Raw genomic sequence first — 288,358 nt, forward strand, 5'->3', positions numbered from 1 at the left:
GAATATGATCCTGGCTGCAGCATTCAGGACAGAATGGAGAGGGGAGAGTTTGGTAAGAGGGAGACCGATTAGTAGAGAGTAACAATAGTAAAGACGAGAATGAATAAGAGAAACAGTAAGCGTTTTTGCAGAGTCAAAAGTAAGAAAGGGTCAAATTCTAGAAATGTCTTTGAGGTGCAGATAACCAGAGCGAGCCAGTGAGCGGATGTGGGGGGTGAATGAAAGCTCTGAATCAAGCATGACCCCAAAACAGCGGGCATGTTGCTTGGGAGTAATGGTGGAACCACACACAGAGATGGCAATGTCAGGCATCGGTAGGTTGGTAGAGGGAGGATACACGAGGAGTTCAGTTTTTGACATGTTCAGTTTCAGAAAGAGGGAGGACATGATGTTAGAGACAGCGGTAAGACAATCACTGGTGTTTTCCAGAAAGGCAGGCGTGATATCGGGAGAAGTATATAATTGGGTGTCATCAGCATAGAGATGGTACTGGAACCCAAATCTACTGATTGTATACTGCCCCTATTGGTCAAGCAAAGAGAAGAGGAGGGGGCCTAAAAGCCGATCCTTGGGGATGCCCAACAGTAAGGAGAATGAGAGGAGGAGCCAGCAAAAGATACAGTAAAGGAGCGGTCAGAGAGATAGGAGGACCAGGAGAGAACGGTGTCCTTGATGCCGATGGAGCGGAGCATATTGAGGAGGAGCTGATGATCCACAGTATCAAAAGCTGCGGAGAGATTCTAGAGAATTAGCATGGAGTAGCGACCATTAGATTTAGCTGTTAGAAGATCATTAGAGACTTTAGTGATGGCAATTTCAGTAGAGAGTGAAAACCGGATTGTAGAGCGTCGAGAAGAGTTATCTGAGAGATGGCGAATAAGCTGGGCGTGGACCAGGCGTTCCAGGTGTTTAGAGATGAAAGGAAGATTAGAAACAGGTCTATAGTTAGCGGCACAGTTTTGGTCGAGGGATGGGTTTTTTTTTTTTTAAGTAATGGCTGTATGATGGCATGCTTAAATGAGGAGGGAAAGATACCGGAAGAGAGAGGTTGAATATTTTTGTTAGGTGAGTGGTGACAGCAGGGGAAAGGGACTGGAGATGTGATGGAATGGGGTCACTGGTGCAAGTAGTAGGGCGAGAAGATACAAGGAGCCTGATTACTTTTTCTCTTACTGGTTCAAAATCAGAGAGTGATCTAGATGCAGTGGGGGAGGGAGAACAGTGCATGGTATGAGGTGATTGGGAGATAATTTCCTGTCGGATATGGTCAATTTTTTCTTTGAAATAATTGGCCAGATCGTCAGTGTGGAGATCCATGGTTGGGGCCTGCGCTCTTGGATTGAGCAGGGAATTAAAAGTGTCAGACGTTTTGGGTTATTGGATAGTGAGGTGATGAGGGTATTGAAATAGGTTTGTTTTGAGTGGTGAAGGGCAGTGTTGTATGTTTTAAGCATAAACTTATAATGGATGAAATCTTCGGGTAGCTTGGATTTTTTCCACAGATGTTCGGCGCACCTGGAGCACCGCTGTAGGAAGCATGTTTGCAGCATGTGCCAGGGTTGTCACCACCTGTGACTAGTTTTTCTATGTATAGAAGGAGCAGTTTCATCCAGGGTACTTTGAAGTGTTTCATTGTAATGCCTCAGTGCAGAATCAGGACATTAGAGGGAGGAGATAGGGGCCAGTGATGACTGTAAGTTCTTCATAAGTTTCTGGGTGTTAATGGCCTGTATGTTTCTAAAAGTGTGGAAAGTGGGGGTGACCTGGGCGGGATGGCAGTTCTTGATAGAGAATGATAGAAGGTTGTGGTCAGAGAGCGGGAGAGGGGAGTTTGTGAAATCATCCACTGTGCAAAGCCGGGAGAAGACCAAGTCGAGGGAGTTTCCGTCTTCATGCGTGGGGGAGTTAGCATGCTGCGAGAGGCCGAAAGAGGAGGTTAGAGACAAAAGGTGAGAAGCAGATGGTGAGAGGGGAAGAACAATGGGGATGTTGAAGTCTCCCATGATGATGGTGGGGATGTCACAGGAGAGATAGTGTGGAAGCCAGGTGGCAAAGTGATCCAGAAATTGATGGGAAGGGCCCAGAGGATGATACACCACCGCCACTCGAATGGAAAATGGGTTGTAGAGTCTGACAGCATGGACCTCGAAAGAAGAGAAGACAAGTGAGGGTACTTGAGGGATAACCTGAAAGGTACATTTGGGTGATAGCAGACCAGCGCCTCCACCTGCTCTGTTGCCCGATCTTGGGGTATGTGAGAAGTGTAGTCCACCATATGAAAGAGCAGCAGCGGTGGTGTCTCACAGCTAGATCCAGGTTTCAGTAAGAGCCAGAAGGTTAAGAGAATCAGAAAGGAAGAAGTCATGGATGACCTACAGATGACTACCCATTCCTGCTCATATATGTGGGGACAAATGACACAGCAAGAAACGACCTGGAAACCATCTGCAGTGACTTTGAAAACTTAGGCAAGAAAGTGAAAGAACTGGGAGTGCAGGTGGTCTTCTCTTCCAGCCTCCCAATGGATGGCCAAGGAACAAGGAGGTGGAATAACATTCTGCAGGTGACAAACTGGCTACGTCGATGGTGCCGTCAGCAAGAATGGAAAGGACACCATTGTAGGCATTTACTACAGGCTGCCTGTGCAAGCTGAAGGTATGGATAAACGCTACACATTAAATGGCCAAGTTCTCCAAAAAATATGACATAGTTGTGGAAAATTTCAACTATCCAGACATTTGTTGGGAATCTCTCAGGCAAAACTAACAGGTCAAGGAAATTCTTATCCTCTCTTGCTGACAACTTTATCTTCCAAAAGGTAGGGGAGAAAACAAGGGGATCTGTTACCTTGGATCTAATCCTTATGAACAGGGAGGAAATGGTTGAGGAGGTAAAAGTGGCTGGGACCCTAGGAGGAAGCGACCATGCTATTTTAGAATTTTGGATAACTAGAGGAGGAAGACCTGTGAAGACTCAGATGTCAAGGTTAGATTTCAGAAAGGCAGATTTTACGGGATTCAGAAAGAAAATTGGGAGAAGTATATAATTGGGTGTCATCAGCATGCTGCGTTCGGCGCACACGGGCGCACCTTCAAAAGTGCGCAGCGCACGGCAAAATCCTGCTAGCGCACGGCCAGTGCACGATCTGCGCACCCTATGCTAAAGATAGGGTGCGCACATCGCAAGCGTCCATGTGCGCTAGTAGGCGGCGATGACCGGATGGGGCGGGCAGGGGGCGGGGCTTAGCGGCGACCGTGCGCAGACCGTCGCAGCGCCATAAAGCGCAAATGTGAAACCGGCCTAAATTAGAGGGAGCCCTCTTGTAAACCAAAGCCTCCACATCCTTCAATACCTGCGTTTCAAACAAATCACATTGCCTGGAGAAATCGGAGGCATAAATGTGGATTTTACACCCTGCATAAACTGATTAACAGATTCAAAAACCCCTGCATCAGTTTTCTGCGGAAGCATTTACGTCACATAAACTGTTTAATAAAGCTGCATCTTCCCTGACGGTTGCAAAATGCACTGGAGTCCGCAAGAAAACCCAATGTAACCTGTGGAAGCGCCTTTGCAGCGCGAAACGATCGTCGTTGCTATCTCCTTTTTGCACCCGTTCTCCCGCTGATATGCTTTTATAATAAAGCCTTGACTACACTACCCGGTGAGTGCCGTTCTTTTCTGCTATTTTTTTGCTATGTGGATTAGCTTATTTTCCATGAATGTGCACCTAAGGGTAAAACAGTTGTATTCCCGGCTGCGTCTTTTATACACGTATGATGGTTTGTATGTGTGGACTATTGTGATGGTGCTCGCCTTCTAGTTTTGAACATCACAAGTTAATTGGCCGTGAACTCGCAGGACCTGTCTGAGGGCACCGCGAGCAGGAGAACTTTCACACGCTCACAGTGCCCTCAGACAGGGAATAGCAGTTCACAGGCAGACACTGAGCACACGTGTCACTGACATCTACTGAATTTTTCGGACTCACTTTTTTTCTCCCCAAATTTGGGGGGAAAATGGAGGTGCGCCTTTTAATGTGGATATACCTTACCGGCTGCGGTGGAGCAGGGTCCCAGGTCGCTGCTGGAGAAAGCAAAAGTGGCACGTTGCCGCAGGCTGGGATGAGGGAGTGTTCCAATGTGCGCAGTTGTGGGTGAAAATGGCTGCGGTGTGAGGGGGTACCACCGGCATTTTGTGAAAGCCCAGAGCCCCACCACACATCCATTACTGTGATGCGGTGGCCTTTGGGAAAATGGCCACCGGGGGTGGCGCATGCTCAGATTGAGAATTCGGCAAGGAGATCTCATCCCGACCTTGGGACCCCGCTTTACCGCAGCCACCACCTCCAGTAAGCAATAAGACGCATGGATTATAAGAGGCACTACCATTTTATTAAAAAAAGTTTTTTTTTCTTATTATATTTCTCCTCAAAATTCAGGGTGCGTCTCATAATCCGCAAAATTCTGTGTATATATTCTGTGTGTGTATATATCTGTTTTATCTATTTAAAGGGGTTGTCCAATACTTGAACAACCCCTTCTCATTCCTCATGTTAGGTTCTGTTAGAATAAAAACACTTATACCCTCCTCCGGTGCCGACACTGTTCCAGCAGCATTGAGACTCGTGTTCCCGAGCCTCACGTAAAGGTTGTGATGTCACATGAGCCCTGCGCCCAATCAGCGCCAGATTCACTATTCTCTCTTTTGGATATATTGAACATCAACAGAAAGCCAGGGCTGCAGCTGCTCTTTGACTTCCTCTTGATGTTCGATTTTTCAGAAGGTGGAGGCAGTTATGCCAATAATGATTGGATGCAGGGCTTATGTGACATAACCTCACGTACGCCCTAGTAAAGAAAGTGCCAACACCACTGGAATGGCACCAGAGGTGAGTATAGGTGTTTTTATTTTAACGGGGCCAAACACGAGGAATGAGAAGGGATTATCCAAGTAGTGGACAACCCCTTTAATATGGATCTATTTGAGATCCTAAAGAGCCGACTATTTTTAGTCAGCGGAGCCAAATGATTAAGATCATTAAAAAAGTCACACCGTCCATCACTAGTAATAAAACCTAAAATCAAACTAAAAATAGGCTAGAAAAAATGAGTTACAATCAAAAATTCCATAGGCGATACATTCCCTTTACATATGGAAAGAAATACAAAATGTAAACACTTGTTTTATTTGGGAAATTGTTCCCCCAAATGTGCTGGTAAATCCAGGTGTTCATGCAGGCAACCTTGGGAGCTCAGCTGAACTGCTGCAACAGCCTGGGCCAGTACCAACACAGTCCCTGGATGTTTAACACTCTAAATGTCAGGGTCAATAGCAACCATAGCACTTAGATACCTTGTGAGAGAGAGGGGGCTCATTAACCCCATTGAAAGTTGTGGTAAACAGAGGTCAAGCAATGGCCTCTGGGTCTGGAAAGTACAGTGGCCTGTTAGGGCTTTTCCATAAGTAGTATCTTAACAGGCCCCCTTGTCAATGTAAGGCTATATTCACACATCTGTGAGGCACATCATATTGTGTCACTAAGTTGTGTGTTGCCTTTTCAATAAAGCAAGTGTTTTATCAGCAGGACAATATCACTATAGGAGTAGGTGATGCAAGCCTCCTGCTAATCCCGCTCTATGTATTTCCGCTCTCATCGCTTATTAGTCGCTTTAAGGCAGTGTAAAGTGTACACAGAAATAAGCTGCCAATCAGTGGTGTAAGAGGGGTTAAACAGGGCTTAACATTCTGAGCACTGCTACATCTGCATCAAAGACAACGGATTGCATCCAAATGACAACGCTGGGTTTAGGGTCTCTCAACCGTACATTCTTGCTCTCAGATTACATTCTATGCAAAAACCTGGTGACGATTCCCTTTAAAAATTTAGGGCTAAAACAGTGTAAATTATTATATTATCTGTTTACTTTTATTTTGCAATAATTACTGTGAAGCACTTTAACTCCTTAACGACCGCCATTTTAATGAATTAAAAGGGTGGCCGCTAAGGGTACTTATTCCCTCATAGCAGCTTTAAAACGGCTATCAGAAATAAGTCTGTAGCACCCCCCAGATTCTGAAAATCTCTGGGGTCTTGGCTTGACCCTGGAGAACATGAGTAGGGCCGGCACGTGATCGCCGTTATTCAGTAAGAAAAAAAAAAAAAAAAAAAGTGTGTCCGCTGTTACAATGATTTCTCTCTCTTCTGACGTGATATACATGTCAGAGGGGAGAGAAATGATGCTCCCGAAACCTCCGCCATCTCCCAGCCCTCTGCGTCATCTTCCTGAAAATGGCGGGCGCAGTGCGCCCGTCGTGATCTGCCGACCGGTACCCGACAACAATTGGATATTTTTCCAATTGGTTCCTTTTGATCACTGTGATAGATACTATTCATAGTGATCAAAAGAAAAATAGTAAATCAAATCCCCCTTTGTCACCCTCTTGGGTACATAAAAATTATAAATATATATATATTTTTTTCATTCTTTGCATATGGAGGTTGGGGTTAAAATTGGGTTTTTTCTATAGTAAAAAAAAAAAAATAAGACGGCTAATGTTGAGTGCAACTGCTCACTACTCGAGTTTACACCAGGTGCTCGGGTATGCATGGAGTATCGCGAATCACCATAAGTTTTTTTTTTTTGGATGTCTTAACAGCCGCAATACATGCAGGGCAGGGACTTGAGCACGTCACTCGAGCACCAGCAATGCTTGGTGCACAGCAGAGCACCCAAAGAAAATGGGAGTAGTGAGCACTTGCGCTCAACACTAATGACAATGTATTCAATATGATGAAATAATGTTAAATTCTGTTTTGTACCTGTCGGATCAACTTTCTCACTATACCCCTGGATAAAATTCTTGAGGGGGTGTGGTTTCCAAAATAGGGCCACTTGTGGGAGGTTTCCACTGTTTAGGCACATCGAGGATCTCCAAACGCGACATGGTGTCAGCTAATTATTCCAGCAAATTTTACATTCAAAAAGTGAAATGGTGCTTCTTCCCTTCCAAGCCCTGTCGTGCGCCCAAACAGTAGATTTCTTCCACAAATAAGGTATCTGCATATTCAGGAGAAATTTCACAACAAATTTTGGGGTCCATTTTCTCCTATTACCTTTGTGAAAATAATCAAGTTTGGGTCTAAATACATTTTCTGTTAACAAAAAATAAATGTTCATTTTTTCCTTTCACATTGCTTCAGTTCTCGTTAAGCAACTGAACGGTTAATAAACTTCTTGAATGTGGTTTTAAGCACCTTCTGTTGTGCAGTTTAGAATGGTGTCACTTTTGGGAACTTTGTCATATAGGCCCCTCAAAGTCACTTCAAATGTGATGTGGGTCCATAAAAAAAAAAAAATGGTTTTGTAAATTTTGTTGGAAAAACGAAAAATCACTGGTCAACTTTTAGACCTTATAGCTTAAAAAAAAATACTTTTCACAAGTTTTGAAACAGACACGTGGGAAATGTTATTTATAAACTATTTTGTGTGACATAACGCTCTAATTTTTACCAAATTTTTTTTTTTTTCGCAAACAAACACGTCAAGTCAAAGAAAATGTACCACTATCACGAAGTAAAGTATGTCACGAAAAAAAACAGTCTCAAAATCAGTGGGATCTGTTGAAGCATTCCAAAGTTCTTACCACAAAGTGGCACTGGTCAGAACTGTAAAATTTGGCTTTGTCATGAAGGTCAAAATTGGCTCGATCAGTAAGGAGATAAAATTCCTGAATGCAGTTTTGAATATCTTGAATTGTGCAGTTTTTAAAGTGGGGTCTTTGTGGGTTTTCTGACAAATAAGCCCCTCAATGTCACTTCAAAAGTGAAGTGGTCCCTAAAAAGATAACGTTTTGTAAATTTCCTTGAAAAAAAAATTATTTAAATTTTTCTAAATTTGCTTTTTATGTATGAAAACACTGGAAATTTTATCAAAGAACATTTACCACTGTCAAATTGTCACAGGGAAGAAAAAAAAAACACTGGGATAGGTAGAAGCATTTCAGAGTTATTACAACAGTGACATGACTGGTTTGAAAACTAGGGCTGTGTCAGAAGGGGCAAAACGGGCAGTGATGCAAAGGTGATAAACCTTAGCTTTCCATGTCCTTTGTTCAACGTATGTACTCACCTGCAAACCTTGTAATACTCCACAAAAGTTTACTTTGAGGCCCTGAAAGCAGAGATTATGGGTGGGTGGTGGACTAGGTGGGCTTAGACAAAGATACCAGTAGTGTCGATTAATGTAATGAGCCTTAGTAAATACTACGGCTCCAACACAAGTTATGCTTTCTATACATGGCAGTTTCCAAGAAATGCTGTGGAATAAAAAGTACATGTCTCTGATACAAAGTTAATCCATTTTTTTTTCCATGCTTAGCATGGTTTGGGAGACCCCACCCCTCTCCTGTGTGAGGTGTACAAAAGAGCTGTCTCAGACCATAAGCCCACACTGTGGAGCAGCCTGTCTGAATCCTGTTCATGTCAAGACACTGTTCAGATGTTCAGGTATTAAATACATTAGATAGGGACTGCTTCGACACGGGTTACCTTGACATTGGTGAGGCAGCTTGGTATACATTTTTTTGCAAAAAAAAAAAAGTATCGACTAAACACCCTGTATTTGTTGTTCAGCACTTGCTGATTACTGCCATATTTTTGGCTGCAGAGAATTTTTGCAGATCTGCCATTCTATGTTCTCTTGTTATATATATCTTAGTTAATGGGTGGTGTGAACATTGTCTGACCGACGTGTTCACATTTGTGCATTTCACATGTGTTTTTAATGTCTCTGATACAGTATATTAGACAGTGAATTAAGTAAGTTAGTTGCTTCCCTTACATCAAACTTATAACCTTTATAAAGACAGGAGAATTCAGCATCGGACCTGTATACTGTCCTACATACGTCTAAAAGTGATACATTAACCCTTTATTGCTTAAGAATACTCGCTATACAGATTTGCAAACAGTAATTTAATAAGTTTCAAATTTACCATTTTCAAATGTACAGTACATAAAATGGGCATGATGAAAACATGTTTAAAACAAGTAAATTCGACATTTATTTGGTCATAAAAGTCCGGCAGTTAAAACTATGTACAAGTAAACACATGCAAACGGTGGGAAAACCGCACAAACATTTAAAACTATCTAAAACACAGTATGCACAATGCAAAGAGCAGCAAAAATAAAGGAGCTGATAAAAAGAGCTATAAGAGTAGTGTGGCCTTCTTAACTCAAAACATAGTCATGTTTGTATTTCGGATGGGCATCATATCCAACTTTCGCTCCATGGATGAGACTCTGAATGACCCACTCAGCAGAAACTACCGGAAGGACCAGAGCTTGGGCACACGTTAGGATGGATTCTGGACATGAGCGATCTGTAACTACTACATCGAAAACACCCAAAGCAACATCTGAAAGAGAGAGAGGGAGAGGTGAAACTTACAGTATCAGTGTGCTATAATAAATACATCCAGTTTGCTGGATCACAGAAAAGTGGTTTTATATTTTTTTTTTTATATATATGTTGAAAAAGGAAAATTGGAATAGATTTAAAAAGGAACCATTTCAATTAAGGTTAGACCCCACAAGAATCTTTGTAAATGAGACTGAGGTAAATACTAAACAAACTGCAACACCAAGAAGAAAAAAATCATGGAATTATGAAAATCAGTGCATCGATAGGCAGGTTAATAGGCAAATATTGATTGAATGGAAATGCAATTTTCAAAACCTTAATTTTTTGTATGAGCGCCACATGCAGAAACATGGGCATGCCTTGGCTTTCTATCACTGAGGTTAATGGTTGTCTGAGGAATGGTCTGCCCCACTGAATGGATAATTATACCTGGACCGAGTACTAGAAGGGTCCAGCTTCTGTATATTGTGCCACTACACACAGTAAGAACAGTGTTAGTTTCCCTCATTAAGGCCTTTTGGTATCCACATGGTCTTCAGATGGAAATTAGAAGCTGAAACCGAGGTCTATCCATTTCAGTGAAGAGTCCTGCTTTTGTCCTGACTGCAATAATAACTGGAAATTGGCCTGGAGACCATGTAGGCAACGCCATGACAGAAGCATAACTAGTGTTTTATCAGCAGCAGATTATAATTAGAGGACTATATCTGGTCTGTCACTCAGGTGAGATGATCTGTGTTACCCCTCCACCACCACATTTTCACCTTGCTCACAATGCACAGTGTACACAGAAAGCTGCTAATCAGTGGTGTGGGTGGCGTAATACACGGATCAGCTTTCCAGCACTATCCCATCCCACAGTGAAAACAAAGATAATAGCAAAACTATGCAAAGCAGTCTAGTAAGTGATAAGTCACTGGAATATGGGTCTCTACGTTGTCAGCACATTCTTGCTATGAGCAGCATAGATTCCTTTTTAAGCTCTTTACTGGCAGCCAAGCAGTGGAGACTTCGATGCATGGTATGGATTATTGTCCTGCATAAAAATCATGGTTTTCTTGAAAGACACAAACTTTTCCTGTCCCATCGCTTAAGGAATCTTCTAAAAACTAGCAGTAGGGTTTGGGAGTTGATTTTGAGTCTCTCAAACCCGAAAAGGGCAATATTAAAGACTAGCTAGTAGGACAACACACAACAGTGCCCCAACTCCACATTACTGGCGTCTGAGTCAACGAAATGGAGGTCTGTGCCCGTTACTGATCCAACCCTGGACCCATCCATCTGGTCAGTCAAGAGTAATTCATCTCATAGTCCATAAAACCTTTGAAAAATCTGTCTTCAGATATTTCTCGGCCCAGTCTTCACGTTTCAACTTCTGTGTCTTGTTCAGTGGTGGTCGGTTTCAGACTCCTTACCGTGGCCATGTCTCTGATCACTGAACACCTTGTCGTTCTGGAATATGACAGCACTGGAACATAATGGATTCCTGGTCGCTTCACATTTCTTCTAAAATCTTTGGCAGGTAATGTGTGTTTTTTATTTATTGTCAACACGTTTTGTGACCCTATTGACTATTTCCAACAAACCTCTTGATGATTCTGTGATCACACCCCAATATCTTAGCAATTTCAAGAGTGTTTCATCCATCTTTAAGACTTGTAACAATTTTTGACCTTTTTCATAGTCAAACCCTTTTTTGGACCATTTTCGAAGATGTGAACATAAATGCCTTTATTTAAAGGTAACCTATCATCTTATCCCTGCTGACCAAACCACGGGCCACATGAATCAGAGCCTGGCAGCACAATTACAGCCTGGTATATTTTTCACAGAAACACTCCAGCATTTTGGAGAAAATATAATTAGAGGATTAAGCTGGGGACTATAACTGTAGACCCAACTAGTCAAGCGCCACCCCCAGCCAGCTTCTCCTTGCACCGCTCGAGTTAATTGACAAGTCAGCCAGGCTCTGATTCATGCGGCCCGTGGTTTCGGCAGCAGGAATCAGTTGACAGGCTCCCTTTAAATAAAGACATATCTTTATTATTCTTCATCCAAATTTCCAGGTAAGGCTAGGTTCACATCTTCATTTCGAGAAACAGAAAACTATAATATGGCTCATCTGGGAAAAAAAAAAGTTACAGCTCTCAGAATATGACAATGCAAAAACAAATCATGTTTTGTAAAATATTGTTTTAAATCTGTAAAAGTATAAAAAAAAAAAAATACATAAATAAATCTGGTATTGTTGTAATTGTACTGCCCCAATGAACAAATCTGTGTCTTATAACTTTTGCAGCACAGTAAACTGCACAAAAAAAACAAAACAAAATGATTGAATTGCTGGTTTTTGCTCATTCTGCATATACATAGTAACATAGTTATTAAGGTTGAAGGGAGACGTTAAGTCCATCTAGTTCAACCCATATCCTATCCTAACTTGCCCTAACATGTTGATCCAGAGGAAGGCAAAAAAAAAAAACCCATGTGGCAAACAGTAAGCTTCACATTGGGGAAAAAATTCCTTCCCGACTCCACATACGGCAATCAGACTAGCTCCCTGGATCAACGCAATATTACGGAAACTAGTGTATCTACCCTTGTAATAATATACTTTTCAATAAAGGCATCCAGTCCCTTATATTTTAGTAGGGAATCACTCATTACAACATCATATGGCAGAGCGTTCCATAGTCTCACTGCTCTTACAGTAAAGAATCCGCATCTGTGAGTATGCTTAAACCTTCTTTCCTCCAGACGTAGAGGATGCCCCCTTGTCCCCGTCACAGGTGTAAGAGTAAAAAGATCATTAGAAAAGTCTTTGTACTGTCCCCACATATATTTATACATTGTAATAAGATCACCCCTAAGGGTATGTGCACACGCTGCGGATTGTAGTGCGGATTTGGCCGCGCAGATTTTGTAAAATCTGCAGGTCCAAAGACCTGTGGTTTTACCTGTGGATTGCTCTGCGGTTTTGCCCTGCGGTTTTTCATCTCCTCAATGGAGGAGATGGCAAACCGCAGTGGAATCCGCAGAAAGAATTGACATGTCAATTCTTTCTGCGGTTTCAAAACCGCGGAAAAATCCGCACCGTCTGCACTGCGGTTTTTTATTCCCATAGGGAATAATGGTACTGTACACCGCAGCAAAAACTGCTGCGAACCCGCAGCGGCCAAAACCACTGCAGAACCGCAGCAGAATCCGCAGCGTGTACACACCCTAAGCCTTCGATTCTCCAAATTAAATAACCCCAAGTGTAATAACCTGTCTTGGTATTGCAGACCCCCTAGTTCCCTAATAACCTTGGTCGCTCTTCTCTGCACCCACTCCAGTTCAGCTATGTCTTTCTTATACACCGGAGACCAGAACTGTACAGAGTATTCTAAGTGTGGTTGCACTAGTGACTTATATAGAGGTAAAATTATGTTCTCCTCATGAGCATCTATGCCTCTTTTAATGCATCCCATTATTTTATTTGCCTTTGCAGCAGCTGCCTGACACTGGCCACTACATGTGAGTTTGTCGTCCACCCATACACCCAGGTCTTTTTCAGTGACAGTTTTTCCCAGTGTTTTACAATTAAGCATATAATTATACATCTTATTCGTTCTACCCAAGTGCATGACCTTACATTTATCCCCATTAAAGCTCATTTGCCATTTATCAGCCCAAGCTTCTAGTTTACATAAATCCTCCTGTAATATAAAATTGTCCTCCTCTGTATTGATTACCCTGCAGAGTTTAGTGTCATCTGCAAATATTGAAATTCTACTCTCTATGCCCCCTACAAGGTTATTAATAAATATGTTAAAAAGAAGCGGGCCCAAAACTGACCCCTGTGGTACACCACTGCTAACCGTGACCCAGTCCGAGTGTGCTCCATTAATAACCACCCTTTGTTTCCTATCCCTGAGCCAGCTCTTAACCCACCTACACATTTTCCCCTATCCCCATTGTTCTCATTTTATGTATCAACCTTTTGTGTGGCACCGTATCAAAAGCTTTTGAAAAGTCCATGTACACCACGTCCACTGTATTCCCTTGGTCCAGTCCGGAACTTACCTCTTCATAAAAGCTTATCAGATTAGTCTGACAGGAACGGTCCCTTGTAAACCCATGTTGATATTGGGTCATGAGGTTATTCTTCTCCAGATACTCCAGTATAGTATCTCTTAGAAAACCCTCCAGGATTTTACCCACAGTTGAGGTTAAACTTACTGACCTATAATTTCCAAGTTCAGTTTTTGTCCCCTTTTTGAATATTGGCACCACATTTGCTATACGCCAGAACAAAAAGTGATCAAGACCCAGCAACTTCAACTCATTGCTCAAAAAGTAGGCTCTCATACAGCACTAGTCGCCAAAAAATTACAGCTCTCAGTAAAAATGTTTGGTTTTTGCCATATTCTATGCGATAGCAGCAAAATAAAAAATATAAATCTGGTATTGCTGTAATCGCACTGACCCGAAGAGTAAAGTCGTCTAATCACTTATAATATGCAGTGAACTGCGCAAAAAACACAACTATTCTTGTACTGCTGGCTATTCGTTCATTTTGCCTCCCAAAAATCGTAATAAGGCTTCGCTTACATTTATACTGTGTGCTCTACTGAGTGCTTCCATCTGGGTTTAACTGTGAATCTCAAAAAACGTGATTCAGACGAAAAACCGATGGCGCCACTCACTATAATGAGACAGATGGAGTCATTTTGGAGTCAGTCTGGTCTTTGTTCTGGGGGATCACTATCATTGTAGGCATCTTTTTAGAGCAGAAGTGTGGTTGACCACTGTTGTGTGAAAGCTTCAAAAGATGGATGCCACCGGTATCGAATGGCAAACAAAGTCCAAGGTGTCTCAGTCTTCCTTACTATAGTGAGTGGTTCCATAGGGTGTTTCATCTAAATCGCAGTTTTGTGGGAACTACATGAAAACCTTGAGATAAGTACTCAGAATAAAACACAAGAAAGTGATCACAGCCTTATACTAAAAGCAATAAAAAAAGTTATGTCCCCCAAAATTGTTACCAATAAAAATCCTAACTTATCCTGCACAAAACAAGCACCCACTCAAGTCTGTCCTTGTAAATATAAGGGGTTCCCCACGTTACTGGTAGAACAAAAGCGACACGGCTCCAACACCCCCTCTAATAAAGTTCCATGAAATCTGGGCTCCCAAATACAAATTTTCCTCCTTCTGAGCCCCACTGTGCCTAAACTGCAGTAAGCAGCCAAATGTTTGGCATTATTGTAGGGGGAGAGCACATTACAGGGTGCACAAGTTGGGCACAATATATGGGGGCGCTACAATATATGGTGGCACAAAATATGGGCACTAAATTGCCATATTTGCAATAAATAAAGAATAAAGCCTGGCTTGGATGTTACAAAATAGTCACTGCACCCATAGATTATTTAATTGAGCAACGCAATTTCTGCAATGGGGTTTTTTTTTTTTTACTATTCTGGCACCTTAGGGGCTTCGCAAAAGTCGCCAACAAACTATTCTAAGGCTCCAAAAGTCAAATAGCGCTCTTCTCAGCCCTGACACGTGGCCAAACAGTAGTTTATGACTACATATAGGACATCAGGGCTGTTCAGGAGAAATTGTGCAGTACATTGTGGGGTTTCACCCATTAACCCTTGTGTACCTGACAACACTGCAACAAATAAAAAAAAAAAATTGTTACTACTAAAATGTTAGATTTCCACAATCCAATGTTATAGAATTCTGTGACGCACCTGTGGGTTTAAAATACTCAATAAACCCCTACATGAAATCCTTAAATCCTTAAGCAGTGAAGTTTCCAATATGGGGTCACCTGGGGGAGGTGGGGGGTGTTCTGCTGTTTTGTCACCTCAGGGGCTCGGCCAATACAGCCCACAATCTATTCAAACAGAATCTGCAATCTAAAAGACACGTAGCGCTCCTTCCCATCTGATCCCTGCCATGTGCTCAAACAGTAGTGTACAACCACATATGGAGGGTATGGCCACGTACAGTAGAAATTGCATAACAAATTATGGGCTCCACCTTCTCCTATTTATTGCCCCTCATGGAATTTATAAATTTGATGCTAAAACCATTAATTTTTTTTCCTCTTGACATCTAAACGTTATGAAGTTTCATGAATCACCTGTATGTTAAAAATGCTTAGTACCCCCCTAGATTATTTCCTTGAAGGGTCTAGTTTCCAAAATGGCATCATTTGTGGGGTTTTCTCCTGTTTGGCAAGGCAGGGGCTCTGCAAATGTGACATGGCATTCACAACCTATTCCAGACAAATGTATACTTCAAAACTCAAATAAATCTCTTTCCTTCCCAAGCCCTGCCATATGCTCAAACAGCAGTTTTTGACCACATATGGTAACCTATGCGGAAGAAATTGTGTAACAAATCTTGGAGTCTGTTTTTTTATATTATCCGTTGTGAAAATTGAAAATGTGAGGCTAAAAACATTTTATCAGAAAGAAAAAAAAAAACAATTTTCATTTTCACATCCACATTTTAAAAAGTTCTATGAAGCACCTACTGGTTTAACAACTCAACACACCCCTACATGAATTCCTTGATGGGTCTAGTTTCCAAAATGGGATTACCGTATATACTCACGTATAAGCCGAGATTTTCAGCCCATTTTTTTTTTGGCTGAAAGTCCTCCTCTTGACTTATACGCGTGTCATATACCGGGGGTCGGCGGGGGAGGGGGAGTGGGGGTGTAAGATCATACTGACCCCCTCTGGCGCGGTCTCTGCAGTCCCCCGGTCTCAGGCACCCACCTTCAGCAGTCACGTGGTACCGCTCATTACAGTCATGAATATGCACATATTCATGACTTTAATGAGCGGTACCATGTGACCACTGAAGGGAGGAGCCTGAGACTGGGAGAAGCAAGGCTGCAGAGACCGCGCCAGGAGGGGGTAAGTATATGCGATATTCACCTGTCCTCGGTCCACCGCTCTGTACTCCGCGTCCTCTAGCTGTGATGTTCAGGTCAGAGGGCGCGGTGACGTAGTTAGTGCGCGTCGCGCCCTCTGCTGCCTGAACGTCACTGGCAGAGGACCCGGAAGACAGCGGCGCAGCGATGGACGGGGACACGTGAATATCGCCTGTGCGGGGGTCCTGATCCAGCGGTGACATTGGCACCTGTCCCCCATAGCGTGCCTTTGTCCCCGCCTGCTCAGGACACAGGCACCTGGCCCCCAGCTTTGAGAGGAGAGTATGTCATTGTTTTTTTATTTGCAGCAGCAGCAGCATATGGGGCATAATCTATGAAGCATCTTATGGGGACATAATGTATGGAGCATCTTATGGGGGCATAATCTATGGAGCATTTTATGGGGCAGCAAAAGGTGGCTACTTTGAAGTTGTTTCACACTTTCTTGTTAATTATATAATTCCACATGTGTTAATTCCTAGGTTTTTTTTAAAATTTGTTTATTAAACCATAAGCAGTTTTACAATACATACATTCAGTGCAAAATGTTAAACCTAGTACAAAATAAATATGTACAATTAGCATGAAGACATGAGGCATAATATGTGCATCAACTGTATGTAAATAAAGCAGACATAATATCAATTGAATCACAATGGTGTTATGTTATTGTACCAGTAATAGAACCTGCCTGGCTTCTAAACTCTACCGACATCTACTAAAACATTAACTATTCTGCAGCCTACTTCTATATAGCAAGCAGTTTATTGTGCGACATCTCCGCTCTGCAAGGTAAAGTGAGAGGAGTTCCATCTCTCCCAAATCTTATTAAATTTACCTGGGCATCCTCTATTCTGATACAGTGTCCTTTCATATGGGATAATTGAATTTACGAGAGTGATCCAGGACCCAAGAGAAGGAGGTGAATTCCCCATCCATTGTAGTGCCAGTATCTTTCGTGCCATGAACAGTGTCTCCCGTAAAAGAATCCCAACATAATGACCCGTCTCCTCATCCCACACTCCAAATAGACATATCAGCGGTTCGAGGGGAACAGGCGTTTGTACCAAGGATGTTAATAACGACGTCACCCCTCTCCAGAATTGCACAACAGGACAGCACCAGATCATATGAATAAAGTCTGCATCCATTGAATGACATCTCAAACATTCCGATGACGGATAGCGGCCCATCTTAAAGAGCCGAATTGGGGTCAAATATGATTTATTAATAATGTACAATTGTATCATCCTGTTGTTGGCAGACGGAGACACCCAGATTGGTGACTCGAGAATTTCTTCCCATTCCTCATCCCATGTATCAGGAATGAGCCTCTCCCATTTCTTCTTAACGGAGTCTATGGCACATTCTGTCCCCACTGACAACATATATGTATATAGAAAGGAGATGAGACCTTGAGGGCCCTGTGACTTGAGGATCCCTATCAAGGGCAGAGACGAAATGGCATCACTCATATCTAAATTTCTCATATGCGATTGAAAAGCTGACCTTAGTTGTAGATAACGGAAAAACTGGGATCTCGGGACACCGCGATTGACTTGTAATTGCTCAAAGGATATTAAAGTACCAAGATCGTATAGATCACCCATCGTAGAGACACCGTACTGAACCCAGAACTCGGCAGACGGATGTTCACGCAGCACCGAGAGGTAGTCATTATTCCACAGGGGCATTTCAGCTATAACATCGCCAAATCCAACCACCCCCTTAATCTGTCTCCATATTGATCGTGCCAGACAGAGCAGAGGCAGCAGTCTCGGGACATTTATTTTCCTCATTTCTAAAATACCTAGTGGGCATCTAGTCCCTGCAGCATGAAGAAGATGACTCTCAGAATTCGGGAGGTGGCCTCCAGGCATCCATGTACTTAAGGCCTTGGCCTGTCCAGCTAGATAAAATAAAAAGAAATTGGGTAATGCTGCCCCCTCTCCCCTCTTGGGCCTCTGTAGAGTGGCCAACTTTAGTTTAGGCCTGGCTTTCCCCCAAATAAAGGATGTGATTTGGGAATTTAAATGAGCAAAAAAGGATTTGGGCACCACCACCGCACTATGTTGAAGAAAGTAGTTAAGCTTGGGGAGGAATATCATTTTAATTAAATTAATACGTCCGGCTACAGACAATGGAAGCTTACCCCAGATCGCAATTTTACCCCTAACCGTCTCCAGCAGTGGTGTATATTGAGTTGTAGATCAAATTTACTGCCCACCCTGTATTCCATCGCCCAGTCTCAATTTATCAAGATGGCTATGCATGACCAGATTAAAATCTCCCATACAGATGACATGTGCGTCTGGGTAACTTAAAGCGAAGCTCAATGCCTTCTGGAGAATTGATATATTAGCCGGAGGGGGATTGTAAATACAAAGGATGACATATTTCCGAGAGTCAATCAGCGCATGAACAAACACGAATCGTCCCTCGGGGTCTCTCCGGGCTTCCCTGACCTCCCACCGAACATCCTTATGAATTAACAGAGAAACTCCCCTTGAGTAGCTGGTGTGAAAAGAATGCATAAACCATTGCACCCACGGCTTCTGCACCCACCGAACTGTATCCCTGGTCAGGTGCGTCTCCACTAGGGCCAATATGTGAGGACGGCAATGTCTGACCTGTGAGAATACCTTAATTTTCTTGCGAGGAGTTTTTATGCCCCTCACATTCCAGGTCATACAAATCAGCTAAGAACCCATTACCATCCATTCAACTATGGTGTATAATGGCGCCTGAGCCAGGTGCAGAGAGTCCACACAGATAGCAGAATTTGACGTCAGCTGCAGCCTCTATCTAAACAACGACAAACATAAAAAAAACTTTTAAAAAAGCAAAAGCAATGCAGGAACCTAGTAACATAGGCGTACAGTCTTACGCCCCCAACAGAAAATGAATACGGGGATACCATCACTGAGCACAGTGTCCGGTATAGCTGGTATCTGGGAACTCGCCGGGAGAGCTCCAATTAGACCTTTGGTTGAAAGGATCCGAAATAACAGTCGCCGCATTAGGACTCGCCCGCCGGGGATCCCCCAAATGACCGCAGCCATTCAGTCGCCTCCGCCGGATCCGTAAAAAATACAGAAGAACCCTAATGGACAACTCGGAGCCGGGCTGGATATATCATAGAATATACAATGTTCCTGTCTCTGAGCCCCTTCTTGACCTCGAAGAACTGCGCCCGCTGTTTCTGCAGCACCACGGAGAAGTCCGGAAAGATGGAAATGACAACATTATTGAATTTAATAGGACTTTTCAGGCGCGCCAGGCGTAAGATGGTGTCTCTGTCCTTGCAGTTGAGCAGGCGTGCCAGGAATGGTCGAGGTGGGGCCCCCGGAGGCAGGGGTCTGGTAGGGACCCTGTGAGCTCTTTCAACGGCGAATAATGAGGAGAATTCGTCCCCTAAGGAGGTCTTAAGCCAGTCCTCCAGAAACTGCTCAGGATGCTGACCCTCCGAGCGCTCAGGCAGCCCAACAATACGTATATTATTCCCGCGCATTCTGTTTTCTAAATCATCCGCCTTTTGCTTCCAGGCATTCATGGAGCCCGCCACCTTCGTTAATTTAGCCTCCATAGGTGTAATGGTATCTTCCACCCTGGACACCCTCGTTTCCACCTCCGTAATGCGCCCCTTCATGGCCTGCATATCCTGATGGAGTCTCCCCACCTCCGTATAAACATCCTCAATTTTCTCTGTCAGGGATGTCCTGGTCAATGAGATAGCCTGCATCAACTGCGCAGACGCTTGTTTAAGGGTCAATTCTTCCTGATCCGTCTCCTCCTCTCCCCCAGAAGGGCGATTTTTGCGCTGAACTTGAGAGGATGTACTCCTACTGTGCCGCGCACTTTCAGCAGGGTCAGGTCTAGCAAACTCCTTTAATTTTTCCGCCGCTCCCGGCCCCTTAAGTCGGCTCATGATTGTCTGCAGTGCGGCTGATAAAACAAATTAAGGTGTGCAATCCAGGTATTGCCCACTACAGATGGGTATCACAGCAGGCTGGCAACAGTTAATTGTGAATCAAACTACAGAGGGACGTTTGAGGGATTACCAGGGCAGCAACTAGGTACAGTCCAGATGATCTTTATGGCCCGGGGAGGGAGGGGGAAGGAGGTCCCACAGAGGCAGCTGCAGTGGGGGAGGGTGCACAAAGCCTCCCTTAATAATGGCGCCAGCCGGCAGTGAGTGGATGGGCAGAGGGATACCGCACATGGGCCCGTTTCCCAGGGCACTCACCTCGCGCTCCCCCGGATTGTCAATCAAATTTCTTCTCTCCCCGGCGGCGGTGCAGCAGTGGGAAGCCGGCGCTGCAGCTCTCAGCAGTTGAGCTGCGCGCCCAAGATGGCCGCCGCCTCGTGGGAGAACCAGCCGCCCGCTCTTATCTCCCCCGTCGCCCGCTCTCAGGATCAGTCTCCCGACCTGCCACAAAGCGCCCAAGTGGTCCCAGCGTCTGAGGGAGGTCCATCCAGCAGCAGGTGAGCCGCCAGAAAAAGGTCTAGGGACCAGGATATGGCAGGATTATGCGGAGCTCTCCTCACCAGCGTCCTCTCCCTCTCACAGCATAGCCACGCCCCCGTGAATTCATAGTTTTGATGCCATCAGAGTCAATCTACAATTTTCATAAATCATGAAAATAAAGAAAGCTCTTTGAATGAGAAGGTGTGTCCAAACTTTTGGTCTGTACTGTACTTGCAGTTTATTGCGCCAATGGATTTCAAGGTTTACAGACCTCTTCAGCTTATTGTGGTTTTGTCCTAATGAAGAGGCTTGTAAACTTTGAAATGTTAGTGCAATCAACCGCAATTAAACTACATCTGTGTCTATGATCGTACTTTGGATACTTGGCAGCGCGGATTTTGAATCACCAGATTCTTCATTCTATTGCATTGTTACAACAAAGTGAAACTGGCCACGTTTAAAAAAAAAATTTGGCCATTGAGGTTAAAATTGGCTCGATCATTAAAAGGTTAAATGCACCTTCTTAACTGCTTGTTTTCCCTCAATCTCCACTGCCCTTTTTGATAAAGCTATGGCTTTATAGAGCCAGAGGACGGTGGAGATAGATAGAAAACAAGGAGGCGATAAGGTGCACTTACATGTTTGGCAAGGCTATGGTGCATGGAGCACGTTTTCTTGGTTTGAACAGTCATTCTGTGCTCACAGACTCCCTATAAAATGGCATTTTAATAAGCAGCATTTACTGTATAGGTAAGTGAATGATAACAGGATTTTTGGGTTGCTTACCGTAAAATCTGTTTCTCGGAGCCTTCATTGGGGGACACAAACCATGGGTGTATGCTGCTGCCACTAGGAGGCTGACACTATACACAGAAAAAGGTTAGCTCCTCCTCCGCAGTATACACCCCACCGACCGGCACTAATTTCCTCAGTTAGTGAGAAAGCAGTAGAAGTAACAAATTAGAGTGAAAACAGAACAGACAACTCAACTGTAACCAACAAACAACAAAAGAACAGGAGTTGCAAAACATGGGAGGGCGCTGGGTCCCCCAATGAAGGCTCAGAGAAACAGATTTTACGGTAAGCAACCCAAAAATCCTGTTTTCTCTATCGCTTCATTGGGAGACACAAAAAAATGGGACGTCCCAAAGCAGTCCCTGGGGAGGGAGAAGCAAACTTCCATTAGGTCTGAGAACTCAACACTGCCGCCTGCAAGATCCTTCTAGCTAGGCTGGTGTCCGTCGAAGCGTAGGTGTGGACCTTGTAAAATTTGGCAAACGTGTGGATAGAAGCCCAGGTTGCAGCTTTGCAAAGCTGCAGCGCGGAGGCTCTGTGGCGCACCGCCCAGGAGGCACCCACTGCCCGGGTAGAGTGAGCTCTAATTCCAGAAAGCACTCGATGCTTTACCAGGTAGGCTTCCAAAATTGCCAATCGGATCCAGCGAGCAATAGTAGCCTTGGAGGCTGGCTGACCTTTCCGCGCACCATCTGGAATGACGAAAAGTGAGTCTGTCTTCCGCAAGGGTGCAGTCCTGGCCAGGTAGACCTTCATCGCCCTGACCAGGTCTAGCTTGTTCAAGGAGCGCTCAAGAGGGTGGATTGGACCCGGACAAAAGGACGGAAGAACAATGTCATCATTTAGGTGGAAAGTGAACACCACCTTAGGAAGGAAGGCGGGGGCTGCAGGACCACTTTATCCTGGTGGAGCACCAAGAAAGGAGGACGACAAGACAGCCGCCAATTCAGACACGTGCCGGATAGAGGTGATGGCCACTAGAAAGGCTACCTTCCAGGAGAGAAGCAAAAGGGAAACTTCCCTGAGAGGCTCAAGGGGTGAACCTTGTAGACCCTCCAGAACCAGATTGAGATCCCATGGCTCAACAGGAGCGCTGTACGGAGGTGCCGCATGAGCCACTCCCTGAAGAAAAGTCTTGACCTGCGGTCGGGAGGCCAACGTCTTCTGGAAAAGGATGGAAAGCGCCGAGACTTGACCCTTTAAGGAGCTGAGGGCAATGCCCGCATCTAAGCCTGCCTGGAGGAATGCCAAGATAGAAGGGATAGAAAAGGACATGGGCGGAATGTCATTGGCCTCACACCAAGTGAAATAGGCCTTCCACGTGCGATAATAAATTTTGGAAGACGATGGCTTTCTAGCCCGGATCATGGTGTGGATAACCCGATCCGAAAACCCTGACAGTTTCAGAACCACGGTCTCAACAGCCACGCCGTTAAATTAGGCGGCAGAGAATTGGGGTGGGAGATTGGACCCCGAGACAGCAGATCTGCTCTGTCTGGAAGCTTCCAGGGGCGTCCGCGAACCAAGACCTTCTGGGCCAATCCGGAGCGATGAGGATGACTGGTACCCCTTCTGCCTTGATTTTCTTCAACAGCTTGGACAGAAGATGAAGGGGAGGAAACAGATAGGGGAGCTTGAACTGAGACCAGGGAATGGTCAGAGCATCGGCACCCACTGCGAGAGGATCTCGGGCCCTGGATACGAACTGTGGGACCTTTCTGTTCAGGCGAGACGCCAGCAGATCTATGTCCGGAGTCCCCCAACGACGGCAAAGTTGATGAAAGACGTCCGGATGTAAGGACCACTCTCCCACCACGAGACCCTCGCGGCTGAGAAAATCGGCGGCCCAGTTGTCCACACCGGGAATGTGCACGGCGGAAATCGCTGGGACTGATGCCTCTGCCCAGTGGAGAATCTTGGACACTTCCGCTAGAGCCGAGGAGCTCCGTGTCCCCCCTTGGTGGTTGACATATGCCACCGCTGTGGCATTGTCTGTCTGAATCCGGATCTGCAGACCCCTGAGAAGCCTTTCCCAGTGAATGAGAGACAGAAGAATCGCCCGTATCTCAAGGATGTTGATCGGCAGAGTTGTCTCTTGAGTTGACCGGCCCTGAACAGTCTGATTGCGAAACACTGCACCCCAGCCGAGAAGACTGGCGTCCGTTGTCACAATCTGCCAGTGAATCGGAAGGAATGACCGGCCCAGAGAAATGAGAGGTGACTTCAGCCACCAATTGAGGGACTGTTTGACCCGGGACGAAAGGCGAATTGGACGATCCAGGCAAAGAACAGACCTGTTCCACCGACACAGGATGGCCTGTTGAAGCGGTCTCGAATGAAACTGAGCAAAGGGAATTGCTTCGGCCGTCGCCACCATCTTTCCCAAGACTCTCATGGCAGACTGGAACGATGGAAGCTGTGAGCTCTGCAGCGCTCGTACATCTCGCTGCAGAGAGATCCTCTTCTCTTCTGGGAGAAAGACCCTTGATCGACGGGTGTCGAACAATAAGCCTAGAAACACAAGACGTTGAGTCGGAACAAGGCAGGACTTCCTTTTGTTTACGAGCCACCCGAATCTGGACAGGGTGTCGAGAACGATGGTAAGACTTTGGTGAGCCTGGGGAAAGGACGGAGCTTTGATTAGAATGTCGTCGAGGTAAGGAAAGAGGACGAGACCTCTGATCCTCAACAGGGCCATCATCTTTGTAAACACTCTGGGCGCTGTGGCGAGACCGAACAGCAGGGCGCCAAACTGGTAGTGGTCCTGATGAATAGCGAAACGCAGGAATTTCTGATGCCCGGGAAAAATAGGGACATGCAGATAGGCATCCTGAATGTCTATTGAGCACATGAATTCCTGCGCCTCCATGGAAGCGATTACTGAACGAAGGGACTCCATCCTGAAATGTCGCAGGCGGACCCTTTTGTTCAGTAGTTTGAGGTCCAGAATAGGCCGAACTGCGCCGCCTTTTTTCGGCACTACAAACAAGTTTGAGTAAAACCCTGTGAATCGTTCTGTTTCGTGAACAGGCACAATCACCCCGAAGCGGAGGAGGGAGGCGATGGATGCAAAGAAACCCGGAACTATTGCGGGGTCTTTTGGAGGTCAGGACTCGAAGAAGCGATCCCGGGGCCGAGATACGAACTCTATCTTGTATCCTGAGGATACAACTTCCCTGACCCACGCATCTTCCACCGAGGCAAGCCAGACGTCCCTGAAAAAAAAAGGAGTCGGCCGCCCAGTTGGGAAGGTGCCTCGGAACTTTGTTGATAGTCATGCCGATAGTTCTGGACCTGGAGGATCTGCCCTGGGAGGAGTGAGATCACCAGGAGGGAGTGGGCCTAAAGGAGACCTTCTTCCTATCCTGGCGTGCTTGCGGCCTTTGCTGGTTGGAAAAAGGTTCTGCCGTAGCGAGGCGGCGGAAAGGCCGAAAGGGCCGAAACTGACGCCCTGGAGGGGGTCTACGAGGTTTGGACTGAGGGAGAAGAGAGCTTGTGCCCCCAGTGGCGTCCTTAATAATCTGGTCCAGCTGGGATCCGAAGAGACGAAGGCTCCTTGAAAAGGCAGATTGGTAAGGGACTTTTTTTATGACAAATCCGCCTGCCAAGCCTTGAGCCAAATAGTACGCCGAATTGCAACTACGTTGCTGGACGCTTGAGTTGCGCAAGACTCGGCATCTAAGGAGACAGAAACTAAATATTCCCCTGCATGTGAGATCTGGTTGGCTAGCTCGGCCAGACATTCTGGTTGGGCTCCATCAAGAATGCCTTGGCGAAGATCCTCCGCCCAAGTAGCTATGGCTTTTGCCACCCAAGTGGAAGCAAAGGCCGGGCTTAGCACCGTTGCAGCTGCTTCGAATGCTGACTTTGCTAAGGATTCTATGATCCTGTCGTTAGAATCCTTCACAGACACCACACCTGAAATCGGAAGGACCGTGTTGTTAGATAGTCTGGACACAGGAGCGTCTGCAGAGGGGGAAGCCGACCAGTTGTCGGTGAGCTGTTGAGAAAACGGATATAGCACGCCGAGACGTTTCCCTCTTTGAAAGCGTCTAGTCGGATTTTCTTTTTTCCTAGTAAGGAGCTTGCCAAACTCAGAGTGAGAAGAGAAGACTCTGGAAGGTGCTTCTGCCCGCCTGAACGAAACCTCCTGATCTGAGGGTTTCGCAGGGGAGTCTGTGATCTCGAAGGTGTGGTTAATCGCTGCAATGAGGTTCTGTACCGTAACCTTCATGTCCGCGGCATGGTCCGAATCCAGTTCTAAAATATCTTCGGATGGCGCATCCGAGAAGGCCTCGCCTAACTCAGGTGAGGAGGCACGGGAAGGAGACTTCTGGGAAGGACTATGTGGTGAGATGGGGCGAGGGGAGGATTCCGGCCGGAAATCCTGCCTGGGTCTTTTGCGGCTCATGCTGGCTGGCTCAGATGGAGCGTCTTGTGACCTGCTGGATCCTGCAGAAGTGTCCAGGGGCAACTTTTCAAGAACAGCCACTAGGGACTGAGACACCCTGGTGGGATCCGCCACTGATTGTGATAGAGAAGAAGCCAACCCAGGAAAGGGGGATTCACTCTCACGTGGGGCAGTAGGGGCTCTTGGGCGGTGGGCTGAATGGGATTGCTGCAGTTGAGGCAGAGGGGAGTTGACTGACCTGAGGGAAGTTTGCGATTGCAAGAAGAACATGCAAAGAACTTGACCAAAGTGCCAGTGGAGGAAGCAGGGGGGACGACCCCGATCAGACTTCGAGTTAGACATAATGAGGGACAGACACTGAAGGGGTGCCGGAAGTTTGGGGGACAGGAGGCAGAGGAGGGTGTCGGTCTGCAGTAGCAGAGCTTACTCACGGTCCGGTGTCCTGAGATGCTTCCAGCAAGTGATGACGCACGGCCCGTCTAATCCTGCAGGGCCAGAGATATGAGAGACGGAGTCCGGCTGGCAGGCTTGTAAAATGGCGACAGCCTGAGAGGAGCCGGATAAAAGCGCGCTTTTCTTGAGGACACAGGGAGGAGAAGGGCGGGGTTAACCGCAGTAAGACAGGCCGAGGATGCCTCCGCCCGCTGAGCGCCGCCTCCTGGGCGCAGAAGCTGAGGGAGATAGCTGTGGGCGGGCCAGGAACGGGCGGGAGAGAAGCCCACCTAAGGCAGGGGGGCGTGGCTGCAAAGCCGAACAAGGCCCGAACTGAAGCCGGGGCCTGTAGTAAATGCGGTGGCTGCCGGGCAGCGCGGAGGTAACGCTGCACTGTCGCGGCGAGCGTTCCTCAGGGATCCAGGCCTACAGCCCGGCTGCTGTGAAGAAATGAGATAAGTGCAGCCGGGGAGGGGGTCCAGGGAAAAAAGAGGCTGCTCAGAGGAGCCGTTGGGGGAGAAGCCACTTAGGGATCCCATACTTACCCTGTCACTGCCCGGGTAAAGATCCTGTCTTCTGAGGGGAAACCTGCGGAGGAAAATGTTACCTCAACATCCAGAGAAGGATGTTCGCGTCTCTTCCAGACCGACAGGCTCTGGTGGGCGAGTGGGTGGGAGACGGGGGGCGAGGACTAGTTGGAACGCCTGACACGCATCCGTGCTCGGGCTCTTGGTCCTGCCGTGGAGAGCTATGAGGATATGCGGTGGCCGTACTCATAGTCTCTTTGCGGGACTACAGATGTGACCAATCACTCTGTATCCCTCTAGCGATCTTTGTACCTGAAAAGAAAAACGACGCACACTGAGGTAGATATGGGTCTAAAGGAAGACCCGTGTCCACCTCCTACTGACACTAAGCTAAACTGAGGAAATTTAGTGCCGGTCGGTGGGGTGTATACTGCGGAGGAGGAGCTAACCTTTTTCTGTGCATAGTGGCAGCCTCCTAGTGGCAGCAGCATACACCAGGGCTGTGGAGTCGGTAAGCCACAGTTGCGACTCCGACTCCTGGATTTTATCAGGCTCCGACTCCTTCATAAATGGCCAATTCATAACAACAAATTTACTGTTGTAAAATATTAAACATCGTGCTTATTCAGTTTCTCACCATCTTATAAGTAATCAGACCACTTAGAGCAAAAACTACATTTATTAGAATACAATTAGAATATAGCAAATACAGTTTAGAAAAGTTTATAAAAGTTAAGTAAATATGCAATAAACACTTTTATGCAGTTAATAAGAAGAAATCTATAAATTTGTCCTCAGAAAAAGTATTGCCTCTGTCAGATCCTCCTTCATGGATGCCCTCAAATCTGATCTAATTATTTTGAGAGCAGAGAACAACCTCTCTACACTAACTTGTGTTGGTGGCAAAGCAGTAACCACTCGGGCAACATCTCTGACAATGTCAGGATACAGAGGAATCGCTTGTTGCACTGTTATTTTTGATGAACGGTCAAATTTCTCAATTTCTTTTAGTGCACATGAAAAATTCTGCTGAAATGTACTGGCTGTGTTCCTTGATGGGGATGACTCTTCTTCTATGCGGGAACGCTTTGCACGGTCCTTGTGATCCAAATATTTTTCGAAATTAAATTCTTCATCAGTTGATGATGAGGGTGAAGATGTGGCAGGACGACCAAATTCTTCTTGTTCCTCCTGACTGTTCTGCAACCCTTTCATCCTTACTGCTATTTCAAACAGAGCTTCTTTTCCTTTACTTAGCTGTTGATCATCAAGAAGAATCCGATGCATTGGGTCTACATAAACAGCTGCCAAAAGAATGTTATTTTGTAATAGTAGCTCCTCTCTCCGTTTCATTGATGTAGCAATGCCACTTGCAATTAACCCTCCTCTTTGGGACAGGCGAAACATCAGGTTCCTCCACTCCTTTAAGAAAATACCTGGAGTTAAGTCCTCTGCTTGTAATTTTTTAGTCACTGTAAATGGGTGCTCTAGCAATTTTTCCAGCTCAGTCACCTGATTCCACTGACTTTCATTTAGCGTCAGTTGAGGGTTAGCCATGTCTACAAGAAAGGTCTTCAGTTCAACCAAGCGCTGAATCATTAAGTAAGTACTGTCCCATCGTGTGGCTTGATCAATAATTGCCCCTTTTCCAGCACGTCTCTTCAAAATTGAGTCAACCTTAGGGGTTCTGGCAACAGTAGCCAATTTTCTCACCTTGCCAATCAGTGCAGCAGCATGTCCTTCTTGCAGACTGTCTCTTATAGCCAGCTGTAGCGTATGCACAACACAGCGCATGTGATGAATGAAAGAACATATTGACACAGTTTCAACAAGATCATCTAAACTATCATGTTGCTGTTCATCTGAAGCAACTTCAGTTTGCTCCTCAGTTACAATACTGTGTTCCTCTATTTCAAACATTTCTGTGTCTGTGGACCCAGAATGTTCTTCTAGCTGCTGGTCACCATCATTACTCTCATTCATTAGCTTAATAGTACTTATCATATTTGAAGCATTGTCAGTTACGACAGAAAGAACTTGCTCTTTTTTAAGTTCATAGTCTTGCAGAACCTTTTCCACCAAGACCTGGAGAAACTCACTGGTGTGATGAGCTTTGGTGTCTTTTACTGCCAATGTCTTGATAACTATTTCATTTTTGTCACAAACAAATCGGACATTGATGGCAAAATAGTTCACTCTGTGACGTGTGCAGGCATCCATTTTAAGAAACAGAAAGCGTCCCTTGAGAGTTTTTTTAAGTTGTTCCTTTTGTTTAAAAGCTTCTTCGATTACTAATTTTCTAATACTCTCTCTCTCCAGAGAAACACCAAGCTTGCGGGCCATTTCCCCATTCAGACACATAAAAGCTGGTCGTGAAAATAATGAAATAGGCACACTATCCTTTACAACAAGCTCTATGATCTGTTTTTTAAATGTATCTACTGTCATTGTCACAGTAACTTTGTCACTGACAAAATATCTTGCAACTGATGGCTGCAAAGTTCTCTGCTCCTTTGTTTGGCTGGAAGAGCTGGGCACTGGTTCATTGGTTTGGATGCTGTCTTTCTCATCCACTGCTTTCAGTACTTCTGGATGAAAGCGCTGTAAATGTCTCTTTAGATTAGAAGCTCTGGTAGGAGCATTTTTATCTTTGCCTGAATATGCACTCATCTTGGCTTCACAGCATTTGTTTTCGTCTGGATCATTTGTCATACACTGACAGACATAATGTTTTCTATCTTGAGTGATGGTGAAATGTTCAAATACAGCTGATTTAATGTGATGCTTCTTTGACATTCTCAGGTTTTTAATTCTGCATTCACAATCCAAATGACAATTGTTTTTCCTAAAAACAATTGTACAAAATTATTGCCAGGTTGTACAACTGATATAGTGGTCAGTAATACTGTTATTATTCCTCATGTACTCACAGTTAACTGATGCAAAGTTTGTTGAAAGGATAATACTTCTTACAGTCTTCCTCTTCTGAGTAGCAGGCAGCTGTGAGATGCTTGGAAGACGCACACCTAGTATGATCTAGTCTAGAGGAGGAGCTTTACTACTAACAATTTGCAACACATTTTCACTTTCAGTTTCATACACTGTAAGTAGGGGGGTTGGGGCAGCATGATGTTAACCAAGTATAAGATTAGATAAGGGCAGTGGAGAACAGTGACACACAAGAAGTAAGAAATGTCTCTATCTCCAGCAGAACTGCTTATCACTGTTGTTCATAGTTTGATAGAACATATATATTTGAGTAACATTTATAAAATTCATATGAAAGTTCAATTATGAAATATTAATACATTTTTTTTAAAGCTGGAGTCGGAGTCGGTACATTTCTACCGACTCCAACCAAAACTAACTCCGACTCCACAGCCCTGGCATACACCCATGGTTTCTGTGTCCCCCAATGAAGCGATAGAGAAATCAGTGTTTAGTGAATTTATAAGTTCTGCCACAAATAAGCACTGCAAATGTCATTCACTAGTACATGGAGTAAATGCTGTTCCTATCATATTACACAGTATCTACAGCAAAGCAGAGTGTCATTAACATAATTGGCCAAAGAGAATATACGTCAGTCTGAACATACCCTTACACACAAGCACATGCATCCTTTCTGGTGGCTCCCATCAGACCCAAAACCTCTGATCAGTGCAATTGGGCTGTGAGTACAGGAGCCTTATTAAATTTAAATTGCAGGAGTGTGACACTAGCAGAATAAGCAAGATCAGGAACGACCAGAGAGGATGCACACATTGAATGGCAACGAGTCCATAATTTGCATAATTCACATGCTCACTTCCTTTATATAATTGACAAAAGCATATATTTTGAATGCCCTAACCTGGACATATGCGTCACAAACATAGTGAGATACCATATCTCCTTTTTTTTCCCCCTGCTCTGAATAGCTTTCTTTTTCCCTTTTTTTACACATAGGTGTCAGTCAGCGTTCATTGTTATTCTAGCCCTTCCCAGTCTTCACATGTGACATGCTACTTTGCATCCTATTGGAGCAGAGTAAGCTCCCATTCACAATGCACAACGCTACTTGTGATTGACATATGAAACCAGGCGCTTCCGGTCTTCTTCCGATAAGCGCGGACTTTTGTCCCGCCCCCAATCTACTTAAACTTGCTGGCAATGGCGCTCTGGGCTTTCAGACGAGCGGGGGAAACCGCGTCTAGCCCGGCACGCCGACACCTCTTTCCTACATGGTAAGCACCCGCAGGGACTCTGTTTATTTATTTTTCACATCGTGGTAATGCTCATTATACCGCTTATTATATCAGTGTGTTTTTTTGTTTTTTTTTTCTCCACAGTCTCACATGGACTCTTGTCCTCTATCGTGCCCCATAGCAACAGCCCAAACAGGTATCCTCATATGAAACACAACATAGGATGCTATTTGCTATAAAATATTCTCTACTTTGAATGTCTTGTACATTTTTTACAGGCCATTATCAACAATATCCTCAAATGGGATTTATATATACCCTTTTAGTATATATACTCACTTACCAGGTATATATTAAATTTCATGCATGCAACCTTGACCCGTTTTACACTGGTATTACATTAGTGTTTTTCTGTTTTGATACAGTACATTTCTTCAACTATCATAGGAGGCACAATATAGATTTATTTCTTAAGGCAGGTATGATCTCAACACCATCTTCCTCTATGGACACGACCACCAACAGGCACTTACTTAAAACACCTCACTTTATTTTAGATATCTATATGAATTCTTGATTTGATACCGGGTTATTTCATCTTGATAGCAGTCGGGTAGGTTTTCAGCCCTTTTTTTCCTTTTGCTCCTCCACTTCACTTTGTTCTCCGGACACAGTGTCACCATCAATGCTGTATAATATTACCATTATTTTGGATGGAATTGCATATTTGTATACAAAGTGTATAATTGATCCATCTGGTGAGGACATGTAATAATTTCTGTTTCTGTATATATTTTGTACTTTTTATAATAGACTGACGAAGGCCGATTGTGGGCCGAAACGTCTTTCTAGGACTGCATAAAAATATATAAAAAAATAAAAACTTCATGTGCAAAAGGATCATTCAGTTGAGTGCCAAGTTATTTTCATTATTCACTTCAAAGACCTTATTATACATTCTTGTATTTGTTGTTCTAACTTTTAATCAATTAAAAACCTAACACGGTGATTGCACCACTGGAAAGTGAACCCCATTGCTCATACAGCGAGGGAGATTCAATAACACATTAGGGGTGAACACGATTATTAAGCAGAGCACAGACCGGACACATTTTCAGCAACGTTCTGTTTAAAATCACTTAAAAAAAAAAATAAAAATCATGCTACGTGAATGGGAAAAAGCAGCATCAGCATGACATGGGGAGCTAGAGCCAATGCCATCTCTGCCTGCTGGAAGAACAGTGTTATTACCCGCTCTTCTATACTTTCCTAAATATACTGACCGATTATGTATGTAGTCAGGGATGATGAACTGTCATCTACATTATTTCTTGCTGATAAAAGCAGCCTAACTATCATCTGTAACTATGATAGGAGTTTGGCTCCCGGTGGTACAGTCCATGCAGTTTTGTAGTGTGGACAAGATGCCCTGCTTCAACACTTGCCATCTCGCCTCAGTGCCAACCGATATAAAAGCTCCATCACCAGGTCCAGATGAAATTTTTGAACCCCTCTCCATAATCTTTGAAAATTCTTGGAGAACAGGAGAAGTCCCAGAAGACTGGAAAAGAGCAAATGTTGTTCCTATCTTCAAAAAGGGAAAGAAGGTGGACCCAGGGAACTATAGGCCGGTGAGTTTGACTTCTATACCAGGAAAGATCTTTCAACAAATTATTAAACAACATGTATGTAAGTACCTGGACAAGAATAAGGTGATTAAACAGAGTCAGCATGGGTTTGTAACTAATAAGTCATGTCAGACTAACTTAATTTCCTTCTATGACAGAATCACTGATTGGGTGGATCAGGGAAATGCTGTAGCATTTGACAAAGTATCTCACACAATCCTTATTGAAAAAATGACTAAGTATGGAATGGACAAGGCAACTGTTAGGTGGATTCATAACTGGCTTAGTGATCGGACCCAAAGAGTGGTCGTAAATGGCTGCACATCCAGTTGGAAGAATGTCTCAAGTGGGGTACCACAGGGCTCTGTCATGGGCCCTGTATTGTTCAACGATTTAGATGAAGGAATTGAGGGTAAACTGATTAAATTTGCTGATGACACAAAGCTAGGAGGGATAGCTAATACTAGAGAAGAGAGAGAGAGGATTCAAAAAGATATAAATAAACTGGAGCAGTGGGCAGCAACTAATGGTTTTTAACAGTGAAAAATGCATTGTACTACATCTTGGCAATAAAAATGAAAAAAGCATATACAAAATGGGAGGAAAATGGCTAAGCAACAGCACATGTGAAAAAGACTTGGGTATACTAATTGATCACAGACTGAATATGAGTCAACAGTGTGATGCAGCAGCAAAAAAGGCAAATGCAATTCTAGGATGTATAAACAGAAGCATATAGTCTAGATCACGTGAAGTCATTATTGCCCTCTACTCCTCTTTGGTCAGACCTCATCTGGAATATTGTGTCCAGTTTTGGGCGCCACATTTTAAAAAAGACATCAACAAACTGGAGCAAGTTCAGAAAAGAGCGACCAGAATGGTGACCGGTCTGCAAACCCTATCTTATGAGCAATGGTTGCAGGATTTGGGAATGTTTAGCTTGCAGAAGAGAAGACTGAGAGGAGACTTAATAGCTGTCTACAAATATCTCAAGGGCTGTCACATTGTAGAAGGATCATCTTTATTCTCATTTGCACAAGGAAAGACTAGAAGCAATGGGATGAAACTGAATGGGAGGAGACACAGAGTAGATATTAGAAAAAACTTTTTGACAGAGTGATCAATGAGTGGAACAGGCTGCCATGAGAGGTGGGGAGTTCTCCTTCAATGGAAGTCTTCAAACAGAGACTGGACAGACATCTGTCTGGGATGATTTAGCGAATCCTGCTTTGAGCAGGGGGTTGGACAGATGGCCCAGGAGGTCCCTTCCAACTCTACAATTCTATGATTCTAAGTCCTCCATAGGATATCATTATCGATTTGACAACAAAGAAAAGGTTAATGCTAATGTCTTTTTCCCAGCCTTTATGACAAGCAGGCTGCTGGGGGAAATTCCAGAGTTCTGCAACCTGATAATGGATGTAATGCACAGTCAAGCAGGACAATTTAGAAACGAGCATGTGAGGTGGCAGATGTATGGGACAATCATTGAGACTGGCCATGTAGTATCCGTTGATGAACAAAGCACAGCAGAGAAGCTGCCAGAGGTGACGAAATTGTCCGTGTATGGCTGGGAATACCAATTGTGAAGGTGCCAAAATGAGCGATCATAAGTTTTCAACCTCCTTCCAATAGAGCAAGGAGGCTCATTGATGATCGTTTAGCAGGCAGTGAAACTGAACGACGTATCCCTCTGTATATCAATCAGTGTATATGTTGTAGTCTTCTGTCTGAGGTGGACATCAGGAGCCCTACTAAAGTTTACCTCTGAGATGGGCAAAAAAACAAAGGGTGGGGCTATGGTAATACATACTGGAAATGCACATGATATTGCCAGAGTATCTGAATGCTGAAGAAGTGCATACATACCTTTGTCGGTATCTTTAGCGTTATGCTGTTTTGCAGATGCTGCCCCTCCAGTCATTACAATTTCTGTCCACATTTCCAAAAAGTTTTCTTGCTGGTCTGACACCACAAGAAAGCGCAAACCATGAAAAGGATGCCTGGAGTCATGCCTGCAAAACCCCAAAGTAGTCAAATCAATTAAGCAATGGACTCAGAACTTAAGTCTGGAATCCACATGAAAACACACATTAATTTTTTACCATTCCAAGATCCTGTCCTCCTGAAGGCTGTATCCAGAAGGGAGAAGATAATTGTGGAAATTCTGCATCTCATTAGAATGACAGCTGTCTTGCACCCAGATGTGAGACACACAGGGGATCCCACTGGCAAGGCACAGGAAATACTTCTGGGTTCGGCAGTGCTGGTTCGCAATTAGCAAACATTTTGTCCCCGTTTTACTCTATAGGGAAAATGAATACAAAGATACAATATTTGACCCTATGGCTTCTCAGGCTTTTTTTACTTGGTAAAAAAAATGGTGATGGCTGACCTAACTTGGAGCCAGTGTGAAAATTGATCTATAACACAAGAATCATATAATAAATATACAGCTACAGCTGCCAGTGATCAGGTTGGCAGTTTCAACTCTGCCACACGTTAGTAGTAAGAGGACTGGGGGCTTTTGTTCTAGTGAGCGGTGAGGGCCCAGTGCTCAGACAGGTCCCTTGTAATTTTACTGCACTGCCTTTCAGAGGGCCATGTGCTGTGCAGTTACTCTAATGATGGTAGTAAATTATTAACTGCTGAGCATAACACAGATCTACATTTAGGCTATGTGCCCACGATGCGATTTTTAAGCGTTTTTGCCGCGATTTTTGGCGCGAAAACGTTTAAAAATAGTGTACAGAACGCCCCCCATGCATTCCTATGGCATTCCACACATGCTGTGCTAATGCTGCGCTTTTTTCCGCGGCAGAAACGCATCGCGGAAAAAATCGCAGCATGCTCATTCTTTTGTGCGGAATCGCAAAGAATTGCCGCGATTCCGCACCCAAAGGAATGCATGAGAATCGCTTACTTCCCGCATGTGGCTATGCCCACCATGCGGGAAGTTAAGCGTCTCATGTGCGGTTGGTACCCACGGTGTGGAGGAGAGGAGACTGTCCTCCAGGCCCTGGGTACCATACCCCTGTAAAAAAAAGAATAAAAAATAAAAAATCGGGGTATATTTACCTTCCGACGTCCCGCGCTGCATTCCCGGCCTCAGCGTTCCCAGTAATGCCTTGCGGCAACGTCCTGTGATGAGGTAGTAGCGCGAGACCAACGTCATCACAGGTCTCGCAAGGCATTACTGGGAACGCTGTGGCCCGGGATGGCAGCGCGGGACGTCGGAAGGTAAATATACCCCGATTTTTTATTTTTTTATCATTTTTAACATTTTATCTTTTACTATTGATGCCGCATAGGCGGCCTCAATAGTAATAAGCTGGTCACACTTGTCAAACACTATGTTTGATGAGTGTGACCAACCTGTCAATCACTTTCCAAGCGATGCTTCAAATCGCTTGGAAAGTGCTTGAGAAAATCGCGGCAAAATCGCGAACAGAACCGCGGTAAAATCACGGTGAAATCGCGCAGGAAAAACCCCGCGATTTCTGGGAAGGAGTCCGGTTTTTAGTGTGCGTTTTAAAACGCTACGTGGGCCCATAGCCTAAGTAACATTCATTACTGTAAGACAGAAAACATGGTGTTGCCTATCCTCACACTAAACATGTTGTACTTACCAGTGCTTCACTGAAACTAGCCAAGATTTCACCCCCCCCGGCCCGGATCTGTGCCTCTGTGTACTGGCGGTTATAAGGTGTGCTCTCCACGTATTCTGCAATAAGATGACATGTAAATCATTGCCAGGTTACCTAATCTAGGAAATAACATTGTCCTCTCATGGAGATAAATGGAAAAGTACCCCGTGATTTCTACCACCATAGTGCTTACCATCTTCCTCTTCACTGCTGATGGAGGGGATTTCCATTGATATCAAGCGATTGCTGATCTTATCACTGGATGTGGCATTTGTCAGTAGGACTGAATAGCCCATGAATAGCAACTTGTTCTGGGGTAGCGGTCCATGCGACTCCTCAATGGCTGTCTGATCACTGGTATCTCCACTTTCAATGGGGCTCATAAATTCTCCTTTTGCACCACCTTTTAGAACACAAATACAAATCAGTATGAAGACCTAGTACAATACTGGCTGTAAATGATAATTACATACCTGCAGCACAATACACTGCACATATTTCTCCTACGCCTCACTGGGGGACACAGAGACCGTGGGTGTTATGCTTTCCTGCCACTAGGAGGACACTAAGTAAACCAGAAAAAGTTAACTCCTCCCCTGCAGCATACACCCTCTCCCTGGACGAGATCTCATCAGTTCTTGCTTAGTGTCTGTAGGAGGCACTTGGGTCTGGTTTCAGACCCCATTGTTTTTAATTTTATTTTTGAATTTTCTGTAAATTTTTATTTTTTTAATTAACGGAGTGAAGGGGGCGACGGTTCGTTTCTACGGCCCGCTCTCCCCCGAACCAACAGGCAAGCACGTGGAGTAACCCTTCACGTACACTTTCCTGCGACGAAAGGAGCTGATTTCTTACTGATTACGGATTCGAGGGTGAGCGCAGGAGACCCGTTATGGAGAAGATCGTACAGCGCTATCTTCAGCCCTGAGTCAGCCCCATAGCTCTCAGTCCCCCTCCCCATAGGGAGGACCGATTGAGCATACCTCTTTAAAGCTCTCCGTCCCCCTGCCCAGAGGGAGGACCGATTGAGCATCCCCCTTCAAGAACTCCTCCGGCGCTGCTACATCAGCCCAGGATGAGAAGATTGGACTCGGCGCTGAGTGAGCACTGGAGTGGAGGTACAGGGTCGGGTCCTGCCCCCTGGAGAAGAGCTGACTTGGTGGCACACCGGCGCCTTCATGCCCCCCCCCCCCCACGCCCCACGCGTTCAGCGTTCTCGGGTGGCCCGAGAAATTTAGTCCCCCGGCCTTTTCCGGCCTGCTAGGCCGCAATTTCCATAGTGCCGCCCCGCCCCCGGCTTTTCAGGCCGCAGTTTGCATAGCGCCGCCCGCGCTATTATCGCTGCCCCTCCTCTTGGAGCCTCTCATTACTGGCAAGATGCACAATTGTAATCTCGGGGGCCATCTCCTTTTACCTCAGAGCTGTGAGGTGACCTCTCAGGCGGATACCAGGTGACACTACAACAGCTATTCCTCCCGGGGGACACAGTACAGGACCAGGTAAGCTGCATCTGACCTCAGACTAAGGCTTAACCCTTTCCCGGCACATTCTCTGCTGCTGCAGTCAGACTCTGCCGTTAACCCTTTCCGGAGCGCTATATCTTAATCTAAGGAAACTAAGCAGGCTGCTAAGAAGCACACTACGTTCTATGCCGTGTGTACCACTTGCTAATCTACTCTGCCCAGCGCCAGATTAATCCGTTATGCATGGACTGCGACACGGCCTGCACCCAAACGCCTCTCGCCGCCGCTGCTGCGGGTCTTCCTGCGCTTAGTCCCCCTGAGTGGGCTGCGTCCCTGTCACGGTCGGTGGAGTCACGGACTCAGGCTAGACTCTCTCCGGGAAGCCTCTTTAAGTCAGAGGGCGTCTACGGGGGGAACCGTCCACCAGCAGGGGCCGTACTTGTTCAAGGGACAGTCAAGCGAGAAAGCGGACCCATGACACGTCCCCCAGTCACGCTCGTGCTTCAGCACCAGCGAGCTCTGTTTCTCACTCTCACAATGGTGACAGCGAGTACGACTCTGAATTGGAATCTGACGCGTCAGCTCTCCAGAATCCTCCAACTGACCAAGAGTCGCTTGATTCACTTATAGAATCCGCTAACAGGATTCTGGAGTTGAAGGAGGAAAATACTCCTCCTCCAGCACACGCTTTTTCGTTTAAGAGGACCAAGCGTGTACGCAAATTATTTACCAGCCACTCTGATTTTAAGGACATTGTCCAGAAACATAGGGATCGACCACAAGAGGTTCACAGGGCAAAAGTCTATTCAGGCTAAATACCCTTTTGACCCAGACCTAATGAAAGATTGGTTGCAGTCCCCGTCTGTGGACCTCCTGTATCGAGGCTGGCTTCTAAGACGCTCATATCCGCGTCGGAAGGTTCCTCAGTCAGAAACCCCTCCGATCGTCAAATTGATTATCTCGCCCGCTCAGTTTTTGAAGCTTCAGGAGCGGTGCTTTTTTCCATCGTTTGCAGCGATTTGGGTCTCTAAGGCTATGGCCGCTTGGACAGGGGTCTTAATCACTGCTCTTCAGGGTAGCAATCTCCCTCTGGAGGCTACCAACGTCGCCAGGCTGATAGTTCATGCAGTAGACTTTGTAGTTGATGCCTGTTTTGATGCCGCCAATGGTGCTGCTCAAATTGCCGCTAATGCAATCTCCATTAGAAGAGCTCTTTGGCTCCGTGACTGGCGAGCGGACGCCATGTCTAAAAGATCGCTAACTTATCTACCTTATCAGTCTGGTCGCCACTTTGGGGAGAAGCTGGACCAGCTCATCTCTGATTCTACCGGGGGGGAAAAAGTAATTTCCTTCCTCAGCAAAGGGCTGTTCGGCCGTTTCGGATCCAACAGCCGACGCGATTTCTTTTTCGAAATAACTCCGGTTGGTCCTCCTCTACCTTCTCTTCCGACTCTAGTCAGCCCCCGCACGGAGACAGAGGCACCCAGGTCTCATACAGACCTAAATCGCTCTTGGAAGGGGCATCCGGTTCTCGAAGACCCCGATTCCACAAATCTTCTACGCAATGACTTGTTGCGGTATCCGGCGGACAATGGCAGAGTAGGAGGTCGTCTTCTTTCATTCAGTCACACCTGGCTCACAGTCGTCCACGACAAGTGGGTCAGGGAACTGGTGTCCTCCGGATACAAGATAGAATTCTCCTCTCCTCCGTCACACGTTTCTTCCCATCCCCCCCCCCCAAAAGGAAGACAACAGCCTTCCTTCGGGCTGTTCAGGCACTGCAAAAGGACGGAGTTGTAATTCCGGTCCCTCAGGACGAACGGTTCAGAGGTTTTTATTCAAACTTTTTTGTGGTTCCAAAGAAGGACGGGACGATGCGGCCCATACTGGACCTCAAACTGTTAAATCAGTTTGTCAAGGTACGGCGGTTCCGAATGGAATCTCCGATCAGTTGTCGCTTCCATGGGAAAAGGAGAGTTCCTAGCATCCATCGACATCAAGGACGCTTACCTTCACATTCCGATCTGCCCGTCCCACCAGCAGTTCCTACGTTTTGCAATTCACGAGGAACACTTTCAGTTCGTTGCCTTGCCCTTCGGACTCGCCACCGCCCCCAGGGTCTTTACCAAGGTCATGGCGGCTGTCATGGCCATTCTTCACTCTCGGGGAGTGATAGTGTTACCGTATCTGGACGACCTGCTCATCAAGGGCCCGTCCTTTCCAGCATGTGAGGAATCCGTAAATATAGCAATTAATACACTTTCTCGCCTGGGCTGGAAGATAAACTTCGAAAAGTCCTTCCCAAAGCCGGCTCAACAGATTTCCTTTTTGGGAATGATCTTTGACACTTCCCGCGGGTTGGTCATTCTCCCTCCAGAGAAGACCCGAGCCTTACAAGCAGCGCGGTCTCTTTCTCAACCAGTTTCTCACTCCATTTGTTTCACCATGAGAATTCTCGGACAGATGGTGGCAGCGATGGAGGCTGTCCCGTTCGCCCAGTTCCATCACCGTCCCTTGCAACATCAACATATGATTCTGTTAGCCTGGGACAAGAACCCGTTCTCCCTGGACCGTCGGTTCCTCCTGTCTCTGCGGGTCAGACAAGCCCTCAAGTGGTGGACTCTGAAATCCTCCCTGACTCAAGGGAAGTCCTTTCTCCCAGTACAATGGTTGGTTGGTAGTAACCACCAACGCAAGTCTTTTGGGCTGGGGTGCGGTTTTTCGTCACCACACGGCACAGGGTCGGTGGTCTCCTCAAGAGTCTTGTCTCCCCATCAACATCCTACAGATTCGAGCGATCAGATTAGCCCTACTGAGTTTTCACCATCTCCTTGCAGGCCACGCCATAAGGATCCAATCCGACAACGCCACGGGTGTGGTGTATATCAACCGCCAGGGGGGAACTCAAAGCAGGACGGCCATGCACGAAGTGAGTCACATCCTCCATTGGGCTGAAACCAATCATTCGCCCATCTCGGCAGTCCACATCGCTGGGGGACTCTGGATGTGGATCTCATGGCTTCGAGATTAAACAAGGTTCCTCAATTCATCGCCCGATCACGCGATCCACGCGCCATCGGTGCGGACGCCCTAGTTCTGCCGTGGCACCGGTTCCGGCTCCCGTACAGCTTTCCACCTCTTCCCTTGCTTCCAAGGGTCATCAAAAAGATCAGATCGGAAAGAGTACCAGTGATTATTGACGTGCCAGATTGGCCGCGCCGCGCTTGGTACGCAGAACTGATTCAACTAGTCGCCGACGTTCCCTGGCATCTTCCAGATTGTCCGGATCTGCTCTCTCAGGGTCCGATTTACCACCAGAACTCCGGGGCCCTGTCTTTGACGGCGTGGCCATTGAATCCTGGATTTTAACAAAGGCTGGGTTTTCTCACGACGCGATTTCCACAATGATAAGTGCTAGGAAGCCTGTGTCCATGCGCATCTATCACCGCACCCAGAAAACCTTTTTCTCGTGGTGCAAGGATCGTGGCGGATCCCCTATGACGTTCTCCATTCCTACTATATTGGAATTCCTTCAATTCGGACTAAACTCGGGCCTCGCACTTAGTTCGCTCAAAGGCCAGATCTCAGCCTTGTCAGTGTTATTCCAACGTAGACTTGCCAACCAACCTCAAGTCAGGACATTCCTTCAGGGAGATGCCTATGTGGCGGCTCCTTATAGACGACCATTGGAACCTTGGGACCTTATCCTGGTTCTTGGGGCCCTACAGGAGGCTCCCTTTGAACCCCTCAACGACATTCCACTGACTGTTCTCTCTTGGAAGGTGGTCTTTCTAGCAATTACGTCAATCCGACGTGTTTCAGAACGGGCGGCTCTATCCTGCCGCCCTCCGTTCCTGAATTTTCATCAGGACGAGCAAGTCCTCAGGACGTCTTCATCCTTCCTGCCCAAGGTCGTATCCTCTTTCCACCTCAATGAGGAAATTGTTTTGCCTTCTTTTTGTCCGGCACCAGTCCATCGTACTGAGAAAGCCCTCCACACTCTGGATGTGGTTAGGGCTCTGAGATGGTACATCTTGCGGACAGCTCCCTTCCGCAAGTCAAATGCCCTGTTCATACTTCCAGAAGGGCATAAGAAGGGTCTAGCCGCTTCAAAAGCAACGCTATCCAGGTGGATCCGCCTCACGATTCAGGAATCCTATCGTGTCAGGAACGCGCCTGTCTCAGCAGGGATTACGGCACATTCTACCCGCTCAGTGGGCGCCTCTTGGGCCATTCAGCACCAGGCCTCGGCAGTACAGGTCTGCAAAGCTGCGACTTGGTCCAGTCTGCATACCTTTACAAAGCATTACCTAGTTCATTCTCAGGCCTCTGCGGATGCAGCTCTCCGAAGACGCATCCTGCAAGCGGCAGTACCTCAGAGTTCAATCAGTGGTACATGGGGTATTAGCAGATGTATGCTCCCCACCCAGGGACTGCTTTAGGACGTCCCACGGTCTCTGTCCTCCAATGAGGCGTAGGAGAAATAGGGATTTTTGTGTACTCACCATAAAATCCTTTTCTCCGAGCCATTCATTGGGGGACACAGCACCCACCCTGTTTAGCATCTTTATGTTGTGACATAGTTCTAGTTATTGTTCAACTGTTTAAGTTCCTACTGCTTTTTCACCGAACTGTGAAAAGAAAAGGGGGAGACAGGGCGCTTCCAATGCGTAGGTCTGTATGGAAAGTAGACGAGTGCACAGCAAGTGTTAGGCTCACCTGATAGGGTTGTGAGAGTCACAACACCTATAATCGCATAAAACAGCTGCAGCAGTCTGCACGAGGTCCAAGGACTTGGTACAAAGAGAAGGCTGGTAAGTGCAATAAGAGACTGCGCTGCTGTGGTAGAATTCAAGATATCTTGAATTCTACCACAGCAGCGCAGTCTCTTATTGCACTACCAGCCTTCTCTTTTCACCGAACTGATAAGATCTCATCCTGCGAGAGGGTGTATGCTGCAGGGGAGGAGTTAACTTCTTCTGGTTTACTTAGTGTTCTCCTAGTGGCAGGAAAGCATAACACCCACGGTCACTGTGTCCCCCAATGAATGGCTCGGAGAAAAGGACTTTACGGTGAGTAAACAAAAATCCCTATATTGGGCACCAGCATAAAAGGAGTTAGACAACTTTTTATGTAGTTTATAAAAAACAAATCACACGACAGTTGCAAATGTAAAAGTAAAGATAAAGCTTGCTTTGTCTCCCCCAAAGAAATCTCCAACTGACACTTCAGAATTGCTCACGGCCTTAGTTTACAAGTGTCTAGCATGTGACAGCTGCAGCCAATCATTGGCCACAGAGGTCACCTGCTTCTATATTGGCATCACCATTTAATGATAGGAACCATGATGCCATAGTACGGCACAGGACTGCAGATGGCACATCGTATGCAGCGGGCACATGGTAAACACTTGCAATCAAAGTTCTACAGAACTGAAAGCTCGTCAGTGTCAGATCTGTGGAGAAAAGAAGAGTTGAGAAGTGTTTTATCTTAATACCTTTGCAGTTTAAAAAAAAAAAAAGTTGGAGAGCCCGTTAATATTCTATAGGATCAACCTTAAACTGTATTACTGCTGATAAAGAACATTATAAGGTCGTACTTCCCATCTAGATGCCATGTGTCTGTACCATATGACTAGGATTATAAAACCAATGCAACATCATAGAAAGTTAACATTAAAGGTAATGCCGATTGTGCAATCCCCTTGAAACTGTCAGTAGAATTAGGAGTAGAAAAGATCCACATAGATGGCAGGTAGCAAACGACAGTGTGAGACAAAGAGCAAGATATAGGATTAGATATAGAAAATCAATGTACCCCAATGAACGGACAACCATGTAAGAGAAAGGCTGGGTCTAGCACAAAGAAACCCCAAAGCTTAGGCACCTCCTCTATGATGCCCATAAGAAAACAACTCTGTTAAACTGAATGAATGTCATTTCCAAACAAATCCTTCAGAACAAACTAAGGCGTTCTTACCAGACTTCACTACAACGGATTTGCGTCCACGTTTAGCTGGAGATTTTTCATCATCTGCACTGATCAATTTCCGTTTACCAGAGAGTGGACCCAGGGAGCTGCGAGGAGACTCAAATCCTTTCCGAGTAGGTGTACTTGTGCTAGACGAAATTGATGTGGTGATGGTACTCGACACACTTAAATTACTTCTCCGTTTCCGCTTCCCTTCCACAAGATTATCTGAAAAAGATGCCAAACTATCACACAAATTGAATATAATGGTAAACTACTCTAAAAATCTGCATAAAATAAAGGCAGATGTAATCTGCAAATAAACATTTATATTCATGTACAGAAGTAAAAGTACAAGTGCACCGCTGACCAGACCTGGTCTGGACAATGCCAATGCCACTTTGCCCTAATCAGTTGGGGTCTTTGGGGCCAGGCTCCAGCCAGGTTCTTTTTCAGATATATGTGCAATACATGTCCACTACTTTTACATTGATAATCGTGTGTCCAGATGGAAATGGTGTACAAAGCGGACAGCACAGCTCCATACACGGCTTAGTCACCGCTGCCGAGAACTGCAGATCAGCTCTTCTTCAATATGTCTGGTTGCCATCAAGATGCATTTACACAGCAGATTTCTTGCAATAAGCTATGTGAATGAACATAACGTACATTCATTTTAGCTGGGTTTTTCTGCATCAAGAGCATGGATCTGTGTAAGCCCCTTTCACATAATGTAATCGTGGCAAAAATTTCTGACCCGTATGATTTCATCCAAAGACATTTGTGGAAGGATTGGTCTACAGACACCTGGGATTTGTCCAGCACAGGTCTTACGGCACATACAATAACCAGAAAAATATATTTGAAGTTTTTAGATTTCTATATAAAATTTTTAGAGCATTTAGAAGTCAAAAGGAAATACATACCAAGACTTATGTCCGATCCCTTTGTTAATGGTGTTGAAGGTTCATAAGGACCAAGCCCAAACTGTTCACGCAGCTTATTTCCTTGGTCTAGGGAAAGTATGACTGCCATCCTTTTGTACCATTTCCTCTGACCTTCCTTTTCAATACAGTAATACAGTTCTCCTGAATCTCTCTTGTGCGCCTTTACCACTCCTGAAAAACAAGCACCAAATCAATTACATTAATATTCACTTACATAGTGACCTTAAAAATGGGCCATAAATTCGGGTCCTTGGCGTTTTCTTCCCATTATAATAATTAAAGGGGTTATCAGATACAGAAAAATGCCTTACATCGCCCCAGCACAGAACTCTGAAGGTCCTCACCGACTCCGGTAGTGATACGTGCTTCATTTGGAAATCAAAAGGATTTCTATAGCTTTGGATCGTCTGCGCCGAAGCAGTTGTCCGACTTCCAAGCAGAGCAAGCGTCGCTTCCGGAGCCAGTGCACACCCATCTATTCTGGGTCTGAGGGGCTGGAAGGGGAGTATGTCACCCATTATTATTTAACTTGTATTCTTGCCATAAATTCTACATTGGACATCCTATTTAAGCAAATTGAGCAACATGACATAAGCAGGAAGGAGTAGACAAGTGTATGTTATGAAGAACACTGTACTTCCATATGACGTATGCCACTGGACAGTGCCCATACACTCCCTGGTGCTTACAACAGATAGTGAGAATTCAGGCATACAGCAAGGAAAGACATGGTAGACCGTCCCCACCAGATTTAGCCAAATGACAATAAGAGGCCTCCTAGTTTCTTCCTCTAAATAAACACAATCTGTATAACATTAAAACTGGAATACATACCTGCACTAAAATATTCATCCTCAGAGAGGGCCGTCACTTCTGTATCCAAAGGAATTGGGTCACACAGCAGAATGTCTTTTCCTAGAACATCACATTCATATCCATCATCAAATAGCAGCTTGTATTTCCCTCCTCCCACATCTCGGGTAATTGTACCCGAATAAAAATAGCCGTTGGAGGACCATTTGGCAACCACCCTAAGCCCCACAAAACTATTGCCACTTGTGGAGTCCGAGCTTTCATTTCTTGATGGAGTTTGATATGGGATTTCAGGAGAGTCACTGCGTCGCATTACGGGTGTCCCAGGGCTTGATTTGTCACGGGCTTCTGGATGACTAATTTCTATGCGGGTAAACGGTTCTTCATCGGGAATCGCAGCAGCAGTGGAGTCTTCCCCATGTGTATTAGCTGCTGGACCGCTATCCCTGAAATTGAGAAAAACAATGTACAACAATCCACACACAGCGTTTAGATTTTTTTACCTGGTGCTACTTGCGGCACCACACATCAGACAGCCTGGTCGGTCAATCTAGACAATCCAGAATTAATAAATAGTAAAAAAGGCAGGTCTGATATGGCTGTAGCATGATGCATCTATATGTTACCATGATCAATAGTGCTATTTAATCATCCCCATGGTATTATTAGGTGGCAAAGAAAAACTAAACTCCCTAAAAAAAACAGGTTATTCAATCTTGTCTACCCCTTTTAGATTTAGGAAGTATTGCATGTTTCCTATTTATAGGGAAAGCAGCTGCAAGAACAGGTCCGGGCAGTGGGGCAGCAGCTGCGAGAACAGGTCTGGGCCCTGGAGCAGCAGCAGTGAGAGCAGGTTAGCCAGCCCATCATTGTATTACTAATGCATGGTTATCGACATTCTCACCGCTGGAATAGATCCCAGCCACAGCCTTGATGCCCAGACCGGTACTCACTGACTGCTGCATTCTGATCATTGTAAATAGCGGTGACAGCAGGTTCGGGCACCAGGGCTGCTGCCGTGACTTTTTCGAGTGGTGAAAACAGGTTGGTACTCTGGCATTAGTAGTACAATGGTAGACTTGCTGACCTGTTTTCACCGCCATTTACAGTCATTAGAGCTCACCAGTCAATTCATTACAGTTACTCTGCTTTCTCAGTGTAACGGCTGCCTCTGCAAAGCGCAGTTGCAGAGAGGATTGTCACCAGTTACTGCGTTCTGCATGTTCCACTTGTGTTCAGAAAGCAATATAGGCAGCGGTTACACCAAGATAGCAGAGCTCAGCTAATGTTCAGAGGGCAATTTGAGTAGTCCCACTTCTTCCCCATTAATAATAAAGAATTTTAAAAAATAAACATAGTTGGCATCAACGTATCCATAATAGTCAGGTCAAATGAAAAAAAAAAAATTAATTAAGCCCTAGAGTACATGCCACAAACCAAAAAATAATGAAAATGCCAGTATTTCCAGTGACGCCCACCTGCCTAAAAAAATGCAATAAACATAAGTACACAGAGTGACATCATTGTATAGGCACCAGGTGGGACATTCTGTTGCAGGCTCTAGAAGTTGGAACCAGGGCTGTGGAGTCGGTAAGCCACAGTTGCGACTCAGACTCCTGGATTTTATCAGGCTCCGACTCCGGCTCCGACTCCTTCATAAATGGCCAATTCATAACAACAAATTTACTGTTGTAAAATATTAAACATCGTGCTTATTCAGTTTCTCACCATCATATAAGTAATCAGACCACTTAGAGCAAAAACCACATTTATTAGAATACAATTAGAATATAGCAAATACAGTTTAGAAAAGTTTATAAACTGTAAGTAAATATGCAATAAACACTTTTATGCAGTTAATAAGAAGAAATCTATAAATTTGCCCTCAGAAAAAGTATTGCCTCTGTCAGATCCTCCTTCATGGATGCCCTCAAATCTGATCTAATTATTTTGAGAGCAGAGAACAACCTCTCTACACTAACTTGTGTTGGTGGCAAAGCAGTAACCACTCGGGCAACATCTCTGACAATGTCAGGATACAGAGGAATCGCTTGTTGCACTGTTATTTTTGATGAACGGTCAAATTTCTCAATTTCTTTTAGTGCACATGAAAAATTCTGCTGAAATGTACTGGCTGTGTTCCTTGATGGGGATGACTCTTCTTCTATGCGGGAACGCTTTGCACGGTCCTTGTGATCCAAATATTTTTCGAAATTAAATTCTTCATCAGTTGATGATGAGGGTGAAGATGTGGCAGGACGACCAAATTCTTCTTGTTCCTCCTGACTGTTCTGCAACCCTTTCATCCTTACTGCTATTTCAAACAGAGCTTCTTTTCCTTTACTTAGCTGTTGATCATCTAGAAGAATCCGATGCATTGGGTCTACATAAACAGCTGCCAAAAGAATGTTATTTTGTAATAGTAGCTCCTCTCTCCATTTCATTGATGTAAAAATGCCACTTGCAATTAACCCTCCTCTTTGGGACAGGCGAAACATCAGGTTCTTCCACTCCTTTAAGAAAATACCTGGAGTTAAGTCCTCTGCTTGTAATTTTTTAGTCACTGTAAATGGGTGCTCTAGCAATTTTTCCAGCTCAGTCACCTGATTCCACTGACTTTCATTTAGCGTCAGTTGAGGGTTAGCCATGCCTACAAGAAAGGTTTTCAGTTCAACCAAGCGCTGAATCATTAAGTAAGTACTGCCCCATCGTGTGGCTTGATCAATAATTGCCCCCTTTCCAGGACGTCTCTTCAAAATTGAGTCAACTTTAGGGGTTCTGGCAACAGTAGCCAATTTTCTCACCTTGCCAATCAGTGCAGCAGCATGTCCTTCTTGCAGACTGTCTCTTATAGCCAGCTGTAGCGTATGCACAACACAGCGCATGTGATGAATGAAAGAACATATTGACACAGTTTCAACAAGATCATCTAAACTATCATGTTGCTGTTCATCTGAAGCAACTTCAGTTTGCTCCTCAGTTACAATACTGTGTTCCTCTATTTCAAACATTTCTGTGTCTGTGGACCCAGAATGTTCTTCTAGCTGCTGGTCACCGTCATTACTCTCATTCATTAGCTTAAGAGTTCTTATCATATTTGAAGCATTGTCAGTTACGACAGAAAGAACTTGCTCTTTTTTAAGTTCATAGTCTTGCAGAACCTTTTCCACCAAGACCTGGAGAAACTCACTGGTGTGATGAGCTTTGGTGTCTTTTACTGCCAATGTCTTGGTAACTATTTCATTTTTGTCACAAACAAATCGGACATTGATGGCAAAATAGTTCACTCTGTGACGTGTGCAGGCATCCATTTTAAGAAACAGAAAGCGTCCCTTGAGAGTTTTTTTAAGTTGTTCCTTTTGTTTAAAAGCTTCTTCGATTACTAATTTTCTAATACTCTCTCTCTCCAGAGAAACACCAAGCTTGCGGGCCATTTCCCCATTCAGACACATAAAAGCTGGTCGTGAAAATAATGAAATAGGCACACTATCCTTTACAACAAGCTCTATGATCTGTTTTTTAAATGTATCTACTGTCATTGTCACAGTAACTTTGTCACTGACAAAATATCTTGCAACTGATGGCTGCAAAGTTCTCTGCTCCTTTGTTTGGTTGGAAGAGCTGGGCACTGGTTCATTGGTTTGGATGCAGTCTTTCTCATCCACTGCTTTCAGTACTTCTGGATGAAAGCGCTGTAAATGTCTCTTTAGATTAGAAGCTCTGGTAGGAGCATTTTTATCTTTGCCTGAATATGCACTCATCTTGGCTTCACAGCATTTGTTTTCGTCTGGATCATTTGTCATACATTGACAGACAATGTTTTCTATCTTGAGTGATGGTGAAATGTTCAAATACAGCTGATTTAATGTGATGCTTCTTTGACATTCTCAGGTTTTTAATTCTGCATTCACAATCCAAATGACAATTGTTTTTCCTAAAAACAATTGTACAAAATTATTGCCAGGTCGTACAACTGATATAGTGGTCAGTAATACTGTTATTATTCCTCATGTACTCACAGTTAACTGATGCAAAGTTTGTTGAAAGGATAATACTTCTTACAGTCTTCCTCTTCTGAGTAGCAGGCAGCTGTGAGATGCTTGGAAGACGCACACCTAGTATGATCTAGTCTAGAGGAGGAGCTTTACTACTAAGAATTTGCAACACATTTTCACTTTCAGTTTCATATATTGTAAGTAGGGGGGTTGGGGCAGCATGAGGTTAACCAAGTATAAGATTAGATAAGGGCAGTGGAGAACAGTGACACACAAGAAGTAAGAAATGTCTCTGTCTCCAGCAGAACTGCTTATCACTGTTGTTCATAGTTTGATAGAACATATATATTTGAGTAACATTTATAAAATTCATATGAAAGTTCAATTATGAAATATTAATACATTTTTTTAAAAGCTGGAGTCGGTACATTTCTACCGACTCCGACCAAAACTAACTCCGACTCCACGACTCCACAGCCCTGGTTGGAACTACCTAGTATTCTTGGTAACAATATTGTGTTATGGTAAGAAACAATAGTACATAGAAATATTTTACAAGCAAAATAAGAGACTTGACTACCTTGAGCCAGAGACTCGAAAAGGAGGACGTCCCCTCCTTCCTTTTCCTCGTGGTGTTAGTGGAGCTTTGGCCCCTGGTCTGTTTCCAAGTGGTGCATCTGCATCATCCTCACTCACTTGCATTCCCATTTGTCTACCTGGTCGTGGTGATGATCCTGACTGGTTGACCACTTTTCTAGGACTACAAAAAGGAAATAATGACCATTTATGCTATGGCTGTGTAATGAAGTTGGAATCCAAGAACTTTAAAAAAAAAAAAAAAAAAAATTGTCCCTGTACCAGACAACAAGTACCTTAGTTTTCCAACATTTCCTCGTCCACTTGGTATGGCGAAGTCTCCGGCATCTAGCTGGCCACTTTTTCCTTTGGCTGCAGCTGATCTTCCTCGGTCAGAACTACTACCACTAGTGCTCTGCCCAGCAGAAAGGCCACTGCTTGCTCCACTAGAGGTGCGCTGAAGACTTGAAGCTTTGGATGAGAAAGAACTAATATCTGCAAGATCTCCAGAAGTCAGAGAGGAGACAACTGTCCGGGAAGGAGACACTTCATTTTCATATTCATGACATTCTATTACCGGCTCCTCAGCCTCCTAGAAGAGGAAACAAAAAAATCAGACCTCAAAAGTTACTGAGGAAGTCGGTAGTCAAGTTGTCAGGTCAACCCTAAGATTTAAAAATACACTCTGTTCCAGATAGGACCATTTTCCCCCTTTCCTAACCGGACACATTTTCAGGTTTCATCACACATACGTTTTTAAAACGTCTCTACAATTTTCTCTAGTTCGGATATTCAAAATTTTTGACTCATTTGATATACAATGGGCTTAATTTTATGTAATTTTATAGTGCCTTTTTCTTTTTGGCTATAATTGGGAGAAAATGCCAAGAAAAATAGGAAATAGCGATTTTTCACTTTTTTATGACTACAAAATACTGCTGAAAAAACATTTTGAGTTCCCTTTTCTATGGCAATATTTTATTGGAAGTTTTCTTTTCTCAACAGGATCGGCGCTAGAAAAAAACTATAAAACCGATTTGGACTGGCAGTATCTCTTTGTTTAATTTTCTTGCTTTAATTTATTTTTTTTTTTTCATTTAACACACTGTGTTCTTTGCCATATTGCTTGAAACCTGTGGCCTACTTAATAATGTGGAATGTCCATTTTAAGCAGTTTTCTTTTAAAAGGGGTATCCCACTACTAGGACATCCCCTTCTTAAACTAAATGTTTGGCCCCGATAAAATAATAAAGCCTATACTCCCCTCCCGTACCGACTCCCTTCCAGCGGTGTCGACATTTGCGGTCCCAGGGCTGTGATGTAGTGGAATGACAGGTGATGCCCAACGCCCAATCAGCACTGGCGTCCCTGTCACCACCTTAAGACAAACTGAACATGAAGAGGAAGTGTGGGCTGCAGCTGATCCCTGGCTTCCTATTCCTGTTCATTTCATACGAAGGCGGAGACAGAGACAACAACGCTGACTGGGTGCTGGCGTCACGTGTAAAGAGTGAACTGTGAATCAGAGTAAATGCACACGAAATATTACAAAAAGTGGGCATTATGTATTTTAACTATGAATTTATTGTGAAATTTTATATTGTGATGTGGAGGGTTGCTTTACTCTGCTTAAAGTGCAAAGATGGGCGTTACAAAGTGTAATCAGTTGTATTTAGCATGGGTATTTAGGGTAGCTCCGCTAATATCACTGCTGCATGTGTATAGTAAGTGCCATATGCCACTATTCCGCTTATGGTATCAAGGGGCAATAAAGGAGGACAACAATACATGCTCTTGTCAGAGACACAGCACATTCCACCTTTCTACATACTACAAGCCAAACAATCCAACACAGCAACCAGAAAGGATTACCTCCAAAACCTTGCGCTCCACTTCTGCACCATCAACGTAATACACATCTGTGATAACACGAGTGACCACGGTGCGTACTTCTCGAACTGTCCGGACGTGCCGATGAACACTGCGGCCAGGAGGAGGTCGAGGTAGTTCAAAGTCATCCTCACCCTTAAGAGGGAATAAAATAATTGGGAGCTTTTACAATCATCTTATATTTACATATATTCAATGTCAATTCAGCATCAGGCTTTTAGAAATGTTGTGATCCTTCTGTTGCGTCATTTTTCTATACTGGAATTCAAATGGTGAACAATCAGAAATAAATGTATGTATACATGTAGACACTACTCTCAAAAAAGCTGGGATATTTGGCTTTCCGGCAAAATTTATGGAAAACTTAAAAAGTTCACACTACAATGATAGTATACCATGAATTTTGGGCATTTACAGGGGGTTTTCCCACAGAGTTAATTTTAATCAATATTATTATTCAAAAGATCTATAGATTAATTTAAGTTCCACAATTAGATGTGCTTAAAAAATGTCCCTGTTCTGACAATCTTATAAATGTGCCCCTGCTGTGTACCATGTAATGGCCGTGTCGGACTGTGCAGGGACATGGTCCGATCACACCACAGCTCCTGGGCAGGGGAGGACACAAAAGAGAGGATACTGACAGGACAGCAGGGGATCACAGCTGATTCTTTCTTTCTTTGAGGTAAGATACTGCTTAAAAACAGGTAGGAAAATGTTTTGCTTTGTAAAAAGAATCAGCTGCAATCATGTGCTGTAATGTCTAAATACTTTCTTTTGCATCCTTCCCTGCCCACGAGCTATGGTTTAAACAGACCATGTACGGTCAGACGCAGCCATTACACAGTACACAGCAGGGACACATTTATAAGATAATCTCAGCACAGGGACATTTTTTTTTTTTTTTTTTTAAACACATCCAATTGTGGAACTTATTTTTTTTTTTTCAAAAATGCCTTGATAAAAATGTACATTGTTAGTGTGAAAACTCCTTTAAGGCTACTTTCACACATCCGGTGTGTGGGGTCCGGCGGCGTGCGGCGAAAAGCCGGGCCGCCGGATCCGGCCTGCAGCCGTGACACCGGATGTGTGTGCGGCGTCTGATACGGCTCGGACGTGATTTAAAGGAGCCGCAGCAGGAGGTGGACAGAGACAGCCGCTGAGAGAGACAGCTGCTGAAAGGGAGGTGAGGGGAGGGTAGGAGAGGAGAGGGGAGAGGAGAGGGGAGGGGAGAGGAGAGGGGGTTGGAGAGAGAGAGAGACATGTGGGGTTAACACTCAGTGTCCGGGCGAGAGAATCTCTCTCTCTTGCCGGGCACTTGTGGGGTTAACCCCACAGAGAGATCTCTCTCTCTCACCCAGACACTGTGAGTGTTAACCCCACAAGTGCCCGGCGAGAGAGATCTCTCACAAGTGTCTGGGTGACAGAGAGAGATCTCTCTCTCTCTCACCGGGCACTTGTGGGGTTAACATTCACAGAGTCCGGGCATGCGCTGTGGAAAAAGCCGGTCCGGCGCTGAGAAAAAACGTTGCAGAGAACGTTTTTTCCAGACGCCGGACCGGCTGTTTTTGCCGGATCTGGCAAAAACCGGATACGCCGCATAGGCATCAGGCGCGATGCGGCGATAATGAAACTCTATGGGGAAAAACCCGGATCCGGTGGCAACAGGCGCCGGATCCGGTTTTTACACTTTTCGCCGCATCGCGCCTGATGCACAAAAACTGATGTGTGAAAGTAGCCTAAGTAGAAGCATGCAATGGCAATTTCCTCATCTCAAACAATTTATTTAAATAAAAGCCAACAGTGGTGGGTATACCCCAACAAAAAAAATGTCAAATGTGTCGATAAGTTGTCATGTGGCCTAGAGCATCAATTACAGCTTGACGACATCTCATACTGTCCACAAGTCGAGTTATTGTCTGCTGAGGGATGGCATCCCACTCTTCTTGAATGGCGGATCTCAGGTCATTGAGGTTCTGGGGTACAGAGGTACGACCCTCTACATGGCGACTCAGCTGATCCCATTGGTTTTCTATGGGATTCATGTCTGAAGATAGTGCATTTGAGGCACCCCAGTATCCAGCAGCCGTTCCCTAATGATGTGATAAGCTGGAGAATTGTCGTCCATGAAGATGAAATTTGGCCTATTCAAGTAGCAGGGGCTTGTCACTGTACAATTCACAAAGTGTAGGGCAGTTCGGTATTGACTAGACACACCTGTCCACATTATAACACTACCAAAGGCTCATCTGGTGACAACAGTGGCTGATGCATAGCGCTCTCCTTGATGTCTCCAACACTGTTGGAGGCCATCATTTCTTCTCAGTGTGAATCAACTTTCATCAGTGAATAGCACTGAGGCCCACTGGTCCCTCATCCAGTGTAGATACTCCCTGGCCCAGGCAAGACAATGACGCCTGTACCTAGTGGTGTGGTCAGGTGTCCTTGCAGGTCATCTAGAACACAGACGATGCTAATGTTATCTGTTTCGAATGTTTTGACGTGACACTTGGGTGTCTCTCACCTCACTTAAATGAGCGTGGAGTTATGAGGCATTCATCATCCAGCTACAAGGGGCACTGTTCACAATGAAGCAGTCACCAATGTGGGATAAGGACTTCCATTTCTCCGCCTTTCTGTGACTATTCCAGTCTCTCTCAATAGCAACCTGCTGATGGTACTCTAAGCTCAGTGGCCACTTCCATCTGAGAACATCCTGCTGTACGGTAGTTCAGTTCTTAGGTGCAGTCTTGATCTCATGATGTCAAAATGTGAACAGCATGATGTGGAGGACTGTTTAAACACCAATTCTAATTCAACCCTGAAATTTATTGGCTGATTCATGGATCAAACAACTGTTGCAAATTTTGCCATTATACTCCTTGTTAGAGAACAGCAAGTTGTGCAAAAAGTACTGAAATATTGAACAGTTGAACATTAGTATTGAAAAGTTTAGAGAAGGTCACATTAAGTTCACCTGAAAAGGTTAGAGTGCATTTTAGGTTCATCCTGAAATTTGGCTGAAAGCCAAATATCCATTACTTTTTGTGTGTGTATAAAAGTGCATGGTTGGCTAAGTCAGAAGAGATTTCCATATTTCCATTAATGGAGTAGTGCATATGAAAAGGTTAAAAGAAAAAAAAAAGTCTACACACCCCTATTAAAACACCATGTTTCTGTCATGTAGAAAAATAAATCATACCAAGAAGAATTATTTCTGAACTTTTTCCACCTTTAATGTTCTCCATACAAATCTGAAATCATGTTGAAGGGAGAAAATAAAAATAATCCTAAAAAAAATGTAATTGTATAAGTGTGAACAACTTCTTATAATTGGGGATGGGATTATGTTTAGAATTAGCTAATCACATCCCTACCCTCATCATGGGAGATTTCAACATCCCCATTGCTCTTCCCCTTTCCCCATCTGCTACTCACCTTTTATCTCTAACCTTCTCGTCTGGCCTTTCGCAGCTTACTAATTCTCCAACGCATGAAGACTGAAACTCCCTCGACTTGGTCTTCTCTCGGCTTTGTACAGTGGATGATTTTGCAAACTCCCCTCTCCCGCTCTCTGACCACAATCTTCTTTCATTCTCTATCAAGAACTGCCAGGCTGCTCAGGTCACCCCCACTGTCCATATTTATAGAAACATACAGGCCATTAACACCCAGAAACTTATGAAGAACTTGCAGTCTTCATTGGCCCCTATCTCCTCCCTCTCATGTCCTGATTCAATGTAATGCTTCAATGCAGAAACACTTCAAAGTGCCCTGGATGAATTTGCACCCCCTATAAATAGAACACCACAACACAGACGGCGACAACCCTGGCACACCCTGCAAACACGTTTCCTGCAGCGGTGCTCCAGGTGTGCCGAACGTCTGTGGAGAAAACCCAATCTACACAAAGATTTCATCCATTATAAGTTTATGCTTAGAATATACAACACTGCCCTTCACCTCTCCAAACAAACCTATTTCAACACCCTCATCACCTCACTGTCCAATAACCCGAAACATCTCTTTGACACTTTTCATTCTCTACTCAACCCAAGAGTACAGGCCCCAACCACGGAGCTCCGAGCTGACGATCTGGCCAATTACTTCAAAGAAAAAATTGACCAGATTCGACAGGAAATTATCTCCCAATCACCTCATACCATGCACTGTCCTCCCTCCCTCACTGCATCTAGCTCACTCTGATTTTGAACCAGTCACAGAAGAACAAGTAAGCAGGCTCCTTGCATCTTCTCGCCCAACCACTTGCACCAGTGACCCATTTCTGTCACATCTCCTCCAGTCCCTTTCCCCTGCTGTCAACCCTCACCTAACAAAAATATTTAACCTCTCTCTCTCTTCTGGTATCTTTCCCTCCTCATTTAAGCATGCCATCATACATCCACTACTTAAAAAAACCATCTCTCTCGACCAAAACTGTGCCGCTAACTATAGACCTGTCTCTAATCTTCCCTTCATCTCTAAACTCCTGGAACGCCTGGTCCACTCCCGTCTTATCCGCCATCTCTTTGATAACTCTCTTCTCGACCCTCTCCAATCCAGTTTCTGCTCTTTACACTCTACTGAAACTGCCCTCACTGAATTCTCTAATGATCTACTAACAGCTAAATCAAATGGTCATTACTCCATGCTAATTCTCTTGGATCTCTCTGCAGCATTCGACACTGTGGATCAACAGCTCCTCCTCACTATGCTCCGTTCCATTGGCCTCAAGGACACCGTTCTCTCCTGGTTCTCCTCCTATCTCTCTGACCGCTCCTTTACTGCAACTTTTGCCGGTTCCTCCTCCTCTCACCTTCCCGTTACTGTTGGGGTTCCTCAAGGATCGGTTCTAGGCCCCCTCCTCTTCTCCTTGTACACTGCCCCTATTGGTCAAACAATCAGTAGATTTGGTTTCCAGTACCATCTCTATGCTGATGACACCCAATTAAACGCTTCTTCTCCTGACATCACGCCAGCCTTTCTAGAAAACACCGGCGATTGTCTAAACGCTGTGCCTAACATCATGTCCTCACTATATCTGAAACTGAATCTGTCAAAGACTGAATTCCTTGTGTTTCCTCCCTCTACAAATGTACCAATACCCGACATTGCCATTTCTGTGTGTGGTTCCACCATTACTCCCCAGCAACATGCCCGCTGTCTTGGGGTCATACTTGACTCAGAGCTTTCCTTTGCCCCCCACATTCGATCACTGGCTCGCTCTTGTCATCTGCACCTCAAAAACATTTCTAGAATTCGACCTTTTCTTACTTTTGACTCTGCAAAAACTCTTACTGTTTCTTTTATTCATTCTCGTCTCGACTATTGTAACTCTCTTCTAATCGGTCTCCCTCTTACCAAACTCTCCCCTCTCCAATCTGTCTTGAATGCTGCAGCCAGGATCATATTCCTCACCAATCGTTACACCGATGCCTCTACCTTGTGCCAGTCATTACACTGGCTACCCATCCACTCCAGAATTCAGTATAAACTTATTACCCTCACCCACAAAGCCCTCCATGGCTCAGCACCACCCTACACCTCCTCCCTTGTTTCAGTATACCACCCTACCAGCGCCCTCCGTTCTGCTGCTGACCTGAGGTTAGCATCCTCAATCAGAACCTCCCACTCCCGTCTCCAAGACTTTACACGTGCTGTGCCAATTCTTTGGAATGCACTTCCCAGGTCAATACGATTAGTCCCCAATCCCCACAATTTTAAGCGTGCCCTGAAAACGCATTTATTCAGACTGGCCTATCGCTTCAACACATTAACCTAATCTACCCTGTGTGGCACAGCCAAAAGATTTACCATAACCAGGTTCCCCGCATCATGTTCCCACATGCTTTATGCATCCATTAGCCCTCTGTGTCTGTACTGTTACACACTTAACATTATGGCTGGTCCAAACAATCAGGGCAACTGTTACCACCCCACCTTTCGTGTCTACCTCTTTCCTCAAAGACTGTAAGCTTGCGAGCAGGGCCCTCATTCCTCTTGGTATTTGTTATAATCTATGTGATTATTTTTATGCTGTAATGTCTATTGTCTGTACAAATCCCCTCTGAAATGTAAAGTGCTGCAGAATATGTCGGCGCTATTGAAATAAAATTTATTATTATTGTTTATAATCACATATAAACTGTTGTTACATAGTAGTCAGTACACAGCTGCCATCATTTAAAGTGATTCTGATTAACACCATGTAATGTTTAGCTTTTCTAGTAGGATTTCTCTGACATTTTCTTAGCTGCATTTTACAGCAATATCCATGATCCATAACCAGCTGCCATAGCAAAGGGATGCAATTGTTGAAAGTTATCAGGCGAAGGGTACAAATACAACTTGCAAGAAATTAAACACACCATGGAATAGTGCGAAGACAGTCATCAAGATGAGGCTTAAATTTGGCACAAAAAACTGGAACTCCCTCAAAAGTTAATGATATTAGACAAGAAAATTGATCTGGGAGGCTGCCAAGAGTCCTACAACATTGAAAGAGCTGCAGGAATTTCTGGCAAGTGCTGGTTTGTGTACTGCATTTGACAACAATCACTCACTTTCTTCATATGTCTTGTCTGTGGGGCAGGGGGCAAGATGGAAGCATTTTCTTACAAAAGAAAACATCGAAGTGCAGCCATATTTTGCCAAAACCTACCTCAAATCTGTCAAAAGCATGTAGGAACACTTGTTGTGGTCTGATAAGACAAAGGATGAATTTTTTACCCATACCCCGAAAAGGTTACGCTTGTCACATAGCCAACAGTGGACATCACTGAAAGAACACCATATCCACAGTGAAACATGATGGAGACAGCATGATTTTGGATTGTACTGGCAGCTGTAAATGGGGCTTTAGTCAGGTTGTAGGGAATTATGAAAAGTTCCAAATATCAGTCAATTTTTCATGAAAACCTTCAGGCCTTTGCTAAAAAATTTAAGATTAATTTCACCTTTCAGAACATTAATCCTAAGCATACCTCCAAATCAACAAAAGAATGGCTTCAATAGAAGAATGTTGAGTTTTGGAATAGCCAAGCCAGAACCCAGATCTGAAATCAATTGAAAATCTGTAGATTGACCTAAAGGGGGCTGTAAACAGGAGATGTCCTCCTAATTTGACAGATTTGGAGAGCTACTGCAAAGAAGAGTGGGCAAAGATTGTCAATTCTAGATGTGCCATGTTGATAGACTTCTACCAAAAAAGACTGAGTGCTGTCATAAATTCAAAGGGTACTTCAATAGAAGTATTTGGTTGAAGGTGTGGATATTTATTCAACTTCATTATTTTAAGTTTTTTTCTTCATTCAATAAGATTTCAGTTTAATTTAATTGAATAGATCATAGTTATTTAAAAAGGTGGAAAAAATAGGGATTTTTGTGTACTCACCGGAAAATCCTTTTCCCCGAGCCAATCATTGGGGGACACAGTAAGTCTCACTCTGTGTGTCCCCCAATGAGGTGTAGGAGAAAATCTGAACTATTTCTTCTTGGTATGATTTTTTTTTTACTTGATAAAATCGTGACGATTTAACAGTACTGTGTGGATGTTTTATATCCACTGTATGGTGAAGTGACAAAGGCTATGTTCAACAGAACTCAGAGAAAAGCAAAAATAAAACAAAACAAAAAAAAACTGAGCCCCTGGTAAGAAGACAACACCTTTTTGTTTGATTTATTAGGGCATTTAGCGGCATTATCTTGCCAGACTGAGGTGGCTCTCGCTCTAGTGGATCTGCTCATCCAGGCAATCTATTTGAAGAAAAAAAAGCCATACTACTCAAAAAAAAAAATCACTACACCAGACAAAAGGTAATAAAACATTTTTCCCCATGCAGAATAGTGCAGCAAATATTACCTGACTGTGCACAGACTCTGTGTCATCTCCCTGTTTTTGTGTGGCTTCTGATTTTTCATTTTGAGCTACTTCTTTTTGATTTTGTAGACCAGACCCTTCACCAACGTTTGCTGCTGGGCTAGACACAGCGTCTGTCTGGGTTGAAGAAGATACAACTACAGCTTGAGGTTCTACTACATTCACAGTCTGAACTTCTTTGTGTCTAAAACCTAAAGATAAATGATCCTCTGCCTCCAGTGGTTGGACAGAAGGTGGAGCAGATGGAGCCTCTTTTCCAGGGCATTGTTGATTTTCTTCCAGAATATGCTCTGTTTCCATGGCCTCCTCCTGATCACCAGAGAAGTCTTTGGCAGAACTTTCTGGTACAGAGTGATCATCCGGGACCTGATCACTGCAGATTTCTTTCAAGTTTTGTGAAGCAAGAGATGTTTCCTCATTTTCTTTGCTGGAGAACTGGAATGGACTTCCTCTGCAAACAGCACAATGTGGAATATTAGCAATTCATCAGTTATATGATCTACATGAAATGCAAGTAGGAGTAGTATCTAGTTACTTTCTTCTGTGCCATTGTCATTATTGAACTAAAAGTCAAAGCATCTCTTGGTTTTTAACATCTTTGACGGACAAGTAATACGGACACCAGATCATTTATCAAACTCTACAGGCAGTTATGTGCACACATTTGGATGGTGGTGCGGCCAGGAGTAGGACAAAAGTGGCAATTTTAAGCCCAATAGCTAATTTGGCTGATGGACAATTGAAGGCAGGCAGCAAAAATACAAAGCAAAAATACAAAAACAAAACAAAGACCGCACACATCTAAGGAATATGAGAATGCAAGTGTGAGTTCAATGATAGCACTAGAAATACTGATTTGAGAAACAAAAATTCAATCAGACGTACGACAGCACAATCTAGCATCAGATGCACATGAAAAATAAAAAAAAGTCTTCAATTCCATATGTGCAATCCTAGGGAAATAAAGCGTTCACAGCATCCATGATCATCTTCATCAATATACAAGGCATCTTTTTCAATGTTGCCCTTGCACATTATGCTCTGTATATTAATGGCGAATTAATGCTGGGGCAATTATTTTTTTCCTCCCCTTCTTCCAAGAAGGCATACAACTGCTATTTTTCTGGTGCTTTTGAATAACACTATTCTTTTTACCATTTAAAGTTACTGAAAATAGGGGGGGAAAAATTCCTAACGCGGTGCAATTGTTTCAGAGAACATATACTTAGAAGATCCAGTCGGGACCAGACTAGTACAACTGTGCTGCAGCTGATTGACAGGTCTCTCCCTATGTAGACATGAGGGAGAGACCCATCACATGTAGCAGTGCTGGGAGGATCTTCAAAGTATCGGTTCTGGTGTTGGAGGGAATAATATACATGGCAGCTGGGCTGTAATTCAAGCTGCCAGGAATGGTCCCAGGCTCCGCTTAACATCTTGAGGCAACTTCTCAACAATGTGTTCATCTCTGTCATTTTCAAGCACATAATCTGTGCCTCCAGATTGGAGTTTTGTTTAACGCCACAACGGCATGCAGAAAACAATGAAAGTATATAATTACATATTCACAGCACCAGGTTTCCATGACCCAGGTTTTCTCCAGTGCTACAATGTTCAGTTGGGAAGTAGTTCCTTGCAAATGACAACTTTATATCCGATATTAGGATATCAGAGTTTCTGCTGTCTTGTGACACAGAGATAGTAGTAAGAAAACAGCTCACCACACCTGCAACTCTTCATCCTCAGGTGCCTGATAAATGGAGCGAAGTAGCAAGGATCAAACCTTTAGAAAAAATGGCACTCCGTCTTCTTTATAAAAGTATATTCTTTATTTCTTCAAAAAGTATACACAGATATATAAACATCTGATGAATTTCAGAACTGAGTTTCCTTATTCATAGGTGTCGGAGAATAAAGATTGTTCACGATTAAAAAGCAAAAAAAAAAAAAAATAATAATAATTTAATCAGGTCATAGGTTTAAACCTTGATGAGATATCTACATGATTTAGACCTATGGCATGATTAAGACAAAACATTATTAAAATGTTCTCATGACATGCTGCACCTACACTGTATATGATTAACTGTAACTATACTATGTAATGTTTGTTCTCTGCTTTCAGAGGTTGGGGTTTATCTCATTTATTAGCATTCACCTACGGACTTACATGTCGATTGGGAGTAGGAAATGACATCCGAATAGGAAGAGGGTGTTTGTTCACCAATAAAAAAGAGGGATTTTTGGTTCTTACCGTAAAATCTCTTTCTTGGAGCCTTCATTGGGGGACACAGAATACCATGGGTGTATGCTGCTGCTGCTGCTAGGAGGCTGACACTATGCAAAAACAAGAAAATTGGCTCCTCCCCGGCAGTATACACCCACCGACAGATACCAAGTACCTCAGTTGGTGAAAAAGCAGGATAGGCAACAGAACTTTAAACATATGTACAACCCAACAAGGGGCTCAACAAGCCCAACACGGTACAACTTAAACAGGGGAGGGTGCTGTGTCCCCCAATGAAGGCTCCAAGAAAGATTTTACGGTAAGAACCAAAAATCCCTCTTTCTTTATCGCCTTATTGGGGGACACAGAATATCATGGGACGTTCCAAAGCAGTCCCCAAGGGCGGGAACAGCAATAAGGAACAACGAACAAGAAGGGCTTAGGTCGGCCGGTGTGCCACCGCCGCCTGCAGAACCTTTCTACCAAAAACTGCATCCGATGAGGCCTGGGTATGAACCCTGTAGAACCTCGCAAAAGTGTGTAAGGACGACCAGGTCGCGGCCCTGCAAATCTGTAAAGCCAAAGCCTGGTGACGCACAGCCCACGAAGCTGCCACAGCCCGGGTGGAGTGGGCTCTCACTCCCAGAGGGGGCCGCTTTTCCTGAAGTCGGTACGCTTCCAGAATAGTAGAACGAATCCAGCGAGCTATCGTGGATTTGGACGCCGGAAACCCTTTCCGGCGACCTTCAGAGATGACTAGCAAGGAATCGGATTGACGAAAAAAAGCAGTCCTGGCGAGATAAACACGCAAGGCTCTGACTACATCTAGTTTGTGGAGGGACTTCTCAATGGGGTGAGACGGAGCCGGGCAAAAAGATGGAAGAACGATATCCTCATTGATCTGGAAAGAGGATACGACCTTTGGGAGAAAGGATGTAATGGCAATCAAGAAAGTTACCTTCCACGAGAGAAGGGATAAAGGAATGTCCTGGATAGGCTCAAACGGCGCCTTTTGGAGAGCGCTAAGGACGAGACTGAGATCCCACGGATCTATCGGCGAATGATGCGGAGGAGCCACATGGGCGACCCCTTGGAGAAAAGTCTTAACCTGCTGTAAAGCCGCCAGCTCTCTTTGAAAGAGGATAGACAGGGCGGAGACCTAGCCCTTGAGGGTACTGAGGGACAGACCCGCATCTAAACCAGACTGGAGGAACCCCAGAATAGATGGAATGGAAAAGGACATAGGAAAGACTTTTTTACCGTCGCACCAACAGAAAAAGAGGGATTTTGGGTTCTTACCGTAAAATCTCTTTCTTGGAGCCTTCATTGGGGGATACAGATGACCATGGGGTGTATGCTGCTGCTGCTAGGAGGCTGACACTATGCAAAACAAGAAACTTAGCTCCTCCCCGGCAGTATACACCCACCGACAGGCACCAAGTACCTCAGTTGGTGAAAAAAGCAGTAGGAGAAGCAACCAAAACCATAAACATACTGTATGTACCACCTCAACAAGGGACTCTCAGACCCAACACGGTGGTACTAAAACAGGGAGGGTGCTGTGTCCCCCAATGAAGGCTCCAAGAAAGAGATTTTACGGTAAGAACCCAAAATCCCTCTTTCTTTATCGCCTTATTGGGGGACATAGATGACCATGGGACGTTCCAAAGCAGTCCCGAGGGTGGGAACAGCAATAAAGGAACGAAATAAGGAAGGGCTTAGGTCGGTCGATGCGTCACCGCCGCCTGCAGAACCTTCCTACCAAGAGCTGCATCAGAGGAGGCCTGGGTACGAACCCTGTAGAACCTCGCAAAGGTGTGCAAAGACGACCAGGTCGCAGCCCTGCAGAGTTGTAAGGCTGAAGCCTGGTGCCGCACAGCCCAAGAAGCCCCTACAGCCCGGGTGGAGAGGGCTTTCACCCCCGGAGGGGGCCGTTTCTCCTGAAGACGGTAGGCTTCCAGGATGGTAGACCGAATCCAACGACCAATTGTGGATTTGGAAGCCAGAAGACCTTTCCGGCGACCCTCAGAAATGACCAGCAAGGAATCAGATTGGCGAAAGGAAGCGGTCCTGGCAAGGTAAACACGCAAGGCTCTCACTACATCCAGGTTGTGGAGCGACTTTTCCAGAGGATGAGCAGGCGCAGGACAAAACGATGGAAGGACGATATCCTCGTTAATGTGAAAGGGGGATACCACTTTCGGAAGGAAAGAAGGAACTGGCCTGAGAACAACCTTATCTTGGTGGAGGATAAGGTAAGGAGAACGACAGGATAAGGCTGTCAGCTCAGAAACTCTCCTGATGGATGTAATGGCGATTAGAAAAGCCACCTTCCATGAAAGAAAAGACAGAGGGATATCCTGAATCGGCTCGAACGGCGCATTCTGGAGAGCGCCAAGAACAAGATTGAGATCCCATGGATCTATCGGAGAACGATGAGGAGGAGCCACATGGGCAACTCCTTGGAGAAAAGTCTTCACTTGCGGTAAGGAAGCTAGATCCGTCTGGAAGAAGATTGCTAGGGCAGATACCTGGCCTTTGAGAGTACTGAGGGATAGGCCCGCATCCAAGCCGGATTGGAGGAAACCAAGAATGGGAGGAATTGAGAATGATAGTGGAAAAACATAGTTTTCGTCACACCAACGAAAAAAGGCCTTCCAGTACCTATGGTAAATGCGGGAGGAAGCCGGCTTCCGAGCCTTAATCAAGGTCTGAATAACCCGGTTGGAAAACCCTGATTCCTTCAGAATCGTGGCCTCAACGGCCATGCCATTAAACTCAGAGACTGAGAACTCTGGTGGTAAAGGGGGCCTTGCGAGAGAAGATCTGGACGGTCTGGAAGCCTCCAGGGGACGTCCGTGAGCATGTTCACCAGCTCCGCGTACCAAGGGCGTCTCGGCCAGTCTGGAGCCACTAAGATGACCGGGATGCCCTCTGACTTTATCTTTTTGACCACTCTTGGGATCAGGGCAAGCGGAGGAAACAGGTAAGGTAGGTGGAACTGGGACCACGGAATTACTAGGGCGTCGTAACCGACGGCTAATGGATCCCTGGACCTGGCTACAAAGGGAGGAACCTTGTTGTTCATCCGAGAGGCCATGAGATCGACGTCCGGGGTGCCCCAGCGCTGGCATATCTGACTGAAGACTGTGGGATGAAGGGACCATTCGCCTGTCGCTAGACCTTGGCGACTCAAGAAGTCGGCTGCCCAGTTTTCCACCCCTGGAATGTGAACGGCGGAAATTGCCGGCACATGACGCTCTGCCCAGCGGAGAATCCTTGCCACTTCTGACATCACCTGCCTGCTGCGAGTACCGCCCTGGTGGTTTATGTATGCCACGGCCGTGGCGTTGTCCGACTGAATGCGGACCGGTTTGCCTACGAGAAGATGCTGCCAACGAAGGAGAGCGAGGAAGATTGCCCTGATCTCCAGAAGGTTGATGGGCAGAAGAGTCTCCTGGGGGTTCCAACGCCCTTGGGCCGTTCTCTGATCGTAGACCGCCCCCCATCCTAGGAGACTGGCATCGGTGGTGATGACCTGCCACCGAGGCGGGAGAAAGGATCTTCCGTGGAAAACTGACGCCGACAACGTCCACCAAGTCAGCGATTGTTTGACTCTGAGCGGAAGAAGAATGGGGCGATCCAGAGAAAACGAGGTCTTGTCCCAGACTGACAGGAGGAACAGTTGGAGAGGGCGAGAGTGTAATTGTGCAAATGGCACTGCTTCCATAGAGGCTATCATCTTCCCCAGGACTCTCATGCAGGACCGAAGGGACATGATCCTCGAGCGCCGAAGGGACTGGATCCCCTTGCGAAGGGTTGAAAACTTGTCTCTCGGTAGGAAGACTCGGGCTAGATTCGTATCGAACTCCATGCCCAAAAAGGTCAGACGCTGGGTAGGGCACAGAGTGGACTTGTCCTTGTTGACTATCCATCCCAGGCGTCTGAGGGCATCCAAGGTTATGTGAAGACAGTCTTGGCGGGACGAGCCCTTGATCAGGAGATCGTCCAGGTAAGGGATGATAAGAATCCCTCTGGATCGAAGGATGGCCATGACTGTTGCCATCACCTTCGTGAAGACACGAGGGGCGGAGGCTAGGCCGAAGGGAAGGGCTGCGAACTGATAATGATTGTTCTGAATTGCAAAGCGGAGGTATCTCTGATGCCGCCGAGAAATGGAGATGTGGAGGTAGGCATCCTGTATGTCCACCGAGCAGAGAAACTCTCCGGGCTCCATCGAGGCTATTACCGAACGCAGAAACTCCATCTTGAAGTGGCGGATCTTCACGTGGCGATTGAGCAGCTTGAGGTCCAAAATTGGGCGAAGGGAGCAGTCCTTTTTCGGGACTAAAGAGATTCGAGTAGAACCCTAAAAACCGCTCGTTTGTAGGAACGGGAACGATGACCCCGGCGGAAAGGAGAGAGGAGACGGCCTGAAGGAACCCTGGAACCTGTGATCGCTGTTTTGGGGTTCGAGACAGACAGAAACGACTGTTTGGGAGGGAAGAAAACTCAATTTTGTATCCGGATGTGATGATTTCCCTGACCTGACGTCGTCGTCAACGGATAGCCACGCGTCCTTGAAAAAGGAAAGTCTGCCTCCCACCCTGGAAAGCTTTCCAGGTGGGGGTGACCCGTCACTTAGATGAAAACCTTCCGGATCGAGAGCCTGAGGACCTGGAAGGCTGACCCCTGGCTCTCCAGCGAGGGGCCGGCTTATACGATGGCTTTCTCCGGTCATTGGAAGCAGTGTTCCGGTCCTGCTGGGATGAACCGTCTGTGGGAGAGAAGGGGCGAAAGGACCTAAAAGGCCGAGAAACCTTCTTGTTAAAGAACCTCTTAGGGCGGGACTGGGGAAGGGAAGTGCTCTTTCCACCAGTGGCATCCGAGATTATCTGATCCAGCTTGGCGCCAAAGAGCCTAGTGCCGTGAAATGCCAGGTTGGTGAGCGACTTCTTTGAGGTGGTATCCGCATTCCAAGACTTCAACCAAAGAATGCGGCGTACAGCCACAATGTTGCTGTTAGCTCTAGCTACGCACCCTGCCGCGTCCAAGTAGGCGGCCAGAAGGTACTTGCCTGCGTGATTAATTTGGTCTGCTAAATCTGCCAGCTCGTCCTGAGGAGCTGCCGCTGAAATGCCCCTGCGCAGAATTTTCGCCCAAGCCGAAATGGCTTTCGCCACCCAAGCGGATGCGAAGATAGGGCAGAGGGATGCACCGGATGCCTCAAAGATAGACTTAGCCAACGACTCTATTTGCCTGTCTGATGGGTCCTTAAGAGAAGCTCCGTCCGGAAGGGAAAGCACCGTCTTAGAGGAAATACGAGAAACTGGTGGATCTACCTCGGGAGCTTTGGTCCATTTCGTGACTAGATCCGCATCGAAGGGATAAAGTACATCTAAGTACTTGCGGCCTGAGAAACGTTTCTCAGGATGTTGCCAGTGATTGGCTAAGGAAGTGTCGAAATCCTTATTAGGAAAGGTTCGAGATGGAGGCCTCGCCTTCTTAAGGGAAACAGAGCATTCCTGAGGGGGGGCCTTATCCTTCTTTATCTTGAGTGTTTGGTATATAGCCGATATGAGACTATCTACCATCTCCCGAGTTCTAGCTATGTCGTCCGCCTCTGAGTCTGATCCAGATTGTGAATCCTCGTCTGACCCAGGATCGTCTGCCGATGAGGGAGACGAGGAGCGTAGCCTGAGAGAAGAGGAGGGACCCTGCGAACCGGAAGAAGAGCCAGACAGGTCCCGCTTCCTAGAGTCCCTACCTGGTCTGTCCGTCTGAGGGCCACGGTCCGGTGCTGTCGACTCACTATGAGAGGCGGTCGGTGCACAGGTGACTGCAGATAACTGAGGTAACCGCTCTAAGACCTGGACCAGCGATTGAGACACCTTTGTCAGCTCAGAAACTGACTGAGACATCGCCACGGCCCATTCAGGGGGTGGGGTGGTCTCCGCCCGGGGTTCGGAGTGCTCCTGAGGGGCAGACATGGTGGAAGGGCTGCAGGACGGGCAGAGGGGAGACGACTGACCTGAAGCCCACTTCTTATTGCAGTGCGCGCAGGCGTAGTGAGTAGCGGTGGGTCTGGAGCAGAAGGCCCTTGCAGGGTTGGGCATAAGTCTCAGTGGTAGAAAACACTACCTGAGGAAAACTGCGGGGGGAAAGCTAAGTTAGGCGTCAGGGATAGTCAGCGTCTAGCCTACCGAGGTTCAGAAGAAACTAGCGATGTGTCCCCCAGGCAAGGTCCGGAGAGAAGGAGGAAGAAGCTCGGCAATTCAGGAAGGAACGCTGGCGGTGGGCGGAGCTAAGCCACAGCACCGCGCGATTGGCTGAGACCCCAGTAGGGAGGGGGGCGGTTAAAGACACTGACAGGGCTGAAATGAAAGCAGCCCTGAGATAGGCTGTAGAAGCGCGCAAAGAAAGCGCGCGCAGGGAGAGGGAGGACCGCTTTTGAAAATGAAAGCGCTCCCTCAGCTTTCACTAGCGTCGGCGCGCCCGGGCTCCCTGTGGGCTGAATACTGAGGACCGGGAGTGCTGACAGAGGAAGCGCCCCCCCCACGGACCCCCCCCCCCTCGCGACAGGAGGGACGCGCGCCTGTCAGAGCGCTGGGTCAAAAGAGCGGGGAATTCAAACAGGAGAAGAGGTACTCTGCCGTACGTGATTGCTGAATGTGGTCCTTGATTGGTCTGTGAGCGCAGGGAACATTCAGACAAGCTTACCTGATGTCCCTGAAGAGGCTGACCACAGGGGCCCACGATAGAGCGCAAGCCGCTGGGAGAGGCGATCCTCAGTACCCGCACCAGCCGTATGGTGCAGAAGACTGCTCCAATCCCCGTGTCAGGGGAAACGTCACCGCTGGCGACCGCCGTCTTCCTCTCAGCCCTGTCCTGGGAGAGGGATGAGGAGGGGAATCGGCAAGGACCGGACACCTATCCATGGACCCTAGCACCCGAAGGTGATAGGGAAAGGTCCTGCCTGCGGGCCTGAGAGTTGCGATGTGGGCAATACCACATTGCTCGCTCAGCCACATTAATAGGAAAAGCAGGATGAACTCACATCCCGTTTCCTGATGCTGTATCTGGAAAAGAAAGGGGAAATCATTAAAAAACACAACTAAAACCTGAAAAGAAAAGGATTAAATGCGGATCTGGGGAGATCCCGGTCCGCCTCCTACAGACACTAAGCACAAACTGAGGTACTTGGTGCCTGTCGGTGGGTGTATACTGCCGGGGAGGAGATAAGTTTCTTGTTTTGCATAGTGTCAGCCTCCTAGCAGCAGCAGCATACACCCCATGGTCATCTGTGTCCCCCAATAAGGCGATAAAGAAAGGCCTTCCAGCACCTATGGTAAATGCGGGAAGAGGCCGATTTTCTGGCTTTGATCATAGTCTGAATCACCTGGTCGGACAAACCTGATTCTCTCAGGATCGCGGCCTCAATGGCCATGCCGTTAAATTCAGAGACTGAGAATTCTCGTGGTAAAGGGGATCTTGCGAGAGAAGATCCGGACGGTCTGGAAGCCTCCAGGTAACGTCCGCGAGCATGTTCACCAGCTCCGTGTACCAAGGGCGTCTTGGCCAGTCTGGGGCCACCAGAATCACTGGTACGCCTTCCGATTTTATCTTTTTGACCACTCGAGGGATCAAGGCAAGAGTCGGAAATAGATAAGGAAGGACTCGGAACTGGGAACACGGAATTACCAGGGCGTCGTAAGCGACGGCTAGAGGGTCCCTGGACCTGGCTACGAAGCGCGGAACATTGTGGTTCATCCGAGATGCCATGAGATCGACATCTGGGGTGTCCCAGCGCTGGCATATCTGATGGAAGACTGAGGGGTGAAGGGCCCATTCACCTGATGCTAGACCTTGACGACTAAGAAAGTCACCCGCCCAATTTTCCACCCCTGGAATGTAAACAGCGGAGATCACAGGAACGTGACGTTCTGCCCAGCGCAGTATCTTGGCTACTTCCGCCATTACTTGCTTGCTGCGCGTGCCCCCTCAGTGGTTTATGTATGCCACAGCCGTGGCGTTGTCAGACTGAATGCGGACCGGCTTGCCGAGGAGGAGAGGCTGCCAGTGAAGAGGAGCCAGGAAGATTGCTCTGATCTCCAGAAGATTGATGGGGAGAAGAGCCTCCTGTGGGTTCCACCGGCCTTGAGACGTTTTTAGATGGAACACCGCTCCCCACCCTAGAAGGCTGGCATCGGTGGTGATGACTTGCCATTGAAGCGGAAGAAAGGACCTCCCTTGAAGAACTGACTCTGGCCTTGCCCACCAAGTCAGGGATTGTCTCACTCTGAGGGGAAGGAGAATGGGACGGTCCAAGGACAGCGAGGTCTTGTCCCAGGCCGAAAGAAGAGCCAACTGAAGGGGATGAAGATGAAATTGTTCAAAGGGCACCGCTTCCATGGAAGCTACCATCTTCCCCAGAACCTTCATGCAGGACCGAAGGGGAATGGGGGTTGGCCGCTTGAGAAGTCGGATCCCCTTGGAAAGAGCTGCAAATTTCTCCTTCGGAAGAAACACGGGCTAGATTTGTGTTGAATTCCATGCCTAGGAAGGTCAGGAGCTAGGTGGGGGATCAAAATGGACTTTTCTTTGTTGATTATCCAACCGAGACGGCAAAGAGTGTCTAGGACTATCTGAAGACTCTGAAGACAGTCTTGCCGGGACGATCCCTTGATCAAAAGGTCGTCCAGATAAGGGATGATGAGGATCCCCCTGGAGCGGAGGATGGCCATGACTGTCGCCATCACCTTCGTGAAAACCCGGGAAGCGGAGGCCAGACCGAAGGGAAGAGCCGTGAACTGGTAATGGTCTTCCTGAATCGCAAAACGAAGGTATTTCTGATGTTGCAAACACACAGGGATGTGAAGGTAGGCATCCCGTATGTCCTTGTGTTCCATTGAGGCTATCACCGACCGAAGAGACTCCATTCTGAAGTGCAGAATCTTTACGTGGTGATTGAGCAATTTGAGGTCCAGGATTGGCCGAAAAGAACCGTCCTTTTTTGGGACAACGAAGAGATTTGAATAGAAGCCTGAAAATCGTTCGTGTACGGGAACCGGAACGATCACTCCGGCGGCAAGAAGAGAGGAGACGGCTTGAAAGAATCCTGGAATGTGAGACCGCTGTCTTGGAGGTCGGGACAGGAAAAAACGTCTCTTTGGCGGAGACGCAAACTCGACAACAGACAGCCAGGCGTCCATGAAAAAGGTAAGTCTGCCTCCCACCCTGGAAGAAATTCCAGGTGGGAGTGACCCGTCACTTGGAGGCAAACCTACCGGACCGGGTACCTGACGACCTGGGGTATTGACGTCTAGATCTCCAGCGGGGAGCGGGTTTGTAAGATGGTCTTTTCTGCTCTCGCTCCCTAGAGGCGGAAGGCCGATCTTGCTGGGTAGATCTCTCTGATGACGCGAAGGGACGAAAGGGCCTAAACGGCCGGAAACCCCCTTCCTAACATCCGACGTACTATCCCGTCCACGGTACCCGGGCCCGTATGACCGTGGACGGGATAGTACGTCGGGCCCTTTAATGCGATACCGCGACTAAAGTCGCGGTGATCGCATTAAAATTCCGACGCCATCTCACCTTACAAAAGATGGCGTCGGCATCCCGGGCTGCGATCCCGCCCCCCCGGCATTCAGAGCGCTGTGATTGGCTGTTCAATTCTGAACAGCCAATCGCAGCGTTTCTCATTGTTTCAGCCAATCAGCTTGGCTGAAACAATGATGTCCTAGGCTGGGATCGAGTACTGATGTACTCGATCCTAGAGCCGGTGCCTGGCAAAAAGCACCCGGATTGGCGTGATCGCCGATGTGATCGATCGCGCCAATCGCAGTGCACAGCGGCGCTATATCGCCGCTGTGCCCTGCCAGTACCGGCCAGGATCGGTGCTATATCAGGCCAGGAGTTGGCTGGCTCGATCGATTAGATCGGCGATCGCGCCAACCACAGGGCACAGCGGCGGTCACCATGTGACCGCTCTGTGCCCTGCTGGTGACCTGGGCATGACCTGCCTAGTAATCGGAGCTCTGAGCTCCGATTCTAGGCAGTTGCCATGTTCACCAGGCAGATCAGGGATTGGTGGGATCGATGTAATCATTCGATCCCACCAATGACAGGGCACAGCAGCGATGTGACCGCTCTGTGACCTGCCCCTGACCTGCCTCTGACCTGTCTGCAGGGGTCCTCACTCTAGCTGAGGATTCCTGCAGAGAGGTCAGACGCAGCAAGAGCTCCTGTGCTGGGTATTGTGGTGCCACAGCTTGTAGCATCACAATCCCTGCAGAAGAAAGAAGAAAGAAAACTACAACTGTAAGTGTTAATTGATCCCTGATCCCCTGCCCAATCTATCTTCACCCCCCCAATCTATCTTCATCCCTCCATCCCCCCTCCACCCCCCCTCTTACCCCCCTTCACCCCCCTTTTACGCCACCTCCGTGCGCAGCCGCCGAGCGTTGATCGGTGACGCAGTTCACCGATCAACACTCGAGCTCGCTTTTTTTTCCTTAGCCCCCTTTGCGCCACTTCCGTACACACATCCCGCAGCCGCAAAAGTTGGATAAGTGACACACGTCACTTATCCAAGCTTGTGCCTGCCGTTTTTCATTTTTTTCACCCCCCTTTGTGCCACCTAACTGCAACCCTAACTGTTGATCCCTGCCCAATCTCTCTTCATCCACCCCAATCCCCCCATCCCCCTTCCACCTATTTTTACCCCCCTCCACCCCAGTTTTGCGCCACCTCCACGCGCAGCCGCCGAGCGTTGATTGGTGACGCAGTTCACCGATCAACACTCGAGCTCGCTTTTTTTTCCTTAGCCCCTCCGTACACACATCCCGCAGCTGCGAAACTTGGATAAGTGACACAGTTCACTTATCAGAGTTTGTGCCTGCAGTTTTCCTTTTTTTTCCACCCCCCCCCCTTGCGCCACCCCGTGCGCACATCCAGCAGCCTAGTTTTGATAAGTGACACTTATCAGCTAGGGCCTGCTGTTTTACACTTTTTTCCACAGCTTTTTCTTTACAGAAAGTTTACACCAATCACTCCCCCCCCCCCTCACGTACACATACAGTTTTCAATAAAGTGTACACCCAAGCACCATATTTACACAAAAATGTCATCAAATTCATCCCAACAGCGCTATTCAATGGAGGAGGCATATGCTATACTTGCCTCCGACACTGATAGCGATTTGGATGACAATACGACTTTTCTTTATTTTTCGGATTCTTCATCCTCTTCTTCTTCCTCTTCCCCCTCCTCATCTTCCTCCTCGGGTCCTGCGGAACCGCCACGCAGACGCTCCAGGACAGAAGATGAGGCAGCGCCCACCATGCCCGCAGCTGACCCAGTGCTCCCCGTATGGACCTCGCCCCCCCGAAAATTACGAGCCAATCAAGTTTGACACCACCGGCCTCACAGAAATTGACTTTTTCAAAGTCTTTTTCTCTGAGGATTTTGTTAACCTCATGGTGGAGCAAACTAATTTGTACGCTCGTCAATTTTTGGAGCAAAACCCGCGTTCAACATTTTCAAACTGGTCTCCTGTAGACGCAGTTGAAATGACACAGTTTTGGGGCCTGGTCCTTCATATGGGGATACTGAAGAAGCCGGAAATTCGGCAATATTGGAGTGCTGATATTTTATACAACACTCCAGTGTTCCGAATGGTCATGGCCCGGACGCGTTTTGAGGCCATCCACAAGTTTCTGCATTATACTGATAATGCACAGTGTCCCGCACGAGATGACCCCAACTTTGACCGTCTGTTTAAAGTTCGGCCGGTCATCGAACACTTCAACAAAAAGTTTGCTGAAGTGTACGTGCCCCAAAGGGACATCTGCGTGGATGAGTCCTTGGTTCACTTCAAGGGAAGGCTGCGATTCCGTCAATACCTGCCCAGTAAGAGGGCCAGGTACGGAATCAAACTCTAAGTTGTGTGAGAGTACCTCAGGGTACACCCACAAGTTTAGAGGTTTACGAAGGGAAGGACACCCGGATTGAACCCCCTGAGTGTCCTCCTTTCCTGGGAGTGAGTGGGAAAATTGTGTGGGATTTGGTGCACCCACTGCTGGATAAAGGTTATCACCTCTACACTGATAACTTTTATACCAGCATCCCACTCTACAAATCCCTCTCTGAGCGACGTACCGCAGCCTGCGGTACTGTCCGCAAAAATCAGAGAGGCCTCCCGAAGACGCTGCTTGGGCAGATAATCCGAAAAGGTGAGAGCAGAGCCAAATGTTGCGACCACCTACTGGTGGTCAAAGGACAAGAGAGATGTCCATCTCTTGACCACCATACACGGTGATGGCAGTACCCTCTGCACTGTACGGGGTACCTCTTCACAGGTCCGCAAACCGACATGTGTAGTGGGGAACAACAAAAACATGGGGGGAGTTGATCTCTCCGATCAACTCCTCCAACCGTACAATGCATTGAGGAAGGCCAAGGCGTGGTACAAAAAGCTGGCCGTGCACATCGTCCAAATGGCAATGCTCAACGCATTCCTGCTGTCACAATGTGCATGCCCCAGCGATACGACGTACCTTCAGTTCCAAGAGGTAGTGGTTAAGGCCCTGTTTGGCGCTCAGGAAGGAGCGGGCCCCAGTACTTCAGGAACTGAAGGTGCTCGTTTTGTCCCAGGTCAGCATTTTCCAGGGGTGGTTCCGCCAACCCCAAGAAAAGGTAAGCCGCAAAAAAGGTGTCGAGTGTGTTACAAAAAAGGAATACGCAGGGACACCACTTATCAATGCGACACCTGCCCCGAAAAACCTGGCCTGTGCATGAAGGATTGCTTCAAATTGTACCACATCTCCATGCACTACTAATTTACATTAGATTAGTTGGGGGCACATCTAGACTTGTTCTTTGGGGGTCTAGTATCCAAAATGATGTCATATGTGGGTTTTTTTCCTGTTTAGGCACATCAGGGACTCTGCAAATGGAACATGACGCCAGCAGACCATCAAAGTCTGCATTCCAAAACAACACTACTTCCCTTTCGAGCCCCGACGTGTGCCTAAACAGTTTTTTCCCACATGTGGGGTACCAGAGTACTCAGGACAAATTGGACAACGACTTTTGGGGTCCAATTTCTCCTTTTACTCTTGGGAAAATTAAAAATTGGGGACTAAATGATCATTTATGTGGGAACAAAACAGGATTTTATATTTTCACGCCTGGGCACTATAATCTTTAGTGAAACACTTGGGGTTTCAAAGTGCTCACCACACATCTAGATAAGTTCCTTAGGGGGTCTAGTTTCCAAAATGGGGTCACTTATGGGGGTTTCTACTGTTTAGGAACATCAAGGGCTCTGCAAATGGAACATGACGCCCGCAGACCATTCCATCAAAGTCTGCTTTCCAAAACGTCATTACTTCCCTTTCGAGCCCTGACGTGTGCCCAAACAGTAGTTTTCTCCCACATGTGGGGTATCAGGGTACTCAGGACAAATTGGACAACAACTTTTGGGGTCCAATTTCTCCTATTACTCTTGGGAAAATTAAAAATTGGGGACTAAATGATCATTTATGTGGGAACAAAACAGGATTTTATATTTTCACGCCTGGGCATTATAATCTTTAGTGAAACACTTGGGGGTTCAAAATGGTCACCACACATCTAGATAAGTTCCTTAGGGGGTCTAGTTTCCAAAATGGGGTCACTTGTGGGGGGTTTCCACTGTTTAGGCACATCAGACACTCGTCAAATGCGACATGGCGTCCGATCTCAATTCCAGCCAATTTTAGGTTGAAAAAGTCAAACGGGGCTCCTTCCCTTCTGAGCCCTGCCATGTGCCCAAACAGTGGTTCCCCCCCACATATTGGGTATCAGCGTACTCAGGACAAATTTGACAACAACTTTTTGGGTCCAATTTCTCCTGTTACCCTTGGGAAAATAAAAAAATTGTTGGTAAAATATTATTTTTGTGACTAAAAAGTTAAATGTTCATTTTTTCCTTCCACGTTGCGTCTGCTCCTGTGAAGCACCTGAAGGGTTAATAATCTTCTTGAATGTAGTTTTGAGTAGCTTCAGGGGTGCAGTTTTTAGAATGGTGTCACTTTTGGTTATTTTCTGCCATATAGACCCCTCAAAGTGACTTCAAATGTGAGATGGTCCCTAAAAAAATGGTTTTGTAAGTTTTGTTGTAAAAATTAGAAATCGCTGGTCAAATTTTAACCTTTATAACTTCCAAACAAAAAAAATGTTGTTTCCCAAATTGTGCTGATGTAAAGTAGACATGTGGGAAATGTTATTTAGTAACTATTTTGTGTCACATATTTCTCTGTTTTAAGGGCATACAAATTCAAAGTTTGAAAATTGCTAAATTATCAAAATTTTCGCCATATTTCTGTTTTTTTCATAAATAAACGCAAGTTATAGCGAAACATTTTTACCACTAAAGTGAAGTACAATATGTCACGAGAAAATCTCAGAGTTGCCTAGATCCGTTGAAGCGTTCCAGAGTTATAACCTCATAAAGGGACAGTGGTCAGAATTGTAAAAATTGGCTCGGTCATGAACGTGCAAACCACCCTTGGGGGTGAAGGGGTTAAAGAAACGTTTTGGTCAAGACTGTGGAAGGGAAGTGCTTGTACCACCAGTGGCATCGGAAATTATCTGATCCAACTTGGCTCCAAAGAGCCTAGAACCATGGAAAGGCAGATTGGTAAGTGACTTCTTTGAGGTAGTGTCCGCATTTCATGACTTTAGCCAAAGGACTCGGCGTACGGCCACTATGTTGCTGTTAGCCCTTGCCACGCACCCAGCCGCATCTAGGGCGGCGGCCAAAAGGAATTTACCCACATGATTAATTTGATCTGCCAGATCCGCCAACTCGTCCTGAGGAGCTGCTGCTAAGATGCCCCTGCGCAGAATCTTTGCCCAAGCAGAGATGACCTTTGCTACCCAGGCAGACGCGAAAATCGGACAGAGGGAGGCACCAGATGCCTCAAAAATTGATTTCGCTAGAGACTCTATTTGTCTGTCTGTTGGATCCTTAAGTGATGCCCCATCCGGGAGGGATAGGACCGTCTTTGAGGCTATGCGAGAGACAGGAGGATCCACTTCGGGGGCTTTGGACCATTTTGCGTGTAAATCCGCATCAAAGGGGTACAGGACATCTAAGTACCTGTGGCCTGAGAAGCGCTGCTCGGGGTGCTCCCAATGTTTGGTCAGTGTAGTATCAAACTCTTTGTGGTTTGGGAAAGTTTGGGATGGAGGCCTTGCCCGCTTAAATGGAATAGAACATTCCTGAGACGGGGGCTTGTCTTGTTTAATTTCTATGGTTTGAAAGATAGCTGAAAGGAGGCTATCGACCATATTCCGAGTTTTAGATATGTCATCTGCTTCTGAACTAGATCCCGATTGGGGATCCTCATCTGACCTAGTGTCGTCTCCTGAGGAGGGAGAAGGGCACCTGGGAGAAGCAGCCGGACCTAGAGAGCTGGAGGACGAGCCAGAGAGAACACGCTTCCTAGTAATTCTACTCGATCTGTCCCTCTGAAGGTCGCGGTCAGGTGCAGACGACTCACCTTGCGAGGCGGTCGGTGCACAGGTGGCTGTAGATAGCTGAGGCAAACGTTCTAGTACCTGGACCAGGGACTGAGACACTTTAGTCAGATCAGAGACCGACTGCGACATTGCCACGGCCCACTCTGGGAGAGAAGAGGTACCCTCATCCCGGGAATCTGTGTGCTCCTGAGAGGCTGACATGGCGGAAGGACTGCAGGACGGACAGAGGGGCAACGACTGACCTGAAGGCCACTTCTTTTTACAGCGTGCACAGGCGTAGTGAATAACGGTGGGCTTGAAAGAAAGCGCAGTTGAAGAGTTGAACATAGGTGGGATACGCCGTATGGCCGCACTAGATAAGATCAGGGACTGCAGAGGGGAGCCAATTTGCAATAAAGGGCTGAGCCTACCGAGAATCTGACGAGCAGCAGGACCCTGAAGTGTCCCCCAAGCAGCGAAGGGAGAAGAGAGATTCCAGTCAGGAAGCTGGCTGTGAGATTGAGGGAGGCGGAGCTTGGCGCCGGGACGTGATTGGGCCATGGAGGCGGGGGGGGGCGCGGTCGGTAAAAAAGATTGATGCCTCTGAAAGAAAAAGGAGCCCTGTAATAGGGTGGAATGGGCGCGCAAAAAAGGACGCCAGAGAGAAAAGGAGGAGCGCGTCCTGAGTGAAAGTGAAACCGCTCTCCCTCCCCGCCTGTATCTCTAGCCTGCAATGGCCGCGGCGCCAATAGATAGAGGTGAGCTGCGCCCCCATCGCTCTGGAAAAAACCTTCCCCAGTGATGAAAAGACCCATGCAGTTTATAGGCGACCTCTCCAGGAGACCGCTGATGCCTGTGCACGGCGGGGAGCGCGGCTGTCAGCATGAGGCACGCAGCTGGCAGAGAGGGAGGAGGGCGGGAATTTCAAATGTTGCTCAGAGACATGCCGGCTGAAGGAAACGATCAGACTCTTACCCGACGTCCCTGAAGAGGATAACCGCAGGGGCCCTGTGTAACAGTTAGGCCGCTGGGAGAAGACCTCTTACTCTCTGACATGTAGAAGACGGCGTTTTCTTGCTGGGAGCGAGGGATAGCCTGCTGACCACCGCAGTCTTCCTCTCAGCCCTGTCCCAGGAGAGGGGTGAGGGGTTGCTTTGGCAAGGACCGGCCACCCGTCATCCGCCCATAACACTGACTGGTGTTAGGGAAAGGTCCTGCCTGCGGTACTGAGAGGTGTGATGTGGGAAAATCACCACACTGCTCGCTCAGCCGCCTGATATAGGAAATCAGAGTGAAAACTACACCCTGTTTCCTGATAAGACCTGAAAGAAATAAGCGAGAAAAGATTAAAAAGTTCGACAAATACCTAAGGAAATAAAAGGATTATTAACTGCGGATCTAAGAAGATCCCGGTCCACCTCCTACAGACACTAAGCACAAACTGAGGTACTTGGTATTTGTCGGTGGGTGTATACTGCCAGGGAGGAGCCAATTTTCTTGTTTTTGCATAGTGTCAGTCTCCTAGCAGCAGCAGCATACACCCATGGTATTCTGTGTCCCCCAATAAGGCGATAAAGAAAAACAAATCGATGTTTGTTCTCAGACAGCCATTAATAAGGAAGCTTAATTCCAAAACAGTCAGTTGTCTGTATATCTGTGTATACCTGTGGTTTTTAGGATTTTTTAAAAAAGATAATAGCAAAGCCACAAAAGAGGACTAAAATCCTCCAAAAATTGAAAAAAACAGCAGAAAAAGCCCAGCACATTTGGTCTTGTATACAGGGGTGTACACACTGGGATGCATTGAGAGAGTGCTGGCTAGCCCGCCTAATCGAATAGTAGGGGCGTGACTAATAGGCTGAGAACCAGACACTATGCATTACCTTTATGTGAACAGCATCCTATACAGGCCTTTATTGTGCAATTGTATACTGGGCAGTCACCCCATCCATGAATGGGTAGGTGGTGAGTGGCTGTCTATTTAATATTTTGCACCTGTGTTGCCAACATCTTGCTATATGGGCTGGCTTCATCCTGTAGTGCATTTGTTCAGAAACCTGGGCAGGTAAGCGGTGCTGCCTTTTTTTCTGCCGGTTTTGTTATTTTTTAAAACGCATACACTTTTTTTTTTTATATATATATATATATATATATATATATATATATATATATATATATATATATATATATATATATATATATATATATATATATATATATATACACACACACAGGAAGACAAAGTGCCAGTTTTCTCAAGTTTGAACAAAGTATAAAGTACTATAAATAGTAATGGCATAATTCTTCACTATCGGCATGGTGGCTGCTTTAGCAGCTACTGCAATTTTCACAAATATAACAAAGACCCTGACTATAGGTTTCCAGCCCCTAACATTTTATGAAACCGGGTACTTGTCACGTTAGTATCACTTTAAATAATATCTACACTATTTTTTCCCAAAATTCAACAGTAAAAGAGAAGAAGTTTTGCATTATATCTTATTAGAAAATAATGTCATTTTCTCCCACATATCAGTCACTGTTAACGTTCCTGCAATGATCACTCACTATTAAGAAAAAGATGCTCAAACTGTTCCTCATTGAGGGATTAAGTTACAGCTGCTGCCTAAAAAAGTCTATGGAGAGGAGAGGGGAAGGGAAGAAACTTGACACAAGCAGAGGACCACAACAAGAAACTGCTGAGGCCTCGTGCAGTCGGATATACTGTTATTCCTCATGAACATTTCAAAATGAAAAGTCCAGTCCTAAGTTTATGACATTTACCTGACCGGGGTAGTGGGCATCTGAAGACTTCTGGACTCTTCTTCACGATGGACTTCACAAACCCGTATAAATACAGATGGGGAGTCTTCTGTACTACTGTAAAAAAGAAAATAAGCCTTAATAGTAATTATGGGTTTAAAGTTAAAGAATGTTACAGAAATTGATGAGATGATGAGTAACAATGGCACATGGATAAATAAAGGTAGCAATAATAGGGCACGCTGGCCCATGGGCTTAGAAGCACAACAAAGGACAGGATTTAGCCATGGAATACATCACTTATCCATCCAATTTATTTATGTGCCTCCATGCAGCACGTAATTAAAAGAGAACCTGTCATGTCCAAAAAAGCTGTTAACCTGCAGATATGGTGTTACTCTGCAATAATCCGTGTGGCCACCACACTGAAAGCTCGGCTAACAGGAAGAAATCTGCTGTATTCCTCTCGACTGCCTTGGGCTTTCAGTCACAGAGGATTGCTAGTGTGACTCCAATCACAGCTCAGTATACAGTGAGCAGCAGCGGTAAACACGCCCCTGCCCTGACTGACAGCCGTCTGCAGCATACCAGTGCGGAGACGGCTATCAATGTGTCAGGTTGTGCTTACAGCGCTGCTCATTATGTACTGAGCAGTGTCTGAAGATGAGCCTCTGTAACTTACAGTCAGAGGTTCCCAGGAGGAATAAAGTTCATTCCTTTCTGGTAGCTGGGCTAGCAGTACTGCACAGCATTAGAAATCTATTAACCTCATATCTGCTGGTTAACAGCATTTGAAGACATGACAAGCTTCTAGTACTATCCTTTAAAGTGAGCCTAAAGCATGCTTAAAATGGTGCATCTACACGACCCAATAATTGGCAGAAATGTTCATCCAAATTTTGCAGTCTGTGTACACTTCACGGTGATCACTTGACAAACGAGCAAAACTCTAAATCATTGGGTGATTGAATCTTTTAGGCTAGTACAAAACTCAACATAATCAGCAGCATATTGCCCTATGTGGGGACAGAGCGAGTATAATAACGACCACTCTGTTACCATCGGCCTGGGTAATACCCTGGCAAACTAGCACTTGTATGTAGCCTATTGGCACTTGTCTGAGTGAACCATAACTCAGCGTATGTTACATTCAAATAGATGTCAAACGCTGTAGTCACATCTACATTTGTGCATGATTTAAATAATATTTATAATCAAGTTATTTGGAGAAATGATTGTTTCATACAGTTCTAAAAGGTAACAAGAATCGTATTACCTGGCGATCCCCCCCTCCACTGCGGCCACTCCATTTGTTCTCTCAGCAACAGGAGGTTCTGCACAAGAAAAAAGAAAAAAAAAAAAAAATTGAGGCTATGTTCACACGTTGCGTTTCTTCAGCTTTTTTCTGCAACTTTCAACTGCGTTTTACAATACCAGCAAAATCTGAGATTGCAGAAATCTCATGCACACAGCTTGGTTTTGTTGTCCTCAGTATCTTATGCAATACCTTGGTTTTTGCAAAATGTAGCATTTCACTTTCAGAGCTTTTTTCACCCATTGAAAACAATGGGTGGTGCAAAAAAGCTGGAAAAAAAAAGCCCACAGGTATCAGTTTTTGCTGCGCTTTTGGTGCCAAAACTTGATCAACTAGAATCAGATGGGTTTTTATATGCCACTAAACTTTCTCAGTATGCACAACAGAAAATGCACCACGACAAAAACCTAGAGAGAGCAAAATGTAATGTGTAAACATAGGGTTTGAAAAGCTGATTAAGGCTAAGGTCACATACACATGTTCAGTATTTCGTCAGTATTTTACCTCTGTATTTGTAAGCCAAAACCAGGAGATGGTGATAAATACAGAAATGGTGACGTGCTTCTATTATACTTTTCCTCTGATTGATCCTCTCCTGGTTTTGGCTTACACATGCTGATGTAAAATACCGACCAAATACTGAGTGTGTGAACGTGGCCTAAGACATCTATGACATGTATTTAAAAAGCCTAACATCTTTTCCAGTTCGAGTTCACAGTGGTCAGATTGTATATTACTAGGAAATCAGACAAATGGCAATGACAACAAAAAACTCGACAGTCTCATGTCTGATGTTACAAATGCATGAATGTAACCCCAAGATGCATGGCAGCCACTCCATTTACATCACAGCACTCAGTCCTGCACTCGATCGTCCTTGTGTGGCTATGCACGGTGGCAATCTTACTTTCCAGGCTAAACTGTGGTGCACTTTGGCTCTCCTCATTTACGGGTGTAATAAGTTTCATTCTCAGGCACAGTTTGCCATCAGCATCGGAGGCAGAGCCAGAATTTCCCTTGTCGCTTTCCTCAGACACATCTGTTGTTACCATGGCGCTCTCCACGGTAACATCGTTGCTCGCTACATTACTTTCTGCAGTGACATCACTGGTCGCCAGGGTGCTGTCTGGACAGCCTCCAACAACTGAAACGGCAAAAATCCAATAGTCAGGACAAACACCAAAACACATTTCCTGAATATGAAAAAAATAGAAGGCTTATGCTCCAAGGTAAATTTTTAGATTTTAATAAAGTGAAGCAAAGTAGGAGTTTTGCAGGGCCTTTCACTGTTTTCACTGACATATCAGGGAAGGGGCGAGAAGAACTGCTTAAGTGACGTTGAGTTGTTTAATAAAAGGGGTTGTCCAGCACGCACAGTGTGCGTAGGTCAGTATTCTCCAGTGCCGGAAGCGACTGGTCATGTGACCACAAGTATACAATTTGCATATTTCCGACCACATTCCAACTAGACGTGTCCAGCCTTACTTGGACGCCAGTGTCCAATTCACTCGTATTGAGCGAGACCGCACATGTCTATCGGCAAATGACCACAAGTATGGAAATCACATAGTTGCAGTCATGCTCCCGGCACCAGAGAAGCGCTGGGAGTGACTGCAGCTTTAAACCCCCAAGCCAGGATTACCCCCTTTTTTTTATCAAATAGATTTTTATTAATCAGAATTCAAAATACAGACTATGCAGTAAATCTTCCACAAACAATAGATTTACAAATTGAACATCCCTGTTCCCCACCCCCCCATGTAGACAGCTTATATAACTCTTTTCTCCATAAGATTTCTCTTACACCGTAATTTACCATTAGTCATCCTTTTTACCCATATTGTCAATCAAACCATACAAAACAGAAATGTTCCTATGTCCGGGTATTAATGGTCTATCCACAACACCAGCATTGTAAAATATAGCACATTCCCATCAGTTAACTGTACCGTATTGTAGCCAGGGATTCCACAACCTCTCATAGGTTTTAGAATTGCCTCTTTTAGCATATATCCTTTCCTCCAGCCGGATGATACAAGACATCTGTTTCACAAACTCTCTCCCAGAAGGTGGTTCTTTCCTGATCCAGTTCCTCGCTATCAGCTTCCTTGCTACATATAGTAGTCTGGCTATAGCAAGCTTTGCACTATTAACTATTTCAATTTCCTCCACATATCCCAGTATGTAGACCAGTGGGTTTTTGGGTATAACACTTCCGTAAGCCCCTTCTATTCTGTCAATGACATTAAACCAGAACACAGATAGCCTGGGACAAGTCCACATCATATGAAGGATTCCGGCATCAGACCCCCCACATCTTGGACAGTCAGAGTTGTCCCTCAGCCCCATTTTAAACATCAGAAGGGGGGTACGGTACACACTATGGATCCCAAAGATGGGACAACCTAGCTGGTTCACTCATAGTGAGTTTGGGGACATATTCTAGGACGCTGTCCCATACCTTGCAAAACAAAAGCCGCGGAGACACCATCACATGTTTCTCAACGCAAGCAATGACTAGCCAGGTCTTTCACCGGGAAGGAACAACCACGGGGAGGGCAGTCTCCAATGAAGGAAACCACCTATGCCAAAACATGGTATCCATCCACAGACAGCTGTTTCGGGGTATTTGCCCCTCATCAGTGTGGCGTAAGAAACTGGCTAGTAAGAGCAATGCCTAGTAGAAGACTGTGAAAAATGAGGATGATTGACCTCATGGAGATCAACATCCAACACTACGGAGACACCATCACGTGTTTCTCAACGCAGTGATTCTAGAGCACTGCTCCCATCCCTTATGGGAAATATGCAAAACATGCAAAATAAAAGCCGCGGAGACACCATCACATGTTTCTACTAGCCAGTTTCCTACTCCACACTGATGAGGGGCAAATACCCCGAAACAGCTGTCTGTGGATGGATACCATGTTTTGGCATAGGTGGTTTCCTTCATTGGAGACTGCCCTTCCCGTGGTTGTTCCTTCCCGGTGAAAGACCTGGCTAGTCATTGCTTGCGTTGAGAAACATGTGATGGTGTCTCCGCGGCTTTTGTTTTGCATGTTTTACAAATTTCCCATAAGGGATGGGGGCAGTGCTCTAGAATCACTGCGTTGAGAAACACGTGATGGTGTCTCCGCAGTGTTGGATGTTGATCTCCATGAGGTCAGTCATCCTCATTTTTCGCTGTCCCATACCTCGTCAGTCATCACCCCAATCTCTCCCTCCCATTTGGATCTTGCTTTAAGTGGGAACCCCATTAAATGTGTATGCAATATATCTTTGTAGGTGTTAGAAATTACCCCTTTTGTAAGTCCAGCACCACCACATATATAGTCCAACACTATGTCAGATTGTATCTGCAGGTTTCTGGAAAGTTTTTGAGCCGTAATGGCATGCCGTACCTGACAGTAGTGGTACCATTCAGAATCCGGCAACTGAAATTCACTCTGTAATTGCACAAACGGTATCAGCTCCCCGTTATCCATAATTTGAGACAATGTCAGCCCCCAACGTTTCTAGCCTTCCAGTCTCCCAAGTTTCCGAATCTCTGGGAGGTTACTATTATCCCATATAACTGTGAATCTAGTCAACCCGGTCACCCCTCTCACCCTCTTTAGTCTGTTCCACAGGTCTTGTAGAGTCGCAGAGTGGGACACCAGTCTCCCATTACACCCATCTTCCCATCCTCTAGGCCAAGTATCAACGGGCTTCTATTTAGTACGTATTCCAGCACTCCTCTGATGACCTGGATTACCCCTTTAAATATTGTGTAGCAGTGTGCAGGACCATGCCCAAGACCTCTTGGGAGGTGAGAGGCGCTTAGTCCGTTTCAGAATGGAATTTACACACAACCTTCTAAAGCTGTGGAAGCAATTCCTCGTGACATTTGCACATATTATGTTGAAGCGCAATGTAAGCGCGAAACGATCATCGTCTGTACTTGCTCCATAGTTTTATCTGCCTGCTGTTGGTAACTTGATGCCACAATAAAGGATATTCTTTGCATGGGACGGATTGTGCCTATCCACTTTCTTTTTTTATGGATATACATACATTGAATGACCTAGCAGTTTTCAGAGTTCAATAGCATGAGACATAAATGCTTAATGGAAAATACTACTACGTCTGAGTGCACACCTCATGTGGGGGTACACTCGCAAAAAAAAAAAAAAGTGCACGGCAGAGAGCACGTTCGGTCTGCCGTCACCACTGCAGTCCATGGCCTCGTCGGCGCATTCGTCCAGACATATGCCCTGACGGGGACACATTACACAATGTGACAGCACCCTAAGGCCGTTTGCTACATAGCTGCACAGACTTTATTGAACTCTTGTTTACTGGCCAAATTCTTTATAGCAGTATGCCCCTTAATGAATATGGTGGATTTTTCGGCTGCCGCAGGCGACCGTAGGAAATGAACTCCAGTCTAGGCACTAGAGTACATTTCTGTCGTCATTTACACAATTTTAGGAACATAAATTATAATAATTTGTCAACATCGCTTGGCCTTGCCCCCATCTTGCTAAGCTTCTCCAACTTATTAAAATGATGGTGATGCTGGAGTATAAACGAAAGAAAAGTCACTACATTTTTACAACGTAATTACTACTGCAATTATCCCCACACATGAAATTTGGATTGTTGGGCTACAAAAAGTCAGTGTGCAGACAGCCTAAAGCAAAAGCGAACTTTACAAAATGTTATACATGGGATAACGTTCTACCAACTGGGACGGCAAGCTGAATGGTTTTTGATAACCAAAAGAACATAAAATTATTTGTGGGTGAACATAAAAGTCTCACCAATTGGGGTACTATGCCTTCTTGGCCCCCGTTTCAGCTGGCCAATCATAGGAGGAGTAACACTGCTTATTGGCTGGATTAGGTCTCCTTCCTTTGGTAGAGTAAAATGGAATGGTGTTTCTAGAAGGAAAAACACATGAGGATTAACTCCCGGGAAAATTAAATGAGAGTAATGGCATCAGCACAGGTCAATGCTGCAAAACAGCAAATAAGTTGCACAATTACCGTATTAGCAACAATAAATTAACTATGGACTTACGGTACTTATCACTAGGCACAATATTAAAGTTTACTACTTTTCTTTCTCAATGTTGGAAAGCATATAAGAGTCGTGTGTGAAAGGGCCCTAAATGAAGCTGAAAAGTGGACTCGTATCTGGAGATGGACCTCACCAGTAAATTCAGAGTGAAAGATCTGTGTAAAAGATGACAAATGCAGGCACCTGATAAGTGGAGAGACAGGCATTTCTCTGTAGTAAAGTATATAACAAGGCTTCATATATATTTGATTGTACTAACCATTGCTCCCAAGTTTGCAGAATCAAGAGTGCCCATTTATAACAATAATGGCAGTGTGTTCATAATACTGACAAGCAGTGACTACACTGTAATAATCTATAGCACCTAAAGCTACCCAAGTATTCATGTATCTGGATATATTTCTACCTGTGGATCTATAAGGGCCGCAGTATAGAAGCAACACGAACATAGAAATCAACATACATATCACATTCATTTAGGCGTTCTAATGGAATCTGTCAGGAGGATTTTACCCCCAAAACTACATAAATGGCATGGAGCTCTTTCAAAGACAAGTCCAGCAATACCTTTACATGGTCAGTCTGTTCCTCCATTACTGAGAAACTGATATGCAAATGAGGCTAAAGACCTATTTGCAGATCCAAAGCCTCCGTCACTCCAGCTCTATTTTCCATTCAACACCACCTCCTCCTGCTCTTTGACTGACAACTTTTATGCTATATGACTTCAGACAAACGAGCAGTCAGTCAAGCAGAAGGAGACAGAACTGTGAAGGGAATAGAGCTGGAGAGATGGAGGCTTCAGATCTACCATTGCTTACTGCATTTCAATTCAAACACTGATTTCCCAGTCATGGAGGAATAGAGAGTGGTCATATAAAAGGTATTGATGGACTTGTCTGTGAAAGAGCTCCATGCGCACAAATAGTTCGAGTGAAATCCTGCTGACAGATTCCTTTTAAATACATGTACATACTTTAGCAACTGCTGTATCACTAGTCAATTTGTGACTAAATGTTAATTTGAACATTTAACAATATTTTAAAAGTCTTTTTTATACTTAAATGGACACTTTTGCTTCAACAAACATGGCAAAAATAAAAAGTGCAGATCAATACAAAAAAAAAAAAAAAGAAAACTTCCGAAATATAGCTTATCAGGAAAAAAAAAAAAATTATAAATGTAACTTTTCCTCCCTTGTCTCCGGAACTCCTCATTTCCTCAGAAACTAAAGATATAATGTGATTTGCTCAAGAGAAGAAATTGCCAGCTCACTGATAGATCAGATTACAGCTGCCTATTGAAGTATATGGAGAAGAGAGGTGATAGAGGAGGGAGGGCAGAGTGATGGAGAAAAAACCCAACACATGGAGAAGTTGTTGCTGGCTTGCCATAAGTATTTAAAGGGAATGTGAGAGCAGGGGCAGAAAGGCTTATACTGGCAGCTGCTTGGTGTTGTTTGCATAGATTTCCTGATTTCTCGGTTAAAGATGTAGCCAGTGTCTGACTGGGGGCCCACCAGTAACATCGACTTTGGGGGGGGCCCACTTTTCACCTGCATGCAAATATTACACTACCCTTGTTAAAAAATTTACCTACACCTCTATATCATAATAAACTGGGTAGCTTGGTAAATGGATGATGACATGCTGCTTTTATCTGTACAGAGAGAATCAAGTGAATTATATCATCTGTTCCCCTATGAGCCAGTCTGAGCCTGGATGTAGTAGTGTTCAGAATCCTGAGCCCTGTATAATCCGCCCACATCACTTATTAGCAGCTTCCTGTGAACACTGTGCTTTGTCAGCAAGCTGCCAATCAGATCAGTGGTGGGGTTACACAGATTAGCCTGACTGGTAGGCACGTGAGACACCGATTGTATGGAAACTACAGAACAAAGCCCAATAAGTGGCACATCACTGGAATCGGGGTCTCTGCTCCCACATTATGCTTTCACACTAAATAGCAAAAAACTGCTAACATATTGCCTTTAATCCCTCTTCAGTGCTTGATTTACAACTACATTGCTTAGTACTGCTGTATAATGCAATCCATGAGGCGGCAGTTTTTAAAGTGTACTACATAGTGACAGGACCTTCTCGACTGTGTACTGTGAGTGGGAGACATCACACCATCCAGTCTCCATCCACTTTAGACATCTAAAAAATTAGTTATAGAGCCTGTAATGTGGAAAACAGGTAAAAAATGAAAGCTATCAATCATATAGTGAGAAGAAATTGTATTATTCATTGATGAGCACATGTTAAATATTTTGCTCATTAATGACATGCCACTTTTTTGGTAGCTTTACATATATCTTTAACAGCTATATTTTGTTGCTCACGATTGGGTATATAGTGGCTCAGTGGATTGCAGTGCTGCCTTTTACCACTGGACACGACCTAGGACATCTGTGTGTGGAGCATCAACGAGTTTCCAAAAGCACACTAATTTCATAGAAATCCAATAAACCCATTACTATGTCCCTGAAATAGCAAAGTTAGATTAGGAAGACCCATTGGGGACAGAGACTGATATAGTGACAATATCTGTACACTATGAAGGAATATTTTGGGGATACATAAGTAATAAATTTCACATTCATCAGCATCATTCTCAGAACTGGGACAATCCAACATTAACCTACCACTTGAGCTTTCACAGAGACTACGCGCAGATTGTTCAGCGGTCTTTTCTTGGAATTCTGAATCCGGTCCATGTCCTTCATCTTCACAAGAACCAATGGATGCATCATCAGTACATTTATTAAACACGGCCGCTTTTTGAGGAGATATCGATTCATCTTTTTCCGGAGACTCTTTCTGATGTTCAGAAATGTTCTCTGCACAATGAAGACTTATCTCATTAGGATTCTCGCTAACAGTTTTGCTTAGGTCCAATATAGGAGCTTTAGATGGATTTTCCTGATCACTTGCAGAGGCATCTTTTACTTCAGTTTTAGGAAGTTCTAACTCTGTAATTCTTCCACCATCTGGGACATCATTTGACAAAGGATGTTCTTGACTACTGTTTGGTGTATTTTCACTATCTTCCACGACCTTAAGGCTCAATGGTATATTTGCTTGTTCTTCACTTAACCCACAGATGCCTTTATCTTCTTGCTTTTCAACTTGTTCTGCCTTTTCAAGCGGGTCTGGATATTTCTGGGTTAATTTTTCCCTAACACTTGTATCATCTGCATTCCCTGGGAGGATAGAATCCTGGTGTACCTTAACCTGTCCAGATAAATTGGACTCTTGGTCTATTTGAATAACACATTCTGGTGTTTCCGGGACAGATCGCTCATTTTCTTCTTCTGCAAACAGCTCCTGATTTACCTTTGGAGCTACTTGTAAGTTGGCGTGATGAACTATAAGATGTGGAACTTGCTGGTGAGATGATGAGGAGTTTGAGGACTTGTTACAATCATTTGCGGCAGGCACAAAATCCAGTTTCTCTTTTGATTCACTTTGGATGTGGTCACAAATTTGCTTTGGCTTCCCTAAAACTTCATCAAGAGTAGCTTTCTGCTCATCTGCATTCTCTTGAGCATTTGGGGGACCAACCGCTGATGCCTCAACTGCAGATCTGCCACATTCATTGTTTTCAGTTTGTGGAGCAGAATGTAAAGGCAATATACAAGGCACAGACTTTATGTGCTTTAAATCAAATTTATTTTCTGAGACAGTCGATGTCTGATCTACAACATTCTCAAAATCTGATTTCCCTTTAACTACTTGGCAATCTGTGCTCTGATCCACTTCCATGGCTTCATCTGCCTTCAATGGTTCCACATCATCGGTGGACAGACGTTGAGCCTGTGTCTCTGAAAGATTGAGATTGCACTCGTCTCTCTGATCCTCAACTTCTTCGGCTTCAATAGGAGTTTCAGGAACTTCATCAACATCTGCAGAAGGACTCTCAACAGCTGAATTTAACCTGTGATCAGATACTTCTTGATCTAAAATGCTCAAGGAAGCATCTGAATTTAAGGACGGTATCAAGACATTCTGACTAATAGAGTCATTATTTTGGGCAATACAGTCTTTAATGTCATTCACATCAATGTTGACAATGGCACTTTGTTCAATGTTAGTTGGAGGATCTTCTTGGACCAGTGCAATGTGCGGTCTATGTATGGGATCCTGCTTTTCCTGCAGAGCATCTCCGGGGAGATTACTCTCCTTTGTACTCTTACAAAGATGTGTTCCTTGTTCATCCTCTTCAATCTGTGTTGCTCCACCAATATCTTTGTCCTGTGGGCTGTCAGTTTCCATAAGTTCACTTGTGGATAACATTAAATTACATTGGTCTTCTGTGTTTTCATGGGACGATTTTGTGTTCAATTCAAGGTTTTCTGACTTCAGACTGGAAACTTCGGGATCGTCACAAACTTTAGACAAATTAAGTATGTTACTTTGCTCTCTGGAAAGAGAGTCTTCAAGGCTCTGAGTAGGTACAAACACATCCTGTAAAATATGAATACATAAGTGTAATATTGTTCCTGAAAGCTACCACTGAATTATTATTAAATTTGCTGCTATTTTATTGACAAGTAAAGAAATGCGCTCAGATGATTAACACTAAATATATACCACATATAGATCAAATGTGTTTAGCTGCTCTGGCTAATACAAGGAGGAGTTTATTGAATGGGCGATGCTCCCATGACACTCATTTGTCCTATGTACTGTACATGGCCAAGAACTGTCTACATTCTGACAGTTCATTTACAAGAGCACTCCAGCAATTATTTTTCTATATACTGAAGTACAAGTTATAATTTATGAATTATGTCGAAGCTCCTGTACATACTTGTTTCCTGTTAATAGAATTAGGAGACAAAGACCGTGGGAATACACCCTGCCCAAGGAGGCCTGACACCAGGCGAAAAAAAATAGTTTTTTGGAGAATTGTGAACTTCCTTCCTGAGCCAGCCCTGCCCTGTTTTCGGTTTTACAAACCCTCTGGGTGTTTGTTCCACTTTTCCTATTGCTTCTATACTGCTAGGTGCCCTTCTAGTCCGATTTGTTATTTTACATTTGCAGGCACCATGTCCTCTTCCCAGCAAGTCCAACCAGGCAGTCCCACATCATAGTTGTCCCTTATTTAGTTTGTTCAAGCTACAACAAACGTTTACCATGTGGTCAAACAGCCTTCCTCTGAGCCCAATAGCTTAACACCCCCACCAACTCAGGACCCCTCAGATTCCATGCTAGAAAAGCATCCACCACCCCACATGGGACAAGTCATTGACCCAGGACATATGTAACCTGGCCAGTCACCATTCTATGGTCAAGTCACTGCAGAGCTTCCTGGCACAGCTCGGCTGTCTGTGTTCTCTTGCCCAATCAAGTCCAATGGCTCCTATTGATGTAGAGCATAAAGAGCCTACTTCTCCAGTACAAGAAGTTTGCTTTCCCAACTACTAAAAGAGGACCTTCTGGCTATGGAATGGGAACACCAGGACAGGCACATGCCTTTCTCAAAGAGGTTTGAGGTACTTTACCCTTTGTGGAAGTGGTCCACATCGCACTCCATGAATCCTCAGGTAGCTCGTTTTTTTTTAACCCACTACCTTGCCTTTTTCTGCAGCGTCCCTCACTAAGCAGAAGATTAAATAATCCACACCAGCTGTCTCAGCAGCAGATTCCACAATTTATAATACTCACGTGAGAAAACTCTGGCTGTGAGGGTACCACAAAAGACCCTGGTGCAAATGCTGGAGTATTTTGGCACACTGGCGTTGATACTTGAGGTACAGTTAAGCAAGGATCATTTTTAGGTTTTGAGGTTTCCTCTTGCTTACATGATGATACAGCCATCTCCACCTCCATGTCTTCAACTACATAAAAAACATGGAAATCACACAATCATAACTAGCAATAACTGAAGGTAGAAGCAAATCTATCTAAACAATAACATGAGTAGACATCAATAGCTAAAATCATCAGTTGATCAAACGTGGCCATGTTCACTTGGCGTTTTCGATGTAAGGAGAAAAAAAAAGTCTCCTGACATATAAAGGCTGTTACGGATGCCTAAACCTGTGGGATTTGACACCCATAAACTACAATGGAATACATTTAACAGCTAGAGGTTTTTTTGTGCAATATCTATTAAACAAATTACAAAATCTATGGGTGATGAAAGCCACTATCGGAGACTCATTTAAACGGAACCTTTCATGTAAAGCACCACTATTAACCTGCAGGTTTAGGGTTAATCTGCAGGTTAACAGCATTTGACACCGCGCAGTATCAGCGCTGAAAAACCTGCTACCAGGTGGAAATGAACTGTACTCCCCCGAGCAACGTTTGGCTTCCAGTCACAGGGGTGGCGTCGCATCAGCTTCAATCACCGCTGTGTATAGCGAGCAGTGGCTGTAACTGCATCCCAGCACTGACCATCAACAAGATCTAATGCGGATCCTGCTATCAAAGTTCATTTCCTCCTGTGGCGGTGCCCTCATTTCCTCCTGTGGCGGGGCCCTCATTTCCTCCTGTGGCGGGGCCCTCATTTCCTCCTGTGGCGGGGCCCTCATTTCCTCCTGTGGCGGGGCCCTCAGTGCCGATGCTGCACGATGTCATGCTGCAGATTATCCACATATCTGCAGGTTAATAATGTTGTTTTACATGATAGGGTGCATTTGAAGGGGATCTGTCAGCAGGATTATGGTAGCTCATCTGAGAGTAGCATTATGTAGGGGCAGAGACCCAGATTCCAGTGAGGTGTCACGTACTGGACTGCTTGCTGCAGTTTTGATAAAAATCACCATTTTTTCTTCTGTAGATTTAGCAGTTCTCTGAATGCTGAGCTGTGTATAACAGCACCAATACCACTGATTATACACAGTGTACACAAAGCTGTCAAACAGAAAGCTGACAGTGGATAAATCTCTTGCTGATAAATCAGCGATTTTTTTCAAAACTAAAGAAATCAGCCCAGTAAGTAACACATCGCTGGAATCTGGGTCTTTGTCTCTACATCATCTCTATATCTCTTTAATGTATCTGTTGTCCACCAACTATAGTGGTGTCAATGTAATGGATACACCACAAAAAGCAATTGAAAAGCTCATGACACTCATGCCCCCTGTCTGGCAATAGAGCCCTAAGGAAACTTTATTAGGAGCATTCCCAATGTACGCAGTAGAACAAAAACGTCATGGAAAAACAAGGACTTCAACTTTTATTACAGAGACAGAAGAAGATTACCTTCTTTTTCTTGCTCTGTAGGTGAGGTGGGCAGGATGATGGGTGTTGGCTGGATAGCATCTAGAGATGGGGGAACTGGGTCGGAGGAAACACTACACAAGGAAAGGAAAACAAACACATAGCTGTTACACTACAGCATTTTTAGGAACAGATATAGGGGTTGATTCAGCAAAGTATTTATACCAGTTGTCCAGTGTAAAACACTTGTTAAGTTGCTAAATATTCGGATAACGTGGAGTTGCGCAAAAAATGTGAACTATTGGCATTTTCAAGCGAAATTCAGACCCTTGGTCAAAATGGGCATTGCTGAGGACACAGCGAGGGGAGAGGGGATTGCTACGCCCACCCGTCAAATTAACAAAAACTGACAGCAATTCTTACACTGAAAATATTACTCCAGTATTCATAGCAGCTATGAGTAAGGAAGTTTACTTCTGAAACACATCTGATGTTTGATGACCTGTGTTCAGTGGTTTCAGCAAGTATGGAATAAAATTACAAGAAATATAGAATTTTCTCAAAAAGGATGGCGTGTTGGCTTTTATTTAACTGGAAAATAAATGCATAGCAGCAAAGTCGGCAAGGACTAAAACAGTAATGCTTCCCCCACACTGGCGCAATTTTTTTCCTAGCCGTTGGCACATAAGCTGGAATACTCAAATTAAGATGTTCAGAACTTATCGATACTTGAGGAGTTATTGATAGATAGTTGGCCTTGAATGTTTCTATCAGACAAAAATAAATTCTGTTACTATGGAAACAAGTATTAAAGGGTACCCAAAAGGTCCCACATTCCCCCCTAAACCACCAGCAGTTGTATCTTCCTGTTTAAATTCCCTGCATGGAAATAAACCCTTTGACCAGTCCATTGGACGTTTGTGCCCCCAGAGTAGTCGTCCCTTTCAGCATTTTCTCCCACCCGTGTTCATAACAGGATTTCCAAGACTCAGCGACATAGCTAGCTTTCTGTAAATCTTGCGCATGCAAGCGACTTTCTTCACTCACGCCTTTTTGCGTCTAAAGCCGGATTTATGCTTCCCAGCTTCAGAAGCTCACTGCGCATGTCAAGAAGTGAAGAAGACTGCTTGCGTCCATGAAAGAGCTGAAGAACAGCCGGACTCAGCAGGAATAAGAGGACCAGCTTGAGTGGAAAAAAAGTGGCGCGCATGCACAAGGTTTGCAGAGAGCTGGAAATGACAACCGGCTCTTGCAAATCATGTTATCAAGCCCAAAAGGGCGCGATAACATGCTGGGGGGAAAAAAAAAAAAAAACAGAAAATTTCACAGTTTACAAACTTAACTCATATTTAAGGGCATAAAAGTTATGTCATGCATTTTTTTATAGGAAGTTAGAAGGGTTAAAAAAGTGGACAAGCAATTCATCATTTTTCCAACAAAATTTACAAATATTTTTTTTAGGTACGATGTCACATATGAAGTGACTGAGGACAGAAAATACCCAAAAGTGACAAAAATGAACATTAACTTTTTTTCACAAAAAATTTACTTCAGACCTAATTTTTTTTTTATTTTCAAAAGGGTAATAGGAGAAAATGCACAACAAATGTTGTGATCCATTTTCTCTTGCACACTCAGATACCCCATATGTAGGTGAAAACCACTGTTTTGGAACACGGCAGGGCTCGGAAGGGAAGGAGCACAGTTTGACTTTTTGAACGCAAAATTGTCTGGAATCCAGAGTGGAAACCATGTCGCGTTTGGAGAGCCCCTGATGTGCCTAAACAGTTGAAAACCCCACAAGTGACCCCATTTTAGAAACTACTCCCCTCAAGGATTTTATCCAATGGTACAGTGAGCATTTTGAACCCACAGGCACAACGAAAGAATTTGAGAACATTAAGTTGCCATATTGAACAATCTTTTTTTTTTTTTTTCACAAAAATCTTGCTTTAACCCAAAATTTCTCACTTCTGCCAGAGATAACACCAAAAAGTGGACCCCACAATTTGTTTCCCTCTTTCTTCCGAGCGCGGCGATACCCTACAGAGCTCGGAATGGAAGGGGAACAATGTGAATTTTGGAACACTAATTTGGCTCTATTTGGAATACATTGTCATATTTGCAGAGCCTGTGTGGTTCAAGAGCAACAGATATCCCCCATAAATGTCTTATGTAAATTATACCCTGTAATGTCTTTATCTAGGGAGGTAGTGAGTAGTTTGATACTATATTTTATGCAGCTGATGCAACAAATGTTTGAAAATCTACAATTTGCATTTTTTTCCCACTGTCTCTTTTGTGATTGTTTTTTGTTCACTCTGAGGAACACATCTCAAAATTTTAATTCAATAGTTGTTCAGTGATGAGAAACACATCCAATATGGCACCAATGTGAATACTGGACACATGCTGTGCCTGTAATAGATGGTGCACCATGTGGTCTTTATGATAAAATTGTTAGAATTCCAGAACCTATTAAAAGCTTACAGATACATTGAGCTACCGAACAAGAAAATCCTTCCAGGAATCATTACTCACAAAGGGAGGCATGCCCCTAAAAATACATTTGCTGATTATAAAATTTGGTCTTGCAAACATAACAGTTGTCCCACAATTGCGTATGTTGGAGCAGGAAGAATAAACTGTACTGAAATGAAGTGCAAAATGTGGAGCAAATTGTAGCCAACTATGTGGCAAACCTGTGTTTGTTCCAAAGATGAAAGAACACCAGCAGAGCTAGAATGACAGGTTTATCTTTCAGAGACTGGTAGTACAACATCCGTTTAGCTCCATCAATCCCTGTATGAGGGACGAATGTGTCAAAAGACGAGATACATCATAGCTGGCTCCCACCCGCCAAGGTAGGAACCACTATATACACAAAACAACCAATCTCCTACAGAATCCTGACAGTATTGTCTGGTACAGGATGTTTGGCAAGAACCATGCAGTAGAGCCCATAGTCTATAAGTACGGAACATCCTCCAATAAAATGATCATGTCCATATCACCAACCTAAATAATATAGAAGTAATATAAATAAAAACAAAAGTTTTGTGCAGCAAGACAGTCGTAAAAACAGTCAAACTAAGATAAATGATTAAAAATGTTTATGCGAGTAATCAAGTCCTGGAATTAACTGACTTCTCAAGAACATTTGTGGGGCCACATTCTGGAGTATACAGAGGTGGGTATGTGGACGAATAATAGTTTGGCATGTGAGTGATCAAGTCCTGGAATTAACTGTGAATGGGGTAAAATGTGTTTTACTGACAAAAATATTCTTTTTAATTACCGTATTTTTCAGACTATAAGACGCACCCCAAATTTTCAGAAGGAAAATGGGGGGGAAAAAAAATTATGCGTCAAATGGGGGTCCGTCTTACAGTCCTGAATTCAGCTTACCTTGGGGGTTCAGCAGCGCTGGTGGAGCGGAATCACAGGGGGTGTTTGGTGGTCTGGCGTTATGACCCAGACTGGTGCGGCAAGTTCGGCGGTGCAGGGGCATACACAGATTGAGATCTCGGCAACTAGAACTCGTCGCCAAGATCTCAATCTGAGCATGCGCCGCCTCCAGTGGCCATTGTTTCAGGCTTTCACTAAAAAGTCGCTGAGCCCCTGCACCACCGAGTACCGCCGAACCCGGGATGGGAAAGAGATCATCGCCCTGCAGCGTCGGACCACCGGAAGAATCGCCCAACTCCTGTTGCCACCTCTCTAATTGCAAGTACGGGCTATTCCGACTATAAGACGCTCCCCCGTTTTCCCCCAAAAAAATTGGGAAGAAAAGTGCGTCTTATAGTCTGAAAAATACGGTACTTGTTCAATAAAAATTCCACTCTACTGGGGCACACTAAACTGAAAATATAAATGTAAAAAAACCCTGCAACACAATTTTGCGTTATTTAGGTCTTATAATGGGAACTTGTGTGGTAGATTTCAAGACAGGGGGTGACATAAAGGGATGGTTGAGATGGGCACATGGGGCAATAATATCAGGCATCACTCTTTTTACCGTGCTTTCTGCAAACCAGACATCTTTTTGGGGGACAGTTTTGGGTGGGAGTGGCAGGGACAATAAAATATAGCTCCGATAGTCTCCGTATATCCTCTGACTCGAAGAGTGCCTCCTCTGCCTGCGTTGAGTCAAACAGAAGACACTAGACAATTTTCTCCTGGTACTGGAGAAATGTGACTTTTTGTAGAGGATGAAGCTGCTATAGGTAACAACTTGAATGAGGTAGACCTAGTCTGACAAGTCAACGCCTCCCATAAATTTATTATAATCTGGGATGCAGACAGTTTTTTCCTTGTTCTTGGTGGTTCCCCTGTCTGACCATCACAATGGTGTCCACATGCAGCATGGTCAGCATGCACACGTCCTTCTTGTCATTTCACTTCACTGCAAGAAATGAGTCACTCACAAGTGGGAATGGCGCCCCCTTCTCCAAATGTCTGGACAACTGTGACGGAAACCCTACTGTTTTTCCTGATTGCCCCACAGGCCCCTATATTTGCAGCGTGTAAGGCTTTGTATATGGGAAATACTGGCGTAATAGTTGACGGTAGACACGTGGTACGCTTGATGGAGACAGGACGTTATTAGCTCCCAGACAATTTTACCTTGGATGCCAATTGTCTGGGGGCAGTTTGGGGGACTAATTTGGCAGTCCCTACCTTCATAAATTACAATGGTGGATGTGTATCCTGCTGTGTTCTCACATTTTGTAGAGCTTGATGCCGCATTTGGCTTGTGTGGAGGGGAGTAATTGGTGGAATGACAGACTGCCCTTGAAACTCATCAAGGATTCATCATCAACTGCCACATTTTGCTTGGGTGTATGAATTTAGAAATAAATCTTTCAGGAGGGAAATTATGGGGTCTCAATTTGTTCAGGTGATCTTAGTTGGGGTCAGTTATTAGGGGGCTTGGGAATTGTCACTATAATGAAGAATTCTAAGTTGGGTTTCATAGTGGGCTCGGGACATGACAGCTGCAAATACAGAGGTCCTGTGGATAGATTTTGATGTGCAGTATGAGCAGAATGTGGATTTTTTTTTTAACACTAATCCCATGTTCAGGGTAATGCCTAAAACGAAAAAAAATATTTTGGGGTTATTTATGGGGATCCAGGAAGGGAATGAAAGGATGTGTGCTTTTGGGAAATGTATTGGTGGGCATCTAAATTTGTTTGTGTAGATTTCTAGGGTAAAATTAGTTACAGCAACTTTTATACCAGTGACTGCTTCCGATGAATGAAATAGCATTACCTTGAAAACACATACAATGAAGGAAATAATTATTTAGTCGCTTGCTGATTTTGTAAGTTTGCCCACTGACAGACATGAACAGTCCATAATTTTAAGGGTAGGTTAATTTTAACATTGAAAGATAGAATATCAAAAATAAAATCCAGAAAATCACATTGTATAAACTATATAAATTGGCATTTTTGCAGTGAGAAATAAGAGGGATTTTTGGTACTCACCGTAAAATGCTGCTAACTCGGAAACCCTCCTAATAGAGTACTCACCGTAAAATGCTGCTAACTCGGAAACCCTCCTAATAGACGTAATGGCAATTAGGAAGGCCACCGTCCATGACAGAAAAGAAACTGAAATATCCTGAATGGGTTACAAGTGCGCATGTTGGAGGGTGCTGAGAACAAGATTAAGATCCCATGGATCTATCGGAGGATGGTAAGGTGGTGCCAGATGGGCGACACCCTGAAGAAAAGTCTTCACTTGAGAAGGGGAAGCCTGATCCCTCTGAAAAAGGATAGACAGAGTGGAAACCTGACCTTTAAGGGTACTGAGGGATAGACCTGAGAAGAGACCTGAGAAGAGACCCGCTTGAAGAAAGCCCAGGATAGAAGGAAGGGAAAAGGTCATTGGAAACAAGTTGTTCTCCTCGTACCACTGGAAGAAGGCCTTCCAATAATACCTGTGGTAAATGCGCGAGGATGCTGGTTTTCTCGCCCTAATTATGGTCTGAATGTCCTGGTGAGAAAAACCAGCCTCCTTCAGAATTGCAGCCTCAATGGCCATGCCGTTAATCTCAGAGACTGAGAACTCTGGTGGAAGAGGGGGCCTTGCGAGAGAAGATCTAGACGATCTGGAAGCCTCCAGGGAACGTCCGAAAGCCTATTTACCGGCTCCGCGGTTGTCTTAGCCAGTCTGGAGCTATCAGGATCATGGGAATCCCTTCTGACTATCTTTTTTACGATCCTCGGAATCAAAGGGAGAGGAGGAAAAAGATAAGGCAGTTGAAACTGGAACTAGGGCGTCGCAACCGATGTCCAGCGGATCCCGGGACCTGGCTACGAAAAGAGGAACCTTGTGGTTCCTCCGAGACGCCATGAGGTCGATGTCTGGAGTGCCCCATCTTTGACATATTTGGTTGAACACTGCGAGATTGAGAGACCACTCGCCTGATGCAAGGCCCTGACGACTCAGGAAATCGGCTGCCCAATTTTCTACCCCTGGAATGTGAACGGCTGATATGGCAGGGATGTGACGTTCCACCCATCACAAAATTCTTGTCACCTCTGCAATGACTTGTTTGCTGCGAATCCCGCCTTGGTGGTTTATGTAAGCCACAGCCGTGGCATTGTCCAATTGAATGCAGACTGGCCTGCCTGCTAGGAGAGACTGCCAGCCGAGAAGGGCAAGGAAGATTGCCCTGATCTCCAGAAGATTGATGGAAAGAAGGGCTTCCTGAGCATTCCAGCGACCCAGCGCGGTGTGCTGACGGAAAACCGCTCCCCACCCGAGGACACTGGCGTCTGTGGTGTCACCAGAGAGGAAGAAAGGACCTCCCACGCAGGACTGAGGCGGATAACATTCACCAGGTCAGGGATTGCCTCACCTTGAGAGGCAGAAGCACAGGTCGGTCCAGGGAGAACGTTCTCTTGTCCCAGGTAAACAGGAGGGCCAGCTGAAGAGGACAGGTGTGGAACTGGGAGAAGTGCACGGCTTCTTTGGAGGCAATCATCTTCCCCAAGACTCTCATGCAGGACCGAAGTAAGAGAAGGACTGGACGCTTTAGGGATCTGATTCCCTGGCAGAGGGATGAAAACTTGTCCTTTGGAAGGGAGACACGAGCCCAAGTCGTGTCGATCTCCATGCCCAGGAACACCAGGTGCCGAGTTGGGATCAGGGAGGATTTCTCTCTGTTCACTATCCAGCCGAGACAGACCAGAGTGTCCAGAGAAACCTGAAGACTCTGATCGCAGTCTAGGCGGGACGGCCCTTTGATCAGTAAATCGTCCAGGTAAGGGATTATGAGAATCCCCTTGGAGCGAAGGATGGCCATGACTGCTACCATGACCTTCGTGAAGACCCTGGGTGCAGACGCCAGGCCGAAAGGAAGGGCCGTGAACTGATAATGATCCTCCTGGATCGCGAACCGAAGGAATCCCTGATGCTGTACACAAACAGGAATGTGAAGATAAGCATCCTGAATGTCTACAGAGCAAAGAAATTGTTAGGAACGGCGGAACGCACTAAATAAATAATAAAGTGCGTTCGCCGCTCGGGGTCCCCCGTGCAGAAGGTGTTAAAACCGCTGCTAGACAATGGCAGACGCGCTATATGGCGGTATAATGCACACAGGTTCAACATCACCCGATGTGCGCAGAGCGGACTCTTAACTCACAGAGGCGCTGTAACATAAACACCGAGCCTGTTAGACTCACAGGTCTCAGCGAAATTGCACGCACAGTATCAGGTCACAGGATCGGGTCCAAGACAGGGGACGGTGTCCGTCTAGACCTACCGTGAGTGCGACGTCGCAACTGCGGACGCCGCTAAGTGCTGCTGAATGCAGCGTGGCGGAAGACACAGCCGCTCTGCGATAGTGCCATGAGAGACGTGACACCACCGGACGCTAGTGTAGAGGTGCGGTGTGCACAGTGGCCTATGGCTTGCCACTGACTGGCGCTGACTCTTTCTATAGTTCCCTAGCGACCATGCGGGCCTTTTATAGCCGTGCGCTGTTGGGACCTTCCAGATCTCTGAGATGGACCAATCAGATCTGGAGAAGGACTTGAGCACGTGACTCCTGACCTCCAATGGGAGATCATCTCGTGAGCATGCTCAGAGGAGCAGCAGAGGGACTTAGCCTCAGGAATGGCTTGCTGCAGAGCAGCATGTGAGGCTCTGGATTCCTGTTGTGTCGCTGCAGGAATCTGACGCCTAACAGAAATTCTCCTGGTTTCATGGAGGCGGTCACCGAGAATAAGGACTCCATCCTGAAGTGGCGGATCCGAGCGTGGCGATTCAACTGTTTGAGGTCCAAGATGGGGCAGAGAGTCTTTTTCGGGACTACAAAAAGGTTGGAGTAGATCCCTGAAATTACTCCTGTGTTTAGAAGGGAAGAGACAGCCCGAAAAAACCCTGGGGCTTAAGACGGCTGTTTTGGTGGGCGAGACAAAAAGAAACGTCTTCCATGCATCCCTGAAGAAAAGAAGCCGGCCTCCCACCCTGGAAAGATCTCCAGGTGGGGGGTGACCGGTCACTTAGAGGAGAACCTGTGATTGCGGATCCCAGAGGGCTTGGAGGAGCGGCCCTTTGGCCTCCAGTGAGAAGCTGGTTTTAAGGATGGTTTCCTTTTTTCCCCTGGGGTGGAAGAACAGTCCTGCTTTTTTTTGAGAATTTTCTGAAGAAAAGAAAGGTTGAAAGGAACGAAAAGGAAGTGGTCCTGTTGGAGGGACGTTTTGGCCTGGACTGGGGCAAAGAGGTGATTTTCCCCCGGTAGCGTCCAAAATGATCTGGTCCAGCCTAGAGCCCTGGAAGGCCAAGTTGTTGACTTCTTAGAGCTCGGGTCTGCATTCCACGCCTTCAACCAAAGGATGATGTTGCTGCTTGCTCTGGCGGAACAGGCGGCCGCATCCAAGGAGGCAATCAGAAAATATTTGCCAGTGTGAGCAATCTGGCCTGCCAAATCTGCCAGCTCATCCGGAAGAGCTGCCGGTAAGATGCCCTGGCTAAGCATTTTGGCCCAGGCAGATATGGCTTTCAGCACCCAGGTGGAGGCACTTATCGCCTCAAACGCCGATTTGATCAAAGACTCATCTGCCTGTCTGTAGCATCCTTAAGAGACACACCGTCTGGTATAGAGAGAACTGTTTTAGAGGACAGGCGAGAGACCGGCAGATCCACCTTAGGGGATTCTGCCCATTTGGCGACAAGATCTGGACAAAAGGGATATAGAATGTCTAGCTGTTTCCTTCATGGAAAAGACTTTTCGGGATGTTCCCAATGTTTGGCCATAGTAGCCTCAAACTCCTTGTGAATGGGAAAAGTTCGGAGGGACGTTTATCCCGTTTGAATGAAACGGAGTCGTCCTGAGCGGGCACCCCGTCCTCTTTTAGTTTAAGAGTTTGAATAATTGCTGAGACAAAGTTATCTATCATGTCCTGTGTCCTGGAAGTCTGGTCTGCATCTGAGTCAGACCCAGACTGAGAATCCACATCTGACCCAAAGTCCTCCTCCGAGGAGGGTGAATGGGGAGAGAGGGGCATCTTGGATGCTGCTGAGGGGCAAGGTGAACTGGATGAGGAGCCAGACAGAGCCCGCTTCCTAGGTCTTTTAGCCGATCGGTCCATGTGAAGGTCGTGGTCAGGTGCGTGCGAATCACCGTGAGGGGCGTTCGGAGCACTGGTGGTGGCAGTTAGATGTGGAAGACGTTGTAGGACCTGGACACTTTAGTCAGGTCAGAGACCAACTGAAACATAGCAACAGGCACTCCGGGGGGGGGGGGGAGAAGAGAGAGGAGAGAGAGAGAGAGAGAGAGAGAGAGAGAGAGAGAGAGAGAGGAGAGGAGAGGAGAGGAGAGGAGAGGAGAGGAGAGGAGAGGAGAGGAGAGAGAGAGGAGAGAGAGAGAGAGAGAGGAGAGAGGAGAGAGGAGAGAGAGAACAGAGCCAGCGATGAACAGCAGATGACCCAAGGTTAGCTGTGTCCCCTTGTCAGAAGAACGCCGGCAAGAACAGGAATCTGGGGTTAGGAAGCGCAAATCAGCGGAGCCACGGATACAAGATGTCTCAGGCAGAAAAGACGGGGGGCGGGGCTAAGCAATTAGGCCGGTGAAACAGGGAGGCAGAATCCGGTTGGATAACTTGGGGGGGGGGCATGGCCAGCTCTGCAATCTGCCCACCGGCATAAAGCGAAAGCTCTCCTGTGATTGCCTATGACCTGCCAGCCAGCAAAGAGAAAGCTCCCCTCCAATTGGGAGAACTTTGAAGGGAGGGCGGAGAGGGGAAGAAGTGCCGAAAGATGCGCAGGAGGCGTGGCCTAGACAGAGCGTGAGGTCCCCCCCCGTAAGACTAAAGAGCACGATATTCAAGCGCTCATGAGGGAAAGGGAGAAGGCGCGGTATGTGCAGAAAACGGCAGCGGGAGTTAACGCGTATAGTAGGGATAATACCCGGTGGATCTGCCTGCGCAGCGCTGCCAGAGAAGGGATGGAAGCTAGAAAGCGCCCTGTGCTGCCTTCGCTGCTGGAAGGGAGGATCATACATTACCTGCAAGTGGGTCCACGATTCCTCTTCACAGCTGAGGATCGCATGAGGAGCCCTCGGGTGAAGAGGGTTACTGGCATCAGGGATCTTCCTTGCCGCACCATCTCCAGACGGTGCAGAAGACGGCATCAACCCCTTACAAGAAGGGGGGAGGTCACCGCTGGTGACCACAGTCTTCCTCTCAGCCATCTCCGAGGAGAGGGGTGAGGTGGGGAAAGGCAAGGACTGGCCGCCGGGAGTCAACCGGGAGTCACCCTGAAACACCCATAAGGGTGACAGGGGATAAAGTCCTGCCTGCAGGTCCGAGAGCGGGCGATGTAGGCGACACCACACTGCTCTCTCGGTCGCATAAAAACGGGAAAACAAGGTGAGAAATTACACCCTGTTACCCTAAGAAAGATGAACCTGAAAAACAAAGGGAAAAAGATTAAAACAGAACAGGTGACCTGCAAAAGAAAATGCGGATCTGGGGTTAGATCCATGTCCGCCTCCTACAAACACTAAGCTTAAACTGAGGTACTTCGTGCCTGTAGGTGGGTGTACACTGTTGGGGAGGAGCTATTTTTTTTTCTTTTTTTGCATAGTGTCAGCCTCCTAGCGACAGCAGCATACACCCATGGTTACCTGTGTTCCCCAATGAAGCAATAAAGTATTTGATCCCCTAACAATTATTAAAAGTTCTGGCTCCTACAGACCAGTTAGACGCTCCTAATCAACTCGTTACCTGCAATAAAGACAGCTGTCATACATAGTCACCTTTATAAAAGACTCCTCTCCACAGACTCAATCAGTCAGACTCTAACCTCCACAACATGGGCAAGACCAAAGAGCTTTATAAGGATGTCAGGGACAAGACCATAGACCTGCACAAAGCTGGAATGGGATACAAAACCATAAGTAATAAGTGAGGAGAGAACTGTTGGTGCAATAGTAAGAAAATGGAAGAAATACAAAATGACTGTCAATCGACATCGATCTGGGGCACCATGCAAAATCTCACCTCGTGGGGTATCCTTGATCATGAGGAAGGTGAGAGATCAGCCAAACACAGGTGTTAACTCTTTAATGATCTCAAGGCAGTAAAATCCTAAGTGACAACCTCCTTCCCTCCGCAAGGACATTAAAAATGCATCATGGCTGGGTCTTCCAGCAAGACAATGACCCAAAACATACAGCCAAGGCAACAAAGGAGTTTCTCAAAAAGAAGCACATTAAGGTCATGGAGTGGTCTAGCCAGTCTCCAGACCTTAATTCAATAGAAAATATATGGAGGGAGTTGAAGCTCCGAGTTGCCAAGCGACAGCCTCAAAATCTTAATGAGGAGTGGACCAAAATTCCTGCTGACATGTGCGCAAACCTCATCATCAACTACAAAAAATGTCTGACTGCTGAGCTTGCCAACAAGGGGTTTGCCAAGCTTGCCAACCAGGGGTTTGCCACTAAGTATTACGTCTTGTTTGCCAGAGGGATCAAATACTTATTTCTCACTGCAAAATGCAAGTAAATTTATATAATTTATTCAATGGGATTTTCTGGAGTTTACTTTTGATATTCTCGCTCTCAAATTAACCTACCCTTAAAATTATAGACTGTTCATGTCTGTCAGTGGGCAAGCCTACAAAATCAACAAGGGATCAAATAATTATTTCCTTTCACTGTAGCTTTTTTTCTAAGCTAGGCCATATTCCTTTCACTGTAGCTTTTTTTTTAAGCTAGGCCATATTTATATATACACACATATACACACACACACACACACACACACACACACACACACACACACACACACATATATATACCGTATATACTCGCGTATAAGTCGAGATTTTCAGCCCTTTTTTGACAGTTGTTCAATACTTTTATCTCCCTCCTCCGCCCACCACTGCCCCCCTCCGACTTCCCTAATCTTTGCCGAGGACTTTGCCGCACACTTCAAAAACAAGTTAGACCAAACACGGCAAGTATTTATTGCCCAACCACCACAACCCCTTTGTATACCAGACCAATGCCCAAACCCCATAACCTCCTTATCTAACATCAATGAAGGGTAGCTTGCTCATCTTCTCTCCAAATCACACCTCACCACTTGTGCACTTGACCCTATCCCATCCCACCTTCTCCCCAACATCACCATCACTCTTATCCCATCCCTAACCCACCTCTTCAACCTAGCACTAACTTCTGGTACCTTCCCTTCTGCTTTCAAACATGCCACAATCCCGCCTATCCTTAAAAAGCCAACCCTCGATCCAACAGCCACGTCCAGCTATCGCCCAATATCGCTGCTCCCATTCGCTTCTAAACTCATGGAGCAGCATGTCCACGCTGAACTTTCCTCCCAACTCTCATCTAACTTGCTCTTTGACAATCTACAATCTGGCTTCCGTCCCCATCATTCCACTGAGACAGCCCTGACCAAAATTACCAACGACCTACATACAGACAAAGCCAACGGACAATACTCTATACTCCTGCTTCTAGACCTGTCCTCTGCTTTCGACACAGTTGACCACTGCCTCCTACTATAGATCCTCTCCTCCTTTGCATCAAAGACCTCGCCCTATCCTGGATCTCCTCATACCTTTCCAACCGCACATTCAGTGTCTCCCACTCCCACACTACCTCCTCATCCCACCCTCTCTCTGTTGGAGTCCCCCAAGGCTCTGTTCTAGGACCCCTACTATTCTCAATCTACACACTTGGCCTGGGGCAACTCAAAGTCCCACAGATTCCAGTACCACCTTTATGCCGATGATACTCAGATCTACCTCTCTGGCCCAGACATCACCTCTCTGCTCTCCAGAATCCCAGAGTGTATATCAGCCATATCCTCCATCTTCTCCTCTCGCTTCCTCAAACTCAATGTGGACAAATCTGAACTGATCATCTTGGCCACCATTAACCCTTGTGCAGCATTTTATGGTGGGTATTTATGTATGGAGCATCTTCTTGGCCACCATTAACCCTTATGCAGCATATTATGGGGGGTATTTATCTACGGAGCATTTTTTGGACCACCATTAACCCTTGTGCAGTACCACCCTCGGCTTATACATGAGTCAATAAGTGTTCCCAGTTTTTTGTGGCAAAATTGTGGGGGGGGGGGGGTTTCGGCTTATGCACAAGTATATACGGTGTGTGTGTGTGTAATAAATATATAAATGACGCACCTGTTTCAGGTGACATCAGAATTAACTGTCCCGTGTGTCTATATGACTTGTGTAAAGCAAAATTGTGGGGGGGGGGGGGTTTCGGCTTATGCACAAGTATATACGGTGTGTGTAATAAATATATAAATGACGCACCTGTTTCAGGTGACATCAGAATTAACTGTCCCGTGTGTCTATATGACTTGTGTAAAGCTAAGGGTTGAGACTTTGAGGAACTGATTTACCATACAGATATTGTGCAATTACAGGGCACACTTTTTCCATAGTGAATAAAACTGTACCAGCACTATCATGCCGTTGTTTTTTTTCTTAAAGACTATTCTGCTGTAGTGTGTATTGATGCTACTGTATACAAGGGGGATTGAGAGAGAGTATGTGTGAATATATAAATATATATATATATATATATATATATATATATATATATGAATATATATATATATATATTCACACATACTCTCTCTCAATCCCCCTTGTATACAGTAGCATCAATACACACTACAGCAGAATAGTCTTTAAGAAAAAAAACAACGGCATGATAGTGCTGGTACAGTTTTATTCACTATGGAAAAAGTGTGCCCTGTAATTGCACAATATCTGTATGGTAAATCAGTTCCTCAAAGTCTCAACCCTTAGCTTTACACAAGTCATATAGACACACGGGACAGTTAATTCTGATGTCACCTGAAACAGGTGCGTCATTGTACATGGTGTGAGGCTGTCACAGAGGACGGGCCACGAAGCTGCAGCACATTGTGACCAGCAATGGACTGTGCATTCGTGATACAGGAACAACATGGCCCTAAGCACTGGCAATGGAAGGGAACCATCTTCTCTGACATTCTCACATGCTGTAAAAGAAGCCTGGGTCACTCTGAAGCATATAATAAAGCAGAACACATACTTACTCATTCACAGGTGCAAGGGTGGCCTGTCCTGAGAATTGCAGGAGGCGCAGGCTATCCGCTGGAGTAGAGACAATCTTGCTTACTACAGGACTGACGTCAGACTCTAATTAGGAAAAAGGATAAATACAAAGTCATAAAAATGGGTACCTGATCAAACTGTTTATAACCATACCATAGAGAAGTGAGGTATGCGTCTCTAATATGAACCCTCGAGGCAAAAAATACACTGTATTCTGCCAAGCGTAGGGCCTGAGGAGACCCTGCACTAGGCATTAGATAGTACCAATATTGTCTGGACTTTTCCTGTACAGGGCACACTGTAAAAATCTATTCACATTTCATATATTTCATATGACATGCTTTAACACAATTGAGTGCAACCTTTCTCATATATTGTACATGCAAGTAGTCATCAAGAATAGAGCAGGGAAAAACCTACAATTATCATAAAGACTAGGCACATGCGGACATCTTAAAGGGCATCTGTCACCTCCAAAATGCTAATTCAACTACATATACAACTTAGCTGGTATAAAAATTTAGTTGCCATTAAAAGAAAAAAAAAAAAAAAAAAAAAAAACACAACACACAAAACACAATTTATTTCATATGCAAATAAGGTGTTTTCAGTGCACTATTGATATGGACATGGGCTCAGTGCACACAAACGCCCCCTCGATTTGCATGCTGAGCACTTTGCCATATCCTGTGAGCCCTGCCAGAACTCGATTAGCGGCTGTACACAGACTCTAAGGCTCTGATCCAGTGTCATTGTGTATTCATGTCTGCAGAACAGTACTGAGCAGCGGCCACAAACAGGAGCCAGAGCTGAAAGTCGGCACAATATGTGAGCAGTTGCAGCGTCCGTGTGAAGGTACAGAGCCGCTGGTTGTGATCTCGATGGACAGCGCTGAGCTCAGCGGCAATGCTCCACCACATGGAAACCGCAGGAGCCTAGGAGCGCACATATATTTTGATCGCTAGCACCCGTCTGCGACCATTTCTCAGGACCGTACTGCAGACTGGAGCTAGTGATCAGGCTGCAGTATACATCCTGAATCCAGGGCTTTTTTTGTAAAAAAAAATATTTGCTGGTACGCAATATTTGCCCCCGACCTCCTCTGTGCAGCCCCCGTCCTCAACCTTCATTACTCACCCTGGTGTGCCGTTGCTGAACGTCCCTGAATCCTCCGTTGTCCAGCGCTGACAGCTTCTTCCTGCCTTCAGCGGTCACATGGTACCGCTCATTAAGCTCATGAATATGCTTCCACGCCCATGGGCGTCCATATTCATAAGCTTAATGAGCGGTACCATGTGACCGCTGAAGGCAGGAAGAAGCCGTCAGCGCTGGGACAAGGAGGATGCAGAGGACGTTCAGGGAGGCACAGGAGGGGTGAGTATGACTTCCCAGCCACCGCCTCCTGCCACCGCTCCCCCTCCTCCGCTGAAGCACCTTCAGATTTCCGGTACTCGGTACCGTCGCAAAAAAAGCACTGCCTGAATCACCGATTGAGGTCAGGCAGGGTTCATCTGAGCGGTGTTAACCATGATATAAGCAAGTGCTCAGTGTCCAAATTGAGGGGACGCAATAGTGCACTAAGCCCTTGGCCACAATAATTGTGCATTAACCCCTTAAAGACCACCAATACACCTTTTAACGTCGGCAGTTGAGGGTACTTGATCCTCAGCGCTGCTTTTTATCGACGCTGAGAAATAAGGTTATAGTAGCACCCTCCAGCGTCGGAAAATCTCCAGGGTCTCAGCTACCGGGGGTAGCCGAGATCCCGGAGAACATGATTTGGGTCAGTTTTTACCGTCCCCAGTTTCATGATCACTATTATTAACGGAATAACGGCAATCAGAAAAAAAAAGGCAGATTTCTCATTCATTTCTCTCTTCTCTGATATGATCTAGAAAACCAGAGGAGAGAGAAATGGGGTCCCCCGAGCCCTCCCAATATCTCCAGCGTCCCTGGACCCTCCAAGCTCTGTCCCCTAGTGTCTTCTTCCGGGAAGGAAATGGCAGGCACATGCGCACTGCGCCGGCCGAGATCTGCCGGTAGGCACCAAAGAATATTTTTCCTATTGGTTCATTTTGATCACTGTGATATGGTCTATCACAGTGATCAAAATAAAAAAAAAAATAGTAAATCAAACCCCCATTTATCACCCCTTTAGTTCGGTAAAGATAATAAAAAAAAAAAATAAAAGGATTTATTTCCATTAGGGTTGGGGCTAGAGCTACGGTTGGGGTGGGTGTGTGTGTGTAGGGGGGGGGGGGGGATTCCACTGATTAGGTACATCAGGGGGGTCTCCAAATGCGACATGGCGCCCATTATTGATTCCAGCCAATTTTGGGTTCAAAAAGTCAAGTGGTGCTCCCTCTATTCTGAGCCCTGCCATGCACCCAAACAGTGGTTTTCCCCCACATACGGAGGTATCTGTGTACTCAGGAGAAATTGCACTACAAATTTTGTGGTCCATTTTCTCATTACCTTTGTGGAAATAAAAAAAGTTGGGGTCTAAAGTAAATTTATTTTGCGAAAAAAAGTAAAATGTTAATTTTCACTTCCACATTGCTTTCATTCTCATGAAGCACCTGAAGAATTAATAAACTTAATGAACGTGGTTTTGAGTGCCTTGAGGGATGCAGTTTAGAATGGTGTAACTTTTGGGTATTTTCTGTCATAATGATCCTCCAAAGTCACTTCAAATGTGATGTGGTCCCTGTGAGGTACGAGGAAGAATTCATTTTCGATTATAGGACATCTCCGTCCACTCCTGGAATGTGCCCCCATCCTTGCGTCCCCCCCAGGCCATAAAAGGCAATACAATGCTTTGCTTTAATTAAAAGAGTTGGAAGAAACTCTTTGAAGCTCTTAACACAAGGGTACAAACTGCTATTGCAGCTGCAGCCAGCTGGCTCTTTTGTCTGACTGAAGCACATGGAAACCTTGTGGTACAACAAGTCACAGAAGGCTCAGGTATTGAATCTGGAAAATGACCTATATTAACAGAATGCAATATCTCTGAGACTAGCCGAGCACAATCTGAATCAGCATTCCTTTCCGCACGCACTCCCATATTATTTAGCCACCTCCAGAACCCTGCATTATGGAGTTATAAAGCATAGCTAACAGGAATTACATACGGTAGGCATATTTGGTCTCTATGCGCAGATAAAATCCAGTGGCGGCACAACCAACCAATTCAGAGCTTTGGGCACAAAGTTTTGGGCCATCCACGATTCTGGAAACTTTATTCTCAAACATGGGAGGGAGGGAGGCAGCCAGCCCAGGGGTGGCAGCAGAGTGTGGGAGGGAACAGCCTAGGAGATACAGTGCCTTGTGAAAGTATTCGAGCCCCCTGGAACTTTCAAACCTTTTCCCACTTATCATAAAGATACCGGGGGGCGTGGCTATGTAGCCGAGGAAGAAGGAAGCACACAGAGAGCTCCTGAAAATCCTGCTTCCATCCTGCGTCTGTGGCCTCATAATTGCAACACACCTGTCAGCATTCGTGATATCTGGATGCCAGGGACCCCGGTGGACCCCGCTGGGAGTCGTGAGGTAGCTCTGGAGAGCTGAAAGCCAGGGGGGTTGGAGCAGGTGGCAGGGCCTGCACGGGGCGGCAGCCATCTTAAGACGCGCGCTCTATCAGCAAGAGCTGCGGTGTCCAGCTTCCATTGCCACAGTGCTACCGGACGGTGACTCACATCCTGGAGGACACAAGGGACTCGTGGTGCGTGCCCTGAAAAATTGGGCCCTGCGTTCCTCCCTTTTATTAATAGATTCACTGTGCCGCTGACGCCAATTCTGTGGGGACTTCTGTACCCCCCCACTGCTGCCATCTCTGCGGGTGCTGTGGTCTCTATCCCCCCCCCGGATGTGACAAACCTTGCTGCTGCAGCACCAGACACTGCCCTTCCTGATCCATGTGACTCCCCCTACATAGGAGCTGCTTCTGAGATATATCTCTTTTTACAAACCCTGCTGTGCATATAATTGGGGGAAAGTCCCCAGAGCCTGCACCTCTGGTTGTCCTGTTGCGCTGCACTGTCACTGATTATGAGTCGATCTAAAGGATCAGCAACAGCAGAAAAATTAAAAGAATATGCCAGAACCGACCCCTCTGAAAGTGTACGGGTTCCCAAAAATAACTTTTCACAAGCTCAGTGAAGAAGCCGTCCCCCTGGGGGCGAGGAGGAGAATGAGCAGGAAGAACTGACCCTCAAACTGGCGTCTGAACAGCTAATGCAAGCCATCTCCTTAACTAGGACTTCTCTGACGGAGAAGATAGAAGACGTGTACACTGAGGTGGGGCGACTCTGACAGGACAAGCAAGCTATGCGGCGACGCGTTACGGAAGTGGAGACGAGAATATCCCAGTTAGAAGACACCATCGCACCTATAGAGGTCAAGTTGACAAAGGTGGCAGGCTCTATGAACGCCTGGAAGCAAAAAGCGGACGATCTGGAAAACAGGATGCGTCGAAATAACATCCGTGTCATTGGACTTCCGGAGCGTTCAGAGGGTCAACATCCTGAGAAATATCTGGAAGGCTGGCTTAAGGCCTCTCTGGGGGATGAATTTTCTCCAGTATTTGCTGTCAAAAGAGCGCATAGGGTCCCTACAAAACCCCTTCCTCCAAGAACCCCACCTAGACCCTTCTTGGAACGTCTCCTCAACTGTAAAGACAGACACCATTCTGCGTCTCGACTCGCACGGCAAAAAAGCCCCATCAAATTTGATAATGCTGTGATTTCCATTTTCCTGGACTTTTCCATGGAACTTCAGAAGCAGCAGGCACAATTCATCGAAATTAAGAGGTGGCTCAGGGAGAGGAACATCGTGTATTCCATGATCTACCCGGCACGGCTCCGGGTTGTACACGGGGGCTCATCTATGTTTTTTACGGATCCAGCGGAAGCGACTGAGTGGCTGCGGTCCCATGGGGGATCTCCTGCAAAGGAATCCTAATGTACTCGCTGCCAATTTGAATCCTTCAATTAGAGGCCCAGTTGGGGCCTCCTCGGCGGGTATCGAGTTCAACAACAATACCGGACACTGAGTTCAGTGATGGTATCCCCTTATTCTTTTTTCAATAGGGGCGTGGGACACTGCTCCTATATTACTAGACTAATGTTTTGGGTTTTTTTTCCTTTTAATAGTCTCAGTTTTAATAGTTTTTTTAGGTAGTAGTCGCAGTCAGTGGCAAACCCTGTCTTTTGTGTGATGTTTCCAATCTCTGCTCAGGTACTAGCATACACCATATTCAGATAGACAAAAATGGGGTCTGAAATAATATGTATGACCTGGAATGTGAGGGGCATTAAGACCCCCCGAAAGAAAATCAAGGTATTCTCGCAGATCAGGCAATGCCGCCCGCACATTGTGTCCTTGGTGGAGACGCACCTGACCAGGGACACTGCTCGGTGTGTGCAGAAACCGTGGGCACAATGGTATATCCACTCATTTCATACCAGTTATTCAAGGGGGGTCTCGCTATTGATACATAAGGACGTTAGATGAGAGGCCAGGGAGGCCCGAAGGGATCCTGAGGGACGTTTTGTATTTGTGCATGCACTTAATTCCAGGCAATATGTTATTCTATGTATTTACAATCCCCCTCCAGCCAATGTCTATTCTCCAGAAGGCGATGGGTTTCGCCCTGAACTATCCAGACGCAGATGTCATATGCATGGGGGATTTCAACCAGGTCATGAATAATCGTCTTGACAGGCTGAGATTGAGTGATGAAAGGCAGGGGGAGTCTCTCCCACAGGTTATATCCCAAATATCACAATTCATGGAGGGCAGAAGATGGCTGCATCTATGGAGAACGCGACATCCCGAGAAGAGGGAATATACTTGCCATTCATCCACCAAGCGCACCTTTGTCACGTATAGATTACATATTTGGATCCAGTGGTCTAATAATGTGGGTAGATAGTATAGAACATGGCAGTAGGGGGGATTTCAGATCATAGCCCTGTCGCTCTTAAACTTAAATACGGACCACTCAGCAACAAGATGGCATGGAAATTAAACCCCTTTTGGCTGAAGTTGATAGACTCACCCGATTGATCGATCGATCAATTACATTGCTTCATTTCATCCCACCCTGAACCCCGGAATGTTAACTTATTTTGGGATGCCCTTAAGGCATACTTGAGGGGCTGTTTATCCTCTACGATCTCTTATATAAAACGGGTGACATCGAGGGAGGATCATGAGGTGGAGCAGCGATTGAGAGACTCGGAGGCCACCTACATATCTGATCAGACTAATGGCAATAAGGTGGAGTGGCTGGCTGCTCAAAGATTATATATTCAACACAGACACCAGGTCCAAACGTAAATTATTTTTTGCCCGTCAATCTTATTTTGAGCTGGGGAACCAGGCAAGTAAATTCTTGGCCTATTTGGTACGTCAGCACAACACTACTAACACAATATTACAGATCCATAGCTTAGATGGTTCTCTGGTGTCTTCAACTGAAGAAATACTGAGCTGCTTCCATAACTATTATAGATCACTGTACAACTCTAGAAGTGATGTTGACAGTCAGGGGTGATTGGAATACCTGTCGGATATCACATTTCCCAGTCTAAGCTCTTCCCAGCGGACCTTTATGGATGCTAAATTTACTCTGGAGATAGAGAATGCCATAACGGGCATGGCGTCTGGGAAGGCCCCTGGACTTGATGGGTTTCCCATTGAATTATATAGGAAATACCAGGAGATATTAGCGCCACTGTTGTTGATGGTGTTCCAAGGGATTTGGGAGGGAGGGTCTATGCCAGAGTCCTTCTATGAAGCTAACATAATAGTACTTAAAAAAGAGGGGAAGGACCCATTAGACTGTGGATCTTATCGCCCCATATCATTAGTGAATGTGTACTATAAGATCTTTACGAAAATTTTGGCTACCAGGTTGAATTCGATTATATTAGAACTTATACATCCTGATCAAACTGGCTTCATGCCTGGAAAAAGCACCAATATAGCTCCCTGGTACCAGATAATCAATGGGCATTGGCATCGCTGGATGCGGACAAGGCTTTCGACTCCCTTGAGTGGCCCTTCCTATATGCATGTTTACAGAAATATGGGTTTGGCGACAGGTTTCTAAAATGGGTTAGTACATTATATATGAAACCTAAGGCGTGTGTCATTGTATATAGTTCTATATCTGAGTCCTTTTCATTACATAGGGGAACCTGTCAGGCTTGTCCCCTTTCTCCAGCCCTTTTTGCCCTGGCGATCGAGGCATTGGCTATTCGTATAAGATCTTCCCCTAATATTGAATGTATAGAAATAGCGGGTCGAGTAGACACCATAGGCTTATATACTGATGACATGGTGATTTTTCTGGGTAGCGCGGAGGACACATTGGCACGGGTAAGAGCCACTATCAATAAATTCAGGAAATATTCCGGCTTATATATAAATTGGGAAAAGTCTGTCCTGATGCCCCTCTCCCATGCCACGACTGGAGGCCCTCTCCTCATTACCTATTGTACCCAGTTTCAAATATCTAGGTGTTCACATATCTCAAAGCAGTTTGTTGGATTTGCGGCTCAACATATACCCATTGTTGGAAATGGTTAAAGCTAAATTTCTAATTTGGAGTAAACTCCCGCTTTCTGTAGCCGGACGTATTAATTTAATCAAAATGATACTGCTCCCTAATCTCAGCTACTCTCTTCAGCACAGTGCCGTGGTAGTACCCCGATCCTTCTTTGCAAATTTGAACTCTCAAATTACATCTTTTTTATGGGTAATTAACGGAGATGTTTAAATCCAAAAATGGAGCATATTGAAACATATCATATACTATTATATAGCCCCTTACTAAATATTGGACCCATATTTGAGTTCAAAAATTACATAGAAACCGAAAAAAAAAGAGATATGAACTCAAGTAAACAAAATATAATCTTTATTACATGTAAAAATACATACAATACATAAACATTAAAAAGGTGGGAAACCCAATTAGAAATACCACCACCCACATGTCCACTACAAAAGGATATACAAAAAACCAGGGCACAGTGCTGCTCTTACATAACCGCCGAACAATGCGGGAGTAGTGGGCACAAACGTCCCCAAATGTATTAATCACTAAGATTCCCCATAAACAGGCACAGTGTCCAAATACAAGAGAAAAACATACCTCCTGTGGGTGGTGATATGAGCCCCATATCACCACCCACAGGAGGTATGTTTTTCTCTTGTATTTGGACACTGTGCCTGTTTATGGGGAATCTTAGTGATTAATACATTTCGGGACGTTTGTGTCCACTACTCCCGCATTGTTCGGCGGTTATGTAAGAGCAGCACTGTGCCCTGGTTTTTTGTATATCCTTTTGTAGTGGACATGTGGGTGGTGGTATTTCTAATTGGGTTTCCCACCTTTTTAATGTTTATGTATTGTATGTATTTTTACATGTAATAAAGATTGTTATATTTTGTTTACTTCAGTTCATATCTCTTTTTTTCGGTTTCTTTTTTATGGGGAAAAGCTAGGCCCAAACTCAGGCTGTCCACTCTGCAAAGACCAAAAAAGGAAGGTGGGGCAGCGCTACCAGACTTTTTTCTATATTATCTGGCTGGACAGGCCAAAGCCATATGCAAGTGGATGCCTGATGATCACCTCCCTAACTCTGAAAGCCATTTGCTCCAAGCCGCACGAGTTAGCTGTCCACTGGGCTTCTTAGAATTGGAAAAAATAAATGTCCTCCGTTTGCTGCCCCTGCTTCACCTGGCACGATCAGTGTGGAGGCAGATTAAGAGAGTAATTGATTTGCAGACATAGTAGCTGAAATGCCCCTGTGGATTAATGGTTATTTTCCGGCATTGCTTGAACACCCGTCTGCCGAGTTCTGGACTCGGCACAATGTTTCCTCGATAAGCGATTTGCACGATCATGGAACCTTGGTGTCTTTTGAACAATTACAGGTCAAATGTAACGTCCCAAGATCCCAATTTTTCCGTTATCTACAATTGAGTTCAGCCTTTCAATCACATATGAGAAATATGGGGGTAAACAAAGCTATATTGTCTCTGCCCTTGATAGGCATCCTTAAATCGCAAGGTCCCCAGGGTCTCATCTCCATTATGTACACAAATATGCTATCGGTAGGGGCGGAATCCGCCATAAACTCTGTTAAAGGGAAGTGGGACAGGCTCATCCCCGATGCACAAGGAGAGGAACGGGGAGAAATTCTGGAATCTGCGATTAGGGTGTCTCAGTCTATCAATAACAGAATGGCACAATTATATATTATAAATCAATCATACCTGACCCCGACCCGACTATTCAGGATGGGCAGATTCCAATCATCGGAATGCTTCAGATGTCACTCATTGGATGCAGACTTTATACACATGATTTGGCAATGCCCTATTATTGCACAATATTGAAAGGAGGTGACGTCATTATTAACTTCCCTGGTACAAGCTCCTGTTCCCCTTGAGCCGATGGTTTGCATGTTTGGGGTGTGGGATGATGAATCTTGGGGTCAGTATATCAGGATTTTTTTACGGGAAACGTTATTTATGGCACAAAAGGTTCTGGCACTGTGTTGGATGGGGGGCTCATGTCCCTCCCTCAGGATCTGGATCGAATTGGTGAATGCGGTTATTCCATATGAGCGTACGCTGTATCGAAATAGAGGGTGCCCGGGCAAATTCGAAAAGATCTGGGAGAGGTGGAATTCCTCTCATCTTACCTTGTAGGAGGGAGACATCACATAATTATTAGCTGATTATGTAGAACTAGGCTGCAAACTGGTAGTTATAGTTTGGTTTAGGAAGTTAAAAAGACTTTATTGATCGAATAACAATAAAAAAAGCTTGCATGGTTTACCTGACACTACATTTTATTCCATATGTAAACTGACATGTGCATTTTGTTTTATATCAATACTGTGGAAAGTGTATGTGCTTTATGCAATGCTTATCATATATAAGTGTGTATGTTGTTTGTCTTGTTTATGGTTTAATAAACGAATTAAAAAAAAAAAAAAAAAAAAAAAAACAAAGATACCAAATGTAAATTTTTGGTGAAGAATCAACAAGTGGGACACAATTGTGAAGTTGAACGAAATTTTTTGGTTATTTTAAATTTTTGTTGAAATTCAAAAACTGAAACGTGGGGCGTGCAATATTATTCGGCCCCTTTACTTTCAGTGCAGCAAACTCACTCCAGAAGTTCATTGTGGATCTCTGAATGATCCAATGTTGTCCTAAATGACTAAGGATGTATAATCCACCTGTGTGTACTTAAGTCTCCGTATAAATGCACCTGCTCTGTGATAGTCTCAGGGTTCTGTTTGATGCACAGAGAGCATCATGAAGTCCAAGGAACACAACAGGCAGGTCCGTGATACTGTTGTGGAGAAGTTTAAAGCAGGATTTAAACTTTCGCAAGGCACTGTATAAGGCAGTCCCTCATTTTGGACTGAGTTTTCTAATGGCAGGAGGATACGTTAAATGACGCAGCCAGGAAAGCCTGTAGTTAAGATTTGTACCTGTGATCTATCAGCGCCCCCCCTGTGGTCACATGCTACATAACAAGGTAATTGCAACCAGGGCTGTGGAGTCGGAGTCGTGGAGTCGGAGTCGGAGCTCATTTTGGTGGAGTCGGAGTCGGAGTTGGAGTCGGTATAAAATGGACCGACTCCTAAAATATATAATAAATTGGGTACAGTAATTCAATGCAGGATGTGCTGAATATTTTTTCATAGGAATTTGGGAAAGTTATGAAATGTCCTATAAATGGCTGTTCTATTCCTGATCTAAGGCTACATTCACACACAGCGTTTTTCCTGTGTTTTTTGAGGATACGTTTTTCAGCTGCAAAAGCTGATCATCTTTTTAAAAAACCACATCACCTGAAAGGTTTTTGAGCTCATAGATAATGTTTTCAATAGCAAAAGCAGATTAGAAATCTGCTCTATCTATCCATTTATCCATATCTGTCTATCCATATCGTATCTGTACCAAAAAGAATGAAAACCGGGTAGTACACCAATATATATTCTGTTCTATCTAAATATCTTGATTATGGGATCATAAAAATGATTAAATGTCTGAGGTTCACATTGTACTACAATAAATTTTTCACTTAAATATAAGCAATATGTGTGGGAGTCGGAGTCGGAGTCGGAGTTGGAGTCGGAGTCGGTGTAAGAGAAATTGAGGAGTCGGAGTCGGAGTTGCAGGTTTGGCTTACCGACTCCACAGCCCTGATTGCAACCTATCTATACCTTATCTTTGTGCTGCACTCCTGACTGTATACCTGTATATCGTTCTTGTAAATATATACCTGTATATTTCTAGTGCATTTTTTCGGCGATTAAATATAAAATTTTGGGCTATTCCTTTATCTCGATTCACAAATCCCCACATCCGCACGCTCGGTTGGTCAATTGTACGCTACCCGGGTTGGTTTCGGACTCGATATAAGCCTGTTGTCGCACGGGGCGTATGTCCAATGAGGAACTGGTGGCAGAAAACTGTATTGTTTTACTGAGGAACTCTGGCAGTGACGGCCGGGAGGTTTAAATATATATCCCCAGCCTGGACTGGTGATATACAGTACAGAACAAAAGTTTGGACACACCTCATTCACAGAGTTTTCTTTATTTTCATGACTATGAAAAGTGTAGATTCACTCTGAAGGCTTCAAAACTATGAATTTACATGTGTGGAAATATATAATTAACAAAAAATTGAGAAAAAACTGAAAATACTGTATGTCTTATATTCTAGGTTCTTCAAAGTAGCCACCTTTTGCTTTGATTACTGCTTTGCACACTCTTGGCATTCTCTTGATGAGCTTCAAGAGGTAGTCACCGGAAATGGTCTTCCAACTGTCTTGAAGGAGTTCCCAGAGATGCTTAGCACTTGCTGGCCCTTTTGCCTTCACTCTGCGGTTCAGCTCACCCCAAACTATCTTGATTGGGTTCAGGTCTGGTGATTGTGGAGGCCAGGTCATCTTGCGTAGCACCCCATCACTCTCCTTCTTGGTCAAATAGCCCTTACACAGCCTGGAGGTGTGTTTGGGGTCATTGTCCTGTTGAAAAATAAATGATGGTCCAACTAAACGCAAACAGGATGGAATAGCATGCCGCTGCAAGATGCTGTGGTAGCCATGCTGGTTCAGTATGCCTTCAGTTTTGAATAAATCCCCAACAGTGTCACCAGCAAAGCACCCCCACACCATCACACCTCCTTCTCCATGCTTCATGGTGGGAACCAGGCATGTAGAGTCCATCCACTCACCTTTTCTGCGTCGCATAAAGACACGGTGGTTGGAACCAAAGATCTCAAATTTGGACTCATCAGACCAAAGCACAGAATTCCTCTGGTCTAATGTCCATTCCTTGTGTTCTTTAGCCCAAACAAGTCTCTTCTGCTTATTGCCTGTCCTTAGCAGTGGTTTCCTAGCAGCTATTTTACCATGAAGGCCTGCTGCACAAAGTCTCCTCTTAACAGTTGTTGTAGAGATGTGTCTGCTGCTAGAACTCTGTGTGGCAATGACCTGGTCTCTAATCTGAGCTGCTGTTAACCTGTGATTTCTGAGGCTGGTGACTCGGATGAACTTATCCTCTGCAGCAGAGGTGACTCTTGGTCTTCTTTTCCTGGGGCGGTCCTCATGTGAGCCAGTTTCTTTGTAGCGCTTGATGGTTTTTGCCACTGCACTTGGGGACACTTTCAAAGTTTTCCCAATTTTTCGGACTGACTGACCTTCATTTCTTAAAGTAATGATGGCCACTCGTTTTTCTTTACTTAGCTGCTTTTTTCTTGCCATAACACAAATTCTAAGTTAAGAAAAACGGTAATCAAAGCAAAAGGTGGCTACTTTGAAGAACCTAGAATAGAAGAAATTTTCAGTTGTTTCACACTTTTTTGCTAATTATATAATTCCGCGTGTTAATTCATAGTTTTGATGCCTTCAGAGTGAATCTACACTTTTCATAGTCATGAAAATAAAGAAAACTCTTTGAATGAGAAGGTGTGTCCAAACTTTTGGTCTGTACTGTATATCCCCCCTTTACTGGGAGAGCCTCACTAACTCGTACCTATAAGGGTAGCCTTTTCGGCGACTATTTGCCCTAGGTGCAGTTCCCTGACTGACCTGGAGCAAGTGGTGGCACCAGAGAGCTGATCCCTGCGGGTCCTTCTCTCCCCTCCCCCGAGGTGAGCGAAGTCGATGCCCCCTTCCCCTGTGAGATTCCTCACAGTCCTTTAAAAAAATGGTTTTGTAAATTTTGTTGGAAAAATGAGAAGTCACTGGTCAACTTTTAACTCTTATAACGTCCTAACAAAAAAAATTATGTTTCCAAAATTGTGCTGATGTAAATTTGACATATTTTGTGTAATACCACTCTCTGGTTTAAGGGCACAAAAATGAAATTTTCCAAATTTCCATTTTATTTTTTTCATAAATAAACGCAAGTCATATCAAAAAAATGTCACCACTAACATGAAGTACAATATGTCACGAGAAAAAACCCTCAGAATAAGTGGGATCCATTGTATCGTTCCAGAGTTATAACCCATGGGGTTAAAACCCCCTCAATTTCCATACTTTTTTTTATTGCGACTGAACCAATAAAATTTATAACTTTTGATTTAACTTGGATGGTATGATTGTTGCAGGGGCCAAGTCCTCTGCATACCTGTATGTGTGGTTTAATGGTTTAAGTAATGTTTTGGAAGTGACAGACTCCATTTAAATGTCTCCAATAGTGGGTCTACACAGTGGTTTCCATTGTCTTACCTGCATTACTGGGCTGCCCAAATAGGTCTTCCTGACTAGATAGAAGAGCTGATGTATCCATTTCTTCTTTCTCCATATTTGTGCAGGGTGACTCCACATTAGCCTGTATGTCTTGGTTGCTCTGTTTTTTTTCTTCATGTTTTACAACAGTGCATATTTCTTCCTTTATTTGGTTGTTAGAGGTCTCCACAGCACTTGTCTGCCCCTGTTGTCTGAAAAAAGGCAGACCTCTTATTTTACAACTTAATTTAAACGAAACCTGTAAGGTCCTTCAAGCCTCCTAAAAAAACATACAAAGCCCTAACCCTGCATCCCAATCAAGTCCTTGATAATGCAGACAATAGTTTGTCTTACACAATCTTTAGGCTGTGTGCCCACGTTGCGTTTTTTGATGCGTTTTTCGGGGTCAAACCGCATCAAAAACGCTTAAAAGAAGCATCCCATTCATTTTAATGCATTTTGGCCTTTTTGTGCCAATGGATGCGTTTTTTACCGCTAAGGAAACGCTTAGCGGTAAAAAAAACCGCAGCATGTTCATTAATTTCCGCTTAGGTCCGCATTTTTGGCTATTTCCTATAGTCCAAAAGACGCGCGGAAAAAAACATATCAAAAACGCGCATTTTTTGCGCAAAAAACGCACGTTTTCTGGGAAGTAGACCCGTTTCCTGAGCGTTTAAAAACGCTACTGTGGGCACATAGCCTTAGGGTATGTGCACATTTTTTCTGTGAAGTTTTGTCCCAAAACCTAAAGGATTTCCTAGCACCAGCAAAGCGAATGAGAATCTTGAAGTCTGATACATACATTGCTGATTTTTTTCCTTGCAGATTTGCAGCACGTCAATTCCAGCGTTTTTGCTGCAGATTTGACACATACTAATTAATGAGTGGGGAAAATACATATCAAAACACAAAACAAAAGCGGCAAAAAGGCAAGTATTTTAAACAGCATTTTTCCTGCCAACATCAGGATTTGCAGTAGAATCTTCTGCTGCAAATCCAGAACATATGCACATACCCTTAATGCCGTCCTTGCCCTATGTGGATTACTTTGACTAGTCTGTTGGTGCATAGGTTCACCCAGATCAGACAGGCCTCAGATGCTGTAATCACATTCGCTTGGATATAACTGATGTTCCCACTGGCCATGTCATCAGAGCAAAGAGGAGGGTGCAGAAGCGGGTCGCGATTACAGCATCTGATCTGACCGGTACTGGTAACTGGATTTTACTGACACTTTAGCTTAAAGTGAACCTGTCAGCAGGATTTTACTAATTAAACTACACATACTGCCAGGTTAACGCTGTTATACTGATTAAAATGATACCCAAGTTGATTAAATCTGTCTTGTGGTTGTTTAATGTTTATTTGTAGTTTTCAGTTAATGCTCCAGGGCAGCCTGTGTGGGGGGCTTTATGTGGTGCTCTGCTTACATATTCATCTGTATGGTTGTATGTCAGGTCACTGATCCCTCAGTGACAAGCCCCCTATTTTACATAATGCATACAATATTGTTGGCTACTGTGAGGCTTTGAAAACATTTTTTTACATCCAACAAAATGGTGCCGACGCATGCACAGTAGCATCTATCGCTTGCCGATAGATGCTACTTTGCAAGCGCTGACACCATTTTGTTGCAGGAAAAATTTGACTGCAGCAAAATGGCGGTGGTGCTTGCGCATTAGCATCTGTCGGCAAGCGATAACTGCTACTGCACAGGAACCGCCGCCGGTGCCATTTTGCTGGATGGAATTTTTTTCTAAGCCGCACAGTAGCCAACAATATTATATAAATTATGTAAAATAGGGGGCAGGTCACTGAAGGATCAGTGACCTGTCATAAGCCCATAAGGATGCATATGTAAGCAGAGCACCACATGAAGACCCCCCCCCCCCACAGGCCACTCCGGAACACGGGAATATCTAGCTGAGAACTGCAAATTAAGATTAAACAACAACCACAAGACATATTTCATCATCCCAGGTATAATTGAAAATCTGTATAACAGTTCCGACCTGACACTGTCTGTAGGCTACTGAGCACAATCCTGATGATGGGTTCACTTTAACTCTCCAAAACGTTTTCTTTCTCTGGAAACATTTAGAGTACTGAAAAATTACAAAGACAACATTTTTCTGACTCAAAGACAAGATAAAGCTCATATTATCTTTTTCCAAATCAGTCTATAATAACTTTTAAAATTAATACAAAACAATACAGATATCAAAAACAAAACCCCCACCTCCACCCATCCTTCCAAGACATATCTCCTCAGCAAAAGCAGATAACATAATATAATTAATACCTACTTCTGGAACAGCCCATATTGCCATCTCAACCATTCCAAAAATGTTTTCAAAACAATATACAAGCATCAGTCCCTGTTTGTACGGACTAGGGGTGCGAAGAAGCTAACTAGGCAAATATTATTAGGTCAGATTAAGTACCGCATTTTTTGAACTATAAGACGCATCTAGGTTTTAGGAAAGAAAAATAAAAAATTGCAGCAAAAACTGTGGTGATGACACACTTATGGGGCTAGGAGGAAGCTGCTGTTGACATAACCCCAATAACAATGTCCCCTAATTATATACCAATATCCCCCATCCTGGTATATATGATACCATAGCATCCAAGGCCATCATTCATAGTCCCCTCATCCCCATCCTGGTATCCATGGCCCCCTCATCACCATCCTGGTGAACATGATCCCCATCATGGTGCACACATACAAAAAAAAAAAAAAAAAAAAAAATGATTCTACTCACTTTTCTGCTTCTCCCTCGAAGCTCTGCGTCCTGTGCTTATGCCAGCAGCTGATTTCAGCGCATAACGTCACTGCCATGCACCAGCACACAGAGATCAGCTGCAGGAATATTTACTGCTCCCAGGCCCGGGACGATGGGGGTAGGGAGCAGTGAAAATTAATTGTTTAATGCCGGACAAACTGTTAGCCGCAGGCTTTCTGCAGCGGCTGAGCGATCACGTGCCCTCTATTAAACAGAATGAATATTCACTGCTTCCCATGCCCATAGTCCCTCACACCATTCGGTGCCAGCTTCAGTGCATAAAGTTGGGCAGGGCTATTGGTGTGGAGAGCAGTGAATATTAATTTTCTTTAGCAGGGGTCTCACTGACCTCCCCCCATCCACAGCCAGACTATAAGATTTAGGTACAACCAGACTATAAGGTGAACCCACACTTTCCTCCAAAATTTTGGAGGCAAAAAAGTGCGTCTTATAGTCTGAAAAATACGGTAATTAAAATTAACAAAGTAAAGGTGGCAGGGTTTCTTTATGATCAAAAAGAATGTTTAGTGGTAGATGTGGCCTACTTATGACCATTTTCCCATTGTAATGAAATAAAAAAAAAAAAAAGCAAAAATACCGTTCGACTTCATCTTCTAATGTGTGTTCTGCGACACTCGCTCGCCCTCTAGTTTGAGCATCAATATCACGAAATTCTGAAACGAGGTAAATAAATGTTAAGATATAAATACATATTTTTGATAGTTTTTCATTAACTAGAGAAATAACATTTCTTGGGCTGTGTTCATACGATCACATTAGAAAAATGTTCAAAAAAGGATCATTCAGCCATTCTGATAAGGATTTTCAAATTAAGTGTGCCGGCCATATCAGGTCTATGAGATATATGTAATACTGCATACATTCCATATTGCAAACCTAGTGAGAAATTCATATCAAACTGAACCTGTTACTGGCTACTTTTCAGAATATATTGTTATGTGGGTTTATATGAAGAACAATATTTCTGTCCGTTATAGGATTTAAAACCTGCATTTTTCATCACTTTTTCTCTATGTTGGCTTCTTGTCTTTCTGTATTCTCTGAGCTAGTGGGCGGAGACTAGCTGCCATTATTTTCCCCAAAGCCAGCACAAAGGGAAAATGAGGGATGTCTGCTCCTGTAGCACATGTTCATAAAAAGAAGCAGTGTGGAGGCCATTGTACAGCAATAGGGAGCAGTGTAACTGTGAATCCAGTTCTGGGGTGAGTTAAGACACTTACTAAAAGCTGCAACACAATCTCTCAATATCTCCCCTCAGCTTTTCCGCTCATCTGAACAATGAGTATAGGTGGTGTCAGTTTAGAATGGTGGGGTCCATAAGCATATTTATCATATATCATAGTTTGTTTTTACTATCTGTTTATGCAAAGTACCGTATTTTCCGCTTTGTAAGACGCACTTTTTTTCCCCCAAAATTGAGGGGAAAAAGGGGGTGCGTCTTACAAAGAGGATATACATTTGCGCTGCCACTGAGGGTACTTGCCGCGGCACTCTGTGCCCTGATGCTGCCGCTGCGCTGTCCGCCACCGCCGCGCTCCTGTCCCCCGGTGGTTTCTTCCGCCCCACCGCCGCCGCCGCGCTCTGTCCCGTTCAGCGTGGGGGGGTCTCTGTCGCTCCATGCCTGCTTTCTTCCTGGAAAATGGCCGCCGCGCATGCGCAGACGGACATCTCGGCACTGAAATCTCGGGAGATGAGATTTCAGCGCTGAAATCTCATCTCCCGAGATTTCAGTGCCGAGATGTCCGTCTGCGCATGCGCGGCGGCCATTTTCCAGGAAGAAAGCAGGCATGGAGCGACAGAGACCCCCCCACGCTGAACGGAACAGAGCGCGGCGGCGGCGGTGGGGCGGAAGAAACCACCGGGGGACAGGAGCGCGGCGGTGGCGGACAGCGCAGCGGCAGCATCAGGGCACAGAGTGCCGCGGCAAGTACCCTCAGAACGGGACAGAGCGCGGCGATGGCGGCAAACACCGGGGGGACAGAGCGCGGTGGTGGCGGTAAGAACCGGGGGAGAGCGCGGCGGTGGTGGCAAGCAGGCACTGGGGGACAGCGTGGCGGTGGTGGCAAGCAGGCACCGGGGGACAGAGCGTGGCGGTGGTGGCAAGCATCAGGGGACAGAGGGCGGCGGCAGTAACAGACACCGGCAGCGGCACGCTGCACATCAAAACACCCCCTCATCCCAGCAGCAATGTTCCACTCCGGCCTCCTCCATCACCACCCCTGGAAAGCAATAAGACGCATGGATTATAAGATGCACCACCATTTTATTAAAAATAAAGTTTTTTTCCTATTTTTCTCCTCAAAATTTGGGGTGCGTCTTATAATCCGGAGCGTCTTATAAAGCGAAAAATACGGTATGTTGAATGACAAAGGCCAGCATAAAAAAATTTATCTGAAAGCTGCTTGTATGCGATTCCCAACCAATAAGACATTTACAAATACTATCGCTCATATAAACGGTGAGTGCTACTCCAAAGAGTGGATGGAGAGAGAAATATAGCAACTGGATTCTCATGAAAACTCTGCTCAAGTAGATGCATTTCATTAGAGAAAACTCATACCTGCTTGGTTACATTCAAGTGTCTGAGGTTCAGAGTTTGTTATGTTTTGTAATACCATGCCATCCTCCTCCCTTGTGCTTTGACCTTCCAAATCCTGGCTCTGGGATAGTTCCAGTACTCCGAATGTCAGCTGTGATGTTGCAGAATCTGGCAAGGATGCATAAAGGGTGAGCCATTATGATGCCCTGCTTTTAGAAATATTTTGCTATAGTCATGTACTGTATGTGTCACCCATTCAAAGTGAATCCTCTCAATTACAACATGTCCACAATTTGCCTTTTAAAGAGAAACAGATGAGTTATGCTTCCTGATCAGGGATAGGCTTCCTCACTGCAGTCGTCTAAGTTTTATAAAAGGAGCAAAAAATAATGAGAACAGTTATACAGTGGCTTATGAAAGTATTCAATCCTCACCCCTTTTGCTTCTTACCCAATTTGTTACATTAGAACCGGTGTTAAAATATTTCTGTAATCAGATTTGTGTGTGATGCATCAGATCTAAATAGTCTAATTTAGCTAAGGGAAATGATAAAAATATAGGCATAAATTTAATTTATGGGATCAAATAACTAAAGATTTCCACGTGCATATGCATGCACACCTTTTGCTATGAAGGCCCTACACATTTCTGGTGCAAGCAATTACCTTCATAAATCACATGCTTCATGAAATGTCACATGGTCTGTCAGTATATACACTTTACCTTTTCTAAAAGGCCACAGAGGCTGCAACACCATTAAGCAAGAGGCACAACTAACCAAACAATACCATGAAGACCAAGGGGATCTCCAAACAAGTTAGAGACAAAGCTGTTAAGAAGTACAAGTCTGGGTTGGGTTATAAAAAATATCCCAAACTCTCATGATTGCCAGGCACACCATCAAATCCATTATCAAATGGGAAGAACACCGTAGCACAACACACTAGCAAAGAGAGTGTGCCCACCAAAACTCTCAGCCTGGCCAAGGAGAGCATCAGAGAGGCACCACAGAGACCAAAAGTAATCCTGAAGCAGAGACTGGAGTATCTGTCCATACGACAATAAGCCGCACACTCCACAGAGGTGGCCTTTATGGAAGAGTGGGTAGAAAAAATCCTTTACTTACAGTGGGTATGGAAAGCATTCAGGCCCCTTTAAATTTTTCACTCTGTTTCATAGCAGCCATTTGGTAAATTCAAAAAAGTTCATTTTTTTTGTTCATTAATGTACACTCTGCATCCCATCTTGACTGGAAAAGAAATGTTAAAATTTCTTGCAAAATTATTAAAAAAGAAAAACTGAAAAAAATTTCTACATTTGTTTTTTTCAGTCAAGATGGGGTACAGGGTGTACATTAATTTGAAAAAATTGAACTTTTTTTTTAATTTACCAAATGGCTACACAAAATTTGTATGGCTCATTTTGAGTTTGCCAGAAGACATGTGGGAGACTCCCCAAATGAATGGAGGAAAGTGCTATCAGATGACACTAAAATTGAACTTTCTGGTCACCAAGGTAGCTGCTATGTCTGGCGCCAAACAAACACAGCTCATCACACCAAGAACACCATTCTCACAGTGAAATATGGTGGTGGAAACATCATGCCATCGGGATGTTTTTCAGGGGGCAGGGACAGGGAAAATGGTCTAAGTCGAGGGGAAGATGGATAGTGCAAAAAACAGGGATATTCTTGAGCATAACCGGCTTCAATCTGTCAGTAATTTGAGACTGGGACGGAGGTTCACCTTCCAAAAAGACAATGACTCAAAGCATACGCTAAAGCAACACTCGAATGGTTTAAAGGAAAACGTGTTATTGTTCTTAAGTGGCTTAGTCAAAGTCCAGACCTTAATCCAATTGAAAATCTGTGGTCAGACTTATAGATTGCTGTTTACCAGAGAAAACCATCTAATTTGAAGGAGCTGAAGCAAATTTGCCTTGAGGAATGGGCAAAAATCCTAGTGATAAGATGTGGAAAGCTCAGAGATTTAAAGCGACTTGCAGCTATATATTGCCGCAAATGGAGGTTTCATAAAGTACTGACTTTAAGGGGTGAATAGTTATATACAATGAAGCCTTTGGTTATTTTGTAATATTTGAATTTTGCTTCACAAAACAAAAAACCCAAAATGTTCACAGCTGTAGGCATATTCCTTACATAAATCAGCAAACCCTCCCAAGAAAATTTTGAAAATCCAGGTTGTGAGGTAGCAAAAAACAAAAAAAAAAGTCAAGGGGGGGCGAACACTTTCACAAGACACTGTGTGGTAAAGTCCACATTGTTTGCTTCCACACCAGAGCAACTAGACTGACAGAGCTCACCCTATCCAAGAATATGGAAAGTACAGATGGCAAGAAGCAGAGTCCTGACTAGGTGACTTATTTTCCAGTTCCTGGCCTCCTCTTGGTGATGCCCAATTCATGTTGTTCGTAGTTTGAGGCATGAATTGTAGCCTACAGCATATTGCATTAAAACAGTAAGCAAATGTCAATAATCCAGTCCCCACACCTCCCCCTCCAAAAAAATAAATAAAGTAAATAATGACTCAAATATATTTCTACACCCTATGGGTTATTTGCATGTGACAGTGACATACATTGCGTGACCATTTTTAAACAGCAAGCTTTTTTGGTTTCCTTTTTAAGCTATGGCCAGCATTTCTCCTTTAACATATGCTGCTACTGTATTTAATTTTGATCCAAAAAAATACATAGGCATATACTCGTGTATAAGCAAAGTTTTTCAGCACATTTTTTTCTGCTGAAAACGCCTCCCTTGACTTATACACGAATCAATTGTCCAGAAAGCCGGCGGGGGAGGGGATGCAGCGGGTCACAGGAGGCAGAAGCTGGTGCCTGTGGCTGTAACTGTGCCCGCTGCTAGAAATGAATATTCAATTTTCTTATAGCTGCACAGCTTCCAGAAGACATCCTACTCACCCACCAGCATGCCCTCGCAGCATCTCGATGGTTCCGGCTACCAGCAGCACTTTCCGGCGCGATCACGTGGCCCCGCTAATTAAGGTAATGAATATGCACGAGTCTCTACTCCCATGGGCGTGGAGCACGTATTCATTACCTTAATAAGCGGTGCCATGTTATCGTGCCGGAAGTGCTGCTGGAGGCCGGAACCATCGAGATGCTGCAAAGGTGCCGGGACCACCGGGATGCTACGAGGGCACGCTGTATGGTGAGTAGGATAGGGGATAAGGAGCCATGCACACAATGACAGGGAGCGGGGGGAGTCACACATACCAGGACACGGATGAGGGGGACAATGCATACCCGGCTTATATTCGAGTCAATAAGCTTACCAAGTTTTCCGTGGCAAAGTTATGTGCCTCGGCTTATACCATAAATAAGAATTGATCCAACACTAGCCTAAGTCAAAAGGTGAGTCCAACATTTACTGGCTTTTAAAACAAAAATGCCCACTACTAGTTACCTTCAGCTTGTAGTGACTGTGTACTGCAGTCACCCGCACCTTCGAGCTCATTACTTTCTTCACAGTTAAATTCACTGAAAAAAGGAAATTTAGTATCAATCATTAGAAAATATAGAACATTATAATCATAAAACAAGTATTAGACCTAGAATTTTTAAGTATAATATAGCAGATGTAACCTATTGATAAAACGGTTTGTACATTTGTAATTGCAAAAGTCGTCATCCACATATTAAATATTAGGTTCAGATTTGAATACTATTTTAACAATCACATAGACATTTCATCAACATGAAAAGTTGTACAATTGAGTATATTTGAGTTTTCATATATTGTAATAATCTCGAAACACCAACTATATTACAGCCCAGCAATTGATTCACCATTTAGCAGGTGTCATGTTCTGAAAACCTACGATAAGTAGGGCAAGTGCTGAGATTTTATAAATTAACATAGCAAAGTAATTTTTTTTTTTTTAATTCGTACAATAAAAAAAAACAAAAAAAAAAAAACAAAACAACAACACATTACATGCACGAGCATGTAATGACAGCCTGCTCTGCTCTAACTACATTACAAGTTGCTGTGAGCCAACCAGAACCGAGTATCATTAGAGACACCCTTGAGCTTTCATCTCCCCTGGCAGTCAGTGAGGGACATCACAGGTGATTTTAGCTGTGTCACATTAAATATGAAAAAATAAAAAAGGTGTCAGTAAGAGCTCTCAAGTCTGTTGATTTCACAGCAACTTTAATCGCTCTGCAAGGAGATCAAACAGTCATGTGTCTCACACATGAGATGCCCGTTCTGAGCTATTGTGGAAAATGCTCTGCTTTTTCCTGTGTGTTGCTGACTACTGATGGTTGGTCAACCTCATACAGGGGAGAAAAAAATTTACACACTTATAGTGAAAAAAAAATCTGATAACGCCAACTGGGACTTAGCCAAAATTAACTCATTAGTAGTGATGAGCGAGTATACTCGTTGCTCGGGTTTTCCCAAGAATGCTCGGATGTCCTCCCGAGTATTTTGGCATGCTCGGATATTTAGTTTTCATCGTCTTATCTGCATGATTTGCGACTTGTAGTCAGGCTGAATACATGTGGGTAGAGTTGAGCGACTTTGGTCGGATCGGGTTTCATGAAACATTTGTTTCAGATGAAACTGGTCCGACTAGGGCAAAAAAACTCGGAGTTTCGCCCGAAACCCGACCCCAATGCAAGTCAATGGGAAATAAAAGTCGGCATTGAGTGGATGAATGTCATCCGCTCAATGCCGACTTTTATTTCCCATTGACTTGCATTGGGGTCGGGTTTCAGACTAAACTCCGACTTTTTTTTGCCCTAGTTGGACCAGTTTCATCTGAAACAAATTTTGTTTCATGAAACCCAATCCGACCAAAGTCGCTCAACTCTACATGTGGAAATTCCCTAAGAAACAGGCATTCCAGCTGTCAAGTAGTCGCAAATCATGTAGCTGAGACGATGAAATCTAAATCTCCGAGCACGCCAAAATACTCGGAGGACACCCGAGCATGCTGGGAAAACCCAAGCAACGAGTATACTCACTCCTCACTAGTCATTAGGTGACAAATACTTTGACTGATAATATCTCTGCAAACAGAGAGCCAAATGTTAAAGATATTATAATATATTTTTTTTTTTTTTTTTTTTTTTATTATACACAAATATTTAAACGTTTTCTCCACTTCAGCATAAAAACTTTGGCGAGTTTTCTTTTAGGAAATAGCACAGGGTTTAAAGGTAATGAAACAGGCAACTGTATTTCTACTACTATGAGAATTTTCCCAGTTTTACGAGAAACTAGGGACCAGCAAATTCCTTTGATTAAATGACCCTGAAATTCAGTCTCCGTGCTGGAAATGTTCTACGGTTTATATCTCTACATATGGCTTGTTACATACAATTCACAGTAGTAAATCAGGTACCTGATTCTGTTTGTTGGGCGAGGAATATGCTCAATTATTTGGCTAAGGACACGATCACCACTTGGTGCATGCAAGTTTTCCATAGACACTATATATAAAAATAAATTCATATTTATTAGCACAGATTACAAACAGACATTAGTGGCAGAAGTAGATTAGTTATAGTGTCTATCTTAAAAAAAAAAATTGTACAAAGATGTGTCTTATCTAGCAAAATCACATTCTGAACACATATAAACTATGTCCTGTGCAAAAGTGGCATCTGGATTCACATGTGCAGCTTCTCGAATATTTCTATGGAGCCGAACTCAGGAGTGAAATCAAAGATGTGTGAGGAAAGTCTGATTTTTCTCTTTTTTACTATCCACGCCGGCGTTTGAAAAAAACTGCATCAGATTCTGCTCCCCTATTGTATGATAACTAAGAACAAAACAGTCAACCTGTACACAGTGACATCAGCTAATATTGGCAACCGCTGGTCACAGCACAAATATTCTGTCAAAAGTGAAATCACCAATGTGACCATTGTTTTGCTATTGCACTGACTCATGTTGCAAAAGTTTGTTATTTTGCAACTTCAGAACAACAGACTTCTTATATCCACTCTACGCACCCCTGTCACGTACAGAAAAATCATACCAAGAAGAATCATTTCAGAACTTCTTCCACTTCTGTCAGCAGGATTGTGCTCAGTAACCTACAGTGTCAGATCGGCGCCATTATACTGATTAAAATAATACCTTGGCTGATGCAATCCGTCTTGTGGTTGTCGTTTAACCTTTATTTTCAGTTTTGAGTTAATGATATTCTCCGGGGCGGCCTGTGGGGGGGGGGGGGGTTGTCTTCATGTGGTGCTCTGATTAGGTATTCACCAGTATGGCTTCTGACAAGTCATTGATCCCTTAGTGGCCTGCCTGCTATTTTACATAATATATATATTGAAAAAAATCATGCGCTGCAGCATGATTGCATGTATAATGTGCAGTCCATTCTTTTATATCATGCTATAAATAAATCAGAAAAAAAGGTTCTGAAAGTGGCGCTGGCCGCTCCCTCGGAGTGGCAGCTATAAGCGATCCAATAGGTGCTACTGCGCAGGCGGCGCTATCTTACTAGAGAAAAAAAAAAAAAAACTTCTTCCAAGATAGCACAGACGGCTACTGCACAAACACTGCCGGCGCCATCTTGGAGGAGGAAATGTCTGAAGATAGCGCTGGCTGCGCCCTCGCAGTAGCAACTATTTGCAATCTGATAGCTGCTACTGCGCAGGCGCCACTACCTTGCTAGAGGGGGAAAAAAAAATCTCTTCTCCACGCCGATAGACGCTACTGCACAGGTGCCGCCATCTTGCTTGAGAAAAAAAAAAAAAATTCCTCCTCCAAGATGGCGCTGGCAGTGTTTGTGCAGTATCCGGCAGCGCCATCTTGGAGGAGGAAATGCTTTTTCTCGAGAAAGATGGAGCCGGCAGTAGCAGCTATCAGATCGCCAATAGCTGCTAATGCGAGGATGCGGCCAGCACCATTTTCAGACACTTTTTTCCTGATGAATTTATTTATAGCACGATATAAAAAAAATGAACTGCATTACACATGCAATTATGTTGCAGCGCAAGAGCCAACGCCACCTGCAGAAGATTTTTTTTTCAATATTATATACACCGTATTTTTCGGACTATAAGACGCACCCCAAATTTTCAGAAGGAAAATAGGGGGAAAAAAATTAATGCGTCAAATGGGGGTCCATCTTACAGTTCGAATTCAGCTTGTCAGGGGAAATCACTAGCGCTGGTGGAGCGTGGTCACAGGAGGTGTTCGGTGGTCCGGCAATTATATGACTCCCATCCCAGACTGGTGCGGCAGGTTCTGCTGTGCTCGTGGTGCGGGAGCTCCGCCGACATTTTCTGAAAGCCCACAGCCCTGCACATCCCCAATGCTGCGATGTGGGAGCCTCTGGGAAAATGGCCGCCGGGTCGGCAAATGCGCAGATTGAGATCTCAGCAGAGAGATCTCGTCTCCCGAGATCTCGTTACCGATATCTCAATCTGCGCATGTGCTGCTTCCAGCAGCCATTTTCCCCAGAGGCCACCCATCACAGCAATGGAAGTGCAGGGGCTCCAGGCTTTCAGAAAATGTCAGCAAAGCCCCGCCCCACTGCACACAGTCGAATACTGCCACACCAGCCTGGGAAGGGAGTGTGATCATCGCCCTGCAGCATCGGAGCGCTGTAGAATCGCCCAACTCCTGCTGCCGCCACACTACTTTTCCAACTATAAGACGCACCCCCATTTTCCCCTAAAATTTTGGGGGAAAAAAGTGTGCCTTATAGTCCGAAAAAACAGGATTTTTTGGGTTGCTTACCGTAAAATCTGTTTCTCGGAGCCTTCATTGGGGGACACAGAGACCATGGGTGTATGCTGCTGCCACTAGGAGGCTGACACTATGCACAAAAAAAGGTTAGCCCCTCCTCCGCCGTATACACCCCACCGACCGGCAGGAAGTTCCTCAGTTAGTCAGAAAGCAGTAGAAGTACCAGAATAGATTGAGAACAGAACAAACAACTCAACTGTAACAAACCGACAAACATAAGAACAGGAGTTGTAGAACATGGGAGGGTGCTGTGTCCCCCAATGAAGGCTCCGAGAAACAGATTTTACGGTAAGCAACCCAAAAAATCCTGTTTTCTCGTTCGCCTTATTGGGGGACACAGAGACCATGGGACGTCCCAAAGCAGTCCCTGGGGTGGGAAACAAACTTCCATCAGGCCAGTGGACTCGCCACCGCAGCCTGCAGAATCCTTCTACCTAGGCTGGCGTCCGCCGAAGCGTAGGTGTGGACCCTGTAGAATTTTACAAAGGTGTGAACCGATGACCACGTTGCAGCCTTGCAAAGCTGCAGCGCGGAAGCTCTGTGGCGCACCGCCCAGGAGGCACCCACCGCCCGGGTAGAGTGCGCTCTGACCCCTGGAGGGGCCACTCGATGCTTGACCCGGTATGCCTCCAAAATTGCCGATCTGATCCAGCGCGCAATAGTGGCCTTTGAGGCTGGGTGACCTTTCCTCGCCCCGTCAGGAATGATGAACAGAGAGTCTGACTTCCGCAAGGAAGTCGTCCGGGCTAGATAGACTCTCAATGCCCTGACTAGGTCCAGCTTGTTCAAGGACCGCTCCCGAGGGTGAGCTGGGCTCGGGCAGAAGGATGGCAGAACAATGTCCTCATTGAGGTGAAACGAAGATACCACCTTCGGAAGAAAAGAGGGCGGAGGCCGCAGAACTACCTTGTCCTGATGAAGGACCAAAAAAGGAGAGCGGCAAGAAAGTGCTGCCAATTCCGACACGCGCCGGATGGAGGTAATGGCCACCAGAAAGGCCACTTTCCAAGAAAGGAGGGAAAGGGAAACGTCCCTGAGAGGTTCAAAAGGAGGACCCTGCAGAACCTGAAGAACCAAATTAAGATCCCAAGGATCCACGGGCGCTCGGTACGGAGGAACCGTGTGAGCCACACCCTGGAGGAAGGTTTTGACCTGGGGCCGGGAGGCCAGCGTTTTCTGAAATAAAATGGACAGTGCCGAAACTTGACCCTTCAAGGAACTGAGAGCAAGCCCCGCATCCAGCCCTGCCTGCAGAAACGCCAGAATAGAAGGGAGCGAAAAAACCAAGGGCGCGATGTCATTGGTCTCACACCAGGAGAAATAGGCTTTCCAAGTACGGTAATAGATCTTCGAAGAAGAAGGCTTTCTGGCGCGGATCATGGTATGAATCACCCGATCAGAGAATCCTGCCCGTCTCAAAACCTCGGTCTCAACAGCCACGCCGTTAAATTGAGCGACCTAGAATTGGGGTGGCAAATCGGGCCTTGAGACAACAGATCTGCCCTGTCGGGAAGCTTCCAGGGAGCGTCCGCGAGAAGGTTGACAATGTCCGCGAACCAAGACCTTCTGGGCCAATTCGGGGTGATGAGGATGACTGGAATCCCCTCTGCTTTGATTTTCTTCAACAACTTGGGAAGAAGAGGCAGAGGAGGGAACAGGTAGGGGAGCTCGAACTGTGACCAAGGGACGGCCAGAGCGTCGGCGCCCACTGCCAGAGGGTCCCGAGACCTGGACACGAATTGTGGGACTTTCCTGTTGAGGCGAGATGCCATGAGGTCTACATCCGGAGTTCCCCACCGACGGCAGAGCAGATGAAACACCTCCGGATGTAGGGACCATTCCCCTGCCGCGAGACCCTCGCGGCTGAGGAAATCGGCGGCCCAGTTGTCCACGCCGGGAATGTGAACCGCGGAAATCGTTGGAACAAAGGTCTCTGCCCATTGAAGAATTCTGGACACTTCCGCCAGAGCTGAGACACTCCGTGTCCCCCCTTGGCGGTTGATATACGCCACCGCTGTGGCATTGTCTGTCTGAATCCTGACAGGCAGGCCCTTGAGGCGCCTTTCCCAGTGGACGAGAGCTAGATGGATCGCTCGTATCTCTAGGACATTGATCTGCAGAGCTGATTCCTGAGTTGACCATCGACCCTGAACAGTGTGATTGCGGAACACTGCACCCCAGCCGATGAGGCTGGCGTCCGTAATGACAATCTGCCAGTGAACGGGAAGAAAAGACCGCCCCAAGAGAATGAGGGGAGACGTCAACCACCAGTTGAGAGACCGCTTGATCCGGCATGAAAGACGAACCGGACGATCCAGAGATAGAGCCGTCCTGTTCCACCTGGACAAAATGGCCTGCTGGAGTGGCCTGGCGTGAAATTGGGCAAAGGGAACTGCCTCTATCGCCGCCACCATCTTCCCCGACCCTCATGGCTGTCCTGAGGGATGGAAATCGTGTGATCTGTAATGATCGCACGCCCTGCTGCAGGGAAAGGATCTTGTCTTGTGGGAGAAATACCCTTGACCGACGAGTGTCGAACAGAAGGCCCAGAAACACAAGGCGTTGAGTAGGGACCAGACAGGACTTTTTCCGGTTGATGATCCACCCAAAACTGGACAGGGTGTCTAGAACGATCGCCACACTTAGGCGGGCCTGTTGAAAGGAGGGAGCCTTGATCAGGATATCGTCGAGGTACGGAAAAAGAACGAGACCTCTGATCCTCAACAAGGCCATCAACGCCACCATAATCTTCGTGAAGACTCTGGGAGCGGTGGCGAGCCCGAAAGGAAGCGCGACGAACTGGTAATGTTCGTGGTGAATCGCAAACCGCAGGAACTTGATGTCCGGGAAATATGGGCACATGCAGATAGGCATCTTGGATGTCTATGGAACCCTTGAATTCCTGCTCCTCCATGGAAGCAATTACCGAGCGTACAGACTCCATCCGGAAGTGGCGAAGGCGAACTCTCTTGTTGAGTAACTTGAGATCCAAAATGGGCCGAACTGCCCCGTCCTTTTTCGGCACCACAAACAGGTTTGAATAAAACCCTGTGAAGCGTTCCGATTCGGGAACGGGCACAATCACCCCGGAACTGAGAAGAGAGGCGATGGCCGAACAGAACCCCGGGACCAAGGCCGGATCCCTCGGCGGACGGGATTGGAAGAAGCGATCCCGTGGAAGAGAAATGAACTCTATTTTGTATCCTGTTGATACAACCTCTCTGACCCAAGCGTCCTCTACTGAGGCGAGCCAGACGTCGCTGAAGAAAAGAAGTCGACCTCCCAATTGGAAGGGACCCCCGGGAGACCGATGGTAGTCATGCGGATGTAGACCGTCCAGATCTAGATCTGGACGGTCTTCCCTGGGAAGAGTGGGACCGCCAGGACGGAGTGGGCCTGAAGGAAACCTTCTTTCTTTCCTGACGTGCCTGTGGCCTTTGCTGGTTGGAAGGGTTTTCCGCCGTATTGAAACGGCGGAAAGTCCGAAAGGAACGAAACTGACGCCTTGGAGGAGGTCTGCGAGGCTTGGAGGGGAGAAGAGAACTCGTACCTCCGGTAGCGTCCTTAATAATCTGATCCAATTGTGATCCGAAGAGACGCACTCCCTGAAAAGGTAGATTGGTCAGAGACTTTTTAGAGGACAAGTCCGCCTGCCAGGCCTTGAGCCAAATTGTACGTCGGATTGCCACGATGTTACTTGACGCCTGAACTGCGCAAGATGTGGCATCCAGGGAGGCAGAAAGCAGATAATCCCCCGCATGGGAAATCTGATTGGCGAGATCGGCCAAATGCTCTGGTCGTGCCTTATCCAGAATGCCCTGCCGAAGGTCGTCTGCCCAAGTGGATATGGCCTTTGCTGCCCAAGAAGAAGCAAAGACTGGACATACCGCTGACGATGCCGCTTCGAAGGCAGATTTTGCTAGAGATTCTATGATCCTATCATTAGAATCTTTTAGAGACGCCACACCTGACAGCGGAAGGACCGTATTATTAGAAAGTCTGGACACGGGAGGGTCCACCGAGGGAGAAGCGGCCCAGTTGTCCGTGAGCTCTTTAGCAAACGGGTACAGTACGCCGAGACGCTTTCCTCTTTGAAAGCGTCTGGTCGGATCTACTCTCTCCCTTGTAAAAATCTTTCCAAACTCAGAATGGAAGGGAAACACCCTGGATGGTGTTTCCGCCCGTCTGAACGAAACCTCCTGATCTGAGGATTTCGCAGGGGCGTCAGCGATGTCAAAGGTATGGTGAATCGCAGCAATGAGGTTTTGCACCGTAACCTTTATGTTCGCATCCTGGTCCGAATCCAGCTCTAAGACCCCTTCCGATTCCGAAAGCGCTTCGCCTGACTCGGGAGAGGAGGCCCGAGAGGGAGACTGCTGGGGACTATGGGGTGAGGTAGGACGAGGGGAGGACTCCGCCTGGAGGTCCTGCCTGGGCCTCTTGCGACTGCCGCTGGCTGGCTCAGATGGGACGTCCTGAGACGTGCTGGGTCCCGCCGAAGCTCCCAAGGGCAACTTGTCCAGAACGGCTACTAGGGACTGAGACACCTTGGTGAGGTCTGCCACTGACTGTGATAGAGAGGAGGCCCAGCCCGGCATGGGGGGGCTCACTCACCACTGGGGCTATGGATGGCTCCTGAGCGGCGTCGGGCTGGATTGGATTGCTACAGTCCAGGCAGAGGGGAGTGGACTGACCTGAGGGAAGTTTGCGATTGCAAGAAGAGCACGCAAAGTACTTGACTAAGGTGCCAGAGGAGGCAGGGGGACGAGCGCGGTCAGACTTAGAATTAGACATACTGACGGACAGTCACTGAAGCCTTGCCGGAAGGTTGGGGGACAGGAGGCAGAGGAGGGTGTCAGTCTGCAGTATGCAGAGCTACTCACGGTCCGGTGTCCTATCGCAGCTTCCAATAAATGGAGATGCACGGTTCGTCCGGCTTGCAGGGGCACGGCTGAGGGAACAGCGTCCGGCTGACAGGCTGTGAAAATGGCGGCAGCCAGAGAGGAACCGAGCAGGAAGCGCGCGCTTTCCTGCAGATGCAGAGGAGGGAGGTAGGCGGGGCTAGGCGCCGATGATAAAAATGGTGCCGCCCGCTAAGATGGTAGGTGGGAGGGACGGCGCCGCCTCCGGGACACTCAACCTGAGGGGAGAAGGCCGTGGGCGGGCTTAGAGCGGGCGGGAGGGAAGCCCGCCCGAGGATGGAGACGGGGGGCGTGGCCGCGACGCCGGACAAGGCCCCAGATGAAGCCGGGGCCTGGATTAGAAGAGGTGGCCGCCTGTCAGCACAGGGCGGCGCGGAGGCGTCGCAGAACCGCCGCGGTGGCCGCTACTGAGGACAGCTAGGGCCCGGCAGAGGGGGGGGGGAAGAGCTGTCCGATAACCAGCCAGGGCCCAAATAGCTGCAGCGGCCGCCTGGAGACGACGCGGAGGCGTCGCAGCACTGTCACAGCGACCGCTGCCGAAGAATCCATGGAATGGCCTGGCGTGGAATCCGCAGGGGAGAATGGGACTCAGGTCTCATACTTACCCTCCTGATCCGTTTCATCCAGCGTACTGTTTCAAGGAGAGTATCCTGCGCCTCAACCGACCGACCGGCTCTGGTAGGCGAGTGGGTGGGAGACGGGGAGCGAGGACCATCTGGAACGCCACATCCATGTTAGGGGTCTTGGTCCTGCTGTAGACTTATGAGGATACGGGGTGGCAGTACACGCCGTACTCATAGTCACTTTGTGGGACTACAGATGTGACTATTCACACTGTATCCCTCCGGAAAAACCTGAAAAGAAACGACGCACATCGAGGTAGATATGGGTCTAATCAAAGACCCGTGTCCACCTCCTACTGACACTAAGCTAAACTGAGGAACTTCCTGCCGGTCGATGGGGTGTATACGGCGGAGGAGGGGCTAACCTTTTTTTGTGCATAGTGTCAGCCTCCTAGTGGCAGCAGCATACACCCATGGTCTCTGTGTCCCCCAATAAGGCGAACGAGAAATACGGTAATATTCATTACGTAAACTAGGGGGTAATCAGAGCACCACATAAAGATCCCCACACAGGCCGCTACGGAGCATGAGCATATCATTAACTCAAAACTGAAAACAAAGATTAAACATCCACAAGAAGGATTTCATCAACCAAAGTATAATTTTAATCAGTATAACGGTGCCGACCTGACACTGTCTGTTGGTTACTCAGCACAATCCTGCTGACAGGTTCCCTTTAATTTAACCCATAATGCATACTTTTTAATTGAAAAATAAACTTTCTTTTTCCACCCAAAAAAAGATTTCAATAGAAGATAATTGTTGAAGTACCCTTTGAATTTCTGACAGCAATCAGTCTATTGGGTCGGAGTCTATCAGAATGGCACATCTGCACTTGGCAATCTTTGCCCACTCTTCCTTCCAGTAGAGCTCCAAATCTGTCAAGATTGTGAGGGCCTCGAATGTGTACAGCGCCCTCTTGAGATCACCCACAGATTATCAATTGTATTCAAGTCTGGGCCATTTGAAAATGTTGAAATTCTGGCAAAGACCTTCATTTGTTGATTTGCAGGTAAGCTTAGGGTCTTTATTGGGCTGAAAGGTAAAATTCCTCTTCATCATATAGCAGAGGCCTGAAGGTTTTCAAGCAAAGTTGACAGATATTTGGAACTGTTCAGAATTCCCTCCACTTTGACTCAGTATCCTCAATGGGGTGGAGAAAAAAAAAAAAAAGTTTTAACCAGCTCTTCAGCAGGAGGCTGTTTTAATATGAGGCCGGGATCCCATTAGTGTATGGCATCTTAGGATTCTCTCATGCCAAAGCATCGAATGCAATATTGTAATGACCATCGGCTCCTGCTCTGCTGCGAGCGGGAGCCGAGAGTCAGTGCTCTGATCCTCTCAAATGACAGGATCAGAGCACAGCTGCAGAGGAGAAAGAGAAAGTAATTTCTCCATCTCCTCTGCTGACGGCATCTGCGGGAGTCGTACTGCACGTGATGTTTCACACGCACCCATAGATTTATATGGGTGCACATAATCCGATTCTCGGGTACAATCGCGACACGCTACGATTGTTTTCGCATACCGAATTGGCATGCGAAAATGATTGCAGATGTGAGCTGCACCATAAAGTAACACTGGGATGAGTGCAATCTGTTTTCTTATCGAATTGAACTTGTCCGATTGCATCACAAGTGGGAATGAGCTCTTAGATATACTCACAGGTTACAATGGGACCAGATGACTATCTAAGGATAGTTTCAAATTTGCGGACGGAGGGCTGCAGACTTCCTCCGTGAACACCCATTTCTGCATGCGGCTTCCTGCAGCCTGCGTACCCCATCTTTAACATTGGGTACACAGGCCATGCCGCCGCATGCGTTGTTTTGACGATGCGGCTCCCGCATAAAATTCCAACAGGATGCGTTTTACACGGGTTGCCGCATCGTCAAAACGACGCATGCGGCGGCAACCGCATACTGCAGCATGGCCTGTGTACCCAATGTTAAAGATAGGGTTCGCAGGCTGCATGCAGAAATGGGCGGAGCTAACTGGAGGAGGCATGGCGGGAGCGGGGCTTCACGGAGGAAGTCCGCAGCCCGCCATCCACAAATATGAAACCAGCATAAGGGGGATGCATCTCTAGGCCAAGGGCAGATGGAAGGGAAGATAAGAATTGGGTAGTTTGATTTACAAAAGGAGCTTGAGAGAAGGAAATCTCCTTTTGCTACCAAAAAAATTGTCAGAAAGCTCCTCTCTAAAAATTGGTTAATAGCCTCTAATCATGATAAATAATGCACAATGGATCCCTCTACAGAAGTCTTATAGGCTTCACTGACTCATTAACACCTGCATATGCTGCACTATGATGTATTTTGCATGTCATCTATAACTCCACAATTATTACAATTATATCCTATTTTTTATCATAGTTGAATTTAAATCTCAAAGAAAGTAAAACGAGAGCAAACAAGAATGAAAACAGTGAGCAGCCTGCAAAACTACCCCTAAAGCTATGTTCACACATTGTGTTTTTGCTGCGTTTTTTCCCCACAGGCAAAACCTGCTCAATTGGCAGTACAGAAGCTGCTTACAAAAAGGTTTTGCTGTGTTTTTTGTTGTGTTTCTATTGCTGCGTTTTTGTGGTCTTGTGTGCACGTTCATAAAGTTTAGCGGCCCATAAAGAAAAGCACGATTCAACTTCCTTAAAGTTTTTGCACCAAAAAAAGGATATCTGTTTTTGCGCTTACCCATTGTTTCCTATGAGTGACAAAACGCTGCAAATACGTAGAAAAAAAATGCTGAAAGAAGTGACATACTGCAATTTTGAAAAACGCAGCAGTTTTTCAAATGGGTCAGGAAATTAAAACCAATGTGTGTGCATGAGTTTTCTAAAATCTCAGACTCCGCTGGTACTTGTAAAAAGCAGCTTAAAATTTGCATTAAAAAAAAAAAAAAACTAATCAAACACGCTATGTGTGAACATAACCTAAAGGTTCACTGACAATTCACCCATCCACAAAAATAACTACGACTTACATAATAGGATATCGGCAAAAAACCCATGTAATTGTGACTGTTGTACAACACCATTAACCTGCTCCTGCATAGCCACCGCCAGCAGAAACAAACATTGATATGTGTTATATAATCTATTCTCTATACAAAGTGATGCAGTTACCGGCGTTTTGTAGGAAGGCCGCTGTGATCACATTACCTAGGTGATTTTCTTTTGAAGGCTCACTTATTTCTACGCGATCTTTCACACCAATGGAGGGTTTACCAGGCACAAAATCCTGTAAAGAGAGAAAATAGTGAATAAATATTTATTGTACATGTAGTCACAGAGAGTAGTCACCAGAGCACAGAGGCCTGGGGCAAAATAACTCATAGGACTGAGGGAGCACACCGACAACGTGATCACAACGCAGTCATATCAGCAGATACAAGTCTCCAGCCATCCCAATGTACACACATTGTTACACACACTGTGTGCACAATTATTAGGAAAGTGAGGGCTTTGACAAAATCATTTTATGCAGATTTTCCAACGCCAAGCCGTATAAACGTGAATGCTTATTGGACGAAACATGTCAGGTGATGAGTATTTGTGTAATCCAGGATGGTGTGGCCCAAACATATCACCAATGTTTATCAAGATGTGAAGAATTTTTAGGCAGCTTATTTTCCTCAGGCAAAATGAGACATAAGAGATTTAACCGACTCTAAAACGTAAACCCACATTTCTTTCAATTTTCAGAGAATTTTATTGTTAAATCGTTATGCAAAGTGCAGGGTGTGAGCCCTGCACTTACAGCTGGGCTGCCTCTGCCGCCAGAGATGTAGCACAAGCATGGTCAATCACAGGGGTGGGTGCATGGAAAATAAGGTCCTGATGAAGACTGTGTCTGGGGTGATCAGCATAGTCTGTAGACCGTGCAGTCTTCATGAGCACAGCCAGCATGGGATCGGGCAGCAGGGATGAAGATGGTCAGTGTCTGCAACTATGCAAATCGCACCACACACTGACAGTCTTTTTCATCAGGATATTACTGTACATGTCCTGATGAATGGTGCTTGACTAGATCTCGGGTGGGAAGGAAGGTCACTGAAAGAAGAGTGACTAGTCTGTATAAAAACCGGATGACAGGTTCCCTTTAGGCCAAGTTCACACAGGGCGTTTTGTCATTTTTTTTATGACAACTTTCAGCTGCGTTTTACAGTATCAGAAAAACCTATGAGATTTCAGAAATCTCATGCAAACACTTTTTCGTCATCTCTATTTTGTGCTTTGCATGGTTTTTTTTAACAAAAGAGTATGTCACTTTCAGCGTTTTTCACCCACTGACTTGAACGGATGGTGAAAAAAAAAAAACAAAAAAAAAAAAAAAACACGCACCTAAAACGTAGGTATCGGGTTTGCTGTGTTTTTTGTGCCAAAACCTGATTCTGTAGAGTAGGACATTTTTTTCCCCCAACACCAAACTTTATCACCATGCACACGAGACAAAACTAGCATGCAAAAACTACAGAAAAAACACAAGGAAAACACTTTACTGCAGCTTCTTTCCTGTCAAGAGATTAGGTTTTGCTGCAGGAAAAAAAAACCCGCTGAAAAAACGCCTAGTGTGAACTTATGCTTAGCCCCTTAGTGACCACCAATACTAACTAACCTCACATATAAGACAACAGCATAACCAGACGGGAGAAAATCCAGCAGCTGTGGACTGTATACTATAGCTGACACCTTGCTGTATTTATTTTACTCATTTATATAGCGCCGTTAATTCCACAGCACTTTACAGACATTATCATCACTGTCCACGATGGGGCTCACAATCTAGATTCCCTATCAGTATGTCTTTGGAGTGGGAGGAAACCAGAGAACTCAGAGGAAACCCACGCAATCACAGGGAGAACATAAACTCCTTGCAGATGTTGTCCTTGCTGTATCAGCCTTGATTGGGGTTGGCTCCAACCATGACTTTTTAACCCCTTAATGCTTCTGTCAATAGTGACTATGGCATCTAAATGGTTAACAGTGTAGGAGCTTCCTCTTTAACTCTATCGTCACCCTGAGATCATGATCATGTGGTCCTGATGTTTGCCATGGCAATTCACGACCAAATAATGGCCTTAGAGTCTGCAAGCTATAGTGACATGTTCAGACTTTAGCGACAATTAGGTGGTAAAGAGTACCGCAAGTTTTGAAAATTTCCTTGAAAAAAAAAAAAAGGAAAAATTGCTGCTGCTACAATCAAGCATGAGGGAAATGGTATTTAAGGACTATTGTATGTGGTATGACTGTGGATTAAAGGGTTTGAAAATTGCTAATTTTGGGAATTTGACCAATTTCTGATATTTTTATAAATAAGCAGAAACTATATCGACATAAATTTACTATTAACCTAAAGTACAATCTCATATTTAATTAGATCTGTTGAAGCGATCTAGAGTTATTACAAAGTGTCAGATTTGAAAAATTTGGCCCTGTCACTAAAGGGTTAAAGTGGTCTATGGCCATAAACCAGCTGAGAGGAAGACTAATAAATAGTAACAAACTCTCCAGTTCTACTGTGAGAAGGAGCTCACTGAGGAATGCTCAGTTAGAGATCAGCCACATTCTAGCTACTGCAGCTTTTCTTGCAAACTGACCAGCACTTCTGTTCATACAATGGCTTCTGGCGGAGGAGCATGTGACCATACTGGTCCACAAGCCACCTCCATACAAAAACATCATTCTGGAAAGCTGCTTTGACATTGTTTTTTTGGGGAATTTTTGATTGGGTACATTGTGTGCTAAAAATTACTGTATTACCCAGTTTTATTATTTAACAGTGAAAAAAAAATTGGACATTAGTCCATCCAGTTCAGCCTATAAAATTCTGTCAGAATAAATACCCAGATCTACGTCCTTCTAAAGAACCTAACAATAACTGTAAGATACAATATTGTTACGCTCCAGGAAGACATCCAGGCCTCTTGAACCCTTCGACTGAGTTCGCCATCACCACCTCCTCAGGCAGGGAATTCCAGATTCTTACTGCCCTAACAGTAAAGAATCCTCTTCTTTGTTGGTGGAAAAACCTTTTCTCCTCCAGACGCAGAGAATGCCCTCTTGTGACCGTTACCTTCCTTGGTATAAACAGATCCTCGGAGAGATATTTGTATTGTCCCCTTATATACTTATACATGGTTATTAGATCGCCCCTCAGTTGTCTTTTTTCTAGACTAAATAATCCTAATTTTGCTAATCTCTCTGGGTATTGTAGTTCCCCCATCCCCTTTATTAATTTTCTTGCCCTCCTTTGTACCCGCTCTAGTTCCATTATATCCTTCCTGAGCACCGGTGCCCAAAACTGTACACAGTACTCCATGTGCGGTCTAACCAGAGATTTGTACAGAGGCAGTATAATGCTCTCATCATGTGTATTCAGACCTCTTTTAATGCACTCCATAATCCTGTTTGCCTTGGCAGCCGCTGCCTGGCACTGGTTGCTCCAGGTAAGTTTATCATTAACTAGGATCCCCAAGTCCTTCTCCATGTCAGATTTACCCAGTGGTTTACCGTTCAGTGTGTAATGGTGATATTGATTCCTTCTTCCCATGTGTATAACCTTACATTTATCATTGTTAAACCGCATCTGCCACCTTTGGGCCCAAGTTCCCAACTTATCCAGATCCATCTGTAGCAGAATACTATCTTCTCTTGTATTGACTGCTTTACATAGTTTTGTATCATCTGCAAATATCGATATTTTACTGTGCAAACCTTCTACCAGATCTTTAATAAATATGTTGAAGAGAATAGGTTCCAACACCGACCCCTGCGGTACCCCACTGGTCACAGCGACCCAGTTAGAGAATACACCATTTATAACCACCCTCTGCTTTCTATCACTAAGCCAGTTACTTACCCATTTACACACATTTTCCCCCAGACCCAGCATTCTCATTTTATGTAACAACCTCTTGTGTGGCACAGTATCAAACACTTTGGAAAAATCAAGATATACCACATCCAATGACTCACCTTGGTCCAGTCTATAGCTTACCTCTTCATAAAAAAATGATTAGATTGGTTTAACAGGAGCGATTCCTCATAAACTGATGCTGATATGGCGTTAAGCAGTTATTCTCATTGAGATAATCCAGAATAACATCCCTCAGAAACCCTTCAAATATTTTACCAACAATAGAGGTTAGACTTACTGGCCTATAATTTCCAGGTTCACTTTTAGAGCCCTTTTTGAATATTGGTACCACATTTGCTATGCGCCAGTCCTGTGGAACAGACCCCGTCGCTATAGAGTATAAATAAGAAATAATGGTTTGTCTATTACATTACTTAGTTCTCTTAGTACTCGTGGGTGTATGCCATCCGGACCCGGAGATAAAATCTATTTTAATCTTATTTAGCCGGTTTTGCACCTCTTCTTGGGTTAGATTGGAGACTCTTAATATAGGGTTTTGTCTCTCGGCATTTCACCTAGCATTTCATTTTCCACCGTGAATACCGTGGAGAAGGTGGTGTTTAATATATTAGCTTTTTCCTCATCATCTACAACCACATTAATTTTAATTGTGTCACCATTTTCCAGAGATCCATAACGTTTTCATTTTTGGATATACAGGTGCTTCTCACAAAATTAGAATATCAAAAAGTTAATTTCAGTTCTTCAATACAAAAACAGAAACTCATATTATATAGAGTGATTACAGAGTGATCTATTTCCAGTGTTTATTTCTGTTAATGTTGATGACTATGGCTTACAGCCAATGAAAACCCAAAAGTCATCATCTCAGTAAATTAGAATACTTTATAACACCAGCTTGAAAAATGATTTTAAAATCCAAAATGCTGGCCTACTGAAATGTATATTCAGTAAATGCATTCAATACTTGGTCGGGGCTCCTTTTGCAACAATTACTGCATCAATGTGGCGTGGCATGGAGACGATCAGCCTGTGGCACTGCTGAGGTGTTATGGAAGCCCAGGTTGCTTTGATAGCAGCCTTCAGCTCGTCTGTATTGTTGGGTCTGGTGTCTCATCTTCCTCTTGACAATACTCCATAAATTCTCTATGGGGTTAAGGTCAGGCGAGTTTGCTGGCCAATCAAGCACAGTGATACTGTTGTTTTTAAGCCAGGTATTGGTACTTTTGGCAGTGTGGACAGGTGCCAAGTCCTGCTGCAGAATGAAATTTCAATCTCCAAAAAGCTTGTCGGCAGAGGGAAGCATGAAGTGCTCTAAAATTTCCAGGTAGATAGCTGCGCTGATGTCAGTCTTGAAAAAGCACAGTGTAACTACACCAGCAAATGACATGGCTCCCCAAACCATCACTGTTAGTGGAAACTTCACACTAGACCTCAGGCAGCTTGGATTGTGTGCCTCTCAACTCTTCCTCCAGACTCTGGGACCTTGATTTCCAAATGAAATGCACAATTTACTTTCATTAAGACGCTTCTGGCGTTGACTATTGGTCATGAGTGGCTTGACACAAGGAATGTGACACTTGTAGCCCATGCCCTGGATACATCTGAGTGTGGTGGCTCTTGAAGCAAGGACTCCAGCAGCAGTCCACTCCTTGTGAATCTTCCCCAAATTTTTGAATGTACTTTTCTTAACAATCCTTTCAAGGCTGCTGTTATCCCTGTTGCTTGTGCACCTTTTTCTACATCACATTTTCCTTCCACTCAACTTTCCATTAATATGCTTGGATACAGCACTCTGAACACCCAGCTTCTTTAGCAATGACCTTTTGTGGCTTACCCTCCTTGTGGAGTGTGTCAATGACTGCCTTATGGACATCTGTCAAGTCAGCAGTCTTCCCCATGATTGTGGAGCCTACTGAAACAGACTAAGGGACCCTTTTTAAATGCTTAGGAAGCTTTTGCAGGTGTTTTTATTATTCTAATTTACTGTGATAATGACTTTTGGGTTTTCATTGGCTGCAAGCCATAATCATCAACATTAACAGAAAAACACTTGAAATAGATCACCCTGTTTGTAATGACATTATAGATATATTTATTTCACTTTTTGTATTGAAGAACCGAAAAATTAACTTACTGATATTTCTAATTCAATCATTTGGCCCTTGAGATTCATATATAATGCTTCTGTTCACTCAAAGGGATCCAAGATCCTTGAACTACGTTACTTTATTAGAAGTTTTAATACATTCTATACACAAATCACAGCAACGGTGGTCATTGTTTTGCATTTAAACATGTACTGAACACAACAATAGATGTATATCACTAATCATAGAAGACAGTATAGTGGATGCTATAAACAGTGAATGATATACACACTACCGTTCAAAAGTTTAGGGTCACTTAGAAATGTCCTTATTTTTTAAAGAAAAGCACAGTTTTTTCCAATGAAGCTAACATTAAATGATTCAGAAATACACTCTGTACATTGTTAATGTGGTAAATGACTCTTCTAGTTGCAAACGTCTGGTTTGTAATGCAATATCTTCATAGGTGTATAGAGGCCCATTTCCAACAACCATGACTCCAGTGTTCTTATGGTACTTTGTGTTTGCTGTGTAAGAAGGCTAATGGATGGTTAGAATACCCTTGAAAACCCTTGTGCAAGTATGTTAGCACAGCTGAAAACAGTTTGGCTGATTAGAGAAGCTATAAACCTGACCTTCCTTTGAGCTAGTTGAGAATCTGGAGCATTGCATTTGCTGGTTACATTTAACTCTCAAAATGTCCAGAAAAAAAAAAAAGAACTTTCAAGTGAAACTCGACAGTCTATTCTTGTTCTTAGAAATTAAGGCTATTCTATGCGAGAAATTGCCAAGAAACTGAAGATTTCCAACAACGGTGTGCACTACTCCCTTCAGAGGAGAGCACAAACAGGCTCTAACCAGAGTAGAAAGAGAAGTGGGCGGCCCCGCTGAACAACTGAGCAACAAGACAAGTACAATAGAGTCTGTAGTTTGAGAAATCGACCTCTCACAGGTCCTCACCTGGCAGCTTCATTAAACAGTACACGCAAAACGCCAGTGTCAACGTCTACAGCGAAGAGGTGACTCCGGGATGCTGGCCTTCAGGGCAGATTGGCAAAGAAAAAGCCATATCTGAGACTGGCTAATAAAAGGAAAAGATTAATATGGGCAAAAGAACACAGACATTTGATAGAGAAGATTGGTAAAAAGTGTTATGGACAGACGAATCCAAGTTTGAGGTGTCTGGATCGCACAGAAGAACATTTGTGAGATGCAGAACAACTGAAAAGATGCTGGAATAGTGCCTGACACCATCTGTCAAGCATGTTGGAGGTAATGTGATGGTCTGGGGTTGCTTTGTCCAAGGCAAAAGTGATTTTGAATAAGGAAGGCTATCACTCCATTTTGCAATAGTATAGGTAATGGGGTGCTCACCACAATAAAGTGGGTGCTCAGGGGTAAAGAGAATACTAATAGAAAAAATAACCCTGGCACACTCATATGAATTTCAAGAGAAAAATGCACATAGCTGCTAATAATTTTTTATTCAGAATTTTGAGCGGACCAAAAAATGAATGAAAAATACAGATAAAATTATCCAACGTTTCGGCTCGCAGGCCTTTGTCAAGGAATTATCTGCAATAATAAACAAATCTTTCAAAACCATGCAAATATTCTTATGCACACAAAAAAATAAAAAAGGAAAAAGAAAATAATAAAAGGTCCATATAGTACATTCCAGCATCAAAATCAAATACACACTATAACATAAGAGTTATCAAAGTACAGCGCAATATTATGAAATACTTCCATAAGAGAAAGTATAAGTATATATATCCGCCCCAACATATAAATATGTAATACTAGATTATGGCCCGATGCTATCGCATCGGGAGGATGCGATAGCATCACACCTCTTGCCATGTTAACCCTCAACACACACACTCCACTCACCTTTCACCATCTCCACTCACTCTTTCACTCCACATACGACCCCTTCTCTCACTCCGTCTCTCATACTCACGCCGTCATCGCCGCTGCTCCACGATCCCCGACATCTTCTTCCGCCGGCGCCATCCTGGAACCAGACGTTGTCCACGCCGGCGACATGTTCTTGCGGCGACGCCATCTTGAGTATCGTGAAATCCCGCGATAATCAAGATGGCGTCGCCGCAAGAACATGTCGCCGGCGTGGACGACGTCGGGATCCAAAATGGCGTCGGCGAAATCTCGCGAGTTTTTGCCGACGCCATTTTGGATCCCGATGTCGTCCTCGCCGGCGACATGTTCTTGCGGCGACGCCATCTTGAGTATCGCAGGATTTCGCTGATCCAAAATAGCGTCGCCGCAGGAACATGTCGCCGGCGTGGATGCGGTCGGGATCCAAAATGGCGTCGGCGAAATCTCGCGAGATTTCACCGACGCCATTTTGGATCCCGACGTCCTCCACGCCGGCGACATGTTCTTGCGGCGACGCCATCTTGACTATCGCGGGATTTCGCCGATCCAAAATGACGTCGCCGAAAGAACATGTCGCCGGCGTGGAGGACGTCTGGATCCAGGATGGCGCCGGCGGAAGATGTCGGGGATCGTGGATCAGCGGCGATGACGGCGTGAGTATGAGAGACGGAGTGAGAGAAAGGGTCGTATGTGGAGTGAAAGAGTGAGTGGACGTGAGTGGAGATGGTGAAAGGTGAGAGGAGTGTGTGTGTTGAGGGTTAACATGGAAAGAGGTGTGCGGTGACATCACCGGTTACAACTGGACGGAAGTTGTTACAACCGGAAGCTGCTTAGGGCATTTATTATTATAGAAGACAAAATTGATGCAAATTGTATTCAATACCTGTAAATAGATAGAAGACAAACGGGTCCTAAATGCTGACTGGATCTATGTTCAATAGTGACCCATAAGAGTCACCTACTATAGAGCAAAAAGACATAGAAAAAGTATATATAAAAAAAGTATATATACACGTGCCACAGAGAAATAGACAAAGAGATCCAAGATTGTAACATACCTATTCCATGAGTACATATCCTGAACGTCAGGGGAAAGTGCGGTAACGTGGTGCGCTGTGGACGCCCCGTGAGTTGTCCGTCCCTTAAATACACACTTAATCAAAATACTTCCGGGAGGAGTGCGGCGTTACCCGCTGTGTACTGCGCAGGCGCCTTCCCAGGCCGTCCACACCAGACGGAAAGGAGACAAGGAAGAAGAGGGCAGTGTTGCCTGTTATAAACCGCGCATGCGCCGTTCACAGACGGCATAAGCAGCCAAAAGGGGTGAGGAAAGCTTATCCTCCCAGACGTGCAGGGACGTGACAAACAGTGTTGGGACAAAAACCGACTTTTGGCACCAAAGCGCTGTGACCGGATACGATTATTAGGTTATCTGAAAGATAAAAATCAAGATAAAAATAAATAAAATGACAATCTTTAGTATATAGAGTATACCGAGCAGAAAAATAGAAAGATAAAAAATAAAACAAAAATACTTGCACCTACGAAGAGAATACCTATTGATAGATGTTAATGTATAAAAGTTAATATATAAATGTTAATACATACTAATAGAGGAAAGAAGGACAATATTAATCCCTAGCAATAAACAATAATCATAACCCCTAAGAAGTGATCAATGATAAGAGACCTCATACTCTCTATTAAGTCCTAATGGTGTTAATGTTTGAAGCGTGTAAATCCAAAAGGATTCACGCTCCTTCAATCTCTTTAACTTATCGCCACCCCTTCTTGACATTTGAACCTGATCAATAACTTGGTACCTCAACTGGGCAACCGAATGGCCACATTATAAGAAATGAGACGGAATGGGCAATAAAGTACGTCCGCACCTGATAGTAGACTTATGCTGAGAAATGCGGTCCCGGATATGCTGGGTAGTCTCCCCAACATATCCGAGACCGCACGGGCACTTAATAAGATAGACAACATATGATGAATCACATGTAAAATATCCCTTAATGGGATAGCGTCGTCCAGTCCTAGGGGGAGTAAAAGAATTCCCTTTGACGACATTAGAACACTGCAAACACCCCAAACACGGAAACGTTCCGTTCCGGGGTGTAGTCAATGTCCTTTGAATGGGTTCCTTCCTACTCGAACCAATATCAGCCCTTACCAAAAAATTTTTTATATTACTAGGACGTCTGTAGCACATTATGGGTTGCATAGAAAATTCTGAAACGTTAGGATATGATTCCCCAAGCAAGTTCCAATGCTTCAAGATGCATTGATTAATCAAATGATTAAATGGATGAAATGTGCTTACAAATGCTAATCTGCGTCCTTTCTCCCTAGATTGGGTTGGTCCACGCTCATGTTTAAGTACAGAATTGGGATAACCTCTATTCCGGAAACGTTCCTCAATTTCTTTTAATCTCATACTCCGGACAGATGGATCCGAGACTATCCTTTCAATTCTAACATATTGTGACCTAGGTAATGCTCGTTTGATATGTTTAGGGTGACAACGCTCAAAGTGCAACAAGCTGTTCCTGTCGGTAGATTTAACATATAAATCAGTATCAATGGAGCCATCGGACCTTACTATGATCAAGGTATCGAGAAAATTAATGGAGTGGCAATCATGGTGAAGAGAAAAAGATAAACCTGTAACACATCCATTTAAATAGTCAAAAAATTGAAAAAGAGTTTCCTCATTACCTGTCCAAATTAAAAAAACGTCGTCAATATATCGTTTCCAATATATTCCAAAAGATGTAAATAAATGATAATTATAGACAAATGAATCTTCAAAATGTGCCATGAAAATGTTGGCATAAGGGGGTGCCACATTGGACCCCATGGCTGTCCCCCTCTTCTGCATGAAAAATTCATCCTCAAATAGAAAAAAATTTTTGGTCAGAAATAGTGTAAGTAAATCCCTACAGAATTCAATCTGATCTCCTGTAAAGGTCGTATTTCTAGATAAAAAGTCAATCATAGCGTGTATGCCTTCCTGATGTCCAATACTAGTATACAGGCTATTCACATCTAATGTTACCAATCTGCTCCCAGATGGAATGGGCCCAATAGCTTTAATGCTCCCCAAAAAATCGGAGGTATCCTTAATAAAAGACTTGATTAAAAGTACATAGGGGGTCAAAATCTTCTCCAACGTAATTGACAAGGGGGAAAGAATAGTTAGTAGAGGCGACTATCGGTCGTCCAGGCGGTTTTAACAGATTTTTGTGTATTTTTGGAAGGGTGTAAAACACTGGTACAGTGGGATTAGTATTGATAAGATACTCGCTGAGCTTAAGATCAATAGTGCCCAACTGGCAATAGAGATCAACAAATCCCTTAATACACCTTGCTATATCATATGTAGGATTATATGAAATTGGAATATAGGTGTCAGTATCATTCAATTGAGAAAGGATCTCAGCTACATAATATGACCGATCCATGACAAACAATGCCCCGCCTTTATCGGCTGGTTTTATAACCAATTTTTTATTCTCTTTTAGATCATTTAATGATCTTTTCTCTTCCAATGTCAAATTATTTTTAATTCGTAAATGACCCCTATTAATCATCTGTAATGCCTCGTTAATATCACGCTGTACAAGACTAATAAAGGTTTCTACCGGATGATAAATCCGTGGTGGCATAAAATTACTCACAGACCTCAATTTCAATGAAGATAATGTAAATTTAGTAAACATATCAGTGGTAGCCATACTCGTAGCAGGAACACGATCAGAAAAATGTGCCCTAAGGCGCAACGTTCTATAAAACCTATGCAAGTCCTGATCCACCTGAAATGAGTTAAATGATGAAGTGGGACAAAAACTTAAACCTTTTTCTAACAAAGTCATTTCCGAAGGGGAAAGGTTTTCAGACGAGATGTTGTATATGATGTTATCTCTTTGTCTCCTACCTGTGATCTCGTTGTCATTCTCGACTGGTCGGTTACACCGTCGTTTACCCCTCCGTGTCTTCCTTTGTACTGACGTTCCCGTCGTGCTCCTAAAAAAGAAGTTGCAGCCGGACGTGACGTTCCATGATCGTTGTCTGAACTGGTGGATAAAGAACTGTATCCTCTCCGAAATGATCGAGTATTCCTGTAAGAACTGGAAAAACGCCATCGATACACTTGATTATTATGATAATCGTCCGTATCCCGCAGAAATTTGTTTTTCTTCTTCAGCTGAAGACTATTACGAAAATCAAGAATTGTTTGATCCAATTTAGTCTTAATTGATTTGAAATCCTCTGTAGAAGCAGTATTAACCAATTGTTGTTCCGTTGCCGTTATCTTGGTTTCCAAAACAGTAATTTCTTTCTCCAAGAAATCAATAGTTAATAAAATAATGTCCATAGAACATTTATTTAAGATGGATTCGAATTTAATGCAGTATTCAGTATTATCTTGAAATAATGTGGGTCTCAAAGAGACCCTTAAGCCACGTGGAATACGGTTAACCCTATGATACTCCGCCAATGTGGCACAATGTAAATCAAGCGCAGTCAGTCTCCTTAAGTCTTTCTCCAAATCCTTAGTACGTAACTCCTCCGAGGGAGTATGCAGAAAATTACCAGGAGTTTTGACCTTAGAGAGGATATTGGAGGCCTCTTCCGAATTAAATGAAAAAGTAGAAAAAGACATTGATATACTTAAATATGGGAGCTACACCAAAAAATTATCAATAGTATAGGTAATGGGGTGCTCACCACAATAAAGTGGGTGCTCAGGGGTAAAGAGAATACTAATAGAAGAAATAACCCCGGCACACTCATATGAATTTCAAGAGAAAAATGCACAAGATAACGGCAACGGAACAACAATTGGTTAATACTGCTTCTACAGAGGATTTCAAATCAATTAAGACTAAATTGGATCAAACAATTCTTGATTTTCGTAATAGTCTTCAGCTGAAGAAGAAAAACAAATTTCTGCGGGATACGGACGATTATCATAATAATCAAGTGTATCGATGGCGTTTTTCCAGTTCTTACAGGAATACTCGATCATTTCGGAGAGGATACAGTTCTTTATCCACCAGTTCAGACAGCGATCATGGAACGTCACGTCTGGCTGCAACTTCTTTTTTAGGAGCACGACGGGAACAAGGAAGACGCGGAGGGGTAAACGACGGTGTAACCGACCAGTCGAGAATGACAACGAGATCACAGGTATGAGACAAAGAGATAACATCATATACAACATCTCGTCTGAAAACCTTTCCCCTTCGGAAATGACTTTGTTAGAAAAAGGTTTAAGTTTTTGTCCCACTTCATCATTTAACTCATTTCAGGTGGATCAGGACTTGCATAGGTTTTATAGAATGTTGCGCCTTAGGGCACATTTTTCTGATTGTGTTCCTGCTACGAGTATGGATACCACTGATATGTTTACTAAATTTACATTATCTTCATTGAAATTGAGGTCTGTGAGTAATTTTATGCCACCACGGATTTATCATCCGGTAGAAACCTTTATTAGTCTCGTACAGCGTGATATTAACGAGGCATTACAGATGATTAATAGGGGTCATTTACGAATTAAAAATAATTTGACATTGGAAGAGAAAAGATCATTAAATGATCTAAAAGAATAAAAACTTGGTTATAAAACCAGCCGATAAAGGCGGGGCATTGGTTGTCATGGATCGGTCATATTATGTAGCTGAGATCCTTTCTCAATTGAATGATACTGACACCTATATTCCAATTTCATATAATCCTACATATGATATAGCAAGGTGTTTTAAGGGATTTGTTGATCTCTATTGCCAGTTGGGCACTATTGATCTTAAGCTCAGCGAGTATCTTATCAATACTAATCCCACTGTACCGGTGTTTTACACCCTTCCAAAAATACACAAAAATCTGTTAAAACCGCCTGGACGACCGATAGTCGCCTCTACTAACTCTATTCTTTCCCCCTTGTCAATTACGTTGGAGAAGATTTTGACCCCCTATGTACCTTTAATCAAGTCTTTTATTAAGGATACCTCTGATTTTTTGGGGAGCATTAAAGCTATTGGGTCCATTCCATCTGGGAGCAGATTGGTAACATTAGATGTGAATAGCCTGTATACTAGTATTGGACATCAGGAAGGCATACACGCTATGATTGACTTTTTATCTAGAAATACGACCTTTACAGGAGATCAGATTGAATTCTGTAGGGATTTACTTACACTATTTCTGACCAAAATTTTTTTTCTATTTGAGGATCAATTTTTCATGCAGAAGAGGGGGACAGCCATGGGGTCCAATGTGGCACCCCCTTATGCCAACATTTTCATGGCACATTTTGAAGATTCATTTGTCTATAATTATCATTTATTTACATCTTTTGGAATATATTGGAAACGATATATTGACGACTTTTTTTTTAATTTGGACAGGTAATGAGGAAACTTTCAATTTTTTGACTATTTAAATGGATGTGTTACAGGTTTATCTTTTTCTCTTCACCATGATTGCCACTCCATTAATTTTCTCGATACCTTGATCATAGTAAGGTCCGATGGCTCCATTGATACTGATTTATATGTTAAATCTACCGACAGGAACAGCTTGTTGCACTTTGAGAGTTGTCACCCTAAACATATCAAACGAGCATTACCTAGGTCACAATATGTTAGAATTGAAAGGATAGTCTCGGATCCATCTGTCCGGAGTATGAGATTAAAAAAAATTGAGGAACGTTTCCGGAATAGAGGTTATCCCAATTCTGTACTTAAACATGAGCGTGGACCAACCCAATCTAGGGAGAAAGGACGCAGATTAGCATTTGTAAGCACATTTCATCCATTTAATCATTTAATTAATCAATGCATCTTGAAGCATTGGAACTTGCTTGGGGAATCATATCCTAACGTTTCAGAATTTTCTATGCAACCCATAATGTGCTACAGACGTCCTAGTAATATAAAAAAATTTTTTGGTAAGGGCTGATATTGGTTCGAGTAGGAAGGAACCCATTCAAAGGACATTGACTACACCCCGGAACGGAACGTTTCCGTGTTTGGGGTGTTTGCAGTGTTCTAATGTCGTCAAAGGGAATTCTTTTACTCACCCTAGGACTGGACGACGCTATCCCATTAAGGGATATTTTACATGTGATTCATCATATGTTGTCTATCTTATTAAGTGCCCGTGCGGTCTCGGATATGTTGGGGAGACTACCCAGCATGTCCGGGACCGCATTTCTCAGCATAAGTCTACTATCAGGTGCGGACGTACTTTATTACCCATTCCGTCTCATTTCTTATCATGTGGCCATTCGGTTGCCCAGTTGAGGTACCAAGTTATTGATCAGGTTCAAATGTCAAGAAGGGGTGGCGATAGGTTAAAGAGATTGAAGGAGCGTGAATCCTTTTGGATTTACACGCTTCAAACATTAACACCATTAGGACTTAATAGAGAGTATGAGGTCTCTTATCATTGATCACTTCTTAGGGGTTATGATTATTGTTTATTGCTAGGGATTAATATTGTCCTTCTTTCCTCTATTAGTATGTATTAACATTTATATATTAACTTTTATACATTAACATCTATCAATAGGTATTCTCTTCGTAGGTGCAAGTATTTTTGTTTTATTTTTTATCTTTCTATTTTTCTGCTCGGTATACTCTATATACTAAAGATTGTCATTTTATTTCTATTTATTTTTATCTTGATTTTTATCTTTCAGATAACCTAATAATCGTATCCGGTCACAGCGCTTTGGTGCCAAAAGTCGGTTTTTGTCCCAACACTGTTTGTCACGTCCCTGCACGTCTGGGAGGATAAGCTTTCCTCACTCCTTTTGGCTGCTTATGCCGTCTGTGAACGGCGCATGCGCGGTTTATAACAGGCAACACTGCCCTCTTCTTCCTTGTCTCCTTTCCGTCTGGTGTGGACGGCCTGGGAAGGCGCCTGCGCAGTACACAGCGGGTAACGCCGCACTCCACCCGGAAGTATTTTGATTATGTGTGTATTTAAGGGACGGACAACTCACGGGGCGTCCACAGCGCACCATGTTACCGCACTTTCCCCTGACGTTCAGGATATGTACTCATGGAATAGGTATGTTACAATCTTGGATCTCTTTGTCTATTTCTCTGTGGCACGTGTATATATACTTTTTTTATATATACTTTTTCTATGTCTTTTTGCTCTATAGTAGGTGACTCTTATGGGTCACTATTGAACATAGATCCAGTCAGCATTTAGGACCCGTTTGTCTTCTATCTATTTACAGGTATTGAATACAATTTGCATCAATTTTGTCTTATTACATATTTATATGTTGGGGCGGATATATATATATACTTATACTTTCTCTTGTGGAAGTATTTCATAATATTGCGCTGTACTTTGATAACTCTTATGTTATAGTGTGTATTTGATTTTGACACTGGAATGTACTATATGGACCTTTTATTTTCTTTTTCCTTTTTTATTTTTGTGTGTGCATAAGAATATTTGCATGGTTTTGAAAGATTTGTTTATTATTGCAGATAATTCCTTGACAAAGGCCTGCGAGCCGAAACGTTGGATAAATTTTATCTATATTTTTCATTCATTTTTTGGTCCGCTCAAAATTCTGAATAAAAAATTATTAGCAGCTATGTGCATTTTTCTCTTGAAATTCATATGAGTGTGCCGGGGTTATTTTTCCATTTTGCAATGCCATACCCTGTGGACAGCGCTTGATTGGAGCCAATTTCATCCTACAACAGGACAATGACCCAAAGCACACCTCCAAATTATGCAGAAACTATTTAGGGAAGAAGCAGGCAGCTGGTATTCTATCTGTAATGGAGTGGCCAGTGCAGTCACCAGATCTCAACCCCACTGAGCTGTTGTGGGAGCAGCTAGACCGTATGGTACGCAAAAAGTGCCCATCAAGCCAAACCAACTTGTGGGAGGGGCTTCTGGAAGCATGGGGTGAAATTTCTCCAGCTTACATCAGCAAATTTTAACTGCTAAAATGCCAAAGGTCTGCAATGCTGTAATTGCTGCAAAGGGAGCATTCTTTGATGAAAGCAAAGTTTGAATGAGAAAATTATTTCAAATAAAAATCTTTTTTGAACCTTGTCAATGTCTGGACTAGATTTTAAATACATTTGGCAACTCATTTGATTAATAAGTTTTCGTGGAAAACACAAAATTGTCTGGGTGACCACAAACTTTTAAACGGTAGTGTATATGCTGTATAAGGAAGAATGGCAGATCATTCGGGAAATAGTGTAGACCCAAAGAAAAAGACCGAATGTATGGTCAAAGAAAAATAGGACAAATAGAATTAAGGCTAAAGTACCTTTATTAGTGAGGGTAATAAGACGTAGCACTACAAGCAAAAGAGGTGCCCGCACAAGTAGTAAAACATGAGTATACAAAATAATTCTAGATCTTAAAAACACGCCAGGTAATGTATACAAGGGAATAATATGCAGGTATAGCAGCATAAATATCTGGAATGCCCACAAAGAGACTATCTTACACTATCAGTATGACAAAGAGTAATAGTGTGACTACAATAGTAACACCATCATATGAATATCAAGGTGTCAAACCAATTGTAAAGAAAAGAAATAATGTGCAATAAAGAGGACTAACACAAATATAAAACTTATATGAACAGAAAAATAATACATCACTCAAAAGTGTGTATGCAAAGTAAAGAAGGGATATGAATGCAAAACTGATCAAAAAATATATCCAAAGAATTAATTTGTGATTACAATGAATCACACTGAACGATCACAATGAATCATATCGCTGTGAGCAGGAGAAGTGCAATAGATCCCATAAAATGATCACAATGAATCATGTAAAGCAAAGAGCTGTAAATAGGGGATGCAATTCCTGTTCGATATGGGAGATACAAAATGAGATGAAGTGCTGTGGGCTAGAGTACAATGAATTACACCCCGACGTGCGTTTCGGAACGTGTCCTTACTGATGAAGCAGTTGCAACAGCGATACACGTGGGGCATCTTCTCACATCCCTGTCGCTTATGGCAACTCTCCAACATGATTCCTTTCTATCCTCATGGATTTATGAGAGTGGGCACCATTGATTGTCTTTACAGGATCTCACAATTGTCTTGGAATCTGTCACTCCTGCCTCCCTCCCTTTCACATTTACCATGCACCCTGCTTTTCTATATTCCAACAATTCTTGACTGAATACTGCCCTGTTCATATTTGTGGCCTCACAGACCTTGTTGTCCTCGGCTGTAGTTATCACACTAACCTCAAGCAGGTTTTTATATTATCAAGATTTAATTAAGGTTTTGTATTTGTCTTAATATTTTGTAATCTTATAGGAGGTGATGTGGAGAGGATATTGATTCCTGATAAATTATATTACCGTATATAGTCGTGTATAATCTGAGTTTTTCAGCACATTTGTTTTGTGAGTAAAACACCCCCCCCCCCCCCTTGGCTTATACATGATTCATTGTCCAAGAAAGATGGCGGGGGAGGGGGGGAATCGGCGGAGCAGTGGGGCACAGAGGCAGGAGCCGGCAGATGTGGCTTTAACTGTGCCCGCTGCTAAAGAGAAACAAGATGCAGCAAGGACGCGCAGGGAAGGTAGGCAGGATGTGGTTTTTGTTTTTTTTATAGGAACCATGCATACAAAAGATAGGGGATAAAGAGTGATGCATTCAAGGACAGGGACGGAGGAGCCATGCATACAAGGAAAGGGAAGGAGGAGCCATGCATACCCGACTTATACTCGAGTCAGTAAGTTTTCCATGGCAAAATTAGGTGTCTCGACATATACTTGGGTCGGCTTCTACTCAAGTATATATGGTTGGTATTTTTCAGGGCTGCCTTGTCTATTGTAGACCCAAGGTGTCAGATCGCTCGCTGAGGTTTTGGTTTTTAATAGGTTTTTTCTATGGTGTTTAATAAAGACATGTTTATATATGATCAGGTGTCCTAGTCGCTCGTGTATTGGCGTCTCTTTTTTGAAAATTGACAAAATGACTCCATTTCAGAACCTATACAAGGAATTCATCTAAGGGTGTAATGAGAATTTAAAACAAACGTGTTTCACAGAATTTTATAATACTTGGTTGTGGAAACAAAAAAAATAAAAATAATGTTCTTTTAGCCCCAAATATATATTTCACAAGAAATTATAGCAGTAAACTGACCCGGCAATTTATAAAGCAATTTCTTACAAAAGCAGAAATACCCAACATGTAGTCAGAAACTACTGGGCTCAAAAGAAAAAAAAAAAAAAAAAAGTTGCCAATTGACTTTTGGAGCACAAATTTGGCAGCGAGTTTGGGAGTGACACTTGCAGAGCCCCCAAGGTAAATGAACATAAGTGAACCCCCCCAAAGTGTCCCAGTTAAACTAAACCCTTCAGGGAATTCATCTAGGGGTGTAATGAGCATTTTTACCCCACAAATCATTCACAGATTTATTCACTATTCATATGTGTGAAAATGAAAAAATTAAATGATTATAAGTAGATTTTAGCTCAATTTTTTTGTCTTTACCATAGCTAGTAAGAAAAAAAGCACTTTGTCATTTATTATGATACTAGCTGAAGAGCCCGGCGCTGCCCGGGCATAGTAACTAACTACGGTTAGTTATAACAAATTATGATAGAGATTCATATATAAGTGTAGAGCCCCACCCCCTCCGCATAGCCACATTCATTATAATATCCCACATCATCTCGTCAGCCAGAGCTACCGGACTGCTACCCCTAATATCCCACATCGTCCCGTCAGCCAGTGCCACTGGACTATTACCCCTAATATCCCACATCATCCCATCAGCCAGAGCCACCGGACAATTACCACTAATATCCCACATCATCCCATCAGCCAGAGCCACCGGACAATTACCCCTAATATCCCACATCATCCGGTCAGTCTGGGGTCAGAACCAGAGCGCCGAGTGAAACGCTCCTAACTTCCATACAAGGGATCCCTTTAAGAGGCCTGGGGTCAGTACCAAAGCGCAGAGTGGATTTGCCCTCACTTCCATACCGGGGATCCCTTTAAGAGGGGCCTTGGGTCAGAACCAGAGCACTAAGTGGATTTGCCCTTACTTGCATACCAATGATCCCATTAATAGAACTCTGGGTTCAGAATCACAGCGCTGAGTGATTTGCCCTATCTTCCATACAGGAGATCACTTTAAGAGAGCCTGGGGTCAGTACCAGAGCATTTGAAACCAATTGCCCTGACTTCCATACCGGGGATCCCTTTAAGTGAGGCCTGGGGTCAGAACCAAAGCTCTGGATGGATTTGCCCTGACTTCCATACCGGAGATCCCTTTCAGGCTATGGGCCCACGTAGCGTTTTAAAACGCACAATGAAAACCGGACTCCTTCCCAGAAATCGCGCTGTTTTTTCCGCGCAATTTCACCGCGATTCTGTTCGTAATTTTGCCGCGATTTTCTCAAGCACTTTCCAAGCATCGCTTGGAAAGTGATTGACAGGTTGGTCACACTCGTCAAACATAGTGTTTGACAAGTGTGACCAGCTTTTTACTATTGAGGCCGCCTATGCGGCCTCAATAGTAAAAGATAAAATATTAAAAATGATTAAAAAAAAAAAAAAAGATAAATAAAAAATCGTTGTATACCTTCCGACGTCCCGCGCTGCCATCCCGGGCCTCAGAGTTCCCAGCGATGCCTTGCGAGACCTGTGATGACGTTGGTCTCGCGTTACTTTAGCGATCTCGCGAGACCTCTAGAGTCACGCGAGACTACGTCATCACAGGACCTTGCCGCAAGGCATTACTGGGAATGCTGAGGCCCGGGAATGCAGCGCGGGACGTCGGAAGGTAAATATACCCCGATTTTTTATCTTTTATCCTTTTTTTTTTTTTATTACAGGGGTATAGTACCCAGGGCCTGGAGGACAGTCTCCTCTCCTCCACACCGTGGGTACCAACCGCACATGAGACGCTTAACTTTCCGAATGGTGGGCATAGCCACATGAGGGAAGTAAGCGATTCTCATGCATTCCTATGGGTTCGGAATTGCGGCAATTCTTTACGATTCCGCACAAAAGAATGATCACGCTGCGATTTTTTCCACGATGCGATTCATCCCTAGTCTTTCCTTGTGCAAATGAGAATAAAGATGATCCTTCTACAATGTGACAGCCCTTGAAATATTTGTAGACCGCTTTAAGTCTCCTCTCAGTCTTCTTTTTTGCAAGCTAAACATTCCCAAATCCTGTAATGTTCCTCATAGGACATGGTTTGCAGATCGGTCACCATTCTGGTCGCTCTTCTGTGAACTTGCTCCAGTTTATTGATGTCTTTTTTTAAAATGTGGTGCCCAAAACTGGACACGAGGAGTAGAGGGGGATAATGACTTCACATGATCTAGACTGTATGCTTCTGTTAATACATCCCAGAATTGTATTTGCCTTTTTAGCAGCTGCATCACACAGTTGACTCATGTTCAGTTTATGATCTATTAGTATACCCAAGTCTTTTCCACATGTGCTGTTGCTCAGCCCTTTTCCTCCCATTCTGTATGTGCTTTTTTCATTTTTATTGCCCAGATGTAGTACTTTGCATTTTTCCCTGTTAGCCATTCTGTTAGTTGCTGCCCACTGCTCCAGTTTATTTAAATCTTTTTGAATCCTCTCTCTTCTCTAGTATTAGCTATCCCTCCTAGCTTTGTGTCATCAGCAAATTTATTCAGTGTACCCTCAATTACTTCATCTAAATCATTGATAAATATGTTGAACAATACAGTGCCCAGGACCGAACCCTGTGGTACCCCACTTGAGACATTCTTTCAAATGGATGTGCAGCCATTTACGACCACTCTTTGGGTCCGATCACTAAGCCAGTTGTGAATCCACCTAACAGTTGCCTTGTCCATTCCACACTTAGTAGTAATTTTTTCAATAAGGACTGCGTGAGATACCTTGTCAAATGCTTTGCTAAAGTCAAGATATAGTATATCTACAGCATTTCCATGATCCACCCAGTCAGTGATTCTGTCAAAGAACAGGTGTAGTGATTATTTTTACTCTAAAGCTATGTTCACACGTTGCATTCTTGCTGTTTTTTTATGCAAATTTTAAGTGTTTTCCAGTACCAACAAAAGCTATGAGTTTTCCGAAATCTCATGCACACAAATTGAGTTTTTTTCCTGATAGAGGCTATGTTCACACATTGAGTTTTCCCCACAAGCAAAACCTGCTCTCTTGGCAGTCAAGAAGCTGCTTACAAAAAAGATTTTACTGCATTTTTATTGTCTCTTGTGCATGTTGATAAAGTTTACTGCCCCCCCCCCCCAAAAAAAAAAAAAAAAAACCATAATGCAACTTCCTTAGATTTTTGAACCAAAAACTGATACCTGCATTTTTTGCACTTACCCATTGTTTCCTATGAGTGAAACAATGCTGCAAAAAGCTGAAAGAAGTGACATGCTGCAGTTTGCAAAAACACAGCAGCTTTCCAAATCAGTCAGGAAAATAAAACCAATGTGTGTATGACATTTCTGAAATCTCAGACTTTGCTTCCACTATAAAATGCAGCTTAAAATGTAAACAAAAAAACGCTGCAAAAATGTAACGTGCGAACGTAGCCTGAATTGGAAAGTGGTGTGTTTTTGAAAGAGTGTCACTTTCAGCATTTTTGCAGTGTTTTTTCACCCATAGAAAGCAATGGGCAAGTGCAAAAACTCAGCAAAAAACGAAGGTATCAGGATTTCTGTGTTTTTGATGGAAAAACCTTAGGAAGTTGCATCATGTTTTTGATGGGGCACTAAACTTTATCAACACAAGAAACAATAAAAATGTAGCAAAACCTGCTGTTTGTAAGCAGCTTTTACTGCCTAGATAGCAGGTTTTACCTGCAGAAAAAAAAAAAAAAAACAGCAAAAACGCAACATGTGCACATAGCCTAATGGTGTTTTCCAGAAATTAGTTAGCAGTGGATGTTGCTAAGTGAATGCTAAAAAACATGTCAGTTTAGTGCCCAATACATGGAGCCCAGGTTGTACTTCTGGAGACGCCCACCACAAATTGTAAGTGAGTTGTGCAGGACTTAAAAATTGTTGGAATCTCACAATATGAAATTGATGGGGTCCAACATCACTCCCCCCAACAACCAGGTGAAAACTGCTCTGACAGCACATGTACTGTAGTACATTCACTTTAATTCGCGATAAAGAGCAGTAGTCAGCAGCCACTAAGCAATGTACTGTGCAGCTGTGATCTGCCTGTACATTGCTTATTTCCTGGGTATATGAGTGGACAACAAACTTTACTTTAGTGACCAATGCTAGGCAGCTGCTGCAAAGACAAAATCATGGGATGAATGAAGAGGCATAACAAGAACAAAGTTATGCCTCTAGGCAAATCACTAGTGCGGTCACACACTTAGAAAACGATGTACAATTTTGTGATCCATAAGGAAGGGTAGAGCTGAGAAACCAAATTTATTAACCCCTCCACGGCCTTGGGATTTTCTGTTTTTGCGGTTTCATCCCCTTCTTCTCTGAGCGATAAACTTTTTTTATTTTTCAGTCACTATGGCCATGTGAGGGCTTGTTTACAGAACGAGTTGTACTTTTGAACAACACCATTGATTTTACCATATAGTGTACTAGAAAACGGGGGGAAAAAATCCAAATGCGGCGACATAGCAAAAAAAAAAAAAAAAAAAAGATTTTTGTGTACTCACTGTAAAATCTCTCTTTCTCTTAGCCTCTAATTGGGGGACACAAGACCTTGGGTGTTATGCTTTCTGTCCACTAGGAGGCGACACTATGCTTAATCTGAAAAAGATTTGGCTCTGGCTCCTCCTCCACAGCATACACCCCTGGGAGGCATCCGCCTTACCTCAGTTTTTGTACCCAAGCAGTAGGAGGAGATAACAAATCCAACATAACCAAGCCTATAAACAAAGGCTACTATGTACAGCTCAAGGAACAATATGAGTACCCAACATAATAACAGCCCGCAAGGGCAACAGGGTGGGAGCTGTGTCCCCCAATTAGAGGCTAAGAGAAAGAGATTTTACGGTGAGTACACAAAAATCTCTTTTACTCTGTCGCCTCATTGGGGGACACAAGACCTTGGGACGTCCCAAAGCAGTCCCTGGGTGGGAAGCAATGGACGAATATTGTGCTGACAGGTCCCTAGACTTGGGACACTGCCGCCGGCAGTACCAGTCTACCCAGACTCGCTTCCACTGAGGACTGAGTATGCACACTGTATTGTTTTGTAAACGTGTGTAAGCTAGTCCAAGTGGCCGCTTAACACACGTGTTGTGCTGAAGCCTGGCGTCGAATGGCCCAGGAGGCTCCTACCGCCCGTGTGGAATGTGCCGTGATACCGGCCGGAATAGGAGAATTGTTTAGGCGGTAGGCGTCATGGATGGTGGACCTGATCCACCTGGCAAGGGTAGCTTTTGAAGCCGGTAAACCCCTGCAAATGCCTTCTGGAACAAGGAAAAAAAGGAATCAGACTTCCGGAAGGGTGGAGTCCTAGACACACACACATACGCAATGCCCTGGCAAGGTCAAGCGTATGCCGGGCCCTCTGCACTCTATGAACCGGAGCCGGGCAAAGGGTCGGTAATGAGATGCCCTCATTGAGGTGGAAATCAGACACAACCTTTGGAAGGAAGGATGGAACTGTACGGAGAACCACCTTGTCCTGGTGGAAGAATAGGAAAAGCTGTTTGCAGGAGAGCGCTGACAGCTCAGACACCCTGCGTAGCGAGGTGATTGCCACGAGGAAGACCACCTTTTGTGATAAAACTCGAAGTGGAACTTCCTTAAGAGGTTGAAAAAGGAGGTGCCTGTAGAGCAGTTAGGACCAAATTAAGGTCCCAAGTATCCAGTGGACGTCTGTAAGGAGGGACCAATCTGGAGACTCCCTGAAGAAACGTCCTTACTTGAGGTTTGTTAGCAATACGCTTCTGAAAGAGCACTGAAAGCGCTGACACCTGACCCTTAAGCGATCCTAAGGATAGGCCGGCGTCCAGACCTGATTGAAGGAAGCCACGAACTTTCGGAAGAGAGTAAGGGAACGGAATTCGCCCGCGAGAGTCGCACCAAGTAAAATACGTTTTCCAGGTACGATAATAAACTTTGGCGAAAGCTGGTTTCCGTGCCCTGATCATGGTTCTAATGACGTCTGGAGCAAACCCTGCCTGGGTTAAAACCCAGGTTTCAAGGACCACGCCGTCAAATTGAGAGTCCCTAAATTCTGGTGGTAGAACAGGCCGTGAGACAGGGGATCGGGACGGTCTGGAAGACGCCAAGGGGTGTCTGCTGTAATGCTGAAGGATGTCGGCGTACCATGTACGTCTGGGCCAGTCCGGCGCAATTAGGATGGTCGGAACTCCTTCCTGTTTGATCTTCCTCATGACTCTGGCCATCAGGGGAAGAGGTGGGAAAATGTACAGAAGCTGGAACTGAGTCCAGTCCTGAACCAGGGCATCCGTCCCGAGCAACCTCGGACCGCGTGTCCTTGCCATGAAAATGGAGACCTTGGCATTGAGATGAGATGCGATTAGGTCCACGTCCGGAGTCCCCCAGCGATAACAGATCCGACGAAAGATTTTTGGAATGGAGAGACCACTCCCCCGAGTCCATTTCCTGTCTGATGAGGTAGTCGGCTTCCCAGTTGTCCACACCCGGACTGTGGACCAGTGAGAGTTCTGATTTCTTGTTTTCTGCCCAGCGAAGGAGACGCGCCACATCTCTCATTGCCTGGGCACTGCGAGTCCCACCTTGGTGGTTCACATATGCCACTGCCGTGGCATTGCTCGACTGCACTCTGATGTGAGAGGCCTTCAGCAGATGGCAAAAAACTTTTAGCGCCAGGAAGATAGCTCGTATCTCCAGAATGTTGATGGGCATGGTCGCTTCTATTGGAGACCACGTGCCCTGTGAAGTAGGTGCACTGCACCCCATCCTGTTAGACTCGCATCGGTGGTCAGGACTTTCCATCGACTGTGAAGAAAGAATTTTCCTTTGGCCAGTACGGGTGGTTTGAGCCACCAGTACGGTGATTTCCTGGTTGACTCCGTCAGTCGGAACTCCCTTTCGAGGGCGAAAAGGGTTCCTGTCCCAGGATCTGAGAATGGCTAGTTGAAGAGGTCTGAGGTGGAACTGGTCAAATGGTACCACCTCCATTGCTGCTGCCATCCTGCTAAGGAGTCTCCTGGCAAACCAAAGAGATCGGCAAGGTATGTGTATTAACATGCGAACTGCACCGCGGATAGCTTGTACCTTGTCCTTGGGAAGGTGTACCAGACCCCTGGAGGTATCGAAGAGGATCCCTAGGAAGATCACTGACTGAACGGGAGTAGTTGACGACTTCTTAAAGTTGACTAGCCAGCCTAGACGAGTTAGTGTGTCGATCGTGATCGAGACGCTGTCTTCGCAGTCTTTGACAGAAGGTGCCTTGATGAGTAGATCATCGAGACATGGTAGGACCACTATGCCTCTGGAGAGTAGGACATCCATGGTGGCTGCCATAACCTTGGTGAATGTTCTGGGAGCCGTGACTAATCCGAAAGGCAAAGCCACGAACTGGTACTGATTCTGCCCTATTGTGAACCTGAGAGATCTTTGATGAGCAGGCGCAATAGGGATGTGCAGGTATGCCTCTTGTATGTCTATGGAGGCGAGATATTCTCCCTGTTCCATAGCCGCAATGATGGATCGAAGGGACTCCATGCGAAACTGCCGAACTCTTGCAAACTTTTTGAGTTGCGTTAGGTCCAGGAATTGGCCGAACGCTGCCTCCCTTTTTTTGGGAACCACGAATAGGTTGTAGTAGCGTTTTCGGGAACCCGTATTATGACTCCTGCTTGAAGGAGAGAGAGACACTATTTCCTTGACCCACCTGTCCTCTGTAATATGCAGCCAGACTTGCTGAAAGATTAAAAATCAACCGCCTACAGGTGGGGTGTCTTCCGTATTTCGTGAGTCATGACGAGGAGAAATTCTGGAATTTCCCTCCTTTGGGCTTTGCCTGGCCTGATGTTGACCGCCAATTCTTGTCCGTCCTCTTTGCTGTCCTTTGGTTGTCCCTGTGAGGGGGAACGGTTGTAATTCCGTGAAGGACGTGAAGCGGCCTAGCCTGAGGAGTTCTGAAAAGACCGGAACTTAGCCTGGTTACGTCGCTTAAACGTACGTTTAGGTTGCGGTTGGGGAAGAAAGGTACTCTTACCCCCCGTGGCATTGGAAATCATCTTGTCTAATTTTTTTCCCCGAAAAAAATCTCCCACTGACGTACGGGAGATCCGTAAGAGGCTTGTTTGAAGACGTGCCCGCTTCCCATTCTCACAGCCAGAGGATACGTCTGATTGTAATTACTGCTATACCTGCTACGCCTCTTGCAGAATCAAAAGCTGCAAGGCGTATGTAATCTGCCACCACCGCTATCTGAACTAGTTGATCGAACATCTGAGGAGCAGACTTTTGGAGGCTCTCCTGCAATCTTTTGACCCATGCCAGAATGGCAGTGGCTGCCCACGTTGAGGTGACCGCGGGAGCCAGGGAGGCTCCTGCAGCCTCTAAAAATTGAACGAGCCATGCGCTCAACCTGCCAATCTGCTGTATCCTTCAGGGTTGAGCTATCTGGCAGTGAGAGGAGAGACTGTGCTGCAAGCTTAGAGATAGGGGGATCGATTTCCGGTGGATCTGTCCACTTCTTGGTCTTTTTGAGAAAAAAAAGAGAGTATCTAGCCCTTTTTTACGGTTTTATTTACGGTTGGCGAATTTTTGGGCAGGTTGCGAAAAAAGCTTATCAAGGATGTCCTGAAAGCTTGGGTGATCAGAAAAAAAACTTTAAGGACTTCAGGGACCCCTCAAAACAGATTTTATGTTTTGGGGGTTCTTGGGGAGCATCGGATAAAACCAGCACCCGATGAATAGAAGTGATAATGTCCTCAACTAGCGCTGTATTGCTAGGAGGACAAGGAGCCTGAGACTCCTATGTTTCCTTTTCTGATTCGGAGTCACAGATGCCCTCTGAATCCTGCGCATCGCTGAGGCGTTGCCTGGAGGGAAATCTGGACCGCCGCTTTTCCATGCCCGAAGATCTCTGTGGAGATCTGCTGCGCCCGTCTTTGGAACGAGACGGTCCAAAGAATTACGGTGTCTCTGCGTAGATCGGGACGACCGTGAGCCATGGGAGGACGTAGCTGAACGTGACCTATGGAGCCGTTCACTACTAGCATTGCCAGGGACTGCCTGTCCGCTTATAGCTGGGATATGACCCTGCATAGCCTGAAGCAATGTGGAAGTCAGCGTATCTATGGACTGTGACATAGATGCGGCCCATACCAGCATGTCAGTGGAGTTGAAACAGTGACAGGAGCCTCTTGGGGCACTGACCCAGCATTTTGGGAACAACTCTAGCAGTACGGTGCATGTTGCCACTGGGAAGATTGGCTTTACAGGCTGAACAGACTGTGTAACAGCAGATAAACCTGTTTTTTTTTTTTTTTCTTCTTTCGGACCTGGAGACCGACATAGTGCACTGAGTGCCGGCAGGTTATTCTGACCAAAAACCTTACTGGGGTGGCTATGCAGAGGAGCGCTATAGGGAACCTATAGGGAGTCTGCATCCACAGCAGGATAATATTCTGCTGTGCCTTACCCCACCGGTGTGCTCCTAGATCCGGCGCCAGCAGAAAAACTTCGGTTCTGCGCCCCCTGGAGACTGTGCAGCGTTCTTGAGTAACATAGCAGCGCTGCTTTTTTTTTTTCTTCCTTCTTTCCCTGAGGTAAAGAGGTGGGAGGGAGGAGGGGCGGAGAGCAGAAAAAGGGCGCGCAGCCAGGCAAAACCGCGCCTTCCTGGTTCGATCCGCCCCCTGTATGACGCTGTGCAGCGTCATTATCATCATCCAGGGGGGCGGGGGCGGTAACAAGGGCGGCGGCTTCGGCTTAGGCCGAAGCCGCGGTCTAAAGTACAAAATCCTGCCCGGGAAGGGCTCCAGAGCGGCGCGGTAGTCCGGAGGGGGGCAGAAAACGAACCAAAACCCCCCCCGGATGAGTGCCATATCGCCCGGACGCCCCTATATACGCAGCGCAGCCCTGTGAAGGGTCTTTTTGACCCCTTTAGAGGGCTGATGCTGCCGCAGGGACAGGAATCCCTGCATACTGTGGCCCAAATATGACAGCCCCGGCCCCATAGCAGACCACAGCAGTGCTGGGGCTACAATAAAGTTAGCGCTGCGAACGCAGCTCCTACCTGCGGCGTCTCAACCTAACATCCCTAGTGGGGGTTAGGGAGGGCGCTTCACCTCCATCAGGAGGAATTCTTCCTCACCTCAGCCTCAACCCAAAAGGCCCAGGGCCTGGGGAGGGAGGGGGGTTCTCGACCTCGAACCATGCACCCGAAGGGCTGGGGAGGGAGCGACATGGGGAAGAGCCATCTCTACTTCAACCGGGTACCGCTAAAAAGAGGACCGAGGAGGGAGCCATGCCGGGAGTCTCAGAGAGACCCTCTTTTCTTCATCTGTGTCAAGAAGAATCTTCTTATGGTGTGCCTCCTTGCGACACTAAGCAAAAACTGAGGTAAGGCGGATGCCTCCCAGGGGTGTATGCTGTGGAGGAGGAGCCAGAGCCAAATCTTTTTCAGATTAAGCATAGTGTCGCCTTCTAGTGGACGGAAAGCATAACACCCAAGGTCTTGTGTCCCCCAATGAGGCGACAGAGTAAAAAGTACGATTCCACAATTTTAACATGTTCACTAAATGCTAAAAATGAGCTGTCATCACAATTCCCAGATACCTAACATGTATAGGTTCTTTTTCATTTAAGTGGTGAAAAAAATCCAAAAAGGAGGGGTTTGTTACGCGCTTCTGGCGCATGCATGTGAAATGCCGCTATCAGAGATTGACAGCGGCATTTAACACGTTAACAGTGGGTGGATCGCAATTCCACCTGCGGCTGTTAGAGGCACGTGACAGCTGATCAGATCAGATGTGTGCCTGAGAAGATGCAATCCCAGCACCAGAGCCCACATCAAAGGGGGATACATGACCTATGACGTACCTATACATCATAGGTCCTGAAGGGGTTAAGGGAACGGGTGAACTGTAATACCAAGACAGGTTATCAAATTTTGGGTTATTCAGTTTGGAAAAACAAAGGCTTAGAGGCACGTATTATAATGTACAAATATACGAGGGGACAGTACAGAGATCTTTCTAGTCATCTTTTCACACAGGTCTGCAATGGTGGCACGAGGGCATCCTATACATATAGAAGGTTTATTCATAATCACAGACACAGATTCTTTACTGTAAGAGCAGTGAGACTATGGAACTTTCTGCCACATGTTGTAATGGTTGACTCACTATAAAAGTAGAAGGAGGTGTGGATGCCTTTCTTGAAAAAGATATTACAGCTCATTGGGATTAGATTCTTTGATTGGACATTGATCCAGGGAACTAGTCTGATTGCCGCATGTGGAGTCAGGGAGGCATTTTTCCCCTATGTGGAGCACCTTACCTTTGCCTCATGAGGTATTTGCCTTTCTCTGGATTAACATTAGGTTGAACTTGATGAACTTACGTTTGCCTTCACACTGCCGCGATCAGTGCTAGCACAAATATCAGCCGTTACAGTAGAGTGTCAGCGTTAAGTTACAGCTGACACCAGCCGATACTTTTGGCAGCTTGGCTTATAAGCCAGCAAAATTTTTGCAATGTACATGCAAGGTGGGAAGGAGTTAAAAAAGGCGCAAATAAAGAGATGAAACAAAAAAAACAGGTAGAAAACACACACACACAAAAAAAAAAAAAAAAAAAAAAAAAAATTATATATATATATAGAGTTTTAGAAACTGGTTTCCAACACCACAAGTATGGGGCAAATTTTGAAGTTCAAAGCTTCATGGTAGAAATGTGGACATGTGTGTGGCGTAAGGATTAATGCCACATAAGTGGGGTAGGCATATCAACCGATACCTACATACTATATTCTGTATATTGGTCATACGTCAGACTATGTGCGACAACAATTTCCTCTCCAAATCACTCCATAAACGTAACAAATGCACACCAGAATTTAACGGTAAACTTACGGTACTTAAACCATAGTAATTGGCACACATTTTATTAGATGCATTATTTTTATTAATACTACACCATTTGACAAGTCTTAATGTATTTGTAATAATTACATCAAATTAGAAGCAAAATAAGTAGGACTACAATTCTTACCATGACCGGGCTTTCTACTTGTGATTCCAGCTGTGGAAGATGTTGTGCAAGCAGACCAAAGCGTGCATGGTCCAGATCTACTTCTGTTCCCAAACTTTCTGGCTGCGAGTCTTCTACAATGAAGCATGGTGCCTCCTGCTGAGAAAAGTCCGAGTCCAGCTGACTCCTACCGGGGTCCATCAGTTTACCTACAAGGTACATCATAAAGAACAATGTTATCAGCTTGAGTCTTAGATATTGTATGTCTTGCGTGTATTGTAAGAATCAAGAAACAGAAAACTCCCTTTTATAAAAAAAAAAAAAATATATTATAATAATAATAATAATAATAATAATAATAATATGTCCTGTTATGACTTAAAAAGTCTCGTTTCCAAAACCAAACCAAACACTACTTCTATGGAAATAACTGACATCAAAACTAGAAATCCACTTCCACAATGTAATAAAGCACATGAAGGTAGCATATGGACCACAGGAATCTAAAGAGGCATATACACAGCAAGATAACGCACAGCCTGCAGCCATCCGCGGAGGATAACGCACAGCCATCCGCGGAGGATAACGCACAGGCCGCAGCCATCCGTGGAGGATAACGCGCAGCCATCCGTGGAGGATAACGCACAGGCCGCAGCCATTGGCGGGCCCCAGTCTTCAAGCGATTTCTGCGGTCGTTAAGCCCCCTATTTATTTGTCTGATGATTGCTGGCCTGTTTAAGTGGCCCATGAATGCTCATTCCCCAAATATTGAATCTAAGGGTGTGTGCACACGCTGTGGATCCGCAGCGGATTTGGTCCTGCGGATCAGCAGCAGTTTCTGCTGCGGTGTACAGTACCATTAAAAGCAATGTAAATCCACAGCATGTCACTTCTTTGTGTGGATTTCGCAGCGGTTTGGCACCTGCTCCATGACAGGTGTCAAACCGCAGGGGAAAACCGCAGACAAATCTGCGCGGAAAATTCCGCAGCGTGTTACACACCCTAAAACCAGCATTAGCCAGTTTCAAATTCATCACTCTTGGCAGCACATCGCCCTTTGTAAACATGAAATGTGCTGCTGAGAACAATAATACTCTATGGGCCAATTCATCAAAGATTTTACGCCAGTATTCTTGTGTAAAAAAAGATTTGAAGAGTCGCACAAAGTTAGCGTAATAGGCAGTCACTCTACAATTGTGGCTTTTGGCACTCACTACATTTTTGCCCAGCTCTGACACTTGGGAAGACCTGGGGTAGGACAGGGGTGTGGTGACTGCTGCTGGTCGAATTTATGGCAAGTGGAGGCGTTTGCTAAGCCCCAAATCTTACTCCAGCATGGACTGGAATACGAACATCTGACTCCGGCACGTTCCCTCATCAAGACCCAATGTATTAAGCAAAGAAGGAATCAGCCACCCTCAACATTTTTAATTGCAGAAATTGTCTATATTCATTATATTATATGTACAAAAAGTCAATCACCACAGAATATCGAAATGTTTGGGAATGTTTAGTTTGCAAAAGAGAAGACTGAGAGGAGACTTAATAGCTGTCTACAAATATCTAAAGGGCTGTCACATTGTAGAAGGATCAACTTTATTCTCATTTGCACAAGGAAAGACTAGAAGCAATGGAATGAAACTGAATGGGAGGAGACACAGATTAGATATTAGAAAAAACTTTTTGACAGTTAGAGTGATCAATGAGTGGAACAGGCTGCCACGAGAAGTGGTGAGTTCTCCTTCAATGGAAGTCTTCAAACAGAGGCTGGACAGACATCTGACTGGGATGATTTAGCGAATCCTGCTTTGAGCAGGGGGTTGGACCAGATGGCCCAGGAGGTCCCTTCCAACTCTACGATTCTATGATTCTATGATAAGTGAAGGCAAGACCAGTGTGAACAACACTGGTGTATCGGGCTCTATATGCATAGAATAATTGTATTAGTGATAGTTCCATCAGCATTGAGGTGCAATCTGACAATCTAAACATGCATTAAATGACCATCAATTAATTGCTGTCAACACATGTAAACCCATCATAAAACTGGCTACAGAGATGGAATTAAAGTGCAATGAGAAGAAAAAAAAAAAAAAAAAGAAACAAAACACCACTAAAAAGGACTCCTGTGGGATTGTGTGTGAATCCGGCCTTATGGGGTTTTTATTACGAGTTATAAAGATATAGAAAAATTAGAGGACAATGCGATTGAACTATTTATATGAAGAGGCAGCAATCACTTGTCTTGTCCTGACATACACAGAATGCAATGCATCTCCTGCAGAGTAGTCTTTTACAAAAAAATAATAAGTGAATATTACAGCAGAATAAAATTTTAAGAATCTCATACACATGCTGAAAAAAGGAAAACCGTACAAGAGAGCAGCCGACGGACATCTCTGCCAGCGGCTTATCTTAAGAAAAACAATGGGATCAGCAGTCTGAAATTGGACATGTCCGATCTACATCTCCAACGATCAGTCGGCCGGAGCTCCCAAACACATTACAGCAGTACACATCTTTCTGGGTCTGATCAAACAAGCTTGTGAAGCCACAATATTCGTATTACCTCCTGAGACCTTTACTGCATAAAGTACATACAATCAATTTGCACCTTAACCCTCCTGATAGGGGTGGTTCCATTTACATGGCTCCCACCTATCAGGGGGTTGAGGTGCCCTTCTCATAGGTACAACAGACCAGACAGGATGAAACCATGCACTCTGCTCTCTACAATGTAGCATATGGCAGACCCTGAAACAGTCGAATGTTTCAATTTTTCCAGAAATTAATATATGGTAACCGAAACTCGTCTCACCAACTCCATTATGCGTCATCGGAGTCAGGACCAATTCTGCCAAAACATGCTAGCCACAATGACTTGTCCCTGTGATCCTGCTCCAGTGGTCTTCTCCATGACATGGAGTAACATAGTTAGCAAGGCTGAAAAAAAGACATTTGTCCATCCAGTTCAGCCTATATTCTGTCAAAATAAATCCCCAGATCTACTGTACGTCCTTCTAAAGAACCTAATAACTGTAAGATACAATATTGTTACGCTCCAGGAAGACATCCAGGCCTCTCTTGAACCCTTCGACTGAGTTCGCCATCACCACCTCCTCAGGCAGGGAATTCCAGATTCTCACTGCCCTAACAGTAAAGAATCCTCTTCTATGTTGGTGGAAAAACCTTTTCTCCTCCAGACACAGAGAATGCCCCCTTGTGACCGTCACCTTCCTTGCTATAAACAGATCCTCAGAGAGATATTTGTATTGTCCCCTTACATATTTATACATGGTTATTAGATCGCCCCTCAGTCGTCTTTTTTCTAGACTAAATAATCCTAATTTTGCTAATCTCTGGGTATTGTAGTTCCCCCATCCCCTTTATTAGTTTTGTTGTCCTCCTTTGTACCCGCTCTAGTTCCATTCTATCCTTCCTGAGCACTGTACACGAGCAGACACTATGCAGATGGTTGAGGGCTGCACAGAGGCGTATTGGGGGCCTAAGTGACCCCCGGCCACAGACTGTGCACCCCGGCCTTGGGGTATGTGGTCACAGGATCTCGATGCCCCCCAATTTCTCAAGAAACCTGAAGCAATACATTTACTCCAAATCAAGGGGATTTTTGTGCAGAATTTATTAATTTGCGGAACATTGTAGGACGACTAACGCCTGGATTGTGCCGCAGACCCCATAAGGGGGGTGTTTTATTTGTTTATATATTTTCCGCAGATATATCTGACACTATTGGGTTTTCAGGCGGATTTTTACTTTCCCAGTGAGGGGGAACCCAGAAAACCTGCAGCAGATCCATGACAGGAATTTACAAAGTATAAGACTCTGGGAGCCTGGACCGGCTGACACCAGAGAACAATGGCCTGCACCGATCCGCAGCCTTCCGCGGCAGGGCCAGCTGTGCCAGCAGTGATGGGGGCTGTGCGGAGCACGGAGGAGCCATGTTTGCATCTCTCCTCACAGCCCCCTGCATCCCCCACTGTTCCCTTTGTCCTCCTCGGCCTGTACAGAGCAGTAGGCGCTCGTCACCACGACATTCCCTGCGGCGCACACACTCCGCTCACACTCACAGTTTCCAATGTCCCCCTACAGCAATAGTGTCGCGATATATCGCCGGTCCTAGCGCCCGTATGCCGACCAGAATGCAGGGGCAGCGCTACCCACCAATGCACGCTGTGCGCGTCCCGGGAACCACGTCACCAGAGCCAGCTGCTATTGGCTGGAATTTCGTGACGTCATTCCAAACATTCCCGCCCATTAGCTCTGTGGGAAGGAAATCTCGCCCCTTCATGGAGCACGGCCTCACCATGGTTACTGTTGCTAAGGAGTACAGTAGTGCGGGGCCTCTCACGGAGACCTTTAACCCATTAAGTAGGCTGCTTCCCGTGCTGTGTGTTCTCACAGCAGATTTCCCCACTTTACGCTGTTCGGTTATGCTTAGCTCACCGTGCGTGAGAGAAGAGGCCTGGAGCGGCCACATATAGTAGTGACCAATCGGATTGCAGCTTTCAATTTTCAAAGACGCTTTGCACCATAAAAGCATGAATGTGATTGGCTGCAATGGCAAACAGCCAGTATATTGATTTAGTCACTATGTCCAGGGTTGGACTGGCCCACCAGAGAACCGGAGAATCCTCCAGTGGGCCCTAGCTTCTTCTTTAGGAGAATTCATAGTGCAAATCTTGCGGCTGCCATGGGAGTCTTGAGTAGTAGAGAAAGGTGGGCCCCCATAATCAAATCCTCTGGTGGGCCCTATGTTCTTCAGTCTGACACTGATTACATCGCCCCCCACAGTCCTTACAACTACCACAGGAGGTGCAAAAAAAGCTTGACTGCCCCACTGATAGTGAGAACGGACCATAAACGGTAAACCAGGTGACTCGCCGGCTCTTCCAAACTGTCCAAGTGGCTCCTACAATAAGACAAGACCTCCTGGCCCCAAGGCATACGTTCAATCCCACCAGATGACTAAGGTCTATATAAAGATCAGACAATAGAGCTGGTGGAGGCGTTGGTCTGCTCCTATCACCAAAATGTACCTTTCAGGTTATCCCTCAAGTACCCTCACTTGTCTTCCCTTCTTTTGAGGTCCATGCCGTCAGACTCTACACCCCCTTCTCCATGCGAGTGGCGGTGGTGTATCGTCCTCCCGGCCCCTCCCATCAGTTCCTGGATCATTTTGCCACTTGGCTTCCACATTTTCTCTCCTGTGACATCCCTACCCTCATCATGGGAGATTTCAACATCCCCATTGCTCTTCCCCTCTCCCCATCTGCTACTCACCTTTTATCTCTAACCTCATTTGGCCTTTCGCAGCTTACTAATTCTCCAACGCATGAAGACGGAAACTCCCTCGACTTGGTCTTCTCTCGGCTTTGTGCAGTGGATGATTTTGCAAACTCCCCTCTCCCGCTCTCTGACCACAATCTTCTTTCATTCTCTATAAAGAACTGCCAGGCTGCTCAGGTCACCCCCACTGTCCAGACTTATAGAAACATACAGGCCATTAACACCCAGAAACTTCTGAAGAACTTGCAGTCTTCATTGGCCCCTATCTCCTCCCTCTCATGTCCTGATTCTGCATTGAAGCATTACAATGAAACACTTCAAAGTGCCCTGGATGAATTTGCACCCCCTATAAATAGAACACCACAACACAGACGGCGACAACCCTGGCACACGGTGCAAACACATTTCCTGCAGCGGTGCTCCAGGTGCGCCGAACGTCTGTGGAGAAAATCCAATCTACACGAAGATTTCATCCATTTTAAGTTTATGCTTAGAACATACAACACTGCCCTTCACCTCTCCAAACAAACCTATTTCAACACCCTCATCACCTCACTGTCCAATAACCCGAAACGTCTCTTTGACACTTTTCATTCTCTACTCAATCCAAGAGTACAGGCCCCAACCACGGAGCTCCGAGCTGACGATCTGGCCAATTACTTCAAAGAAAAAATTGACCAGATCCGACAGGAAATTATCTCCAAATCCCCTCATACCATGCACTGTCCTCCCTCCCCCACTGCATCTAACTCACTCTCTGATTTTGAACCAGTCACAGAAGAAGAAGTAAGCAGGCTCCTTGCATCTTCTCGCCCAACTACTTGCACCAGTGACCCATTTCCGTCACATCTCCTCCAGTCCCTTTCCCCTGCTGTCACCCCTCACCTAACTAAAATATTTAACCTCTCTCTCTCTTCTGGTATTTTTCCCTCCTCATTTAAGCATGCCATCATACATCCACTACTTAAAAAACCATCCCTCGACCAAAACTGTGCCGCTAACTATAGACCTGTCTCTAATCTTCCCTTCATCTCTAAACTCCTGGAACGCCTGGTCCACTCCCGTCTTATCCGCTATCTCTCAGAAAACTCTGTTCTCGACCCTCTCCAATCCGGTTTCCGCTCTTTACACTCCACTGAAACTGCCCTCACTAAAGTCTCTAATGATCTCCTAACAGCTAAATCAAATGGTCATTACTCCATGCTAATTCTCTTGGCTCTCTCTGCAGCATTCGACACTGTGGATCATCAGCTCCTCCTCACTATGCTCCATTCCATTGGCCTCAAGGACACCGTTCTCTCCTGGTTCTCCTCCTATCTCTCCGACCGCTCCTTTACTGTTTCTTTTGCCGGTTCCTCCTCCTCTCACCTTCCCCTTACTGTTGGGGTTCCTCAAGGATCGGTTCTAGGCCCACTCCTCTTCTCCTTGTACACTGCCCCTATTGGTCAAACAATCAGTAGATTTGGTTTCCAGTACCATCTCTATGCTGATGACACCCAATTATACGCTTCTTCTCCTGACATCACGCCAGCCTTTCTAGAAAACACTGGCGATTGTCTAAACGCTGTGTCTAATATCATGTCCTCACTATATCTGAAACTGAACCTGTCAAAGACTGAACTCCTGGTGTTTCCTCCCGCTACTAATGTACCTACACCCGACATTGCCATTTCCGTGTGTGGTTCCACTATTACTCCCCAGCAACATGCCCGCTGTCTTGGGGTCATACTTGATTCCGAGCTTTCCTTTGCCCCCCACATTCGATCACTGGCTCGCTCTTGTCATCTGCACCTCAAAAACATTTCTAGAATTCGACCTTTTCTTACTTTTGACTCTGCAAAAAGTCTTACTGTTTCTCTTATTCATTCTCGTCTCGACTATTGTAACTCTCTTCTAATCGGTCTCCCTCTTACCAAACTCTCCCCTCTCCAATCTGTCTTGAATGCTGCAGCCAGGATCATATTCCTCACCAATCGTTACACCGATGCCTCTACCTCTACCTCATAGACTGTAAGCTTGCGAGCAGGGCCCTCACTCCTCTTGGTATTTGTTATAATCTACTGTATGTGATTATTGTTATGCTGTAATGTCTATTGTCTGTACAAATCCCCTCTGAAATGTAAAGTGCTGCGGAATATGTCGGCGCTATAAAAATAAAAATGTATTATTATTATTATTATTACCTTGTGCCAGTCATTACACTGGCTACCCATCCACTCCAGAATTCAGTATAAACTTATTACCCTCACCCACAAAGCCCTCCATGGCTCAGCACCACCCTACATCTCCTCCCTTGTTTCAGTATACCACCCTACCCGCGCCCTCCGTTCTGCTGATGACCTGAGGTTAGTATCCTCAATAGTCAGAACCTCCCACTCCCGTCTCCAAGACTTTACACGTGCCGCGCCAATTCTTTGGAATGCACTTCCCAGGTCAATACGATTAGTCCCCAATCCCCACAATTTTAAGCGTGTCCTGAAAACGCATTTATTCAGACTGGCCTATCGCCTCAACACATTAACCTAACCTATCCCTGTGTGGCAGAGCCAAAAGTTTTACCATAACCAGGTTCCCAGCATCATGTTCCCACATGCTTTATGCATCCATTAGCCCTCTGTGTCTGTACTGTTACACACTTAACATTATGGCTGGTCCATACAATCAGAGCAACTGTTACCACCCACCTTTCGTGTCTCCCTCTTTCCTCATAGACGTAAGCTTGCGAGCAGGGCCCTCACTCCTCTTGGTATTTGTTATAATCTACTGTATGTGATTATTGTTATGCTGTAATGTCTATTGTCTGTACAAATCCCCTCTGAAATGTAAAGTGCTGCGGAATATGTCGGCGCTATAAAAATAAAATTTATTATTATTATTATTATATAAAGGTGTGAATATAAATCCCAGAATTTCCATAGATTTTCATTTCGGTTACTAAAAAAGTGGCGATGTATCCAAGCTCCGACTAGTCCACAGCCTGGTGTGAAGAAGTGGGCTCCTCGCCCCACTTTATGAGCAGTGTGGCACCATATACTCACTTCACTATGTACAGACCAAGCCATTATCTCACCAGTCATTCTACAAACCACCATTTACTATATAGAAGGTACATTTGTGAATGAGATGTAATATGTAGCTGAACAGTAGCCCCCCAGAGTCCATATTATTGGTGGGCCCTTGGCACCCCAGTCCGACAGTGAATACATTGACAGCTAATAATTGCCATGCCTCTGGTCAATAGCAGTTTATCCCTACAGAAGGATCACCTATTGGATAGTGTTAAGGTGCATTTGTTGTGATGATAAAACTGCATCAAACCACATTTCAAAAAATGCAGACTGTTTTATTGCAGTTTTGCAATGAAATCTTCATATTTCATCCCAGCAGAAGAAACAGCGGCTAAATAGTGGCCGCAATAGGTCAGACAGGGAAGCATCAGGGCTGAGATAGAAGGACCACCAGTACAGCACCATTCTGGAGCCATTCATAAACGTGGTGGACAAACCCTTTAACATTCCCTTATCATTAAGGAGTTTTCCAATATCAGAAGAAAGTGGGCCAAAGGAGGAAAATGCGATAAAACAATAAGAGACCTACTAGCCACCTGATAAATATGCCACTTATTCCAGGGCCGCCATGTCCTCCCCAGCAGTCTTTTTTCCCTGTAGTGCAGCGACTACGTCACTACTATCCATGTGACCTCTACAGCCAATAAATGGCTACAGCTAAGTACACATATAACAACAGGATACTGAGAGGGACTAAAGAGAGGGGAAAAGGATGGCGGATGGCACTTATCGTATATGGCTACCATGTCATAACATAAATTCTAAGATAACCATGGGGTATATGAAGGCTCGCCTTTCTGTGTTGTGCAAGGATAAGAACAACACTATTAACCCCTTAATGATCACCAATATTCCTTTTAAGGCGGCAGTTAAGGGTAATTCATTCTCAGCGCGACTTTTTAACGGCACTGAGAAATAAGGGTATAGCGCCCCCAGCGTTGAAAAGACTCTGGGGTCTCAGCTACCTGGGGTAGCTGAGACCCTGGAGAATATGATCAGGCTCAGTCACATGATCACAAAAAAGTCTGATTAAAGATTAATCTCTCCTCTGATATGATCTAGCATATCAGAGGAGAGAAATGGGGTCCCTCAAGATCCCCCGATACCTCCACCATCACCTGACCCTCCTGCATCATTCCCCAAGCCCTCCGTGTCATCTTCCTGGAAAAAAATGGAGGGCACATGCACAGTGCGCCAGCCAAGATCTGACAGCCGGTACCTGTCAACAATAGGAATTTTTCCTATTGGTTCCTTTTGATCACTGTGATAGACCCTTTCACAGTGATCAAACTAAAAAAAAATAGTAAATCAAATCCCCCTTTGTCACCCCCTTAGAAAAAAATTCTAAAATATATATATTTTTTTCCATTCTTTATGGTTAGGGTTAGAGTAGTGTTGGGGTTAGGGTTGTGGTTAGGCTTGTGTTAGGTTTGGGGTTGGAGTTAGGGTTAGGGTTGAAGTTAAAATTGTTTTTTTTTCCAAAAGTAAAAGAATGATGGCTAGTGTTGAGCGCAAGTGCTTGCTACTCGAATTTGCATCTGGTGCTCGGTTATGCACAGAGTGTCGCGGCTCCCCGCAAGTTTATATTTTGGGTGTCGAACAGCCGCAAAACATGCGAGGCAGGGATTCGTGCATGTCACTCAAGCACTCGCAATATTTGGTGCATACCCGAACACCCGTTGCAAACTGGAGTAGCGAGCATTGTGCTCAACACTAATGACAACATATTCAATATGACAATCTAATGCTATCAAATTGTGTGTCATACCTGTGGGTTCAAAAAGCTCACTATACCCCTGGATTAAATCCTTGAGGGATGTGGTTTTCAAAATGGGGACACTTGTGGGGAGTCTCTACTATTTAGGCACATCAGAGGTTCTCCAAACTTGTCATGGTGTCTGCCCTTTATTCCAGACAATTTTGTGTTCAAAAAGTCAAATGGTGCTCCTTCTCTTCCGAGCCATGCTGTGCACTCCAAAAGCGTATTTCCCCCACATGTGGGCTATCGGTGTACTCAGGAGAAATTGCACAACAAATTTTTGGGTCCATTTTCTCTTAACATCCTTGTGAAAATAAAAAAGTTTGGGTCTAAAGAAAATTTTTTGTGAAAAAAGTTAAATGTTCAGTTTTTTCTTCCACATTGCTTCAGTTCTAGTGAAGCACCTGGAGTGTTAATAACTTCTTGAATGTTGTTTTGAACACATTGAGGGGTGCAGTTTTTAGAATGGTGTCACTTTTGGGTATTTGCTATCATGTAGGTCCCTGATAGTCACTTCAATTGTGATGTGGTTCCTATAAAAATGGCTTTGTAAATTTTGTCTGAAAAATGAGAAATCGCTGGTCAACTTGTAACCCTTATAACTTCCTAACAAAAAAAATTATGCTTCCAAATTTTGTCCCACATAAAAGATTGGTAAGTAAGATGAGAAAGCTTGGGCTAGGGGAAAATGTGTGTAGATGGGAAGGTAGCTGGCTTAGTGATAGAAAACAAAGAGTGGTTATTAATGGGGCATACTCAGATTGGGCCAGGGTTACTAGTGGGGTACCACAGGGTTCTGTATTGGGCCCCCTACTATTTAATATATTAATGATCTAGTGGATGGCTTACACAGTAAAATATCAGTATTTGCAGATGATACAAAACTATGTAAGGTAGTTAACACAAAGGAGGACAGTTTGCAACTACAGACAGATTTGAGTAAATTGGAGAATTGGGCTGAAAAATGGCAAATGAGGTTTAACACAGATAAGTGTAAGGTTATGCACATGGGAAGGAGAAACAGATGCTATAATTACTTACTATATGGGAAACTGCTGGGGAAATCAGACATGGAAAAAGACTTAGGTTAGGCATCTTAGTCAATAAGAAGCTAAATTGGAGTGCCCAGTGTCAGGCAGCTGCCACCAAAGCAAATAGGGTCATGGGATGCATTAGAAGAGGTCTGGGGACATGAGTTGAAAACATAATTCTCCCTCTGTACAAATCACTCGTCAGACCACACTTGGAGTATTGTGTGCAATTTTGGACGCCGGTGCTCAAGAAAGACATTACTGAACTTGAAAGGGTTCAAAGGCGGGCTACTAAAATGATAAATGGAGTTGGTTCACTACAATACCCAGAAAGGTTATCAAAATTAGGTCTATTTACTCTAGAAAAGTGAAGACTTAGGGGAGACTTAATAAATATGTACAAGTATATCAGAGGACAATACAGAGATCTCTCCAATGAACTGTTTGTACCAAGGACTGTGACAGGAACAAGGGGGCATTCTCTTCGTTTGGAGGAAAGACAATTTCTGCACCAGCATAGAAGAGGGTTCTTCACGGTAAGAGCAGTGAGGCTCTGGAATTCTCTTCCTGAGGAAGTGGTGATGGCCAACTCACTGAATGAATTTAAAAAAGGAATGGATGCTTTTCTTGTGAGTAACAGTATATAAGGTTACGAATAACAGACTATTATAGGTAGATGGTTGACCCAGCTTAGGGGAAGGAATTTTTTTCCCTATGGAGAAAATTGGCTTCTACTCTGTGGGTTTTCTGACTTCCCCAGGATCAACAATGCAGAACAGCTGCACTAAAAATAGGCTGAACTAGATGGACATAAGGTCTTCCTTCAGCCTTCAAAACTATGTTATGTTACTATGTTATGTTATGATGTAAAGTAGACATGTGGGAAATGTTATTTATGAACTATATTGTGTAACATGACTCTCTGATTTAAGGGCACAAAAATAAAAAGTTTGAAAATTGATAAATTGTCAACATTTTGGCCAAATTTCCATTTTTTTTCATAAATAAACGCAAGTCATATAGAAGAAATTTTACCACTATCATGAAGCCCAATATGTCACGAAAAAACAGTCTCAGAATCAGTGGGATATGTTGAAGCGTTCCAGAGTTATTAACTCATAAAGTGACAGTGATCAGAATTGTAAAATTTGGCTTGGTCAGTAAGGTCAAAATAAACTAGATACAATGCTGCCAATATCCCAGTTCTTATGGCTCAACCCTCTGAAAATGGCACAGGAACATAGTTTTGTGGAGAAAACCCTGGGATGCAAATAGTTCTATATACAGTATATAGTCCTACGGGAGTGATGTTACTTCAAATGAGGCACGCAGAGTGCGCCCCTCAATTTATGTCCCATCACACCCATTGAGCAATATACTGTATATACCATGTTTGCACCTGAGGTTTCCACTACATCGCTAACAGCTACGGATAGTGATTGGTTGCAGCAGTCACTTGGGTAGTCAAGGATATTATCAGTGCAACACAGTAAAAAACATGCAGCTGGAAGCAGTGGTGCTGAAACAGTGGGGGATTTATCAGGTGAGTAATAGGTATTTTATTCTTTTATGTCATTACCCTTTAGAAAAACTCTTTAAGAGATTAAAATGTTACATATGTTGCCTTTTTTATTTCTTTCCATGTGGCTTTATGTTTGCACTTTTTTAAACAGATTTATGGGTCTACCTGCCAGAGGTATGAGGTATATAGTTTATTAGCGGCAGGCAAGGGAGTAAATATAAAATGTACTCACGACCCGTATGGAGGATCTATGCTACTAATATCACAACGGCATCTTACAAAAAACATCCTACACAGTATAAGTTTCTATATGTAACATGGAAGCCTCTGGGCAGCATATTACGCCGACGACTTTTGTGCGCGTGGTGATTCCACATCCTATACATAGGACGGTGCTATTTATCTTGCGGAGACTGTCCGTCTCTGCAAGATAAATAGACATGCTGTGGTCTATAAAGACGGGTCTCATGTGCGAATATGCGGGTGTGACACCTGCGTCTTTGAACGCATAGTGGAGATGGGATTTAATAAAATCCCCTCCACTATGCTGCAACATTTGGCCGCAACGTCCAATCCGCAGCAAATATTGAACTTGGAAACATACCCTTAAACTGAGCTGAAAGTTCTCAGTCACACTCAGGTCTGCTGTGCTCCAGCACATGTAGTGACCATGCAGTGAGGAGAGCAGACAGATGGTCAATGCACTTCTCATACTCAGCCTGATCTAAGCTATAGTGGGGGGGGGGGTGTTCTTTTTTCCCTTGTGTGTTGCTGCCTGCCAACAATTGGTATGTGTCAGAAACAAGAAGAAGTACACCCCTCCTGTGAAATATCTTTGGTAATGTCCATTTGGGCTTAAAAAAAATAAATGTTTAGGTGATGAATACTTTGATTCCTAATATGTCCTCAACAGAGTTGAAAGTAGAAAAAAAATAACGGTTTTATTCTTCTCTGTAGCGCCTATTATATAAAATGTCCAGTTCAACATGGAAAAAAATGGTTAAAGGTCTTTTTAATGGCCCCCATTTTCTGGATGGAGGCTAAAAATGTGTTCTTTTGGCCTTCACCTGTCCAGGAATTCAATATTGCAACGAGCAACATCAGATACGTGTGTGTCCTACACTCGGGACTCCCACATAGACTGTTAGCCAATCCTGCAACCGCTGGAAGTATACAGAGCATGGAGCTAGAAAACCACAGGTGGATACATTGTGTGTGGAGTCTGTTATTGGGTTCTGAAGTTCAGCTCTGAAGGGAATGGGTGATGGGCTGCAGCACATTGTACCAAGCTGTGATGTTCCAACTCTGTATAGTATGTGCTTCTGGCGGCCATGGGACCTGCTAACAGCTGCTTTGTGACCCTGCCAGGTTCCAGATCCCCTCTGACCTGATATTGATGGGGTTGACTGCCCATTCCAAAGAATAATTAACAAAGCAGTTCACTAAAAATATGGATGGAGTTTTCACATACTTGTACAGCAAACACCGACCGGTAGTTGACCTATGGCCAGAGGACCTTTCACTAAATTTTACACATTGGTCTGGACACACGATGCAATTGCAGCTGCAGAGCGTAATAAAACATTTCTGTTTGTTTTTCATTTCGCCTCTCCGTTGTGGAGATATTAACAATCCAAATACGTGGCACCTGATGAGTTAACTTTAGCTTTATAGTTTAAAGGCCCCGTCTCACATAGCAAGATCGCTAGTGAGATCGCTGAAGCGTCACCGATTTTGTAACGCAACAGCAATTTCGCTAGCGATCTCGCTACATGTGACACGCAGCGGCGACCGCCCCCGCCCCCCCCGCTGCAATCTCACTGATCGTGCTCGAATGGCCTGGGCCATTTTTTCATCACTGGTGTCCCGCTGGCCAGTGCGCATCGCAGTGTTTGACGTCAATGAGTGACCTCGTTGGCGACGCAGAACACGTAGACGCAGGCGGGAGTCGTCAGAATATCCGCTGTGACAAGATACCAAGGACCGCCGAGGTCGTCGTATGGATCGTTGGATCGCTGCTGCGTCGGTGAGTATATCTGTCTGTTTGGCAGCTCACTAGCGACCATTTAGCAATGCATCAGCGATCCTTACCAGGTCGTATCGTAGTCGGGATCGCTGGTGCGTCGCTAAGTGTAACGGTACCCTTAGTGGGTGTTTTCATTGGGGGCCTGTACTTCTCCGTCGGAGTTGCTACCTAATAACACCAGCTTGGACCTTACAAAAGTTACCGTAGATGCCAAATACTTTGATTGCTAATCTCTCTGTAAGGAGTAGCAAAATTAATAAAATGTTTTATTCCGTTCTGCAGCCACTATTATGTGTCCAGTCCAACATGAAACATTTGGTTGATGGTCATTAAACAGAACGCATAGTATATTTTACAATGCCACGTGCTATTGTAAGCTTAGTGTGTTAGAAACAAAACGGAAAACCCATATATTAATGTCAACTACATAAAGTACTACAGTATACTACTGTGCTGAATATGCTAACGGAACAGTCCCAGTGTCGTTTGCTGTACCTACTCTATTTGCATACAGAAACTTTTGTTTATGTAGTAGATACAAGAAAAACAAATGTGAGCCATACACCTGGGAGTCAAACCAAACAAAACATACGCAATAAAAAGGGGGTAACCTATTTTTTCGCGTTTGATGGAAGTGTGGTTGAGCTACCGCATACCTTCCTTCTCAAGTTATGGCAATGTTTCTAAAAAGTAAGAATAATACAACAATGTGCATAGGATAGAATAATATAACAATGCACCGTGGTTTTCCAGCTCCATACAGCAACTGTAATAATAATGTTCCTTTATAGGGCACTTGGTGTCCTAGCAAAAGCTGCTCTGGTTGACAGAACCACGTCACTCTGTAGCCCACAAAACACAAGCAGAAAGCCAATGGAAAGAAGATCCACCTCTTAAAAACAGGCCTTTTTTGCTTCCTATGAACATGGGTGCAGAGAAGGGTATCAAGTATCTCCTCTTGGCTCTTTAGATGCCCTTTGCGTGCCCTCTATGTGCCCCAATGTCAGGGATCCTGTTCCATTGACTGTTCCCTTTAAAGAAGTTCTTATTCAATTGACACTATATTTACGTTGTGATATTTTTGGTGTCTTTTGCTTGTTTCATCATTTGCTTTACTGAAGGCTACACCTCTCCACTAACAGAACATGTAACTGGGCCACGTTATCACCGCATTTTCGTCTGGTCCTGGCATCATCACTTTCCCTGTTTTATCCATGTATCTGTCCATCATTTCCATGGAGCCATCACAGAGAACAAAGCCCTGTGCTTCTTCCCCTGCTGGCTTCCAATGTTCCAATTGTCCATCCTTGGCTTGTTTGTAAACATGCAGAACACATTCCACATGTAAGAAGATACATTCTATCATGTCATTCCAGTGTTTCCTCTATTCTCTACCTGTACAGTCTGACATTTCCAGCAGAACCAGGGGGCAGGGGGGCATTAGACACCCCCTGAAGTACTAGAATGGCCTCATCTTACACAGGGAATGCTCCTGGCACTGCAATACTTAGCCTGGTATACTGCTGCCAGCCATGAAACCCTGGCAGAAAAATCACAATTCATTCTTCCTTATGCAGAGAACAAAGAGCCTGCCCACAACATAACAGGGGCACAGCTACAATGCTCCTGGATTCACACTGTGTGGCAGAAGAGGAAACTTTTGGGGTGCCAGGACCTACCCCATGCCATCTACTACTCCTATGACATAAAACACGTCATAGCATCTCCTCTAGCTGGAGAATGAATGGAAGGATTGCGCAGCAGAGCTGCCATTGTGGACTCCTGCATTCTCCTGCCTGTCCCCAGCACATAGAGCCTACAGCCCAGGGTCTACAGCATGCACCACTAGAACAATAACCAGTCTGTAAATGTAGATTTACTGTACCTCAGTGAGCTCAGTAGATCTAGAAGGGAAGGCAGGCAAGCAGGCATGGGAGGGACACGGGCAGAATGGTTTCTGCGGCTGGGGAAAGCTGCTCATCTGGGCTGCTAATCCCTAGAAGAACGCTAGGGGCGCTGTGACAACCAGAGGAGGAGTCCTTTGTACTGACATCAGACATGCCAGCTTTGGTATTGTTGTAGCAGGACAGAAATAGTCATTAACCAAAGGCCCCACTTAAGGGACATAATAGCCTCTACTGATACAATGATCTACCTACACATTTATTACTTGAATTCGCTTGTATAGTGGAACTGCAAGTCCCATCAGACTGTCAGAACTTGCTTACTATCAGCTTACAGTATGACAGATTAAAGCCACATTCAAATGTTTTGTACGTGATCAATATTTTCCCTCAGTAAGTGTAAGCCAAAACCAGGAGAGGAGCAATCAGAGGGAAAGTATAATAGAAACCCGTCACCATTTCTGCATTTATCACCCACTCCTGGTTTTGGCGTACAGATACGAAGGTAAAATACTGACCAAATATTGACCATGTGAACATGGCCTAATAGCGATTATTAAAAATAATAACCATTGCAGCCTAAAAAAAGATACATGACCAAAAATTATCAAATTAATATAAATGGCCTTTATTAGATATGAGAACACGTAAAAACGTGACGGGGAGATTACCACAAATAAATGAATTAGGTGTACATCCAATGGTGAGAGACACTGATGTCATCAAATAGAATTACCACTATTTCATGCACATATGTATGTACAGTGGGTACGGAAAGTATTCTGACCCCTTTACATTTTCACTTTGTTTCATTGCAGCCATTTGATAAATTCAAAAAAGTTAATTTTTTTCTCATTAATATACACTCTGCACCCCATCTTGACAAAAAAACAGAAATGTAGAGATTTTTGCAAATTTATTAAAAAAATTGAAATATCACATGGTCATAAGTATTCAGACCCTTTGCTCAGACACTCATATTTAAGTCACATGCAGTCCATTTCCTTGTGATCCTCCTTGAGATGGTTCTACTCCTTCATTGGAGTCCAGCTGTGTTTAATTATACTGATAGGGCTTGATTTGTAAAGGCACACACCTGTCTATATAAGACCTCACAGCTCACAGTGCATGTCAGACCAAATGAGAATCATTAGAGGTCAAAGGAGCTAGCCAAAGAGCTCAGAGACAGAATTGTGGCAAGGCACACATCTGGCCAAGGTTACAAAAGAATTTCTGCAGTACCCAAGGTTCCTAAGAGCACAGTGGCCTCCATAATCCTTAAAGGGAATCTGTCACCCTTTTTTTGGCCTTTAAGCTGCCGGCATAGACATCGGGGGCTTATCTACAGAATTCTGTAATGCTGTAGATAAGTGTCACGTGGACCCGTCCTGTGTGACGCGACCAGCAGGCCGGTAACTGAAAGAACAAGACACGGCACGTGAAACTGTCCTGTGTGACACGGCCCGCAGGCCGGTAACTAAAACAACAAGACACGGGGAAAGTGGAAACAGTTACAACGGTGGGCCCTGCGATAGGGAACGGGGACGTGGAGACCTACTGCACTCCCCTGAGTCAGTGTCCCTCACACTCCTAACGTTCCCGAGGCCGGTTCCGCACCGGGCGCCGATCAGGATACCTGCCACCCTAGCACACCCTACACCTATCCCTTTCTAGGGAGCTGGGTGATGCAGGCACTGGCCCCACCGCTGTACTAATACACCCCAGGGAAAAATACAGACAGGGAAACACCACTTAGCTTTGCTCTGTTGCTCTTGCTCCCAGTAACAGAGTCCACCACCAGAATGCAGCTTTCCTCCTGAATAGCTGCCACCAAGCTCTGTCAGAGCTGCAAGGAAATCCCCTCTGACTCCTTCCACAACAGGGCTCTAACTGAGCTGCCAGGACCTCTCTATAGATCCTTCCTCCACCAAGGATGGTTGAAATGAACACTATCACCAACAGTGATTGCAACACCTGACACTCTTTTATAGGTAAGAGCCAGCAATCACACCTGCTTTATATCACATGCACTAAACTAAAGAAACCAGAGTGCAATGATGCTCACCACCACTGGGGGCAAACTAGAACAAAAAACACCACTGTGTAATAATCCTTATGGCCACCAGTGGCAAAAGCAAACTTAAGCACACAGCTTAAGGAAAAAAAAGGTTACATGTGCTTTTATCTCTCATGATCCAGCATGGATCATGACAGTACCCTCCCCTTAATGAGGGGCCTCTGGACCCTCAAGACCGCTCCTCATCAGGGAACCACCTACAGCGGGAACGCCCAGGTCCAGAGTTCACCCCAGCAACTGCCTACACTTCAGGTTTATGACAAACGAGCACAGCTGGTTTTGGCAATGTATGTTCCGGAGGCACCACCCATCTCCAAAGCGCTGATCTGGGGAACGAGAGGTGTATGGGCAAGTATGTGGGTAACCAGCTGGTAAGTCTCCGGGCCCTGGACAGTCGACACCAGATATGGCCCGATCACCTGATAATTCCAGATCCCCACAACACACTTCCACTGGATGTTTTTGGTGGCCACCCATACATGCTCGTTCACACACAGGTCCGGACCTGAACGTTTATTGCCACACATTCGTTTGTCAAAATTCGGTGAACTCTTTCTGGGATTGACAACAGAGGCGTCCCCCTGTGTCACCACACTCACACCCCCGCAATTCACCAAGGGAAACACCACCCTCCAACCACTCCTACTACGAGGTCTGTGCCTCTCAGGGTTGGCTAATGGCGAGGGTTGAGCCTTGCCCCTACTCTCCTGCAGCACCTCAGCTGCTACCACTGGAGAGGAAGGGGACGTTTGTAGAGAGACAGCAGAGACAGTAGCCCCTAGGCAGCAGCCCTCACACGACTGCTCCCAGCTGACTACTTCCCTAGTCCGCTAATCCAAAACCGGGTTGTGATTTTTAGACCAAGGGGGGCCCACAACAGTAGGTGCTGGATTTCCCTTCAAGACGTAGTATGACTGGTACTCATCATGATGTTCACTATACAGCACAATGTCTTCTAAGACTTGGATTTACCCCCCCCCCGGCTCAGTGGGATAGAGTTAATGGCCTGGACGCTTATGGGTTTGTCCGGCGTCTCACCACTCAGACCATGAGTCTGGAGAAACTGAGCATCCACCAGACTGACTTCTGCTCCACTGTTCACAAGCACCAGTATGCCCTCAGGTACCTCGTCAACCATCACCTCTGCTGACATAGTACCTTCTGAGGGCGAGGAGGAAATATACACTCCCAGGTCGTCTTCCTCCACACGACCAGGGGGGCACGGCTTCTCTGATAGCACAGAAATTTCGGCGTCAGTGCCAAGGACTAAATCATTAGTCTGCTCACTACAGGGACGCACCCCTTCACCTTGGGGAACACCAGGCAGCACCATAGGGACACCGACTCCACCCACCTGCCTGGGCACGTCCGCCTGTATAAGCAAGTCCTGCTCCCCAGCAGGGACTCCACTGCACATCCTCGCCAAAGCCATATATGGCCCCTCTAGTTGAGGTAAAGGATAAGCCTCAGACCCATAATTCCGCTGCAGGTGCTGCTGAAACACATCACTCAGCTCCCCACTAACCTCAGTGAGGGCCAGCAGCAACTGCTCACTGGCCTGAACTTGGCCCATGGCTCACCAGAGAAAAATGTAGGGTTGGTGATAATGTCACGTGGACCCGTCCTGTGTGACGCGACCAGCAGGCCGGTAACTGAAAGAACAAGACACGGCACGTGAAACTGTCCTGTGTGACATGACCCGCAGGCCGGTAACTAAAACAACAAGACACGGGGAAAGGGGAAACAGTTACCATGGTGGGCCCTGCGATAGGGAACGGGGACATGGAGACCTCCTGCACTCTCCTGAGTCAGTGTCCCTCACACTCCTAACGTTCCCTAGGCTGGTTCCTCACCGGGCGCCGATCAGGATACCTGTCACCCTAGCACACCCTACAACTATCCCTTGCTAGGGAGCTGGGTGATGCAGGCACTGGCCCCACCGCTGTACTAATACACACCAGGGAAAAATACAGACAGGGAAACACCACTTAGCTTTGCTCTGTTGCTCTTGCTCCCAGTAACAGAGTCCACCACCAGAATGCAGCTTTCCTCCTGAATAGCTGCCACCAAGCTCTGTCAGAGCTGCAAGGAAATCCCCTCTGACTCCTTCCACAACAGGGCTCTGACTGAGCTGCCAGGACCTCTCTCTAGATCCTTCCTCCACCAAGGATGGTTGAAATAAACATTATCACCAACAGTGATTGCAACACCTGACACTCTTTTTTATAGGTAAGAGCCAGCAATCACACCTGCTTTATATCACATGCACTAAACTAAAGAAACCAGAGTGCATTGTGCTCACCACCACCGGGGGCAAACTAGAACAAAAACACCACTGTGTAATAATCCTAATGGAAAAAAAAAGGTTACATGTGCTTTTATCTCTCATGATCCAGCATGGATCATGACAATAAGCCTCAGATGTAACCTGAAAGAGAAGAAAAACACATTAGATTATACTCACCGAGGTGGGCGGTTCGGTCCGATGGGTGTCGCCGTCCCGTCCGGCGCCTCCCTTCTTCATGCAATGACGTCCTCTTCTCCCATCCTGTAATTGCTCTGGCGCAGGCGCACTGCTCTGCCCTGTTGAGGGCAGAGCAGAGTGCTGCAGTGCGCAGGCATCGGGAGAGGTCTGGCGCCTGCGCACTGCAGAATGTACCTGCGCCGGAGCCATTTCAGGACGGGAGAAGAGGACATCATCGCATGAAGAAGGGAGGCGCCAGACTGGACCGCAACACCCATCGGACCGGACCGCCCACCTCGGTGTGTATAATATAACGTGTTTTTCTTCTCTTTCAGGTTACATAAGGGGCTTATCTACAGCTTTACAGAGTGCTGTAGATAAGTGTTGTGAGTTCATTTTCCCCTTCATTACTGAGGCCCGAGGAACTCCCTCTTCTGGTAAAGAAAGGTAGTGAGCCTGATTATCAAACACCTGAGGCTGGTGATGATGACTGGCTGAGTGGAGTTACTGACTGGATATAAGGCTGCCGACGCCCTTCTGCCCTGCGGGTGATTTCTCTGTGGGATCCTTGGAGACCAGTCTGAATTCCTGCTCCTCTAAAGCTAAGTTTGCTGCTCGGCCTTTTGCATTGTTGCTTTGACTTTGTTTTGCTTTGTTTTTCTGGATTTCTGCCATCCCCTGCTGGGGTGTGCTGAATTCCTTTAGCTCTGTCTTCTGAAAATACCTGAGTGCTGATTTAGTTTTTGAAGCCTAGCTGCTTCAGGGCCTTTTTCATATCAGCTTGTTGGCTTATGTCTTTGATAGGGTTTTGGCAGATTGCAGACAGCAGCCTTCCTGTCCTTTCCTATCTAGGTAGTTTTGGGCCCCGTCTTTGCTCAGTCTATCTTTCTGTCTGTGTTAGTGTTTTCATCTTGCTTCACCGTCATTATAAGTTGGGGGCTGCCTATTGCTTTGGGGTCTGCTCTGGGGCAGTTTAGATTTCCCCTTTCTTTCTTTAGGCCTATTTAATTCTCTGGCTGTGATCGAGGGGTCTAGGGCATCGTAGGAACCCCCCACGGCTACTGCTAGTTGTGTTGATAGGTTCAGGGGTCTGCAATCTGATAGTTGCCAACTTCTCTGGTTTTCTGGACTTAGCTTGTATTTCTGTTTTTGCCTCCTTCGGTGACTCATTCATAACAGAATCACCCGCCATACCGCAGATCCTAGGGTACTCAATAGCAGGAAAGAATTGTAAAAAAAAAAAAGAAAAAAAAAAAAGTGTGTATATTTTTTCCTCTATATCTCTGAGGCCGTAGGGGGAATTTTTTTTTTCTCTCAATGGAGATGAAGCAATTGTCTGATCGTGTGGAGCAGCTCGCTGCGGAAGTGCGGGGAATTTCCGCCTACCTTGCTCATTCACATGCTGCTGAACCAAAGATTCCTACACCTGATGTATTTTTTGGGGATCGGTCTAAATTTTTGAATTTCAAAAATAATTGTAAATTATTTTTTGCCTTGAAGCCTAACTCGTCAGGGAGATCCGCGCAGCAGGTTAAAATTGTCATCTCTTTGCTGCGTGGCGATCCCCAGGATTGGGCGTTTTCTTTGAAACCAGATGATCCTATTCTGACTAATGTGAACGCATTTTTTCAGGCCTTGGGGTTGTTGTATGATGAACCTAATGCCATTGATCAGGCTGAAAAGACCCTGCTGGCATTGAACCAGGGTCGTGATTCTGCAGAATTGTACTGTCAAAAATTCCGAAAGTGGGCAATACTTACTACCTGGAATGATAATGCCTTGGCTGCTCTCTTTCGGAAGGGGTTGTCAGAAGCCGTAAAAGATACTATGGTGGGATTTCCTGTTCCCTCTGGTCTTGACGATTCTATGTCATTAGCCATTCAGGTTGATTGGCGTTTGCGCGAACGCAAAGCTGCATGAGAGGTGTTGCCACCTGTTGAACAAATGTCTGAACCTATGCAATGTGATAGAGTTTTTTCCAGAGAGCAGCGTCAGGAGTTCAGAAGGCGTAATAAGTTGTGTTTCTTCTGTGGAGATGCCTCGCATATTATTTCTGTCTGTCCTAAACGAGAGAAACGCTTTGCACACACGTTTTCTGTTGGGGGTGTTCAACCTAAATTTCTTCTGGCTATTACTCTGATATGCTCCCTGTCCACATTTTCCGCCAAGGCTTTTGTGGATTCGGGAGCAGCCCTAAACCTAATGGACTTGGATTTTGCTAAACGTTGTGGATTTCCGATGACACCTCTGCAGACGCCTATCCCTTTGAGGGGGATTGATGCTACTCCTTTGGCTAAAAATAAACCTCAGTTTTGGACCCAGGTGGTGATGCGGGTCGCCCCAGACCATCAAGAAAATTGCAGAATTTTGGTGTTGCATAATCTGCATGATACTATTATTCTGGGGTTTCCCTGGTTACAAATTCATAATCCAGTTTTGGATTGGAAATCTGTGTCTGTGGTGAGTTGGGGTTGTCGGTGTGCCTTTAGTGAGGCTCTGGTGTTTTCCACCTCTCCTCAGTCGCATGATGTTCCTGATTATTTGGCGGACTTTTATGATGTATTTAGTGAGAGTGAGTCTGCGTCTCTGCCTCCTCATAGGAGTTATGACTGTGCAATTGAACTGAGCCCGGGGTGTAAATTTCCCAAGGGTCAGCTCTTCAATTTATCTGTACCCGAGCACGAGGCTATGCGGTCCTATATTAAGGAGGCGTTGGAGAAGGGTCATATTAGACCATCCTCGTCACCCTTAGGTGCCGGTTTTATTTTTGTAGCCAAAAAGGATGGATCATTAAGACCTTGTATTGATTATCGTGCCCTCAACAAAATTACTGTTAAATATCAGTATCCGTTACCCCTGATTTCTGATCTATTCTCCAGAGTTAAAGGTGCTTGCTGGTTTACCAAGCTTGACCTCAGGGGGGCGTATAATCTTATTCGCATTAAGCATGGGGATGAATGGAAGACGGCGTTTAATACTCCGGAGGGACATTTTGAGTACCTGGTGATGCCTTTTGGGCTCACTAATGCCCCTTCTGTCTTCCAGTGCTTCATGAACGATATTTTCCGAGATTTTGTCGATAAATTTTTGATTATCTATCTGGATGATATTTTGATCTTCTCCAAGGATTGGGATTCTCATGTGGAACATATTCGGACTGTGTTCCGGATCTTGAGGGAGAATTCCCTGTATGTCAAAGGATCTAAATGCCTTTTTGGAGTACAGAGGATTTCTTTTTTGGGATTTATTTTGTCTCCGTCAACTATTGAAATGGACCCGGCCAAGGTACAGGCCATTTACGATTGGGTTCAGCCCACTTCTTTGAAGGCCCTCCAGAAGTTTTTGGGTTTTGCTAATTTTTATCGGAAATTTATAGCAAAATTTTCTAGTATTGCCAAGCCATTGACTGATTTGACTAAGAAGGGTGCTGATGTGTTAAATTGGTCTCCGGAGGCTGTTTCTTCCTTTCAGGAGCTGAAGCGAAGATTCACCTCCGCCCCGGTTTTGCGGCAACCTGATGTCTCACTTCCATTCCAGGTAGAGGTGGATGCTTCTGAGATTGGTGCAGTAGCTGTTTTGTCCCAAAAGGATCCTGTAACATCTAAAATGAATCCCTGTGCTTTCTTTTCCCGAAAGTTCTCTCCATCTGAACGTAACTATGATGTGGGGAATAGGGAACTGTTGGCCATGAAATGGGCATTTGAGGAGTGGAGACATTGGTTGGAGGGAGCTAAGCATCAAGTCATGGTCCTCACTGACCACAAGAATTTGATTTACCTAGAGTCGGCTAAGCGCTTGAACCCTAGACAAGCTAGGTGGGCCTTGTTTTTTACACGTTTTGATTTTGTGGTTTCTTTTCTTCCTGGAACGAAGAATGTCAAGGCAGACGCCCTCTCTAGGAGCTTCTTTGCTGATTCTCCTGTGGTGACCAAGCCTGCTACCATCTTAGGCGAAGGGGTAGTTCTTTCTGCCATCTCGCCCGATTTGAGACGTGCTCTGGAATAGTTCCAGGAGGACAAACCTGAGCGTTGTCTCAGTGGAAAGTTGTATGTTCCTGACCAGTGGAAGAAGAGAGTGATGTCTGAAGTTCATTGCTCTGCTTTGGCTGGTCATCCAGGTATTTTTGGTACTAGAGATCTGGTGAGTCGGTTTTTTTGGTGGCCCTCCTTGTCTCGTGATGTCAGGAATTTTGTGCAGTCCTGTGGGACGTGCTCCCGGTCTAAACCGTGTTCTCGCTCTAGTGGGTTGTTGATGCCTTTGCCTGTCCCCAAGAGGCCATGGACCCATATTTCAATGGATTTCATCTCTGATATGCCTGTCTCTCAAAGGATGACTGTTATTTGGGTGATTTGTGATAGGTTCTCTAAGATGGTTCATCTTGTACCACTCCCTAAGTTGCCGTCTTCCTCTGAGTTGGTGCCTCTGTTTTTACAACAGGTGGTTCGTTTGCACGGGATTCCTGAGAACATTGTATCTGACAGAGGAGTCCAGTTTGTGTCTAGATTTTGGAGAACTTTCTGTTCCAGGCTGGGAATTCAGTTGTCCTTCTCCTCTGCTTTTCACCCTCAGACCAATGGGCAGACAGAGAGAACAAACCAGACCTTGGAGTCATATTTGAGATGTTATATTTCTGCTGATCAGGATGATTGGGTTTCATTTTTGCCCTTGGCCGAATTTGCTTTAAATAATAGAGCTAGTTCTGCCACTTTGATGTCACCTTTTTTTTGTAACTTTGGGTTTCATCCTCGATTTTCTTCAGGGCAGGTGGAGCCCTCTGCCTGCCCAGGTGTTGACACTGTGGTGGAGAGAATGCACCAGATCTGGGACCAAGTGGTGGATAAGTTATCTCTCTCCCAGGAAAAGGCCCAGCGGTTTTCCAACCGACATAGGACCATTGGTCCCCAGTTTAAGGTTGGTGATATGGTGTGGTTATCATCAAAAAATATTGCTATGAAGGTGGCTTCTCCTAAGTTTGAGCCTAGATTTATTGGACCTTACAAGATTGTGGAGATTATTAATCCGGTCTCTTTTTGTTTGGCTCTTCCTGTCACATTTAAAATCCATAATGTGTTCCATAAATCTTTGTTGAAGAGGTTTGTTGAACCTGTTGTTCCGGGGGTGGCACCTCCAGACCCTGTATTGGTTGAAGGTAACATGGAATATGAGGTAGAGAAAGTACTGGATTCCCGTCTGGCTAGACGGAGACTCCAGTATTTGGTTAAGTGGAAGGGTTATGGTCAGGAGGATAATTCCTGGGTCTCTGCCTCTGATATTCATGCCAAAAGATTGGTGCGTGCCTTTCATCGGGCTCACCCTGATCGCCCTGGTGGCGTAGTTGAGGGTTCAGTGACCCCTCCTCAAGGGGGAGGTACTGTTGTGAGTTCATTTTCCCCTTCATTACTGAGGCCCGAGGAACTCCCTCTTCTGGTAAAGAAAGGTAGTGAGCCTGATTATCAAACACCTGAGGCTGATGATGATGACTGGCTGAGTGGAGTTACTGACTGGATATAAGGCTGCCGACGCCCTTCTGCCCTGCGGGTGATTTCTCTGTGGGATCCTTGGAGACCAGTCTGAATTCCTGCTCCTCTAAAGCTAAGTTTGCTGCTCGGCCTTTTGCATTGTTGCTTTGACTTTGTTTTGCTTTGTTTTTCTGGATTTCTGCCATCCCCTGCTGGGGTGTGCTGAATTCCTTTAGCTCTGTCTTCTGAAAATACCTGAGTGCTGATTTAGTTTTTGAAGCCTAGCTGCTTCAGGGCCTTTTTCATATCAGCTTGTTGGCTTATGTCTTTGATAGGGTTTTGGCAGATTGCAGACAGCAGCCTTCCTGTCCTTTCCTATCTAGGTAGTTTTGGGCCCCGTCTTTGCTCAGTCTATCTTTCTGTCTGTGTTAGTGTTTTCATCTTGCTTCACCGTCATTATAAGTTGGGGGCTGCCTATTGCTTTGGGGTCTGCTCTGGGGCAGTTTAGATTTCCCCTTTCTTTCTTTAGGCCTATTTAATTCTCCGGCTGTGATCGAGGGGTCTAGGGCATCGTAGGAACCCCCCACGGCTACTGCTAGTTGTGTTGATAGGTTCAGGGGTCTGCAATCTGATAGTTGCCAACTTCTCTGGTTTTCTGGACTTAGCTTGTATTTCTGTTTTTGCCTCCTTCGGTGACTCATTCATAACAGATAAGCCCCCGATGTCTATGCCAGCAGCTAATAGGGGAAAAAAGGGTGACAGATTCCCTTTAAATGGAGCAAGATTGGGACCAACAGAAGTCTTCCTAGACCTGGCTGTCCAGCCAAACTGAGCAATCGTGGGAGAAGAGCCTTGGTGAGAGAGGTAAAGAATATCCCCAAGATCACTGTGGCTGATCTCCACAGATGCAGTAGGGAGATGGGAGAAAGTTCCACAAAGTCAACTATCACTGCAGCCCTCCACCAGTCGGGCCTTTATGGCAGAATGGCCTGATGGAAGCCTCTCCTCAGTGCAAGAGTTATGAAAGCCAGCATAGCGTTTGCTTAAAAAACACATGAAGGACTCCCAGACTATGAGAAATAAGATTCTCTGGTCTGATGAGACGAAGATAAAACTTTTGGGTGATAATTCTAAGCGATATGTGTGGAGAAAACCAGGCACTGCTCATCATCTGCCCAATACAATTCCATCAGAGAAACATGGTGGAGGCAGCATCATGCTACGGGGGTGTTTTTCAGCTGCAGGGACAGGACGACTGGTTTCAATTGAATGAAGCATGAATGCAGCCAAGTACAGAGATATCCTGGATGAAAACCTCTTCCAGAGTGCTCTTGACCTCAGACTTGGCCGAAGGTTCACCTTCCAACAAGACAATGACCCTAAGCACACAGCTAAAATAGCAAAGGAGTGGCTTCAGAACAACTCTGTGACCATTCTTGACTGTCCCAACCAGAGCCCTGACCTAAACCCAATTGAGCATCTCTGGAGAGACCTGAAAATAGTTGTCCATCAACGTTCACCATCCACTCTGACGGAACTGGAGAGGATCTGCAAGGAAGAATGGCAGAGGATCCCCAAATCCAGGTGTGAAAAACGTGTTGCATCATTCCCAAGAAGACTCATGGCTGTACTAGCTCAAAAGAGTGCTTCTACTCAATACTGAGCAAAGCATCTGAATACTTATGACCAAGTGATATTCAGTTGCTTTTTTTTTTAATTAATTTGCAAAAATTTCTTTATTTCTGTTGTTTTCAGTCAAGATGGGGTGCAGAGTGTACGTTAATGAGGAAAAAAATTACTTTTTTGAATTTACCAAATGGCTGCAATGAAAAAAAAGAGAAAAATTTAAAGGGGTCTGAATACTTTCCGTACCCACTGTATATATATCCTGCTTTGCTAAAAAGTAAAAAAGAATGGTCTATACAATATGCATAGCATAAATACAATAAAATGTGTATGTATAATATAATATACAATATCAACAAATAAACCAACAGGGGTATATCTGTAAGGTGCATAAACAGATAGTATCACATCTATAGTCCTTGTGCATGTCATACCATAGTGAGACTAAATAAAGTGCAGACCATAGTTGAATATCAGTGTTAGGTCACATTCCCACGCAGGGCCGCCATCAGAGCATTACTGCCCTTACTGCTGTATGGGGCCTGGTGAGCAGAAGGAAAGAGAGGGGACCAAGCCCAGTATCCAAGGGTATAATGTATTGCGGCAAACATCTCAGTGCTGGAAGCTTGCCTGCCTGATGCTGCCCTCAATACAGAATGACTGTGCAGCTCCAGGACTCCCTCAACCTCTTTTGTGACGTGCTAGTGACGGTGCGTACGTGGTTATGTCATCGCGTACCCACTGGCATATACGAGGGCCACTCACCAAGAGGACAGCAGAAGTGGAGCTGCGCCTGCAGGAGGATTGTATTAGAGGTAAGTATGAAAAAAAAATATATATATTTTTTTTAATAAAATGAATTAAATGAGTGTGGGAAGGAGGGAACAAATGAGCATTACTTAAGACTGGAGGGTGGGGTACAGTGAATTATGATGACTTGAAACTGGGGGGAGGGTACAGAAAATAATGATTAATTGAGACTGGAGGTGGGGACAGCAAATATTGATGAATTGAGACTGGGGATGGGAACAGCAAAGAATGATTAATTGAGACTAGGGGTGGGAACAGCAAATGGTGATGAATTGAGACTGGTGGATGGGGTCAGCAAAGAATGATTAATTGAGAGTGGAGGTGGGGACAGCAAATGGTGATGAATTGAGACTGGAGGGTGGGAACAGTAAATGGTGATGAATTCATACTGGGGATAGGGGACAACAAATAATTAATTGAGACTGGGCTTGGGGACAGCAAATGTTGATAAATTAAGATTAGGGGATGGGTACAGCAAATGGTGATGAAATGAAACTGTGGGGTGGGGACAGCAAATGAGACGTATTGAGACTCGTGGTGGGGACAGCAAATAGTGATAAATTGAGACTGGGGTGGGCAGGGCTGGTTTTAGGCAATGTGGGGCCCTAGGCAGAAGTTTAAAATGGGGGCCCCAAATTCTAACAAATTACACCCAGAAACATTTCGGTTGTACTTACATGCGCTGATTTCAGGCCACTAAACGAGTGTGATTAACAATATTGAAATCATTCGCCGCCTGTTTCCCAGCCTCTTTACACCGGCTGAGGAACAATGATGTGTCTTTCTGGCTTCTTACCCTCCAAAAGAAATTCAGCAAATTCTTCGCTCCCAAATCCAAATACCCCCTCACTTCTGAGCCTCACAGTGTGCCTAAACCACATATAGCGTCCACATGTTTGGCATTTCTGAAGCAATGAGAGCTCGCCTAACTTACGGGTGCATGTCTCCAGAAGCACGGGTACGGTACAACATACTGGTGACTGCAACGTACTGGTCCATATAGCGTACTGGTCTCTACAACCAGGGCTGCCACTAGGAATTTCGGGGCCCCATACTGGCAAAATTTTTGAGGCCCCCTTTAAACTCCTCCCAGGCTCCACCCCAGCCCTGCCTCAAACTGTCCACAGTCCCACCGCCCTCTCTTGGAAAAACTCCACTTCTCACCAATCACACATTAACAGTTCCCATCACCAGATCACACATATAGCCGGCAGCTTTTGCTTTGGCCAAAAGATTTTTAAAGCCGCCATCAACACTGTAGACACTTTTGGCCGCGCTCTACTCTACACTAACCTATTAAATATTTGCTAAAATATGCAATACAGATATTTTTATTTATTTTTACATTTTTAAAATGACCAATAATATCACATACAAGGGACAAATACCACGGCACCATGTCCAGACCACATATTACCTTCACATAGTGACCTATATTACCACATACCACATGCAAGGAACAAATACCACCGCACCATGACCAGACCATATATTACCACCACAAAGTGACCAAATAATAGCACATACAAGGGACAAATCACGCAACACCATGTCCAGACCACATATTATCACCACATATTGACTGAATACTACAATACTGATAAGTAATAAAAAAACAATACTATCACCATAAGGGCCATTATACACAGGGGATCTGTACTTAGTATGCAGTGTCTGTGTACCGGTAATACAGTGATCAATGACATTATACACAGGACCTCTGTATATAGTATACAGTGTATATTGACAGTGTATAGGTAACACACTAACTCACCAGTGATGTCTCTAGGTGAAGTCCTTCATCCTTGCTTTTCATCTTTCATCCAGCACAGATCGCCAACACTTCTTCCAGCCAGGGCTCGTCTCTGCAGGAAATAACAGTTATCTAGAGCTCTGCTTGCAGAACACATTACTTATTTTTTTCCCAACTTCTACATTACATCACATGAAGAAAAAAAAGCAACATGGCATCACTCTACGCAGTAACAGGACCGCCCCCCCATTTAAAACAGTATACTCAAAAAATAAAATAAATACATCACTGCAGTAATAATATCCCTTAATTAGCCCCTATGGTAATAATATTCCCCATCCTGGCCCCCGTGTGTCTCATTCCTAGCTTCAGCCATTTGTTCTCCCATCCTGCCCTCATGAGTATCCATTGTGCCCCATATGATCTCCCCATCTGTCTCCATCGTATCAATCCTGCCCCATGATCCTGCACCATGTGTCTCCCATCCTGCCCCCTCCTGTGTCTCACATTCTGTCCCCTCCTGTGTCTCACTGTCACATTCTGCCCCCTCCTGTGTCTTACTGTCACATTCTGCACCCTTGCCTCACATTCTGCCCCTTCCTGTGTCTCACTGTCACATTCTGCCCCATGTCCATTCTGCCCCTCCTGTCTCACTGTCACATTCTGCCCCCATGTCTTGCATTCTGCCCTCGTGTCTCGCATTCTGCCCCGTGTCTTGCATTCTTCCCCATGTCTATTTTGCCCCTGTGTCTCACATTCTGCCCCCATGTCTTGCATTCTGCCCTCATCATGTCTTGCATTCTGCCCCCATCATGTCTTACATTTTGCTCCATCATGTCTTGCATTCTGCCCCCATGTCTGCATTCTGCCCCATGTCTGCATTTTGCTCCCATGTCTTGCAATCTGCCCCATGTCTGCATTCTGCCCCCATCATTTCTTGCAATCTGCCCCATATCTGCATTCTGCCCCATGTCTGCATTCTGCCCAATCATGTCTTGCATTATGCCCCCCCATGTCTGCATTCTGCCCCCATGTCTGCATTCTGCCCCATCATGTCTTGCAATCTGCCCCCATGTCTGCATTCTGCCCCCATGTCTGCATTCTGCCCCCGTGTCTTGCATTCTGCCCCTGTGTCTTGCATTCTGCCCCTGTGTCTTGCATTCTGCCCCTGTGTCTCAGCCTGCCCTGGGCCCCCCTTTCAATAAAATAAAAAACTAAAAAAACAAGTTCTTCTTACCTGGCCACACTCAAGCGGCAAAGCTCCCTCCACGCAGCTGAAGCGCGCACTCGCTGGCGACTGACAATTACGTCAGACGCCGGCTATGTGTGCGCTGCAGCTGACGTCAGCTGCCAGCCTCCGATTGGCTGGCGGCTGTTAACTATTGACATGTGGGCCGGCGGGCCCGAATGTCAATAGCGTTCAACTGCTGCACCGCAGCGCTGCTAAGGGCCTGGTTTAGACTGCCGGTAGGGGCCCGGTGAGCAGATAAGACGGGGCCCGATGTGGGCCCCCTCTGCCCACCGGGCCCCATATGCCAGTCAGGGCAGTAATTGCCTGATGGTGGCCCTGACTACAGTGGCACTTTGCAATTTTTTCTCAGCAACATCCATTGTCGCTTGTTTCTGGAAAACACCCATGGAGTCAAAATCATCACTACACCTGTAGATAAATTCCCAAAGGGGTATAATATACAAAATGGGGTCACATGAGGGGGGGATTCTGCTCATCTAGCAATTAGGGGCTCTGTATATAGAGTCCACAAATTATTCTAGGAAAATCTGCACTCAAGGAGGCAAATAGTGCTCTATTCCTCCCGAGTCTCTCCGTATGGCTAAGTAGTACTGTATAGCCACTTATGGGGTATTGTTATGTTCAGTAGAAATTGTGGGACAAATTTTGGAGCCATTTTTGCTCACTTTTTGTGTTAAACTGTATGGATGATACATTAAAGTATCAACAATTGAACAAAATTATTTTGAAAGTGTAGTTGATGTATCTATACAGTCATAAAGGCTTTGCAGAAAGTGCAAAATCAGACAGAAAATATGATGAGTGTCATTCATAGACCCCTGTTCTGCCTTCTTCCACGTATGACGCTGTGTGGATTCCAGCATACGGCTTAACCTTTCATCCACTCCCAGAAACAAGACTGTATGGGTGCTTAAGTCTATTATTTATTGGAATGATATGGACAACGATGGGAGATGATAACAGATGGTATAGTAGAACACAGTTATGGATAATTCAGCAGATTGTTGTACAAAATGTGGATGATTCAGGTAAAAACTACAAGAGACAGATAATACAGCATGTCAGTACTGGAAGACAGTATACAATGCACAAATACTGGCAGGTAATAGCAATGCAAGGTCTTATCACAACAGTAGCAATGATACAAGATGCTGTTATCATGCATTATATAAGAGCTGGGCAATATAACATACACAGCAGCAAAGGAGAAAGATAACTAACACACTAATGGCTGCCAGCTTTACACTCACTGAACGGAGGATGCATAACTAGAGGATGCTTATAACAAACATACAGTAAAATAACATCACAGGAGCTGAGCATGCAATGCAAACATCATAGGGGGCTACATTATGGCTGCTAACAGAGATGCATAACTCATAATTGCATTAACCTTACCAGAATCCGCTTGTTATAGGAATGGTTTTGCAAAGAGCTGAGCAGGTGTGAGCTACTCAGGAGACGGCTGGAGAATGGTTACATATTGTTGACCAAGGATAGAAGAAGGGGCGGTTCTGAACAATTAATCATTCGGGGAACAGAAAATTCCAAACACAGGAATAAAAAAGAAGGGCAACTTATGACACCTAATAGCCATAGCTGTAACAGCACTTAAAAATATCTAGCTGCACAGAATGGGCAGAACAACCCCTGAAAGGCAAAAACTGGCAGGCCTCATTAAAATATTGAATATTACAAACACTTTAAGTGCTACTGTCATCTGGTGATGTGGAAAAGTGTGGGCTAATCCAAGCTTTGTTCATTTTTATGAGAGTGAACCAGTCTGCATTTTATGTTGACAGGTGAAAGTGCCTGTCTGTTATGACCCCCACTAAAAACCCGCCCAGACAAGTGTGGCACCCCAGGAGTTTGGTTGCCACAATGGCCTTGCCTCCCTCCAGGGGATAGTGATGTCATGCCTGGAAGGAAAGAAGGAATCCCCTTACCAGGTAGTTCCAGCATGCAGTACAGTTCCTGCTCCAGACCAGCAGAGGGAGCGCTAAACCTGACTTCTGGGGAGCTGCTCTCTGGTCAGAAGCAGGAAGTTAGTAGTTAGTGCCTGAACAGGGTTAAGACAGGATGTGTGGAGAGTAGCTGGGGACAGGAGCTATAGCTGAGCTCATCACCAGGCTTGAGAACCAGAGACCGGACCCCGGAGTCTGAGGCTGTGTGGGTACTAAAGCCCCAGCAGCAGAATCCAGAGGACAGAAGACCGCAGATCCTCTGTCCCCAACTGATACTCGATGACACAGCAGCACATGTGAGCCAGAGACGCCAAATAGGAGCGATCCCTGAAGCAGGTTCCAGCTGCCTGTCATGCGAGTGGAGTTCTACCTAAGCATCAGACAGAGAGAGGGACTTGAATAGAGTTCACAGCAGCAAGTACCTTAGAAACTAGCTCTAGAAAGGAGGCCTCACAACCCACCTGAATAAGGAAATTCCCAAATTGCTTTCAGGCTGATCGACTCCAGAACCATCTGTAACCTGAGCCCTGGACTGTACCTGCACTGCTCAGTAAAAGGCAAAGGAAACTGCACTCTGTTGTGTCTTCTAATTATTCTGCCCTGGGACAAAGCTCTGCCTGTGGAGAGTTATACCAACTCTGCTGCATCACCATCAGTCCCAGATAATCTGCCCTGCAGCGCTGGTCACCTCTGACCAGAAACCACAGGTGGCGTCACAAACACTTTTCAAACTCTTTATTTTCTCCCTGTAAATATCCCCTTTTATTGGACGCCCAGGGCCACGGACCAGGTCACTGCCGCTGTGACACATCCCTTTAAGAACCGACCCGGTACCGAGTATCCCCACTGCCCTGGTGGGCGATCCATTTTGGCGTCACGAACAGGATCCGTACCCCGGTATTGCCGGGTATTGTTTGCCATAAACTGTATTGAACTGGGTGAATTGCATTACATCGCCACACGGTGCACGGGAAGCAGAAGGGAACGTGTCATTGTGGGCGGAGCCTGAGAGAGAGTGCAAAAAGAGAAGTGCTGCCCATGGAGACAGTAGCTGGCAGAGAGCAGGGAACTGAGGCCTGGAATCCCGGCACGCACGTTCATCCAGCCGATGGAGCAACAGCCTGGTAAGCCAGTGGAAACTCAGAGCCTGGCTAAGATTCACTAGGGGGGAAGAAAATGTCCAGCGCAGATGGAGATCTAGCGGCGGACACAGCCGCAGCCCCAAGGGTGCCGCAAGATTCAGAGGCAAGTGCAGCTGCAGCCCCCATAGAACAGCAGAATCCAGCGGCCGGCGCAGCCACAGCCCCCAGAGCGCAGCAAGATCTGGCGACCGCCGCTGCAGTCTCTATAATGCCACTATCAATGCCATATACACCGGGAGTGGCCTGGCTACCGCAATACTCAGGGGAGTTGCATACCCTGATTGATTTTCAGGAGAGACTGTGCAGTTTATTTGAAGTGTCTGTCTGAAAGCCAAAAAGTACTTTAAACATTCTCATTGGACAGTTAACTGGTGCAGCTCAAAGAGAAGTAAAGTCCTGGCAGGACACTGACAAAGAGACTGTTAAGCAAGTTCTGGCTAAGTTGAGGAGCACCTTTGACAACCGCACTGCAGCAGAAATAAAAATGAGGTTCTTTGGGTGCAAACAAAGGGTGCAGGACAGGACTGCGGGACTATGCTCTTAACCTTCAGGAGGTGCTGTGGGCCGTAAATCAGATTGACCCAGACAGCATGCAGGATGGAGACAGACTGTTAAAGGAGCAATTTATTGAGGGACTCCTGTCCAGCACCCACACGACACAGCTGCGCATCATGGCCCTACAAAACCCTTACCTGAACTTTGCAGACTTTAAAGACAGGGCAATCCAGGTGCTGCATAAACCAAATGTCAGCCGCCCAGCGCCCCCTAGGCGCCCAGCAATTACATAAGACCAGGAGGTGGCATCCTTCCCTCAGGCCCCTATTGAGACCAACGCACAGACCCTGGATAATGATCCATCTGCAGAACTACGTCTTCAGGTCCAGGAGCTGACCAAAAGTATGGCTGCACTAGCCAGAACTGTGCAGTCCATGCAAATGCCCCCGAAGGAGAAGATCCAGTTGGCCTCCAGTCCAGATGACGTCCCATGGCGATGGCGGAAGAGGATCCCACCGACCAGATGGAGAGACAACGATCGCTACGATCAGGACGGACGACCCATTTGCTAACGCTGCAGCAAAGAGGGGCACATCGCAAGATTCTGCAATTTAAACCAGAAACCCCTAGGGCAGAGGGCCAAACCCCAGGAGTAGGATGACCAGGCCCACAGAACTGGCGAGCCAAGTACATCGGAGGACGACCGGTCCTCCCAGTTGTGATTGACGGCATCCCAATGAACGCTTTATGGGACACTGGCTCTCAGGTGACAACTATGTTATATATTCTTTACAAACGGTATTGGGCTAACTCTGAAATTACTCGCGGCCCAGATGATGAGCTGACAGTAGTCGCCAGCAATGGTCAGCCTTTGCCACAAGTGGGGTATAAGGAGGTGACCATTAAGGTGGGGCGAGTAGAATTAAAAGCCCAAGGCCTGATAATTGTAGACATTGATCGATGAGAATGTAACCCAATAATGACCTTAGGTACTAATGTGAAAGAAAATTGTCTTGCCGAGGTTAATATTTTGTTGCAACAGGTAGCCGAAACTGCTGGTTCCAGTGAGCAACGGGTCCTGCAAAAGGAGATCAAGGCCCTGATGCAAAGACAACAGGTAGAGCTTTGGCGGAGAAGGCGGCAGTGTCAGAGTGAGTGATTCATTCCCCATTGCAATACCCCCAAGGAGTGAAATATTAATTTGGTGTCGGGCAGCCATAGGCCTCAGGGGAAGAGATTACTAAGCCCAGGTAGAACCAGTGTACTCTGACAGTAGGCCCGCTGTCCTGACAGTCAGAGGGGTAGTCAATGTCCGTAAGGGGAGGGTGCCAGTACGCATCTTAAATTGTGGGGAGCAGTAGGCCAAACTACCTCAGTATGCCACCGTTGCTAAGCTGTTCACTGTCAATCACGACACAATTCAGACAGCAGAACCCTTGGTCTTGTCCGACCAGGCGGAGGACAATGGCTCTGCAAAACAGCTGGAGGATTGGTGTCAGCAGCTGCATGTAGGCACTGACTCCACCTTTCCACACCAAAAGAATGGGGTTTACCGACTAGTCCAAGAGTTTGAACGCGTATTCAGCAAACACCCTTTAGACTTTGGGCAGGTAAAAGGGGTTCAGCATCATATCCCCACTGGAAATCATCCACCCATTAAAGAGTGGCACCAGCCTGTACCCCCAGCTCACTATCAATGTGCCAAGAGTATGTTACGAGAGATGAAGGAGGCTGGGGTGATCAGAGACAGTTGTAGCCCCTGGGCAGCTCCGTTAGTCCTCGTTAGAAAGAAAGATAGTACAATGAGGATGAGTGTTGACTACAACTAACAGCATTACCCACAAGGACACCTATCCGTTACCTAGGATAGAGGAATCTCTAGCTGCACTGAGAACCGCTAACTACTTTTCTACCTTGGATCTCACCAGTGGGTATTGGCAGGTTCCAGTGGCAGAGGCAGAAAAAGAGAAGACCGCCTTCGCAACACCAATGGACCTCTCAGAATTCAACTACATGCCGTTCGGGCTTTGCAACGCGCCAGGAATGTTCCTGAGGATGATGGAGTGCTGCCTTGGACACAAGAACTTTGAGACAGTTCTGCTGTACCTAGATGACGTCATTGTCTTCTCCAAGACCTATGAAGACCATTTGGAGCACCTGGCCGAGGCCCTGTCCAACTTTGGCTTGAAAGTGAAACCATCCAAATGGCACCTCCTGAAGCCCAAGGTGCAGTACCTGGGCCACGTAGTGAGCGCGGAAGGCGTGTCACGAGACCCCGACAAAGTTATCCGGGACTGGCAGAGGCCTAGCAACATCATGAAATACGTCAGTTCCTCGGGTTGGTAGGCTACTACCGAAGGTTCATCAAGGGCTTCACTGAAATAGGTACACCCCTGCAAAACCTTCTCATGGGCCAGCCCAAGAAGGCCAGGAAGAAGAGTCCTATGTTTGACTGGAATGACGAACTGGAAAGATCCTTCACTCGGTTGAAGTTGGCTCTCACAGGGGACGAAGTTCTGGCCTACCCAAACTATGACCAACCATTCATCCTCTATATTGATGCCAGCAACGTGGGACTGGGAGCAGTACTGTCGCAGGTACAGAAAGGCAAAGAAAGGGTAATCTCCTACGCCAGCAGGAAGCTTCATCCCACTGAAAGTAACCCTGACAACTACATCTCCTTTAAACTGGAGTTCCTCGCCATAGTCTGGGCTGTGACCGAGCGATTCAACCACTATCTAGCTGCGGCAAAGTTTACCATCTTCACGGACAACAATCCGCTGACTCACTTGGAAACCGCAAGGCTAGGTGCGCTGGACCAGCGTTGGATGGCCCGGCTGTCCAACTACGAGTTTACCATCAAGTACCGAGCGGGACATAAGAACGCCAATGCTGATGTGCTGTCCAGAATGCCCAACTTACCAGATGCGGAAGAAGATCCGGAGGCACTCGAAGAAATCGAGTTACCTGCCTTTCACCGGTCATTTGCGGCCCAACGCGCCCAAGGGGTGAAAAACAAGCGCTACATCATGAAAGAGGCCGCGCTAAACCCATTTCCCCACCATGAGTGGGCAGAGACCCAGGATAGTGACCCAGCAGTCCGTCTGATAAAGGAGTTACTGGCGCAAGCTGACTCGCACCCTGGTCCAGATGCTCCACAAGAGACCCAACAGTTGTGGAAGGAAAAGGGCAGGCTATTCATCTACGAGGGAAAGCTGTGTCGGAGGCGTGTCAACGCCCGAACTCACAAACTGGTCTGGCAGGTGGTAGTCCCGAAGCGTAATGTGTCAATGGTCCTGGAAGCATACCACGATGGAGCAGGACACTTCGGATGGAAGAACTTGGAGGTCCTACGTTGCAAGAGATTCTACTGGGTTGGTATGAGGAAGATTGGTGCCGAGAGTGTGGACCATGCACCCTATGCAGGTGTGGTATTTGCAGGTACGCAGGATGCAGTGACGAGTCGCGAGACAATTTGGTGCTTTCTATAATAACGTTTAATAGACTAGAGGGAAGTTTCCTCAGTCTCGGCCTGATCACCAAAAGGGGTAACACGGTTTGCCCTCGCAGGGGTTCTATACAAGCACACACAAACGGGTATAACATGACTACTTCCGGCAACAGCCGGTCACTATAGAGCCGCGGTATGGCCAACTACGGGTCCTTAATTATAAAGTCAACTTAGCCGTCCAGACGTCCCTCGCTGTTCGGGTTGGTGGTCTTTCGGCGTAGTAGTTGCTGGGCCCAGTTGCTGAGGCGATGACGAAGTCTTCGTGCACTCCGGCGCGCTGATGACACTGGAGCCCCACGGGCTCCGGCGGAGTCCTTGGACGGTTGGGCCGCAGCCCCTGGCCTGGGGCAAGTGGCAGCGATGTGTGGTGGTGAATGACAGGCCACCTGCGCAGCTAACGGCTGCGACGGGGAGTCCGCGGTCAGCAGAGGCCCGGCCCCTGCTGCGGACCGGAGCGGGACAGTGGTGGCCGCCGACGGCACTGTACTTGCAGCGGCCACTGGCGGGAACAGGGCGGCTGCGGGTGGCGGGGAACAGGCTGCAGCCGCGGGCTGGAGCGAGACGGCAGCGGCCGCGGGTGACCGCGGGTAGGCCGCAACCGCGGGCTGAGGGGAGGCGGCAGCGGCCGCGGGCTGAACTGGGGCCGTGGGCTGGAGCGGGGCAGCAAGTCTCGGATGATCGCTTCGGTAACGTCCTTCTGGAGTCCTCGGTGAGCGTCCTCCCTGACACTGGTGAGTCGCTTTCAGCTGCTCCCACGGTCTCCTGCTGTCTCTGTCCCGGTCTGCTGACTCATTGACCAGGGAATTCCCCGCCTCCTTTATACTGGTCCCCCCCCAGCCCATCTGTCTGTCACAACGGTCCGTCCCCGAATTCTACCCCCCGGGGATCGTTTCCCCCGGAACCCAGATGACGGCTCCCTTGGTTCCGGCCCGAACACTCGACAGGGGCCGTTCCTCCCACACTGGAAGGACCGTAACAGCCAGCGAGCCCTGTTACAGCCAATAATCACAAAACAGCCGCTTGAATTGGTAGCCTTGGACCATGTGAAGCTGACCCCAAGCCGTTCAGGCTATGTCTACGCCCTCACCATTGTTGACCATTACTCAAGGTTCCTGGTAGTCGTGCCTGTCAAGGACCAAACAGCAAAGATAGCGGCCAAAGCATTTCAACAACACTTTTGTAGACCGCACGGTTACCCTGAACGAGTGCTTACAAACTAAGGCCCAGCCTTTGAAGCAGAAGTGTTCCAGGAGTTCTGTAACCTGTACGGCTGCAAGAAAATCAGGACGATGCCGTACCATCCACAGACAAATGGTATGTGTGAGAAAATGAACAAAGTGGTAAATGACCTATTGAAGACCTTGCCCTTGGGATAGAGAAACCTGTTGCCGGATCTGGTAAACTCCACCAACTGTACTCCAGCCTACTTAATGAGAGCAAGACCTGGTGTGACATCGGCGGTCGTGCCCGCCAATGCCCCATCAGCGGTGGCAGCCGCCGAAGCCTCTCCTCACCTGCGCGCCACTGTCCATGCGCGCGCCTGTCCTGCCTTCCCTCCTGCTGCACGCACTGGCCCTAGGTTGCGGGCGCGCGCCCGTCCGTCCTCGGCGTCTGGCCGTGGGCGGCGCTGAGGGGCCGGGCTTGAGGAGCTCTTCCGGGCGCTCAGGTACTTCAGGCATCCTCCCTAGGAGGAGGGCGCCTGGTGATTGTGTGGATCTCCCGCACCGTTCTGGCCGCACTCCTATTTCCTTGTGCTACTTCTTGGTGCTCGTTGCAGCACGTATTTTGTGTTGTGTCTGTTCCTCTTCCTAGCCATTACGTGTGCCCATAGAGTAGTTTTCTCCCACATACCGTTGTGGCCAAAAGTATTGACACCCCTGCAATACTGTCAGATAATACAAAATGATTGCAAACACAAATTCTTTGGTATTATTATCTTCATTTAATTTGTCTTAAATGAAAAAACACAAAAGAGAATGAAGCAAAACATTGATCATTTCACACAAAACTCCAAAAATGGGCCAGACAAAAGTATTGGCACCCTCAGCCTAATACTTGGTTGCACAACCTTTAGCCAAAATAACTGCGACCAACCACTTCCGGTAACCATCAATGAGTTTCTTACAATGCTCTGCTGGAATTTTAGACCATTCTTCTTTGGCAAACTGCTCCAGGTCCCTGATATTAGAAGGGTGCCTTCTCCAAACTGCCGTTTTTAGATCTCTCCAGAGGTGTTCTGTGGGATTCAGGTCTGGACTCATTGCTGGCCACCTTAGAAGTCTCCAGTTCTTTCTCTCAAACCATTTTCTAGTGCTTTTTGAAGTGTGTTTTGTGTCATTGTCCTGCTTGAAGACCCATGACCTCTGAGGGAGACCCAGCTTTCTCACACTGGGCCCTACATTATGCTGCAAAATGTGTTGGTAGTCTTCAGACTTCATTATGCCATGCACACGGTCAAGCAGTCCATGGCCAGAGGCAGCAAAGCAACCCCAAAACATCAGGGAACCTCCACCATGTTTGACTGTAGGGACCGTGTTTTTTTCTTTGAATGCCTCTTTTTTTCTCCTGTAAACACTATGTTGATGCCTTTGCCCAAAAAGCTCTACTTTTGTCTCATCTGACCAGAGAACATTCTTCCAAAACGTTTTAGGCTTTTTCAGGTAAGTTTTGGCAAGCTCCAGCCTGGCTTTTTTTTTGTCTCAGGGTAAGAAGTGGGGTCTTCCTGGGTCTCCTACCATACAGTCCCTTTTCATTCAGATGCCAACGGATAGTACGGGTTGACACTGTTGTACCCTCGGACTGCAGGGCAGCTTGAACTTGTTTGGCTGTTAGTCGAGGTTCTGTATCCAACATCCGCACAATCTTGCGTTGAAATCTCTTGTCAATTTTTCTTTTCCGCCCACATCTAGGGAGGTTAGCCACAGTGCCATGGGCTTTAAACTTCTTGATGACACTGCACACGGTAGACAAAGGAACATTCAGGTCTTTGGAGATGGACTTGTAGCCTTGAGTTTGCTCATGCTTCCTCACAATTTGGTTTCTCAAGTCCTCAGACAGTTCTTTGAGCATGGAGAAAAGAAAGAAGACCAATGTGGCTGCAACTGGCTGCAAGTGTGATTTAGTTATTGCCAACACCTGTTAGGTGCCACAGGTAAGTTACAGGTGCTGTTAATTACACAAATTAGAGAAGCATCACATGATTTTTCGAACAGTGACAATACTTTTGTCCACCCTCTTTTTATGTTTGGTGTGGAATTATATCCAATTTGGCTTTAGGACAATTCTTTTTGTGTTTTTTCATTTAAGACAAATTAAATGGAGATAATAACAACAAAGAATTTGTGTTTGCAATCATTTTCAGGAAGAAACTGAGTATTATCTGACAAAATTGCAGGGGTGTCACTACTTTTGGCCACAACTGTATGAGGTATCAGCGTACTCAGGACAAATTGGACAACAACTTTTGGGGTCCAATTTCTCCTGGTACCCTTGAGAAAATAAAAAAATTGGGGACTAAATGATCATGTTTGTGGAAAAAATATGATTTTTTTATTTTCACGTCCGGGCGTTATAAACTACTGTGAAGCACTTGGGGGTTCAAAGTGCTCACCACACATCTAGATAAGTTCCGTGGGGCGTGGCTGATACACACATACATACACTCATTTTCAATGCGGTTTTGGTGAGTTTACTCCACCGTAATGTAAAAGAAAGAAAGCAAAAGTGTATGGATGACAGTCAAATTCAATCCAGAAAAATGTTTCAATGCTTTTTGTGAGTTTTGGAGATCACAGTATGTTCACAGACCACGTAACACTGTATAGCTGAGAAATTTGGAAGCCTATAAAATTTTTAAAAGCTTTTGTTCACTTTTAGATATCACAGAAATATTCACAAAGTAATACTGTATGCCTGAGAAATGGAAGCCTACAAATGTTTTAAAAATCTTTTGTTGCCTTTTAGAGGCAAAAAAATGTTCATAGACCATGTAACACTGTATGTCTGAGAAATTAAGGCCTACAGAATTTTTAAAAGCTTTTTAGCAGTTTTACAGATCACAGAAATATTTATAGACCATGTAACACTGTATGTCTGAGAAATAGAAGCCTACAAAATTTTTAAAAGCTTTGGTTCACTTTTAGAGATCACAGAAATATTCACAGACCAAGCAGCATTGTATGGAAACAAATATGTCAGAACAACAAACATCACATTCAATGTGAATAGGGGCTTAATAGCCACATAAAGAAATGTTACAGGCAACAGAACTACTCCTGAATATGCAATAAATACTGAGAGGAATGGAGTCAAACAGTAATTACTGTAGAAAAGTCTTTTTATTATAACATCATAAAAAACACATTTTTAACACATCAGTAAAAAGTAGTAGCATAGGAAAAACTAATGAAGGACTCATGAAGGACTAATGAAGGACTCAGTTAAATGAGTCTGGGGTCAATGAGTATACGGATTGGGGAATCGTGTTCCTGATTGAAAAAAGACGGTTCGTATCTCCCACTATCAATGTGTGAATATACCTTTAAGATGTAAGAAAGTTACTATGTAGTGACAAATGTCAGACTAAGTCTCACCTCAGTTCATATTCATGGGCTGAATTAAATCTCTATAGGACAGATAAACACACTGACTAACGCAGGATTCTTACCTATATGGATCCTTGTGTGACTACAGAGTAACAGCCCCAAAGCGCGACTGGTGTGAGCTTCCTCAGGGGAAGTTCCAGCGAACACCAGGTGATCTTAGCTGCGCTCCTAACAGGCAAGCCCGGCCCCGTGGCACAGTAGGTCCACGAACCACGTGCACCACTGGGGAGTGTGACAGTTTGCTCAGGCCATGGATCCCACTGATCACAAGAACCCCCAGGCCTCAGAGCTTTACCATGAGCTGACGAGGAAACCAATTGACCTGATTACCAGCAATACCACAAAGAAACGTAGAAAATTAAAAAGAATTATATAACAGAAATCATTTAGGGTTCCTATTTCCAACGTTTAAAAGTGGATGCTCATGGGGGAATTGTAGACCATTCGAGAGAAACTTACATACCGAACCACAAGGAAAAAACCCGAATTTTATGGTCAATAGTACAAATATTTAAAAATAAAAAAATAAAATAAATTTTTTGAAACAATAATGAAATTTAAAATACCTTTACTATATAATAGTGGTACATATATATAAAAAAGCAATGTGTGCTCAAATTGATTAAAATATATACCTGTATAGGTTTAATAGACAACATACACAACGGTCCACATATGTGAGATAATGTAATTACACCTTTTTAAAATACTTGTCCTGTAGAAAAGTGACAAAAAATATATAAAGAACCAAACCAAATATGTCTAGGCTCAAACAGAGTGTCAGTATATTCAAAGCAAAACTCCAAGAGTGCAATATAAACCAACAATAGTGAAATGTTCATCCAAATGGTGCAAATTAAAGTGCTGAGTGCAAAAAAATAGGAATGGAAGTGCGCAAGGACAAATGAGGGTGTATACCTTTAAGGACTGCTGGTAAGCGAGCAACACAGCCCCGACGCGCGTTTCGGAATGAATCCTTCGTCAGGGGCTGCATGATCAGCTAGAAAAAAAAATTGTGCTCCAGCTCGATTCAGTGGAGACCCTAAGCAGTGTGGTAGATTCTTGAACCAGTGCACCTTGCACTATGAACTTTTGGCCCATCAGTTCCCATCTGATCAGGCTAGAGTGGGATTCCTGATGTGCCACCTTGCAGGAGAGGCCCTAGCATGGCTCAACGCCTTGTGTAAGAGAGGGCACCCTGTAACCATAAATATACAGACCTTCCTGGTGGCCTTCCGAAAGGTGTTTGAGAAGCCTGGTTCCTCCACTAAATGTTTTCAGACTGCATCAGGGAGAATTGTCTGTCATCCAGTATGGCATCCAGTACTGCACCCTGTCTTCCAAAGTAGGTTGGAACGACAAAGCATTGGTACCCGCCTTTTGGGAGGAATTATCCAGAAGGATCAAGGACGAATTGGCTGGTCAAGACATCCCTGCCACTCTGGACGGATTAATCTCCCTGGCAATCCAGAACGACCTCGGGTTTCCAGAGCGGACCGAGGAGGTGACACGTGAAATTAAATCTTCATGTTTGCCAACTTCCTCACAGAGACCACTTGTTCCCCAGTTCCTAGAGAATGCTATCTACTCTGAACCCATGCAGGGCGATCGTGTTATGCTGGCAGAGCAGCAGCTGGAACATGGTCGTGCTAAGGGAGTATGCTTTGGCTGCAGTGGCGTGGAGCACTTCATTTATTGTTGCCCTGAGAGATCAAGAAAACACCAAAACATAGGGTCTGTACAGTAGGTAAGGCTTCCCTGGGCGTGATTGGAGATTCTTCACTCCTGACTTTGAACGTATCTGTTTCCTGTGGAGATATCCAGTTTATCAACACAGCATATCAGGACTCAAGGACTCAGAAATTTCTTACATTGGGCCTTGGTGAACCAGTATCAAATTCCTGTCCAACAACTCAAGAATCCGCTGAGAGTATCTGCCATTGAAAGAAAGGACCTATCTGAAGTCGTTCAAGTCATCACTGAATCAGTAGAACTCCAGAGAGGAGCATTGCATTCAGTGAAAATCGCTTTCTATGTGCTGTCTGATATTTCTCACCCACTTCTCTTAGATGTTCCATGTCTGAATACTCATGAGCTCTCTCTAGACTGGAGGTCCGGTGAAGTGCTTAATTGGGGGCTGTCGTGTGACAAGAGGTGTCTGGTCCCTTAAGTTTTAGTTCGGCCACCAGTGTTGCCATCTTCTCCTCCAGGAACAAAGAATCATTGTAAATAGTACATTCTCTAAATGGGAAAGAGCAGTGGGGTACCTCAAGGATAAGCTAGGACCAATTCATTTTAACCTTTTTATTAATGACCATGTGAATGGGATTGAGAGTAAAGTGTCAGCCTTTGCCGACAACACCAAACTATGTCGGATATTAAAATCTGATCTTGACAGTACAATATTACAAAACAATCTGAATAAGACAAATGAATGGGCAAACACTTGGCGAATGAGATTTAATGTAGATAAATGTATAGTAATGAACGTAGGACAAAGTAATCCCATTGCTGCATGTACATTAAATGGGAGTATACTCGGGACTACAGAACAGGAGAAGGACTTGGGTATTCTGGTTGCAAGTGAGCTGAACAGTAGTACTCACTATCAAGCAGCAGCCACAAATGCAAAAAAGATTTTAAGAGACATACATTCTTTGATCCCAACGTATTGTTACCCCGTTATAAATCACTGGTGAGGCCACATCTAGAATATGAGATCCAGGTTTGGTCATCACATTTTTAAAAGGATATTCAGAAGTTAGAATTAATTCAAAGGCGGGCAACTAGATTATTACAAGGGATGGAAGGCTTCTCATATGATGAAAGGTTGATAAAGTTGGGCTTGTTTAGCTTAGAAGAAAGACGCTTCAGGGGAGATCTCCTCACATGTAGAAATATACTCGTATGTGATGTGTGGCCAGTACAAAACACTGGGACACGACTTATTCCTTCCAAAGACTGTGCTAAGGACCAGGGGGCACTCATTACGGGTGGAAGAAAGGCGACTCCAGCAGAAAATAGGAAAGGGTTCTTTACAGTTAGAGCAGTCAGACTGTGGAATGCCCTACCACAAGAGGTAGCAACTACAGACACTATAACAGCTTTTAAAAAAGGGCTGGATGATTTCCTCAGTGCACATAGCATTGCGGGTCATAGTTAATTTAGTGATAAAATGTATACTTTGTGAAGAAAGTTGAACTTAATGGACCTAGGTCTTTTTTTTCCAACCTATGTAACTATATAATGTTGTTGTACCACACCACCTATTGAGATTGTTTTGTATTAAGGTTATTTATGTCTATGACACTGGTTATAGCACTACATGGTTTATGTGAGGCAGAGGAATGTGAGGAGGTGCTGGAAAAATGATAAGCCAAAGAAGTCTGTGTGTTCTGTAGAGATGAATCATGGATAGAAGACGTGTTCATAACAACAAATATCAAGAACATCACCGATGAGGCATTTTATCTATCTGTGCACTTTACTCCTATGTGGTCTGCACCAGTATAGAACTGATATATGGACATTGCTTTGGGGTAGTATGAGTCTGATACAGAAGTTTTGATTAATTATTAGTATGGTGGTATTATCAATACTATCAATACATGCTGATAATATGTGGTTATGGGCTGGTGGTATATGTTTCTTATATTGCTGATGGTAATATTGGTCTTAGTACAGTCATGTTTAGTAATAATCAGTATTGTGGTATTCTCCCATCAGTATGTATTTTGCAGGCATAGTGGGGAGATATTAATTAACACCTTATATAGTGGCATTATCTACTATATAATCATCTAATTCTGTCTGTCTGTTTGTAACGGAAATACCGCATCTCTGATTGGTCATGGCCGGCCGGGCGCCACCAATCAGCGACACGCGCAGTCTGGCGGCGAATTGGCGCGGAATTCGAACGATGCATGCCACCCCGCTGATCTCACGACGGTTGCCGCGGGTCATCTCCTGCAGTTGTATTAAGTTCTATGAGCAATAACATTTAACGATAATGTATATATTTTACCTGGAAAATCCTGTGTATTCATTGCATTATTCTTAAATCTTCATAAATGAACTACATACATATTCTAGAATACCCACCATCTAGTTAGCAATATTGGTCTAACAGTAAATGTTGATTTCCTGCAATGTCAGGCAAGGTCATATTTGCAATGAAACATCCTTTAAGACTGGCAAACTCTTGACAAATCATCAATACCATTATGTCTGTAACAATAACAACTATTTTTTTGGTAGTAGTGCAACTTGCTCCCCAGATACTGCTCAAAGAAAATAAATAGCCCAGTACCTTTGCATTGTGGCATAAATATACTGTATCCTGTTTCCCTTGATGGATTAAGTTACTGCACAACATGTGATTTGCCGAATGCCAGGCTAGTAATCTTTAATTCCCACTTTGTGTCTAAATATGTATATCTTTACAAGTAATCATACTAAGGATCACCAGAGTAATTATCTTTACCAACTTATACGTTGATATCTAGCTAACACACTTTTGCTGATGTGTGACCACTGAAATTTATTTTCTAGCCACATACATGCTCTATAATTATTAGTCAGTAAATATATATACACTGTATATACGGTGTACAACGGGTGAAATAAGCATTATACATGACACCAGTTTTCAAAGTAAATTTATTTGTAAAGATGCTGTTGACATGAAATTTTCACCAGATGTAGGTAACAACCTATCCAATCCACACAGACAAAGAAATCAAGCCATAGATCCCCATATATTAAGCTACGTGTAATAATAAGATATCACACAGGGAAAATGTATTGCAAAAAGCCATGGAAAGTCAAGACACCAGCTGAAATCTATGAATAATTACAAAGCAATCCCACAACTTAGTGAAAATAATATCAGCTTGTTAAACTGATGGCCTATAAAAAGGTGTCTCATTACTAAGGTGCCACACAAGAAACATCTCATGATGAGCAAAACCAGAGAGCTGTCTCAGAGATTCTCCAACTTTATTGTTGCAAAACATTCCGATGGCATTGCTTACAGAAGAATTTCTAAACTACTGAAGGTTCCAGTGAGCACTGTTGGGGCCATAATCCGGAAGTGGAAAGAAGAAAATTTCACCATAAACTGGCCATGGCCAGGAGCTCTCCAAAATATTTCAAAGGAGTGAAAAGAATTATCATAAGAGTTGTCCAAGAGCCAAAGACCATCTGCTTCAGAAAAACCTGGAATCACCAGGTACAATTGTTTTAAATAAAACTAAAACTATGAATAATGCACTCAACGTCCATGACCTGTATGCATGCTCAACACGCAAGACTCCAATGCTGAATAAAAAGCATGTTCAAGCAGCCTTAAAGTTTACTCAACAACTGTTCTGTCTCCGACATTCAATTTAAAATCTCTGATTATTTGTTGTTAATGTTTGATGTAATTTACATAGACTCTATTTGTTTTCAGTGTTTTGGCTCCCTCTAGTGACCAATGTCATACTCGCAGTCTTCTGATCGTTTTACTTTCACTTTCAATGTCTAATCTTTCCCTCCTTTTGCAGTGCATTCTGGTAGCTTTGCAGTGCATTATGGTAGCTTTTGCAAAGCATTGTGGTAGTTTCCCTCCAGTTCCTCCATTTTCCTTCAGCCTGCATTCAGGAAGCATCTCATCTTTCCTCTCCCCTTGTGATTGCATCGCTGGTATGTACTCATGCTTTCTGTAGCTAATTCCTGTCTTATTTAGCCTAGTTTAATCAGTCCTGCACCCTGGTCAGCTATTAGTGTGCAATGTTCATTCACAGTGTACTATGTATGTTATGTATAATGTATTTCTACTGCCCATGTACTGATTGTATGTATATTGTATTGTTTTCAGTTTCACCGCGCCAATATATCAAGTTCAGTAAAAGCACAGACTCAACCTACAGTCTCCTTATTCGACCTCGGTATAGCGGTTTAGCTGAACTGTATAACTGCAATAAAGTCTGCCTAAATCAGTGAGGACAGAACAACAACATTTAGACAACCTGGGAAATTTTGGGAGAATATAGTCTGGTCACATGAGACCAACATTGAATTATTTGGATGACATGTTTGGAGGCCAAAAGGCACTGCATAGCACCCCAAAAACACCATAACAGCAGTTAAGTTCGAAGGTGGGAACATCATGGTCTGGGGCTATTTTTCAGCATACGGCACTGGCAAACATCATGTAACTGAAGGAAGGATGAATGGGCAAATGTACTCAAACATTCTTGATAAACATCTGCTGCATCTACCAGGATGGTGAAGATGAAACGAGGGTCAAAATTTCAGTGAAAAAAATTCTGCTTTCAGAGAAAGAAAATAATGCTGCTTGAATGATCCAGCCAATCACCTGACCTGAATCCAAAAGAAAAGTTATTGAAGGAACTACTAAAGCATTGATTATAGAAGGAGCCCACGCAAGCATCAGGATTTAAAGATTGTTTGTGTGGAAGATTGGGTCACACCTCAGCAATGCATGCAACTAGTTTTTCCATACAGGAGGTGTCTTGAAGCTGTCAACAACAGCATAGGCTTTTGTACGAAGTGTTAAATACATTTCATTAAGCATGTTTAATAATTTTTTTCACTGTGTAATTTCCCATTATTACACATAACTTAATTAATAGACATCTATGGTTTGATTTGTTTGCTTGTGATGGGTTGTTACCGACATCTGGTGTGAATTTCATGTCAATAGCACATTTTAAAATATACTTGTTTAGAAAATTGTTGACATGTTCAACACTTATTTCACCTGACATATACATATGTATTGCAGCAAAGCCAGGTAGGCTTGGATTAATTCCTAGCTCTACAGGTTCTGATAAGGTGGAACTGGCTATCTCTGGATATAACCAGGTTAGCTGTTAACCTTAGTCAGCTGGGGGAAACTGACCAGACTGGATTTGTGTTAAAGCTAGAAAGAGAGAGACAAGCAGAACATCTCTCCGGGTCATGTAGCCTCCCCAACTCGTTTCTCCCTCCGTTTGGGGAGTTCATCAGGGGGTTTTCAATACATTAAGCAATGTGTATAAAGACCTCTAGCATTGGCTAGTGAAGCCTCATTGACTGGCTAGTTATGCCACAAAATGGAGGGAGAAATGCATTGGGGAGGCTACATAACCCTATGGGTAACTTTATTATAGGACCATACTAGGGTACTGCCCTTGTTAGGGCGGGAGCAATGCAGGGCACGACATGGAGTGGTAAAATAACAAAAAAAATACTCCCCCCTTTCTTTTTTCTTATGTTTCTTCACTCACCATTGCTTGATCCAAGAAGGGAAAATAGACATTTATTCTGGGTATGAAGGAATTTGAAATGGAAGAATCTCTACTTTGGTGAGATTGCACCAGTTTTTTTTATCTTGAGCACTGTTTGGTTTTTGAGCACTTGCACTTTAGAGGATAATTGGTTGCCCATTTATGCATTGGGACTGGTGATGGTCCTTTTAGTATACTTTATTATTAAAAGTTAAGTTTTAGTACTTTGCCTACCTTGCTGCTATTGTTGAATTCTCTCTGGGTGGTACTGAGTGTCAGATGATGTTCTGTCGTGCAAGTTGCTGTATATTGCCGAGAGCACGAAACCCTACTATACATAGAATATTTATGCTTTATTTTAAAGGCCACCTTTCAGTAGGACCCTTCAAAGCCATCTATATGGGAATACAGGTAATAGAAGTTGAATACAATTATAGCTTAATATCTGCGAGCTGATGACTTATTCCAGAGAAATCCATATTTTTCTTAATATGTAAATGAGCTGTTAGTAGAGTTGAATTTACCGACAGACTTCCTTTCAGAAACTACATGGATTAAGTTTCTTTTATCCCTGTCATTTCTTAAACTATATACAGATGTGCTAAGTCTCCTGACCTCAATAATATCGAGCCACTCTGGGGAGATCTCAAGCACGCAGTTCATGCTAGACAGCCCAGGAGTTTATGGGAACTGGAGGCTTTTTGCCAAGAAGAGTGGGCAGCTTTACCATCTGAGAAAATAAAGAACCTCATCCACAATTAATAGAAAAGACTTCAAGCTGTCATTAATGTAAGAGGGGGCAATACACAGTATTAAGAAATGGGGTATGTAAACTTTTTATCAGGGTCATTTGGATGTTTTGGGTTGTCATTATGAGTTAAAAATGGAAAACACAGTAGTTTGACAATAAATGGCTTCACCCAACCACTAACAATGAGTGGAGAAAAAGTTTTGGTTTTATCATTCATATTCTCTGAAAAAAAAGGCAAAGAAAGCAAAAATTCTGCCAGGGTATGTAAACTTTTGAGCACAACTGTATGGGGATCTATATTACAGTATTGAAGATTATTGTTGGAGTTTTTCCTTTATGCCTCTATTCATTTTCAGGATTATGGACCAGCGCAGTTATGGGTTTTACTTTGGTTCTATGGATTACCAAGGGAGTCTTGTTTAAATCCATTGTTTTTATGGTATTCATGGATATTACATGAACATCTGAATGTGTTATGCACTGCTATAGGCATCAACATAAGTTGTATTGTTTGGGCTTACCTTTTGTGAGGACAGTCTGTACATATGGAATAAAGACTTTGCATTTCATTTTTATCACAACTTCACATTATATATTCTATTTTCATTATCATACAATTTTGTTTGACGTAGGTCTTTTGTTGTGGACCAAAATGTTACAAATCTTTATTTTCCACTGCATAATAAAAATTTATAGCTAATATATAATTATTACTGTTATGAATGAGTCACCGAAGGAGGAAAAAACAAAAATACGAGCTAAGTCCAGAAAACCGGAGAGGTTGGTAGCTATCGGATTGCAGACCCCTGATCCTATCCACAACAACTAACAGTAGCCGTGGGGGGTTCCTACGATGCCCTAGACCCCTCGATCACAGCCGGAGAACTAAATAGGCCTAAAGAAAGAAAGAAAGGGGAAATCTAAACTGCCCCATAGCAGACCCCAAAGCAATAGGCAGCCCCCAACATATAATAACGGTGAAGCAAGATGAAAACACTAACACAGATAGAAAGATAGGTTGAGCAAACGATGGGGCCCAAGCTAACTAAAAAGGACAGGATAGAAAAGCTGCTGTCTGCAATCCGCAAAAAACCCTACCAAAAAATGTCCCAACCGTCTGATAGGAAAAACAGGCCCTGAAGTCGCTAGGACTTCAAAAAGACTATATCAGCACTCAGGTAAATTTTGAAGACAGAGCAAAGAGACAAACTGATCAGAGACAAAAATGGAACTCAGCACACCCCCGACCGGGGATGGCTGAACTCAAAAAAACAAGGTAAACAAAACAAAACTAATAAGTTCAATAGCAGAGCAAAAACTTATCTTTGGGAAGCAGGAATCAGACTGGTCTCCAAGAATCCAGCAGAGAAATCACCAGCGACTCAGAAGGGCGTCGGCTGCCTTATATCCAGTCAGAATTTCCTGTTACCCAGTCATCATCTATCAGATCAGGTGTTTGGTAATCAGCCTCACTACCTTCCTTCACCAGAAGAGGGAGTTCATCAGACATCGACGGTGAAGGGGAAAATGAACTCACAACATATTACCTTGTAATGTCTTCACATCCTGTTCCGTCCAGATGTGTCTGATCCCAGAATTCCAAGCAGCGGAAGTTCACCTACCGCCATAATGGGACACCCAAGTGAAGGGTGTCTCAAAATGGAAACTGCTGGTGGTACCAGCCTCTTGCACAGTACCACCAGCAGAACACAGTCACACCACACACACACACACTGTATACGCCATACGCACCACACACATGAAGGGGATTGAAGGAAGATACCCTCCTTTAACGTCACCCCTTTAAGAAGTCCTAATGTAAATATTGGATAATGGAATGCTAGCAGTACTGCTACATGACTACGTGTATTACCGCCTGTCTTATTGGTACTGCCACATTATATATGTGTTACCATGCTGTAAAGATTGTAATATATTGTGTTGTATAATGTTCTGTATATTTCTGTACAGATTAGGGTAAGCTAGTTCTTCCTTTGGGGACATTAGTGGAGGTCACTTTTAGTATATAGTTCTCATAGATTTGGGAAAGCATAGTTCTGTTGTGGGACACTAGAGGGGGCATACTAGTGGGCCTTGTAGGTATATCTTGTAGGAAGTTCATAGAGGGTTAATTGTAGGAGGAGCTGCTATGGGATAAGTAAGTGTAGGATATAGGAACAGGTTAGAATGGCGAGCACGTCCGAAGCGTCCACAAGGGCTCTAGGCCCAGGATGACATTGCAGCGACGTAACGTTCAGAAAGTGAAGAAAGTACACGGGCACAGTCAGACGGATGCTGGATAGAACAGGAGCACCAAAGAAGTTACAGTTCTACAGCTGGGAGTGGAGAAGAGTGATTCAGGGTCCAAAAGTCGTGCAGGATGCAGAATTATTCTCGATGTGGCAGATCTTAAATAGGGCTGAAGCTTGTTAGTCCGGGGAGAAACAGATGAGCGGGATCCCCTATGTCTTGAGGTCCTACAAAAGTGATGCTGCGGTACCGCCTAGGGTGCTACTACCCCATGATGTGCGTGATGACAAAGAATGGAGGAAAGGGAAAGTGCAGGAGGAATGTTGTACTGACTGTAATGCTACTGATGTGCCCGGTACCGTTTAAGAGAAAAGTAAAGTCGGTTGTTTGGCATGTGAACCTGTTTCTGTGTCCGTTCTTTCCATCTTATGCACTGAAACTGAGTGTAAAGGAGCACCACACACACACACACACACACACTGTATACACCGTACGCAGCCTCTTGCACGGTACCACCAGCGGAACACCATCACGAACGAGAGAGAGCAGACAAAGGGGAGAGCATATGGGGTACACAGGTCAAAGAAGAGATGACATGAGAGTAGAAGACATCTGATTGGGGAGAGAAAGTGCACAGGGGTGAAAGAGACAGAGCACAGGGGGAGACAGCTGAGAGCAGAAGACATCTGATTGGGGAGAGAAAGCGCACAGGGGTGAAAGAGACAGAGCACAGGGGGAGACAGCTAAGAGCAGAAGACATCTGATAGGGGAGAGAAAGCGCACAGTGGTGAAAGAGACAGAGCACAGTAGGGAGACAGCTCAAACGGGACAGCACATGAGGGGAGAACACAGCACAGGAAGGAGAGAGACAGCAGACAAGGGGGATAGCACATGGGGTAGATAGGTCAAAGAAAAGAGCACAGACGGGAGAAGTCAGCACATGGGGAAAGAGAGAGTGGATAGGTGGGTGAGCACATGGGGGAAGAGATTCTCAACACTGCAAAGCCTGCCCCCATCGTGGCATTACCGCCCTTCTGATGCGATAGCATCGGGCCTCCATCTAGTAACTTCATAAAGGAGTACCGTGTTACGTACCTGTTGCTACATGCAGTGGAATACTACACAGGCACGTGATTTTCAGGCGTGATGGTTATTCTTTATATATACACCGTAGTTTTATTGTTTTGTTCCTACCACACGTGGCGATACCAATTACTGTATGTGTATTTGTTTGTTTACTTTTGCTTTTACACAAAAGCTGTGCTTTAGTGGTGAAAGTTTATTGCTATTTTTCATGCATTTTTGTGCTTTTTTTCAATCTTTATAAACTTTATTGAATTTGTTTTTAATGGGCCTTAAGATCTTTCACTTTCAATGCTGGTTTCATATGCTTCACTTTATAGGACATTGTACCCTAAGGCCATTACTTGGCCTCAGGTAACCATGAAAACTATCAAGATCCCCAACATAGAGTCTCAAATATGGTTAAAAAGGGATTATCCTCCCTTTGTTAACTATCTGCAGTGTCATGTAAAAGTCTGGGCACCCTTAGTCAAATTACTGTTATTGTGAATAGTTAAGCAAGTTGAAGATGAAATGATCTCTAAAGTAAAAGGGTTAAAGTTAAAGATGATACATTTACTTTGTATTTTAGGAAAAAATATATATTGTAACTTTTTACATTGTAAAAATTACAAAAAGGAAAAGTTGCCGATGCAAAAGTTTGAGCATCCTACATGGTTAGTTCCTAGTAGCACCCCCTTCACAATAAAAGTAATTTTGACCAGCGATGCCCAAACTTTTACATGCCATTGTATATGATGCTGTCACGATTTACAGCAGCATCGAGGGGGTTAAACGGCTACAATATAGCTATAATATACAGCTATAATATGTCATTTATAATATACAGCTAGCACCGGCTGCTTTTTCACATGTTGGGGAGCGCTATTTACACACCACTAAGGAGTAAGGTTCCTAAAGACTGCCGTAAAAAGTCAGTCATTAATGGATTATAACTAAGTTAAAAAAATTATTATGATCCTTATTATTATGAAAATGATGCAATTGTGGATACAGAGAATTGGTGAGTTGGTTTACAGCAGGCAACCACACATAAGAAAATAAGGTTAGAAAATAAGTAGTTAGTTAACTTTGATACCAGCATGTTTTGTTTATGCTCTAAGCCAAGCCTGCACAACTTGCGGCCAGTCAAAAGGATTTATGGCAATCCACGGAGAACCAGTTCACAGTTCCCTTATTTCTGTACTCAACTGTACTTGCGTCTTTCAGATGCGAATACATTTAAACACATTAAGCCGGGACCTGGCCAAGCATTATCCCATCACACTGCTTACCTCAAAACGTAGCTGCTGTCACCACAGTGCGAGGAGGTGGCAGAGAATACTAAACGCTCTATGGAGGAGCTGAAAATTGAACGTATGGACTATTATTGGAAATGTGGGTGGGGACAGTAATTAGTGTGATGGCACATTATGGGGCAAAGGGGTAAAAATTGTGAGAGGCCATGCATTATAAAGGGGGCGAAGCATGGGACATAGTGCCCTGATTTGGTCAGCCTAGACGTCATTCTTTTGCTTCCAGGACCGGCTTACACGTTGCCTCTTCAGCCTCACTCTTTTTCTAGGTGTCTTGGTCCCCACAATCCACAGCTCTATTTCTGGCTTCCAGCCATACTCAGTATAGCTGGCTTGCTTTTGACATGCTCACATACCAGTTTCAAACATCTTGGAGCCATGTCTAGCTGTAACTTCCACTTTTCTTTAGGTCCTTTTCCGCTTGCTACTTCAGGAATCTTCCTATTATACACACACCCTAGTAATGCAACTGCCTTCCAGAACTACCCTAGTGACGGTCCGTTCGCGAACCATCTGGTACAAAAGTGCCAGCTCTCTGTTGTAAGTGTCATGGGTGTGTCAGAGGCTGCAGACAGTCACACAGAATCTGGTTGCAGAAGATCTCTGTGGTTAGCTTTGTAGACGCCATCCTAGTCCTTCTGACCCTTGGACCCAGTGGCAACCTCCCCCGGCTCTAATTGACACACCTGGACTGAGTGTTTATAGACTTCTTATCTACTTCTGGGAATCACCGGTGATATTTTCATTTTTCCCTGTTGAGGCTTGGTTCTATAGCAGTCAGCTATTTTCCTCTTTAGTGTTGTTGGAGGAAGTCTGTGTTACCTATCTGAGTCTAATCAAGATAAGTGTTCCTGTGTCTGTCTATCTATCCCAGCTGTCTTTAGTTGTAGTGAGGATTGACAAGCACCCACCCCATCCTGTTGTGAATTCTCTCTCTGGCTTCCCTCTGGTGATTACTGAAGATAGTGGAGCTGGTCAGATTGAGAGTTCTCTTTCTGGGCTCCATCTGGTGGTTACTGGAGGTAGTGGAGCTGATCTGATTGACAGAGGCTTGCCACCTGATAATGAGGAAGACGATTGGAGAGCTGGGGTTTCTGATTGGGATTTAAGACAGCTGACTCCCTCTATCCCTGCTGGTGATTTTCTTCCTGTGCCTCCCGAGGTCTGATGTCTCCTGCTCTTTCCCTGCATGTTCAGCTAAGTGGTTCATTTTCTATTCTGTTTGCATTTGATCTGGTTTTGTTTATGTCTGCTTTGTGCGGGTCAGCTAGCTCCAGCTGGGGCTGTACTGAATCACCACCCATATGTTACTGCATGTGCCAGTTTGTTTTGTCCCCTTTTATATTGGTCTTTTTGCTTTGCTTTCAGAATATACCAGAGTGCTGATATAGTGGGCGAAGTCGGGCGACTTCAGTGTTTTTTTGCCTCAGACGTGTTAGACTTTTTGCAGGGTTTTTTGCGTGACTGCAGACAGTGTCTTTCCTTTCCTGTCCTGTCTAGCCAGTGTGGGACACATCATTTGCTCCGTCTATTTTTCTGCCTGCGTTTGTGTTTTCATCTTGTCTCACCAACAATATATGTTTGGGGGGCTGTCTATTCCTTTGGGGTCTGCTCCGGGGCAGTTTAGATTTCACCTTTCTTGCTTTAGGCTTAGTTAGCTCTCCGGCTGTGCCGAGGCGTCTAGGATCATCGTAGGTACGCTCCACGGCTACTGCTAGTTGTGTGGACAGGATCAGGGGTCTGCATCCGCTTAGTTACCAACCTCTCTGGTTTTCTGTGGTTTAGCCTGGCCTGCTATCCTCCTCGGTGATCCGTTCATAACAAGTGGGGCCTGAAGTAGATACCTCCTCGAGTGATGGAAGCTCAACCAATCGAGAGTTTGGAAGAAGCGAGCTAAGGAGGATTACGGAGATAGTAGTAGCCCGTTTGAAGCAAGAGGAGCTTCAGAGACAGGCTGCTGAGTACCGAGTGGGTGCCTTGGAGAAAAAAGTAACAAATATGAACCTAGCACTCAACTAGTTGAGTGCTAGGTTCTTATTTGTTGCTTTAACGGTTTGGGAACCTAACCTTAGCACCATCTTGAGTTGTGCTCACGGTGTTCTTTCTATTGGAGAAAGAAGTGTCCGAGCTCAGAGGTCACCTGGCAGAAAGCAAGTCAATGTATGCGGCAGCCTTGAAGAAGATGGAACAGCAGGTGTCTATCCTGGCCAGACAGGTGGAAGCAGGTGACATGTAGAGTAAGATGGCTCTTAGGGCCGAACAAAATGGTGGTCTTATGACAGCAAAAGAGAAAGAGACTTCCTTGTTTAAATGCTTGATAGACGTACCTGAAGACCTGAGAGAGGCATGTGCCAGGGAGTCTAAGCATGAAGAATTCAAGAAGTCTGTGGGGGCGTGTAGTGTGTACTGGACCCCGGAAACTAAACAGTTAGTGGTACTGTCCACAACTTTTGTTACAGCGAAGAGAGTAGCTGTCTTGAGTGACCTGCACTGGAGATGTGTGCGGACGAAGTGAATGATCCAGTTGAGGAATGAAGACGCTGCTAGGTGGCTGGAACATGTGAGGAAAGTTCGGTGTCTTCTGGAAGATGTAATATAGGTGCCTATTCCTATGGTGACGAAAACCATTGGGAATAGTGGTTGAGCCACGCAAGAGATGGTGAATAAGTCTGGAGTGGTGAAGGTAAGAATTCCAGGTGACCATGAAGACCAGATACCCAGGGATAAGTGTATGGTACCATTCTTCGTTCTAGGTAGGTTGGAGAGTCTTGGAAATGTACGGACTCTGCTGGAGTCCAGGGGAGGAGTCCTGAGGAGATAATTTGCATATTCCCAGTGCATTCTGGGATAAGTGAACAGTCTCCACAAGCTCAAAGAACACTGGATTTTGGCCATTGCAGCTGAAAGGAGGACATTGATAAACCGCGCGTCGAATTTTGGCATGTTTTTCACCGCTTTGATATTTCTTTAACAGTAAGGATATGGAAGAATGCCAGGAACCATTTGGTGAGCTGCATTTCTTACTGCATGTTCACAGACTTACCAGTGGACAAGCCAAACTTCACATGGCAGAAATGCAAGCTTGTGTCCCTGTTGGAGGAAAAGTTGCAAAATCTAGAAGAGAGGTTAGCTACATTGAAAATCATTAAGGAAGGTGAAGAGTTCTTAGATAGAGGAGAATTATCTCTTCATGTAACAGAAAGAGAAGAAATTCAAAGTGCATCTGAAGAAACAGAGAAATGAAAGTATGTGACACAGAGAGGCAGTCTGTTGTGAGCTCTCTTGATCCGACTTTTGAGCCAAGGCTCCCTCTGGTGGATACTGCTGGTAGTGGTGCTGGTCAACATTATGTTAACTCAACAGCTGCAGAAGATAATTGGAAGAGTGGTGGTAGTGACTGGGACTACATAAGCGAGCAGACGTCTCTCAGTGACTGACGGCGATACTCCTTTCTTTGCTTACTGAGGATTTCTGTCTGCTGCCAGATCCTGCATTTTTTCAGCTAAGTGTCATTTGCTAAACCCTTTGCATCTGTTTTTGCCTTGCTGTCAGGGGTCAGCTTGCTCCCGCTGGGGCTGCTGGCTCCTGCCCTGTATTTTTGTATCTTGTGTTTGTTTGCTCAGTCCCCTGCTGTATTAGCCTGTTGCTAGCATCCAGTTCACACCTGAGTGCTGATATAGTGGGGGCGAGGTAGTTCAAACCTCAGTATTTTTGTACATCAGTCCTGTGGGAATTATTAGGGTTTTTACGTGATTGCAGACAGTGCCTTTTTTGTCCTGTCCTATCTAGTCAGTGTGGGCCCCATCATTTGCTCAGTCTATTTTCTGTCTGTGTTTGTGCTTCATCTTGTCTCACCGACAATATATGTTTGGAGGCTGTCTATTCCTTTGGGGATCTGCTCTGGGGCAGTTTAGATTTCACCTTTCTGTCTTTAGGCTTAGTTAGTCCTCCGGCTGTGACGAGGCATCTAGGGCAACGTAGGAATGCTCCACGGCTACTGCTAGTTGTGTTGTTAAGATCAGGGGTCTGCAATCCACTGAGCAACCAACCTCTCTTGTGTTCTGGTGGCATAGCCTATTGCGCTCTCCTCCTCGATGACTCATTCATAACAGAATCACCGGCCACACTGTAGATTCTAGGATACCCAAAAGAAGGAAAGAATTGCAAAAAAAGAAAAAAAAACAGGTGTCAGAATTTTTTATATATTTTCTTCTCTGGGGCCGCAGGAGGATTTTTTTCTTAATGGAGACTAGGCAATTGTCCGATCGTGTTGAGCAGCTCACTGCTGAAGTGCGGAGAATTTCTGCTTATCTCGCCCAATCATCTGTTGTAGAACCAAAGATCCCTACTCCTGATGTGTTTTCTGGGGATCGGTCTAAATTTCTAAACTTTAAGAATAATTGTAAACTATTTCTTGCTTTGAAGCCTAACTCCTCGGGGAGCTCGGTGTAGCAGGTTCAAATTGTCATTTCCCTGCTGCGCGGCGATCCCCAGAGCTGGGCCTTTTCTCTGACACCTGGAGATCCTATACTAGCTAATGTAGATGCATTTTTTCAAGCCCTGGGGTTATTGTATGATGAACCTAATGCTATTGATCAAGCTGAGAAAACCTTATTGGCATTAAAACAGGGTCAAGATGATGCTGAGTTATATTGTCAAAAACTCCAAAAGTGGGTGGTCCTTACTAAATGGAATGATGATGCCCTAGCAGCTCTCTTTCGGAAAGGTCTGGCAGAATCCGTAAAGGATCTTATGGTGGGATTCCCTGTCCCTTCTGGTCTTGACGACTCTATGTGATTGGCCATTCAAGTTGATCGACGTTTACGAGAACGTAAAACTACGCGAGAGGTGGTGCCGCCTTTCGAACAAACCTCTGAACCCATGCAATGAGATAGGGTTTTTGTCTAGGGCACAACGCCAAGAGTTTAGAAGGCGTAATAAGATATGCTTCTTTTGTGGAGATGCTTCTCATGCTATTTCAGCCTGCCCTAAACGAGAGAAACGTTTTGCTCACTCATTTGCAATGGGCAGTGTGCAGCGTAAGTTCCTTTTGGCTGTTACCCTGATCTGCTCCTTGTCTACATTTTCCGCTAAGGCATTTGTGGATTCAGGAGCAGCTTTGAATCTGATGGATTTTGACTTCGCTAAGTGTTGTGGTTTTCCTATGGTGCCCCTTCGGACCCCTATTCCCTTGAGGGGTATTGATGCTATGCCTTTGGCGGAGAGTAAACCCCAGTTTTGGACACAGGTGATTATGCGGGTCGCCCCGGACCACCAAGAGAATTGTAAATTTTTGGTGTTGCACAATTTACATGATATTATTATACTAGGTTTTCCGTGGTTGCAGACCCATAATCCTGTGTTAGATTGGAAATCTGTGTCTGTGGTGAGTTGGGGTTGTCAATGTGCTCTTGGTGACACCCCTGTTTTCTCCACTTCTCCCCAGTCTCAAGATGTTCCTAACTATTTGGCTGATTTTTCTGATATATTTAGTGAGAGTAAGTCTGCGTCTTTGCCTCCTCATAGTTATGATTGCGCAATTGAGTTGATGCCTGGGTGTAAATTTCCCAAAGGTCGGCTTTTCAACTTATTGGTACCTGAACATGATGCTATGCGATCTTATATCAAGGAGTCATTAGAGAAGGGTCATATAAGACCATCCTCTTCACCTTTAGGTGCTGGTTTTCTTTTTGTGGCCAAGAAAGATGGCTCATTAAGGCCATGTATTGACTATCGCTCCCTTAATAAGATCACTGTTAAATATCAGTACCCATTGCCCCTGATTTCTGATTTATTTTCCAGGGTCAAAAGTGCTTGTTGGCTTACCAAACTTGACCTTAGGGGGGGGCGTATAATCTTATTCGCATCAAGCACGGAGATGAATGGAAGACGGCTTTTAATACTCCGGAGGGACATTTTGTGTACCTGGTGATGCCTTTTGGGCTCACTAATGCCCCTTCCGTCTTCCAGTCTTTTATGAACGATATTTTCCAGGACTTTGTGGATAAGTTTTTGATCATTTATCTGGATGATATTTTGATTTTTTCCAGTGATTGGGATTCTCATGTGGAACATGTTCAGACTGTGTTCCGGATCTTGAGAGAAAATACTCTGTATGTTAAGGGATCGAAATGTCTCTTTGGTGTACAGAGGATTTCGTTTTTGGGATTCATTTTGTCCCCATCTGCTATTGAAATGGACCCGGCCAAGGTACAGGCCACCTATTATTGGGTTCAGCCCACTTCTTTGAAGGCTCTTCAGAAGTTTTTGGGTTTTTCTAATTTCTATCGTAAATATATAAGTAATTTTTCTGGTATTGTTAAACCACTGACGGATTTGACCAAAAAAGGTGCTGATGTGGTGAACTGGCCTCCAGAGGCAGTCTCGGTGTTTCAGGAGCTTAAGCGGAGATTCATTTCTGCTCCGGTTCTGCGGCAACCTGATGTTTCGCTCCCATTTCAGGTGGAGGCAGATGCTTCTGAGATTGGCGCAGGAGCCGTTTTGTCCCAGAGGGATCCGGTAACCTCTAAAATGAATCCCTGTGCCTTCTTTTCTCGAAAATTTAACCCATCTGAACGTAACTATGACATGGGGAATCGAGAATTGTTGGCCATGAAGTGGGCATTTGAAGAGTGGAGACATTGGTTGGAGGAGCTAGACATCAAGTTGTGGTCCTTACCGACCACAAGAATTTGATTTATCTTGAATCAGCCAAGCGCTTGAATCCTAGACAAGCTAGGTGGGCCTTGTTTTTCACGCGTTTTAATTTTGTGGTCACCTTTCTTCCTGGCATTAAGAATGTTAAGGCGGACACCCTTTCTAGGAGTTTCTTTGTGGATTCTCTTGATGTGACCGAGCCTACTACCATTCTGGATGAGGGTGTGGTTCTTTCTGCCATTTCACCCGATTTGAGACTTGCCCTGGAGGAATTTCAGGAGGACAAGCCTGAACAATGCCCTGTGGGGAAATTGTATGTCCCTGACCAGTGGAGGAAAAGAGTGATGGCTGAAATTCATTGCTCTGCGCTGGCTGGTCATCCGGGTATTTTTGGTACCAGAGATTTGGTGAGTCGGTCTTTTTGGTGTCCTGCCTTATCTCGTGATGTCAGGAATTTTGTGCAGTCCTGTGGGACTTGTTCCAGGTCCAAGTCTTGTTCTTGTTCTAGTGATTTGTTGATGCCCCTGCTGGTGCCCAGCAGGCCATGGACCCATATTTCAATGGCTTTTATTTCTGATCTCCCTGTCTCTCAGAGAATGACTGTTGTCTTGTATCACTCCCGAAGTTGCCATCTTCTTCTGAGTTCGTGCCCCTGTTTTTACAACAGGTGGTTCGTTTGCACGGGATTCCTGAGAACATTGTGTCAGACAGAGGAGTCCAGTTTGTTTCCAGATTTTGGAGGGCCTTTTGTTCTAAACTGGGATTTCAGTTATCTTTCTCCTCTGCATTTCATCCTCAGACCAATGCACAAATTGAGAGAACAAACCAGACTTTGGAATCCTATTTGAGATGTTATATATCTGCTGATCAGGATGACTGGGTCTCATTTCTGCCATTGGCCGAATTCGCTCTAAACAATAGAGCTAGTTCCGCCACTTTGATGTCTCTGTTTTTCTGTAATTTTGGTTTTCATCCTCGATTTTCTTCGGGGCAGGTGGAGGCTTCTGCTTGCCCAAGTGTGGATTCTGTGGTGGACCAAGTAGTGGACAAGTTGTCCCACTCTCAGGAAAAGGCTCAACGGTTTTCCAACCGGCATAGGACCTTTGGTCCACGGTTCAAAGTGGGTGATATGGTTTGGCTGTCCTCAAAAAATATTCCGATGAAGGTTGCGTCTCCAAAATTCAAGCCAAGATTCATTGGACCTTATAAGATTTTGGAAATCCTTAACCCCATTTCTTTCCGTTTGGCTCTTCCAGGTACGTTCAAGATGCATAATGTTTTTCACAAATCATTGTTGAAAAGGTTTGTGGAGCCAGTAGTTCCTGTGGCAACGCCCCCTGACCCTGTATTGGTTGAGGGTAATTTGGAGTATGAGGTAGAGAAAATATTGGACTCTCATCTGGCTAGACGGAGACTCCAGTACCTGGTCAAGTGGAAAGGTTATGGCCAGGAGGATAATTCTTGGGTCTCTGCTTCCGATATTCATGCCGAGAGATTGGTTTGTGCTTTTCACCGGGCCCATCCTAATCGGCCTGGTGGTGTCGATGAGGGTTCGGTGACCCCTCCTCAAGAGTGCGTACTGTTGTGAGCTCCCTTGATCTGACTTTTGAGGCAAGGCTCCCTCTGGTGGATACTGCTGGTAGTGGTGCTGGTCAACATGATGTTAACCCAACAGCTGCAGAAGATAATTGGAGGATTGGTGATAGTGACTGGGACTACATAAGCGATCAGACTTCTCTCAGTGACTGCCGGTGATACTCCTTTCTTTGCTTACTGAGGATTTCTGTCTGCTGCCAGATCCTGCATTTTTTCAGCTAAGTGTCATTTGCTTAACCCTTTGCATCTGTTTTTGCCTTGCTGTCAGGGGTCAGCTTGCTCCCGCTGGGGCTGCTGGCTCCTGCCCTGTATTTTTGTATCTTGTGTTTGTTTGCACAGTCCCCTGCTCTATTAGCCTGTTGCTAGCTGCCAGTTCACACCTGAGTGCTGATATAGTGGGGGCGAGGTAGTTCAAACCTCAGTATATTTGTACATCAGTTGTGTTGGAATTATTAGGGTTTTTGCGTGATTGCAGACAGTGCCTGTTCTGTCCTGTCCTATCTAGTCAGTGTGGGCCCCATCAATTCCTCAGTCTATTTTCTGTCTGTGTTTGTGCTTCATCTTGTCTCACCGACAATATATGTTTGGGGGCTGTCTATTCCTTTGGGGATCTGCTCTGGGGCAGTTTAGATTTCACCTTTCTGTCTTTAGGCTTAGTTAGTCCTCCGGCTGTGACGAGGCGTCTAGGGCAACGTAGGAAAGCTCCACGGCTACTGCTAGTTGTGTTGTTAAGATCAGGGGTCTGCAATCCGCTGAGCGACCAACCTCTCTGGTGTTCTGGTGGCATAGCCTATTGCGCTCTCCTCCTTGGTGACCCATTCATAGCACAGTCAGCACCCATACTGCTCAGGAGCCAGTACCAGGCACTCGCACAGGAGAATTTTGAAGAAATACATTAATATAAGGCTTTACCTACAAAGAACAACCTTGTACGCCCTCAGAGTCCTCCTGGATGGAGAAAGAGAAATGTGAAGAAAAAATGGAGAGTTGTGGTCATGGGGGATTCCCTGTTGAGAGGAACAGAGATCGCTATCTGCAGACCGGATATAACCTCAAGAAAAATGTGCTGCCTTCCAAGTGCAAAAATTAAATATGTGTCTGACAGGATATCAGGACTCTTCAGACATACAGACGACCACCCATTCCTGCTAATACATGTGGGGACAAATTACACCGCAAGAAAGGACCTGGAAACCATCTGCAGTGACTTTGAAAACTTAGGTAAGAAAGTGAAAGAACTGGGAGCGCAGGTGGTCTTCTCTTCCATCCTCCCAGTGGATGGCCATGAAACAAGGAGGTGGAATAAGATTCTGCAAGTGAACAACTGGCTACGTCGATGGTGCCATCAGTGAGGATTTGGATTTCTGGATCACGGAGTGAATTACCTAAACGATGAACTGTTTGCTAGAAATAGAGTGCACCTTACGAAAACTGGAAAACATGTATTTGGAAGTCGCCTTGCTACACTCAACAGGAGAGCTTTAAACTAGAACAATGTGGGAAGGGAAGCAAAAGGCAAAAGGCCTGAAAAAGCCATACACCTGAAAAATACTATTGAGAACTCTACTATTAGAAGTGGAAAGGAAGAACAAAGACGCAAAAATCTAAATAATAAAAGATATTGGAGGAAGAGAAACCACTCACAGACTAGAACGTTTCTATACAAATGCACAAAGCATGGGCAGCAAACAAGTCAATCAAATTCTTTTCCTTTCATGCTGACAACTGTATCTTCCAAAAGGTAGGGGAGAAAACAAGGGGATCTGCTACCTTGGATCTAATCCTTATAAACAGGGAGGAAATGGTTGAGGAGGTAAGAGTGGCTGGGACCCTAGGAGGTAGTGACCATGCTATTTTAGAATTTTGGATAACTATAGGAGAAAGACCTGTGAAGACTCAGACTTCAAGGTTAGATTTCAGAAAGGCAGATTTTAAGTGACTCAGAAAGAGAATTGGAGGGATCCAATGGCTGGATATCTTTAAGGACAAAAATGTCCAGGAAGGATGGGAAATCTTGAAAAATTAGATTCTCAAAGCATAATCGTTAACAATTCCAAAAAGAGGGAAGAAAAAGAAGAAAAAAAGCGTTTACAGAAACCAGGATGGATGAACACAGAACTTAAACACATGCTAAAAAGGAAGAAAAAAATGTTTATCAAATGGAAAGACGGAGGGATATCTAAAGAAGAATAAAATGCTGTCTGCAGAACCGTCAGGGCAGAAATCAGATTACCTAAAGCTGCCAATGAAATAAGGCTCACAAGAGATGTTAAAAGCAATAAAAAAAGATTTTGGGAATATGTCAAAAGTAAAAGAAAAGTCAAAGATGCTATAGGATGTTTACAGGATGAAAATGATGAAATTGTTAGAATGTATGTTGAGAAGGCCGAACTTTTAAATTCCTATTTTGCATCTGTTTTCTCTCAGAAAGGAAATGTAATATCAAATGATCTTCACTGTCCTATTAAAGGAATAGAAGAATCCAGGATATCTATAAACTGAAAGATAGTGAGGAAACACTTAGCTAACATAAATTAATTCAAGTCTTCAGGTCCAGATGAATTACACCCCAGAGTACTGAAGGAGATAGCAGAAGACATTTTTGAACCACTCTCCATAATCTGAAAATTATTGGAGAACAGGCTAAGTCCCAGAAGACTGGAGAAGAGCAAATGTTGTTCCTATCTTCAAAAAGGGGAAGAAGGTGGTCCCAGTGAACTATACGCCGGTGAGTCTGACACTTCTATACCAGGAAAGATCTTTGAACAAATTATTAAACAACATGTATGTAAGTACCTGGATAAGAATGAAGTGATTAACCAGAGTCAGCATGGGTTTGTAACTGGGTTAATCAGGGAAATGCTGTAGATATAGTATATATTCTTGACTTCAACAAAGCATTTGACAAAGTATCTCACACCGACCTTATTGAAAAAATGACTAAGTATGGAATGGACAAGGCAACTGTTAGGTAAATTCATAAAGGACCCAAAGAGTGGTTCTTAATGGCTGCACATCAAGTTGGAAGAATGTCTCAAGTGGGGTACCCCAGGGCTCTGTTCTGGGCCCTGTATTGTTCAACATCTTTATCAATGCTTTAGATGAAGGAATTGAGGGTACACTGATTATATTTGCTGATGACACAAAGGTAGGAGGGATAGCTAATACTAGAAAAGAGAGAGAGGATTCAAAAAGATATAAATAAACTGGAGCAGTGGGCAGCAACTAACAAAATGGTGTTTAACAGGGAAAAATGCAAAGTACTACATCTGGACAATAAAAATGAAAAAAAGCATATACAGAATGAGAGGAAAAGGGCTAAGCAACAGCACATGTGAAAAATACTTGGATATACTAATAGATCATAATAAACTGAACATGAGTCCGTGTGATGCTGCAGCAAAAAGGCAAATGCAATTCTGGGATGTATTAACAGAAGCATAGAGTCTAGATCACATGAAGCCATTATTGCCCTCTACTTCTCTTTGGTCAGACCTCATCTGGAATACTGTATCCAGGTTTGGGCACCACATTTCAAAAAAGACATCAACAAACTGGAGCAAATTCAGAGAAGAGCGACCAGAATGGTGACCGGTCTGCAAACCATGTCCTATGAGGAACGGTTACAGGATTTGGGAATGTTTAGCTTGCAAAAAAGAAGACTGAGAGGAGATTTAATAGCTGTCTACAAATATCTCAAGGGCTGTCACATTGTAGAAGGATCAACTTTATTCTCATTTGCACAAGGAAAGACTAGAAGCAATGGGATGAAATTGAATGGGAGGAGACACAGATTACATATTATGAAAAACTTTTTGACAGTTAGGGTGATCAATGAGTGGGACAGGCTGCCATGAGAGGTGGTGAGTTCTCCTTCCATGGAAGTCTTCAAACAGAGGCTGGACAGACACCTGTCTAGGATGATTAATGAATCCTGATTTGAGCAGGGGGTCGGACCAGATGACCCAGCAGGTCCCTTCCAACTCTACCATTCTATGATTCTCTGAGTATCATGTGGCATATCTAAGGGGGATAGAGCAGTTAGGGCTTGAAAGACTGCGCCTTACAGGACTGACTCTCCAGACTGGTGGAAGATGGCGGCCGCCTTCAACCCAAGGTACTGGGGAAAGAAGGGGCCTTCCAGATAATAGAATTACCACAGCAGAGGCTAGGGAAAAAGGAAAAAAGAGAGAATTGGCATGACTGTTCTCAGTTAGGAAAGGCGATAGAGAAGTTCACCAGCAGAATGACAGCCAAAGACATCCCGCAAGAAGAGGCCTTGGTAGTTCAGCAAGACAAGGATGCCGAGAATCTGAAAGTGGCAGTTCTATTCTCAGTACAAGGCTGAGGGACCAGGACAGTAGCCCCTGTAACGTTCTAGAGAGGTCAGACTCAGACGCGACAGTAGGCTCGACTGTAAGTGAGTCTCGTGCCTCACCAACCGTTGGAGGCGGTCATGGAGAGAAAGGTCGGGTGAAGGGGCGTACTTGAGAAATTTGGTGACTAAAAAGGGTCTGGTGACACAGACAGACTGACTCAAGGGCTGAAGCTCAAGGCCGCTGGGGGTGGGGGGAGGCTTAACAGATTGACTCTGAAACGTGAAATGACAAAGTCAGATAGTGTGTTGGTTACAGTGAGGGATACAGTGACAGTGATGGACTATGTTTCAGGAGCTGACACTCAAAAACAACTAGTAGGGCAAGGTGATGTGGGTGCCTGGTCTCGGTGCCCCTGGCTTGTGACAAGTGTTCAACCCCACAAGTTTGACCAGGGGGGGTATGTGAGACAGTGACCGGCATTTTTGTAAATGTACGATATGTGTTGCAGAGGAGGTGATCCTCTGCGCTTTAAATCTGAAATATTGCTCTGGGACCTGTAGTTCCACAAGCTTTGTTTTGTTTATATACGGGGCTTACAGGGTTGGCCGGAGAGCTGGGAGGGACTGTATAACCACACATACCTCCCACCTATGGGGGTGGTTTCAGCTAAATAATGTGACTGTGGTTTGGTCACATGATCAGTGTTGTAAGGTCCTGAGAGAGGACAGGTCTGTGTGTGTTGGAAGGTCCTGTGAGTGGACCAGGTTCGTGAAGAGCACATGGTGAGGCCGTGGACCTGAATGGTCTCTGTGTTGGAAGGTCCTGTTACTGAAGAGCACATGGTGAGACCAGGTACCAGCAGAGCCTGTGAAGGCTAACTGTGGTGGGGAAGCTACCATCCTTCTTAGGGTCTGGACTGTAGGATTTGGCCTGTGGAACAAGACATCGTCCAGGACAGTGATCCCAGTTAGACAGCTCCCCTAGAATCTAGGACTGACAAGAAGTCAGCATGTGGAGCGGAGCTCTAGGAAGGTAACCCAGAGTATGGGAGACTGTGTGCACTGACGAGGGTCAGTTAATGAAATGTGTGATCACTTACAGTAACTGGACGAAGTGAGGTCCAGCGTGTTTAGAGACAGCAATCTAAAGTTGTGTGTCATTGATTAAAACTGTGAAAGAGACATTGGCACAACGTGCGGTCGCCCACGGTTTCTGGACAAAGAAGTCCGACGTGTTTAGTGACTGCGACTTAAAGCCGTGTACTATGAAGTGCTATGGACTATTTGTTAGGTCCGTGATGTGTAACATGGCGAGAAAATGTTCCTGTGTGCCTTCATCCCGTTGCCAAGCGAGTGTCCCCCAACACACGCAGTAAGTGCTGCCTTACAACCCTGATAAGTTCTTTCTCCAAGTCCTTTGGACTTGTGTCTTGCAGCAGCTGATATATGCATTTGTTACATGTTGCTTTGTTGCAACACCACCAGGTGTGCAGATCCATGTTGGTTTATGTGTTGTTTTTACATTTAAAAGGAACCTGACAGCAGGGTTGTGCACAGTAACTTACACACAGTATCAGGTCAGCGCTGTTATACTGAATAAAATGATACCTTGGTTGATGAAATCCATCTTGTTGTTGTTTCTTAGGCTGTGTGCACACAATGCAGATTTGCAGCGGATCCGCAGCGGATTTTACCGCGCAGAAAAGTTCCATATTCGCATTGTGATGTACAGTAGCCTTAAAATCAATGAAAAAAAAACCGCTGTGCAGACGCTGCGGATTTTTCCGCACGGTTTTCCTGCGGTAAAAAATCCGCAGCATGTTACTTCTTTTGTGCGGTTTTCCATCTCCCCTGTCACCAAATCCGCAGGGGGAAAACCGCAGTGGAAAACCGCAATAAAACCGCAGGAAAAATGGAAGAAATCCGCAGGAAAAATGCAGGTCATTTGACCTGCGGATTTCTTCCATTCTGCGCGGAAAAATCCGCAGGGCTAAAAAGTCTGTCTGCACTCAGCCTAAATCTTTATTTTCAGTTTTGTGCTAATGATATGCTCGTGTCCTAAGGCGGGGTTCGTGTATGTGGTGCTCTGATTAGGTATTCATAATGTAGACTGCTGACAGGTTACTGATCCCTCACTGACCTGCCCCCTAGTTTGCATAATGAATATCTGTACATACTGAATAAAAAAAAATGCTTTTGCAGGCAGGAGCTGTCCGTGGCACCTGCGCTGCAGCATAATCGCATGGTTACTGTGCACTTAATCCCTTTTGCAGCTTTACTTGAGTGATGAAAAAAAAAGTCATTTTGAAAATGGCGCCCGCCGAGCCTGCTCAGCAGCAGCTATCGGTTTGTAATATAACAGGTCTCCAAACCATAATTAATTTACTATAGTGGCAAAATTACCACATTTCCACAAAAGGAAAATTGCATGACAGCAACGACTCATTAATAGATCATGAAAAAACTGGAGAAAATAGAGTCTAGGCTAGTTTACAAAAAATACCAAACTTTATACGTCATAAAATAATGACATAAATGCCATTAGAGCAACAAAGCGACATATATAATAAAAGGCGCAGACAAAGTGTGAAGAGGGTATTTAAATGGGAATTTAGGCATTTTAAAGCCATGCCCCCTGAGGAAGGTTAACACATCGAAACGTACGTCGGGGTTTTGCCTTTCCTGCCCTCCCCTTTGGACACATGACGGGTAACTATATACTAGCGATGCATTGTCTAATGATTTAACACTTTTTTACATGTTCCTGCCACATGGCTATATATAGCCACAATCTTTCAGTCTCCTAATGTACCGCTGCACCTGGCGCTCTGCCTGTTTTTACCAATATTATTAGGCTTCATTTCCTATTTACTACTTATGGGAGAGCTACAGATGCTGAGGTTTCATATTACGTTTATTACTTTTTTGGATCATGTAGTTTATTGAGACTGTCTTGCTAGTGGTAGTATAAAAATATATTTTCTGTCCCGCATGTGCCAATTGAGATGGCAGCGTATGCTACCTTTTAGGGTATTTAGGTCACTTCTAATTATATGTACCCTCTTCACACCTTGTCTGCGCCTTTTATTATATATGTCGCTTTGTTGCTCTAATGGCATTTATGTCATTATTTTATGCCGAATAAAGTTTGGTATTTTTTGTAAACTAGCCTAGACTCTATTTTCTCCAGTTTTTTCATGAGCTATCGGTTTGTGTAGAGATCTGATAGCTGCTGTTGCGCAGGCGTGAGCGGCACCATCTTGGTGGAAGACATTTTTCTTTTCTTCTCCAGCAAGATGGAGCAGCCGGCGCCTGCGCAACAGCAGCTATCAGATCTCTATTCAAACTGATAGCTGCTACTGCTCTGGTGCGGCGGGGTGCCATTTTCAAAATGACTTTTTTTTCCTTGCTCAAGTAAATCTGCAAAAGGGATTAAGTGCACAGTAACCATGCAATTATGCTGCAGCGCAGGTGCCACAGCCGGCACTTGCCTGCAGAAGCGGGTTTTTTTCAGTATGTGATGGCATTCATTATGCAAACTAGGGTGCAGGTCAGTGAGGGATCAGTGACCTGTCAGCAGTCTACATCATGAATACCTAATCAGAGCACCACATATCCCAACCCCGCCTTAGGACATGAGCATATCATTAAAGGGAATCTGTCACCCCATTTTCGGCCTATAAGCTGCAGCCACACCCATCAGGGGCTTATCTACAGCATTCTGTAATGCTGTAGATAAGCCCCTGATATAACCTGAAAGAGAAGAAAAAAAGAGTTAGATTGTACTCACCCGGGCATCCGGTCTGATGGGTGTCGCGGTCCGGTCCGACGCCTCCCATCTTCATACGATGATGTCCTCCTTCTTACTTCTGCCACGGCTCCTGCATAGCGTACTTTCTCTGCCCTGCAGTACGCAGGCGCCGGACCTCTCTGACCTTTCCCGGTGCCTGCGGCAGAAGTAAGAAGGAGGACGGCATCTCTAGAAGATGGGAGGCGCCGGACCGGACAACGACACCCACCGCCCCCGCCCCCCGGTGAGTATAATCTAACTTGTTTTTCTTATCTTTCAGGTTACATTGGGGGCTTATCTACAGCATTACAGAATGCTGTAGATAAGCCCTTGATGGCGGTGGCCGCAGCTAATAGGCCGCAAATGGGGTGACAGATTCCCTTTAACACAAAACTGAAAATAAAGATTAAGGAACAGGCACAAGATGGATTTCATCAACCAAGATATCATTGTATTCAGTATAATGGCGCCGACCTGACACTGTCAGTAGGGTTGTGCACAGTAACCTACAGACAGGTTCACTTTAAAACCCTATTGTGCGCTCTTATCTCAGTTTGCCTTACTACCATCATGCATTTAAACTGTCACTGCATGTAAACAGACAGTGACAGTTCTGTGCTGACAGCTGTCACTGACAAATTCTGCTGTCCATTTTCTCCTGTTAACTTTGTGAATATAAAAAAAATTGGGGCTAAAGTAAAAATTTTGTGAAGAAAAAATAAAATGTTAATTTTTTCCTTCGACATTGCATTAATTCCTGTGAAGCATCAGAAGGGTTAATAAACTTGAATGTGGTTTTGAGCACCTTGAGGGGTGCTGTTTTTATAATTGTATCAATTTTGGATACTTTCTGTCATATAGACCCCTCAAAGTCACTTCAAATGTGAGGTGGTCCCTAAAAAATGGTTTTGTAAATTTTGTTGGAAAAATAAGAAATTGCTGGTCAACTTTTAACCCTTATAACTTCCTAACGAAAAAAAAATTATCTTCAAAAATTGTGCAGATGTAAAGTAGACATGTGGGAAATGTTACTTATTAACTATTTTGTGCGATATGACTCTCTGAATTAAGGGCATAAGAATTAAAAGTTTGAAAATGTTGAAATGTTCAAAATGTTAGCCAAATTTCCATATTTTTGCAAATAAATGCAAGTCATATCAAACAAATTTTATGACTATCATGAAGTACAATATGTTACGAAGAAGCGATCTCAGAATCAGTGGGATCCATTAAAGCGTTCCAGAGTTATTAACTCATAGAGGGACAGTGGTCAGAACTATAAAATGAGGCTTGGTCATTACCCTACAAAGTGGCTTGGTCTTTAAGGGATTAAAGGGGTTATCCATCCCTTTGAATGAAAAACTTTTTAAAAATATACTCAACTCCCATAACTAATCCGCCCCAGCGATGTAGGTGCAGGGCTTGCTGAGGTTCACGTGGCATTGTTATGCCTAAAGAGCCCTGCTGCCAATCAGCAGCAGCTATTGGACTTCTGATGCTGACTGGCTGCATTGCGCATGTTGCATAATAACAATGCCACATGAACCCCGGCAGACCCAGTTCCGAAATCTCTGGAATGGCACCGATGCGAGAGTCGTGCATATGATTTTTTATTTTATAAGATGTACTATTTAATTCAAAAAGGTATTGTCCAAGTGGAGTGCCTTTAATTTTCTAACATTTTTAGCAGCACATTATATATACAGTAAATATACACTTTCTCTTTGTCTATATCTATCTCATGCCCTGTATGTACTGGGTACCACTAGAGGGCGATGTGGTACTGCATTGTATTTTCCTTCCTGTTAGATTGGCACTGAATAAATCTTTCTATCTGCATGTATAGACAATGCAAATGTATCACTAAAACAAATAGTTATTATTTAAAGAGAGCTACTGGAAATGCTAATTCTTCATACTTTACTGCAGCCTAAAACAATTATATATATTTTTATTTAACCCTTGTGCCTATTTAATAAGGTAGTGATACAATATTTTGTTTAATCAAGGTACTTAATAATTTGATAGAATTGTTTTCTTCAACTGTGGGACTGAAACCTATAATGGACAAAAATTCACTTAAAAGGAACCAGTCAGGTCAGATAACACTAGCAACTTGTAAAAATAGGGTTAATCTGCAAGCTTACAGCATAGGGCCAGAGTCACACTAGAGAGAAATACTGCCCCATAGATTAACATTGGTCCGAGCGCTATGCGATTTTTTTTTATCGCATAGCACTCAGACCAATGTTAATCTATGGGGAAGCTCCCATCATCCGTTTTTTTCTCGCCCGTAATATACGTGCGGGTGAAATCGCAGCATGTTGTGATTTGCACCGTGTTCCAGCCGAGACTCGCCAATTCAAGTCTATGAGTGCGAGAAAAAACGGATTACACATGGACCATGCGTGTGACTTGTGAGAAATACGCATCGGTGTCCTTTACAAAAGCCAGGAATTCAGTGTGCTATAATGTAAAATCACACTGACAAGTTAAAATAGAATAGATAGAAAACATGTATACAGATAGCATAGGTATATATATATGTCATTGACACACACACATATATATATATATATTTATATGTCATAGAGATATAGATAGCAGAATAGTTGATAATTCAATTGCTGGCATGTGTAAAATCATTACAGAACCCGACAGGATATGAGTCATGGTTTACATACAGTAAACCGCTGTATATCCGTTAGCTTTATATACAGTATGTCACTCACTAATAATGTCAGTAGTGCTAGTAGTGTGTGTCTGTAAAATTTTGGAACTGTAGGTGTTAAATTAAAGAATTCACGGAAAAAACTGGCGTGGGCTCCCGCGCAATTTTCTCCGCCAGAGAAGGAAAGCCAGTGACTGAAGACAGATATTAATAGCCTAGAGAGAGACCATGGTTATTGCCCCCCCCCGGCTAAAATAATCTGCCCCCAGCCACCCCAGAAAAGGCGCATCTGTAAGATGCGCCAATTCTGGCACTTAGTCTCTCTCATCCCACTGCCGTGTAGCGGCGGCATATAGGGTAATAAGGGGTTAATGCACCTTGCTATTGCAAGGTGACATTAAGCCTGGTTAATGATGGACAGATGTCAATAAGAGGTGCCATATATATAAAGCTAATGGATATGCAATGGTTTACTATATGTAAACCACGTCTCATACCCTGTCGGGTTCTGTAATGATTTTACAGATGCCGACAATTCAATTATCGGCTATTCTGCGATCTAGCTCTGTATGAAATATAGATATATATATACTAGATGTGTGCCCGATGCTATCGCATCGGGAGGGCAGTAACACCACGATGGGGGCAGCGGCGGTTGGGATCGCAGCGGTGGCCTGGATCCGAGCGGCAGCTGGGATCCCAGCAGCGGTTGGGATCGCAGCGGTGATCAGGATTGCAGCAGCGACCAGGATCCGAGCGATGGTAGGGATCGCAGGGGCGTCCTGGATCCGAGCGGCAGCTGGGATCCCAGCAGTGGTTGGGATCGCAGCGGTGATCTGGATCGCAGCAGCGACCAGGATCCGAGCGATGGTCGGGATCACAGCGGCGTCCTGGATCCGAGCGTCATCAATAGGGTGTTCCAAAATGGCGGTCGGCGTACTTCCGGTGCGGTGGAGTGGATTGTGGGATTCGGGGACATCCAGATGAAAGTGGATGACAGACAATTTAAGGCAATTATATATAGATATGTGTCTCACAGACATATACATATATATATACTAGATTATGGCCCGATGCTACCGCATCGGGAGGATGCGATAGCATCACACCTCTTGCCATGTTAACCCTCAACACACACACTCCTCTCACCTTTCACCATCTCCACTCACTCTTTCACTCCACATACGACCCCTTCTCTCACTCCGTCTCTCATACTCACGCCGTCATCGCCGCTGCTCCACGATCCCCGACATCTTCTTCCGCCGGCGCCATCCTGGATCCAGACGTTGTCCACGCCGGCGACATGTTCTTGCGGCGACGCCATCTTGAGTATCGTGAAATCTCGCGAGATTTTGCCGACGCCATTTTGGATCCCGACGTCCTCCACGCCGGCGACATGTTCTTGCGGCGACGCCATCTTGACTATCGCGGGATTTCGCCGATCTATAATGGCGTTGCCGCAAGAACATGTCGCCGGCGTGGAGGACGTCTGGATCCAGGATGGCACCGGCGGAAGATGTCGGGGATCGTGGATCAGCGGCGATGACGGCGTGAGTATGAGAGACGGAGTGAGAAGATGGTAAAAGGTGAGAGGAGTGTGTGTGTTGAGGGTTAACATGGAAAGAGGTGTGCGGTGACGTCACCGGTTACAACTGGACGGAAGTTGTTACAACCGGAAGCTGCTTAGGGCATTTATTATTATAGATATATATATATAGACTGTTTATATGTTTTCACGAATTATATGTCCATTTTTCAAGCCAGCGAGAAAATCTCGCAGTACGGATGCCATACAGATGTCACACGGTTGCTTAGATGCGAGAAAATTGCATCCTCGCATTGTACAAGGATGACATACGGATCACTGTTCTGTGAACATTTCTGCAATTCTCGTCCGTTTAAAACGGACCATATTTTTATGCATTGTGCGTGACTCCAGCCTTAGGAAGATGCCCGGCCCCTGCACTAAAAGTGCAGCACCCAGGAGAAAATGAGCTTAATTCATCCTAGAAGCCACCAGCTTTCAGTCATACAGGCGTGTTGGCATGGTCATCACTCACTATACTGTGAGGAGAGCCTGTAAGCACACCCCAGCAATGACTGACAGCCGGCTCAGCAGTGTATCAATTCAGAGCCGGCAGTTAGTCAAAGAGCAAGGTCGTGCTTACAGGCTTTGCTCACAGTATAGTGAGCTATGATTGTAGCTGTGTTGGCACGACTGCATGACTGAAAGCTTGCAGCTCCTTGGAGAAATAAAGTAAAAATGTATTTTACTCCTATCTATTTAATTTCATAATCTAATCTCTTTTCTAATATAATTTGATTAAAATTCCCTGGCGTTACCTCACTAGATTATCTAACAGCTTTATTTCATTATTTTACTACTTAGGGTATATTCCCATGGTCAGTAAACGCTGCGGGTTGGACACTGCATCCTTTCGCAGCATCTAACCCACAGCAGCCAGATGTTACTGCATAGTGGATGGGATTTAAAAAAAATCCCATGCCCACTATGTGTTCAGAGACGCCCGCGGCTTCCCCGTGTGAACAAACATGTGGTGCGTCTTTCCAGACCGCAGAATGTCTATTTATGTTGCGGAGATGCTCAGTCTCCGCAGCGTAAATTACCCATAGACTATCATTAGATGTGGTGAAACTGCATTATCTTTCTAGTCACATGCGTAGTAAGTGCGGGAACGCAGCTTACTAGGCATGTGAACTAATTTAAATAAAGGTGTACCTTGTGCCACAGCAGTTCTCGCGCTGAGCAGAGCTGACCGCGAGAACTGCGGTGCATGTGACTGCCTGGGACGGGGTTATCTCCGGTTACTTGTCATATTCTCACAATCAGCTGTCTGTGAGAACTGCAGTGCACATGACTGCTGGGACATCCCCATTGATCATCTTCAAGCCCCCCTGTGTCTGGATGTCAGGCTGAATAGTGACATAATGCCACCATTCAGTCAAAGGCATCCAAACGTAGCAGAGCTGGACTTGTCGTGGGACAGTATGTATATCTTCTCGGAGGACAGGTATGGTATAGTGTTGATTTTTTATTTTATTTCTCTTCCAGGAGACGAGGGCTTCGATGGAATTAGGCATTCAGTAAGTATGGTTTAATTAAGATTATTAAAGGAGTCTGTGTCATTATTTCAATTAAAGAACTTTATTCTGGCTGTGTCTTTATTTCTCCATGCAACTATAGGATTAGTAATGGATAGGTGTCTTACTGACGCTTCTCCATTACTAAGCCGTGGGCGTGATGTCACCAGACGATACAAAGGTGACATCAACTCCAAAAATATTACCCAGCTTGCCACCGCTACAGGACAAGTGGGAAGAGCCAGTTAGGTGCCACATCTTTGGATGTGCCAATTGTAGGGCGGCTGCAGGCTGCTATTTTTAGGCTGGTGAGGGACAAAATCCATGGGCCTCACCAGCCTGAGAATACCATGCCGCAGCTGTCTGCTTTTTCCTTGGCTGGTTAACAAAAATAGCGGGACCCTATGCTATTTTTTTTGGGAGGGGATTCCACTATTTTTGCTAACCATCCAAGTTAAGCAGACTGCTTCGGCCTGGTATTATCAGGCTGGTAAGGCCTCTTTCACACATCAGTTTTTTGCCATCAGTCACAATCTGTCATTTTTATAAAAAAACGGATTCTGCGACTGATGACGCTGAATCTGTTTTTTTTCTCATAGTCTTGTACTAGTGATGGATTGCGACGGATGGCCTCACATTTCGTCCATTGTTCAATGGATCCATCGAAAATTTTGTGTCCGTTGGACGTAGACGACGGACAATGGCTGGTTTCACACTAGCGTTTTATCGCGCAGTGCATCGTGCGCTATCGGTCGCACGCGCAATTGTCCCCTATCTTTAAAATGGCGGGCCGCAGTGTCTAGCGATTGTACGCATGCCTCAGAGTTTTCGTGCGCTGCGCATTTTCCAGGTGTGCGACCAGACGCGCCAGACGGTACATGATGCATTTTTTGTTCTGCCCAACATCATTAAAAAATCGCATGCGTGCGTGTGCGCACGCAACACACAAAAAAATAGCATTAGAGTCTATTGGGTCGCTGACGTGCGCTGTGAGGTGTGCACGTTCAGCGCTTTGTGAGCGCGCGCGATTTCAGAGTAAACCATGTCTAGATACTTGTTTAATCCTCCCCCTAAACAAGCAACATTGTTTTGGAGGAGTGTACATAAAAGAAGGGGTCTGTAGTGCCAGACCACACTCTACAGACAGTCTGCAAGAGATAAGAAGCCCTACAAGACAGAATACACCCACCCAGCTATAGACAAGACTTTAGTTTGGATTACAGCTTCAGCAGCTAAAATGTGAGTATTATAAAATCTATCTATGTATGCCTGTCCTTTAAAACATATTATGTACTAATGTTTTTTTTTAAATTCCAGCATGTCTTCTGGATCCGAATATTCGCCATCCCAAGAAGAACTGGCTAGCCAAGTTACGGCGAGGAGATGCAATGTAAGTATCAAGTCTTTCAAGGACCCTTTTTTCAAAAAAAAAAAAAAAAATGTTCTATTCCTTTTTTTCTGTCCTGTTTCTCTTCCTCTATATATTTCTTCTTTTCTGCTTCCTTTTTTTTCTATGCGATTCTCATCAATTTCCAAGATTACAACGGGATGAAGACATCTATCTCGACAACGAGCACCTGTTCCACCTTGTCGAGGAATGTGTCCCGTTGTGGGACAGCCGTGACCAGCAGTACAAAGACATTGTGGTGACCCGGCAGCTCTGGAATGAGGTGGCCGCAGCGTTGATGGAGGGCTGGGACAGCGCCTCTGCAGCTTCAAAAAAGGCGTTTAGTAAGTATTTCCCTGCTGTTTGATGTCACATTGACTTTGTTCCTGAGGATACTGTTATGTTTCCTGATAGATATATTCTATCAGTGAACATAACTGTGTCCTCAGGAACAACAGTGACTGCATTGTATATTGTAATGCTGTATTGATCACGCTTTAACTCTTGATGCTGTTGATACTGGTGTGTTTCTTGCAAGATATATACTTGCAGTAAACTCACCAGTGTCATCAGGATCAACAGTGAATGCATTGTGTATTGTAATGCTGTATTGATCATGCTTTCACTCTTGATGCTGTTGATACTGGTGTGTTTCTTGCAAGATATATTTTTGCAGTAAACACACCAGTGTCATCAGGATCAACAGTGAATGCATTGTGTATTGTAATGCTATATTGATCATGCTTTCACTCTTGATGCTGTTGATACTGGTGTGTTTCTTGCAAGATATATTCTTGCAGTAAACACACCAGTGTCATCAGGATCAACAGTGAATGCATTGTGTATTGTAATGCTGTATTGATCATGCTTTCACTCTTGATGCTGTTGATACTGGTGTGTTTCCTGCAAGATATATTCTTGCAGTAAACACACCAGTGTCATCAGCATCAGCGGTGAATGCATTGTGTATTGTAATGCTGTATTGATCATGCTTTCACTCTTGATGCTGTTGATACTGGTGTGTTTCTTGCTAGATATATTCCTGCAGTAAAATCACCAGTGTCATCAGGATCAGCAGTGAATGCATTGTGTATTGTAATGCTTTATTGATCATGCTTTAACTCTTGAAGCTGTAGATATTGGTGTGTTTCTTGCAAGATATTTTCTTGCAGTAAACACACGAGTGACATCAGGATAAACAGTGACTGCATTGTGTATTGAATTCTTTTGTGATGCCGCATTGAATGTTTGCCATGTTCACTCAGGTGTGTGTGATGATACAGATGTTGCCATCAGTGCATTGTATAACATTTTTTCTTTGTTTTTTCTACAGTGAACAAAGACCGCACACTTTGGCGCTCAATGAAGGACCGCTTCGACACTGATGTTCGTGCTGAGGGACAGGTTCGCAGTGGTTCTGCGGCGAGGACCAGAACAAAGTACCGCTATCATCGCAAGTTGGCATTCCTAAGGCCGGTCCTTGCCACCAGAGCGTAAGTATTACATTTTTTTTAATTTTTTTTAATAACCTGTGCTTTTCTATTCCACAGCTGATGCTTCTAGTAAATGCATGATAGTAATGTTTTACTTTTCTTTCCACAACACCTGGAGCAGAACCCTGCAACCTTTCCCTGAATCGGTCCATCATCGATCGACCTCGGACCCGTCCCAGCTATCCGACAGCAAGGAAGCAACTTGCAGGTCAGCAACACGGACAGCTGGTGACCAGGAAGCTGGTCCATCAGGTGTTCCCCTGTCCCAGGTCTCTGCTACTGGTTATGCGGGCACTACCCGCCAGCGGCAGTGGGCCTCGGACAGGCCTGTCTTGCCCGAGTTCATGCACTTGAGCGAGGCCTTTCATGCCAGCGTCAAGTAGCTGTCCGACCGAGTGGAAAGCGGTCTTTCACTCATGGAACGCGGTTTTACCCACATGGAACACCACTTCCACTCTGTCGACCAGCACCTTGACTGGCTGGAGGCCGACCTCAACAGAGCAGCGCACCATTTCTTTAGTAAAATTGAACAGGGCATGGCGGAACACCTTAGCCTTGAGCAACAGCTGAATGTGTTACAGGCTATGCATCAGAATCAGTACGTGCAGCACTCAGTGGTGTCATTCCCACGTGTGCCACCACTGACTCGCTTCACCACAGTGCCGACTTCTGCTGCATACCACTGCATGGCCACCTGCACTCCTAGCCAAGCCGCACAATACACCGCACGAATGCCGAGTGCTGCTGGACACTCCACCCCCGCCACCAGCATGGTAAGCGCTGCTCGTCTGGAGCACCACTACCGCCACCGTACTACCATCTTGGCGCACCGCCACCACACAACCAGCTTGGGCCACCACCACCTATTCTCCTGGTCAGAGCACCGACACAACATCTCCATCTAGGAGCACCGCCACCACTCAGCATCAGCATGAGAGCACCGCCACCACTCCTCGTCATTCCAGGAGCACTGCCAACCACTCCTCATCATAGGACCACCACCACCACTTTGCCTCATAGGAGCACTGCCAACACTCCTCATCATCGGAGCACCACCACCTCTTTGCCTCCTAGGAGCACCGCCACCACTCATCATCATCGGAGCACCTCCACCACTTCACCTCCTAGGAGCATCACCACCACTCCTCATCATAGGAGCACCGCCACCACTTCGCCTCCTAGGAGCATCACAGCATCGCCACCACTTCTCCTCGTAGGAGCACCGCCACCACTTCTCCAACAAGAAGCACCAAGAACACTTCTCCTTCTAGGAGCACTGACACCACCTATTCTCCTTCAAGGAGCACCGCCACCGCCACCACCGAGCAGCAAAGGGGTGACCCACATTCCCTCTTTTTCTCATCACGGACACGGTCCACCATCTCCAGGAGGTCAAGCAATGTAAGGCGGCCACACGGTGGTAGTCGGTCCAGGCAGGTGACTCCTGCCCCAAAGAAGAACAAGAAACAAAAGACTTTGTTTGTCAGTCCCCCCTCTCCTTCTAATGCTTCTCAACCTGCCTCCGTTTCCATCCCTGAGCTCCCTTTCCCCACTACTTTAGTCGCCCCTTCACCTAGAACCCCTTCCTCAACTTCCAGACGTTCCTCGTCTCTCCACACCCTCAAAGTATCCCACTCTTCCCCAAACGTCCTTCAAAATACATTTTTTGTTTTTTAAAAAAATAAATGTGCAATTCTGCTTTCACAAAATACTGTTTCATTCACCGCCTCCACACACTGCGCCGTACACACACTGCGCCGTACACTTAGCGTTTTTGCCATCATATAGCTCCATTACTGACACATGTTTCTTGTGTCAGTCTTGGAGATATGTGTAGTCAAAAACACAAATCTATATGACTTGTATTTTCCCCACCAGTCTCTTGAGTCAGCTAATATTACACAGACTGAATAGAGGATGTTGAGTGCAAGGCGTATCTATTGTTACCTTGCCAGGTATCATCAAAAGTTAATTGACTATGGTGTGTTTTTACCATCATCATTTAACTTTTTGTGATACAAGGCAAGGTGATTATAGATATACCTTGTAATTAACCACATCCTCTATTCAGTGTGTGTTGAGAAACTGAGGAGATGACGGGGAAAATACACGCCATATGTACAATACCCTGCCCTCGTATCATAACTCTCACACCTGGCCAGGTGAATACACATGAGTTTTAACCTGCAGCGTCGCTTCAGTCTGCATATATTTCTATCAGACTGTAGCGATGCTGCAGTTTACCTCTTATGTGTATTCTCCTGCCCATGTGTGATAACCTTCTGAAGTCTGGATGCATTACTTTTGGTGTCCTCACTTCAGCATGACACCAGGCCTGGGCATTGTATTAGTTGTATAAACTTTATTATGTCTACTGTCTGCGTTCAAACTGAAGCCACAGTGATGATACTACAAATAATATTTATAGTCACAGCATTAGGTGTCTTAAATAGTGAGGGATGCAACTGCAGTCCCAAATCACTATTGTTAACATCATGCCAGGTGACACAAAAATTATTTGTGTTATCTCCACCGTTGCAGCAAATTGAACTCAAAGTGTAGAGATGATAAAGGTCATACAACTTGTATGTATAGTCACCTGTTCAGGAGTACTAGTAAATTCATGATGCACAAAACACAGCATCATTAATTCTCTGGTACACCGGACCAGATGATTATTGTATTGAAGTGTAAGAAGACAGAGTGCACTCGGCACAGGTATCAACACAGGTTTTTTTATTAACATAGACACAAAAGAAAAATTTGTTACACCATTTGAGCTTGCCATTCCACCCGTCCCACATCTGAGTTGAAGTAGGCCGCAAATTGGTCCCTCATTTGGCCAACTTCAACGGATGACCTGAGAGGGTGCTGAGTAAATTCAGGCAATGGGTTAGGAGCTGCATCACTGAGTTCAAAGTTCGGGTGTTCTCTAACCATGACAAAATTATGTAGAACCACACAGGCCTTCACCACCTCATCCACTGTTTCCAGTTTCAGATTAATGGCTGTGCTGAGAATGCGCCATCTGGAGACAAGTATACCAAACGCACACTCAACAGTTCTTCTGGCCCTGGTCAGCCTGTAATTAAAAATTCTTTTGGTGTGGTCCAAGTCACGGCTGGAGTAGGGCTTGAGCAGGTTTTGGCACATCTGGAATGCCTCATCCCCAACCATTACAAAGGGCTGTGGGGGACCTTCGGTGTTGGGAAGAGGCCGTGGCATGGGGAAATTGAACTGGTTGCCATACAACCTCCGGCCCATGTCAGAGTTCTAAAAAGCCTGGGAGTCATTCCCACGGCCAAATAAACCAATGTCAACCGCAACAAACATACAGTCTGCATCTGAAATGGCCATTAGTACTGTAGAGAAGTACTTTTTATAGTTATAGTACTCAGAGCCTGTTCTTTTTGGTTTTATAACACGGATGTGTTTCCCATCAACGGCACCCAAACAGTTAGATAAATTGCAGACTGTCCAGAATCTTTCAGCAATTTCAAACCACTTTTCCACGGTGGGCAGGGGCATAAATCCGGGACAGAGAACGTCCCACAAAGTCCGGCAGGTGTCCACAACTATTCCAGACAAGGTTGATATTCCAATACGGTACTGGAAGTGCAGTGAAGAGAGGCTCTTGCCAGTAGCCAGGAATCTGTGAAACAGAGAAACAACAAAAATTAATATTGGTGTACATGGATTGTTACAACAACAAAAAATACAATTTAACACAAGAAAAAATAATGGCATACAAATATATATGCAGCCTTTTCTTTACTACATGGCATAAAAAAAAAAATGCAGCATTTGGTTAACTACATGGCAGAACAATAATTCTGCCAGCTTTGGAATAGTCCATGTGAGAACAAAAAAAATTATGCAGGTATTGTTTTTGCAATACTACGTACCGTAATGTGACCAGGAGCTGTTCCTCGGGAGGAATCGCACAACGGAGCTGTGTGTCCTGTCTCCGGATGGCATCTTGGACACGACCAAGCAAATACCTGAAGCTTTGTTGGGACATCCGTGTGTAATCAGTAAATTTATCCGGGTTTACCTGGAGCTCGCTGTAGAGGGTCTGGTATGCTCCACGGCTCTCCCGGAGTTCAATAATCGGATGTATCCACAAACGCCGCCGCTGCCATCTTCGCTGTCTCTCTCTCTCCCTTTGTTGATGGAAAGCAACTGCATAAGCCTGAGCCATCCTGATGTCCAGATCCAAGTTGAAGTGAAAACTCTTCCAGTGCAGATCCATGTTGTCAAGAGAAAATCCAAGCAAATGTGAAGAATTCAGCTGTACACTGGGTCTATATAAAGAATTTCCATAACACAAGCCCACTGCTGTCCCATTGGTGGAGTCTGTTGCAAGAATTTTTCAAGGATTTTCCTCCTGTGATTGTGACACCATGTGCATAAACATGCAAACGCATGGAAAAACGCATACAAACGCAGCGTTTTTTGTCGTAATGCGCACGATGATGCGACGGAAAAACGCAGCATTTAGGCTGGAGTCACACACAACGATTAAAAAATCGGTCCGATTTTAACGGTCCGAAATCGCACAAAGGTTTCTTCACCATGGCTCCGTCTGTGATCCGATTTTCCAGCATAGAACCGATTTTATTCGCATGTAAGCATCCGTTTGACATCCATCTGCCGAGATTTTCTCGCAGATTTGCAAAATGGACATCTAATGGAGCCCTATGACAGGTTTTCAAACACAAAGGAAAGAATAGATATAGACACATAGAATACATATATATATATATTTATAATTCATGCAGTTCTTCATAGCAGAATAGCCACTGAAACATTTGCCGGCTTCTGTAAAATCATTCCCCTACCCGACATGAAATGACACATGGTTTACATACAGTTAACCATTTCATTTCATGGTTTTTTTTTTATGTCTATCACTAGTAATTAGATGAGGGTTTTTGTGTAAAATTTTGGAGTTGTAGGTGTTAATTTAAGGGGTTAATTCATTGTAAAAAATTGCGGGGACTCCCTGCAGCCTCAGGGACGTCAGCGGAATTCTCCGCAATTTTTTACAGCGAATTAACCCCTTAAATTAACACCTACAACTCCAAATCCTGCTTCCCCCCTTCCCCCTCTTTTTACCCCCTCCATCCCCCTTTGCGCCACCTCCGTGCGCGCATTTAGCAGCCGCCGAGCGTTGATTGGTGATGCAGTTCACGGATCAACACTCGTGCTCACTTTTTTGTCTCAGCCCCCTTTGCGGCAACTCCGTACACACATCCCACAGCCGCCAAACTTTGATAAGTGATGCAGTTCACTTATCAGAGCTTGTGCCTGTGGTTTTCCATTTTTTTTACCCTCCTTTGCGCCACCTGACTACAACCGCAAATGTTGATCCCTGATCCCTGCCTGATCTCTCTTCATCCACCTGATTCCCCCATCCCCCTCGTTTTACTACCTCCAACCCCCTTTTGCGCCGCCTCCATGCACACATTTAGAAGCCGCCGAGCGTTGATTGGTGATGCAGTTCACCGATCAACACTCGTGCTTGCTTTTTTTCTCAGCCCCCTTTGCGCCAACTCCGTACACACATACCGGAGCTGCCAAACTTTGATAAGTGATGCAGTTCACTTATCAAAGCTTGTGCCTGCCGTTTTCCTTTTTTTTCACCCTCTTTGTGCCACCTGACTACAACAGCAAATGTTGATCCCTGATCACTGCCCGATCTCTCTTCATCCACCCCAATCCCCCATCCCCCTCTTTTTACCACCTCCATCCCCCTTTGCTCTGCCTCCATGCACACATTTAGCAGCTGCCGAGCGTTGATTGGTGACGCAGTTTACCGATCAACACTCGTGCTCACTTTTTTTCCTCAGCCCACTTTGCACCAACTCCATACGCACATCCCACAGCAGCCAAACTTTGATAAGTAATGCAGTTCATTTATCAGAGCTTGTGCCTGCTGTCTTCCGTTTTTTTCACCCCCCTTTGCGCCACCTACATGCGCACGTCCAGCAGCCGCCGAATTTTGATAAGTGGCGCAGTTCACTTATCAGAGCTTGTGCCTGCTGTGACTTTTCTTTTCACATGCATTTTTTTCTCCCTATTTGCTTTTTATTTTAGCTTTTTCTTTTCAGACTAGTTGGCACCAATCACTATCCACCACACATACAGTTATCAATAAAGTACACACAAGCACCATACTCAATAAATGTTCCACTCTTCACATTCGTCCCAACAGCGCAATTCATTGGAGGAGGCATATTCTTTCCTTGCCTCAGACACTGATAGTGAGGGAGACGATCCCACATTTCTGTACTTTTTAGATTCTTCATCCTCATCCTCTTCCTCTTTCTCCTCGGGTCCTGCGGAACCGCCATGCAGACGGCCCAGGACAGAAGATGAGGCAGTGCCCACTATTTCAGAAGATGGCGCTGAACCAGTGCACCCCACTGCGGACCCCGTATGAACCTCAACCCCCTAAAATTACGAGCCACTGATTCTTGATCTTGTGGCAGAATCAGGAATCAAGTTTGACACCACTGGCCTTACAGAAATAGACTTTTTCAAAGACTTTTTCACTCAGGATTTTGTTAACCTCATGGTGGATGAAGCTAATTTGTACGCTCGTCAATTTTGGGCGCAAAACCCCGGTTCATCATATTTTAACTGGTCTCGTGTAGACGCAGTTGAAATGATGCAGTTTTGGGGCCTGTCCCTTCACATGGGGATCCTGAAGAAGCCAGAAATTCGGCAATATTGGAGTGTTGATATTTTATACAACACTCCAGTGTTCAGAATGGTCAAGGCCATCCACAAATTCCTGCATTATACTGATAATGCACTGTGTCCCCCACGAGATGACCCCAACTTTAAACGTCTGTTCAAAGTTCAGCCGGTCATTGAACACTTCAACAAAAAGTTTCCTGAAGTGTACGTGCCCCAAAGGGATACTGCATGGATGAGTCCTTGGTTCATTTTAAGGGAAGGCTCAGATTCCATCAGTACCTGCCCAGCGAGAGGGCCAGGTAAGGAATCAAACTCTATAAGCTGTATGAGAGTACCTCAGGGTACATCCACATGAGATTAAGAAGGAAAGGACACCAGGATTGAACCTCCTAAATGTCTTCCTGTCCTGGGAGTGAGTGGGAAAATTGTGTGGGATTTTGTGCACCCACTGCTGGATAAAGGTTATCACCTCTACACCGATAGCTTTTATACCAGCATCCCACTTTTCAAATCCCTCTCTGCGCGAGGCGAGGTACCGCAGCTTGTGGTACTGTCCGAAAAAATCAAAGAGGCCTCCAGAAGACGCTACTTGGGCAGATGCTCAGAAGGGGTTACAGCAGAGCCCAATGTAGCGACCACCTGCTGGTGGTCAAGTACAAGGACAAGAGGGATGTCTTTCAACATCTTTATCAACGATTTAGATGAAGGAATAGAGGGTAAACTGATTAAATTTGCTGATGACACAAAGCTAGGAGGGATAGCTAATACTAGAGAAGAGAGAGAGGATTCAAAAAGATATAAATAAACTGGAGAAGTGGGAAGCAACTAACAGAATGGTTTTTAACAGGGAAAAATGCAAAGTACTACATCTGGGCAATAAAAATGAAAAAAGCATATACAGAATGGGAGGATTAGGGCTAAGCAACAGCACATGTGAAAAAGACTTGGGTGTTATGATTGAGTCACCGTAGGAGGCAAAAACAGAAATGCTAGCTAAGTCCAGAAAGCCAGAGAAGTTGGCAGCTATCGGATTGCAGACCCCTGAACCTATCAACACAACTAGCAGTAGCCGTGGGGGGTTCCTACGATGCCCTAGACCCCTCGATAACAGCTGGAGAATTAAATAGGTCTAAAGAAAGAAAGGGGAAATCTAAACTGCCCCAGAGCAGACCCCAAAGCAAAAGGCAGCCCTCAACATATAATGACGGTGAAGCAAGATGAAAATACTAACACAGACAGAAAGATAGACTGAGCAAAGACGGGGCCCAAGCTAACTAGACAGAAAAGGACAGGAAGGCTGCTGTCTTCAATCCGTGAAAAACCCTATGAAAATAAGAGCCAACAGACTGACAGTGAAAAAGGCCCTGAAGACGCTAGGCTTCAAAAAAGCTATGTCAGTACTCAGGAATATTCTGAAGACAGAGCTACAGGCAAAAGGAGATTCAGCTCACCCCAGCAGGGAATGGCAGAATACAAAAAAGCAAGGAAAACAAAAAACAAAACCAAAATGCTAACAGGCAAAACAGAAAACTTAGCTTTAGAGGAGCAGGAATCAGACTGGTGTCCTAGAAGTCCACAGAGAAATCACCCGCAGGGCAGAAGGGCGTCGGCAGCCTTATATCCAGTCCGTGACTCCACTCAGCCAGTCATCCTCATTAGGCTCAGGTGCCTGATAATCAGGCTCATTACCTTCCTTTACCAGAATAGGGAGTTCACCAGACCTCAGTGACAAAGGGGAAAATGAACTCACAACACTTAGGTATACTAATAGATCACAGACTGAATATGAGTCAACAGTAGAGTTGAGCGAAACGGGTCGAAAAATTTCAAAAGTCGCCGACTTTTGGCAAAGTCGGGTTTCATGAAACGAAACCCGACCCTAGGATGAGGTCGTCCACGAGGTCGGCGACTTACACGCCAAAGTCGCGTTTCAAAAGTTTGTTTTGCGCTCTTTTTCAGCCAGTCAGGATCCACGGACACTGTGGGCAACGTGATGACATAGGCAGGGGTCACCACCATCTTTCAGAAGGGCATGCAAGTGATTGGCTTGCTTTGGTGGGCGTCACAGGGGGTATAAAAGGGCGTGCACGCCGACCGCCAACTTACTTCTGCCGATCTTAGCATAGGGAGAGGTTGCTGCTGCTGATTCTGTAGGGAGAGCGTTAGGCAGGGAAGAAGAAAAAAAAACTGCTTCTGCTGCTAGCGATTTTGCCTGTACAACACACCAGTCACTGTGTGTGCAGTGCAAGGGGAGGCTATATTGTGGTGGATCAGCGGTGTTGGTTGTTAGGCTGCCTTCTAAAGGGGGTTTTACACTAAGCAATATCGCTAGCAATATCGCTAAATCGTCACTGGTTTTGTGACATTATAGCGATATTGCTAGCGATATCGCTATGTGTGATACTTACCAGCGACCGGCTCCCCCGCTGCTCATCGCTGATCGCGCGAGAATGTCCGGCTCCATTTCTCGTCGGGCGCTTCCTGCTGAGACTTCCTGCTGTGACGTCCAGCGACGCGTGGAGGCGGGCGGGAGGATGCAGGATCGCTGTGTGTGAATGGTAAGTATCGTGCGCTGCGTCGCTGCTGCATCGCTGTGAGGTCTTTCTGTATGAAAGCTCACTAGCGATCATTTAGCGATGCACCAGCGATCCTGACCGGGTCGGATCGCTGGTTGGATCGCTGGTGCATCGCTAAATGTAAAAGGGCCTTAAGGCTTCCTGACAGCTGCATTGCTGTTTACTCACTGCTCTGCAAACTGCTTTTTTATAAGCAATCCCAATTTTTTTTTTGTCCTGCTGTTGTACTGAGCGTGCATTTTTTCACACCATACAGCGGTGTGCGCTCCTCACACAGTACTGTGTAACGGCTGTTATCACAGCCACAGTGAAGCTATCTGTGTGTCACTCTGTGAGAATAAGTCGAGGACATGTTCCGTTCTTACAGACCTGCACCTACTAGTTTTGTCTAGCTTTCAAACAGTTAAATATATTTGCTGTTTGATCACATTCAAAACTATAGAGAGACAGCGTGTGTCAGTCCGTATACTTAAAAAACACGGAGCTTGACAATTTTACGTACACCAGACAGCCGTGTACGTGCATGCTCCTCTCAGTACCATGTAACGGCTGTTATCACGGCCACAGTGAAGCTATCTGTGTGTCACTGTGGAAGGATAAGTGGAGGACTTGTTCCGTTCTTACAGACCTACACTCTAGGGAGATTCCTATTCTGCCCAATTCTACATACACCTTGTAGTTTGTGATACACTAGCCAATTTCTGCCTGTGACATAGCGCTCTGATATTCAGTGGGCCTCACACAATCCAAAAGTGTCCAGTGTCCACTAGTGTGTGCAGAAATTCAAAATCTCCCTTATCCTGTAGTCACTTTTTTCACACCTGTGCCATCGAGCCTGTGACATAGCGCTCTGATATTCAGTGGGCCTCACACAATCCATAAGTGTCCAGTGTTCACAAGTGTGTGCAGAAATTCAAAATCTCTGTGATACTGTAGTCACTTTTTTCACACCTGTGCCATCGAGCCTGTGACATAGCACTCTGATATTCAGTGGGCCTCACACAATCCAAAAGTGTCCAGTGTCCACTAGTGTGTGCAGAAATTCAAAATCTCCCTTATCCTGTAGTCACTTTTTTCACACCTGTGCCATTGAGCCTGTGACATAGCGCTCTGATATTCAGTGGGCCTCACACAATCCAAAAGTGTCCAGTGTCCACTAGTGTGTGCAGAAATTCAAAATCTCCCTTATCCTGTAGTCACTTTTTTCACACCTGTGCCATCGAGCCTGTGACATAGCGCTCTGATATTCAGTGGGCCTCACACAATCCAAAAGTGTCCAGTGTCCACTAGTGTGTGCAGAAATTCAAAATCTCTGTGATCCTGTAGTCACTTTTTTCACACCTGTGCCATCGAGCCTGTGACATAGTGCTCTGATATTCAGTGGGCCTCACACAATCCAAAAGTGTCCAGTGTCCACTAGTGTGTGCAGAAATTCAAAATCTCCCTTATCCTGTAGTCACTTTTTTCACACCTGTGCCATCGAGCCTGTGACATAGCGCTGTGATATTCAGTGGGCCTCACACAATCCAAAAGTGTCCAGTGTCCACTAGTGTGTGCAGAAATTCAAAATCTCCCTTATCCTGTAGTCACTTTTTTCACACCTGTGCCATCGAGCCTGTGACATAGCGCTCTGATATTCAGTGGGCCTCACACAATCCAAAAGTGTCCAGTGTCCACTAGTGTGTGCAGAAATTCAAAATCTCCCTTATCCTGTAGTCACTTTTTTCACACCTGTGCCATCGAGCCTGTGACATAGAGCTCTGATATTCAGTGGGCCTCACACAATCCAAAAGTGTCCAGTGTCCACTAGTGTGTGCAGAAATTCAAAATCTCCCTTATCCTGTAGTCACTTTTTTTACACCTGTGCCATCGAGCCTGTGACATAGCGCTCTGATATTCAGTGGGCCTCACACCATCCAAAAGTGTCCAGTGTCCACTAGTGTGTGCAGAAATTCAAAATCTCTGTGATCCTGTAGTCACTTTTTTCACACCTGTGCCATCGAGCTTGTGACATAGCGCTCTGATATTCAGTGGGCCTCACACAATCCAAAAGTGTCCAGTGTCCACTAGTGTGTGCAGAAATTCAAAATCTCCCTTATCCTGTAGTCACTTTTTTCACACCTGTGCCATCGAGCCTGTGACATAGCGCTCTGATATTCAGTGGGCCTCACACAATCCATAAGTGTCCAGTGTCCACAAGTGTGTGCAGAAATTCAAAATCTCTGTGATCCTGTAGTCACTTTTTTCACACCTGTGCCATCGAGCCTGTGACATAGCGCTGTGATATTCAGTGGGCCTCACACAATCCAAAAGTGTCCAGTGTCCACTAGTGTGTGCAGAAATTCAAAATCTCCCTTATCCTGTAGTCACTTTTTTCACACCTGTGCCATCGAGCCTGTGACATAGCGCTCTGATATTCAGTGGGCCTCACACAATCCAAAAGTGTCCAGTGTCCACTAGTGTGTGCAGAAATTCAAAATCTCCCTTATCCTGTAGTCACTTTTTTCACACCTGTGCCATCGAGCCTGTGACATAGCGCTCTGATATTCAGTGGGCCTCACACAATCCAAAAGTGTCCAGTGTCCACTAGTGTGTGCAGAAATTCAAAATCTCTGTGATCCTGTAGTCACTTTTTTCACACCTGTGCCATCGAGCCTGTGACATAGCGCTGTGATATTCAGTGGGCCTCACACAATCCAAAAGTGTCCAGTGTCCACTAGTGTGTGCAGAAATTCAAAATCTCCCTTATCCTGTAGTCACTTTTTTCACACCTGTGCCATCGAGCCTGTGACATAGCTCTCTGATATTCAGTGGGCCTCACACAATCCATAAGTGTCCAGTGTCCACAAGTGTGTGCAGAAATTCAAAATCTCTGTGATCCTGTAGTCACTTTTTTCACACCTGTGCCATCGAGCCTGTGACATAGCGCTCTGATATTCAGTGGGCCTCACACAATCCAAAAGTGTCCAGTGTCCACTAGTGTGTGCAGAAATTCAAAATCTCCCTTATCCTGTAGTCACTTTTTTCACACCTGTGCCATCGAGCCTGTGACATAGCACTCTGATATTCAGAGGGCCTCACACAATCCAAAAGTGTCCAGTGTCCACTAGTGTGTGCAGAAATTCAAAATCTCCCTTATCCTGTAGTCACTTTTTTCACACCTGTGCCATCGAGCCTGTGACATAGCGCTCTGATATTCAGTGGGCCTCACACAATCCAAAAGTGTCCAGTGTCCACTAGTGTGTGCAGAAATTCAAAATCTCCCTTATCCTGTAGTCACTTTTTTCACACCTGTGCCATCGAGCCTGTGACATAGCGCTCTGATATTCAGTGGGCCTCACACAATCCAAAAGGGTCCAGTGTCCACTAGTGTGTGCAGAAATTCAAAATCTCCCTTATCCTGTAGTCACTTTTTTCACACCTGTGCCATCGAGCCTGTGACATAGCGCTCTGATATTCAGTGGGCCTCACACAATCCAAAAGTGTCCAGTGTCCACTAGTGTGTGCAGAAATTCAAAATCTCCCCTGTCCTATAGACACCTTGTACCTTGTTTTACATTACTATATAGTTTGTTGGATTTTGTCTACATTTCTACAAAAAATGAGGAAGGCTGGTGGAAGAGGCCGTGGAATTGGGCGGGAGTTGGCAGCTGGTAATGATGGTGTTGGTGGTGGATCTGATGGTAGTGGCAAGAGCAAAATAGGACCGAATGCAGGAGGTGTTGAGCCTGCATCATCGTCTGGCTCCATAAGGCTTCGAAGGCTTAGTTTTCTAGGAGTTGGCAAACCGCTTTTAAAGCCAGAGCATCAGGAAAAAGTTTTGTCTTACATTGCTGACTCAGCCTCCAGCTCTATCGCCTCCTCTTCTGAAGTTGTAAAAAGTAAAAGCACTGAGTCGTCATTGGAGGCTCATGTTCATGAACCACACCTTTCCTTGTGTCCTTCACCCCAACCAAGATTGAAGGATGACGCAGGCCATACTACTGATTACTCCATGGAGCTGTTTTCACATACCATGCCTGGATTATCAAGTGAAATGGTGAATTACCAAGGCCAAGATGAATCTGACATGGAGTGCACTGATGCACAGCCGCTGATAGATGATTCTGCTGGTACATTCACTCAGAGCACTACATTGTCCTCGCAGTGTACAGAGCCAGATTCTGACCCTGATGAGACTCAAGTGCCCCTTCCCGCACATTATACCACCATACACGGTGACACAGAGGAAGGTGCACATGACATTGAAGAGGAGGTGATGGATGACCCAGTTGTTGACCCAGATTGGCATCCATTGGGGGAAGAGGGTGCTGCTTCCAATAGCTCAGATGAGGAGCATCCACAGCAGACATCGACATCGCAACAGCTGTTATCTGGCAGGCCCGGAGCACTCCAAAGACAGGTTCCAAAAATCAAAAGAGTTGCTGGACAGCATGTCCAGAGGGTCAAAAGATCACAGCGTGCTAGGCCGCAAAATGTCTGCCAAAGTAGGAAGAGTGCAGTGTGGCACTTTTTTGAACAAAATCCTCATGATCAGGCCAAGGTTATCTGTAAGAAGTGCGCAAAGACCTTTAGCCGAGGGAAAAATCTGAAAAATTTGAATACCAGTTGCATGCTTAGACATTTAACCACCATGCACTTGCAAGCGTGGACACAACACCAAACCTCAAGTGCCACATGTGCAACTGATCACAAAGAAGGTAGTCAGCAACGCTACATTGTTTCCCCCACTGTAAGCCCACCGGTTAGCACAGCAGCAAATGTTGAGGTGTCGTTGCAAGGCCACAGCAGTCAGGGAATCCCACTGTTATATCAACGAAATACTGAATCTAGGCCATCAGAAAGAACACCAACTCCATCACCATCATCAACCCTCTCTCAGTCCACCCTGTCCACCGCTACTTCCACCATATGCAGCTCTCAAGTCCAGCTCACCCTCCCAGACACTATGAGTAGGTCAAGAAAGTACTCAGTCTCTCATCCGCGTACACTGGGTTTGAACGCCCACATTGCCAAACTAATCTCGTTTGAGATGATGCCCTATCGGTTGGTGGAAAGCGCAGCTTTCCGCGAACTCATGGCCTATGCAGTACCACGCTATGACCTACCCAGTCGCCACTTCTTCTCTCGCAAAGCCATCCCAGCCCTCCACCATCATGTAAAAGACCGCATTGTCCATGCACTCAAGCAGCCAGTGAGTGGAAAGGTGCACCTCACAACTGATGCATGGTCCAGTCGGCATGGCCAGGGCCGTTACGTGTCCATCACTGCGCACTGGGTTAATGTGGTGGATGCAGGGTCCACAGGGAACAGCGGTGGTGGGACAGTGCTGCCTAGCCCACGGTATAGGAAACAGTTGGCTGTAGGTGTTCGACCCTCCTCCTCCTCCTCCAGAAGCGAAAGCTCGTCCACAGAGCGCAGTCGTACGAGCACTCCATTTGCAGCTGCCACTGTTGCACACGAGGTATCCCCCTATCGAGCAGCTAGTGGAAAGCGTCAGCAGGCTGTGTTGCAGATGATGTGTTTGGGCGACAGACACACCGCCGAGGTGCTGGCCGAGTACTTGAAGCGACAAACTGAGTCATGGCTGGGCAGTGTACATCTTGAGGCAGGCAAGGTAGTTAGTGATAATGGCCGTAATTTTGTGGCAGCCATAGCCCTTTCAAAACTCAGCCACATACCTTGCTTGGCTCACACCTTGAACCTGGTGGTGCAGTGCTTCCTCAAAAATTATCCGGAGTTAACAGCCCTGCTCCAGAAGGTGCGAAGACTGTGCGCGCACATCCGCCGGTCGCCTGTACACTCCGTTCGTATGCAGAAGCTGCAGCGATTGCTCCACGTTCCCAACCACCGCCTCATTATCGACATTGCAACAAGGTGGAACTCCACCCTGCACATGGTGGAGCGGCTGTGCGAGCAGGCCATAATGCATTTGTGGGAGGATACACGGCCAGGCACTTTGAGAGCAGACATGGAGTTGACAGGTGTGCAGTGGTCGAAGCTGAAAGACCTCTGTAAAGTCCTTCAGTGTTTTGTGGAATGCACACGGCTGGTAAGCGCAGACGACGCCATCCTAAGCATGAGCATCCCACTTATGCGTCTGCTCATGCAAACTTTGACGCACCTTAAGGAGCAGGCGTCTGCAGCCAATGTTGATGAGGAGGAAGAGGAGGAGGGAATCCATGATGACTCAGCCATTGTCTGCTCAGGGACCTCTCCTGGACGAGGTGGAGGAAGAAGAGGAGGAGGAGGATGATGATGGGGATGATTACGGGGATGATTACTTAGGGGAGGAGGATGCATCTCGTGGGGCAAGTGAAAATGTTGGCGTGGCAAGGTCTGGTACAGGGTTTGTGCGTGACTGGAGGGATGTGGATTTGCCAGAAAGTGCTCCTCCAACCAGCACTCGCAGTGCATCATTGACACCGGGAACATTGGCCCACATGTCAGATTATGCCTTGCAGATCCTAAAAAGGGACCCCCGCGTTGCCAAAATGATGAACGATGACGACTACTGGTTGGCCAGTATCCTGGATCCACGCTATAAAGGCAAATTACAAAACATCATGCCACAGGAGAACCTTGACCTAATATTGGCTAATAAACAAGCAACTCTGGTAAATCGGTTGCTTGAGGCATTCCCAGCACACAGCATCGGTGATGGTTCTCACACGAGCCGTACGGGCCGGGGGAAGCTTGGCAGAGGTGTTCATGGTGCACACAGCAGAAGTGGCGTTGGAGACAGGGGTTTCATGACAATGTTGTGGACTGATTTTTCAAGTACCGCTCACACAACTGGTAATACTGCATCGATGGAAAGTGACAGGAGACAGCAGTTGTCAACTATGGTTACAAACTACTTTTCCTCCCATATCGATGTTCTCCCACACAGGTTATTCCCCTTTGACTATTGGGCCGCTAAACTGGACACCTGGCCTGAATTGGCACAATATGTCTTACAGGAGCTCGCTTGCCCAGCTGCAAGTGTGCTATCGGAAAGAGTCTTCAGTGCAGCTGGATCAATCCTGACAGAAAAAAGGACCCGTCTGTCAACCCAAAATGTGGATGATCTAACCTTCATTAAAATGAACCATGCATGGGTTTCCAAGGATTTTGTCCCACCTTCCCCTGATGACACATAGGGTGACAGAAAAATGGCTTGCTTTGGTCCACCTCTTCCTGGGACTTGACCTATTTCGCCTTTTGCATCAGCTGAATGTCCAACATCAACATATGCCACTTTCTAAAACTCCCTAACTGTGCTGCCTCCCCCCCCCATGGCCGGGGTCACCACCTAGCGCACGACACCGTGCGAGTGCCGTTGCCCTGGACAGGTGGGTAGGCCGACTCTTGGGCGCGGGCACTGGCACAGGGTCCCTCATAGTGCAATCAAGTGTCTCTGACGGTGGTGGTGCACACCCGCCGTCAGACACACCGCCGTACTATGAGGGGCCCAGTGCCAGTACCAACGCCCACGAGTGGGCCCCCCTTGCTTGGGCAGGGCCCCAGCATTTGCAATCTTTATCTCTCCCTGCTCCTCCGCTGTGTAGTCTGGGCCGTCAAATCCATACTGTGCCTGACACCGTCTGAGCCTGCCTCCTGATGTATAGACATATATTTTGAATGTGTACGCTATCCATACATGTTATCCGGGGATACGGTACCCTTTCTCACCTTTGTGCAATCACGTGCAATCCATACTGGGCCTAACACCGTCTGAGCCTGCCTCCTGATGTATAGACATATATTTTGAATGTGTACGCTATCCATACATGTTATCCGGGGATACGGTACCCTTTCTCACCTTTGTGCAATCACGTGCAATCCATACTGGGCCTAACACCGTCTGAGCCTGCCTCCTGATGTATAGACATATATTTTGAATGTGTACGCTATCCATACATGTTATCCGGGGATACGGTACCCTTTCTCACCTTTGTGCAATCACGTGCAAGCCATACTGGGCCTAACACCGTCTGAGCCTGCCTCCTGATGTATAGACATATATTTTGAATGTGTATGCTATCCATACATGTTATCCGGGGATACGGTACCCTTTCTCACCTTTGTGCAATCACGTGTAATCCATACTGGGCGTGAGAACGGCTGGCGAGCTGTTAAGCAAGCTACAGCACCTGTGGTTTGCACACGTAAGTTTTTCATTTTTTCAGGAATGACGGTTAGGCCTAATTCCGGAACTGCGGTTGACCTGCACTTACTGGGAAATCATCGTTCGCGTGTAATAATTGTAATCAGTGATCCCCATCACTAACGTTGTTCAGCGGGTTATCTGCACCTGTAAGCGACAAACGCTGGCCTTTTCAGTGTAGCGCACATGCAGCCACGGACATGTAAGGGCATGACACACCAGTAATTGGCCAATCTCATGTGCCAGAGCCTCACGTGTCCCTCTAGTAAGCCGGACTCGGACCGTGGGGCATGACGGAGTCTCGTTCGTTAACGGAAGTAAGCTTGCAATGTGTGCATCTTTTCTGTAGCTGGCATGGTTGAGGTTTCCCAGGTGGAGTCGAATTTAACCGTAGGCTCCACTCCTGGTGGTGCCCTTCTGGACATTCCTTTAAGGTTCAGCTATGCAACCATACTGCCCACGTAAAACAAACACTTTGCCTTCATGAACGCTGTTTGGAGGGTCATGACTCATGGGAATAACGCCGCCCAATCAGTTAACCTGCTAGAGAGATCCTTCGTTGCTCCCAAGCATGACCTCACACTCCCTAGGAGGAAGGTAATGCCACTGTGGCGACCGTACTCCTGGGGGCGACACAAGTGCACTGATGTCCAGCCACTGCTCGATGAATCTGCTGGTACATTGACCCAGACCACTACATTCCCCTCGCATGCTACACGGCCTGAATCTGACCCTGATGAAACTCAGGTTACCCTTCCCATATACAGTTCCATCTTACACGGTGACAAAGAGGAAGCTGCAGATGAAAGTGCAGGTTCGGCCCACCCGCCATCAGACACACCACCGTACTATCAGGGGCCCTGTGCCAGTGCCGTCGCCAATGAGTGGGCCCCCCCTGCTTGCTCAGGATCACAGCACTTGCAAGGTTGAAATACTGTGCAGTGAGATGGAAGATGGGGACGACGAGGAGTCCAGACTAGTACAGGGATTCCCTAGCGAGGAGACTTATTTGATTGTTTTCAATGTTGGGACAGCAATTTTTGGGGAGCACTATACTCTGGAGAATGATAGATGGGGCCCACCATACACTGGAACATTCCAAAGGTGGACATCAGACACTGGAGCAGCATTTACAGGGCCCATTATACACTAGAGCATTAGAAATGGGGCCCATTATGTTTGGAGCATTATTTGGGCCCATAAGACAGTGGAGCTTCATCCATGGGGACCAACATATACTGTAGCATTATGTGGAGCTCATCATATACTGTTTCAAACATTATATGGGACCAATGATTCTGTATGGAGAAATAGATGGGCCTCGTCATGAGATGTAAACAGTGAAGTATTTTTCATTGTACTATACCGCTATTTCTCTGCCGTATCGGAGCATGATGAGTTGTGGTATGTGTTAAAGGGGCGCTCTTTCGCCCAGGGCACATGAAAACCTGGAGCCAGCCCTACCCCCCCACAACTTTAGCCAAATAACCCCCATTTTTCAGTGTGTAACTTGTATTATGAAGTTAATTAAGGTTGACAAGCTTAAGTAAGAAGAATTGATGCTTTTGGCATTCAAATGGGCACTGTAGGTGTGTTTCCTGTCCTCCTCTCACTGCCGACTTTTATTCCCCATTGACTTACATTGGGTTTCGTGTTTCGGGACGACCCCGACTTTTCCCTATAATCGGCCGATCTTGCTCGACCCGACTTTTGGAAAAGTCGGGTTTCACGAAACGAAACTCGACCCTAAAAAACCAAAAGTCGCTCAACTCTAGTCAACAGTGTGATGCAGCAGCAAAAAAGGCAAATGCAATTCTAGGATGTATTAACAGAAGCATACAGTCTAGATCACGTGAAGTCATTATTTCCCTCTACTCCTCTTTGGTCAGACCTCATCTGGAATATTGTGTCCAGTTGTGGGCACCACATTTTAAAAAAGACATCAACAAATTGGAGCAAGTTCAGAAAAGAGCAACCAGAATGGTGACTGGTCTGCAAACCCTGTCTTATGAGGAAAGGTTGCAGGATTTGGGACTGTTTAGTTTGCAAAAGAGAAGACTGCGAGGAGACTTAATAGCTGTCTACAAATATCTAAAGGGCTGTCACATTGTAGAAGGATCAACTTTATTCTCATTTGCACAAGGAAAGACTAGAAGCAATGGGATGAAACTGAATGGGAGGAGACACAGATTAGATATTAGAAAAAACTTTTTGACAGTTAGAGTGATCAATGAGTGGAACAAGCTGCCACAAGAAGTGGTGAGTTCTCCTTCAATGGAAGTCTTCAAACAAAGGCTGGACAGACATCTGACAGGGATGATTTAGCGAATCCTGCTTTGAGCAGGGGGTTGGACCAGATGGCCCAGGAGGTCCCTTCCAACTCTACGATTCTATGATTCTATGATTCTCTTGACCATCATACATGGTGATGGCAGCACCCTCAGCACTGTACGAGGTACCTATACACAGGTCTGCAAACCGGACTGTGTACTTAGGTACAACAAAAACATTGGGGGCATTGATCTCTCCAATCAACTCCTCCAACCGTACAGTGCTTTGAGAAAGGCCAGGGTGTGGTACAAAAATCTGGCCTTGCATATCGTACAAATGGCAATGCTCAATGCTTTCCTGCTGTCACGATGTGTATGCCACACCGATACGTCATACCTTCAGTTCCAGGAGGTAGTGGTTAAGGCCCTGATATTCAGCACTGAGGAAGGAGCGGGCCCCAGTACTTCCGGAACTGAAGGTGCTTGTATCATACCAGGTTAGGTGCCATGTGTATTACAAAAGGGGAATACGCAAGGACACTACTTATCAATGCAACACCTGCACCACCTGCACCACCTGAAGGATTGCTTCAAATTGTACCACACCTCCGTGCATTACTAATTTAAAGGAAACAGTAGATTAGTTCCAAAAAGGGGCCACATCTAGATAAGTTCCTTGGGGGTTTAGTTTCCAAAATGATGTCACTTTTGGGTTTTTCTTTACTGTTTAGGCACATCAGGGGCTCTACAAACGGAACATGACGCCCTCTGACATTCCATCAAAGTCTGCATGCCAAAATGTCACTACTTCCCTTCTGAGCCCTGACATCTGCCCAAACAGTTTTTTCCCATATATGGGGTACCAGCGTACTCAGGACAAATTGAATAACATCTTCTGGGGTCCAATTTCTCCTGTTACCCTTGGGAAAATAAAAAATTGGGGACTAAAAAATCATTTTTGTGGGCAAAAATAGGATTTTTTATTTTCACAACTGGGCATTATAAACTTTAGTGAAACATGTGGGGTTCAAAGGTGTCACCACACATCTAGATAAGTTCCTTAGGGGGGTCTAGTTTCTAAAATGGGGTCACTTGTGGGGGTTTCTACTATTTAGGCCCATCAGGGGCTCTGCAAATGGAATGTGACGCCCGCAGACCATTCCATCAAAGTCTGCATTCCAAAACATCACTACTTCCCTTCTGAGCCCCGACATGTGCCCAAACAGTAGTTTTCTCCCACATATGGGGTACCAGCGTACGCAGGACAAATTGCACAACAACTTTTGGGGTCGAATTTCTCCTGTTACACTTGGTGAAATAAAAAATTGGGGACTAAAAGATCATTTTTGTGGGCAAAAAATAGGATTTTTTATTTTCACGCCAGGGCATTATAAACTTTAGTGAAACACTTGGGGGTTCATAGTTCTCACCACACATCTAGATAAGTTCCTTAGGGGGTCTAGTTTCCAAAATGGGGTCACTTGTGGGGGGTTTCCACTGTTTAGGCACATCAGGGGCTCGTCAAATACAACATGGTGTCCGATGTTTATTCCAGCAAATTTTAGGTTGAAAAAGTCAAACGGCGCTGCTTTCCTTCCGAGCCCTGCCGTGTGCCCAACATTCTTCCCCCTCCCACATATGGGGTATGAACGTACTCAGAACAAATTGGACAACAACTTTTGGGGTTCAATCTCTCCTGTTACCCTGGGGAAAATAAAAAATTGGGGACTAAACGATCATTTTTGTGGGCAAAAAATAGGATTTTTTATTTTCACGTCCGGGCGTTATAAACTCTTGTGAAACACTTGGGGGTTCATAGTTCTCACCACACATCTAGATAAGTTCCTTAGGGGGTCTAGATTCCAAAATGGGGTCACTTGTGGGGGGTTTCCACTGTTTAGGCACATCAGGGGCTCGTCAAATGCAACATGGCGTCCGATCTCTATTCCAGCAAATTTTAGGTTGAAAAAGTCAAACGGCGCTGCTTCCCTTCCAAGCCCTGCCTTGCGCCCAAACGGTGGTCCCCCCAAATATAGGGAATCAGTGTACTCAGGACAAATTGGACAACAACTTTTGGGGTCCAATTTCTCCCGTTACCCTTGGGAAAATAAAAAATTTGGGACTAAACGATCATTTTTGTGGAATATATATTATTTTTATATTTTCACGCCCAGGCATTATAAAGTCCTGTGAAGCCCTTGGGGGTTCAAAGTGCTCACCACACATCTAGATAAGTTCCTTAGGGGGTCTAGTTGGTTGTTGGGGGTTTCCACTGTTTAAGCACATCAGGGGCTCGCCAAATGCGACATGGCATCCGATTTTAATTCCAGTCAATTTTAGGTTGAAATAGTCAAACGGCGCTCCTTCCCTTTCGAGCCCTACCGTGTGCCCAAACAGTGGTTCCCCCCCACATATGGTTCCCCCCCACAATTGGACAACAATTTTTGGGGTCCAATTTCTCCTGTTACCCTTGGGAAAATAAAAAAAATTGCTGCTAAAAGATCATTTTTGTGACTAAAAAGTAAAATGTTTATTTTTTCCTTCCACGTTGCTTCTGCTCCTGTTAAGCACCTGAAGGGTTAATAATCTTCTTGAATGTAGTTTTGAGTAGCTTGAGGGGTGAAATTTTTAGAATAGTGTCACTTTTGGGTATTTTCTGCCATATAGATCCCTCAAAGTGACTTTAAATGTGAGGTGGTCCCTAGTAAAAAGATTTTGTTAATTTTTTTGGAAAAATAAGAAATCGCTGGTCAACTTTTAATCCTTTTAACTTAATAAAAGAAAATTTTGTTTCCAAAATTGTGCTGATGTAAAGTAGACATGTGGGAAATGTTATTTAGTAACTATTTTGTGTGACATATTTCTCTGTTTTAAGGGCATAAAAATTTAAAGTTTGAAAATTGCAAAATTTTCAAAATTTTCGCCATATTTCCGTTTTTTATAAATAAACGCAAGTTATAGTGAAGAAATTTTACCACTAAATGAAGTGCAATATGTCACGAGAAAACAATCTCAGAATCGCCAAGATCCATTGAAACGTTCCAGAGTTATTACCTCATAAAGGGACAGTGGTCAAACCACCCTTGGGAGTAAAGGGGTTAAAATAAATCTAAAGGAGTTGTCTATACTTTGCTGGGTCAATGTAAAAATGTAGCTGCAATTTTTAATCAAAATGTTTAAAATCTATGTGTATAAGACCTGTTTTATATTTACAAGACCTATTCAGTTTTGAAATGACTTTCAGGGCCCCATACAGTCATTGCTGAAAGTGTTCAAACCTTTAAAATTGTTCCAGAAAATGAAATGTTTCTCCCAGAATAATACTGCAATTACACGTTTATTTTCTTTGTGTGCATTGGCACAGCACAAATCAAACAGAAAAAAAATAGGGAAATTGGACATAATTTCACACACAACCACCAAAATGGGTCAGACAAAATTGGTGGCACCCTCAACTTGATATTTGCCTGCACATACTTTGGAATAAATAACTGCTATCACTCACTTCCAGTAACCATCAACAAGTTTCTTACGCATCTCAACTGTAATTTTGGACCACTATTCATTTTCAAACCGCTCCAGGTCTCACATATTTGAAGGGCAACTTCTCTCAACAGCAATTGTAAGCTCTCTCCACAGGTGTTTAATGGGATTTAGATCCAAACTCATTGATTGTCGATTCAGAACTTTCTGGTGCTTTCTTTTCATCTACTTCTGGGTGCTTCTTGAAGTATGTTTGTGGTCATTGTCCTGCAGGAAGACCCATGACCTAGGACACAAACCCAGCTTTCTGACATTGGGCATTACATTGTGACCCAATATCTGTTGGTAATCTTCAGATTTCGTGATGCACACCCAGTGCCAGAGGCAACAAAACAACCCCAAAACATTTTTGAACCTCCACCATATTTGACTGTAAGTACTGTGTTCTTGTCTTTGTAGGCCTCATTATTTTTTGGTAAACAGTAGAGTCATAGAATGTTATAGTTGGAAGGGAGCTCAAGGATCATCATGTCCAATCCCCTGCTCAATGCAGCCCAGGATTTACTAAACCATCTCAGACAGATGTCTGTGTAGCCTCTGGTTGAAGATTTCCATTGAAGGACTCACCACCTCTCGTGGCAGCCTGTTTCAGTCATAGATCACCCTCACGGTCTAAAAGTTTTTTCTAATATCTAATCTGTATCTTCTACCTTTCAGTTTCAGTCCATTGCTTTCCATTTAGTTTCAATCCATTTAGAATGATGTGCTTTACCAAATAGCTCTATCTTGGTCTCATCTGTCCGCAAGACACTTTCCCAGAAGGAATTTGGCTTACTCACATACATTTTAACAAACTGCAGTCTAGATTTTTTAAATCCTCCTGGGTCTCCTGCCATAACGTTTCATTTCATTAAAATGACGATGGATAGTTCTTACTGACACTGATGCACCCTTAGCCTGCAGGACAGCTTGACTTTCTTTGGAACTTGATTGGGGCTGCTTATCCACCATTCAGACTATCCTGTGCTGCAACCTTTAATCAATTTTTCTCTGCCATCCACCTCCATGGAGATTAGCATGGGTTGTAAACGTCTTGATTATGTTGCACACTGTGATTTGTAACATTGATATTGTTGATATATTTTAACAATTTTCATTCTCAAGTCCTCAGACAGTTCTTCTCTTATTTCTGTTCTCCATGCTTAGTGTGGCACACACAGACACACAATGCAAAGATTGAGTCAACGTCTCCCCTTTTTATCTGGTTTCAGGTGTGATTTTCATATTATTCACACCTGGTACTTGCCACAGGTGAGTTTGAACTAGCATCACAAGTTTGAAAGAAAGTTGTTTGCTAACCATAGTTTTAGAAGTTGTCAACAATTTTGTGCAGCCAGTTTTGGGGGTTTATGTGAAATTATGTTCATTTTGCCTTTTTCTCTCATTTTTTTTGTGTTTCTCCAATACACAAAAAGGAAATAGACATGTGAATAGCAAAACATATGTAATTGCCATAATTTTCTGGGAGAAACACCATACTTCATTTTCTTGAACAATTTCAAGGGTGCCAACACTTTCGACCATGACTGTATATTCGAAAACTCCTAAAAGTGATACCATTTTAAAATCTGCACCCCTCAAAGTAGTCAATACTGCTTTGAGAATATATTTTAACTTTTCAGGTGCTACAAAGGATAAAATGCAAAGTGGAATAAAAAAAAATAAAAAATATATTCTTTCACCTGAAATGTTGCTTTAGCCTCAAATTTTTCCTTTTCATAAGCTGTAATGAGAGAAAACGCACCCAAAAAGTTAATTTTGGTAGCTACACCTGTCAAAATGTTCATCTTGTGGTGTAGTGAACTTTGGGGCCCTCACAGGTACTTCAGAAAAGTTTATAACATTGGATGTGAAAATGAAGAATTAATTTTTTGTCCCACTAGAATTATACTTTAGTTCCACAATTTTCTTCTTCACAAGGTGTAATAGGAAAAAAATAGACTGATCATTTTTTAAAGCAAATCCTCCCGAACACAGCAATGCGCTATATGTGGTCAAAAACTACAGTTTGGACACACAGCAGGGTTTTGAAGGGGATAAACACTATTTGGCATAAATTTGTCTGGAATAGTTTGCAGACATCACTTGCATTGCTCTCAAGTTGCCAAAGCAGCAGAAAACCACCAATGAGACTCCATTTTGGACTCTACACTCCTCAAGGAATTTATCTAGAGGTTTGGTGAGTATTTACAAGCTACAAGTGCTTCACAGAATGCTGGATTGTGGAAATGAAAAATAAAGTGGGTTTTTTTTTTCACTAAAATGTTAAGTCCCGAATGTATCACTTTCACAAAAAGTAATAGGAGAAATTTGTAATGCAATTTCTCTCAAATGTAGAAATACCCAACATGTGGTCAGAAAGTACTGTTTGTGCACATCACAGGGCTCTAAGGCTACTTTCAGACTTGCGTTACCAGGTGCAGCGCTCGGCCGCCCCTGGCCGCGCCCCCTCCGGTCAGCTCCTCCTATGGTCGCATCACGCTGCATGCGATCAGCGTACCCTATATTTAGTGATAGGTACGCTGGCCGTGCACTGGTATGCTTTTGCCAGCGCATGCGCCCTTTTTGAGCTGCGCCAAGCGCAAAAAATCCAACAAGGTGCGTTTGGCGCATGTCGGCGCAGCGCAAAAAGGGAGCATGCGCCGGCAAAAACATACCAGCGCACGGCCAGCGTACCCAACGCTAAATATAGGGTACGCTGATCGCATGCAGCGTCATGCGACCATAGGAGGAGCTGAACGGAGGAGGCGCAGATGGGGCGGAGCTTAGCGGCGGCTGAGATCTGCGCCTGGTAATGCAAGTCTGAAAGTAGCCTAAAGAGAAGAATTGAAATTGGCTTTTGAAGTGCAAATTTGACATTAATGGTTCCTGGGTGGCAGTTGCAGAGCCCCAAAGATGCTAGGACAGCAGGAGGCCCCAAGGTTACCCATTTGGGAATTCATCTAGGGGTTTAGTGAGCATTTTTATCCCACTGGAGTTCATTACCATTGGGCTATGTGAAATCTAAAAATTAAATTTGTAACAATAATAAGTAGATTTATAGTAGCTCAAAATATTTCATCTTTACCATGGCTAATAAGAAAAAAGTACCTTGTAACTTATGACGCTATTTTAGCAATACCCTATATATCATCAGGCATTATTGTTTGGCTACATGACAGTACTGAGAAAAGATAAAGCACCATTTAGCTTTTGGGGTGCAAAAAACTAAGTAGCTTGTGGGTGCGATTTGCAGAACCCCTAAGATGCAAAACCGCAGAAATCACCCCATACATGACCCTATTTTGCATATTACACTCAGAGATTATTTTGACCCCACTGGTATTTTCCAGAAATAAGTGCAGTGGATGTTGCAGAGGGAAAATTTCAAATATGCCATTTTAGTGCCCAATTGTTAGTGCCCAGCTTGTGCTTCAGGAGAAAGTTATCCCATAAATTGTCAAGTGGGTTGTTCAAGACTTATAGGGGTTCTCCGCAAATGTAATAAAATGGCCCAACATTATGTAATTGAAACAGCAGCTTGTCTAAGGGTCCTGTTTCACTTAGTGACGCACCAGCGATCCCGACAACGATATGACCTGGTAGGGATCGCTGGTGCGTCGCTAAATGATCGCTAGTAAGCTGCCAAACTGGCAGATCTCTTCAGCGACGCAGCAGCGATTCAGCGATCAAACACAGTGATGCATGCTGGTCATGTTTCACAGGGGCAGCCGTCTGAAGAAACACAGCTCCAGAGATCTGTTTCTCAGCAGACAGAGAAGTTGTATCATAGGCACACACATACTGGAGTTGACTGAAAAGGACTGTGACAGGAGAAGAAATAAATCTTCTCTTCGGCTTTCTGCACAAGGAAGACTGAGGCCGGAGGAAAAATTCCTTTGTGCTCAATCAACTAAGGAGATGTTTTATTTCTTTTCCTGTCTCAGTCATCCTCCATCAGCCCCTCACTGACAAAAGATAGTATTAGACCCAGCTTATAACAAGGCCTAAATGGTCCCCATAGCTGGCTGACCCTGAGGTGATTACTTTGCTTGTAGTCGCCATGGCAATCATAGGCACTCCGTGATCACTATCATAGAGTGCCTATGCGGTTAAAGTTACAGATTGTAGTACTTGTATAGTAAATGGGTAATTGACCACTATATCTACTACTTTATTTCTGAGAACAACAGCAACAGCCACTGTTTGGACAAAGGAGAAGATGCCTAATATGATGAGATCTTTAATTTTTAACCAATAATATTTTAAAAACAAAACCTAGTTGACTTCATGTCACTTTAAACAAAATAGAAAATAAAAATTCTTCTTATTCCCTTCATGAGGGTAAGGTGTAGTTTTCTGTGATATTGTTGAAGAACATAAGGGGCTGCCTTGAGATCATAGCTTTTCTAGTGCTCACTAACTTTACCAATCTTCATATTTATGCGTACTTATAAAGATTTTTGGGGTATAAATAATAATTGAAAATTTAAAATACACTTTCTAGCGCTCCCATTGTTTGCCAGAAAAAGGAGAAATTGAGAATGAAGGATTTGGAGAAATACAAAAGCCAAAGGATGGAAGACCAGATCTTAGTATTAGGTCTCCAAATGAAGAAAATGACACCAGATGTTTAAAAGGACTACAGATTAATAAATGTGGGCATGACCTATATTTATTGTGAATATGCAAATACTGTGAGTCACCATGTGATTCTATCAATCTCATATCTATCTATCTATTTCATATCTACAGGTGCTTCTCCAAAATTGGAATATCATCAAAAAGTTAATTTATTTCAGTTCAATACAAAAAATGAAGCTCATATATTATCTAGAGCAGGGTTCCCCAACTCCAGTCCTCAAGGCCCACCAACAGATCATATTTTCAGGATTTCCTTAGTATTGCTCAGGTGATAATTGCTTCACCTGTGCAATGCAAAGGAAATCCTGAAAACATGATCTGTTGGTGGGCCTTGAGGACTGGAGTTGGGGAACCCTGATCTAGAGTCATTACAAACAGAGTGATCTATTTCCAGTGTTTATTTCTGTTAATGTTGATGATTATGGCTTACAGCCAATGAAAACCCAAAAGTCATTATGTCAGTAAATTAGAATACTTTATAATACCAGCTTGAAAAAATTATTTTAAAATCTGAAATGTTGGCCTACTGAAATGTATGTTCAGTAAATGCCCTCAATACTTGGTCAGGCTCCTTTTGCATCAATTACTGCAGCAATGCAGCGTGGCATGGAGGCGATCAGCCTGTGGCAGTGCTGAGGTGTTATGGAAGCCCAGGTTGCTTTGATAGCAGCCTTCAGCTCGACTGCATTGTTGGGTCTGGTGTCTCTCATCTTCCTCTTGACAATACCCAATAGATTCTCTATGGGGTTAAGGTCAGGTGAGTTTGCTGGCCAATCAAGCACAGTGATACTGTTATTTTTAAACCAGGTATTGGTACTTTTGGCAGTGTGGACAGGTGCCAAGTCCTGCTGGAGAATGAAATTTCCATCTCCAAAAAGCTTGTCGGCAGAGGGAAGCATGAAGTGCTCTAAAATCTCCTGGTAGACGGCTGCGCTGACTTTTGTCTTGATAAAGCATAGTGGACCTACACCAGCAGATGACATGGCTCACCAAACCATTACTGATAGTGGAAACTTCATACTAGACCTCAAACAGTTTGGATTGTGTGCCTCTCCACTCTTCCTCCAGACTCTGGGACCTTGATTTCCAAATGAAATGCAAAATTTACTTTCATCTGAAAACAACACCTTTGATCACTGAGCAACAGGCCAGTACTTTTTCTCCTTGGCCAAGGTAAGATGCTTCTGGCGTTGTCTATTGGTCATGAGTGGCTTGACACAAGGAATGCGCCACTTGTAGCCCATGTCCTGGATACGTCTGTGTGTGGTGGCTCTTGAAGCAATGACTCCAGCAGCAGTCCGCTCCTTGTGAATATCCCCCCAAATTTTGAATGGCCTTTTCTTAACAATCCTGTCAAGGCTGCAGTTATGCCAGTTGCTTGTGCACTTTTTTCTACCACGCTGTTTCCTTCCACTCAACTTTCCATTAATATGCTTGGATACAGCACTCTGTGAATAGCCAGCTTCGTTAGCAGTGACCTTTTGTGGCTTACCCTCCTTGTGATGTGTGTCACTGACTGCCTTCTGGACATCTGTCAAGTCAGCAGTCTTCCCCATGATTGTGAAGCCTACTGAAACAGACTAAAGGAACTTTTTAAACGCTTAGGAAGCCTTTGCAGTTGTTCTTTGTTAATTATTCTAACTTACTGAGATGACTTTCGGGTTTTCATTGGCTGTAAGCCATAATCATCAACATAAACAGAAATAAACACTTGAAACAGATCTCTCTGATTGTAATGACTCTATAGAATATATGAATTTCACTTTTTGTATTGAAGAACTGAAATAAATTAACTTTTTGATGATATTCTAATTTTGTGGGAAGCACCTTTATCTAACTATTATCTATCTATCTGTCTATCTATCTATCTATCTATCTATCGTTATCCATCCTTCTTTCATGCCTCTTTATATTCATAGATAACCAGGGTGCAACTAGCATTAACCAATGCAACAGTAAAAAGATGTCAACAGCTTGACACCCTCCAGTTTCTGTGGAACTACAACTCCCCATATAACCTTACAGCAACATGTGTCTATCAGGGAATGCTGGGAGTTGTAGTCTCGGAACAGCTAAAGAGCCAAAGATTGATGATCCCTGGTTATATTAATAAAAATTATTTAACTGGCTATCATATTATGATCATTTTATGCTTTCCAGGAAATAAAACTGTTAGCAGTAGCCAACCAGCCATTATTGTCCCAGTGCGCTCGCCAAGTACAATTTCCTTAGGGACACAACAAAAAGAAATAAATCTTACAAGTACTTGCTGCAGCACCATTATTTATTCTTTAATTGTAGGAAAATGGCAATTAAATGAGCAGTCCTGCACTGCAGCGAAATTCTTTTCTGGGAATCCACGCTGATAGCTAAGAAAAAAAAGAAGAAAACACACAATCCATTGACCTGTGTGTATCATAACATTTCTGCAGCAATATTAAACCCGTGCAGATGGTCTCAAGTAATCATTGGATAATGTCTGTAAGCCAAAATGTTATCTTGGTCCATAGTTAGGTAGTTATCAATAAATACGTTAGTTTTACACGAAAGTGAAATATGACACAGCCTTCTATTCTGGTCTTCATTATAATGCGGATCAATAGAGATCTGACAGCCAAACTACATGCAGAAAGATGAAGCTGCAGGAATACAGCATCTGAAACAATCCTAACTAAAGCTTTTTATAAGTCTCTAATTTCAAATTTGCAAGTAAGACACTTATAACTAGAGAATAAATGCCACCTAATAACTGAAGCATTGAACTGTTATCCTCATGTTCTTATACAGTAAAATAGCAAAGTGTTTGTAAAAACAAGCCAATTTGCAATTTACTGGGTATTAAAAATCCTATCCATTCTCAAGAAGAGTGCTTTTTTATTTTATTGTTTATGCTCATTGCCAAGGATATGCAGCACTTACAAGCTCTTTCCAAAAAAACTTGTCTGCCCTTCTCTGAAGTTGGCCAGGATGAATAGAGCACACAGCTAGCTCCTGATCCCTGCCAGCAGCGTCGGACTGGAGCACCTTGGGCCGAGCAGAGAAAATCATTCTCGGGACCCACTATGTAGCTACATAGAAATAAATACAAGACCACCAATTGTGCGGTAAAACGCGCTAATATCAGGGTATAATATAAAGTAGTACATGTCTTAATTATGTAGCAGGGGTTGAGGTACCCCCCTCATAGAATATAAAGTAGCCCCCTCATATAATATAAAGTAGACCCCTCATAGGGTACAAGGTAGCCCCCTAATATAGTATAATGTAGCCCCCTCACAGAATCTAATGTAGTCCTCATATATTCTATGAGGGGGCAACATTATATTCTATGGGGGCTGCATTGTAGAATATAATGTAGACCCTTCATAGAATATAATGCAGCCCCCCATAGAATATAATGCAACCAGCCTCATAGAGTATAATGCAGCCCCCCATAGGGTATAATGTAGCCCCCTTATAGTATAGTGCAACTCCCTCATAGGGTATAATGCAGCCCCCTTCATATAGTATAATACAGCCCCCCACAGAATATAATGTATCCCCCTCAGAGTATAATGCAGCCCCCTCATAAGGTATAATGCAGCCCCTCCATAGAATATAATGCAGCCCCCCCATGTAGTATAATGCAGCCCTACACAGAATATAATGTAGCCCCTCTAGCGTATCATGCTGCCCCCCTCATAGGGTATCATGCTGCACCCCCTCATAGGGTATCATGCTGCCTCCCCCTCATAGAGTACCATGCTGCCCCCCTCCACAGGATATCATGCTGCTCACCTCCTATATGGTATCATGCTGCCCCCTCCAATAGGGTATCAGGCTGCCCCCCTCCACAGGGTATCATGCTGCCCCCCTCCACAGGGTATCATGCTGCCCCCTCCATATGGTATCATGCTGCCCCCTCCACAGG

At 44.9% G+C, this 288,358-nt stretch overlaps 1 protein-coding gene across 4 annotated transcripts; it reads right to left on the bottom strand.

The window, feature by feature from the left end:
* Positions 1 to 8,958: 8,958 nt before the first annotated feature.
* On the bottom strand, positions 8,959 to 191,854 carry TP53BP1 (tumor protein p53 binding protein 1). Of its 4 annotated transcripts, none has more exons than XM_073568586.1 (28): positions 191,740 to 191,854; positions 175,163 to 175,350; positions 144,215 to 144,329; positions 133,180 to 133,267; positions 131,232 to 131,305; positions 127,808 to 127,954; positions 125,825 to 125,900; positions 122,441 to 122,652; positions 108,645 to 108,747; positions 94,087 to 94,178; positions 92,542 to 92,714; positions 89,517 to 91,338; positions 86,611 to 86,730; positions 82,716 to 82,952; positions 81,770 to 81,827; positions 80,515 to 80,610; positions 59,976 to 60,444; positions 52,097 to 52,249; positions 50,521 to 50,816; positions 50,229 to 50,408; positions 45,675 to 46,099; positions 44,820 to 45,011; positions 43,903 to 44,121; positions 36,654 to 36,863; positions 36,443 to 36,537; positions 34,919 to 35,118; positions 34,683 to 34,828; positions 8,959 to 9,423 (listed from the first exon to the last, which is right to left on the bottom strand). In XM_073568586.1, the coding sequence occupies exons 2-28, from the start codon at positions 175,340 to 175,342 to the stop codon at positions 9,236 to 9,238; spliced, it is 6,366 nt and encodes a 2,121-aa protein (XP_073424687.1). In that variant the 5' UTR covers positions 175,343 to 175,350; positions 191,740 to 191,854; the 3' UTR covers positions 8,959 to 9,235. The 4 variants fall into 4 exon arrangements, with proteins under 4 accessions (XP_073424687.1, XP_073424683.1, XP_073424685.1 ...); XM_073568582.1 differs by lacking the exon at positions 191,740 to 191,854 and adding an exon at positions 179,324 to 179,399; XM_073568584.1 differs by lacking the exon at positions 191,740 to 191,854 and adding an exon at positions 179,324 to 179,398 and having other exon boundaries at positions 144,251 to 144,329.
* Between the last annotated feature and the right edge of the window lie 96,504 nt (positions 191,855 to 288,358).

This window comes from Dendrobates tinctorius, unplaced genomic scaffold, assembly GCF_039654945.1.
Source record: "Dendrobates tinctorius isolate UK_male_01 unplaced genomic scaffold, ASM3965494v1 ptg000022l, whole genome shotgun sequence".
NCBI classification, from domain to species: Eukaryota; Metazoa; Chordata; class Amphibia; order Anura; family Dendrobatidae; genus Dendrobates; species Dendrobates tinctorius.

What these genes read in the sequence shown, in the direction of transcription:
- TP53BP1 (XM_073568586.1), bottom strand. Translation starts at nt 175,342, where the DNA reads ATGGACCCCGGTAGGAGTCAGCTGGACTCGGACTTTTCTCAGCAGGAG. An exon ending in GGCCTTCCTACAAAACGCCG is followed by an intron (nt 133,268 to 144,214) that starts GTAACTGCATCA and finishes TTTTATATATAG; the next exon opens with TGTCTATGGAAAACTTGCAT. An exon ending in TTAGAAGATGAAGTCGAACG is followed by an intron (nt 122,653 to 125,824) that starts GTATTTTTGCTT and finishes GCCTTTTTTCAG; the next exon opens with ACAACAGGGGCAGACAAGTG.